We start from the raw sequence: 288,358 nt of genomic DNA on the forward strand, positions 1-288,358 counted from the left end.
TTATGCTGGATATTCTTTGTTTTTGTTTTTATAGACATTTGATCTCAGACAATAAGATTTCATAATGCATGACTCTTAACTATTCACAAATTGTCACATAAACTTCAAATGTCAAGTGAAGGTGAGAGTTTATCTTCCTTTTTGCAATACCAGTATGCTTTGCGTGAAAGTCTTGCAAATGACTATTTATCTTTTATGGGGGTATTGTCCTATCTTTTTTATTGTACTGTAGCCGTGTGCATTCTGTATTAGACACAGTTAATTCTTTCATAAAGGGGAAAGCACTCAATTCTGAATAATTCATACAGCACAGGGGCCTATTAAAGGTTACAAGTTACAACCTCGTGAAAAAGAAGAAGAAAAAAAGAGGAGGAATTTATGGTCAGTCTCTTTATGCTTTCAGCATCTGCTGCTCCTGTGGTAGGGTTTCCAGGACTTGCCCTCCTGCAAGTTCTTGAGTCTTCTAAAAGGTCTCCCACATTAATCTTCCTTTTAATGTATTTAATTGAGATAAGAATTGAAAACCCCCAAGGAGAAGGAAAATTGGAGATACAACATTTTTCAGAGGGCTGGTGGCCAGAATAATGGAGCTCTAGGAGGTTTGCTGTAGGCCCCTGGTCAGCTCACAACATGGGATAGGAATGAACACAGCAAGACAAGAACTTTTATTGAAATTGTGGCTGTGTATGTGGTGTGTAATGGTTGTTTCTTTAACTATGGCCACTTTGACTCTTTGCCCTCTCCTAGGAATTTTACTCACCTTCAGGTCATCCAAAATGAAAATGAGTTTGTTTCTTCATTGGAATACATTTGCAGAAATGAAGCATTCCACAAGTTCAAACAGATCATAAAAAACCATCACAATAATCCACAAGTAATCCACACAACTTCAGTCCATCAGTTTGCATCTTGTGAAGTGAGAAGCTGTGTCTTTGTAAGAAACAAATTCATTATTAAGTTTTCACTAGAGAAAGCAATATTATGGATTATTATTGCTCCAGAAGGAAACAAGATACATTAAGAGCTGGGGGTGAAAACTTTTGAACACGATGAAGATGTCCAAATTTGTCTTATTTTGTTGAAATATGATTTTTTTTTTTTCATTTAGTTCTGCCCTTCGTAAGCAACAGAAGATACTTGTGTGTTTCCCGGTACACAAATTAAGTGTTGATCTTCAAATTCCAAAAGTTACCCCCCCCCCACCCCCACCCGTTCTTAATGCATCTTGTTTCCTTCTGGAGCATCAGTGAATGTTTGAATCTTTTTAAATAGTTGTGTTGGAGTGCCTCCATTGTCCTCAGTGTGAAAAGCTGTATCTCAAAATCATAAAGTCACTGCTGGAAAGGGTTCAAATATGCAAAGTTTAACTGTTCAGAACAAACAAGGGACTCATGCACAACCATCACAAAACAGAAAGACAGTCGTGGATCATCAGGTAACAGAACACAGTATTAAGAACCAAGGGTTCCCAAACTTTTGAGTGGGGTTATTTTAATAATTTCAGCATTTTTTTTTGTCTTGTGGACTAAATGTTAATATCTTTTATGTAAAATATCTTACTCGGGACAGTACTAAATAAAATATAACATGCATTTAGTATGATCTCTCTTATTTTTTGAAAATTACTCACATTTTCACAGATTCTGCAAGGGGTGCCCAAACTTTCGAGCCCCACTGTATATATATATATATATATATATATATATATATATATATATATATATATATATATATATATATATATATATATATATATATATATATATACATGACATCTTGGATGGCCTGGGGGTGATTACATTTTCAGCCAATTTAGATTTTTACTATTCCTTTACTATATACATGCATCACAGGGTAATTCTCTCTCTCTCTCTCTCTCTCTCTCTCTCTCCTCTAAAAGTCATTACCTTTTCCACCAACTCAAATTGCATAATTAGTTTAACAGTATTCTGTGATGGAAATAGCATTAAAAAAGACAAAGACATAGTCTGTCTAAGGCTAATTTTATAACTAGCATTCCATAGCTCCTAAAATAAATAAATAACACAAGTCATATTTTCATGAATTTTGCATAATTTGAAAAAAAAAAATAATAATAATTTGTTGCACAATAAAAATTATCAGTTGACCAATGTATTTATCTTGATTTTTCTTTATTTCATCATTTGTCACATCTCTTGACTTCAATGTGCTCTTGTTGTTTTTTGGTAAACAAGTACACAGGGGATTTTTGAAAGAAATTTGTTCTGCACTTTATCAAGAGCAGAACAATTCATTATAGTAAGGGATTTTTTTTTTTGTAAAATCAACCCCTGGGACATGTAAGTGTTCTAGGTTGAAGACACACCCCCATACATTTATGTAAACACGTTTACTCAGATACTGTTACACATGCATTTGTCACAGGTGCATCCAAAAACATGATCTGTACAAAAGCTCCAAAAATCAAATCACACAAATATCTAAACATCAAATTTATACAAATACAAACCTCCATGCACACACGCACACATAAACAAAAGATCATATTTGCAGTGTTAGTGCCAGGGGACAGTGCTTCAGAAGATCATTGGTGCCCTCTGCTGCTAGTTGTGTGTTTAGAGACAGTCAAATGGAGGGAACCCAGGGGGTAGAGAGGCATTTAAACTGTGTCCAAGCTCATGTGATGCTGAAAGGTCATTCTTTCACACACTCGTTTGAGGAATGATCAAAGCAGTTGTGGTTACCTACTTTAGATTATTTCAGTGTCTGCCTCACTTATACCCCCCCCCCCAAACCCCTCCCTTTTTTCTGCATGGAGGCATGGAAGTTTTGAGAAATGATCACACCTTTGATGGAAGTCCTGCAGATTTATCAGGAAAGAATGTTTTTTAAGAAGAGCGTCCAATGTAGCAGCTCATCTTACTGGGTTTGGCTGAGGTACAGAGAAACATTTGGCCACTTCCACCTGCAACATATGTATTTTTTGGCATCAACCAAGTGCACAAAAAACCTGTTTGCTTAAAAGCAAGAGAGTAAATACTGAAAATAATCAACACACAGATCCTTTTTTAGGTTGGAGTTAGTATTTTGATTTTTTCAAGTTCAAGTTCAAGAAGTTAAATATTTAGGTAGAAAATACTTTATTTTTGTACAGCCAATGAAATTACACAGAGGTGTTCCTGATACTGAATGAAGTGAATGACTCACATATATTAGAATCACTTGTTTCGTTCTCTATGAATCAGTGCTTTGACTGAATTGGAAAAATTATTTTATTACTCACTATAACTCACTAAAAAGCTATGCCCTCAGGAGGTCGTATTTGTCTGACAAATGCTACATCAAGTGTTGTCTCATTTCAGAAATTGCAGTTGTAATTACAGATTTATTTATTTTATTTTATTTTAATTATTTTTTTAGTTGGTTTTCTGAAATAATGATAAATGTGGCAACTATAATAATATAGTTTACAAAAGGAGTTGCTGGACACTTCATTTAATTACATTGTAAGTGTCTTCCTTTAAGAGACAAGTTTAAATTATTTTGTTGTAAATATGCTGTCATTTGAGCTTAGCCTATATTGAAAATGGAAACATTTGCTCAGGAAAGGCCTTAAAGAAAGAAAATTATGATTTTACTCTTTGAAACTTTTGTCTGAATCAATTTTTGACAACTTCCTGACCCTATTCCTCTTCGCAAGTCTGAATTGTCTGTCACAGTCAGCACAGCTAGACAGAGAGCTTTTAATCTCTCATTTAAACCTTATTTCCTCACTCCTATTTGCTATTCTACCTTATACCTCCTTTTGCCCTCATTTGACACTTCAGTGTCTCAATGATTCAACTTCAACGCCTCCTCTTCTTTGTTCCCCAGGCAGTCTCTGAATGTGACGGAGTCATGGTGGAGTTTGATTTGTGTTTGGACAGTTTCTCTCCAAGCTTATGGACAAGAAAGTAAATCTTATAGATCTGGGACAACGTGAGACTAAGTAATTGATTTTCATTCTGTGGTGAATTAATCCTGTTAAAGATAATACATCCTCTATCAATCTGTCTCACTTGCTCAAATTGGTTTAGAAGTGTAAAAAAATATGGATTTCCTGGAGATAAAGTTTTACTGCATTTATTTACTGGATGAATTTGCTATAGAGGTGAGTAATAAAAGCCTATCATTTGTTGTTGGATCTGTGGCCTAGTGGTTACTGCTCATGTTAAGATGTAGTGGTTGTGTGGTCAACAGAAGTTTGAATCCTGCTTCATTTATAAATAAAACAAATACATCTGTATAAATAATTAAATTAATGCATTTAGCAGATGCTTTTATCCAAAGCGACTTACAGTGCATTCAGGATAAAAAATTGTATCTAACACGTGTTCCCTGGGAATTGAACCGACAACCTTTTGCGCTGCTAATGCAATGCTCTATAATAATGTAAATAATATAGTCTCCACAAAAGTTCCTCAAATGTGGTTAAGAAAAATGTGTTATGCTTACCAAAGCTGAATTTATTAGATCATAGATACAGCAAAAAATAAATAAATAAATAAATAAATAAATAAAAAGGTGAAATATTACAATAAATAAAAAAAAAAACATATGTTTTTAATGTTTTAAAAATCTTTATCATCACAGTTGAAAAAAAGGTTGTGCTGCTTAATAGTTTTTGTGGAAACTGTAACTCATTTTTTTAAGGAATCTTTGATGAATAAAAAGTTAAAAAGTAACAGTAGTGTGTATTTACGTAAATAAGCATATAAAAAAATTAAAATCTTTATACAAAATACATAAAAGTTTTTACATTTGTATAAATTTATATTAAAAATCTATACATGTATACTACATGTTTATATATATAATTGTCTGTACATCTAGAAATGAACTGCCCAAACATTTTACAAAAATATTCCTATACTTTGCCTTCTACATAATATTCTGTATAATAAACCCCTGCTTAGTGCTAATAGATTTGGTCTTTAGACACATTTTTGCCAGATATACATCACATAGTGGCATTAAACTAAAGAGGAAGTGGCCATGAAGACATCAACGCAGAACTCATTATAAGATAATCACAGAAAGTCTAAAAACCTATCCAAGTCAGATGGCAGTTAGTAAAATTAAAGATGGCATTGTTCAAAATATAATATATACTAATTAAAGTGGCATCATAAATCCACATTTAATTAGATCCAAGTTTATTGAATAGGAACTTAAGAATTAGATTCAGTTTTGTGACTCTGCAACAGGCAAATATTTCGGCTTCAGCTGCCAAATCGCTATTGTTGGTTTTATCACATTTGTCAAATGATTGTTTCCCGTTTCGTCCAGAGTTCCATGAGTGGCCCATGTTGAGTTATTCAGGATCTCCAGGATTTCCATCCCATTAAAGATTAGCAGAGGCGTTCTGTTCCGGATTAGGTGCTCCTCCACTCACAGACCTCCTGAGGCCTGCAGATAAGTTCCCTGCTGGAAAGTGAGTGTCACGTAAATAAAACAAATTGGGAAATTGCTTTTTTTTGTTATTTGTATTTTTTTTATGTTGTTGTTGGATTTTTTAAGTTTGAAGTTCCCTTTGTACCCACCGCAACTGCTCGGAGGATAGCTTTGATTAAGTGAATATAAGAAGACGAGGGTAGAGTTACTTGCACGCTGTGTTTTGTGGATGATAGCAGAATATATATATATATATATATATATATATATATATATATATATATATATATATATATACATACATACATACATACATACATGTATATATATATATATATATATATATATATATATATATATATATATATATATATATATATATATATATATATATATATATATATACCATAAAATAAACCGATAACTTTATAATAACTGCACACTATTAATAATTAATTAAGCATTAGTAAACAGATAATTCATAATTTATAAAGCATTAATAGACAGTAATAATCAGTTTATAAATACAGATATAAATGTTTTATTCTTGATTTAAAAGCATATCTATAATGTGTAATTTCATACTGTATTCATGATCAATTTATCATTTCTCAATGAAGTATAGCATTATTTACAAACCAGTTATTTAGGAGTTGCCAGTGATTCATAAGATCACAAGAAATGTAGTAAATTCAGGTAGTTATAAAGCATTTAGTAGTGGTCAGTTAACTATTTATGTGAGCTCATCTAAAGTGAGGACTAGTTATGCCTTGTAAAGCATTTATAAAGGATATTTAAAGGCTCAGTTATCTTCTAAACAAAAAACAGAAACAAACACAACACAGGGATACAGAACATATTAACAGCCTTTAAATCTAATTTGTAAAAGCTTTACAAGGCATAAATAGTCCTCACTTTAGATGAGCTCACAAAAATAGTTAACTAACAACTACATGAATTAACCCTGAATTACAGTAGATATACATGTTAATAAACCATTTATTAACACTTTAAGTAACTATTACTATATGTCTGAAAAAAAAAGATGTATGAATGCACATTTTAATAGTTTATTAATCATTTACTTACAATTTCTAAGTGATCTTATGAACCACTGACAACTCCTTAATAACTGGTGTGTACATAATGCTATACTTAATTTAGAAATGATAAATTGATCATTAATAAAGTATGAAAACACAATTATTAAATACATTATAGATATGCTTTTAAATCAGATATAAAGCATTTATATCTGTATTTATGAACTGCTTATATCTGTCTATTAATGCTTTATAAATGATGAATTAACTGTTTCCTAATGCTTAACTAATGATTAATAGCATGCAGTTATTATAGAGTGTTACCAATAAACCATATACCAGTCAGCTATCTTGTATTCTTTTCGAACATTGATGTTTATTAAAGGAAAAGTTCACCCAAAAATTACTCTTAGGCCATCCAAGATGTACATGTAGTTTTTTATTTACTTTATCAGAACTGATTTGTTGGATGGATCCTCTGCAGTGAATGGGTGCCGTCAGAATGAGAGTCCAAAAAAGCTGATAAAAAACATCACAATCATCAACAAGTAATCCAGTCAGCATCAAATAAAGTCTTGTGAAGTGAAAAACTGTTTGTAAGAAACAAATCCGTCATCCCCTGTTGTACTTCAGTCTACAACAAAATTCACTGCCATGTTTGTTTAGAACTGTTTTTGACGGTTTTAATTTGTAAACTATGCTTATCTGTGCGTATTTCTCTCCTGATTCAGACAAGACAATTTTTCACTGGAGAAAGCAGTATTACGGATGGAGAATTGTATTTTAGCCTGAAGCAATAGTTAAAAGTAATTCTTAATAAATCTGTTTATTACAAACACACAGTTTTTCACTTCACAAGATGTTAGTTGGTGGTCTGGAGTCGTAGAGATTATTTGTAGATTATTGTGATGTTTTTATCAGCTGTTTAGACTCTCAAAATCTGTTCAGATGAAGAAACAAACTCATCTACTTCTATGATGGCCTGGGGGAAATTTCCATTTTTGGATGAAATCTCTTTCTTTAACATTATCAAGAACTGCCTGATAATATGCAAGTGTCAGCACATAAAATAATTTTGTAAAAATCTTTAAAAACTTTTGAGTCATGTCCAATATATAATTGAATTTGGCTTTTATTCAGGATTGGATATTTATGCATAGTTTTTGCTTTATAGATGTGGAACAATGACACAACTTGTGGCAGCACTTTAAGTGCCAGCCAGTGCAAATGAAGAGTGCCAGGATGTAAGTTTGGTTAAACTCGCTTTGGGTGTTCTGTTTATAATTTGGAGAGTATCAGACAATATAATTTCATTGGTTTTGGCTTTGGCACAATCATTCTGAACAGGGCATAAACTAATCAAGCAACTAGAGACAAAACAGAAAAGCACCAGGAATTGTGCATCTGAATACTGTCATTTATTTCCCTGAAACTTTCCACAAACGTAAAAAAAAAAAAACATGTCTGAATGGTCAGTGTGCATGTTCAAATATAGGCGTATTATATGTAATTCTGTTATTTTCCTGAAATCATTTCCTTACAGAGCCCGTAAACCTTTCTCATCCTGATGTCTCAGCTGCCAGTAAAAGTCTCAACAAGAGGGATGGAGGATAAGGAAAAATCTGTACATGAGCTCAAAGACTTATGAACCAACACCATGCACAGAAAACAAGAAATCAATAGCATGAAGGTATATTTTGCTAAAGGGATCCTGTGATAGAATCATCCTTTCTTGTTTTATCTAAAAAAAAAAAAAAAAAAAATCTGTTAGATTTATTATAAAAACAAAATTAATATTTTAATTTAGCAAGGGCACATTCAATTGTATTAAAATATATATTTTAGATGTTTCTGAATCCCGTGATTTCAAAGATTTCTAAAAATAAATCCTTAGCTATATTAACTTTCCCCACAGGTTATACTTTTACTATGCATGCGCAAGGGTTCACGACACCAACTTCATTTACATCTCTATCCAGAATGCCGGTGTTGTGCCAAGCACTTAAACAAATGCTCAATGTCATTTGTTTTATCAGTGTACAATGTTTTGAATTATTATTATATTCGCATTATCACCCTCTTCTATATGGATTCCATCTGATCTTGCACGTACCACAACTCCCTGTCACCAAATTGTCTCCGCTGTCGTAAAACCTTAACTGTGTGCATGCGTCAATGGAACCAGACGATAGGCTTAAATGTTTCCCGGCTTGACTGTTAAAAGCAGATGATTGGCTTTCCAGCGGGAGGGGCGGGACATGCAAATACAACCGCCATCTTTGCCGTTACGGGTTTTCCGTATATAGTTGTATTGAGGATTGAGGAAATGGCATGTCTCTTATAAATTGTCTCTGGCTAAATTGTACAATAAAATAAACAAATCAAGTTTTTAAGGTACATTGTGCATGTTGGGAAGCCATATGTGAACTGGAGTCAAGCCAAATCTAAATCCACCCCTCTGAAACCACACAAAAAGACTAAATTGATTTGTCTTGAAGCTTTGAAGCTTTACAAACAATACAACACATTTTACAAAACTTTTTTTTTTTTTCATTTTTTAGCTCTCATAGTGAAAGCAGATTGGCCTCACTAGCAATTCCCAAGTAATTGTGGCCTTTGACTTAAAATATTTAACACACACACACACACACATACAGTCTACACCTGTTACATTAGTATCTGGAGAACAAGGATATAATGAAGTCTTTTTTGGTGCAGAACTAGAGAAGACACTGAAATTACTGAATGCTTTGATGACCTTTGGCTCAGCCCATTTGGAATGTTAGTTCAATAACTATTACTCAGAACATTTTATAATGGACCCTAGTTACTCTCGCATTAAAGGGAAGAGGCTAAAGAGGACAGTAGCTGCATATCTTGCCACTCAGTTCGTACTTCTCTATTCTCATCCCTATTGATTTTCTGTGGGGGTTTTTAGACTACCTAGGGATGCCACAAGTGCAGATGGAGAACAAGCACTAAACGAGGTGAATGAAGGCTGAATGTGAATGAGTATACGCTCCCCTGTCTAAATATTAGCTTTGATTGCTGTTTTAACAGCTAAAGGCCTCAGAGGGTTTGGTTTGATTTTCTTCCCAAAAACTAGATAGCGACAAACAGCTTCATGGTACAGCATTACATTTTCTTGATCCATGAGGTCGTTGTGTACACTGACAGAAGATTGAATTTGTGTTGTTTAATCTAACATTAAATGCATTTTAAAACCCTGAAGATTTATATTGGTAAAAAGGATCCCTAAATCTATCACATATATTTTTGGAGTTAAAAACTTTGTAGGGAGGTAATGAAATACCTGAGTTATTTCAATTAACCATAAATTGGTGTTTATTTTGAATAAGTCTATCCAGAAAAATAATAAAAATAATAATTTATTTTGTGCACAGTCACAACATTTTCTTTTTTTCTGACATATTGCTTTTATGCATGCTTCTCAGTGTAGCACTACATGCACACACAAAAAGAGAGAAAGAGCAAAATAGTAAATGGGAGGAAATAAATTCTCTTCGTATAGACATCAGCTTTCTTCCAACTTCAGTGTGTTGGTTTTTGATCACGACCTGTTACTGGGGCAACACAGACCTATTCACAGACTTGGAACTGTCATGCATTAACCTCTGGTGCAGAGGGGATTGCAAGAATGGTGGAGAAGAAAGGGGTGGGGAGCAGGAGAGACAGTTAATTACAGAATGCAAATTACGTTGTCAGAAGAGCCATTCAAAAAAGAGTCTGCTCCTGCCTTTCAGCTCCTCCCCTTTGGTGCAGATTTAATAAGTGACTCTTTCAGACAGTCCTGCCTGTGGCTTTCAGAAACAACTGGAAATAATCTCAGAATGATGAACAGAATCGGATTGCCTCTTCCAGGCGTTGACAACCTAATTCATGCAAAATAGGGAGCTATGGGTAAAGCCATGGGCATGGGGCTATCTTCTTACAAGGGGGTGAACAACATCTACCCCTGGGCTTCTCTGAAATTTCTATCCCTCTTACTCTCTTTTTCTCCATAGCTCACTCTTTCTAACTTTAACTTCTCTCCATTTTTCCCACATAGTTTTTTAGCCCTTGAAAATGTTCCCCCTAGTAATCCTATAATTTTATTATTGAGTGGCAATCCCACTGCTTCATTTATAGACAGACATAAATCAGTTTCAACATACTGAATAATAACAATGTTGGAAATGAATTATTGAATACTCGGATGGCAGCTATACTGTAAATGTAAGGGCGGCTCTGAACAACGCATCTAATGTCATCTCAATGACTGGCTCATTACTTCGGTTAGCATTTGAAATAGTTTCTTTGATCAATAGCAAGGGGTTCACATACTTTTTTCCACTATGCAATATTAATGTTTTTCACTGTATCACAGATCTGTTTAAAACATGTCAGATGTTTTGTTCTGTCCATTTCAGAATTGTTGAAGAGAGAACACTTTCCGTCACCTACTAAAACTATTAACATTACTGAAACTGATGTTGAAGTGAAAGTGCTGTTTACTTTTCTTTTTTGCCACAGCATTGGAGAAAAAAAAATTGTGTAGTCAGTTTCCCCTGACAAAGCACACTATATCATAAGCTTGAGAGCTCTATTGTCAATGCATGCATGTCAAGTGTAGCTCTGACATTCATTTGAATACAATCATCTTCACTGAGATTTCAGTCAGAGGCAACAGCTGTTTTACAGCAATGTTAAATAGTGTATTTACATCTCGCTTTTACTCAGGGCAAAGTGTTATTCGGCGGTTAAAGTGGATATGGATCCCTGTGTTTCACACACTTTTCCTCTGAAGTGAAATCAATAGAGTTACATGAGCACCAAGCTCCAAACACCACTCATTGTGGATCCACGCAATAGCCACACAGACTTCAGTATGTGCTATGAAAGCTCGCAAGACTTTAAAAAAAAAAAGAGATTGCGGCTTAAAGAGAAAGGGAATTCCAATTACCCCCGTTTGCTGTCAACCATCATAAACCCATGTTATCTTAATTGTACAAGACAGGATGTTTTTAAATAAAAGCGAATCAAATAGATCAACACATTTATTAGAAACCCATGCAGGCACATATGAATTTGTAATTACTTATGCTAATACCCTAGTGATAGGGGGAGGACATTGAGAAGAGACACAGTTTGACAGAGGTGGTAAAGATGGATGGATGGATGGATGGATGAAAGGATGGATGGATGGATGGATGGATGGATGGATGGATGGATGGATGAAAGGATGAAAGGATGGCTGGATTGATGGATGGATGGATGAAAGGATGGATGGATGGATAAATGAAAGGATGGATGAATGGATAGAAAATGTGAATGGTAGCCTATCACTCAAAAAAAAAAAAATCTGCCATTGTTTAATCACCCTTCATGTCACTATAAGCCTGTATTTAATAAAAAAAAAAAGCAAATGAGAACTGATACTCTCGATGACAAAAAGCACCAAAAAAGTCAATATTCCAAGTCTTTTGAAGACTTAAGTTGACATTGTGTGACACGCAAACTGAAATTTAAGTCTTTGTCATATGATCTAGCACTCTTTGGCCCATTATGAGAGTTCACAAGGATTTCCCAGTCTTGAACGAACCATTCTTTTGAATCAGATTTTTTCACGATACATATTGTTTCAAAGTAGCTTTACAGGAGGTTCATGTTTCAGCATCACAAGAGTAAGAGTAATTTGTTACTATTGTTATGACAAGTGACTGTCAAAGTACTGTTCGTGTGGCAGAAATATATTAGTAAATAGAGTTAGTAAATAGTATCTAAACACAATTAATAGAACACAACTAAGACAGTGATAACATGCTGTGATCATAATGTAGGGTACATTTGTCACTTTGTATATTTATTCATAGCTGGCATCATCTAAGGTCCTCACTGGGGCTGGTGTCATCCCTTTAATACATAGCCAGTCAGTTGATCAATTGATTTCATTCCAACAAACTAGCCTGAGTGGGCCTATTTGCGGTTTTGGCCACTTGTGTTGATAATAAATCTCTGGTAAAACATGCATTTCTACACACTTTATAAGTGTCCCATTGGGCAATCAAAGTTCTACACACACTTGGGCCATATAGGAAAAACGTCATGTAAGTAGACATTTAGTCAAGTTCAAAGATTGACAGCAATTGTTCACAAATTGGACTGATTCATTCTCAAGTCAGTTGATTTGTTATGAATAGCATCTTACATTTCTGACTCTTTTACCACAGAAAACTATTGGACAGCTTCAGAAAACATAATAATATATAGCCAATAAATCGTATAACAGTTTTATGGTGATTTATGTCCTTAGGACAGCTTGACAGCCCATCACCTCATTCACTTTAATTTATACTAAAAGTTTCAGCCAGAATATCCAAAAAAAACACAACAACAACAACAACAACAACAACAAAAAAATTTGCAAATTGCACAGAAGAAAGAAAGGTGAGTGAAATGACTGAATTTGGATTTCCAGGTAACACTCTGGCCTGTCTCTGCATTGCCCCTCTAGAGAACCCGAGCCATTAAGGTAGTAATTACTGTTATCTGCCACTTGTTTTATTAACACGTGTCCTCAAAGAATGGAGTTCAAGCCCAGTTTGATAGGTCTGCAGGAAGAAATAATTATTTTGAGGAAAGCTCTTGTTATGCCATATAAAGAGGGCTTTACGTGGAAACACCCATACAGACCCTCACAATGAATGAGGCATTTGGTTAATGGAAGGATAGAAGCTTTTAAACAGCACCAGAAGATGGAGAAGATATGTGGGCAAGAAAAAAGGGGAGAGGGAGATGATTTTGGGAAGAAGTTTTAAGTGCAGACAGAGAGTTTTAAAAAAGGATCCACAAATGAAAAGAAAGGCGGGGGGAGGGGGGGGGGGACATACTGGTCCTTGTCTGTGCCAATAGCTAGTAATTACACGCCAATCATCCACCCTGGGGACAGCATGGGAATTAACTAAGCAGAGAAATTGAAGGAAAAATTCAATTAAAAATTGAATTAATACATGTTCTTTGGCTTTCCATACTGGTGTGAGTGGTTTTGAGGGATTCGGACAGAATGAAATCCTTTACCTGTGAAACACATTTGGTTCAGTTTTGTGCGTACGTGTGTGTGTGTGTGTGTGTGTGTGTGAACAAACATTTAAAAATACATCTTGAAGATAAACAATTTTTAAAACCGTGATAATCAGAATTCTTAATTTGCTTTTATCGATATGCTGTTGCCTTAACAAAATCTCTACATAATTGTATATTAGGCCATGCTGAAGTCTATAAAAGACAAACAATTAATAAATAAAATGAAAAATTAACTTTTATATCTCTCCAGGAGATCAAGGCATATTTATGCTTGACATATTAAAATTAATTATTATACATTTTAAAGTGTTATTGTCAACAAAAATTATTTGCAATTTTAGTCAGTAAAATTGACTGAAATGGTTGAATATGACATGACTTGAATATGAAATGTTTTGCATTAAAGGACATTTTTGTTAAAAGACAAAGACTGTGACTAAAAGCAAACCTAAAAGTACTGTAAAAATTAGCATTATGTGATGAAAAAGTGAGTCAGATTAGCCTGGTGTAATAGGCACTTCAGTTACCTGCTATGAGTGAACAGTTAAAAAATAAAAATAAAATATGTATTTGATGGCAGCAAGGGCAAGCTTTTCCACTGAAAGGCATTATTAACCACCTAATTGGCCGATAATTAAAGCATTGTTTGTTTGGCACTTTCGTTGTGTGCTAATACTGACCCTGTTCAATGATTAATGGCTCCATAATTTACATTTTACAAGTCTAATTATTTCCCCTCCACCTTCATTATTGCTGCCATGTTAATGGCGTGCTTCCTCAAAGGAAAGGTAGGTCCAGACTCATTTGGCATCCAGTGCTGTTTCTGCATGTCCTTAATAAAGGCAACTTTACTGTTGACCAAAATCATCTCACCTAATCATCCACATTATTGTAGAATGTCCTCTTATTGTTGAATATGATTCATCGGGCTGATGGGGGTCAAACAGCAGGAAATGGTGTAAGAAAAAGTCTCGAATACATTCTTTCCAGCACCTTTAACTGTGGACGTAGATTTGTAGATGTAATAACTGCTCTGTCATTCTGCTAATCATGTTCCCCGAGTCTCTGTCGGCCCCCAGCAGCGGCTTGACACAGAAATTAGTTGCTGCTGAATAACTTTTGAGTGTGTATTAAAGCATTTAAAATCAGTGCTGACAGTTTAATCTTGTCATTTGATATATCTCCATTGCAAGAGACTTGAATTGAATAATAAATTTGTGAATTTGTTATTTTTACAAAGAGATATAGTGACAAAAACAGTTTTACTCAATTGTTTGTGTGAGGCTGCATTAAAATACAGTGCAGTAACCAGACGTTTCTGAAAAAAACAAAAAACAAAAAAAAAACATATATACATATTTATATATATATACAAATAAATATATATATATATTTATATATATATACATATATATATACAAATAAAAAGAGGCTCTCTTTAATAGTTGGTGTCTATTTAAATTTAAATTATGTGCAAAGATTATGCAAATAAATATTCTAAATATATACAGCTTTCATATTTAATTCCTCTGAACTACTACACAAATATTTGCATATTTACATAACGTAGCTCCTTCAAATCTGTAAAAGAAGAATAAAAAAGACGTTAACCAACCTTTCAAAAATTAAAATATGGACAGGGTCTATATAACAAATTTGGCTCTGTGGGAATTTAACAATGATGTGTATTTTTAAGTCCTGTTATATCCAGCTCTTCAAAATAATCTTGGTGAAGCTGCCAAATGAGAACATATTATGAACATGTGCCTCAAAATAGAAATATCAATGTCTCTGCTTAATGTCAGGGTTTTCTTTTTTTTTCTTCTTCTTCTTCTTCTTCTTCTTCTTCTTCTTTTCACATTCATGTACTCAGGATCCAGACAAACACAAAGACCACTCTAATGACATGTCTGTCTAGCTTACAGCAAGTCTGCTTCGCCCATGTCAAAGTGCGCTTCACAAGGCCTAAAGGTTTAACAAATCCAGTGATGAATAATTATGTTGTCAAACACATATGAAAGTCAATGGAAGTGAGTTAGGTTCAGGAAAGACAGTAACATTTCTAAATGATTTACCCAATGTGTGTGTGTGTGTGTGTGTGTGTGTGTGTGTGTGTGTCATGTGGACACACACACTCTCATTCTAACAACACCCATTCACTGCAAAGGATCCATTGATGAGCAAATGATGTAATACTGATTTACTCCAAATCTGTGCTGATGAAAAAACAAACTTATCTACATCTTGGATGCCCTGAGGGGAGTACATTTTGCAAATTTTCATTTTCATTTCAATTGTTCCTTTAAACAAAAATACTGAGAATAAAAATGCAAGTTATTCACAGTTCAGTTGGTATTAAAAGCTGACGTCATGTAATAAGTTGGATCCATACAGTAGATAATGGTTTTACCTGCTGATGATGCTGATGATTACATGCACTTGCATAACCAGGGGAAGTACTAAAGGTGAGTAATTTCTGAGATCATTCTTCACTGAAATCGGTTCCAGTGCTCCTGTTGTCTACATAACCTCTGCTTTCATCACTGAGCCGGAGCTCTGAATGGTTCTGTAACATTAATTATGCGATTCCTGCCCTGGGCTGCGCTGCAGGAATATTCTTTTTGTCTGTATTCCTTTCATTTGGCATCTGAACAGATTCTTAATTTCTGATGTACAAGCTGGTGTTCACTCCATTCATCAAGTCACTATGTTCTGTCGTTGCTGTACTGAGAGAGTGGCAGCAATGTTATTTTGCATTGAATCCAGTGATGTGCTGCAGGTATATAGACCTCGGATCGGTTAATTTAACACTGGGGATGAGCTGAACAGGGAACACATGAACGAACTCACATGCAACAGACTGAAGACGATTCCTGTCAACACTAGCTGTTCACACTCTGTAATAGAGTCATCAATGATTTCGAGCAATTAATTAAAGAAAACCCCAGGCTTCAGATCTAATTGGAGTGCAGTGAATGAGTTTTCAAGAGCTACAGCTCTTCAGATGTCATCAATATTTCTGCTTCATTCAACTTGGGGAATAACTAGCACGTAATGTGTTATGTCAGATAAACGTTATTCCAGCTTTGTGAGTAAACATGAAAGAGTGTAGGTTCTGCAGAGGAAATATTGTTTGTGTGTGTGGTTCAATTTGTAAGCAAAGCTCAGCAACTCTTTCATGCACAAGGCTTTTAATGAACAAATGCTGCTCAAATTGTGTTACTTTTCCTGCCTGCAACCATTGTTATGAACAGAATGTTCAATAGAGACAAACGCACCCAAAAAGGTCCTTCTTAAGATACTAAAAGCACTTCATTAACTTGAATTTGCATGACTAACCCTTTTCATGTGTCATCTGATTATCACAAGGCCAACAGACTGTAGACAGTCCATTCCTCACAATTACTTTCCATAAAGCCCCTGAGACATCAGAGGAGGAGTCTCCTCAAGAAATGGCCTTTAAATTGACAAGACTGCTTATTAAAATCACATATAATGATTTCTACAAGAATTGGCAAATGCCTTTCTATGAAAGCTTGTTTCCACCACTGAATAAAAAATAAAAAAGCTTTTACAAAAGTTTACATCTCGCATTTCTGACTCGGAATTGTGAGATATAAACACAATTGTCAGAAAATCTCAGAATTGTGAATTTGACTTTCTTACCTCAAAATTGGACTTACAATTACGAGTTTATATCTCACAATTCTTATATTCTGCATTTTCATCTGTATTATATTACAAACTAATTTGGGCCGAGGCTCTGGAAGTGTTATATTTCTGTTCCTTTCTTACATTTGTGCAGTGATAAAACACCAGAATAAACTTAATTTGAACTGATTTTTACCTCACAAAAAATGCGAGACACCATGCGACCAACACATTAAAACAGCCTCAGTGGAAGTCATGCAACAAGTCAGTTCTTGCGCTTTGTAAACACACTTACCACAGACCAATCAAGTGCGGCAGCCGGGGGGCGGAGTTACCGTCTGAGGCATTTCTTCTTCCATCAGAGTCCTGTTTTCTCTTCCTTCACCAGCACCCCCCATTCTGTTCATGTGTGAAATGAGCAAGGGTCTTATCTCTTAGAAACACAACCACTGAGCCAGAGGAGACACAAGCGAGAAAGAGACAGCACAGGAGGGGTGAGGGCAGAGAGTGAGGGAGAGGGAGCATTTGAGAGTGTTTTTGCCCACGTGGGCTGCACACTAATAGGCCACGTTTGGTATGCCACAGGCCACACGTTTATTTCCAACAGCAAGCAGCAATAACCCAGACGAGTATGAGCTCCATACTGCAGACATGAGCTGAACATACTGAAACATTCAAGCGAAGTCCTGAGTCTTTTTTTTTTTTTCACCACAGCACTGTTTTGTGATCATTTTTGTCCACGAGGTGGTAATTTTAATAATTCAAGGGCTGGAACTAATCGAAAAGGGCATTCTTTTGTGCTTTTAGACTGAAATACATTCAAGGAGTGAGACACAGAGAACTAGAAGAGGGAAAAGCAATAAGGCATCTGTGTGAAAAAGAAAATCGAGTGAACTGCAAGGGTCTCTGAGTGGGACATGGTTTTATTACCACAAATCTTTTCTGCTTCAGCCTCTGCTGTACAGTGATGTCTGTCTACAATGTCTGAGTTGAGAAAATTGCTTCCTTTTCAATGACAAACTCCATTGCTTCTCAGTAAAGGGCTATTAGAGGTGTTGCTACAGAAACAAAAACATATACAAACCCGTGCTGACTTTTGGGGCTAAAAGCTAAAACTATGGTGGGGTTAATAAAATGGCTAAATACAAGGTCAGACTTAATTTGTAAGTGACTTCTAGATTTTATTTTTTTTTTAAAGTCAGGAAACCACTGTCAATGATATTGTGCTTGATCAGAAATCACTTACCTATGCTATGAGTAATTGTCAACGTATGATTTATAGATAAAAAACTTGCAAATTTTATCTGAAAAAAAAGAAGAGAAATATCTGTTTCAAAGTCTAAAAATAATGCCCAGCTTTAATTTGGAGACCATTGTAATGTGACATTTAAAACTTGTTATTCAGACTTAGGCTACTTACGCCACTGACAGACAAGGCTCTATTAATTCTATACAGTGTATTTTTAGATATCTCATTTGAATTTTCTAGATAGCAGTTATCTTTTCCTCCGCAGGTATTCTTAATGCAGGTGTTAGCGCTCAGCCAGCAGACGTCAATGCTAACTTGTTTCTGCGTGGGAGATGCAAACTACTATCGTCATTGCATTAGCATGGCATAAGGGCAGAACACCCACACTGGTTATATGAATACAGAAACAGAAAAAAAAAAACATCTACAGATGGCCCATGAAATGAGAGCACACCATTATTACCATACTAACGTCTCTATTTCTGGAGTAACAAAGGAGGCATTTTTCAAGGGTTCTTTTGGCTCATCCTTGACTCAGTATGCAGTCAGGTGTTGTAATGTCTAAAATACGTCAAGCCTCTGACTCTTTGCGAAGTCTTTCAAAGCGAGTTACTTAATTGTCACATGTAGCATACATCTCAAGGTAATTAAATAAGTGGGGTGGGGGGGTCATTCAGTGATTCATTCAGTGTGGCATAATTATGTTGAAATGCTGTTGAATCTGAAGTCCTTTAAATAAATCCAGTCAATAGAGGAGGCATCAGTGATTCACTGCTGTCACATATTCTGAGAACTAAGAATGCGTTGATACCACGCTTTGTGCTTGCTTTATAAAATGAGTCATATTGTTAAACCAAAAGACTTCATTGAGAGTTATTTTGGACACAACCTAGGCAGTTTGATAGTCTTGATAATTGAGTCTGTCTCCCTCAGTAAACTACTATACAACATTGTGGAACATGTTTGCTCACTAAATGAAGAGGTGCTGCCATCTGATGGTAAACTCCAAGAGTTTCCTGTGTGACAGCTTACTATTGTTGACTGGATTCAGTTAGAAGCATATTACACAAACACACAACAAGAACATAACGATTTTCGATATTCAGGTGAGAAATAATGGCAGATATACTTTTACAATCAAGGAATAAACTGCTTTATGAGTCAACGGATTCATTCTGCATTATTAAAAAGCTAGTTTTTTTTTTATTCACTTTAAAACTGTTTTCACAAGCAAATGCAGAATCACATGAAACTCTTTTTCATCATAACAAAATAGGTTAGCCTACACTACATTTCACTTAAATGAAGATTTCAGTTATTTTAATAACCATTTAATCAAATAATTAATCAACTATAGTAATTTGGTCATTTTCATTTGTTATTTTTGTGTGTTTGTATCAATATCTGAAAGTCTTTATCAGTTTGTACTTTTGAATATACAGTTTGTACAGTATAAAAACCATTACGCCTATGGGATGTCCCCACTTTTCACAAAAACAAACGTGTGTGTGTGTGTGTGTGTGTGTGTTCACTGCTGTGTGTGTGCACTTTGGATGGGTTAAATGCAGAGCACAAATTCTGAGTATGGGTCACCATACTTGGCTGATATGAACATGAGATTTCAAAGTAGATTTTTTTTCTCCTTCCATTTGTTTCCAGGCTAAAATGTTGGATCCTTCAGTATACTATGAGAATTTCATAGTACCGTATATTTCATATAGCTAAAATTCCTTCCATTACCATGGGTGCGTTTTTTGACTTGGTGAAACACCTTACCTTATAATAAAGTTTCTGTGACTCTAATTTAGTTAATCTTAATTAGTTTTCAAAAGAATTGCAATCCTGTGTGCAGTTGTGTGATGGAAAATCATATCTCTTACAGACAAAGATACATTTCATCAAGTGATTCTGCAGACCAGGGAAAATGCCCCTCACATGAGATCTACAGGACTTCTCACACAAAGTAAGTTTTAAGATCCTCTTTCTAGACAGTGATTGGGTCATTTCAGAATTTATCAGGATAAAAAGCAAATATGTGCCAGAATGTGCTTATCAATGATATCCATGTCATTATTTAATTGTTCCAAATGTTTTCAACATTTAGATGTGTTTTTTTTTTCTCCCCAGTAACAGGGGTGAGTATTAAAGGGACACTGGTCTAGACAAATTTCCACTCATACTTGCTGTATCCTTTGGCTCAGTATCCCTTTTAAGGCTTGGTCCTTAAAATTATTTCATTAAAGATTTTATCTCACACATTGGTTGCTCACATTCATAATAGACATGAGAAAAATATCCAAAGAAAAAAAAAAATCTCAATTTGTCCCATTGTGTGTCTCTTTCACCAGTTCTGCGCTCCATGTACTTTTTGCAGTTTGGTCAATTAAAATTTTATTTCGAAATATATATATATATTTTTTTTCAAATAAACACTTTGATAATGATTTTTTTTTTTAGTTACAGTGTGTTTTATTCCAACTATTTTACTAATAATTGTAATTTTGTGTAAAATATTTTCATTTTGTATGTGACACATCTACAGATCTCCCTGACATACCTCAGCGGGCACTAAGTGAACTCACTGCGGCAGACCGATTGGCCATTTATGATCATGTGATCCAAGAAGCCAGTCAGCAGAGTGCAAAGAGAGAATCCAACAATGAGGATCTTTATGTAGATCTTGTTGCAAAGCTTAAAAAATGGTACTTGAATTGCACTTACAGACCACACATTAGCCCTCACTAAAGTGTGTGTTTTAGTCATTGGATTGTTTTAGTCTTGATCAACTATTTGTTTCTGTGCTTGATTTTCAAGGGCCTTTTTTTTACCAAGCGGATGCAATGTGATTTTGATTTATTTATTTTAAATGCTTCAAGTGTAAGCATTTCATATAAATACATTCTCAGGTCAATTTCATTTATTTCATAGTATTCTAAGCAGTAATAAAGTGATAATGTCTTATTATTATATATTGTATTATAATAAAAAATTCTAATTAGACAAACTGAGATAAACCATATATTGTCATAGTTGTGTGTTTATTAGTCACATTGAATTAATGAAAGCAGTTAAATCTTCTGTTTATTCAGCAACCACTATAGGCATTTCCTGGGTTTCTTCTACAAGGTGTATTTGGAGTTTCAGTGGGAGAGCGCCCTCTGGGCTTCGGATGGAGATTTACTGCGGATCACAGAACCGGGATTCACTGAAAGATTCGCATGACAATCGCAGCTTCTGCCTAATTGTGATTTATCACCTTTGCGATTTAATTTTGATTAATTTTGCAGCCCAAATTTTATACATTTTCCAGGCAATGCGGGACATCCATTCTGGAGAACCAGGCAGGATTTGGAAGAAAAAGAAGAAGAAAAAGAAGTCTTGAAATGTGAATATTTAGAGATATTCTGAGTTTGTTCATTCTAGTGTTTTTAGGTGTGTGGATGGTGTGCTACAATACAATTTGACTCAAATGTTAGAAATGTTTGATTATGTGCTTTTCTTGCATTGTTTAACATCCATGCCTTGATTGATTTTTCTTAACATCATCATTCAAAGGATTGGGAATGGTAAGATTTTTTTCAAAGATTTTGAAAGAAGTCTCTTAAAATCACAAATGTTGCATTTATTTGTTTAAAATACAATACAAAAAAAAACAGCGGTAATGCAAAATAATATTACAATTTAAAATAACTTTTGTCTATTTTATTTTATTTTTTTAATGTTTTAATTTGAACTTTCACCAGACATTATTCCAGTCTTCAGTGTCACGGGATCCTTCAGAAATCATTCTAATATGCTAAAAAAAAAAAATTAAATGGTAAATGGACTGCATTTATATAGCGCTTTCAACAGACCACATTGCCATCCAAAGCACTTCACAATTTGCCTCACATTCACCCATTCACCAATTTTTTTGTCAACCTTTAGCAGTTCACTGGATATGTCCATCCCTACTTTCTGTTGCTAAGAGAGAGAAGAACTGACTAAAATTGATTTTGAGAATTCTGTTATACCAATGACACATTTTTTCCAAGGAGGTCAAAAGGTCATAAAGATCACAAAGTCATAGCTTGAATTTCAGGTTTTCTTTAGCCTTCACTGATTATAATAGTGAACCATTTATATTACAGATTTTTCTTTTAAATAAATTATATATAACATTTTATTTAAAGAATGCTGTTGGAGTAAAGAATAGTGACATATCTGATATGACTATTATATTTACAGTGCCTTTTATTCTTCACTACTCTCTGTCCAGTGGAGGAGTGTGTTTGTCTGGGGAAGGCTCAGGTATTTCTCACCCAGCTGAGGAGAGGTGGGAGCCTGGGAGATTCTGGTGAGGGTCCAGGAGCTTTCATCCGTCTCAACACAGGGGGACCGGCATCGCATGCAAGCAGGGAGAATGTTTTGAGGGCCACTGCAGTCCCTCACTGAAAGAGTGCTGCCTGTGTTCTGGAAAAGACCCCCTGACTGCACTTATCCAAGGGCTCCGTTTCAACACAGCGCCTGGAAACCTGACCAGGAGACTGCTGACCATGGGAGCCTCCAGGGTGAAGGTAAGATGCAGGATGGGTAACTAGAATTGACATAGAATTCAGGAGGGAATTATATTTGTTTCATATATGAAAATAAGGAATCAAATAAACTTTATGTTCATGCAGTCGCTTCATGTAAAGTGTTATCAGATTTGTGTTGGTTGCTTTCAAGAATGGTCTTATTACAAATTCACTTCATTTGTGTTTTCATCCATTGAAAAGTTAAACAGTTTGTTGAAATCGTACTTTTAGGCATGGCGTGCTTATTTTTATGTAAGACTGTCAAATAGTAGTAGGCTACCAAATGCATAGTAAAGATATTACCAGCTGCAGAAATAGTTTGACATGTTTTATGTGCCTTTCAAAGAATGTATTGTTTGTTTTATATTACTTAACGTGTGCTGTCAACAACCTTTTATTTTGGTTACTTATCCCTTATAAATCATGTTACATAAAAAAAATAATAATAATTAATAAGCACTTGTAAATAATCTCATATGTGGGTTAAACTTGCCAGATTTTAGTACAATTATAATATACAACAGCCTCTGAGGGTCATTTCCAGATTTGAAGCCGGTGGAGATGATGGAAACGTGTGTATTGCTCATGCTGCACCTCAGTGTCCCAGAGGACCTGTGGGTTGGTGAGGAACCCAATGCTGTGCTGGTTTCAGCCATTAGCTCCACCCCTCAGACTGCCAGGTGGTGGAGAATTCAAAGACATTTGACTGATACACAAGCTGTTTGGTGTTCTTCGTGTTCCCTTGGTCTTTATTTTATTTTGTATTTTTTATTTTCGTTGACTTAAAATAGTCCTGCCGTGTAACAAATACATTTTCATAACAGCGAATGTGAGTTCGTGTGAATTGTTTGTAGCCTACAGTACCATTTAAAAGTTTGGGGTTGATAACATTTTTTGAAAGAAGTGTTTAATGTTCACCAAGGCTGCAGTTATCTGATCAAATATTCATGATATTGTGAAATATGGTTGCAATTTATATAATTTTTTGCTGGTTTAAAAATTTATTCCTGCAATACCAAAGCATAATTTTCATTAAACCTGACTCCAGTCTTCAGTGTCATTTGCCACATGATCCTTTAGAAATCATTTATATATGCTTATTTGGTGTTCTTATTATGACAGTTGAAACCGTAATGCTAATGTTTCCCCATCAATATTCTATGAAATAACAGCATTTTTTGATAGTCTTTTACTTCTTTTTTTCACGTTATAAATGTATTTGTTGTCACTTTTGGTCACTTTCTTTTTTTTAGAGTAGCAGTCTAGTCTAAAATGTGATAGCAGCCTGAGAACTGAAATGCAATGCAGCATTTATATCAGGGGCGTTTCCTTTGACGAGGCAAAGTAGGCAGTATATATATATATATATATATATATATATATATATATATATATATATATATATATATATATATATATATATATATATATATATATATATATATATATATATATATATATATTATCGGACCTCTTGGAACTTGAATTAAATATCCCTGTTCTAAAGCATGCCATTATGGGTAATTGAAAATTAATGTGGGAAAGTCAGAGGAGCCAATGCCTGATATGACTGATTATGTTTGGCTGTGATTGGTTGATGCGAAAAATCCCACCTTTTGTGTTCATGCGCAATTGTCAAATCAATCAGAATCAACAATATAATTGCACTAATGTGAAGATTAATTTAAAAAAGGTGAGTAAACAATTCACACACTTAATTTTAACCACTTTGTGACATCAAAAAAAAATAAAAATAAAATAAAAAAAACCCTTCAAAGGCATGAAAACATGATCTGTGGAAGTTTTTAGTGAGTAATCAGCTTGGTGAAATTTGAAGTAGTGACTAAAAAATATTTACAGCACCGACATAAGATGACTGGTGATCTAAAAAAACAAACAAAAAAAATAGGTAAAAGTTATTTTTTTTTTTTTTTTTTTTTTAAACGAAGAGCTGAACATAAGTTCAAAAATAAAATATATTGTTTAAATTGTTATTGCCTTGAGTTATTTTGGAATAAATGTAGAATGCTTAAAAACACTAACTTGATGAGATTTAACTTGGCTTTAAAAAATAGAAAACTGATTACATTGTTAATGTAATAAAAATAATTTTTAAAAATATGAATGTTTATTTACCAAAAAAACAATTTACTGGGACATTATTTACATTTGATTAAAATAAATAAATAAATAAACATTTCACTTTGATGACTTTGCCTCCTCATTTCAGAACACACCACTGATTAACATGTTCTTAATTGGCTGGCTATTAAAAAAATAATAATAATAATGGAATGTTATACAAAGTGCACAAAAACATAAGCCCACTGTAAATGTCAGTAACCCGCAGAGATGGCAGTTTCATGCCTGTACTTCTCTGGTATTTTTGTAAGGTGATTTCCTCTGGGATTCTCAGCAATGTGCTGCTGTGTTTAATAATAACCACTAGAGGGAAATTTACAAGCTGCAACATTCTAAGCTCCTACTAAAATGCTACTAATTCCTGATCATGTTTATTTGGGTTTGTATAAAAAAAACGTTTTCTCTCAGCCGTTTCCCTGCATTTTTAATAAACCATTCTGTCAACATGGTTTAATTACTATCGTTATGTGGAAAATCAGTTATTTCTCCTATAGTAAAAAAAAAAAAAAAAAAAAGTATAGCCTACATTTTGGTTTCATTGTAGCCAACTGATAAATGGTTTTGAAAATCTAGGCATGGTTGATAAATTGGTATTGATTTAAGTAGGTCATTCAAAGTTGTATTTATTCATATATATATTATATCAGCTAGAACATGTTCCATGACCTCATTAGTGACGCTTGATCTAATCACATGAAGAAGTGTGAAACAGGAACTGGGTTAATTTAAGCCCAGAGTTTTAAAAAGACAACAACATCATATTTAATTACTGCATATTTGTTCCAGCGAGCGAACAAATGAACAAGGAACTGAAATAAAGTAATGATTTCAAATCAACCTTAAAAATCCACTTGTAAATAAGGTGATAGTGGTAAGGGAATCCCCAGTTTAAAGAAGTTTTTGAGAAAACACACCATAAAGGGGAGACCCCTTCCACTGGCCCAGTTGCGAAAAGGACAGCCGTTCACTGTTCTTTATGTAAACAGATAATCCTTATCTCTAATACAATTGTGTGAATTCATTTGCAAGACTGCATTTATATTTTTTTAGAACTTTACCTGAACTGTAATGAATTCCTCTGCTTGTGTTTGATGGAGTTGTTTTGTTCTGATGTCAGGTTTGGGCTGTGTCACTCTGCTCTGTGTTCCTTCTGTGTGTCCTGCCCTCTCAGGCCCAGCATGATTATTCTGGTTTACTATCAGGTGAGACTATCACATCTCCAACATGTTAACATTGTTAGATAATAAAACTTTAAAATGGCCGAGTGACATTTCTTAATTGGACTTTCCCCCTCTCTTTTACAAATCACAGGAGAAGAACACCTGTATGAAGGCTCCTTAGTTGATCGATATGATGAACAATCTGGAAACACTCACAGTGGTAACTGAGATGTCACTGTTAATACTAACCCCCCCCCCCCACCCCCCCAAAAAAAAACAAAAAATAAAACAGATGTTGTTCAGAAGTTGAATATTAACTACTGGTGTCGAAAAAAGTGCTAATTAATATTATATATATATATATATATATATATATATATATATATATATATATATATATATATATATATATATATATATATATATATATATATATATATATATATATATATATATATATATATATATATATATATATATATATATATATATCCATTGGATATTAAGAATTTCAAATGGGGGGAAATAACATTATGAAATGAATGTTTTTCTCAAATATACGTTAGACACAATTATTGTAATCAATTATGTCCTAAATTATCCAGCCATGGCTACCTGTTTCACAGAAATATAAAGAAGAGGGAAAACAAAGCCCAAATGCCCTTAATCATCCAACACAATGACAAAAAACAAAGTATATATTTCTGATGTGCAGCAAAAGATAATTTAGCTTCACAAATTAGTGAAGTGGCTCTAAGAAAAGAGCTAGAGCAGTGAAAATTTCCATTTCCACCATCAGGGCAATGATTAAGGGGTTCCAATAAACATTAAATGTTATGTGTACAATGAAATATACAGCTCTATATTTCATGGGCCTATATTTCTGCTGGAGGTCCTGGACACATGGCATCTTTGACTCTATCATATACCTACAAATAAAAAATCAAAAAGTGACTGATTCTGTTAGAAATCTTATAATGGGCCATGTTTAGATCTTCCAACCATACAATAATAATAAACCTCAAAAACAACACAGAAATGTGTCACTGAGCACAAAACCAAGCTTCTTCTATGGCCATTCCAGTCCTCTGACCTGAACCCTACAGAAAATGAGTGGAGTGAACTGAAGAAACTGGGAATCTAAAGGGTCTGAAGTGATCCTGGATGGAGGAATTGTCGCTGATCTATTGTCAGGTGTTCTCTAACCTCATCAGGCATTATAGGAGAACATTTAGAGCTGTTAAACTGTCAAATGGAGGTTTGAAAAAGTATACGAATAAAAGGGTGCCGTTAATTGTGGCCAATGTGTATTAAAGAAAAACATTTATTTCATAATGATATTTCTCCCCATTTTAAATGACTATTATTCAATGATGGATAAGATTAAGATTAGATTTTTGTGATTTTTTTTTAAATAAAAGATCAAAGAATTAACAATCCAGATTAATTTTCACAGCCTTCTTTGATTATATTTACCAAGGGTGTTGATATTTTTGGCCATGACTATATATCTATCTATCTATCATAACTGGACAGAATTAATCTCAAATAAACTTGAACATTATTTTAGTATTTTATCACTATATTTCATTGATCCCTAATGATACTAAACAAAAGACTGAATTGATTTATACAATGCAAATATAATTGAATTAAAAAGTAAAATAAGATTTAAAAAAAAAACATTTATTTGTGAAAAGATTCACACATTTCTACATAGATTTTTCTCTATTTAAATCATAACATAACATACATTTGACTTTTATTTTAGCTTGCAACACCATACAACACCTTTTTTATATTATATTATATTATATTATATTATATTATATTATATTATATTATATTATATTATATTATATTATATTATATTATATTATATTATATTATATTATATTATATTATATTATATTATATTATATTATATTTCTTATGTTTGTTTTTACCTTAAATATATAAGTACACTCAGTCAGGATCAGTGGGCATCTCAGTGTTTTTTAACATCTCAGTGTTTTTCTCTTGTTATTTTTTAAATCTGCTTCCTCAGTCGAGTACCCTCCAGAGTCCAAACACGGCAGTGAAGACGAGCACTCAGCATCTGGCTTTGACCCCTATGTTCCTGCAGCCACTGTGGTCACTATGATCACTGAGGAAACTTACCCATATGCCACAGTCGGGGAGTCTTTTGATTATGCTAAAGAAGAGAAAACCTTGATAACACAGGTCCCATATGGAGGAGATGCTGGGCTGGGATTGGAAGGACCCACTGAATGTGACTGTGAAGCAGGAGAGCCCGGATTTGGAGGCTTCGCTGGACCCAAGGTTGATTATTGCCATGCCTTTGAATAATGTAAAGCTTGATTTCTTTTAAAGTGCATTGCATTATTCAGTTTGGTTATTACATTTTATGTTTGTTCATAGGGTTCTAAGGGTCTTCAAGGGAAACAGGGTTTTCCTGGGGTTCAAGGAAGGGAGGTAAGAGCAAAACACAATTTTCAATGTTAATGGTATTAAATAGCCAATGCAAAAGTTCACAAGATCAAAATGCCTGTTACTTTTTTAGGGTTACAAAGGAACCAAAGGAGTGAGAGGAAGAGGAGGAGACACTGGCCCTGAGGTGAGTGACAGGAAACACTCGTAAAACTTGAGCATCCTGTTCAGACTACCAGTACTTTTCTTGTTCACCTTAGCCTGCCTTCTGTTTAGGGCGACTCTGGGCCTGATGGAGAGGATGGTGCATCTGGTTTCTATGGTGCAATTGTGAGTCAAGAATATATAGGAAACTTTACTATTACCTATATATTTTTTTGTTTAATAGCTGGTTCCCGGAAAAGGCTTATATGGAGTTTTCTTACTCTTCTTCATAGGGGCTTCCCGGGTTACCAGGGGACCCTGGAGAAACTGGCCAACCTGGATTAAAGGTGATGGTCTCAAAAAAAAGTTATGAGTGATAAGTGTAGATCTTGGTTTACTATCAGAGCTATATGATGTTATTTTATATGTGTATAATGATCTAGAATTATGTTCAATGCAATTTAACATTAGACATTATGGCTTGCATTTGTTTGTGTCATGCAGGGTGATTTCGGAATAGAAGGCCCGCATGGAGGAGTGGGTCTCTCTGGAAAGACTGTGAGCAAAATAGCATCTTCAGTTACACATATCACCAGCTGCGTTTCCTCTCCACATTACTTTGAATGTTTTTCATTCCAATTTCAATCATGATCACATAAACATCTGAGATGTTCTAGATCCCATATTAGAATTGAAAGAAATATCTGTGCAGTCATGATTCAACTCCTCTATTTATCATATAATAAGGTAATATTTATCTGACTGACTACAGGGTCCTGTTGGCCCAAAAGGTAAACCTGGAAAACCAGGCGGTAAAGGTATTAAGGTAAGTTGCTTTACTCTACAAATGTTTACAGTTGTTGTGTGGTGTACTTGCTGAAATGTAATGACCAGAAGGTGAAGGCTTTAATTCTTACTTTATTTCTTTATTTTGATGCTGATATCATCTACCAATTAGAGTGCAGATGTCAACATTGAGCCCTTGAGCAAGTTACTTAACCCAGTGTTTGCTACAAGGGGATGGTCCCTTCAATAACTTTTGCTACATGACTATTTAATAAACACTTATTTTGATATGACATTCTCTAAAAAAAATAGATATAAAATATCTGCATACATATCTGACTTCCCCATTCTGATTAAATGTCAGTGTCACAAGTTTCATTTCCCATTGGCATGTGTCAGGGAGTTTTTCTTTTAGTTTTTTCTGCTTTTTCTACTATTTCTTGTAATTAATATATCATCTGTAGAAATATGTGGGTAGTGGTAGTTGATATGACCTTACAAGTGAAGACAGCAGTGACCTGCAGTCTGATAATACATGTGATTTTATGAACCGAGATTATTTGCATCGTTAATTTAATATTTTGAAGACTTTGGGTAACTGAACACCCCTTTGACTTTCATAAACTGAAAGTAATAATAATAATAATAATAATAACTATGGAAGTCAGTTTGGTTTGGTAGAAGAAAGAAATTTATATAGGTTTACAACTTGAAGGTGCATAATAATGACAGAATGTAATGACAGAAGTGAATTGCAAATGAGCTGAAAGTGAAAACCCCACACCAGTTACAGCATTTTCTGTACAGCAAAAAAATATCCTAAATATTTATATTTAATGGGAATGGAAGTCCATCTTAATTGTCACTTCTTATGTCACTAACATTCCCAGTTGAGTCTTGATTTGTCCAGACTTGTCTTGAAACTTAAAAATGAGTTTAAAAAGTACTGAGAAATTTCCCCATCTCTCAAAAGGGCTCCACTGGCAAAACAGGAAAACAAGGTCCTGAAGGACGACAGGGACAAAAGGTTGTCACCAAGACTTACAGACATTACTAATTATTAATCTTTATTACATCTACTGCTGTTGACGTTTTCACTTTGCATAATCAGGGTCAGACAGGAGCACCCGGATTCTCAGGAGACCATGGAGAACAGGGTTACTTGGTAATAACATCACTCAGAAGATTTCTATTCCTCTTTCCCATATTGTACCCTCAGGAAAATCCCTGTAGAAATCTCACTATTTTTTTTTTTGGCCTGTCATGCTATCAGGGTTATCCAGGAGTTCCAGGAGACCGTGGGGTGATGGGACCAAAGGTCTGTTCTCATAAAATCACTTGTTGTTATGAGTAACTAAAATTGAGAGATTGGCACAGTGGATCCCCTTTCCTCATAATGTTCTACAAACACATAATAAACACATAAGAATTTACATATTTCCAACTAAAAGTTTTGCCTTGAATTAGAACTTGGTGACTAACGGGTGACTAAGTTTTGGAAGGCAAATTTCTCTTTCTATCATCATCTTCAGGGTGCTAAAGGTACAAGTGGCTTGCCGGGGAGTGATGGGGATCCGGGAGAGGATGTGAGTGGCAAGCTGTTTTTGATGCATGTATCATTATTCAAAAAATAAATAAATAAATAAATAAAATTAATGAAGTACTTTGTTTCAAAAAGAAAGTTGTATATATATTTTCAGGGTCCTCTGGGTGTTCCTGGACTTGTAGGGGTGCCTGGGCCTTTTGGACCTAAGGTAAGAGAAAATACAGGAAAATACAATTTTGGCCTTCCTACTTTAATATGTCATGTTTAACTCAGTTTCTTACTTACTTTCCTTTTTTGGGGGAATTTACTATCAGTCTCCAAGTGAAAACTGTTTCAAAGTAATTGTTTCTTCAAAATTTTCTAAAAGTTTTCCCTCTTTCCCTCTTCCTCTTTTTTTGCAGGGTTTGAAAGGTGATCGTGGTGTGAGGGGGCGACCTGGGAGAGTAGGAACTGTGGTAAGCTATGAATTCGGCCCTTTAGGGGGTTATTACACTTCCCTATCATTTCCAATATGCGTGACACACTTGTGATACAGTGTGAAGACAAACAAAGTTGATCAGTTGACCGACGTGTGACTTCTTTTCTAGATCAACAACAGCCATATTTGTTAGGTTGGAAATCACCAGAAATCTATCCACCAGTAGCCTACTAACTGTATTTTGTAACGTTATCCCAGAGGGAAATTTCTCTATATGTTGGGAATTTACCAGACTGTACACGAGCCAAGACTGAAAGTGAAACTACAACTTCTATTTTTAGCTACGGCGGTTTCACTGCATTTGACACACAGTATTTCCTTAAACAGCCACGTAGTTGTTTACTTCTCAGATCAACCAGATTTTTCCTTCATTTTCCGCCTATTAAATAAAATGAGACTGTACTGAGATAGCATAAACATGTAGTTTATAGTCTAAACTATAAAAGGCGACATAAAAGATTACTCATTTATATGTGACAAACACATCAATTATAAACTGTAAACATACTGTAAGATTTCCAATATCAAGAACATCTACTTGACTTTTTTTTTTTGTTGTTGTTGTTTTTAAAACAGGTGTGAGGTTTTCCTTTTTTCTTTTTTTTTTTGTAGGGTCCACAAGGAGAAAGTGGGGATGCAGGTGTTCCAGGGAAACCTGGACCAAAAGGCTTGTCTGGGCCAACAGTATGCAACTGATTTCAGTTTCTGAATAATTAATCGATCAATTGATCAAATGCTCTGTTTTATTGTTTGTTGATTTTAATTGATGAATTAATCAAATGCTTAGTTTCGCTGTTTGTTGATTTTCAAGTCTAATAGATGACACAATTAAAATGACACTTAAAATGAACAGCAATTATTTTATTTATTACTTTTTTTTTTAATCTAAAATGATTATCAAATGTTCTGCTCTACAGGGTGCCAAAGGGGAAACAGGATCAGATGGTGAAAAGGTAACATCAAAAGCATATCATATCAGTATAATATTAGCCACAAACATTACATAAAATTATGCTATCACCATTAAAACCATTTTGAATTGTTTTTATTGATTTTTTTTTTTTCATTACTCTCTTAGGGGGCAGTAGGACGTAAAGGAGGGAAGGGTGCTAAAGGGGATAAGGTATGGCAGCTAGAATCTGAACTTGCCATTACAGTTTCTCTTCCTCTTTCCATTACACTAGTCATTGTTTTATTTTAACCACAATTGCATCATCATTTCACTTCACAGGGAGACGCCGGATCCCGTGGTGACAAAGGGCAGGTTGGTCGTGACTGTTAAGGTCAAACAATATTTTTACGTCAGACCAGTCAACCGTGGCGCAGTCGTAGTCCACAAGCTCATGACGTCCAACTTGAAAGTTCAAAACAACACCATTTATTTGAAATAGGTTTTTTTTATTATTATTATTTAAACAATTTAAAGTCATCAAGATCACCTTTGATCAATGTAACATAGTAACAAGTATAACAATTAAACAAAATAATAATAAACAAATAGTGGAACCAGGTTTAATTCTGTAACTGTTGTTCATCACTTTAACTAATTAGGCATAAACTAGGTTTTTCTAATGTGATGTAGCGTGGGGTGAAGGGCCGTTTCGGTCTTGATGGGCTTCCTGGTCCTATTGGATCTCCAGGTCTTCCAGGTCCCAGAGGAGATGAAGGCCCTAGAGGAGACCAGGGAGGGAAAGGACAGAGTGGGCCGAAAGGAGAGCTAGGTGAACCTGTGCGTATCATCATCATCATCGATTTTTGAGTATATGGGAGTCTCAATGGCCCGAATGCAGATAAATATTGATTTCTGTCCTAAAATATATTGGTGCAACTAACTGCAGGGTCCAGGACTGACAGACGAGCAGATATTGCAGCTGTGTCAAGGTGTGGTGACCACTCAGATCTCCCAGTATGCTTCATCTATACGTGCCAAATGCGTACAGGGCTGTCCAATCAACAACCGTACCCTCATCGGACCCCCAGGAGTCACAGGACCCCTTGGAAGTCCAGGAAAACCAGTGAGCTGATATATGAAGTTGCAACAAAACTGACATATAACAACTCATACTTTTTTTTAAAACAACACTGCATTTCATTCAGGGTAAAGCAGGAAAGGCAGGTGCTAAAGGAGAAAGAGGCCCTCAAGGCATGAAAGGTTTAGAGGGCCAGAGGGGAGATCCAGGGGACAGAGGTACTGCACTGGCGTTACTGTTAAAAGTGTTTTTATTAAAAGGTATTGTCCAGCCAAAATTTAAAATGTAGTCATCACTTCTGCTGGTCATTCCAAACCTGCATGAGTTACTTTTTCTGTGGAACACACAAAAATATATATATATATATATATATTTTGAAGAATATGTTGGTAACCGAACAGTTGTAGATCCCAGACTTCCATAGTATGTACAACAAATACTATAGAAGTCAGCTGGACTGAAACTATTTGGTTACCAACATTTTTCAAAATATCTTCTTTTGTGTCCCACGGAGGAAAGTGATATAGGTTTGAAATGACACGAGTGTGAGAACATGGCAGAATTTTCATTTTTAGGTGGACTATCCCTTTAACAAAAAAAAGAAAAACAAAGAGTTGATGCATACAAATGAGCTCTCTGTGTTTTTCTAAAGGTGCTAAAGGTCTAAAAGGAAAGAGGGGTGAACCTGGAAAAGGTCTACCAGGGCATGATGGTCACCAAGGTCTCAGAGGTGGGATCACTTTATGTCATCTATTTCAATAATTGTGGATTATATGTAGTTAACTCTGGCTTATTTCTCCATAAAGGACTGCCAGGCCATGCAGCAGAGCCAAAAGATGGAATTGATGGGCCACGAGGACCCCGTGGGTTTCCCGGGCCTGTGGGTCAACCTGGTATAGCTGGCGATGCAGGAATACCTGGCATCTGCGAGGCACGAGACTGCAGCATTCATGCACCTGTAGTGCGCAAAGAGATGGGATTGGTTAAAGGCCCTCTCAGCCAGGCCTGACAATAGGGACAAGTGTGAGTGACCCCGGGACAGGAGATAATCTCAAGCAGAGGCCATGAAAATAGAAGATATAACTGCAGCCAAGAACTGGAGATCAAGTCTCTTCAGATGTTTACCAATTTGAAGTCCAAAAATGAAACCAGCACTTTTGGTTTCATTCATCAGCAGTGTTTTGGTTATTATAAATAAAGTACAGACATGTAAATAATTTTGTAAAGCATCTTAAATATACATACTGTGTTCTGAATATCAAGCTTTTTTTCTTGATTCATCAGGCTGAATTAAAGATAGTTTTTTTTGTAAATTTCTTCTGTGTTTCATGAATATAGTGTAACCACATTTTATGATCATTCAGGGCACCATACCTTTTTAAATAACTATAAAATGTACTTTAAAAAATGGTCCTTTATTGTATATATATATATATATATATATATATATATATATATATATAAGGACCAAATAGATTTTTGACCAAAAAAAATTATTCATGTCAATAAACATGTAATCATTTATAGTGTACAAGAAAAGGCACAGTTTAAAAGTAAAAAAAATAAAGTTGCATAGGTACATATATCATGGCAGTGTGTTTGAGGTGATTCTTGTGACCTTGTTTTATGCAGTGACCCCAAAGAGTAATTTAACACTTAGCAACAAGTAAAAATATTTAAATATTTTCAGGATATATCAAAAAGTTGTTTTTTATTTTAATGTAATATAGCACAAGCACAATTTCAAAATACATAAAATAGTTTATTTTGAAATATATATATATATATATATTAGGCTTTACATCTCAGTCCACTGAGCCTGTAGTTAACGGCCCTACAAAATTAGTAAAACATACATTCAACAGAGGTAGAAATGAAGCAAACAAAGAAAATTCCAAAAACATTAACATTAATACAGTACTATACCTTATATCTTCAAGCTAGAGCTTTTGAAAGCAGCATTGAGCAAAATAGGCGTCTGTGGTGTACTTTGAGCTAAAACTTCACAGACACGTTCTGGGGACACCTGAGACTGATTACATTTTGCACAAAAAATTATAATAATAATACTTCACCCTGCTTTTATGCACATTTTGAAGTATCGCATGAGAATCAAGTGATGGAAATGCTGAATTTCTAATAAAAATTAATTAATTTGCAAAAAGGTTTTTATGCTTGTTTGGGTTGGTTTTTGTCTTGTGCGAAAAAGGGATAATGCTAATAATGGCAGATGGAAATGCATTTTCATGTGACTGCATTATGGGACAGTAAATCCTGACAAACCAGTGGACTTGAAATGTTGTTATATGGACATTCGGAAATGCCAGAGCAAAGTCTGTCATCAAAGTATTTCTGTATAATTGCTTCCCAGAACAGTTAAACGACTTGCGTTCCCAAACAGCAGCATCCACATCAGGATAACCACATTCATTGTGATTCATCTGCTCGTTCTGATGTGCAAGTAATTTGTTATATAGGGAAATTATTATATTCAGTAGCTTCTCTTTTCAGTAGCTTTTACTTTTCCTAGTGATGTATAGTCCCAGTCAATCAGGAAGTGACGACTTTGTTCTCTTTGACTCGTTGGATGTAAACGGTGATTGTTCGCAAATGTTTTGCAACTTTTGATGGAAACCTGGCTATCAAGAGGCTAGACATTGGTTCTGTTGTTTTTGTATGCATATCTGACACACAGCAGACACACCACAATGGCTATGAACACCAAGGTAACAGGCAGGAAAATACCTAAAAAAAAAATAAATAAAATTATTAGAGAAATCCTCTTAAATATTTTGGTACTTCACAGTATTATACATGTAGCTCTATCACAAGCAGTGTTTGTTTTGTATTACCAATGTGACCTCTGTTCACAGGGATGATCAGAGAATGAGGGACTCTTTCGCCTAAAATGAAAGAAAGAAAATGTTTTAGCACTGGCTACTCAACAATAAACAACATATCACTGGTAGAAAATAAACGTACCATAAAAATGAACACGGTATTCAGTCAAATAATCCTGCAAAATAGATACAAATGCTTGTTGATGTTCAATTCAATGCCCCTAAAAGTCCTAAAAGACATGACCTGTGGTGCATGAGAAAACGACTCACTCTTGTGCATATTACAGACAGGGTGATATTGACACAGTCAGTCAGAACGATTCTCCCAACGAACAACTCTTTGCATGGACTATGGCACTCTGGGGTGAATTTAAGAAATGTTGCAATAGACTGAAGAATGAAAAAAGCACGAAAGTCAGTGAGCTGCAGTATATAGAGTATATTGTTGAAATTCGATTCTTCAATCTACTCACATGCTCCTGTGCAGACCAATATTGATCACAGTCTGGGTTCTTCATCGCATATTCAGACTCTACTTGGTGCGTCTTTTCCATACAGGTGTAGTTTTGTGTCGTCTCTGTGACTGTAGTGAACACTGAAAGATGAGAGGCATAAAATGAGTCAATTCCTTCATCTAGAATAATTTGTCATTATACCATATATAATTAGAAAGGGAATCACATACAGGTGCAACACATGAGAAAAGTCATGAGCTTTTTTTAATGCAATCAAAGTAAATATTGGAGCTTATCCAGGTGCGTGTGTGTGTGTCATATATATATATATATATATATATATATATATATATATATATATATTTGAATTGAGACGGACAGCGATGGCTACAAGGTTTCAGTAAAAAAAACACAGCACAGCAACAACATTACTGAATGGGGGAATCCCAAGGTGTCAATTGAAAATTACTTTCTCTACCAAATTTTTTTATTACTATTATTATTATTCTTATTATTATTATTATTAACTGCATGTAGACTATATAACTTTGAAAAAAAATGTTAAGATGTTAAAATTTAAAACCCTTGAAAGTCAGCTGACAACTACCGCAACATTTTCTTTCTTTCTTTCCGCAATAACAAATAATCGCAAATAATCTAGAAAAAACTGGCAAAAACTGACAAATTACAAAACACAAGGATAACCAAATGTGAAAAACCAGCATAACTACAAGCGCTCGCACTTACTTGACTGCAAAAGAGGTTAACGAGAAAATAGACGTGTTGCTACGTCATTATTATTTGAATAACACCAAGCCTCATGGCTACTACATTCATGATATGTGAAACGAGCATACTGGATAATTGGTTAAAGTAGCTTACCAGGCACAACAAAAAACGAGAGCGATAGAAAACAAACAAAAACGTCTTTAATCCAGAGCATCGTGCTGACTAAAGGTGGTTTTCAGTGTTTACAAGTTTACTACCTGCAGTGTGTGTGTGTGTGTATGACATTACTCTCGCTTTCGCGTGCTTGGGAATTCCCCACTTCCTCAAACCAGAAATAAAAAAAAATCGCAAGAGCAGTATAAAGTCACCGTGTGGACACCCAAGCGACAGTCAGAAACATGCATTACTTCTCGGAATTCATCGCCTGTCTCGTAATTTTAGGTAAGATTCGACACGAATTCCTGAGAGTATCTTCACGCAGACTCTGTTGATTCAGGTTGACATGAGGTGTTTTACTTTCAGCTGTGACGGAGGCAGTCCGGCACGAGATTCGCTTCTTCCGTGGTGAGGACGCAGTCTTGAGCTGTGCGGCGAAAACAAAGCCCGACGTCCAGTACCGTTCAGTAACATGGTACAAGGTAAAGGGCCAAATTCGTATATTTTTCGAGAACCCTGCGTTTTATCTTCACATATTAATGTTGTGTAGTAGGTGTTTCAATAACCACTGAAAATGTCTTTCTCAAAACCTATTTAAGCAAGCTTTTTTTCCTGGTTCAATTACGCTATTCAGAAACAGTAGCATACGTACAAAAAGTCACTTGAATATCTAGATGTTTTCCATTTTATACATTTGATGTAAAACAAACAAACATTAAGTTTTGAACCATATTTGCTTTTAATATTTTTGTAAGGTTATACAAATTTGTCCCTAAATGTTTTTATTTGAAAGATGTATTATTTCAAATGAAGACGTCATTTAACTTTAAGCTAAACCTCTCTTCTGCAGGTTTCTGAAGAGCCTTCCCAGCAGTTAAGTGGACTTGTGAGAAAGAGACTAACTGAAAACCGTGGCGATGTGGAAAAATATAAAGGTGTCCAACGAGATGTCAGGCTACTTGAGAGCTCAATGAGTCTTATCCTGTCTAATGTAACTGAAGAAGACAGTGGGATATACAAATGCTTTCTGAATGCTCCCCTTGGCCATCAGAACCAAGAAGGCGTAATCGTTCTGAAGGTCGATGGTAAGTTTATGTGGATTTATAATGGCCACAAAAAAGTATTTGAACACTTACTTAACTACAACTTAACATATACAAACTTATTTGACACTTTTGCAGCTTTTAGAATCAGTTCTCTGGGATTTTAAGTAATGCTTCCAAATACTTTTAAGGCCACTGTATCTACTGTATACTGCAACTGAGGGCAATACCTCACAAACAAAAAATCTGATGCTCATGTGTGTGTTTTTCTTCTCATTTTTAGAGTATGCTACAGCTGAGAAAATGGAATTTAATAAAAGTGATTCACTATATGTAGTGCTGGCTGTCACAGTACTCATTATGGCACTCTTGATGTTTTGCATAAGCTATGTAAGTAATAATATATATTTATGCTTTGAGTAAAGATGTTATACATGCATTTTCAAGTTATTTACCAGAGTCATGTTCACAACAGGTTTGTTTAAGGAATGTATTCCAAAGCAACAAGAAGCTCTTTGCACTGCCACATCAAGGCAAGAATGTAATCAACACCAATCATTTGATTTGCAAGACCATGCCTGAAGTTTATGTGTGATGGTAACCAGAGTACAAGGACTGAGCTCAGTAGAAGTCAAACGTAGTTTTGAACACAGGACGTGGACAGTCCACAGAGCTTGTGCTGAAGAGGAACACTGGCAGAAGCACAGGAAATGGCAACCTACTTGCTAAGACCAAGGCGCAAAATAGTGGCAGAAGCATGCACAAAGGTTTCAGCATCATCAGCACTTTTTGAATTATTATTATTTTTTTCAAAACTGCATCTTTAAAACATGAAACCATGGAAGTGGAAAAGGACTGACCCGAATACAGACCATGTTTAAATGTTATGCTCTGTCATCATGAATGACAAATGTTATTTTCAGGCTGGATACCTGTAGGAATTCTACCAAAGAAATTATATGATAGTAAAGTTCTTAATCTATTGATTATATAGATGGGGGGAAATCCCTTTCAAATGTTGTTGTTGTTGTTGTTTGTTTGTTTCAATGTTGTCATTCTTATAGAAATACATACAAACAAACAAAAAAAAAACTACCTCGTAAAATGTGTCGATGTAAATGTTCAGTGAACAAAGAATAATGTGAATATTAAAAGAAACGTTAATAAATAAATAAAAAAAATTCTGTTAAGACTGCACATTTTTTTTTTTTTTTTTTGTTATAAAAGTCAAAAACTAAATATAATTTTGAAAATGTACAGGCCACGAATAATGTATTTCTAGGATCACCTGCAGGCTAATATTGATTTTGTTATTGCCAGTTATATTTTATAAACTGGCTGGTGAAACTAATAAAAGTTTCACTGAGTACACAAAGTTAAAATGTAATAGCCTATTCAATATTTTGGACTAATATATGTTTTTTTTTTGTTTTTTTTTTTTTTTGTTTTTTTCTGTTACTCATCTGAGCAATCAAGTATTTGTTTTGGTTCCTAACTCTTACAAAAGGACCATTATCGCATGAGTTTAATATTTTATCTCTATGATTATAAAAAGAGAAGAAATGATAAATAACCTTTGGAAGTAGCACGTGTATTATGAACAAAGACAGAAAAGGACACAATGGCGCTCTCTAGTGCCTTAAAAAACCACAAACCACTTTCTAACATCTTTTACTACAAAGTTGAGCAGTTTATTGTTCATATATTACACCTGTTCTCTACTAAAGGAACCCTTAAAAACAATCCTCCATTGTTTGTATTACATTAGCTATGTCAAAAAGCCCATTTCAAGTAAAAAGTACACTTATTTTCTAAGGGGGTCCCTAGAAAAATGCTCCACTGTTCAAAACAAAGCAGTTTGTGATATCCGGTTCGCGAATGAATCACTCGATGATTCACCAAATCGAACTGAATCGTTTTAAACGGTTCGCGTCTCCAATACGCATTAATCCACAAATGACTTGAGCTGTTAACTTTTTTAATGTGGCTGACACTCCCTCTGAGTTCAAACAAACCAATATCCCCGAGTAATTCATTTACTCAAGCAGTACACTGACTGAACTGCTGTGAAGAGAGAACTGAAGATGAACGCCAAACTAAGCCAGACTCAGTTGCATCGGTTTTCGGATCACCAGTAGTTCCCTTTCATAGGTCACTTCGATGCTGCGGTGACGTCACCACGTATGGGAACACCTTCGTTGTGACGAATGTCTGAAGCCCTATACCATCTCGCCAATCCTATTGGCAAAATGGCGCATGGCACCACCCTACGCATGCGCACGCATTATATACCTGGGTGTCGCGTGCCATTTCGCTCAGATTTCATTCCTTCAGGAAAGCGAATCATCTGTGCCCTAAAATCATCTCGCGTTCTCCAGTGATTTTCTTCGAGCAGTGTTCAACTCCTCGTGTTTCCCCCTCCTACAGTGAGCTGTTGGACGTTGTTTCTCGCGCGGTGGGTAAATTGGGGCTGGACTGGGAGGTTGAGAAGGCCGAGGCCCAACCTTCCTCTAAGCTGGACGACGGTTTTTTAACTACTCGGACACCTACACAGCCCCGGAGGCCTTAACCTTTTTCCCCAGACCTCCACCAGGAGGTTTTGAGGTCCTGGAAACAGCCGTTTTCAGCCCGGATCACGAATGCTGCGGCTGCGGATTTCGCCACCGTTTCCGATATGGCGAACCATGGCTACTCAACGATGCCCCCGGTGGAAGAGACTCTCGCCGAACACCTCGCGCCTAATTCGGCCGCGGCATGGAAGTCTCGTCCCCTTCTTCCTTCTAAGGCATGTCGAGTCACGTCTAGCCTGGTGGGGAAATCCTACATGGCTGCTGGCCAGGCGGCTGCTTCGCTCCACTCTATGGCGTGGTGACGTCACCGCAGCATCTTGTTCCCTATTCAGGGAACCATGGTTATATACGTAACCGAGATGTTCTTTCAGACAGTTCGATTCAATAAACTGGTTGAAGAAAACGGTTCACCGGTTGTTTTGCGCTCAATGTAATGGTGTCATTGCCGATGATTGCCCTTGATTTAAGGCCTCGGTTTACCTGGGCTAATAACATTAGCACAGAATCAGTTCAGAATCAATCATCAAAAGAATCAGTTTGTGTGTGTCAGTCTGCTTCACACTGAATCACACATGCGCAGTATCATCAGCTCCTCGGTTCTCCGATCGGTGGTGTCTGACAGAAACTGTTCTTGACTCGTGAACGAGTCAATATTTTGTTCGTTATCTGGCTCGACTCTGTGTTCATCTGTGTTCAGTTCTCCCAAACACCTTATGTCTGATTTAATTAAAAAAAGACACAAAAGAAACTCCATAGTCATTTAGGTATCGGACATAACAGAAACGGTTCGTGGCTTAGAATTATTTGATTGACTCATTCAAAAGAAACTATACATAAGAGTCAGTTTGTTCTCAAATTAAATTTGTATTTGTTTGAGTTTGTGTGCAGGACAATGGGACACACTGTAATATTTCTGTTAAACGGTAGGTTACACTGAGTAATAATGTCTTAAAGTGGACGTAAGTGCTTCAATGATGAGACTTTCCACATCCATCTCCGGATTAAACATCATCTGCTTCATTAAACCAGAAGAAGCCCACCATTGTGTGAGAAGCAGTCTGGGCATAATCCCTGGATACTGCTGCTGTCTTTCCTTTAAGTTGGCAATGACAGTGAGTCCAGTGTTTGACTGCCCAGAGAGAGAGAGCAGTGTGGTTTTCTGCTTACTGAGAATGCATAATAACGTGGAGATGTTATTTTGAGTCTGCTACTAAAGGCCGATTGCGCTGGAGACACTGTGGCTTTGGTTGAAGAGGTTTCATTAGCTCCCACAGGACTCCTCTAATTAGCCATGAGTTTTGAGCAGGACCACAGTCCAACAACAGTGCTCCAACTCCAATGACTGTGAAGGAATAAAGGTGTCAATCTGCTGAACATCCGCAACTTCCACACACAGAGATGCATTATTGCGGATATCTATTATTTCTAAACTCTTGACATGAAGTATCGCTTTATTTACAGCAGCTCTGAGGTTTTGAGGTTCTTCGCAAGGCTAAGGTTCTTTGTAGATGTTCAAAATTTATGTCAGGATGTTATATGGTGTTTTTTGTGGTTGCCAGGGTGTTGGTATGTGGTTGCTAATGTATTCGGAGTAATTCTAGGGCGTTGACAGGTGGCAGCTTACTGGCAAAAGTCAAAAAAGACAACTGCAAAGTTTGTATCAGCTGTGTGAACTCTTATTCTGACAGCACCCATTCACTGCATGGGATCTACTGTTGAGCAAGTCATGCAATGCAAAATTTCTCCAAATCTGTTCAGATGAAGAAAAAAAAAACTGAGGGTGAGAACATTTTTGGGGGGTGAACTATTCCTTAAAAATAAATAATGTATATATTTCAAAATCCATAAAACTTAATAATAGCTGTTCCAAACTTAAATGTGCCAGAACAGGACAAATACAGTATAATTTCCAGTTTCTTCACTTCACAGAAATGTTGGCCTCACTTCCACCACACGATGGTGCTGTCTGTTTAATTTGACTAGATAGCACCGTTCTTGTTTAACCTCTGTATGCTCCCACTAAGTCAAATAATGAGAAAGAACCAAATTGCCTATCACAGCTATGCTGATGATACCCACATTTACCTAGCCTTATCGCCAAATTACTGCAGTCCTATTGACTCAATGCCAATGCACTGATGAACAGTTGGATGTGCCAGAACTTTCTTCAGTTAAACAAGGACAAAACTGAAGTCATTGCATTTGGAAACAAAGACGAAGTTATCAAGGTGAATGCATACCTTGACTCTAGGGGTCGGGAATCTTGGTGTGATTCTGGAGACAGACCTTATTACAGTTGTCATGTCAAAGCAGTAACTAAAACAGCATTAATTAGATGTTTTGTTTCCAGTCAAGAGTCTTTATCACCAGCAGGGTGGACTATTGTAATGGTCTTCTCATCTGCCTTCACAAGAAGACCATTAGACAGCTGCTGCTCATCCAGAACGCTGCTGCCAGGATTCTGACAAGAACCAGAAAATCTGAGCATATCACACCAGTCCTCAGGTCCTTACACTGGCTTCCAGTTATATTTAGGATTGATTTGAAAGTACATTTAATAGTTTATAAATCACTCAATGACCAGGACCTAAATATTTAAATTGAAGATATGCTCACTGAATATAAACCTAACAGACCACTCAGATCTTTAGGGTCGAATCAGTTAGAAATACTAAGTGTTCAGACAAAACAAGGGGAGTCCACTTTTAGCTATTATGATGCCTGCAGTTAGAACCAGCTTCCAAAAGAGATAAGATGTGTAAAAACATTAGTCACATTTAAATGAAGTCTCAAAAGTCATCTGTTTAGCCTTGTATTTATTGAATTAGCACTTCGCTACATCCGATCTGAGCTGATCTGATCTGCACTTTATTTTATATACAATTTATTCTTAACTGTTTTAAATTCATTTTAAGTGTTTTAAATCATTTTTAAATAATTTAAATTGATCAATTGTTTTATTGATTATTTGATCATTTTTATTATTATTATTTTAGCACTTTGAATTACCATTGTGCATGAAATGTGCTATATAAATAAACTTGCCTTGCCTTGCCTACATAGATGACCACAGGCCCTAAACCAGGAAAATACTGAATGAAGCGAGGCCATTTGCTGTTATTGTTGTTAACACAGTCAAGACAACGTAAAACACCAGCTTTGTTTATCTGGCAGCAATTTATGGATGATTGTCTTACCGCATCTTAAAGCAGATATCCAAGAAGAAAATAAGAGGAGATCAGTTAAAGATGTCAGTAGTAAAAACGTCAGCATAACTGTTTGATGCTACATATTAAAATTTACTTACAGTATGTTGACGTCATTGCAAAAGCAAACAGCTGCTTACCTTGCAGCGCTTCACCTACGTATTTCTCATTCATATATTATATAGGCTATATTTTATTTATTTATTTATTTTTATTTATTTATTTATTTATTTTTTTTTTTTCTAAAATCCTGTCAAATGTGCACAAACTACTAGCTACTACTAAATATTGTAGAAACATAATTTTCTGTAAAGTTGCTTTGTAACGATTTGTTTTGTAAAAAGCGCTATACAAATAAACTTGAATTGAATTGAATTGAATATATTGACAATACATTTTTCACTTATTACTTAAAATAAAGGCATATGTCTCCGCACTACAGTTAACATCTGTTTTTAGAATCACCATAGTTTTCAGCGCAAAGTTTGACTGTGCTAATGAGAAGTTGCAGATATGCAACAATATAACAGTGAGTAAACAATTTTTATTTGGAATAATTTTGATTAATTCTAAGTTATTTTAAGTACAATTAAAGATGATTTCACTTAATACTCATTTTACACTAATCTACAGTAGCAGAGTGCACCCATGCATTGACTAGAACTCTCTTCACATGGAAAATTGAGTTTCAGTACAGGGTTAAGAAAGACATACAGCGGTGCTGTGACTCTCAGGTTAAACCTGCACCATAATTCTTAAGATCAACGATTGTTTTTCTTGGGATTTCTTCTCCTCATGCACATCTCCCCTCTGCGCACTTCTTTGCCCACTTTTTACTTTTGGAGGTCGACTGTGGATGGTGCTGTGCCTGTCATCCTCTAACGCTGCTTTATTGCAGGTCGGGGGTCCGGGCTCTTCCTCAAACCTTCAATCCCTCATTTCCACAAGCTGAAAGCAGGAAATATAGAGCCTCTGGAAAGAACCACCACTGGAAGCTCATAACCATAAATATACCCACAATATTTATGTTGTTGCTTTTCTCATCATTTTATTTTTTTATTATATATATATATATATATATATATATATATATATATATATATATATATATATATATATATATATATATATATTATTTTTATTTTTTTTATCAAGAGATGTTTGAGGTTACAGTGTTCTGTCGTGGAAAGTACACTACAGAATTGGAACAATCTTTACCACCCACATATTTATCAATGCCTATGCCATGATGCTATTCAACTATGTCAAACAGATGGTCCTAATACATGAATAAATAAATATCATAATAGCTGAAATGGAAAACTCTATAACAAATCTAACATGATGATGAGGGTGATTATGCAGTTCTGGTCATGGCCCTTGAAAAAGCTGATTTCTCTTGCAAGCCATGCAGCAAAAGTCATCCAAGATACGTTACGATGTTTTGATGCTGTCAAGATTTTGAAGGCTTGCTTTATCATCACTGAAAGTTTATAGAAACACTGCATTAAACATACTGCTCCTTTATAGCAGGTCATGTAGCTTTAAATCTCCGTTCTTTGGCCCAGGCTGCAACCGGAGCCTCGAACATGATTCACTGGGACTTGTCCATGCAGCCCAGCATAAGGAATGTTCATTTACAGTAATCCTTTGAAGTGAAGAACTGACGGAAATCTGTTTATTTGACATGCCGTATGACACATTTGACACTGGGAATGAAACAAGGAATGCAGGTTGCCAGGTATGCACCAAACAGAAGGACATGCACGGAAACATTGTCCAGCGTTAGGTAAGACTTCAAATACAGACAATAAAATACCTTCTGCACATTTTTTAAAGTATTAGTCCGAGACAAATTAAAAAGCAGAGTGCAATTTAAAAAAATCACTGAGTAAATGTTAGCATGTGGAAGTTTTCCTTTTGCTTTTTTTTTTTTTTTTTTAATGTAAGGAAAAACCCTGAGGCAGAGTTATGCAGCTGCCTATTATTACTACATACATCTGGTTTTGATAAGACCTATTACAATCAAAATCATAAAAAAGGTAATGTGGTCCTCTTGAACATTTAAATATAAGAAACACTATACATACAAAGTTCATCTGTTCATAACCACTCTCAACTCCATGAATGAAAAAAAGAGGAAGGAATCACTTTAAAGTCTATAACTTGGAGTAATTTGCACTTGGTGGAGCCTGACCATGTTACAACATACTCTCTTAATGAATAAGAACTGTGAATATGATTATGTGTCTGCTTATGTGTTCAAGTTTTATCATAAAGAGTCTTATGATGTTTAGTTATATAATGTGATTTACATTAACTGTCTAATTTCTGTCATCTTGTGTTTAATGGGTTTAATATCACTTAGTAGGTGCTCTTGTGCAAACTCTTAGCTAAGGATCTTTTGGCACACAACCTATTTTCCAGCATTTAAAAATCCTTGCGATCCACCCACATACTTTAGGATCTCACATTTTAAGCGGCAGATTACGTATTATAAATAATATTGTTACTTTTGTCGTTTTTGGACAATTGCAGTATGACTGAGTCAGTTTTCATTGTGTGTGTGTGTGTGTGTGTGTGGTAACAAGCATCAATTTCTAAAGTTCAAACAAGCAATTGCTATTTTTATTTTATTTTTGTCACGTTTGAACTGTGCATACTTCACTTCACAAACTTCACTGCCGAATAAGATGAGGAAGAGCTGGAAAGTGGCTTTTTTATCAGTATGTATTTGTCTAATAAAAATGATGGGTCATATAAATTGTGGAGAAATCTTTTTCTTTCTTTTTTAGTTATATGAAAATTTTTCTCATTTTGTTAGGTCAGTCACTAAAATATCTTGATATAAGAATAAATTCTGTCATTGGATAGCTGTATATTTATATATATATATATATATATATATATATATATATATATATATATATATATATATATATATATATATATATAAAATTATAAGTAGCTTGACTGCACTTCAACTAAATTAAATTATATGTATCCTGCAGCTTGTCAAGAATTTCAAACTAGCTTAAAGGGTTAGTTTGCCCAAAAATGAAAATTATGTCATTAATAACTCACCCTTATGCTGTTCCAAACATGTAAGACCTCCTTTTATCTTCAGAACACAGTTTAAGATATTTTAGATTTAGTCTGAGAGCTCTCAGTCCCTCCATTGAAGCTGTGTGTACGGTATACTGTCCATGTCCAGAAAGGTAAGAGAAACATCATCAAAGTAGTCCATGTGACATCAGAGGGTCCGTTGGATTTTTTTAAAGCATCGAAAATACATTTTGGTCCAAAAATAGCAAAAAACGATGACTTTATTCAGCATTGTCTTCTCTTCCGTGTCTGTGTGAGCATTAATCCACAAATGAATTAAGCTGTTAACTTTTTTAATGTGGCTGACACTCCCTCTGAGTTCAAACAAACCAATATCATGTACTCAAACGGTACATTGACCGAACTGCTTTGAAGAGAGAACTGAAGATGAAAATCCGAGCCAAGCCAGATAACGAACAAAACATTGCATCGTTCACGAGTCAAGAACCGTTTCTGTCAGACGCGTCCGATTCGTGAACCGAGGAGCTGATGACACTGCGCATGTGTGATTCAGCGTGAAGCAGACCGACACACAGAGCGTCTGAACCGAACTGATTCTTTTGGTGATTGATTCTGAACTGATTCTGTGCTAGTGTTATGGGCGTGGGTAAACCGAAGGCTTGAATCAAACCAGTTTATTGAATCATACTGTCCACAAGAACTACTGGTGATCCGAACACCGATGCAACCGGTTCTTCACTCGTGAACGAGTCAGTCTATTGTTCGTTATCTGGCTCGGCTCGGTGTTCATCACAGCAGTTCAGTCAGATACTGTTTGAGTGCATGCATTACTCCGGGATATTGGTTTGTTTGAACTCAGAGGGAGTGTAAGCCACATTAAAAAAAGTGAACAGCTTAAGTCATTTGTGGATTAATGCGTATTAGAGACGCGAATCGTTTAAAACGATTCAGTTCGATTTGGTGAACTGAATGATTCGTTCGCGAACCGGATATCCTGCTTTGATTTGAACTCTCTCTCACAACAGACACAGAAGAGAAGACAATGCTGAATAAAGTCGTCGTTTTTGCTATTTTTGGACCAAAATGTATTTTCGATGCTTCAAAAAATTCCAACGGACCCTCTGATGTCACATGGACTACTTTGATGATGTTTCTCTTACCTTTCTGGACATGGACAGTATACCGTACACACAGCTTCAATGGAGGGACTAAGAGCTCTCAGACTAAATCTAAAATATCTTAAACTGTGTTCTGAAAATAAAAGGAGGTCTTACATGTTTGGAACAGGATAAGGGTGAGTTATTAATGACATAATTTTCATTTTTGGGCGAACTAACCCTTTAACTAACACTACCACAATGCATGCTGGAAACAATATTCTTGAATCTCTTATATTTGAAAGTGTGCATCTAATCTCTGGCTTTAAATTTAATATGTATCAGTATGTAGATAATGCAAACTGTCATGCCTCCAGACTGTTTGTGTGTGTTTCTCTCCTCATGTGCTCCCCGTGACCTAGTTTCTCCCTTGTTTGATTGTGTTCATTTGGTTCAAGTGTGTCTTGTTAATTGGCCTTGTTTCTCTATGTATTTAAGCCCTAGTCTGTGCAGTCTATGTTTGTCTGGTCTCAAACATCATGTTCGTGTGTTACAGCCATTCCTAGTGTGGATTACCCCCTTGTTTTAGATTTATTAATGACTATTTCTCTGATCCACGTCTCTGTCGTTCTCTCCGACTCTCCGAGTGCAAAGCAGACTGGTTCCTATAAAAGGAGGGAAGAAGTGCTTCCAATCATTGATTTCTTTTTTGCAGCCATCATAGCATCATGCTTTAAGGAGAGAGATTCGACTGCAGTGAAGAAGCCTTCAGGAAGTCACAAGCGCCAGTACCGTCTCCTCCTTTATTTAGGCAAGTGGACAAGCAGAAGCCCACAAATTGTGATCAACTCCAAGAACTAATAAGGCAAGGATGGATCACTATCAGTCAGGACTTGGCCCAGAAGCTGATATCCAGCAGGCCAGAGCGAATTGCAACGGTTATGAAGAACAAGGGTCAGCACTGTAAATATTACTGTCAATAAAAGCCTTTAAAACTTTTTACTACTGAAAGGTCCCTCCACCTATTAATATGTTTAGATAGCAGGTTTCATCTGTATAACCTGGCAAATAGTCTCATATATGGCAATTGCTCAGCAATTCCTGACATGAATGACAGCTGTAGCTTTATTCTGGAGGGACTACAGACTGTCGAGTTTCTACTAACCAAGAGATGAAATTGTCTGTCTACGTCTACTTTCCCCAACATTAAAAAATGAATATTTCTTCCCTGTCAAAGGGTAAAGTCTAGGTTTTGTGAATGATTCATTGGCAGGACATGCCATTTCCTCTACAGATTCTTCATTCAAAGGCCTCCTCATGTGCAGTGGATGTGGATCATCTGCAACTCAACACTTCAACAAAGCTCATAATACTATTCTAGTATTCCAGCTCAGCAAATATATTGCTTATATATTTGCAATCATGACTAATTAATTCTGGAAAATAGCAGGCAATCTAAGAAGGTTTTACCAAAAAAGCAGTTACACATTTTGATGTCCATTTTATTTTTTGCATAGCTCACACAGGTTTTTAATAAGTGAAAATTGACTCATTCATCTCTTATTATGAGATGATGATATTACTTATCTAAGTAAAGAGTGCTTTGGGGGTGATATGAAACACCTCGAGGGCATTTTCGCTTGACAAACATACATTTTTACATCTCTGACAGCCAGAAACCCAGGAGGCCAAGGTTCACAGTTATTTCCAGAGCAACCACCTCAGAGTGGCATGCCAGACAGCTAAATATAACCGTCCCAATCAAAATACCCAGGCAGTTGTTTCTGGTTTGGTTTTCAGGATTAATTAACCATCCAAGGACACAGTCTGTGCAAATTACAGAGAAATGTGAGCTACTGTAGGAGGTTGGATATACAGTATATACATGGAGGCCATAATGCTCTTCTAATGCAAACATCAGGTTACCTGTCTGGCTCTCCAATTTAATCGTATTTGCTCTTGTTGGAGCATAACCCGAACTTCAGCCTACCTACCTGTAAGCATCATTCATGTGGCAATGATTTGGTCTGCCAGTAACCAGCGGTGTATGAATTCCTGACCTACTCTATGCCACTATTTATTCCCCCAGCACTCTTTGAATAACCACATCTTTAATAATAAAAGCTTGGGGAAGTGCAATATGGCGGCCCCAGGGCCTTTAAAGAGGGCCAATTGGGTCTAAACAGGTCGAATCGAATAATGAGCCAGACTCCTCAGCACCACATCAAACCAGAAACACACCACCTTCTCCACCAGTTTATTCTGCAACAGCAGCAGACACATTTTTAATTGACCTTATACTTAAAATCTTTCACACATTATCATAATGTCATATTGATATGTGTTACCAGTGACATTCGCTCAGGGCCTCATTTATATCTTTGATCAGGATTTATATGCTCATAAAATGGGTTTGAATTCAAACAAAATCCTCATACAAATTTGCTAACATCCTTAGCAGCAACAATTGTTATTATTATTATGATATTTTTCTTTGTTAGAGCTTGCGCTCCTGTTAAATTGTTTCATTGCTACACTAAAGACACCCTTTGACTCTGAGTAGAAGACATCATTTGCGTACAAGGTCTCACAGTTAAAGCCATGCATGCTGCAATAAGCCCGGCTTTGTTTCCAATACATCCATGGTAAAACATTTATTAGTCTAATTACAGCAGGCTCCTGTTGAATTTTCTTCCTGTGTTACAGATGCGTTGGCGGAGTTCCCATGTCCTGTCACAATGTCGTTTTATTCAGCACCGTGCCACTGGGAAGAAACTTTTATGGGATTTAGTAAGTCTCAAATGGCCTTCCACACCTTTTAGCTTTATAATTGTTAGTGCGTCAGTTCTTGGCGTGTAAAGTTTTGCTTTGTGTTTCTTGGATGGCGTTGTGCTAATCTCTGTGGAGCTAGTTGATGAAGAAAAAGCTTGAAAATTAACAAGGTTTGTATAATGGCTTTGCAGTTTCCGTGGGCTAGTCTAAGACTAAACTGGTATGCTATAGTTATAAGCAGTGTGTGGTGTGAGAGAAAGCTGCCCTCACCATGTCATCTGCCTCAGCGCAACTGTCTTTGTGTGTGGGCACTACTCTCGTTTAAACTACGCTCTATATAATCCTGTTTTGATTGGAGCTTAAGTCTCCCCTGCAGAGACTGGTGCCTCGTAGCCGCTCTCTTAGACAGGGAGGCCCCCGAGCAGTGGGCCATCCCCAGATAACAGTCTCTTTAAGCAGCATGGTAGATCTCGGCTTCATGCCATGCCTTGCTCCAAGACTCATGGCCGTTCTTTTCTACAGCTCAAAACACAAACAGATAACGGGTGGAGAGCAGGAGCTTCACTTTATCTGTCACAGTGCATCCACCAAGCAAATAATCTTTATCCCTGTAATGTTTTTGCTACAGAAATGAATTGTATTGATGTATATTATATTATACTGATTTGATTTATTATATTTATTTTTATTATTATTATTTTATAGGGTTTTAATATAACTTCCGATAATAATTTTGCATTCAGGATCACAGACTTCTTCTCAACGCTGTTCCACATATTTTATTGGTAACATATAATTCTCACCAAACAAGGTGGTGATGATTTTGTAATTAAACTTGAAGTTTACAGAGAAGGTGCAAGAAAACAGGAAATGTACACATGCACAATCCCTCTCTGTGTTGCTAATTCATAAAAAAAATAAAAAAATACAAATATATGTATGTATGTACCAGAATATAGTATATTAGTATTTTGTATTTGTCAATGCATTGTTGTGCAAATGACATCAATACAGCGAGAGTTGGGTGTTGACAAGTGATTTTTATTCAGCCGATTCATTTAAAACAAATGATTTGTCTTTCTGGGTGAATCATTGACTTCATTCACTCAAAACGTTGATTAATTTAGGAGCTACATGTGCAACAGTTAATTCAGCTCTGGCTTCCTCTTAGTGAAAATAGACACAAGCAAAAACAGACAAAAATAGCACCTAATATTTTGTCTGAAATGTAACTTCAAACTGTTTATGAGCTCTTATTGGTCTAAATAACTGTGATTACCTGTGTCCTGTGATTATAAATATCAAACATTGAATCCAAATCACTGATTTACAGAACCTATTCATCCTTTTTTTAATGCAAGAGTAAGATATTTTCTGCTAATGTTCGAAACATTTAGCCACTGTAGCGAAATGATCACAATCACAAAGTGCAGTAAAAAATAAATAAATAAATATACTATGGTGTTTATGATTATGATAATAAATTACTATGATAACAAATGCAATATTGAGATAACAGACTGCTGACAGCTAAGACTGGCACATGTACATTAAAAATTACAATGCCCAATCTAACTTTAAAAATATTTGGATGGTGAAACTTTAAATACTTCCGAATATTTTTTTTTTCATTTCTGAAGCGAAGGTGTTACAAATAAAGATTTAAGAACCTTTTTTTAACCTTTGCAGCAAGCAACCACCTAGAACACCATACAACCAGTAGCCATGCCTTAGCAACTACCCATAACATCCTACCCATGTCTTGGCAACCACCCACAACACCCTTGTGTTGTGGCAAGTTTCTTCAAAAATGTACAATCTTGTTCAGTTCACAAGAAGGAAAAACAGTAAATATGTCTTGTTCCAGCTGAAGCTGGTAGACAGACGTACACACAGGCAAACACATACAGATGATACATGGGAGGTTGCGTAAAGCTTACACACATTCTGTGAAAAGGTTAAAGGCTAAACACATGATGTAGTAAAAGCTTTGAATTAAAGGCTCACACAGAATCCTAGCCATTAATTTAGAGGCCAGCATGTGTGCAGTTGGTATTCCACTCCGACAAACTGCCTGTCATTGCTTCAGACACGCTGATGAGAAGAGAACATAATGAACGTGTAATATGGGGATAAAGAGCAAACTGATGAAGAAAACAGATCTCAGAATAAACTCACCTGGACTCTGATTTTCTATTTCAGTCAGCCACATAAATCCCACACAGCTGACTAATATTTATGACGCCTCTCAGGATCTAAAAATTATAAACTGTACCCCACATATCACTAAGCTTCATTCAGTCTAGCAGATCTTATTAGTAGAATCTTTGGGCATTTGAAACATAACCATAGGGACAGTGTGCAATTTTCAATTTGTTAGACTGAACCCCTGGGTGTTATGGCACCAGAAAAGTGTGAAAACAGCAGAGACTGTAGACTGCAGCTCAGTGTGGTCACCCCATTCTGCACAAATACATTTTTTTTTTTTAAAAACTGTCAATAATACAGCTATTAAACCAGGCATTCTTTTAAACTCTATGTGTGGAGTACTCCCTTTTATAATCTGCGGCTATGTTAAGGGTGATTTTTATCAGAAACCACCTGTATGTGTGAGTGCATGAGGGAGGTGTGATTAAGCTAACTACTCAAAGAATTGCTATGTGGGAAGAATATTCTGGTTTTACACCTCCAGCCACTTCCTGCACACAGTTTCATCTCTATTAAAACCCTTGCAGCATTTTAGTATTGTCATGTCCAGTGGTTAAATTCGGCACGAACAATCTGTGACAGCATTTTGGCACCTTCAAATCATTACTGGAAAATTATTTCTCTATCCGATCAATTTTCTGTACGCTCCAGGCCAGTTTTTGTTTAATCCAAAAGAACCTTTCATTATAACCATTATGTAAAATTAATTTAGCAATATATTGCATTTGATACCACTTTTTGGAGGTTCCTCAGATGCAAAATGCTAATTAAACTTCCGGTTATGTCCCTCATGTCTAAAGCAAAACAGTATCTCTCTTTCCTCGCAGTTATTTGTTTCCTTGCTGGTAATTCTATAGGCAGCAGTCTTTCTATTATGGTTTAAAAGGGCTGTTTTTTATTAATCCTCCCTTGAAACCACTAGCTAATGTAGCTACTAGACCCCTATAAAATTCAATAAATGGAGAGTTGTTGCCAAACAAAAAGGGGAATGCAGAATCATGATGGAGGTTTTAATTTGTCCAAAGCAATAGGCACGGAAGCTTGGCCAAAAGTGACTTTTGTCTCCACATACCGCTGTCTGGTCATAAAGGGAGCTCAGAGCTCTAGCTAATGTCTTTTAAATATATAAAACTATACTCAGCGGCACTGATAAAGAACATATGTTAAAGATCCTTCTGGTAAGACCTGGAGTCCAGAGGAAGGTGGTGATGGTGCGGTCGACTCACGGCTTTGACCTGTCTTGTGATTACAAGACCTCAAGGCCTCAACAGAAGACGCAAGGTCTTGTGTGGTTGTCTGACTAAAATAAAACAGCTGACTTAGTGTGGCGGTGCTGTGGTCACTTGCAAGTAAACTAGCCATGGCGAGGGAAAAGACGCTAAGAATAATATTGTATGCCCTTATAATAATATCACATCCCATGCCAGACCGACCAAAAAATAATCTCTTTCCAGTGGGATTCATATCGAACCCATATCCTCTACTGCACCTGCCATAATGAAACCAAGATGACCAGGCTCAAAAATTAGGCCATAAATATTATTTTACTCCCTCTTGACTCCAAGGCTCAAAGTGAACATTAAGCGGGCCAGACCATTCCAGTGGCAGAAGCATAAAAGAGAATTTCTCAAATTCTGATAAACCCCTATAATGAATCAAAACACCGAAATAATTTACATGTACAGTATACAGATAAATTTAGGCATGAAAACCACTGGATGGAGCTCTACGTTTCCATTTCACAGACAGACAGTCTTTCAAAACCATTACTGAATTAACACAATGGTGCCTCTTAAACACTTTTCGCCTATAAAAGCACGGCATTGTTACCTTATATTACATCACCTACCCAAAGGAGTACTCAACTCTTGAGGTCCCATTTACACTGTATGCATGTAAAGATTTATATTCATATACAGGGGAGATCAAAATTAGAGAACAATTTACAATCTCCTTAATTTCAAGGTCTCTGTTTAGTCCATTTTTTAAGCATATTTCATATATAAATTGTAAGAAACTTAAATGAGGCATTTAAAAAAGAACTCTGATCAAAACTAGAGAACATTTACAGATAGCTAACCCTATTGCAGTAATCTGGCACCTGGTGCTGATTTCTTTAATTATATGACAACCCAGTTTTTCACCGAGTTTACATGAAGGCGGGCCGCTCTAAGTTGACTGAAACCCAATGACAGAAGGTTGTCCAGATAAAGGTTAAAGGAATGACCTTAAAAGCCATTGCAACAGAAGTTGGTCATTCCAAATCTGTGATTTCTAGAATACTGCAGCTTTACAAAGTCACTAACTCATTCAAGTCCACCAGGTCTAACTCATTCGAGTCCACCAGTCACTAACTCATTGTGGACCACCAGCCCAAAAGGATAATGCAACGACTCTCAATGGGGAATCGGTGTGGAGAGAGGAGAACTGGTCCAAAGTTCACTTTAGTGACGAGATCAAGCTTAATTTATCCGTGTCTGATGGGAAACAATTTGTTCAGCATCAAACTGAGAAAAGACTGAACCCAAGTGCATAGAAAAGTCAGTGAAAGGATGGAGGAGGAAGTTTAAGACTTTGGGGGGTGTTTTCTGCAGCAGGAGTTTGGTTTCTTATACAGACACATGACAGGGTGATTCTACAGTAAATGTACATCAGAAACTCCTCCAGCAATATGCAGTTCCTTCCCTGCAAGCATTTCCTAGTCAATCTTCAATTTTCATGGATACAATGTCCCTGTCACACTGTAAATTCATGTCTTACCCCTGAAAGCTCCAACAGAACTAATGTCCTTTTGGGGAGTCTGTGGACTGAAAAATGTCAAACCAATTTTGACACACTCCGAGATAAGCAGACTAGTGCACCTGTCCTAGGGGTGGCTGACTTTATGAAGCCCTTTATTGTGGAGACAGATGCGAGCAGTCAGGACTTGGGCGCCGTTTACATAAACGCATCAGGGAGATGTTAAATGTGTTATTGCCTTTGTAAGTTGATGTCCGAGGGATGTAGAAAAAAAAAATTAGAGCAGCATGAAACTCGAGCCCCTTGCTCTCAAGTGGACAACTGTTGAAAAGTTTTAGGGGTATTTGTTAGGGTCCACATTTACCATGATAACCAATGATAATCCTCTGTGCCACTTGAAAATGACAAACTTTGGACCGATTGAACAAAGTCGGATGTCACAGTTGTCTGCCTTTTTTATTTTGACGTCCAGTATTATTGAGGGCATTGAAACACAGTAGCTGACACACTATCTAGACAGTTGATTGCAATGGAGAATGGGAGAATTTAACCAGGTGATGGTTAAGGGGGGTATAAATACTTTTAGTGTTAATGATGCCCATAGCTGGACAATGTAATAAGAGGTCCTTTAAGGTGATGTAATTGTGTACAAGTATGAACATGCGAGCACAATGAGGAAGTCATAGAGTTATTCTGCATGCGTCTGCAATTGCTGTCCAAGTGTAATCTGACATAATCCATGTACATATCGCTATGTATATGAAAGATCGCTATGTTTTTATGAAAGAGTACAATTGCTGTTTACTGTAAGATTTCCCCAAGTGTCGATTATATCCATAAACAGTTGAATGTTAATGCAATATTGCATTGATGTGTTAGTATGGCAGAGGTAATGCACTGCATGTACAGAGGAGGTCTGTTTGTGACAACAAAGAAGAGACAACAAATTGTACTTTATATTATCTTTATGCTGATGGTGAACAATTTTCTGCATAATCAGAAGATATTCTGGCATTGTATTTTGGTTTATTCTTGGTTTTGGTTTATATTTTTCTGCACCACATACCTAAAAGAAACAGAAACTCCTAACTTATTATTAGAAATAGCTAACAAACTCCACCTATATTTTTTGGTCCTGTGTGTCATTTTCCTGCGGCCACAGTTTGTTGTAGAGTTTTGGGCAATGACATATGGTAAAGTTGTACTCCACACCAGTGGACACCTCTGGCCTGAAATATCGGAGCATAGACATCAACGCAGAATCTCTCGCCAAAAATGTCATTTTCATTAAGAGGGCTAATGATCCCAGATTTCCTTTGCCTCGTGGGCAACCAATGCCCCATTACACAGTTATTGAAAACAGCAAATTATTTCAACGTTTATTGTCCCGGGCAACGTTATTAATCTAGCAATCTGATGTCATAACTTCCATATCTGGCATCTGCTTTGGAACATATGTGTCATTCAGGCAGCAAACGCTCTGTACATGACAGAATGATGAGAGGGAAATCACACTGCACGAGAATGAGGACCACTAGCACTCAGGCCTCACAAACAGCATTTCCTGTTTGTGGTTCCACTTGTTCAGTCTTTGAAGTGTGCCATAATAATAGAACCAAATGGAGCTAATGAAAACGCACTCTGTCAGATTAAAAGGAAGCCCTGGACTCAACTAAACCAGAACCTCTTACCACAGACACAGACCAGGAAAACACAGACATCCTCAGTATGATACTCTTGCCTTCAAGGCTCTGCCGCATAGTTTACAGAAGTGGTTAAATGATGAAAAGAAAATCACGAAATGGCAAGCGGAAATGGGCAATACAAACGTCTGATGTGTGGACAGACATTAGATACCATAACATTAGCATGCGCAGTGTGTCCTGGTTCTGGGTATAAAGGATTACTTCACCCCCCCCCAAAAAAAAAAAAAAAAAAATCTGTCATCACTCCAAACCTGACTCTTTTTTTTTTTTTTACATTTAATTTTCCGTTGATAGCAACCAGAGATTTCAAACTTCAAAAGGGATGCAAGGGGGAAGTCATGGCCTAATGGTTAGAGGGTTGGACTCCCAATCGAAGGGAGTTCTAGTCTCGGGCCGGACGGAATTGTAGGTGGGGGTAGTGCATTAACAGCTCTCTCTCCACCTTCAATACCACGACTTAGGTGCCCTTGAGCAAGGCATCGAACCCCCCAACTGCTCCCCCGGGCGCCGCAGCATAAATGGCTGCCCGCTGCTCCGGGGTGTGTGTGTGTGTGTGTGTGTGTGTGTGCGCGCGCATTTCGGATGGGTTAAATGCAGAGCACAAATTCTGAGTATGGGTCACCATACTTGGCTGAATGTCACTTCACTTTCACTTTTTTTTTAAAGTTCCATCAAAGCATCAATAAAATGGGTCCAAATGGTGTATAGACCACATATAACTCATATGATAGTTGTGTTTATTTTTTGCTCTAGAGAATCGTTGAATCAGTGAGTTGAACTTGACAACCGGACCTGTTTGATTAGTAAATGAAGCATTCGGACTGCTTTTGTTAGCCAACTGATTCATATTGAAAAGATTTGATTCAAAAGAATGACTAGCCTACAAATTGGGCATTTGGAACGACGTGATGGTGAGTAAACGGTGACAAGCTGGTAATTGGGATTGACTTTTACACTAATGTTGCACAAGTCCACAGGAGATATTTTTACAGTTAAAATCATGTAGCATAATGTTATATTGCTGATGTCCTTTTTAAATCTTCTTGTTCGTCTCTAGTGAGTCATTACAGTGTGTCTGTTTCTAGACTATGATTTTACAATTTAGTTTGGTGATGGTGTGGCCCACGAGGTGACATCTGTGTGCAGTTCATTAGCTTGTAACCCACAGGGGATGGGTTTATAAACAGTTAGGTTTACATATACTGTACGTTCACTATATGGAGGGTTTATGAACCCTACTTCAAGGATGAGCTATTTTTCATTTTTCATGTCTCATTCATTCAACAGTTTTGTCCATCAAAATAATCTGAAGGATAAAGCATAAAATTATAAAGTAATTGTGAAAAGATCTTTCATACTTTCTCTTGTGGGAAATGCAACAAGATTGGATAAAAAGTCCTATTTTCCCTCCCACTTAAATTCCATGTAAAATTATTTACTATTTCATGATTTATGTATATAAATTATCATTGTATATACATTTATTTATTCATTTATTGCAGTGTAAACACTCCAAATCATATTTGTTTGTTTGTTTAACAATCCTTATTCTCTTCTGGAAATAATTTCTAGGTTCACAGATGCATAATGTTTTGTGAAGTGGTTTCCTTTCCTGCAGAAATAGACAGTGATGCCATTTGCACCTATCAAAAAGACTAACAGCTTCTCCGAATGATATCCTGTTCCTGTAAAGGCCCTATTCTCTGCTGCCAGTTGGACATATCTGTTTGTGTGCTGTCAAATGACAAATGTTGTATTATTGAGCTTTCGGACTTGATGGGAGGTTGGCGAGGTTCTGAAAATATACAACAGCACCATGAAGTGCAACATGAACTGCGTTTTAATAGCACACGATATACACATTATCAATCAGTTGACGATACACTTCAGCTGCTGCAGGATGTGTGATCAACATAAAGTACAACATGTTAAACCAGGTTTACACAATGCATTTCTGTGGGACATTTATCAGCAAATCAGACACAATCAGTTTCCACTGTTGGAGATATGTTGTATTGTTATAAGTGGTTGAAAGAATACTTCAGCACTGAGGAGTATCAGGTACAGAGACATAATTTTCACCAAACAAAAATAATAATAATAATAATAAAAAGATCAATAAATAAATCAATTATATACCTCATAAATGTAATAGCTATGTGGAGGCTATGCTTTTATTTAGCTTTTTGTTCTTTTTAAATACATCTAACTGTAGCTGGTATTATAACCCTTTACACATTTAAACGCTGAAGGTGTCAATACTGAAAATACAGTAAATTTTTTTCTATATATTTAGCATCAATGTTACCGTTATTAGATAAACTCACCAACTATGTACACATGAGTTGTGGCCATGCTAGTTAAACAACTAAGATTCTTACCCACAATATACAGTCAAAGCATAAAGCGGTCTGGACGTAAACATCTTGTGCTGAGAATAATAATTTCGCAACTGTGCATGGTTTGCAACATTGCAATGAAAAACAAAGTACCTATTGGACAAGGAATGCAATACATGACACACTCTGCCTTGACTTTTTTAGGGAAGGGGATGATGTGGATTGTACATAAATATGGAAGAGTCTCTCTCTTGTTTTTCAGGGCATCATTATCAGTCAATCACGTTTCGAATCCCTTCTGCTCCTTTCACCACCCTGTGCTCGTTCTACTCCTCCAGGTCTCCAGGCCCAAGCTTTCTGTGCTTCCAGCTCAGTCTCTCTCTTCTTCCTCCTCAGATAGGACGAGATATGAGCTATATGAACAGCTGGTATAGTGTTCCATGATATCACAGTAGGGTTGTGGGTCAGGGGGACGTGTCACCGTTGAGGGAAGCAGCAGGAGGCACAGAGACACAGTGTGACCACATGAGTGTGAATAATCCTGTTTGGATGCGCGTGTGTGTTTTCATCAGGGTAGGTGTGTGTGGAGCGTGGGATAGCAGCTTTGTGGTCTTTGTTCCATCGAAAAGTCTTTGTTTATTACTTTTCATATTTTTTTTTTACTGGCTGGCTCGAAGAGAGGCGAGGTGGTCACTGTGTTGGTTCTGAGCCCGGAAGCGGAGCCTCTGCTTGTTAGGCTTCTTCTTCTGGTCTTTGGTCCGGTGGGCCTTCCCCGAACCCCCTATACCAAAACAAACAGAAAAGAAAAAGCACATTATATATGTGCTTTAAATAAGTATCAGTAAGAGCATGCACTGGTTTTGGAATTTAATTACAGCGACACTAAAAACAATATTATGTATACTACTGTTCAAAAGTTTGGGGTTAGTAAGATTTTTTTTTTTTTTATGTTTCTGAAAAAGTCTCTAATGCTCTTATTTTCACTAAAGCTCAGAATGAAGACAATCACAAGAAATCAAGTTATTTCACTCAATAAGAAAATATATTTTTCCTCTTAATAATTTCTTGCAGTTTGAGTTAAAAGAGCAAGCCAGGCCTTGAGCTGCCTGTGAATGATATTTCTTTATGATTTAAAGACAGCAGCTTTCTGAGCAGAACCCCAAACCAAATTATCCTTTCCCCACCCCATCTCCCTAAAACAGTGGAGCAAAGTGCACAACACGCGTTCACTTCTCAGCCAAGCATCTCAGACCAGAATTAATGCAAGCCAGGTGTCGCAAGCAATGCATTCTGGGAAAGGCTGTGTGGCATATCGCACACAACGAAGGGTGGCTTGCTAAATCCAACAGGGGCAAACAAGATGACGAGGTGCATATGATTGAGTGTGTGACTGTTCGAAGGAGAAAGTGTGACTGAGAGGCACAGGAAATTTGTCAACAGGGGAAAAACGAGTCAGGCTTAGATGCCGGGTGGTATCTAGATCCCGATCTGGCACACATTTGTGCTAGCTGTGCTACGGTTCACATACAGGCGGCAGAACATAATCTTTCTGTAGTTGTATTTCAAGGCCTGGCTCACAGTCTTATTATTGCACTTGTTCAGGCCATTTAGCACCACAAAATGAGGCAAGGCAGCAGAATGTGTGGTGACTTTATCTCAAGTGGGCCTCTCTCTCAAACGCTGTCCCAGCTCTTGCCGCGATCGCAGCTGCCTGAATGCCTTTCCCAGCCCCACTATGTGAATTCTGAGAAAATGGTTTTCTTAAGTGGAAACAACCCTGAGAAAATGCTCTCTTTTGGTGGCATGAGAAAAAAAAATGTAACAATTTCACTTAATCTTCCACAGGCAATTTCCTGCAATTAATACAATCGTTCTATTTTGGGACTGATTTCTTGCGGTTTTGCAATTTGGCACAATGCAAAAATGTTGTCTTTACACGACTGCTCGTATGCCTTGAAAACGCTCCAAAAAGCCCTTGGGGTCCGTTTTCATTGAACCGAATCTCCATGCGCCTGACATAAAAACAAAAGCAGCAGCAAAACTGTTGAACCTCTTCGATAAATGTCGCTTCCAATTGCTCCAAGTGAGTTATACCGGATTTACTCAGGCACAATATCCATAATGACCACAGGCAAAGGTGTTTTTCCATTTCAAGATTCAAAAAGTGTTTGCTTTATAAAGAGTCTGCAATGTGATCGATTTAGGGGCACAGTTTGATGGCAGTAAAGAGCAGAGGTCTACATTAAAAAGACCCATGTTGCAGGCCAGAGCACACGTGTTCTTTCCTCCCAACCATTAGAACAATATCCTGTCTCATTAAGTTCTGTTTATAGTAGTGGAGAGCAGTGTGATTAACTAGGAGAGAACTAAACTTTAGGCTATTGCTGATCAAATAGTTTCAAAGACATCAGTCTAAACAACATTAAAGGAGAGGTTTTTCTAAAAGTTGTTGCTAGAAAATATTTGTCAAAAGGCATTACGAGTTACCAAATGCATGTGAGTCCCTGATTTTGGTGGCCTTGTTTTATTGTGCAGCTAAAAACGAAGCTTTCTATTCATTTCATGCTTTGGATTTACGTTGACGGCAATGTTATTCACAAGCATTCATTTGAAATAAAAAGGATGTCACAAGTTACTCTTTATAGTTTGTATCTGTAATTTAGAGTAGTATGACAATGTAATATGATATACCATAGTTCAAGACAGTACTATCTTTACCATGAATTCAAAACAGTAAAACAACAACAAAAGCCTAGTAACCTTCCAAATTTGACATTTAAACCTAGAAATATCATTGATTTCATTGCAGAAATCTGTCTCAACAGTGTTAAGTAAAAGTTCCTACAAGGTTATACGTTCCAATCATCACTCATTTGTGAATTCTGATCAAACGCTGATGGAAATTTTTATAGCGTATCATAACTGACAGCTAGAGGGCAACCAAAACTAACTGAAAGCCTTAGGTCTGAGCAGATCAAAACAGTGCCTGAAATGGAAAATCCTATCAAGACGTCCGCAACTATTTAATACGTCTCAACCTGAGTTGATGTCAGGCATAAGATTGTTTGAATAAGGGCCTTGTTTGCAGTCTTGGTCTAATGTTTATAATTAATTGCCAAGTCCAATTAGCAAGGTTCACAGAGTGAGGTCAAGACATCGGTGCCTTTTGCTACAACCTTACAGTTTGAATTACGGCAGGGGGGGGGGGGGGGGGAGCATTGTTTTTAGCATCTTTGATTGGAAAAGCAGAAAGCAACCATATGCCAGAATCGTTTTTATATTTAAACATTGGTTTATTTTTCTTACTTTCTCTCTTTCTTTCTTAGTGGAATTAAAAAAGAGAAATCTTTCCGCCACTGATTGCTTTCCTTTTGTAGATAAAACAAGCATCTGCCAAAAGACACTCAGTTTTACATGAATTTCAGCATCAAACAAATAAACAAGTTAGTGCTGATCAGAAACAGTGTGCTTGTGCGCGCTCTAATGTTCCGATTTCTGCACGGAATATTGATCACCACTCCATGGCAACAATAGAGAGAGTTTTCCCCCCAGATTGAATGATTGAGTGTCAAGAAAGGACGGCAAAGAGAAGAGAACACAGGTGTAAGTTAAAACACATTCTGTACTGTTTGTCTGCGCGATTCCCTCATAACTTGCTTTCTTCTCCTGACTTCTCCTGCCACACGCATGGATGCGATCTGGTGAAACACCTGGCAACCGCTGTTCCACTCCCAACCACAAATTCCTTCAGCACATGATTTGACATATTACTGTCTCTTTCAATCTTCTACCTGGCTCTGACTGCACCGTTTATGCTCTCATCCCATCAAAATAACACTTCAGTGTTATCATATAAATGTTACATAAATGCATATCAAATTTATGGGTCTATCAAGATGAAAAACTTTAATCACATGCTAATGAAAATAGGAGTCTTGAGTCAAGTTTAGAGCTAGCAACATGGGTTTGATTCCAAGGTAATGCATGAATTGATAAAATATATATCTTGAAAGCAAAGTTAGTCACTTTGAAAAAAAAAATGCATACGCAAATGTATGTAAAAGATTAATTAAACAGATAAATATCAATATTCAAAAAGATAAATCAATTTAATTACTATAATGTGACATTCTATATTTTAAATGCAAATAAATAAATACGGTGTAATATTTATTTGTACATGCAGCTGTGCAGTCAGTGCTGAAAAGAAGAACATAGAGTAATGAGGAGCCTTTGAAACATCAAAAAACATGCCTCTTATGCTTTACTCCATCGTAAAAAGTCTTCTCCCTTACAATTAAAAACGGTTTCAAAGTTTTTCCTAACCAAAACAGTGACAAAATGCATAAAAAGTCACATATTCCATCTAGGCCTGGCAGTGACCTGCCATCAGAGCGGCCGTGACCAAATGAAACGACGTCCGTCCAGCCTTAAAATCCAACCTAAAGTGAGTTCATCTGCATGACTCAAGTAGTTCAGGAATCGAAAGGTCTAATCTTATCAGTACAGCATGTGGTTTAAGGAAATCGATACCTGACCTTAGGAAAGCATTACGAGTGAGCGGTAAATGGACCTCTCTGCGAAGACTCTTCTTCTGCTCAGGACCTTCTCCTCTTTCAAAGGATAAACAATTAATAATTGGCTTCTCTGCTGCTCCTTAATCGTATCCACTTCTCCTACCAAAACGGCAGGAGATCGAGAGAGAATGAGGAGGAGAGACACAAAATTGAAAACAGGGTATGAGGACTCTTGTGGAAGTAGCAGATGATGAAGTGGCAGTTTTGGTGGTCCATCATTTTTATGAAGACACCAAACGCAAAGTCATTATTTGTGAGTAAAGGAGAGGACCACTGGCGCCAGCAAGATTTGATTTCAGTGGCAGAAATTGAATTAGCAGCCATTAAGGACTGTAACACATACATTTATAATGCTGTGAAGAGATGGACTTACACTGGACTTATACTGTGGACAATGTGTCTGGAAGGAGATCCAGCGAGCCTGGCAGAGCACAGAGGGACAGTTCACTAAACCGTTGAGTCAGATTTACACAAAACATTTCGGCACTAAACCCTGTTTATTCATCACCACTGCAATCTAGTTGTTCTGCTCTAAGAACGTCTAGTTTCTGTATAAATTAAGGCAATTACAGATTAAGCCTTTATGTTCAAAGGTGAGAATTAATTTCCTGGTTTAATTAATGTTGTAATTTTTTTTTATTACTTTTATAGTGATCAAAGCAGCAGTCATTCATCATATTCATATTTGGAGATGAGAAATAAAACAAATAAATTACCAAAAGATTAAATGATTTCAGTGCCTGCACTTTATTTTGTTTTCTTATTCTTTGTGTGTGTGTGTGGAGATGAATTATTCTTTGCTCTATATTTTAGCATCTAAAAAACAAATTTTAATTTGCTTTAATTTGTCATTTCTTATTCTCTTCTTCTTCTTCATACATTTATAAAGAATTATACAAATATTAAATGGATATAAATATAACAATAATAATCTGAATAATCCTTTCAATATAAAATAACTGATACTGCGAACATTTACATAATCATATTAACATTAAAAATAACACAAGTAAAATACAAGTACAATATTTTAATAATAACTTGTCAACAGACAATTAAAAATTCTGCCATCCATTGATCAATGCAATTAGTGTAGCTAACACTTTAAACCAATCAGATATTTACAAGTAAAAAAAGTAAACTACAAGTAAAGTATTTTAATAATAAATTGTCAACCATTCAAAATGCTGCCATCCAATAGGATCAATGCAATTATTGCCTTTTTATTAACAGCTTGTTGTGTAGCTGACACTTTAAATCAATCAAATATTTACAAGTAAAAAAGTAAACTACTGTACAAGTACAGTATTTCAATTATAATTATGTCAGCAGTAATATAATTTAAAAACACTGCCATCTAGTAGCAGTCTTTTATTATTAGCTCATTGTGTAACTAAAACACTTTTTCAATAAAAAAGAAACTTAACTGTTCTTTAAATTATGATTAGCACATATCTTAAGTTACTGTATTAAATCAGTTTCCCCGACACTTCCCTGAGAAAATTATCCTTTATAGCTAGAAGTCTATCTTGCTAACCAGCTGACAAGAACTTCTCTGCACAGCGTCACTTAGCCTAACAAGGTTACTCAGGATCATATCTCTTTCCCCTCCTCTCTCTCTCCCTCTGAAGTTCTGCTTATTATCAGAAGGAATGGTTTAAAACACATGCATTCCAAACTAATGCTAATGTTGAAATTAGGTGGGTCATAATTGTCTTAATTCTGAGCAACGGTAAAAATGTGGAGAGCTTTAGGAGCAGACGAGTGCACTGTATCGGTTCTTTGAAGATGTCCATGATGGTATTTCAAAGTAAATATCATGATTTTTAGCATAAAAACAGGCATGATTGGAGCAGTGATTAATCTGGTGGTTAATACTGCCTTCAGGCCATGAGCCAGAGCTGAACTGGAAATGTCTGAACAGCCTGCAATTAGTCAATAAATGAGAATAATGTTAAAAACATATTTTTTACTAAACAAAATATAAATATTAGATTAAAAAAGAGATCAATCTTGCCTTGCAACCATCTGAAATAAATCAAGTTGTAGTACTACATTTTTTAAAACAATAATATAAATATATAAATGCTAAATAATAATAATAACAATGACAAAAGCACATAACAAAATCACTAAAACTGAAAATGAATTAAAATTAATAAAATCCATTTTCCCTGGGGAACATACTGATACAAATATAATACCTTGACAAGTCACTTTGAATAATATTTGGACAGTTTATGCCAAACACATAAAATAAGGCAGATAAATCTGAGCTATGCTATTACTATGTGTGTTTAAAACCTGATTACAAATATATGGAGCTATCATTCTACTCATAAATCAGACTGAGTGTTGTCCACTGAGAGATACCACAGTGATGCCAGCTGCCCTCACAGCCACACACAGAAGCTGATATGCATGCCACCACAAACCCATACAGAAGGCTGCAAAACAGCTCTGTGGTCTCCTATCTCTGCCTGACTCACCCCCACATCTGGGCTTAAGTACATAAGGCTGTAGTCTTGTGTCCCTCAGAAAATGAGGCATAATTAGATTTAGTTTCATTTAATTACTGCCTAAATGTTATGTTACATTTCTGACGAGCATGAAAAGCTTCAACAGCTTTATCAAAGAAAATCTCTGCGCTATTTGGCTATTATAATGCTATTACCAACCAGCACTGAGAAAGTGGCAATAGGATGATAAAAAAAGATCAAGGGAACAAGACAAGATTCATAATTTGTGTCATATGTCAACATTTCACAAACACATCATTCCTGATAAGGCAAACAACGGTTATGCTAGGGTAAAACTAAACTGTTTTTCTGGAGTCACTTAAGTGCATTTAAAACTCGCAATGGCGCTTTGATCTCTCAGATTTACGTAAACATCTGTTTCGTGCTGATAGAAGGGAGATTGGTTCTTATCAATTCAGCTACAGTCGGTTCGTGAGGAAAAGAACTGATGTGTTGCGTTACACAACCAGGCATTTTACGACGAACATCTTGGAATGTTTAATGTATTAAGATCTTCTTTTGTTTAAAAGCAGTTGCTAGAATTAAGTTATGATTAAGGCTTCTGTCTTCTCTGACTTGCAAACTGGTAGGAAAATATTTTGTCCCTGGAATCCATCACTTTTCACTAGCTCTGGGAGTGCGCAGTGTTTAACTGTATAATTACTGTATGTTTAAAAGCATATTTTCATGTTTGTCCTGAAAATGAAGAGGAGGAAGAAATAATTTCAACAGCTTTGCCAAGGATGTGACCTCGTCACACTACAATTACACAAACTATTTGATGGAACATTTGTTTTTCATTTCACTCCTGAAGCTGCATTTCCTGCGAGTGCTGTGGGTGATGGGAAGTATGGACTATAAGTGTGTGCGTCATGGCAAATAAGAACATCATATCCTCCCCTATACAGGGGCCAAGCCTCAGATTTTGTCATGTACTGTACATATGGATGCAGAGGTAAAACTATTTTACACCATGATGTGTGGTTGTGTTGGCAAGAGAGCGAACGTTCATTGTGAGTTTATGGGAAACATTTGGGGCCGCTGCCACCACTGGGGCTTTTCAAACTGAGGTCCATGTTAAATTCATACAATCTAATCTGTTCCGTATATAAATATGCTCAGATGCAAAGCAAACCTTTAGGCTACATCTTGAGCCGAGAATGTACCTGTCATAGCCCTGTCTGGGCCATATGTGTTTCTGAGCTATACGCCCAGCCGTTTCAGTTCTGTTTGCTCCTTCACTCCCCAAGGGCACTTCTGGAGGATGTAAGAGGAAATTGTGCAGCATGATGTGTTCTTTATATCTCATTTCAGAAACCAAGGCCTTCAATCTCCATCTCCAATGGGGAACGAAGAGGAAATCTGCCTCGTGTCTCGAGGAACCCAGCGGGTTTCTACATAAAGAGGAAGTGCCCATGAGGCAGACAGGCTGTGCCAAATCAGACATGCTTATACACTAAAACCGAAGAGAGTAGTGTGCGAGTGTGCGTGTTTTGGAGAGGAGGGACCCTCTGTGAAATACTTCAAGTCAAGGGCGTTACGCCTGCTCTCCTATCCTTACCTCAGTTTATAAAATTCCCTTCAAAGACCTTTCATCTATCTAAACAGGGTACTTGTATCCTTTCGAGGCGACTTAACTCTAAAAAAAGAGCAATACAAAACTTCTGTACTTGCATCTGTGGACCTGTGGGGCTGTGAGGTGTGTTTAATCTTTTGAGGATCTAGGTGTAAAGGTTCTTGTCAAACCAAAACCACTCACCTGAGTGAAACTGACAGCTTTTATCATCTACCCATGGAGCCCCCCTCAACTCAAACACCTTGGTTCCAATAATTCCCCTTAGTTCTGCTAAAGTATTTCTGCCAAGCTTTTTCAATGCCCAACAAGGTCAGGGGTTTCACACCACAGCAATGGTTAGAAAAACAGGAACATGTCAGGGAAAAGATCCAAAAGTAACAAGAAGGTAGCAAGGATTTGTCCTACATCCAGGTATTAAGTATAAACACTGGGGTATGGAGTCTTGGGAACTGGATAAATGTCGATAGGCAAACAAACCAGCTGAAAAAAGGGGGATTTCTTTCAATGCCGTAAGGCAACTATACTGAAATTACAATACTGAATAAAATTTGCATCAATTCAGAATAAATAAAACTACAGTTTCTACCAAGTGCAACTGCACCATTTAGACTGGAAATTCAGGGTATATATATATATATATATATATATATATATATATATATATATATATATATATATATATATATATATATATATATATATAGGTAAAATGTCCTATAAACCTATACATTTAAACATCTGTCTTCAAATTTCTGCATCATGTTTGTCACCTCAATTCAAATTCTGGAACTGAACTGGAATCTCAATTCTGTTCTGAATAGTGCACAACCCTGTTTACAACCCATCTGTTTATTTTGGTGCATTTACCCAATTGTAAATCGACACAGTCTCTTTTGGTTATTCCCTGCTGTGTGCATGCAAGCTTGGATGTCCAAAACACTTAAAACACAGGAATCTAGCAACAAACAACACTTTGTTTTGTCTGGGTGTCTGTTTCGTTGGTCCAAGCCTATGGATGTGAGAGGGTCAGAAGCCACAGCTTCCCTCAGTATCATGAGGCTCTGATTACAAACTGTGATGTCTCAATAAAAATGCCAGAGAGAGAGAGGGGACAGAAGATTTTAGCGGCTGAGTTGGTGCAACTGTGCAGCAGATGTTGAAAGTCATACCCCGCTCCCAGCTAGCCTCGAAGATAGGGTGGTCTAGGCCATGCCAGTGTCCCACTGATATTGCAGGCACATCAAATGGAACCTCGGCATACAAACTATCAAAAGTCGAGCTTATACATTAGTGCTTATGTGTGACAATGTATGAAAGCATGTTTATTGAAGGCTGTGTGGAGGAAATGTCTTGCCTGTCATGTGTGATGTGTGCATGCCTGTTGTGTGTGTCTGTGGAGATGAAAGCATGTGTGGGGCCTTGCGGAAGGGTATTCGGTGGGTTACGCAGTGGTCTGGATGACAGAAGGTCCACATTCAAATGGCAAACACTAAATGATTGCAGCCTAATTAGACTGGTGATAGGCCTGTGATGCTGTCATGAGACAAAATAATTGCTGAAAGTCACCGTAACTAAAGTGTATATTTTGAAATAAACATGGGCTGCTTTAGGTAGTCTACAGTCTAAAAAGAAAGAAAGAAAGAAAGAAAGAAAGAGATTGTAGTGTATTTGGAATTTACAATATTTTCCACAAAACTACATGATTTTTTTCAAGTTCAAAACCATGACTGTGAATAGAATTAAATACCCCTCAATTAATCTCATGATTTCTGACCTATTTTTAGAAATCAGAATGAAGTAATAACATAATATTAGGTAGAAGTGATTTTTTAAAAAATCATTATGTCAAATATATTTAATATCTTCAAATACATACTAACTTTGACTGCCTGAGACTACGGAGCCTCGCATATGACATGCAAGAAAAAATAAATAAATTGCGCGCATGGTTTACTAATTCGTTCCCTCAATGTACTAAAACGTGCACACGATTACTATTGCGTTCCCTCGATTTGCTAAATCGTGCACACAATTTATAAATTGAGTGAACAATATAGTAAATCGAGGGAACGCAATAGTAATCGTGTGCACGTTTTAGAACATTTGGGGAACGAATAAGTGAATTGTGCACACGATTTAGCCTAATATTTTTTCCTGCATGTCATGTGCCGGGCTCTGTAGGAGCCAGATCAACAGAAAGATTGATAGAATGAAGAATTCGATTGCTACTTTGTCTTTTCTTAGGTGAGAATGTGTTATAAAAACGTATAGGTTATCCCTTAATCTAATGTAAAATAATAGTTCAAGCCTCTTTGGATCATGTAAAAAAGACAAAAGGTTAATTTAGATTAAATAAGTGCCAAAAAATAATTTCTTGCAATCAGCACCTTTAGAAAAACCAACCGCAAATCACAAAAGCTGCAATCAGTTGACTGGGATATCAATATCTCAACAACATCTTATAAATAATTCACCAAGAATCATTAAGGATCAATGACTATTGACAAACACCATTTGCTGTTGACCTCAGACCAGATGCCTATTCTTGGACACTTCATCTTCAGCCAGGCTTTAAATGGACATTTACTTTTGGTAAAACAGTGTAAAAGACTGAGCAATTAATCATACAGAGCAAGTAGCATTAGCAATGCCACAACACAAAGTTTAAAAGAAGACCAAATGGGAGATTATATGGGAACTGCTTTGTGAATGCAGAAAAGCATGTTGGCTGTGAAAAAGTGGCCTCCTGCTCCCATGTCAGTTCTGTGGAGTCAGCTAATTAAAGAAAGATTAGTCCATTGGCACACCAGTCACAACAGACCTGGCGCAAGGCACAGATAATCACCCAACACGTCAGCCAATTAGTGAGCTCCACTTGCCCTGGGAAAACAGCACACGCTGTGCTCCTGCTCTATCCAGTGATAGCCCGCAATATTATCCAGGCATAATTCACCATTTATCATTCCTGAATTTCAACACTGAGTCAGGATCTCATCGGGAGTCTTCATCTGCGGATCACTTTCTCCTCCGAGAGGCTCATGTTTTGGTGGGAATCACGAGGCAGTCTGACATTTATTAAATAAATAAGTGCAAACACACTCTCTCACACTCATCAGAGGTGGCGAGAAGCGTCCTCTATTTGTTTTGGAGGGGCACTTGGCACAGGACGAGCTTAAGAGACTCACATAAGAAGTGAATTAGTTGTCTGTGGAAGCTCGCATCTGTAGCAGGAATGTTTGAAAATCAAAAGACATTCAAGTATGGATTGGATTTTGGTTTTCCAAACTAAACACAGGGTCAGAGTCAGATCACGGTGCATAATTAAAATGCTTGGAGGAGCCCCCAAATGCAGTCCGCTAACTAACCATAAACACACCAGTGCCGCGCAAAGCCCTGCACACATTAAAAGATACTCCGCCAGTGTTTTCTCTGTGGCACAGAGGGGCATGCCTTGCTGCGGGTCTCGTCCTGCTTCCCTCAATAACAGATTAAAGGCAATAACTCCTCTGTGGGCATTACTTTACCATAGTCTCCATCTGGCTCCCAGACTGGCCTGGACAGACAAGCAGAGTATTTGGGTTTAGCTCTTTCACAGTGCTACTGTTGCCTGGATATCCGTCCATCCTCATCCAAAGAAGGGATGGCAAATAGCGCCAATACAGAGGGGGTGAAATATTGTTGCATTCCAAACCTTTATGACTTTGTGAAACGCAAAAGATGATCAGCTGTTTTTGTTCAGATATTAAAACTCCAAAATGAAGGTCTGCGTGGATCAATTTTTCATTACCGCTCCAAAGTTTCTATCCTGACCTCACCTTGTTGCATTCGTCGCAGCAGGCAAAAGGAAGGTGCTTTCCAGAATATTCAACCCTGATATTGAATATTAAACTGTTTATTTCTGTTGCGCAATAGATAAATCATTTTGTATCATTTCGAAAAATTGACACTTAAGACCACACAGGTTAACAGTACATCAAACTAAGTTCAAATTGCAATTGTTTAATACCCAAGTTAAAAAAAATAAAAATAAAAAAATTTCCCAAGTTGCAATGTTACATTTAAAATTGAAAAGGATCATAAGTTACCTAAGAAGGACAAAGATTTGTCACAGATATCAGGGCATATGGGAAAAACTATATGTTTCTCCTGTTTCAAAAATGGGAAATCAATTGCAACATGCAAGGCTCTTTGCCCCTGAGCTATAGAATCTAGAAACCACAGAAAAATCGTTAAGAGAAGTCAAGCATGCATATCATTGCACTATGGAGTCTCACGTGTTCCTGAAGTAAAACATTTTCCCGATAGAGCCACTCCTAAGTGACACAAATGTGGATATGAATGGACTAATATGGCATTCAATACACCATTTCTAGCTGTCTGAGAATCTGAAAGCCGCTTTGCTTTGCAGCAAAATTATCCAATAAGTCTCAATGTCGTGTTTGTGTCTGAACTTCAGTCACACTAAATCCAATGTTAGGGAATTACTACTAGGATTAACAAAATAATTGGAAGCAATAACAGTCTGAGTTGTTTGCACAACATTTAAAACAATTGACATTAAGTAACCTGCTGCTAGTTGGTTGCAGAAAGGCAGAGGGCTAAAAACCTATTTGGAAAATGTTTGCACCAGGAAGGAAATTCTATCCTCAGAACGGCAATACTACTGACAGACGCTCCCTGCTGGAATATCACTGTACAGAGCACTTTCATGGCAGAATTCTCTTAGCATTGTTCTCTCTCTCCCTAGCATGTCTGGTCAGTCAGTTGATTTGATGACAGGGACTGGGTTAGGTGCAAGCTGGAGCTCAGCAGGCATTTTATTTTTCGCAAACAGCCGGGCGACTATTAATAAATTGTGTTTACGGCCCACCACTCCGAGGAGTCCCATCACACTGCCAGAAAGAGGCTGTCTAGCCTGCTGGGAGAGCGTTGGCCTGGCAACCGACTCTCAGGTCCTAAATAGAATAGTGAATATTCCATATATTCTATTGAATATATGGTGATAATCACCAATCGTTAGCAACAATACTGATTTATTTTAAAGTAACTTTCACTGAACTGAAATGTTAGAAATGACTTAGGCATGTTAAATTAACATTAACTCAACCAATGTTGCAAAATAATTTTTTATTCAATTTATGCTAATGCATTATTTAATGTTAACACGTGGTTTGATTGAGAATCATTACTAAATTCTCCCACCCCTAGTAATACTTGAGGCTCTTAAGTTCTACTAACGGCCAATCTAAAGTAATTGTAAATATCTACAGAAAATAAGGGCGTATTACTCATTGTTGCACTGGTGCTTGCAAATGGTCTAAATGACTGGTGTCCAGATGTTTTCATCTTTTCTTAAGTCGCATGTGCACCAAATTCAAGCTAGGGCTAAAGGTCTGTAAATTATGTCCAGCGACATTTAAGCTCATAGAAATGGAAGCTGGATGATCAGATAAACAATGCCAGAAATAAAGTCACATTTAGAATTCCTCTGATGTTATTTACCTTCTCATATTTCCTGCCTCTGTTTAATCCATAGCAATCTGCAAGGTCTGCTGTTACGTAATCTTATACCTATTTGCACAGGCGGGTGTCTAGTATCTCATGTTATGTGCATTATGGTAACAGGGTCATATTCTAGCACACTTCCCCACAGTCAACTTTTACCTAATTGTTCTTCTTATGTATAGCAAATTGCCCGGCAGCAGGGCATACATACACTTACACGTGTACATGTTTATAGTCTTGCTGTAATCCTGTTTATGTCGCACAAAGTAATTTGTTATATTGCAGAGCAAAGCTGTCGTATTAAGTAGCATTCAGGGACTTATTCGCAAAGTCCTGGGAATCCAGTGTAATGTAGAGGTCAGTCGGGGGCTATGTTATCCTGGCCTCTCGGTTAATGAAGACACTAGATCAGGGGTAGGCAAAATCCCTCCTGGATTGCCGATGTCCTGCATAGTTTAGCTCCAACCCTGAAAAAAAACAAAACCTCACTTTTCTGTAGCCTTACTAATACTGAAGACCTTGATTAGCTTGTTCGGGTGTGTTTGATTAGGATTAGATCTAAACTCTGCAGAACAGGGGCACTCCAGGACTGACGTTTAAGCATCGATATCGCGATGTACGAATCCACGATAGTCACATCGCAGGATGTGCGATGTAGGCTGTCGTAGTTGATCTGTTATTCATTAACTGTACGGGTCAGCTGCTCCCCGGCCCTTGACGAATGTGATTCGCGGATTAATTGCACAGCTTAACCATCATAGAGTGAAAGTTTTGACAGGGCAGAGATAGAGAGAGAGGGAAGAGGAAGAGAGAGAGAGAGAGAGAGAGAGCGTGCGAGAGAGAGAGATAGAGAGAGATAGAGAGCACACGTGAGAGAGAGAGAGAGAGAGAGAGCGTGCGCGTGAGAGAGAGCGTGCGCAAGAGAAAGAGGGCGCTTGAGAGAGAGAGAGAGAGACAGAGAGAGGGAGGGAGAGAGAGCGAGCACGCTAGCGAGCCTCGGCCGGCGGCCGCACGCTCACTGGCTTCTAAACAACACGAGCGCTGTCTTGCTCTCTCTCCATCGCGCATATTAATCAATTGATACATGGTGTCGATGTTTAAATAATTTCAAATGAGAATGTAAGTCTGCTCACACCATTTTTGTTTGTAAGAAAAAATTTGATTAGATTTCATATCGCAATATATATCGCAGAAAAATAAAATATTGCAATGTCATTTTATTCCCAATATCGTGCAGCCCTAGAAGTGATATCAAAAAGTAATAAGTGAACTGCTTCACTTCATGTTCAGTTAAGACTTTAAGAATGGCTCACTGACCTCAGATGAGATAATTGAGACCAGTGACCATGCATCACAAAGCCAGTTTTTAATTAAGGATGAATATAAAATACTCTTGGAAAAGGTCAAGAGGAGGGAAAAATTCCTGTGGAGAGAGCCAACATAGGGTAAAGAAGGAAGACGTGCCAGAAAATCACTATTTCCAACCTTCCTTCCCCACCTTACAAACACTCGATGGAGAAAATGGTCATGTTAAGATGTCTGAAATGTATTCACTCAATCAGCACCAAAGCAACTGCCATTTTTTGACTTACAAATGATTTGAGTGAAGATGAATGGATTCAGCTTTAACGATGCATTCAAAACTGGTTATAGCTCATAGAGCAAAATTCAGTGACTGTGACCTGATACTGAGGTGGACTTTATGGAGATTTAGATATAGTACAAGACTGAGGTACCTAAATAAACAGTGGAAACTTAAGTTCAACTTTGTATAGCCTCAGGTCTCTGGGTTGACAATTAACCTTTCAATAATCAGTCAAAAAACTTTCTTAATGTGAATGTGCTGTCCTTTACTGACCTCCGAAATTGAAATTACATGTGTACTTGGTGTGACAGTATCATAAGTCAGTGAACACATACGATTTAAGTTGCTCAGGTAAGCAGAAACAAATTAAATAAAAAAATTGCTGTGAGGAAACGTCTCGATTAATTACCATTGTAAGTTTTTCCTGATAAGCCCTCCTGAATACGGTGATTATTTCTCAAGTAAACCTGGCCCATCTCTTCTAAAACTAAACACTTCATAAAATATGTTTCCTTGGCGGTATTTACTCAAAAAAAATATTTTCCCTCCGATTTGACTTGTCATTTTAGTGGTAAAATACATGCACCACCTACCGCAAATAACTCTCTTATAGAGAAAGGAAACAGAGTACCATTGAGGAAACCTGCGCTTCATACTTTTTTAAGGAATTCCACTGGGAGGAGAAGAGAATAATTGAGAGAACACATAAGCTCTTAAGAAAAGAGAGAGAAAAAACCTAAGGCGAGCTGGCTAAAGTGAGCATGGAAAAATACTAATAAATCCTGAATGAAAATGCCAGTCGACACTGAAAACTCAAATTGAAGGGCTGTGGTTGGACAGCCAACTTCTCAATCCAAAAAATAGAGCTCAAGATTAAACAGGTGAGATGCAGACGAAGAGGCCACAGTAAAGAAGGTTTGGAAATCTAATAAAATTGATGATTTGCAGATGAAATGGGAGATTTGTATCTTAAACAAGGGCTTGTATTAAAAGCATGAGGAGATATATGCTTCACCCATCATATACACTCACCTGTCCTGCAATGTCGCATAGCCATTTTGCATCTCCTGGACTCGGCGATGGTTGGACATAGTATCGTGTCCTTTGGTGGCTTCTTCACAATATGCCGTGTTCGGGTTTCCAGACCCCACTTAAAACCACAGGTTTTGTTTCTTCTGGTGCAGGTCCCCCACTCACTCCACTGGCCCACCTCACAACCCTCTATTGGGTGAAATAGAACTAGATTTTAGAGAACTAGATGATGATAAAAACCAGTGATAGAGACTATGAAAGACTATGTGGTCTACCTAATGCTAATGACTAACTTGGTAAAACTAATGACCATCCTAGCTCGGTTTCATACCATTTATGTTTCAAAATAGCCATCAGCTTTATCTGGATTCTCCAGTTGGCTTGTATAAAAAAAAAAAAAAAAACTTTACTTACCTCCACACTCCATGCTGTCCTCCAGAGGAGCAAAGCCCTCTGGACACTTTTCGAAGCAATGGCCCTTGTGCAAGTAAAAATCAGGCTTGCACTTTGTGCAGAAGTCTTTGCTGAAGCAGGCCTCACAGTTATCTATCCTACACCCTGTGAAGAAACAAGAGAGACAGACGTCAGTCGGGACAGCAGACAAACCTCCTCATCTGGAGTAGACTGGAGGGTGGGGGAGGGGATCAGTGTGAGAGAGGAGATATTCTAGTGCAACTTTCTCTGGCATGCTTGCTGAGCCAGGGAGTGTGGGGTGTGAGAGTTCAGGGCTGCAGAACTCCAAAGATGTGATGATATCCGGAATGAGCAATTACCTCATCATGACCCACTCACAGAAACAAAAGGAAAACAGAACACCTCCAAGCATTCAAGAGTACAGAGTTAGAAGGAAAGATTTGTTCCTATTCCCTCTCTTGACTGGGTAAGCGGTGGCATACATTATTAGCATAAAATCATTGATCGCATAAAATATTTACTTTTTTTTATTTTTTTATCAAGAACGTAGCATAAAAAAATATTTTTAGCATAAAAGAATCAAGCATAAAATCATTCAAATACAATTTTAGCAAATAATGAACAAGAATATAGCATAAAATAACAAATTATTGACAATTATTGACAATACTTTAGCATTAAAACAATTAGTAGAATAATGTTTGATAAACTATAAAAAAAAGAACTTAGCATAACATTATTATTAGCATCAAATCTTAGGTTTTCAACAAGAACGTAGCATAAAATCTGTATTAGCATAAAATCTTAATTTCTCACCAAGAGTTTGGCATTAAAATTAACATAAATCTGAGCTAAGTTTTAACAAGAATTTAGCGTAAAATCATTATTAGCATAAATAAATAATAATAATATTAACAAAGATTTTGCATAAAGTCATTATTAGCATAAAAACTGAGCAAAGTTTTAAAAACACTTAGAATAAAATCACTATTAGCATAACATATTAGCAATGTTTGGACAGGAACTTAATCTTAATCTTAAAATCATTAGGATAAAAAACTTATCATTAGGATATAATTTGAGCATTTAATAATAATAAGCATAACATCTTATAAGGTTGTAGTTTAGGCCTAAGTGAAATGATCTCGTCTGGGACATCATGAAGTTCTGCTGTGTTGAGATCCGAGTTGGGCGGAAGGGAAACAAGGGTCAGGACTCTGTGAAGGAGGCAATACCACTGCACTGATCCTCCCACGCCCCGCCTTGCCACAGCATATCAAGGGCAGCGTGCCAGCATCTCATCAAGTTGTGACTCTGCAAATAGCACGTCAGGCAGAGCGAAATTACATGAGCCACACCAAGAGGGCGATGCGCTGGCCTACATAATTAAAAGGAGCCACTGAGAGCTGTCTAATTTACGGTGCTTCTTAAAAGCTTCTTCAGAGGCCCGATTGCCTGATAGGCACTGGATCTCAGATTACAGCTATCCACAACCATGTGAAGCTGGCTGCAGGTTCCGCTCAGGTACGCCAGGGCACCTGTTTGTGGCAGGAAGTTGGTGACTTTTTCCGGTCTGCAGGTAAGCATGCATTTACAAAAGGATTTGAAAGAGAAAATCTGGCACATTACAAAGAGATAAAGATTGTGCTTTAATCTCTGACCCTCTCTGGGTTTTGGGATGGTTCTCACCATCACACCCCCCTAATTAGACCATCTCCAGCAAACCAGCCTGTCTCCTCAACTACATTCCTTCCCAACAAATGAGTCCTTCCCCTTTTTCCTTTGAACCCCTGAAGCCTCCGCCCACTTTTCCTGATCTCTCACGCTTTCTTTAACCAGTCCAAAACAATCTCATGCAGAGAAAATAACCCACACACACACATTGCGCTCCAACAACCATAATGACCATCATTATCACTCCCAGGCCAATGACTTTGATACAGTATTTTTTGACCTTTTGCAAATTTTAAAACCAATATTTCTAGTCCTGTATGTCCTTGATGACAAGCAACACTCCTTAAGCCTAATTAGATACACAATAGGTTTAACCTTCATATGTTATTGCTTAATTATTAGCAGAAAGATGACAGGACATCTTAGGAGAAATTATGAAGGGATGTTTTCAGCTAGCTCAGTTCTGATTTTGCTTCACCCTGACAAATTTTCACTGGATCCACTATTTTTCTTTTTTATTTTTATTTATTTTACTATTTTTTCAGTATTGTTTATTATTATAATTACCATTTTTAAATGTATAATTCTTAAATTTTTCTTACAAAAAGCCAGTGGGCCATCATTATTGTTGAACACTATTACAGAGACGAGACTTGAACTTGTGGTGCCAATATGAGCACGACTGATCATGTTCACATGCATTCTAACTGCTAAATCATAGTTGCAACTAATGTTATACCCACTTAGACAGAACCGAAGAGACACACAGATTAAAGAGACAAGCTGCTTTGTCTCGTAGTTTTGCTGTAGGGCAAGAATGTAAAACATGCCATTCAAAAAGAAAAAAAAAAGAAAGAAAGAAAAAGAAAAAGAAAGTACATCTTCATCATGTCATTGTCTTTAACACCCTTGTCTTTACATCAGCCAAGACACTGGGGCAGAACTGCATCTTTTGTTTGACAAACACATGCTCTGGCTGGTCGAGTTACACTGTGCTGTAGAGATCTTGGCGCGGTGTCCGAGGAGAACAAGGCCACACAGATGGATCCACTCGCTTTTGTTCCCAAAGTAATCAGAGCTCTGGGAGTCTCTGTGTCCCTACATGTCCAATCAATGACAGGGAGCAACAGCTAATAAATGAGATTTGTAACAGAAAAGCTGCCTCTGTCCTCCACCTGATATACTGCAGCCATAGGGACGCTGTCATCACATTCTGGATCGCTTACTTTAGGGAACTGTGCAGGAAAAAGCTAAAAGAGCAACTATTGGCACACGACTCGTCATGGAATGTCATTTGTCATCCGTGATCATGTGCAGATGCTGCAATATCAAAAATCGCTGCATTGGAATATCAGAAATTAGTTAATGCTATACGTGTCTATGAGTGAATGTGGTGAGTTTGGGTTTAAAAAACTCAACTGTAGATAAAGTTTGAATCCCCTGGGCAAGATAAAGCCCTACGAGAAAAAAAATAAAAATTCTTGAGATGCAATGAAGGTGATCTTCCAATAGGATTAACCTTGGTGCCTCTTTTGAAGGCCTAGATGATTACAGGAGATTAATATGACATAATTAGATCACTTTTTCTCACACACGGGAAGAAGGACAGACTATGGGAATCTGATGAAAGCCCAATGCAAGAGGGACAATAAAATAAGCCTAAACAGATCATTTGAAAATATTAAATTTCCTACTCTGCTGCAAACTGTTGCTTGAGATTTATGTTTGTCCTTTATTTCCACTTGGGTTTTAGTGTGGTTTTCAAGTCAAGTGCATGTTGAGTTGAATCATCAAGCTTTAGGGGTGATCTAATTCTGAAAGACTTGTGGCAGGAATGCCTCTCTGCTGTGGTCTGGCTAAAAAAAAAAAAAAAAAAAAAAAAAAAACACAATAAAGCAAATTATACTGTGGACATTCGTGCCAGTGTCATATCCAAGCGGCTGTGTACCACGTTAGCCTTGGCTGTTGAAAGTTTAGGCCTACTTCATTTTTAAGTAATTAAACTTGTAACAGAAACTTTTTTTTCCAACTACAAATCCGCTTTTAAATCATATATGGCAGTGCCTTGTAAACAAGGGGTAAATTTGGTAGCCAGTCTATTTATTGGTCACTTAACCAATGCATAGTATTCGGCAGCCGTCTGCGGTGCAAAAGTGATGCCCATGTTTAGGAAGCAATAAACCCAAGCCGCATTTTTCCATTTGTCAAATTAAAAGTGCCTCACTGAAAGAGTCTGTGCCATATGACCTGTTTTGTTTATGGTGAACATATCATGCGGTTGACTTTCTCACACCCCAAAATGTCATTTTGTTCTGCCAATGCGTACAACAAGCCCTCTGGGTTATTCATGAGGACCTTTGGAGCAGCTATACGCATTGTACACGGGTAGCTTCCTGCAAGAGAGGAAGCTACTAAAAAAATGTATTTAGATACTTAAATAAGTTGACAGATTTTCAACCAGTTTTGTGACTTCTTTGGAAGTCTCAGGACCAAAAAAAATTCATACAAGCATTGCATTCAGTCTGGTGTTTAACCAGTGAAAAAGAAATTCAGATTCTCTTACAGAAGTCCAAGCCAAAATTCCAAGACTTGCCAGAATACACAAAAACAGACAACGGGGTAAAACAAGGGTAAACAATGGCAGTGTTTTAACAAGATTGAGGAATTTGATGCAATGCTTTCAATCGATACAACGAACTTGCAGAGTTTCTTCTCGACAGGTAAGCTAAACTTCAAGTTAAAGGTACTCATAATATGTTCGACCTTTGATTGAAAGTAGCTGTTATTTTACCTGTCCATTATTGTAGACCTGTTAGAGCGGTTTGTATTGTTGAGTTGGGGAAGATGTAATATGTGAAATGGGTATGTCTGAAAACATGCTTTATTTTTGTAGTTCTGCTAAGTGACACTAGTAGCACAAAAATGGCTTATTCCACCTTGTATTAATTTTTTCATAAATGTCATTGCATTAGCATGTCATTGTATCAAACCAAGTGGCAATGTATGCAAGAGTATATAAACAGCACAAATAAATAAAAGTAATTTAAATAAAAACACACTGTGGTTGTCAAGCATTAATAGTTAAAAGTCCAATTGGTTGGAAAGTCATTCTAAAAGCGGTTGAGAAAAAGTCTAACATCAATTGTTTACAGATGCCACTTTGTTTGATGTTTTGTTCTTAAATGCAAATTATATTCATTCCTATTAAGTGAGGCCTAACAGTCGATTTTTTAGTAGACCACAGTAATATTAACAAAAATGACAACTATTAAAGTCTCTATAAATGTAGAGTATATTAAATGGAACTTTACAAGAGCCATCTAAGTTACCAATGACCAAACAGACCTGTAAAACTGAATTAAGGATAGTTTAATTAAGGAGAGTTCTGTGGTGTGAGGCTGATGATACACTGGGTAACTTTTTGAGCAATTTTGCTGGGCAACTTTTTTGAGTAATGTTGCTTGTGCACTTTCTAATTGAGAATGGACAACAAATGTCTATCTGGATACTTTAGATTGGACGTGGGCCCTGTGTCTCACCTGGTTGCCTTTTGATGGCAACATTTACCAAAGTTGCCCAGCAACATTGCTCAAAAAGTTGCCCCGTGACAGAGGGGCCAACAGCAGCTGTTCTTTTGCAGGTCCCAAATGACATCACTTTAACTGCAACCCATTCTATCCCAGAGGGTAGATGGATTATCAAAACTACCCATAAACCTCAGAAGTCTAGGAAGGTTTCGAACAGACTTACACAAGTGCCTGCATTTAACCATTTAAAATAGTGACAAAGTGGGAATAATTACAACAACAACAGAACAATAGGAACAGATTTTACAACACCAGGGATGATAAAACATAGTACCAAATTGGATGAATCAGTTATCCTTGACATACACTAGTCCTGTATGAACTATAATACTTGAACTATCGGAAAGCTTTAAAGCCGCGGTAGGTAACTTGACGATCTAGCGGTTAATAAACAGAACTGCTTGGGTCTTGCGGAGGAACATCGTAGCCGGAACTACTTCTCTCTGTTTATGTCTATGAAGAATCACAAAGGTACTGGGTTACTCCGCCGCGGTACCCCCAAAGCAATCTAAAATAGTCCAAATATAAACACTTATTATAGGTGCACCCTAGTGATTCAGGACAAGCTAAAAACACGGTTCAGAAAATGGATTCATGGTGTACTCGCTTATTATATACATTTTTCCACATTTTGAACACAAACAAAGTTACGGACCGCAGCTCTGATTGGTTGTTTCCTTACCGGGAGCGGTCCGTAACTGCAAATGGCAGTAGGACCACTGGGAGGAGCCAGAGGAGCTTGATTTTTTTCACAGATTATCTGTCTCATATTCTACTGTCAGGACATAATGACAGGTTTAACAAATATGTAAAAAATATATTTTTGCAAAAGTTACCTACTGCAGCTTTAAAAGGGTTTCCATATGAGTAAAGAGAGAACAGAGAACTTCACATGTGAACAAACAGGAGGTCATCTGGGGACAATATATTTCATTCAGTGGAAGGCTGCTTACTAACAGAGGCTATAAATCACATGAAAAATAATTCATAAATTCGTGAAGTCAGCTTTAAAACTCACAGCCCTCCGTGAAGAGAACGATCAGTAAGCTGTTAAGTACCTTGATGACCGCTGTAAAGGTTATGGTTGAAACTAGTCTCTACTTGCAAGTTTTGTCCTAATTCTCAGTCTGGAACCTTTTAATCTATTCCTGAGAAAGAGGGCGTGGGGGGGTTTCCTTGTGGTGACACTGAAAGACTTAAAATGTAAAAGGAGAAAAGGAGGGTTCAAGATGAGGAAGAGGGCTTTCACTTGACAACCTGTGGAAAAACTGATGGTACAATTGCACCATTTCTCCCTACATTCAGAGTTTCTTTTCTAGCAATTATCTCTGCTTCATCCTTCCCACATGCTCTCTTTATCTGGGTAGCTTCAGTGGTAGGCTGAAGCAGTGTATGGGAGCAACTAACCAAAAGCAAAGTGGCTACTAATTTATGGTATTTTATCGCAACACAGTCAAACAATCTAGTGAGATCATGTAATAATTAAACATGCTCTCCAAGTATGAATTTCTCAAATAACACTGTAGAGTCTTTTAGCAAGTTTCTTCACTCGGATTGTTCATTTTAACAAACCAGATAAAAGGGTAAAAAAAAAAAAAAAAAAAACTCCATGAAAAATTAATTTGAATCAGCGGTCAGTTGTGTTTTTGAAACTCCTTGCACTGTATTTTACATTTTCATGAAATAAGTATTGTGATATTAAATCAAAACAGCTAAATCTATTTTTTTGTTTTAATTTTTCAAACTAATTATATTAAAGTTTTGATTAAACTTTTAATAAAAAATGTATTTATATAATATAGATGTTATATAAATTGTATTGTTTTTATTAGTTACCTCTACTGCCAATGTAGGTGTATTGATACACTAGGTATGATGTTGATACACTAATTGATATCCCAATGATGTTTCGTGTCAGATAATTTCTGCTCTTAAGGGACAGTTCACCAAAAACTGAACATTTTGTCATCATTTACTTACCCTCATGTCATTCCAGACCTGAGTTTTTTTCTTCTGTGAAACAGTGTTATTTTAGTATTTACTGATAATTTAATTTTTTTTTTTTTTTCTGTTTTAATAGATTTTTTTTGTTTTGTTATTTTTTACTAGATTATTATTATGATTTTTTTTTTATTCTTAATATACATAAATTCTATAAATGGCCATAAAAAACATATGCACACAATTGTGTCAGATAAACTTTTTATCTGATAAGAAAAAATGTGCATAAACAACGATGGAAACACAAACAATCCTCCATGTGCATCAAAAAAGTAATGTGCCTTTGTGCTATGGGATGAGATACATGGCCTAACCAGCGAACCGATCTCATTGCACAGCATCATACATTTTGTTATGGTCTTTCTTAAATGCCTAAGCAATGCCTGTCGTCATAAGTATTTATGTATAATGGCCTCCCAGAACTGTGTTACACGACTGCGTTCCCAAACAGCAGCATCCGCCTCCGAAAGCAATGACCCCATTTATTGATTACTCTGCATGTTCTGAGACGCAAGTTATTATATATGAAATTATTATATTCAGAGGCTTCTCCTACTTTTCTTGGTGATATTTAGTGGCATTGTATCAGGTAGTGAAGATTTTGTCCTTTTTGACTCGTTGAATGGAAATGGTGCTTAATTCGCAAATGTTTTATGGAATATTCCAATTTTGTGCATAAGTTAAATTCTCAACTTTGAATGGAATCATAGCAATTGACATAAAAGTGAGTAAATGATGACAGAATTTTTGTACATTTTGGTTGAACTATCCTTTTAAGTCAATTGACCCTCTGCAAAGACCCGTCAAGCTATAGTGTTCTTACGCCACTCATGTTTTCGTGCACTGAAAAACATATCGCGGAGCAAAGAGGACAATGACAATGTGCCGTTCAAAACTTCAAAAAATAAATACCTCTTTGTGGCTCTTTAATGTGTCATGACAGATCGCTGTGGTGCCTCAGATCAAATGCCATGTGCACCAATTAACCTCTTTACTAGTTATAACATGAAATAAACATAAATGAGCATCAGAAGGTATCTTGTTTCAACCATGGAAAGATGTCAATGCACACTTTTTTTCAAGTTCAAGTCCACCAACATTAATCTACTCCTGTCTGGTTTGTTTGTCAGACAAAATGGCATATTCATCCTTATGATTGGTATCAATTATTCAATGTTATATTTATATATTTAAATATTTAAAATATATAATTTAATTTACAAGTAGCTTGTAGGTTGGCAACAAAATAAGCTTGGCTTCAAAGTATGTTCCAAACACTGGGCTCATCTTCTTATAGTAGAGGAAAGCCAGTCCAGCTTTGCTTCTACTCATTCGAGATGCTTGAGTCACGCATATGATGCTCACCAGAGGTATGTCTGTGCATTCAATCTGGTGAGTGGATTTTTTAAAACTGCTCAACCCCACCCCACAGCAAAAGCGGAAGAGTCTGCACAGATGTAGTGCAAACCTGTCTCCTCTTTGCCTTTTTTTTCACTCAGGCCCAGCAATTCGGCAAAGCCTTCTTAAATGAGAAAGGATCACACACACACACACACACACACTTAGGGTCTAATGATAAGCAGCTGCTGCTTAAGTGATTTCAGAGCCAGTTTTTTAAAAACATGGTCAACTCCAACTGAATCCACCATTTCAGGCTCTTGAACGAACTAAGTTGTCCTGAAAACATGGAAAAGAGAGAAAACGGAGCGACTTTGAATGGCTCCTATGTGTTTTGAAATTGTTCCCAGTGATCCAGTAATTAGTTCTTGCATCACCCTGATAGAACATCCCATTATAACTGACAGACACGAGGAGCTTAGCGAAGACAACAGAAAAAGCATAACTCAAGGAGGGTCAAATGCGAAGTGGGATTACAAAGTCATGACTGAAACAGCGATCACATCAAAGTAGGCTTTGCGCAGAGATTTGATGCTACGTGACAATGTGAGGTTTTGTTCTGGGATTCAGTTCTCCATGAAATAAATCCAGATTAACTGGCCACATATCAGTATCATTTAAAACCAAAATTCACCCAGGAAAACAAATTGTTGGAGGACATATTCTCAGAAAACAGCACGTCTTTTCCCACAGCTTAAGAACTTGACTACATTAACAAAATGCAGGTTGATGATTTTGATTAGCGGTCGAGAATGGGAAAACTCTTTAACGCTAGATAGCCGCAATTGGTACACTCAGTTTATGGTAAATGAGGCGTTTAAACATTTACCCTCCTCATCTTTTGATAAAATTGGCAGATAAATCTATATCTAGTTTGTTGAGTTGAAAAGGAGTCATTACTTACAGGGGTGTCTGTACAGCATCTGGGTTTATTAGTATTGTAGGTCCTGACACACTCCTCTGAGGTTCTAAGTCTGTCTGTCAGGAGTTTGGCTTAACAATCCAGTTTTGTTTTCACATGAAACACAAAGCCAACACCTCAGGCTTTTCACTTAACCTCAAAGGTCCAGAGTGTCTAAGGCCTGGCACAAATGTTAAAATAAGGTAATAAAATAAAGGGCATGGAAGGAGAGGGATACAGAGTTCCAACAGGACTATTATGGCGCTTTTCCACTACATGGTACGGCACGGTATGGCTTGGTACAGTTCACTTTTGGGCGGGTTTTCACTGGCTACAGTACCTGGTAGCTGGTACCTTTTTTTTAGAATCACCTCCTTTAAGGTTCCAAAGCTGCTTTTCCACATATTTTACAACTCTGCTCGATATGGCTCAGTATGGTATGGCATGGCTTTTCTCGGCTCGGTTTGCGTTTCCAACACAGTTTATTACTGCTTTAGAGTGGGCGAGATTATTTACGTCGCTATTGTTGTGCCACCTACTACTATTACTACATCTACTACCGCAACTCGTGAAAACCTTTTTCTTTCCTCGTCGTCCCATCAAGCTCTCACTGGATCCGCTCCTCTGCTATCAACGAGAGGAACATCTGTAATTCCTCACCATATAATGAAACAGACATTTTTGGGTTGTTAAAAAAGTGCGCTCGTTCAAAACAATTGAGTTCGCTTCTTCACTTGCTGTGCTCATTTAAATCTAGTGGTTCTGTTGTGTTTGTGTCGCAAGTTCAGTGATGCAGGTAGTGAAGATTCTCACTGGCCAATCCGTGATCAGCAGAGTTTACACGTCACATTTTGGTAATGATACGGTTCACTTGGAACAACAACCAAGGTGGTACAAAAAAAAGTACCAGGTACCAGGTAATGTACCCAGGGGAAACCGCGCCAAAAGTGAACTGTACCATGCCGTACCATGCATTGGAAAAGCGCCACAAGTGAACCGTATCGTTACCAAAACGTGATGTGTAAACTCTGCTGATCACGGATTAGCCGGAGAGACCGTCACTGAACTTGCAACACAAACACAAAAGAACCACTATATTTAAATCAGCACAGCCAACGTAGGATCGAACACATCTGTTTTGAACAAGCGCACCTTTTTTTAAAAACCCAAAAGTTTCATTGTCTGTTGCGTAAGTACAGATGTTCCTCTCATTGATAGCAGAAGAGTCGGATCCAGTGAAAGCTTGATGGGGCTTTTTTTAGGAGTCATGGCAGCAGAGGCGGCTCGCCTATAATGACATGTGAGTAATCCCGCCCACTCTAAAGCAATACTAAACTGCAGTGGAAACGCAAACTGTGTTGTGGCGAACCGTACTGAGCTGTGCCATTCCGAATTGTACCATGCAGTGGAAAAGCGCCAATTATATTGCAGCAGACAAATATAAGTATTTTGTTTTTCTATTCTGCTATTGTTTCTAAGCATTGGTGACATCCAACAGCCAACTAGTCAATTAATGAAATCGTATTAAAGTCCTCCTACAGTATGTATATTTAGAGAAATCAAATATGCAATAGACTACACATGAACACAATGTTCAGTCTGTGTACAATGTTAAAACTTAGATCCAATGATACAAGCAGAACTGTTGGATGCTTGTCTTTTGTACATTTGTAATTTTCATTTAAATTATTATATGGCATCACATTCTCTTTGTGGACAAAGAGTTCCCTAAGACTGATTCACCAATACATTTAGAAGAGGTTTAGGTTGCAATCAGTGGATAGAACAATTAGACCATTTAAAACAAAAGACTAGTTTTTCAGTTGGCTGAACAGCCAGTTGATTTTGGAAATATTAAGTTTTGTACATCCTTAATTGTTGCATTAACAATGCAACATAAGTTTGAGAGAACTGTTTTAAGGGACCTACATGATCTAAGTATGTCATAAAGCCTTTAAACCAATAATGGCACATGAAAAATGCTGGGGAGAAAAGTCAATAAACAGATTTGTCAGTTCACTCATAACAAGTTTACAAGCAGTTGAACATCAAATACAAGGCAGTATTGCTTCACTTTAAGTATTCACAGTACGTGACCACATAGAGCTAAGCTCTTACTCAAACCCATGTTAAACCAGCGTGTCTGTGCATTAGCATTCACATACCAGTGCTATACAGTATGTAAGTGGGGAAGTGTAGTAAGTGTACAGTAGGATCTTACTGGAGCACATGTTGATCTCTGTCCCGCGCATGCCATAGTAGCCTGACGGACAGGCATGGAGACACTCGCCATACTGCCTCATCCTCTCCCTCCTCAGGAACAGGAAGAGCTTGGGTTGGCAGTTCATACACCCGTTGTCCTTGGAACACACCGAGCAGCCTTTACAGGTGGGATAAGCTCCATAACTAGCTGTAATAAAGCAAGACACAAAAAAAAGATCAGTTTACCAGCAAATAACACCAAACAATACTAAAGTAACATCTCCTTTTGCCAACACTTTCCATTTTATGACCACTTGCCACATGCAAATTCAATACAAAAAATGGTGACAATTGATCCACAAAGTAAAAAATATATAAAATATATAAAATAAATTAAGTGCTAAAATACTTCCAGAAGCAAGTTTTGCATCTGTTCTAAAATACATGCACTGTAATACCTAAGTTTCAACCATGCCAAATAATAAAATTAAATATACAAGCAATTGTCCGACTGTCTATATTTGCCCTTGCATGTAATCTATTTTCCATTCTAATATGCAGTATAGTTTAACACAGACACTTGTATGCAAATGTGTATTGAATATTAAACCAATTCAAATGCAATAAATTGTGAAGCTTTCCTAAGTGCTAAAATACATGAAAATTGCATTCCGTATGCATTTAATATTAAATCCAAGATTGTTTGCTGAAATACAGGACTATCAGCAACCCTAATATTGACCTAGTAGGGATATGCAGAATGTACTTAAGTAGGAAAGCAAAAGCACACATTTCTACTCAAAACAACTTACTGTACACTTACACTTACTGAGGTTAAGTGCCTCGCTCAAGGGAAACTGGTGATAGGTCACGACTTGTGTCTTGCAACCAAACCAGCAACGCTAAGTTGTAAACCACTACACCACAGAGCAAGCTAACTGCAAAGTGCCCTGTTGAACGGTTAAATGTGTGGCGCTATAGAACTGTCACAGACATTTTCATTGACACATAAAACTTTCACTGACTAAAGAAACTGTCATTACTGTGACACTAGCGAGGCCTGATGCTTTTGCAGAAGAAACCATTTTTAATGCAAGCAGCACAGTGATTTGATTCAAAGCTCAACTCCTGTATGCAGAGTTCAGACAGCCGCTGAAAGGCCAAAACCACATCGACTCTGAGCAGGATCATGTTGCTGGTAGAAGACAAAGGAGCCAGTAACAACCATTCCATTCCACAATAAAGGTCTCTTAATCTAAGTTCCTTAGCATCCCCTTTACAGGAAAATGTCCTTGGGCGCACACAATAGCTGCAAACCAGAGACATTGTTATTGATTGAAGCCAAGTTTTAAATATCACAAACCGAGATAGTGTAACAGTCCGAACTGGATGACCCACCACAATGCTTTATAAAATATCATGCACTTTGCTGACCTTTTTCCCCATTCCCTTTTTTCCCCTCGTCTTTTCTCCAGTCTGAATAAATAATTGAGATTTAAAGCAACATTGAAATAGCTTCTGTATGGCTTATACAAACTTTGTTCTTTCGTGTTAAATAATAGGCGACATTCAAAAACATTTTCCATAAAATTATACATGAGAAAGCTTTGAGAAAGATGGACAACCCATTCAGTAGGAGTGTAGGTTTGCTATTTGAAATAATTCTTACTATTCTCAAACCTTCATCATTAGGCTGAGTCTCAATCTGCTTCTTAGATGAGCAAGTGCTTGTCAAAGCCCCGTTTGCTCGCTAGAAATTCCCAGAATGCACCTTAGAATCAGTAAGCTCACTATATTCACTGCAAACATTGTCAAGTTCATGCCAGTGTTCAGTTGAACAAGGTCCTTCCTAGTGCTCAAAACTGTATTAATGATATACTAGCGGGTGAAATAAGACACAACCTCTTTAATGCTAATGTACCATTTACAGTTTTCATATTTGAGAAAGGACTGAAAATATTACTCAAAAATGATTGACTGCTTTGGATCAGAGCCCCAAATATGTGATAACAGACATATAGTAATTTATAGTAATATACCATATACAACAATTACTTTTTTATCTGTTGTTGTGGAGTTATGTTCTTTGACATATCTGTGATGTAAAATTATAAGAATGCATTTGTAATCATCAGACAACGTTTACTGTACTCTATATGCCACACAATCAATATTATATGCAATACACACAATCAAATTTACATTGTAAAAATGCAGCGTGGCCAATCAAGCAGTCTACAATAAAAAGCCCTAGAGCTGATTAGCATGTCTAGGTCAAGAGAAAAGATTTTAAATATTTTTTTTTATGGCATTAAAATATAGGCAACTTTATTGTGTAGTGTGTTTCATGCCACGTGACATCACTGTTTTTATAATAAGGAAATTATCTGGATCCAAACCACACATAAAGGCATATGTTATATAGTTTGAGCATGTTTAAAGAAACTTGACATCCACCATAAATTGGTAAAAATCTCTTAGACTCAGCCCACACTTCAGACCTGATTGTGATCGTAGTGCAGAGAACGGGCAGAAAACAAGGACTGGCATGAGGTTGGAACTTTAAAGAGCTGAGAACTATGAGAACATTTCCCTTATTGAATTTCCCTAATTGAAGGTGGTATGGCAATATCGCAAACCGTTTCCCCTGTTTCTTAATCATAGGGGTGTTATTTCATTCATCTCACTGTCAGAGGCAGAACAGTTTCAGCAAAGCCTTGCGGCAGATAAATGATTTATTTAACTGCTGCTGTCAACATGAGCTTGAACAACACTATCGACCTTGAATGATCGCATATCAGCGCAGTGATCGCCTAGCATGGTCATGCCATTTACCTCATCACCTCGCATTTATTCGTTATCAGTGTTATGGCATGCCATTCAGACCTTAATGGGATTGTGCTACCACTGGCCTAGTAATTATAAATGAAAACAGTAAGAGACATAAGACGTCTCTTTCAAGATTTTTTGGATCAGCAGCATGTCTGAGGACGGCTTTCCCAGCTCTGACCACAGGCATGTCAAAAAGGAGGCTGGGATCTGGTGCGTCTAGGGCAAGGATGTCCAAGAGCCACCCTTAAGGGCCTAGTGCTTCCACATTTGAAAGAAATCTTTTCACTGCCAGCTGATTTATACCTGAAGCTATGACTGGAGTCTTTCATTCCGCATCGTATTTTCATCAATTCATAGAGGGGATCACATTCAAGCCCCGAACCAGAAAATATGATGGCTTTCCATTATCACTGTCAAATTGGGTCTTCAAGAGACACTGAGATCCAAGAAAAAGCGCCCTATGGGACTCTATTCATTTTCTGCATTCAACTCAATTTATATTTTATGTATAGGCATTTATTCATCTTTTTTTGTGCAGCAATTTGCCCTAGTTGTTTAATTAACTAAAAAAAAAAAAAAAAACAGACAAAACCCGAATGATCCAAGTGGCTTTCATACATGCAAACAACATCTCCGTCAATGTTTTTAAGTCATTCTAGAATGCTAATTACCTAAGTGTGTCGGTCTGGCAGAATTTACAGTTCTATGTAAATTACAGTGGATAAGCCTAATTTGGCTGCTAAGAGTGTTTTTTGTTCCAAGAATCATACCAGCATGAGCTTTAAACTTTACCATAAGTCTGTCATGTTATCCTGCTGAAGTGTAACTTATTCTGGCGAGTGTGTATTATGGAACTAAGGAAGAATTATTTCTTGTTGACACAAAAAAGAGCACATTTCTTGTTTTAACGTCACAAATCCACCCCTGAACTGAGAACAAAATAATACATCAGGCTTTATACTCACAGTCTCAATTTCTTATCCAAATTTCAATATCTGTACAATTATTATTGATCCAATAAAAACAAAAGTATAATATCTAACACAAACAAATTTGATAAAGGAATACTTCACTTAAAAATGAAATTCTATATGCTTTCTTTCACAACATTGGCCCTCACTTACTTTTAATGTAAGGGGAAAATAATGCATTTGTCAGCCTCTCCTTGCAAGTGCATGTGGGTAATCTGAGATGGCCTCTGTAACATAGTATATATTATAAAGAATTATTACATTTCATAATCAATGTAATTATGCAGCTTTACACACATATTCAATAGTAAAATAGGTTGCAAATGCATGTTGACCCGACCACCTGTGGATTCTTTAACCTGCCCTTTCCCCATAACAAAGTAAAAAAGTTTACACTGAAAGCACAGGACAAATGTTTCACAAAATAAAAATTTGTATGCCAAGTGCCATCTTTCATCATGCATTAAACAATCCACCTACAACCTAAACAACTGTATTTACAAAGGCTTTGTCCTCTTTGAACATCTTTGCTAAAGACATCAGGGGCGTGTCTAGAGCATTTTCAGTGGGGGGGGCCATGCTGGGGCACTACCTCCGAATGGGGTGGCCGCCAGTGACCAAAAAAAAAAAAAACTAAAAAAAAACTTTTTTTTTTTGAAAGAAACTCCCTATATCTTTACTTCATGGCTTGGCACTGCTCTCTTCCTTGCCTTCAAAAGAAACACTTATGTGTGTCTGTTATTCTCAATCTCAAAAAAATAAAAAAAATAAAATCTAATTGTGAATGAAATGCACAGAATGCATCCATGTCATTTCACGTGTAAATGACTAAGTTAGGCCTGACAATTTAACTGACTATCTAACTGACTTACTCTCATGCATTAACAAGTAACGTGTCACCATACAATTATTATTATGGAACATTCTGTGCATATTGTCATTCGGTGCAATCTTGCTATTTGGTCACTGTCACAAAATAAACTGATACAAAATATGCAAATCACCATGACTGTTAATTGTTTGAAAGCGCCCGCAGCGTATTTTACTTTTATTGTGTTTTATTAAACTTTGACTGAACATTCGATTGAAATCAACCACGACCAACGCGAGCAGAGCCTGACGGTGTAAAAATATTGATCTGAGAAAACCTTACAAACATATTAAACCATACATAAAGGTTACCTACCAGCTCTTTGTTCGGTGTTTTGTGATGTGTCGTTCTTGAACGATTCGAATCTTTAATGTGACTAGGGAAGAACGAGTCGTCTCTATGACGGCGACATCACTTTGAAATTTTTTTTTTTTTTTTTTTACAGTGGATTGTAATCTCCAAAAATTACCTTGTTGTATGATTTATGTCTTTTGAGTTCACCCTTCAGATTAGACTATAGAACTGTAGTGTTACTTGTTTAGGATTCAAAATGTTATTTGCTTTTAATTTATGTCATTATGTCCTTTTTTAGCAAGCATCTTATACATATATAAGACCAATTTAAGCAATTATTATACCAGCAAACTCAGAATTGGATAAAAAATTTAACTAGGCTATAAATACTTGGATTATTATATAGCCTAGTATTTATTTACTGATAGACAGTCAAAAAGACAAATTATTCAATATTTTATTTATAACAAGGTTTTATTTATTTATACAATAATAACACACCACAGATCCTCAAGAAACAGTTACAAAAACACAGTGACAGAAATGTCAGAAATAGCGTATGTGGCTGTCATGTGATTAAGGAATGATTTGAACCCGAAGACTTGTCAGACAAGAGGTGAGTTAGTCACAGACTGAAGACCCAGGTAAAGAATTCATTAATCTTTTCTGTATCTTTATAGCATTTTATTTTTGAATTGTTTGTAGTGTGATCAACGTTTGCGTAAGTACTAGATGTGTTGGGGAAGTAACACGTAACTACATTTTGGTAAAATGAACGAAATGAATCGGAAAAAGATTCGTTCATTTTGCTGAACGCGACTCAAAAGTTCGAGTCGGTAAAATGATCAGAACTTCTCATCACTGGTGTCTTGACTTCCCACACTTGATAAAGTAAAAGTCCAAGTCCGCGACAAGCGGTTGTTTCTCTGACGACCGACGCTGCGGCTGCACTTCTTTGAATCGCGAACTTCAGTAGAGTCTATAAAATGATTGGCCATAAAATGAACCAATCACAAGACATCTTATAGGGGGGGCACCTGGGGTGGCCAATCGAATTTCTGGGGGGGCCGGTGCCCCCCCTGGCCACCACGTAGACCCGCCCCTGAAAGACATCACAACGACTCATTGCAGCCTGCCCAGAAGACAATTTCTCAAAATTGTCTAGAGTGTAACATTGTGTTGGGTAAAAAGAGCAAACTGTTCGGTCATACTGTCTCCACCATTTCTGTCGGCCAAGAATGAGGCAATAAGAGGGAACGCAAAAGCACCAGAACAAACATATTAGAGGTGAATGTCTTGATTTGTTTGGGGAGCAAAAGGAAGTGTTGATACATTTTTAAAGGTGTTATTTTGTTTTTAGCTGTCTTTTCATTTCTTTCCCTCATTCTCTCAATAGTTCAAAAGGTTTCTGGGCACTTACTTTCCTACTTCCATCTGTAATCAGCACATTCCTGTTGACATCGTCTCTCAGGAACATCAAATGACAAGTCATCCATCTGCTCGAAAATATTCATCTGCAGACATTCCAGCAATTAAAAGTAACTTAAAAAGAAATGAAAGATCTAGCCAACAATATTCTGCGCTAGTTTCACTGTGCCCAGTTTCTGTAGGGAGACTGTGGTTCATTCAGGTAAATGCTAAATTCTTGGTCCTTCATTCATGCGAATCACAAAACTCATAACACAACATATGGAGTGTGTTGCCTTCATTTTGCTTTGGCTGGCGTTGTTTTGAATTCTCATCAACAGTAATTACAGAGTGAGTGAAATCCAACAGAAAAAACATGGCGATGGCAAACCCCCACCTCAAACAAACACTCACAACACTGCCAACAACCTCCAGTGATCTCTCTTTCTCACACTCACAAATACCTATGACATCATGCAATGCCATCATCCCTGTGCCTACAATCTTAATGATATCATATGTCATATGATAATGATATGTCATGATTCAAAGCTGTAAAAAGTTAAGATACAAGTAACTCTAGAAGAGGAGGAGGAAACTGTGAAGAAGCATAGTATGTCGAACGCTGAGGCTAATTTACTGTTTACTGCTGAATAAGTGAGAGTTGTCTGAAAGACAAATCATTCTCTGCATCTCTCAACATAAGCCAAAATGCTACTAATATTAAATAAAGCACAAGCGGGATCGTTTGCAGTCTGATTCTTCTCTAATGTTGCACATAAAACAGTTTTACAGATGATTTACATGATATTTTCACAATGTACAGTAAATATTTTGAAGTATTATCTTTAAGTTAGAACTGTAATTTAAAGTTGAAAGCAATAACTGAAATTGTAAAACTAAGTGTAAGCTGTCGGACCACTCAAACAAAAAAGAGGAATGAATCACTTGCTTATAGTTTTTTTTTAACACATGCAATACATGGGATAGCATTTTCTTTTCTTTTTTTATGTTCTACACTTCAACCATTGTTATTTTAGTATTATTTATATATCATTATATTAATTATTGAAATTTTAAATTAACTTTATTTATTTTTTTAGTTTTCTTATAGTTTTCTGATAGAATATATATATATATATATATATATATATATATATATATATATATATATATATATATATATATATATATATATATATATATATTCAGTTTTATTGCAATTAATACAAAAAAATAAAATAAATAATAGTTTTAATTAACAATAAATTAACTGCTTTAAATCACCCTACAGAATCCACTACACTGATCTATCAAACCACAGAATTACATCTAGAATATTATGGTCATGCTGAATAAGGCATTAATACATGCTTTATAAGTACTAATACGCAGCCATACTAGTAATATGCATGATAATAAGCAACTAGTTAGTGAATAGTGTACCCTAATCTAAAGTGTTATCCAAAGTTCTACATTTTCTAAGTTGTTAATGAGTAACAAGCTTCATGTTACTGAGAATGAAGAGAAAATCAGTAACAGTCTTCATCGCCTGGCTCGTTTTTGAAATTCTGCCATTATTTACTCACCCTCGTGTCATTCCAACCCTTTCTAACTTTCTTTCTTCAGTGGAACACAAAAAGAGATGTTAGGCTGCATGACAGCCTCAGTCACTATTCACTATTCAATAATAATCTCCACTTGTGGAAGGAAGAATGTCATATGGCTTTAGAACAACATGAGGGTAAGTATTTTTGGGTGAACCATCCATTTAGAATCAGAAACTCTTGTCTCTTATAATGGAAAAGAAACTGGGAGTGTGCAATAAAACTTTCAGTTCATCCACTAAAAGTGAGCCAGCCCCCACATTGTTCCACATGGTTGAAGACAGTACATGGAAAACTGCATCAATCCGCCCGCATTTGTTGCATCTGACTTTATTTGTCATGGTCATGGGTATGGAAATCAGACTTTGCTGAAGATTAATACATCAGAGCCAGAATGGTGGTATATGGCAAGGGTGCGTTTTGCTCTACAGGCACAGTTCTCCTCCAATTTAGCAGAAAATATGCTGGACTTTACCTCTGACTACTTTGCAGCTGGAAATAGTCAGGATTTAGGCATCCATATCCCCCCACCCTCCACCCAACTCCAGTTTACTTTAACAGATTGTACTGTATGCATATGTTTACAATTTAGGGCAATCTCATTACTTATAATGATTCTGCACCATGTGTCTGAGCAAACACATTTGTTTCACTGCACTGGCTTATTAGCTTAGTGAGAGTGTTCTTGTGATACAGGCCCAGGAGACATGGCAAGCAGCGATAGATTTGTTGATTGGATCACCGTGATTGAATCGGTGGACTTGATATCCAAACATACCTTGTAAGCTCGGGCACCTGGTACTTGTGTTTGTTTTCAGTTGGCACAGGACAAAAAGACATTCAGACGACCTGAGGGCAAACCTGCTGACGTATATGCTAATACCCTGGCATGAGTTTTTAGTCCGCAGAGAGCTTGTAGGGCACAAACACGGACTGATAATTGTTGTCTTCATACTAATTCAAGTAGTAATTAATAGGAAATACAGTTAAGGTAGACAATAATTAAAAATCTGTCTCTAGATCTGAACTGATGAATTATTGATGAAACATTTGTAAACGTATTTACTTGATTAAAAGTCTTTAAAGTTTGGGGTTCGTAAAACATATGGTTTTTGGTTCTATGATGATACATGAGAAAAAGAGTTTAAAGAAATTGAATAAAAAAAAATATGATACAATTAAATAAAACATAGGATATAATAATAAGATAACATATTGAAAAAGTAGGTTATAAAACACACTATTTCCACATGAATTCTTCTCAGAGTGAGATGATCTGTTACGTTCTCAGTTCTGTAGAGAAGAGGGGAGAAAGATATAAAGTAAACAAAAAAAAAGTATTTTGGTATTATTTTTTTGTATAAAAAAAGGTAAATACACTAAACTTTACACTAAAATGGTCTATTAAGACTTCATTAAACAAAACAAATCTTGAATAAGAACTGAATTTGCGTTATTTAATTATTATATTCATATTTCTTAAAATAATTTAACTTGCATTAAACTGTGTTTAAACTTTAAAACAGCAGTGTAAAGAAAGTGGTAGAGAAGCGAAGACAGGAGGGCGGTGGTGGAAAGGGTGGGAAGTGGAACAGCTAAAATTAGCACACCTGTTGGTAATTTATCACACATAAACCTCACACCTAATTTTCACACCTGTGGCACAATGGGGTCTGAATCCCGCAATTCAGTCACACATGCTGTTCCACACACACGGTAAGAAGTTAGCAGTGGGTTCCCTGCATGGAGAAAGACCATCATGGCCAAAGATCAGAGAGACAGGGATTTTTTCACACCATTGAGCATTAGTGGACCTAACAAGACCCTCTTTTTCTAAATTTCCTTTAGCATTTGATAAAAGAAAGTGTACAGGAAAGCCAAACAAGGTTTAGAAGAACATGAGGGTAAATGACAGAAATTAAATTTTTGGGTGAACTATGCCTTTAAGATCGAAGGTATTGCCCATGATGCATTTTGCCACTGCTGACAATGGAAGCAGAACTACAGAAAAAATAGGGCCTTTTGCACCGCTTTAGTTCCAGAACTAAATGTATAGTACTAAAGTACTGTGACGATTTTGCATGAATATTTCCCAGTACCATTTAAAGGGGTTGCATTCACACCGATGTGATGTAAGCCGGTCGACAACGATTTCGTTTGTGCGCGATGTTTAACAACATAAACAAAGAAGAACAACATTAACAGCAGGAGGATGGAGGACGCTGTGATCGGAGCTGTTTTTGTTGTGTCTCGAGATTGAACAGAAGGAACGGAAAGGATGATTAAGAATCTCTAACGACAACTGGCAGTGCCACATTTGCTACAAGTGCCTGCACTTCAAGCGTCTGTATATTTGTCGCTGTTCATCATGCTTGCAAAATAAGTTGTCACAATGTTTACAGTATGTTACATGGCATACTGTAAAAAAAAAAAAAAGCCCAAAAGTGGGTAGTTCCACAATCAGTTCTGGTACTATGAAAAGCTTCCTGCAGTGTGAAAGGCCCTAATCCTCACCTAGGCAGTGGTTCTCAAATAAGGGGCGAGGGGCCATTAGGGGGCCTTAGAAAACTTCCAAGGGGACAAAACAACTACAAGAACCAGGATTCCCACGGTTCCCCAAACCTGGACAAGGAGATTCATGTGTCGCTATGAGGTTGCTACTCACCAGTCTAAATGAGATTCATGTAGATATGCCTCAGTTCTGTTTTTTATTTTATTTTATTTTTTTTATCATCAATCGGCAAAAAATATAGTTGAATCGCTTAGAAAAGTAGTAGCACACCTCTTTCTTAAGCCACACAGAATTACATGATATAGTTAAGGAGTTGTTCAAATCTTCAGTATGAGCATTAGTAACTGTGATGCTCGCCTTAACAAACACCTCTTAGAACTATGAAAGCACATAAAACTCACCCACACATACATATACTAACAAAATCCCGCAGACATCCCTCTAAAACATAACTGTTTGCTTTCACACCTGACTCTGTGCTATGCTGGGGAAAATTACAAGGTATGACCTCATTAACCCTTTAACGAGACCTCTTCTCCACTCTCATACCAGGCCAGATCAGAAGTGATCCGTAGGGTCAAATGTGGAGAGTACAATGGGTATGGTAGGCAGAAACATGCAGAGGAACCTCATATGGTCCCAACCACTGAGTGGGGACTTCAAAGCCTGATGCCCAAGACTGAGATTTCTACCCCATAAATAGCTTCAGAAGACCTTCTACAAACTTATATTGAGTTAATTAAGTAAAAATTCAACAGGATACCACGCAACACCCATGCCATCGACTTCAAAAACGCCGTGCTTACGATCAGCATAAGCTTTAAAATAACAAAAAAAGGTTCTACGGTTGCGGTTTCCTGCACACATGGGTGGCACAAATGTATAAAATCTGCGTGTATTGTTACAAATTTGTCAAATCCCTGTGAAAACCTGGCAAGCGAGGACATGCCAGACCACTTCCAGATACAAATGAACACTGTGGCAGGGTTTTATTTAAATGGCCGCTCGTCTCATCTGCTCCCCAGGGCAGAGCATACACTAAAGAGCTCAGTGATAATCACTCAACTTCAACCTCTTCTTGCTCTTACCAAAACAGACCTGTCTGGCAGCCAGATACATATCAGATACGGCCCCTGTGTGGCCCCGTACTCCCATAAACACATTTGCCACATCATGCAACTTTCCTCTTTTGCCTTTGAGACTTGTGTTAATCTCGACAATGAAATCCCTGCTAAAAAAAATGTTTGCTGACAAAATTATAGTGCATCATTGTAAAAGTTTAATCAGTTATACAACTTATATTATTTAACTGCTTTAATGAATGAACACATCCTATACAAAGTATATTATTTAACATTAAAAAACTGTACTTTTAGTCAGAAAGGAGACAGTAAATTTATCAAATGTATGCTACTTTCACTTGTGAAAAAACTTTTATAATGTTACAAAATTTCCTGTTTCAAATAGACTGTTCATTTCTACTTTTTACACGTACACTATTTTTTTCAAAACGAAAATAAAAATCCTACAATAAATATGGATCATGGTTTTCATGAATACATTAAGCAGCATAATGGTTTTCAACACTGATAATAATCAGCATATTGAAATGATTTTTGAATAATCATGTGATGCTGAAGACCGGAGTTATGGCTGCTGAAAATTCAGCTTTTTCATCACAGGCAGACATTATATTTTAAAAATACTCAAATAGAAAACATTTGTTTTAAATTGTAATAATATTTCAAAATATTACTGTTTTCACTGCATTTTTGTTCAGATAACGTTAGCCCTTGTAAGCAGATACTCTAAGAGACTTAAAATAATAATGAACCCAAACTTTTTAATGGCAATCAATATTTTCACATAAAATTAAGCAAATACACAAATGAACTATACATGCTTGTTAGAATATATAATTAATTTGCATAAAGTTCTTTGTTTGTAAAGAAATCCTAAACAGTAAAATTAAATGAATGAATAAGTTATGCAAATCATGACGACACCATGGCTTTTATGCATGTTAATTCATTACAGTAACAAAGTATTAGTATCTATTACTACTTTGTCACCACCAAAGCCATTATTATCACATGAACATGACAACTACATGTGACCTCTGCCTGCAGATACCTTCAATGTACCGTCCCTCTCCGTGACAGCTGTTTACACAAGAGAAGACGGTGTGCTTCTGAGGTCTGGCTCTGGTTCAGATAAAATAATACAAAGCTGAAGTCAGCCAAGATGTAATACAAGTGGATAACTGAGAGGGTGAAAAAAGGAGGAATTTGTGAAATGTACAGGGATATTTTCTCTTTCCACTCCTCCCAAACCTTTCTTTAACATTCTCCCCCGCCACTGCCTTGACTCCTTCTAAATATCTCAGTCAGCAGTTAAAGACAAATGGAAATAAAGGGACAAAAATAGAAATATACTGAAGTCGCACAATACATAAACTCACCACAACTGAAGTCCTCCGTGTCCTGAAACTGAAGAGTCTGAAGAATGCTTTTTAAGGCCACATGCACATTAAAATCATAACTCGAGCTTGTGAATTCCCCCAAATTATGCGCAACAGATTACAAAGCACAAAAAGAGGCTTTTCTCCTCAGTTGTTTCCTATTTAATTGGCACAATGCCATACTATATAATATGCATGCACACACACAAGTGTCAACAAAGACAACACACAAACAGACTACAATAACTGCTGCAGTATACTAGACTGAAACTTCCTGTTATCACACAGCTCATTGGGAAACTTGATTCTAAATGGTCATTCTGCAATCAAATATTTTTTTTTTATAATGACTACATAACTGTAAAACTTGTAATATACATTACTAATATAATGTATATTACTAATATACATCACTGTCTCTCTTTTATATAATAGTAAAATGTTATTTTTCTCTTTGGAGAACAAATACCCCAGTCTGTTAGAGGGAACTTATAAACCATGTTAGTGACGGCATGATAGTAATGAAGTTAATTGAGCATTTTATACTCCTAGCCATAACAAATTCTCAAGATTGACACGAAATCGCCCATTAATTTTCCATTTCCCATTGCAAAAAGCACACAGCTTATTATATAATAGAGAACAGAATGTTTTGAAGTCCTCTTTGTTTAGTTCTGTTGCATTAAGCTGGCATCTCGTAAGACTCATGACTCCGAACAGATACGTTGATTACAGATACATGTTGGCTACTGCTCACAAACCACTGACATTCACTTTTTCATCAACAGCTAGTGACCTTTGAGGACCTTTTTCACATCTGAGTCCCATGTTGAATCCTCACAGAAACAAAGGGAGAGAGGGAGACAAAGAAAGAATGAGCTTAGCGCCAGGGCACTGTAATGACTACCATGCCTGGCCTTGATTAAAACCACACCAGGGCTTCTGGGTTCCACAGGCAGGCAGGCAGGGTGTCTCTACCTCCTTTCCAAGTTCTTAGAAAGCCCAGACGTCCTCGACCCAGACCCACAATGAAGACGGGTACAATGACAGGGCAAAGGGGATGAGACCCAAGCTCAATCCACGGACAAATTACAAGCGAGTGGTGTAGCTTTATTGCCCCTGACCGGCTCACTTCCGCACAATACTGAAAGCAAGGCGTGTGGATGGCTGGTTTGATGTGGTGTGGATGGGTAATTAGAAGTCCTATCAAGCCCATCTGTCGGGTGTTAGAGGGACAGGGAGGGGGAAACGACAGCCCATTGCTCCCCCTTGTTGTTGTTTCAGCGATTTGTGTAGGCTTGGATGTAAATATCCATCAGAGCCAGAGACAGACCTCAAATGCTTGCATATGTATGTGTGTTTCTGTCCGAGGAAGCCTCTAGAGCTCAGGTTACAACAAGGACTCGCCGATCGATTCGGTCTAGGAGGCCTGCAGACACGGACGACATTCTCGCAAAGGATGAACATAAATGGGGTACAGAATGAAACCTGGCAAGGCCTGGGAACACAGAGAGCCTTCTCAAGGCAGGTCGATTTCTCCAAACCTTCCAAAGCACTTTGAACCACCAATTAAATTCTTCAAAATGTCCAGCACACTCAACTGACACCCCATTACCCTGTCTGGGGTGTGGGGGGGGGGTAGTTGGGGGCTACTATCTACATAGGCAGTCACCTTCTGGAACAGCATTCTAACTGAAACATAACCTCCAAATGGAAAGTAATTCGGAACACTCTACAAAAGTCAGGTATTCGTTATAATAATAATAAGAAAATTCAACACAAGACAAGGGATTAGGCCAAGTAGACAATCTTTCCTATTTTATCAGTTAATTTGAATGTAATATTTTTAGAGATGTTCCAAAACCCTTTTTCTCTTCCCGATACCGATTCCGATACCTGGGCTCAGGGTATCGGCCGATACAGAGTACTGATCCGATACCTCGGTGTGTATTTGTATATACAGCTGTATATACTACTAGCCCTGTGTAAATTGCTAGAATTATTTTATGGCGTGCTTCAGACGTATCCCTTAATAAACATGAACAAATACATGGTGAACTACTGTATTTATTACAGTGTTTTTTTTATCTGACATGCGAAAAATAACTTAAAATGCAGCCAAAAATTTAACACCGCAAACTAAAAAAGGTATTTTAGTTTTACAATATAACTCTATAAAAAACTGCAACAAATAATTCTAGGAATTTAAAAAATTTACAACAGAACAAGTAAAAAACAAGCAACCGTCTGGGCATAATTATTATTATTAATAGAGACGTATTATTATTACTACAAAGAGACATAGCTAAATCTACTGTAGTTTACAACAGTGGCTTAATATATTGTCAATTTATTCACGTTAAACCGAACAGTTTTCTCAAATGAAACAGTAAATTCTCATGAAGTGACAGTTTATGCGTTTGTGTCCTCATATAGTGACACACGGCAGAGACTACAAAACATTGAGCTGCCGCGCATCTGCGCTGTCACCCACAGAGATGTAGAATTTGCAGGAGTAATATTTAAATAGTATTTTGAAGTTTAATATTCAAAGACACTAGTATATATATTCGGCAACAGTCTGGAGCCCTGCGCTTGGACTAACACGGAAGCAACTGAATGACCTTAAATCGTATGGCTTATTAATTTAAAGCATATACTATGCAATCAGACAAAAAAAAAAAAAACACACAAAAAAACCCACTTATATTTACGCAAGCACCACATTGTGCAGATCTTAAAAATAACGATTCCAAAAACAATTCAGTTTTTTTTTTTTTTCTCAGTATAAAGAACATCATTGGTCTTAAGAACCTTTTTCCACCATAAAGAACCTTTAGTGCAATGAAAAGGTTCCCTGGATGTTAAAAGTTCTTCATGGAACCATAAATGCCAATATAAATGTTTTTAAAAGTATACTTTATTTTTAAGAGCGTACAGGATAGCTGAATAGGGAAACTGAGTAAAAAAAAAAAAGAAATAGGGACAACTCGAATAGTTGTTCCGTCTGAACACCAGAAAATTTAATCCATCTCAGGTGATGGTGCTCTCATTAAACCATCTCTAACTGATCTCCTCAAATATGCCATCCATCCCTCCCTCAGTTTAAACTCTTTGTCTAAGGATATTCTCTCTCACGCACACTGAGTTCTCAGAGATTCACCAAGGCGGTCACTTCACAGATTGACATCAGGCTGCAATGCGACAGGAGAGGGACACAGTGAGCACAACCACCAACCCCGTCTAACCTGCCGGAATAAAAGAGTCACTCCTGGCCAGGAGAAAGAACGGCTGGGTGAGAAAGCTGGATGTATGTCAATTCCATAGAAGATCACTTCCATTATGGATTAGAATGAAAAGACATGTCACATTTTCCGAAAGAAGAGTGGTGGAATGTTATTATTATGATTATTATTATTTTAATAAAGAGACTCTGGAGCAGTCACCCATCCTGTCACACACTTCAAGTCATTAAATGGCACGAACATAGAAAGAGCCAACAGTAACACTTACACCCATAAACCTGGGACTTTTGGTAAACTTGCACAAAGTGTACAGTCTAGCTCTAAACAGTTCTTTTTGTCCTGATTCTTTTTATATGTCTTCCCGAACAAATTTTATTGACCTGATCACTGCATAACAAAGAGGTCTTTTACATCTTAGTCTGCTCTTTCGGTTTCAAAAACAGGCCAGATTTTCTGAAATATATTCTCTAAATACACAGATCATTGAGCTGTACACACTGGTAGTGTCATGCAGCACAGACATAGTTTATCCAAAAAATTACAATTCTGTCATACATGAAAGCCCATTTTGATTAAAAAAAAGTCATTGTGACGTTTTATCCTACAGAAAAAGTCAGAATAAGAGAAAGATATTGTTCAAAATATCTCCCTTTGTGCTCCACAGAAGAAAGAACTGCATAGAGTTTTAGATTTTCCCAACTGAGAGCCACATAAACTTGCATTTCAAACTTCTTTATTAAACATTTATCAATCCAAAACTACTTCTGAGGCTTAATGGGACAGATCACCGTTTGCTGCCCGCAGATTAAGATATAACTGTTCGATAGTGTTAAAATACAGGTGCTTCCCCCTAATCCCTTGAGGGAGCTGAGGAGCTCAGTGATGGAGCTAAGCCTTTCCTCTCCTCCACTTTCCCATGGATTACCAGGACTGTGTTCCTCAGGAAACAGACTTCTATTAGTTCCATTACTGTGAGCTTAATCGGACCGTTCATCAGAGCTAGTCACTTCTTAACCTCCCCTGGTGCAGAATTTCACTTAAAGTGCAAGTAAATGGCTTATGCAATGAGTAAGGCCAAATTCTATGTTCTTACAAAGAAAAAAAAAAGGATTTTCTTTTTAATGTTTTTAAAGCAGTAGCACTGAGGCTAAAGCATTAAGACCCCTTCAGGCTTGTCAAACCATCAAGTACTGTGTGTGAATTTGCTCTCTGGTCTGTGCTGGCATACGCGAGCCCACAGTTTTTATGTAGTCAGCAGGTGGCATCATTAGCCAGAGAATAAAAATGAAAAGTGTTACCCCAGGGCCAAGCAATGATATCATAGCAAACTCGCTGGCATCCGTAAAGCAATGAATGTGGGGTCAGAGGTGCAAATTTTATATTTCTTGCTATTGGTTTTGTTATATTCATTTGAGGAAGTCTATGTGAATAAAAACAGCGGAAATCTAACCAATTAGTAATAAAAACAAAAGAAAAGGTAATGTACTCCTGCTCAGCTTTAAGGGGGGGGGTGAAATGTTATTTCATGCATACTGAGTTTTTTACACTGTTAAAGAGTTGGATTCCCATGCTAAACATGGACAAAGTTTCAAAAATTAATTTGTACGTTTGTCACAAGTTTTGGAAAGTTTTTTTTCGAGTATGGCTCTGTGTGACGTTAGATGGAGCGGAATTTCCTTATATGGGTCCTGAGGGCACTTCTGCCGGAAGAGCGCGCGCTCCCGTATAGCAGAGCACTGAGAGCACAGACATTCACTGATCAGAGCGAGAGCGTCGCGAAATGTCACAAAAGGAGTGTGTTTTTGGTTGCCAGGGCAAGACAACCCTGCACAGATTACCAAAAGAGAAACAGCATTAAGGGACCAGTGGATGGAGTATTTTTACAGAGTATCAACGGAGTTGTGCAAGTGTTTGTATTTGTTCCCCTGCATTTCGAAGATGCTTGTTTTACAAACAAGGCCCAGTTTGACGCCGGATTTGCGTATCGTTTATTTCTTAAGGATGATGCAATCCCAACGAAAAAGGATCACGATCGTGTGTTGGAACCACAGGCGGTGAGTAAAACTGCTTCAAATATCTCTGTGTTGTTAGCTTAGCTATCGGCGTGTAAGCACATCAAGTAAACTACATGCGATGTTGTCATCAAACTGCACTTTCCACATGTACAAAAAAAAAAAAAAGATGACAAAGTGGAACTTAGTCTTTTTCCAAAACCGCTAAGCAAGTATATACAGTTTTAGTAAATACCACATAGAGACGTTGTAGCTGATGCTGTTCTTGTTAAATTTCAGCCTCTGGATCTGTGTCACAGCTTCCAAACGCTCTCAACGCAAAAGCCTACTCGCGCTCGTGATTCTTTAGCTCCGCCCACACGTCACGCCTCCAGTCGGTCGTGTTTTTCCGGGAAAAATCGGTACAGACTATCTTTCTCTTTAGTTGAATATAATAAAACTAAAGACTTTTTGGAGTTATGAAGGATGCAGTACTACTCTATAGGTACTCAAGATTAACAGGATATTGAGTGAAAACGAGCATTTCACCCCCCCTTTAATGAAGAATCTGATGAGAATAAATACAGTTGTGGGGCGGTTAAGACAAAGTCTTGTACGACAGCTCAAGAAGATTGACCATGCTTCTGGGGTGTTGTGGGATTGTAGATTGCACACGAGAATGGCAGAAAAGACTGTCTCAAGTGTGCTGAGGGCAGGAAAACTCAATTGAACAGCGATACAACCCTCAGTAAGCATGATAAATATAGAAATGAAGAAAATCCAAAGCTTGGCAGCATTTCAAAACGTCACTCTGTGCAACAAGCCCGTACGCACGCACATTTCTGTCCACTTGATCAAACTCAAGCCAGTTGAGTTCACTGCACCTCCAAGGCATGTTTTACAAATGCGTCACCATTTATACGTACATACACTATAAAGAATCCTGCTCACCTCCAGATGCACTTATGCCACCATATTCCCTGTTAAACTCCTCCAATCCCCCTGAAAATGCTTAACTAGTCCACCTCTGCAAACAAGTTTGATCCTATTAAGAAAATTATATTACGTAGTATCTGAAATCTCTAATCTTGTAGAAAAACAGTGGGGCTGAAAACTCATGAGTGCCAGTTGCCAACAAGTCTCTGGCTGGCTGATTATTTGGAGATGGGAGCAGAGGTTTCCCCTGGTATGCCATGCATGTGATGCGATTAAATCAATGAATGCCTCCCAATTTACATATCTGCAGAATTAAGTGCGCATATGACAGCAAGTGTCTTTATTTGGGTTCAACTTCAATTAGGAGACGGTTGTTCAGCCACATACAGTGAATGACTGATGTTCAAGGCTTTTGAGGCATTGGGGAGGGATGGATAAGTTTGAAATGTTTGACTTTCAGACCCCTGTGTCCATATGCATTGGCTAAGCAAGGCAGCCCTCATATTAACTGATGGGTTAAATCCCTGCGGCTCTTAAGAGTGGATTGTTACACTTGCACTGGTTGTTCAAAGCTTAATCAATTAAAAGTGGCTTAGGGCAAAAGGAGGGTCATTGCATTTGAAAAGGGGAAGGGGAAGCTGTATTCATCAAATGGCCAACAGACAGTGCCGCACCGTGAGAATCTGATCAACAGTCAGAAGCCTACTTCGAGAATGAATTTTCCAGATTCATTAAGATTATTCATACTGTACATACTGTAGCTCTCCAAAACAAGACATGCAAATGACAATAACCAACCTATACTAATCATAATGAGATTTGCCATTATAAAATCAAGGCTTTAGTGAAGTGAAGTGACGTGACATACAGCCAAGTATGGTGACCCATAATCAGAATTCGTGCTCTGCATTTAACCCATCCAAAGTGCGTGCACACACACACACACCTGAACACACACCCGGGAGCAGCGGGTAGCAATTTATGCTGCGGTGCCCGTGGAGCAGTTCGGGGTTTAGTGCCTTGCTCAACAGCACCTAAGTCGTGGTATTGCCCGCCCGAGACTCGAACCCACAACCCTAGGGTTAGGAGCCAAACTTTAAAATGAAATTCTTAACGGATGATGGCACGCGCATTTTGTGACAGGAACAGATTCTGAAACACAATTCTAATGCAAACTTCTCTTCTTAAAGATACAACAACCCCTGATATTTTAAATTCAAGTAAACTTCCTAAAATCACCAGGTATAGGGAAAAAGCGCACTATTGGATTACTTCAGCATGCCAAAAATAAATAAAAACAACAAAACCTGGATGAGTAACAAGTCTTATTAAAACAAGTCATTTTTTATGTTAACAAAAAGTTGACTTATTTTAAACATTTGGCAACATACGTGTGGAAGTATACAACTTCGAGAAGTCACGGTGCCCCGAGGAAGACTAGTAATCGAAACGGTGTACGTTCAGACGTGAATTATTCATGAACATCTCTGGACCCTTGAGCATGACAGCGAACCTCATCCTACCAAAATTACTGTGGTAACGAAAGTTTTCGCCAAACTATTACAGTTACAACTAGATAGTTTTAACTATGAGAACTTGCCACTGCAGCCATCAAAAAAATCAAATCACAGAAAGATTCTGAAAGCGTGGCCACGGTTTCCATGGTAATTTTTGTGAGGAGAAGTAGCGTAACACCAGGTGGGACAGTCCGTCACACAGGGACCGTAAGTCTCTCTGTGTAGAAGCGTCGGCTAAATGACTAATTCGAGAATTTGTAAAGCATCTATCAAAGCCACATGCACAGTTCCCTCACCTCTTTTGTTTCTTCTCCAGCGGTGAGACTGCTGCGTCTGACAGTGGCTGTAGTCCACACAGTTCAACACGATCAGCGCGAATGAGAACAGACGAAACTGCATCTGGGCGGCTGTAAGATTGTCCCGACTCACGGTAGAAAGCGTCAAAGGTAACGTTACTCGCCGCGAGCCTGCAAGGTCCGTATATGAGGTTTCGATATGTATATTTTTCCACAGAGGAGCGGGGAGTTGAGGAGTCCGGACTCAGTTGTGTTACACATTAGCGAGGTAATGTAGAGAAAACATCATTTTCCACCACCGGTTAATGTCATTTTCGAAAGCGAAACGCACTTTTTATAAAAAAAAAAAAAAAAGAGAGAAAAAGCTTTTAACTCTAGGTTTTTGAGTAAAAAATACACCTTGACGGATCAACGAGCGAACTAATTCATTCAACTTCGGTTGAACTGAACAAGCGAATCTCCAAAAGCGCACGGGATGCGATGGATGCCCTTCAAAGTAGATGCAGTGAGCGTAAGAAATATACCTGCTTAAGTCCAGTCCAAAAGAGATAAACTTTGCCTATACATCAAGTTCCTTCCGACTGCCAAATTAAACTCGGAAGATCCAGCATCCCTCTCGCAGGAAAAGTTTAGTCCCTTCGTCCCGTAGTCAGAGCGAGAAAACACATGGATGCAATAGTCTGCAAAAGCTCTAGAATAAAGCCTTGGGGTGCATGAGGATGTGTGTGTAACTGTGGCATGTGCTGCAGAGCTCGGCTGGTGATGGAGTATCACTCTACTGGTGCTGATGCTATATAGGCGCTGCTGTCACGTGGAGACTCCAAGATCTTGTGGGGCTTTTCGGAGCACTTTAAGAAGCCCCTCGGCCAGAGAGAGGGCTGTTGTTTCCCCCCTCCTTGTTTAAGTTCTAGAAGATGACAAATGGAATTTCTCCCACTGTATCTATATACCACATATGAGCTTCCCCAGGGTCCTAGTGCATTGGCTTGAAATATGGATTGATCGTATATTCACCTGGTTTAATCAACAGGGATAAAAATCAGAGAAAGGAATTCAGAAAACTCAAAATAATTAATACATACAGTGGGAGAAGGAAAAATAAGGGTTCTCTAATGATCTCTGAGGGTATTATAATGTAAAAGTTTCTGTTTATTTATATTATGAAATCATAAAATCTAAAGACTGCAATTTATTTTTGTACATTAGCTTTAATACATCTTAATATCCCTTTTCAGGTCAAACATAACAGCTTCCTCTTAAGATAATATTATTTTAAGTTTTAAAACCATTTAAAATGTTAAGGAAGCTACTATGCCAAAATAGACATTGCTTTGAAATGTAATAAATGTTTTACCCAGCTTGACCACTAGGTGTGGCACTTAATCTTTTATTTACATATACATTTTTTGACTTCTATCTTAAAATGTCTTTTTCTTCCTGTTATATTTTGGCTCAAATTATCTAGAAATCTTCCAGGTGAGGTCAAAGTGTGAAGGTACTGATACACTGATTTATAACAAACAGGTGTAATGCACACATATACACGAGAGAAAAGTCCAGCCATCCTTAAAAACGTTTGATAAAGTCTGCACGAACCCCCGTTACCCTCCCCAGAATGAAAAGAAGAACAAAAAAGCAATTGTAATTTCTAAGTGATGACACTCTCTCCTCCAGAGCCCTTTGATGTTCAGATCAAAGTGAAATTCTCCCAAAGTCAATGTTAACTATATGGCGGCTATTTGTCTCTATCAGTGAAACACAATGGAGGTTCATTTCTCAGCAAAAAGTGTTATTAAAGATATATTTATTCACCTACCATCATTACGCTAGAGTTGTATCAGGTTGCTTGTAGCTGAAGACTGTCTTAGTTAAGTTACTGCAGAAACATTTAAGTGCATACTATATGTAGAACCTAGATATAAAACTGAAGCACCTGAAGTGATCTCAACTCAACTCAAAGCTTATGCATTGGAAAAGACTCTGTAATGATCTCATATTGCATGCTCTAAATATAGGCCTGCTCTTGTAAAAATACATTTGCAATTTGGAAAACAGGATTCAAGAATAATCCAGACAAAAATTTATTAGGGAACAAACGTTGTATATTTTAAATATGTGGCCTGTTTTTGAACAAATGCCTTAACCTTTTCATGTAGGAGAAAAGTAATGAACAATGCGAAAAAGGGAAAAATTATGTAGCCCTTTTAACCAAAACCTACGTTGACCTTTTGGTTTGGGTGTTTGTTTATTTACTTTAAGTGAAGTGACAGACATTGTGGTGGAAAAGCTTCTAAGCCACACGTCTGCTGTTGGTCTGGATGTCTTACTAAAACAACATCTGAGACAGCACTCCTAAGGTGAATGTGATAATTAAGGGCTAGGAGGGTTTTATTTTCGTAATGTGTCATGGCACAGGACCGGTAAACCAATCACTTTAGCCCACCCCCCTCCTTCCTCCCCACCCGCTCGCACGCTCGCTGGGAAAGTAAGGGTGACGTCAGTTGTTTTAGATGTCTGGCTGGGAGCCCGAGCGCTGTGGCAGCTATAAGCCCCCTCTTCACTCGTCCAGAGAGACAGGGCCCATAAACATGTCAGCTGATAGAGAGGCCAAAGCAGACATTAAGACACGCTTCGAATCCTAGCCTGCAGCATCTGCGAGCGATGGATGGAAATAGAAAACGCATGGAGCGGCAGCAGACAGTAGGTGTCACATGCAGAAGAAGGGATGAGATGGGAAAGGTGGAGAGGCATTATGTTGATTGTCTAACGCATCTGACGTGCCCGTCTGCAAACAAAGTAGGACGAGCGAAATTGAAAATGACAACGAAGGTTGGGACGATCCCCTATCCGTGCTCTCTTTGCCGCAGCGGAGTGGGCCGCTAAATAACAGTGCTGTAAATGCTACAGACTAAACACTCATTTATCATTACAGCGCATACATGTGCAATGACACAAACCCCCCCGTCCCACTCAGTGACTCAGAGCACATTAAATCTTCATCTATTACACGAAAGATCACAACCACTTAACCCTCAACCACCATTCGTAATGTCCAAGAATAAAATACAAGCATGAGGTGAAGACGGTTTTGTAATTTTTTTATTTTTTATTTTATTTAATACCAGATGCATTGAACCCAAGCGTAAAATTAAGGCCTCTGTCTCGCTTCTTTCGGGGACACAAGAGGGAGAACAGGATGTTCGGCCGCAGTATGGGAATTCTGGAAGGTTAGATGGAAGTGTACGGTCCCACAAATGTCCACTCAATAAAAACCAGTATCCTGAGCCGCCCAGTTTGGAGTCTAAATAGAGAGGAAGAGAGAGCCAAAAAAAATTTTTTTCCAACACAAACGCAGGTGAGTTCATATATGAATGAACATGCTATAGTGCTGCAGTGATTATGTATTTTTGTTGGCCAATCTGGAAGTTAGTATTACTATGGAAGCCCATTTCTCCCATGTAATAAGTTTTATAAAAATAAGAAGTTAAAAATGTTATTTCTTTGCAATTCTGGTTTACTTTCTCACAGTTCTGTTTACATCTTGGAATTGTTTTCTCTCACAAAAAAGAAAAAATTTTCTTTTTCTTCACAATAGTGAGTTTATACATCACAGTTTTGACTTTTCTTAGAATTGCAGGCTTTAAATTCACAGTTGCAAGTTAACATCCTACAATTCTGAATTTATATACATTAAAACTTTCAGAATTGTGAGATAAAAAGTGGCAGAAACAAGCTTCCATCAATCACCATGGCTCCCTCGACAAAAACCCAATTGGATTTTTCATTGGCTTTTGGATAATAGCAGAAAATAAACTCTGTAAACAACTAAGGTTTATAAGTCTTATTATGAGAATCTTCACAAACTATGCCTTTGCGTTTGCTATTACACCAAGGTCGCATGCTTCCATCAACATTTTCAGTCTTAAAACACACACACACACACACACACACACACACATATATATATATATATATATTTTTTTTTTTTTCATGGAAGTTTGAGTTAGAACAGTTTACAAGAGTGTGATTATATACAAAAAGAGGCTGTGAAAGTGGGCTAGTCAGTAGATGAGTTTTCAAGATTACGTTATACTCTCCCTGACAACCTCTGTAGTCCCGTTTAGCTACAAAAGCTTAAAAAATAAATAAATAACCTCCTGTATTAATTATATTGTATATGATATAGTATAAAACACGAAAATATTGAGTTCATGTTGGCACCATTCGGTTGGATTTTCCCTGAGAAAATGTTCAATTAAATTGCGTCTGGCCAAACACATCAAAACACAAGTGTGTTATATGGTCTTTGCCACTGTCGTGTTTGTGTGAGTGAGTCAGTTAAATGGTGTGCTTTGAGGGACTGAGATATTTAAAGGCCGTTATTTTGAAACAATCTATTTCAAACGAAGTGAGGGCACGTTTGTCGTGGGCCAATCAGTGTGCAAGGCCAAGATCAAACGACCGACTGGACCCCAAGCAAAACATCTGTGGTGACTCCTAAATGCAGGGAACTCCATGGAGTGTGTGTGTGTGCGATGGTGTGCATGCATTATTTACTCTGCAGCACTGAGTCATGGGGACTCAGACCCTCTTCTTTATGGCTATGCTGTGCTACCTTGTCATTAGGCCTTTGAAGAAAAACAGCATGATGAAAGCACTCAGTCTTAAACTTGCTCTTACTGGTTTACGCCGTGTAAAGACAGTTCTGGGCTGATTGCCACTCAACATTCTTCTACACATAGATTTGTGTGTGTAAACTACAGGGCTCAAGATGAACAGAGATGAGATCAGATAAAAGAAGTGAAGGAGAGATGCTCTGCTGCTTTGACCTCGTTTCTGTTTGCGTGGCTCTGCTTCTTCTCTATGTTCATGGCCAACATTTGGCTGCGGAACGAAAGGCTCTTGGTTTTCTCGATCACCTGCTGATATGGTGATACGGCATTGTTGCCCATCACCACGTGACCCTGCCAAAGGAAAGAGGAGAGGTAAAAAATATTAGAGCTAAACTCTGAGAGCACCAATCGTTTTCTGCTGTCACAGATACATTTTCTCAACCTCCTCACAAACACACAGGAGCTAATTCTAGGTCATTCCAGAATGCATTGTCATTTCTGAGATCAGAAGTCCCGTTACTTGGTCAAGGTGTTATGACCCAGTCTCTCTCTCTCTCTCTCTCTATATATATATCTTAAATATTAATCTTTGCTATGACTAAGAAGTAAAGGTGCGTGTTTGTCCCCATATTAAGAATGACCCTCCTTCAGGACTAATGACAGACTAATTAAAGTACACTCACGCAGCATCTATCAAATGTTTGTATCTGACGAGGGAGGCCGAGAAACAAGAGTGAAATAAAATATGAGAGAGTCTCACCAGTTTGGAGTCGATTTTGGCGTCCAGCCTGGCATTACGAATGAGGTTGACAATCCATCTTTCTGCCTCCTCGGGAGTCATATTCAGCTTATCGGCCAGCATACTGCGGGGCAACACAATCCATTAGGACAAAATTTGCAGAAAAATTAGGAGAACATTATATACACTGATGGCGTTACGTGAAAATTGTGAGGTATATTACAAGCTTGCGGAGTATGAGTGTGTGCACACAGGTTTAAAGTGCTGATCAAAAGTGCTGGATGATAATGGGTTTACTGTCATAGCTCAGCATTTAGACGTCTGCTCAAGAGTGACAAATGCCTTGCATTATGTAATCAAGTCTGCAAACAAGTCTGTAATCAATTGCACTATAAAACCCATAAAAACGGAGTACAATTACATCATTGTGCTTCTGTGAGTATGAGGTCAAGGTAGCAAAACTATCTTTGCAGACAGAAGTAAAATGACAATTCTTGTGCTTGCATGACTTTCACTGACCATCCACCTGACATTTTGGAGGAACTTTACATATTGAAGTTAGGTTTCTCCTTCGCAAATGTGTCATTGAGGAAGGAAGGTGGCAGCTGAGGCTCTAGTGTTCTTTGATCCAAAATCCTACTACTGCAGCTGGCTTTCTTTTTGGCTAAGCTCATTTTATGCTAACCAGAAAGAGCAGGCTTGTCCCATTCTGTTCTTTAACTAAAGCTTACACACCAGGTCTCCAAAAACAATGACTCTGGTTTCACAGTGAAAGGTTAACTCAATCAACCCACCGTGGCAATAGCATGGGTTTAGAGACAGGCAGAGATGACAGCTTATATCATTTCACTCCCAGTGAAACTCTCCGAAAATTATGCGCGTCAGGCTAGATTGGTCATAAAGCTCATTATTTAAGAGCTAACCGCCAACGAATGTGCCGGTTGTCACATCACGGGTTCCAAGCTGGTGATGGTTAACACATGTCCAACATCAAGCGGTGACATTCGCTACGGAAAAAAGGAATGCCTGACGACTCCAGGGGTTAAAGCAAGGACATGAAATCCAAGCTCTTTGGCAGCCCCAAAGCACTACGCAAAGCATGCAGCATGATGATGAACAATTACAGCCAAAAGGGAACAGGAAACCAATTAGCACACTGGGAAGTTTAGATAGCTGTACATCCATTACAGGCCCGCAGACCTAGAGGACTAGACCATGTCTGAAATGAAGCAGACTTGTCAGCTTTTACTAAAAAAAAAAATCAATGGAAATGCCAAAGAGTTCATCATCAGCCAACTTACTGGTTTTTGGAGTCAATCACATAATAATTAAACAGCTTAAACAAACATAGTGCCGATTTACTCTAAAGATGCACGAAATATTATTTTTACTGATTTAATTAAGTGGTGACACGTGTCAGTCAAGCTAGAGTCAGAGATCAACTCAAAACAAATAAGATCGTGTTTCCTCTTGACCCTCTGGACAAGCTTAGACAGAGACCAGAGACCAAGGTCAAACAGAAATTCGTCTTTAAAATGAGAAAGGGGGGAAAAGGTAGTACTTACACGTGCTTGCCACTACTATGAAAGTCTAAACTGAAACCAAAAATACACAAACACTGAAAGAAGTAATTATGGAAAAGAAAGAGGTTGGGTGAACGATCCACTCAAGCATAAGTGCCTGACAGGGCAGATTAAGCCAAGCAGTTTGACTACTCTCACTGCAGTCTCATTTTACATGGACTTGAACCTGGTCCTCTGGGTTTGGGGGGTGGAAGGTAAGGATCATTTTCACCTTACATGTACCAGCTCCTCGCAGTTGATTTATCCAATTCCAATTCCAGGCCGGTGGGACTGGGGCAACCGGTCTCACTCCAGGAGCCGTAGACTGTTAAAAGGGCAGCTGTGAATTGATATAGTGCTGACCTGTACTGCAGTAGTTTTCACCATAGTCGACTTAAAACAAATGCATTGTTAAACATTTCCATATGAACGCACGAAAGTCGTTGAAAGTCAATGGAAGTGATCCCTGCTTTATAGCTTGGGGTAAAACGGATTCCCTTATCCCACTAAACATTCTCTTCTCTGTAATAAGATATTTTTTGTAGTTTTAATGTGCTTATCCCTCTAAGGGATGTAACCTGAATTATGAATTCATTAGTATATGTATTATTTAAATCATTTAAAGCAGCAGATGACATAACTGTACACAAGCTTGTAATAAAAAATCGTTTTTGGTGTAGATGCTAATACAGTTATCTTTCATTATAATTCTTAGTTCAAATCGGCATTAAGGAAATCAAAAACAAACAAACATGCAGACGAAATACAACAACTGCTAAATTAATTACTGTGGACTGTAAAAGATCACAATGATTTACAGATGACAAGATTGGAGACATTATCCAACTAAAATCAAACATTTCTCATCAAGTCTCTGCTCAAATCAGGGCCACTGCATGCCAAATTAAAGACACAAAAATGCAAATACCATCGTAAGTGCAACTCATAAAACCAGATTTCAAATAGAGCCTTTACACAGACATTTTTATATATATAAAGCCATTTGTAGTTGTGGTATTTTTTGGTGTATGCTGAGAGAGAAAAAAAAACAAAAAAACAAGCCTGCCTACTCATTCAAGGCCACTGACTGTAAACATAAAAGTGCTGCAAAACTGGCATACATTATTTCTGATCCCACAATTAGCTGCAGAGGACGTCTGCATACTGTCTCAGTGACATGCATTTGTAGACCAAAATGGATGTTCACCAATCCCCTATACCGCCTTTCAGGTGACTCATTTGAGCTACTAACTTGATCAGTTAAACGGCAATCACAATTCAGTTTCATAGTTGAGCATTACCTTTTTAGCCTTTGACAAGAAAATGGATTCAGCTGCAACGAGACAGCCAAAAAAAAGAGCCAGGACTCCAAATCAATTCCAGACTATCTACAACTGGAGGTTTGGACAGGGCCTGATCACATTCCATGTTTCAACCTTGACTCCAGCCCTTCTCGGTTTTACGCAGCTCAGAAAATGCGAGCGAGCAATTAGGCTGTACAATGAAGCATGAAAATAGAGTGAGAACCTGGGGATGGCCATTTTTTGATCGCCGGGTGTGCGGTAAGAATAGAAATAACAGATTCCGAATGGCTACAACTATGTTTGCATGTGCACTGCTGGAGAAACTGCAAAAAGAAAACTTCCACAGGGCTTTCATCAAATGTGGAATATGGGTATTGTGTTGGGTGAGCGTGTGCATTTGCGAACATGGTTCCTATCGGGAATTACAGAATGTCTTAAATCCCCTGAGGTAGATGCAACCTGTTTTCTCCAGTTTGACGTCAAGTGCATTCTGCTTGGCACGATGGTGGAAAAGAATGCAGGACAGATGCTCAAAGACTACTAGTTATGAAAGCTCATTAAACAGGCAGGAGGGCAACGAGGCCTCTCTGCTCTACACTCCGTCACTGGAAGGCTAATAGGAACCAGGCAGAGGGAAACCAGTGACACCCGCCCAAACCTCCCTTTCCTTACAGACCACTTCTTTTCCACCAATGGAAAAAATCTTGAGGACTGAAACCATTGCATGTCTTCACTGGAAGCCTACGATGCCGCATAAATACCGTAAAAGGGGTAATAAAAAAGCGCAACCAGAGTAAAGTGGTAATAAAACACCTGCCGTATTCATCTGGACGCAGAGTCTATGAGGAGTTCAGAAGACGCATCGTGTCAGTGGTTATTGAACCATGTGTATCAATGGACAATATAAATCACTGTTAATTAACCTTGATTAGTTGCTTTTTTTTTATTGTGACATTATTGCTCTTTGGTTTTGCTATAAATGAATAGGTGTGGACAAAAATCTCAAAATGACACTATGTTACAGGCCTAACAAGGAAGTGACAAGATACAACAGACAATAGAGTAAGTGGGGCGTAGAAGAGAAAAATCTGCTGTGTTATCCACAGACAGGATGCAGCCATTGAGATCCTCATGAGGGCCAATATGTAGACCCTTTAGACATGCTTTAAAACAGATGGGTGGATGTGCCTGGGATGTCTGGTTCTGAATGTGTCTCCATGTGTGTGATCGAGGTGCTGGCAGCCTGTCTCTGGACATGCTTCCTCCAGCAGACTGGGTAATAAAACTTATCAGAGAGTGGAGTGGGAATGGAAGAGAGGAAACAGGAAGCGTTCCCACATTGTGGACACAATTTTAGACCTGCTCCCTTTTTTTTTTTTTATTATTATTCCTGCCAATTTTTCCATCAATTAGTTCACTTTAAATGGTACTTCAATGTTGTGTTACATGATCCAGCAAAGTTACTTTGTACTACATCGAAATCCGAGTACTCACCTTATACTGATGCACTGGTGAATTCGGCAGAAGGTCTCAAAGATGAACAAGCGGGCATTTTCGATGAAGTCCTCAAGGCAGGCCACGAGGAAAAAGTCATTCACCAGCACCTTTAAAAGATACAAATATTTGCATTAGACACCGTTCATGAAAATGCATTCAATTTAATGTTGATTATGCTACAAAACATGTAAGTTCAAGAAAATGCCTTAAATCACATTGTTTCAAACTTTTTAATGCCACAGAACCCCACATATGATGATTCCTCTGTATTACCCCCTAAATATGAAGGCTTTTTATTTTCATGACATACATTTCAAAATTTGTGGTGTCTGTAAGATTTTGTAAGAGTCTCCTATACTCACCAAGGCTGCATGTATTTGATGAAAAATGCAGTAAAAATTGATTAGTTGAAAATAATCATTTTCTATATTTATGTATTTTTTTTTACATGTAATTTATTCCTGTGGTCACACAGCTGAATTTTCAGCAGCCATTACTCTATGATAAACTCTCTAAGGATTCTTTGATGAACACATTTCAGAAGAACAGCATTTATTTGAAACCATTTTGTTACTTTGGATACGTTTAAAGCATCCTTTTTGAAAAATGAAAATGTAAATGTATTCAGTTAGTGCATGTTAAATGTATTCAGTTAGTGCATTTGTTGTGAAAAGTATAAATAGTATAAATACTATTTGTAAAATATAAAGGAAGCATCTTTCTACGTTTTGATGTAAAAAGAAAATCTGAAAGTTTTATGTAATTTTTCAGGTGTTAGCAATAAATGCACTTATTGTCACATGTTTTAGGAGCAGTGGGAACGACCAACCATTGCTGGAAGACAGAAAAGTGCGGCTAAGCTGGACAAGGAGCAGAACAGGAAGTTTATATAAACTCAGAAGTGAAATGAAAACACTTCCACTTCATCCTGAGGTCTCTGTAATAGCACCTGGTTGGGGAATAAGGGTATGGGGGGAAAAAGCCAAAAGCAAGACAAATTAAAATATAATTTTGGAAATGAATTCATAGCTGCAAGTTAAAGCAAGAGAGGCCTACAGGCAGCTAACACAAATGACAGTGTTTAATGCTATCCTCATAGGAGAAAACCATTATCTGGAAACACAGAAAATAGAAAAAAAGATTTTGGGGTCATTCTCAGCACTCTAAACTAACCGCAGATCTCGAAATTCCACATTCCTCACATGAAACGAGGCAGGAACAGAGCCAGCCACCAAATTCACCGCTATGGCTGTGACTTATCACCATTTGTCTTGCCCGTTGCCGCAGGGTCCACCGGGCTACACGGTGGAACCAATTTACAGTGCCACTACTTTCTAAAGTCTCAACTATCATCTTCTATCAATCTCAGACACTTAAAGCAGCTGAGTTCTGATCACCACATATTAAACCCCCACATCCTGCAGAGACCTGGTGTGCTTTACCTTGCAGTCAAAATGCAAATAGTCAGTGCATTCCACACCGCTGAAGACATTTGTGAGCCCCTGCTGTCCCCTCATTGTTCACATGCAGTCCCCCGTCCCGTGTCTTCATGTGCACGTCTGCACCGACAGCCCCCACTTTTTTTGCTTAGGCTTTGAGAACTGCTATGGTAGGTTTGTGGTTCTGCTTGAAGTTGAAGAAATCCCAACTACACGGCCAACATCAGCCAACACACATTTCATCATTGACAATGTCTTATCTTACGCTGATAACGGTTTAGTTAAGTGCTATAATTACTGTTGAGGTTTTTCTGTAAGAGGGAAGAGAAAAAGGCTACGAAGATTTACAAAGAAGCACAAACTGTTTTTTTTTTTTTTTTTACATTTCAGCTTAACTTACTGGAATCTTAAAGAGCAGCTTTTTTTCAGACTTCAAACAGATTGAAAAGAGAGTTATATAGGCTTGGATCTATGTTTTCTGCATAGACATAGACATCATGAGCCCAAACCATTGAGCCCCTCACCACTGAGATAGATCAACTGAAGAAGATAAAATTACAAAAGCTTACTGGATAAGCAAGGTAATCACAAGGTGCAAAGTAAGCTATGTGATGATCCACAGCTTGAAGAAACTCCAGAACACTTATGGGGTCAATCTCTACAGATCCAGGACCATGTCCAGTTGGACTGATTCACAAGACTGCAGAATCTCTGGAGCCATGGGTGCTGATGATATGCTAAAGAATTGCTTGTAAACAACGGATACTGTAATTTTAGGTTGTTTTAGACATCTAGTTTGGGGTCAGTACGATATAAAAAAACAATTTAATTGATTAAAAGTGACAGGTTAAGACTCCTATAATGTTACACAATATTTCCACTTCAAATAAATGCTGTTATGTTGAACTGTCTGAAATCAAAAATCATGAAAAATATGTATCACAGTTTCCACAAAAATATTAAGCATTAGCTGTTTATTAACACAGATAATAAGAAATGTTTCTTGAGCATCAAATAATTTTGTGAAACTAAAGACTTGACTATGCTGAAGAATCAGATTCACACTGTATGTTTGAACAAATATTTTTTTTTGGGGGGGGGGGGGGATATATGAATTTTAGTAAGGTAGTGTGTGAAAAAAGCATGCATATAGCAGATGAAGTTTCTTTTAGTACGAGCAAAAAATGGTTGAGTGTAGACAGTTTGATGACCCACGAGGCTTCGGCAGTCGGCAGGGGGGGGGGGGGGGAAATATTATGAATTTTTGTAAGGTAGTGTGTGAAAAAAGCATGCATATAGCAGATGAAGTTTCTTTTAGTACGAGCAAAAAATGGTTGAGTGTAGACAGTTTGATGACCCACGAGGCTTCGGCAGTCTAACAGGAAAAGCCTTGGAGTGTTGTAGACGGGCAACTCAGAAATTATATATTTTTTTGTGTTCCTGCAGCTCAAGTGGTAGAGCATTGTGTTAGCAAGCGCAAGGTTGGGGGTTCGAATCCCAGGGAACACATGTTAGGAAAAATTGTTAGCCTGAATGCAATGTAAGTCGCTTTGGATAAGCGTCTGCTAAATGCATAAATTTATTTAAAGTCGAGCAACCACTCAATCAGACTGAATTTGCGAGCATTTAAAGCTGACATAAATCTGAGTCTAGCCAGTTATGCTCACATGCCACATAATTAACCTTTTTTTTTTGCAGCTTGTGATCTTGATAATGCCTAAGGCTTTCATAATCAGGGTCAGGACTAATTAATGACCATTTACGCAGTGTCTGGGCTGAGCTCTCATTGTAGGACATGCCTGGTTCTGGAGGTCAGGTAGCCGGAGGGTTCTCACGAAATCTGACAGATGCAGGTGTGCTAATTACTGCTAGTCTTACAAAGCCTGGCCTCTGAGCATGCAAAGTGTAATAGAGATCCCCCAAATGACTCGATGAGTTGGAGCTTCAGAGACCCCCCCCCCCAAAAAAAATGACTCCTGGAGATTTGGACCTCGCTTTACTCTCTGCTTCTTGACGATAAACGACTGGAATGAAAAACAGCTGGTCTGATCAAATGGGCACTCTCACAGAAGTAAATGTTTATAAATCATGTCAGCATTTTAGGAAGGTTCCCATTTCAAGTTGGGTTATTCCATTCTCCTATAAAAAGCCTGCTCTTTAACATATGAGGTGCTTGTTGCTAAACAAAACTGAACTGTTTTATTTTAGGCAACGGCACACAATGGGCAGTGTAACTAGTCTTTGAATTCATAATTCAGAGAGCAGGAATGATCTTCGACATAAGTGCACACTAGGCTACAGGCACTCAAGCTAATTATGCTTGGGATGAATCTTTGTAATGTAATGTGTTTACTGCAACCAAGAACGCGGCTGAAGGCCACTTCTGGCTTTTATCACACTGAGACTTTCTTATTCAAAGTAAAATACTTCTTGCCATTTAAGATTTGGCACGTTTGCGGGGCATCTTACCAAATGCATTTAGGTGCATTTAGAAATGTAATGTTTTCCATGGCCAGAATGGCGAACAAATCTCGGTGCTGTGCCAACGATGTCTTCAATGGCATGGTAGCAAAAGTTTTGCACTATTCCTACACTATGGTAATGATAAAACCAATGTATTGCAAAGAGAAAAACATCCTCTCTTACTAAAGCCCTTAAAAAAAAAAAAAAGTACAGTACATTCACAAATTTGGGCTTTTGTACCAGCAGCCTAAAATCTTTCAGAACAATGGCTTTCAATTCCAGTCCTCGCGACCCCCTGCTCGGCATATTTTGTATATCTGTTAACACACCTGATTCAGATAATCAGCTCGTTAGAAGTGCACTCCATGCATGAACTGTGTTCCCATTGACATGGTCTCTACACAGTGTCCATTGCTTCCTACTCTCTGAGCTCATTCACCAATTTGCACAAAATTTTAATTCATGACTCACAGACTTCAGTGCACTTTGAATGGAACATACATGTTCGCTTCGAACTGGAATCATGGCGGAATATCCTGTGCTTTCCATTTCGCAGGGCACTTACATTCGAACAGAACAAATGTCTGAAGCCATAAGAGAAACAAAATGTGCAGAGCAGGGGGTCGCGAGGACTGGAATTGAGAACCGCTGTTTTAGAACTCAAAATAATGTTAGAAAGGAGAAATCGTGAAGAATATGTTGAGGGTAGACTGAAGCTTTTACGTAGGGCTGGAGTGATATTTACAATGACATTTTTCATTTTTTGAGGGGAGTCTTGTTTTTGGTGCTGTTTTTCCACTATAAGTCAGTAGTTTAACTGTAAAAACAGAAAGAATGATACAGCAGTGCAAGGGTGAAAACTGATGAAGTGACCATTATAAAAGGCCATTTATAAAGGAGAACAAAAATACATATCACTGGCTTGTCTGTACCACAAAAGCTCTTTCCAGTGCGTGTGTCCGCCTCTGCTCACCAAAAGCACTTCTTGTTAACCATCCCACTGATCTGACAATTACCAGCTATCATAAAAACATGACAAATGGTGAGTCAGAGGCTCTTTCAGGGGCCCACTTCCACAGCTGCCCATGACACCATGGCATGCAGAGACCGCTGTGCTTTAAGACCCCTTTCAGGGCCTGAAACAGAAGGGTAGGATGTTTTTGTGGCTGCAGAAAAGTGACACACAGCATCACTAATGACTATCACCAGTTCTAGGAAAGTTCAGAGGTCACCTCTGACCAATCAGAGGTCGGAGATTGTGTGATGACATCACATCTCATCATCAGGGAAACTGAGGCATAATCTGCATAAATTACAAAGCTAAAGGCTTTTTGTGGCCAGACAAGTAGTGAAGGATGAGCTTAACGTCTAAGGAGAAGGATAGTCTCTTCAAATGCTTTCGCTAATGGAACCTGTTGTGAAATGTTATGAATCTTAGGTTATGTATCGTGTGCTTTTGGAAAAATAGGAACATGACAGAAGATACGATCAATCTACAAAGTCCTTATAAAGAGGATGGTGTGCCATGCTTTTAAGGACATGCTGAGAAACAAGCTAATAAAAAGGAAACAGGAAAAGACAGCTGGAACTTACCGCCTCACACTCTCTCAGCTTCTTCTGAGCACTATCAAAGTCAAAGTTCACATACAAACACTCCACAAACTCTGTGATGGGATCTTTGTAGGTGTACGACTCCTATAAAGAAGATAATAAAAGAAAAAAAGTATGCATTTTAAGGGGAAAGCACAAATGAAAACTGCTTTTCACCTGCCATGCTGGTTCTTAAACTGGTGCATTTCTCTTTGTAAATCTTCTCGATGACATGCATGTCAGTGTTTTATTAACTACTAAAATTTCACATTAAAAGCAGAACTAATATCAGCTATTCAAGCAAAAAATTACTGCTGTTTTCATCTTGTGGTTACAAACGTGGCTGTCGCCAAGCTGTTTTGCGTTTGCATTTTCTTAGTTGGCACTAGCTGACAGTCAATTTGCCTACAGAAATAATGAGAATGATTTTAATAGTAAAACGGTCCTTAAGTAGACTTGGAAAACAGTGCACAAGTTATATGGATTACTTTTATGGCTTTTTATTTTTTATTATTATTATTATTATTATTTTACTTGACATCAGTTTTGTTTTGATTTTTAAGATTTTTATTTAAATATTTTCATTTACTTATTTGTTTTTTTTTTTGTTTTGTTTTTTTTGCAATTTCAAGCAAAAATGCTCAATGGAAACACCAAGAAGTGAATGACTAATTTGACTCTAAATTTGTGTCTAGGAATAATTTTGGTCTGAAAAGAACAAATAATTGATTAACCTATTAGATTTAATAAGAGTCTTAGTAGCTTCCCCTGTGGGTACCACTTTATTCATTTGATTCAAATGTTAGAAAGTGTCAATTACATTTTTAGTTTTGACAAACAGACTGAACAACTCACCTTTTCTGTTTATTTAAAATAACAGCTTTTACATTCTACAAAATATTTTCTGTGTTGCATAATAGAAAGAAAATCTTAGTTTCAATTTCCAACAATATAAAGGTGAGCAGATCATCAAGAGAACTTTAATTTTTAGTTCAACTAACATTTTAACAACCTGGCTGTATATAATAATGAGCAAAAACCTGTCTAATGTGCCATGTCTGCAAAGAACCAAAAGCTGAAAGACTTGGTACATTCCCTTTTGCAGAGGAAGTTATGGGATGAGCCTGATTTGGATATTTGATAGTCTCTGGGTCTTCCCTAGATCTAAATACCATGGATGCTTAAGTAACCATGAGAGAGGAAATGGTGAGCACCTCAGGACACATGTTTAAGTGATTATGCAAAGGCTGCAGGGACACGCTTATTTGGATTTCAGTGTCATTGATCGCTGAAGAAGCTACTGTTGTTGGACACGGAGACATAGGAACTCTACAATCAGACTGTCCAGCGCCATTCATCAAATCTAATGGGTTCAAGACTCACACGGCCTGAGGAGGCACATAGATAAACAGAGCTTTTATTTTCAGGCCAATACACTTTTTCATTCATTTTTACAGAAGCAGTGAGGTATAAAATTCCCTGCAATGACAATAGAAAAACAATTGTTTTTAAATATTTGGCACACGTTTCATTGTGTTCGTAAAATTAATAAAAATTTAATAATTAAAGACTATATATAATAAAATAATAAAAGAGAAATTAATGTAACAAATAATATAATAAAAATGTGAATTCATTTATTCAAAAATATGAATTAATTGTATTTATCTAGTATAAACATTTAAGTGTTTCAAAAATGAAAAAGTAATATATTTACATACATATGTATGGGAACTCTCCATTTACTGTTTGCAAAATTAATTAAAAATAATTGGAAAAATTACTTGTATATAGGAACAAAATAATGTAACAAATAATACAGTGAATTAATCATTAACTCAAACGCAAATAGTTTTTAAATCAACTAGTATAAACATTTTATAAAATTAAACATAATATATAATGTTTACGCAATTACACATTTATGATATTTGTATTTTTAATTCAATATATATCCTTTTTAATGATGCATCACTACTAATATCTATCTATCTATCTATCTATCTATCTATCTATCTATCTATATATAAATAAATAAAACAAAAAGAACAGAAATTGACTGCAGGACAAAGCAAAACATAAATGAAGAACCAAGTCCTGCCTAATACCTGCTGGATGACTTTCACCAGATCCTTTAGCACCTGCCTACGCTTGCGGACGTCCTTGTTAGTGATGATGGCTGTGGTCAGGTAGCGCAGTATGTGTGGGCACATGGTCTGAATAGCATTGAGGTATCTGTAAACAGAAAAATAAACAACGGTCACATGCTTGAAGGACAGCTATGATCTCTACATGAAAACACAAAACTACAACATGTAATTTGTCGAGGTTGGACATCGTTTTCCAGCGAGTTCTCATATAGTGAACTTGCAGATTCTCATTAAACACATGAACAAGAAAGCATATCTGTTCACTGGTCCCACTGTGGAGGGAAGGAAAAAGGAAAAGCCCCTTTCTAGACATGGATCACCAGCTTCAGGCCTGCAGAGCAGTGAAACACTATACACCATGGACTTGTTTTTCAGCCACAGGTCATCTAGCTGTGGGCTTCTCCAAGAATGAAAGCTACATATCACTACTATTACAACCCAAGACAAAGTTCCCCCTACTGACTAAAGACACATGCAAGAGCTTTCTTATATGGACAAAACCAAAAAATTATAAAAGCACACATACAACAGATACCTTGTCATAGGGCTGAGAGCTCCTGTGTCTCAACATTACTTAAATTAGGAAGATGGCCTCCGCGCCTGTGTTATCTGTACGAACATCTTTGAGCCCCCACCCACCCCCTTCATTAAATTTATTTTCAAGGAATAAGGGGCGCTGCTCAACCTTGGCCAGGCCCTAAAGCTCCTTTATGGATCAGCACAGAGAAACGCATGTCCTTTGGAGGTCCTGCCGGATGGTTTAAATAGCCAAAACAATTAAAGGGACAAGGGGGCCTGTGGCACTTGTGATGTTGAAGCTAAAAACAGCAGCGGGCTTTGGCGGCGTGTGATCCCAGTTGGCGCAGCCTTCGGTCTCTCCTCCCTTTGTAGTTGTCTGACTTCATGGCAAACCACAACACTTCATGCTGTGCTCCTGATTAACTTACACCTACTCGTTCTCCCAGGGAGGCTCCGATGGCCAGACTGCTCACATGAGTCATGATGCCATATCTGGGCTTCGAACAGGGGGAAAAAAACATTATCTAACCAAGCCCGACAGCTACGACCAAAGCCATGATACGGCTTAATCAGTTGCTAAATGACTTCGCAAGGAAGAGGGCAAAACAGGAAGTAGTAGTCACTACTTGCGGAGCTCGTTATTTAAGTTAAGATTGTAATAATGGATCAAGGTCTTGATTGTGCAGTTGACCCGAGTTTGAGTCCGGTCCGCGTCATGTCTCACCTCTCTCTCTCTCTCTAAGTGTTCTTTCCTGTAGTTCCTGTAGAGCAGTTTAAATAAGGAATGCTACAAAGTAAGTGTCAACTAGAAAGAAGTAAAAAGTAGAATGTTCTCCTTCCTCTGAAAATTGTATTACTACAATTCTGACCTAATTATTTTCACAATAACATGATTACTCTATTTCAAGTAAAAATTAAATTAAATTTAAAATAAGCGATTTTAAATGCTTTAAAAAATAGTGAATTTATTCATTGTATGATTGTTCAATACAATAAATTAAACTTATGTAAGTGAAAACATTTACAATTTGCAACAATTTGAATGGTTGCGTGTGTAGCTATCTTTTTAAAATTTGTTTTACTCTAAACATACATTAAAAGACTTGATCTAATTAAGCCTTGGTGAGCATAAAGTAAAAACTTTAATATTGTGAAATATTACAATTTAAAAAATACTTTTTTGAAAGATGTGATGACAAAGCCGAATTTTCAGCGGCCATTACTCCATTCTTCAGAGTAACAAGAGCTTTCAGAAATCATAATAATATGCTGATTTGGAAGAAAGATTGAAGTTGAAAAAGATTATTCTTTTATGGAAACAATTAATATGGGACTCATTGAATAGAAATTTCAAAAGAACGGCATTTATTCGAAACCGAAAGGTTAAATGTAAAATTAGTTTTATAATTGATTAGTCATTGCAGCCCTAATTTGGTGGCTAAGAGACCAGGGAGAGAAAAAGGTAGCAATGAAGCAAAGAAAGGAACGGTGGTGCGGTTCCAATTTCATGATGCATCTGGAGGGAGGAGGGGAATTAGAGGTAAATCAAGTGAAATTCTGAATCCACTCTGCGCTGGTCGGGATAGTGTTTCGGCGGCATTAGCTTTCCTGTTTGCACCTACATCATAGGTCATCTTGTGACAATATTCTTTCTCGAACTGCCCTTGGACTTGGTTGGAGCATATTATATGATAGCCTATCTTTGGTATCGTTTTTCCTGCACAAAAAAAGAAAAAAAAGAAATTGGTTTCTGTTTTGGCCAAATGCTCGACGGCGCAACTACATCATGTACGATCTTCAGGCCGATAGCACTGGATCTTACCTTATCCTGAAAGACGGCCAAACAACTATGAAATGAACCTGAATGCCACAAGCTGATGTCAGCTTAATTGTCAACAAAACTTCAAGAATAACAAAAAGGACAAGAACAGAAAACAAAAGGTCTTTTCACAGGGCCTAAAACAGACCATGTTGCTGTTTTCCAACTAAAACAAGACAATCAATGTATCTATCCTCCAAGAACGCAATACTGTTGTGGTGTACAAAACGCAGTGTATCTAATGCAGTAAATTACACACAGATTCAGATTTATGGGGTCTAATTGCTCTTCATGACCACAGCTCTGCAAATAAAAGCTGAAGGCAGAAGAGGTGAGAGAACAACACAGAACTAAAAGTGAAAAGAATGCTGCCAGCATTGAAAGACTTCTGATCTGACGAGCCCAACCGCAAATTAGAAGTACCTTTTTGGAGCGGTTTTAATGAACATTTTTTAATTTTATTTTATAATGAGCACCTATGCCCAAAGCCATGGTCTTAAAAACAGGTCAAACATTCAAAATAGGTTCCCAGCCACAGGTCATTGGCCTTAAAACAGCACACTGCATTCTTGAACGGAAGGAAAAAGCCAAACCAAAATATAGTTTTCCAGCTAGCGACAGCACAATAGGACAACTCAATCGGTCTTTTTACCCACTATGGTCAGGTACTAATGACTAATTATTAGACTGGTCACCCTTAATCATCTGTGCTGGTAGAAGCTAGTCAAAAACAACATTTTAAGGCGGGTGTACAAGTTGCGTGTTTTACTTCGTGTGATTACTTCGGAAATCGACAGGTAGTAAAATTGTGTCACCTCGTCCGTACGATTTTCAGTCGTACGGAGAGCCATAACTCTTGTAACATGGTCATACGATCTTCCGACCATCAGATTTCGCACAGTGTATGCCCGCCTTGAGATACAGATAAGTTTATTTTGTCTTCGTACAGTGTATGCATTAGGCTCCACAACAGTGCACAACAGTGAACTGTTGTACAACAGCGAAAAGCATGGCCTTAAAATAGATGGATTGTAGAAACATTTAGTAGATCAAGATTCCAACATTACGCACCTGGTGGAAACCTACTTAAAAAAATACAATAAAATAAAAAGAAATCTAGTAGACCCTTAAAGCTCCTTTGCACTATGGTGCACACTACACCACTGAACCTTGTAGCCCTTAAATGTGTTAAGTCCTTTACAAGCAACAAAAAGCCCCAGATTACAGCCAATTTATAGCAAGTAGCTGGGGCAGAGACTAATTACCCACTTGTGAGAAATTCTAACAACATTTTTTTTTTTTATACTGGTAGTAGTATATGTAACATATAAATACAAGTTTTTATTAAATATTCAAAACAATGTTTTATTTTCTTTTATTTCGAATGTATATTTTAATATTAATTTATTTCTAATTTTAAATTAATTTTATATATATATATATATATATATATATATATATATATATATATATATATATATATATATATATGTGCCAATAAATGTATTGAATTACTACATATTTTATATTTAAAATCATTTGTAACATGTATATCTATATCTCTATATATCTATATCTCTATCCATCTATCCATCTATCTATCTATATATATATATATATATATATATATATATATATATATATATATACACACACACACACACACACACACACACACACACACACAGACTTGTCCAGGCTCAACTACATCGCTTAAAGAGGCTTAAAACATTGAACACGTGACTTAAGCAGCCCATTTGCTATTGTCAGCATTTGTCCGAGCTGCTAGGCTCATTTTCAAGCTGACCGCTGGGGTCGTGGGCCTGTGAGCGGCTGGCTGGTGAGCCCAGCATCAGCAGTTTTGTTTGTGGACTGTGGCGGGCTTTCCAACCTGGACTCGTGCTCTCTTCCTACCTCATCCCTTTTTTTATTAGAGTCAAACCAAAGCAAAACCAAATCCCAGATGGAAAACGAGCAGCTGCAGAAGGTGCTTACTGTGGCTGGTAGAGGAAAAGCTCGATGATGTTGTCTCTTCCTTTGGGGTGGTTGAAGAACACAAAGAGAGACCAGTGGATCAGCCAAGTCCTTTGCTGGAGAGACTGAAGAGGAGAACTTACTGTCTATAGAGAAAAAAAAAAAATGAGGTGTTAAAAATAATTGAAAAGGTATAGTTCAACCCCAAATTAAAATAGTCATTTACTAAGCCTCATGTTGTTCCAAATATATGAGTTTATTTTTCCATGGAAAACAAAAATATATTTTTGAAATGAATGTGCTGGTCATTCAATTAAATTACAAATAATTAGGAACTGAGAAAAAGAACCACTGAAGCACCATAAAATACTCCACTTGGCTCATGTGCTGTTTTGAATTCATAAGATAGCTTTATGCAAAAAAAAAACAAAAAAACCTGCTCACCAAGGCTGCATTTATTTGATCAAATATGCAGTAAGAACAGTAATACTCCGAAATGTTATTGCAATTTAAAATAGCTGTTGTCCATTGAATATATTATAAAATTTGAATTTTCAGCAGCCATAACTCCAATAGTGCTGCTTCATATTTTTGTGAAAACTATGACAGTTTTCTCAATGAATTTTTTTTCTTCAAAGATTCTTTCATGAACAGATATTTCAACAGCATTTATTTCAAATTGAGATCTTTTGTAACAATTTAAATTTAAGTTTACGGTGTACTTGTTAAATAAAGTATTAATTTTCCACAAAAATAAATGATTTGGAATATCATGATAGCAAGTTAAAAAAGAATGAAATGTTTTTGGGTGAACTATCCCTTTTAAACGTGGCTTCCCTTGATCGTGACTTGATCATAATAAGACCTCAAAACTTCTGACTCTGAAAAAAACAACAATTGGCTTCCGCTGCCTTCCAGACTCACTACAAATCAAAAGTTCAGAATAGAAATTTACAATCTCCAAAGACTTAAATTTTTTATTTACTCATACTTCTCCCCAGGCCAAACCCTTCTTTCCCAGCTCAATTCCTCCAATTAAAAATCAAGCTGCACCGACATAACACAGCAATTAAGGTTTTGCTTGACTTGTGAGTTGCGGTGAGAAGGAATCGAGGAGGTGGAGGAGAGGAGGGGATGAACGACAACAGAAGCAGAGCTGTGCTGAAATGCAAGGCGGTCAATATTATGGCCTATGTAAGGGAATCTGAGTGTGGTATTGAATTCTGAGTGGCGGGGCATTACATTGTTATCGATAGTCTCCCTCAGGCGGGTGAGGTCCTCCATGGCAGCTTCCCAGTTCTGCATCAGGATCTCTGAGGCCAGCTTGCCCCACAAAGAGTTCAGCGCATTTCTGTCTGTTGAGGGGACCTGCACAAACATAGAAAAATACATCGGACCACTATAAACAAAGGTAGACAACAAATCAACTCACTATAATAATACACTGAATACTTTCTGAATACTGCATTTCTGACATCTACCATTCCCCACAGCTGAAAGTTAAGCTTTCTTGGCAATGCTGCTCACCAGAGGAACTATTTATTTACAGTGGATAAACGGATTAAATTATGTCATCTTCGGGAATTGGGCTTGCAAGGGAAAAAGAAATGGATTCTGAAAGGCTCTTTAGCTTTTTATTAAACTTAATTTGATGAATTTTTGTGATAGTCATTGCTGTCGTTTTGCATTTCACTTTAGTAAGAAAGCACATCTATATCACGTGACCCCAATAAATTAATAATTTGTTTTAGTGTCAGAAATTAACAAAAATGTATATCTTTTTACACTGATGGTTTATAATGATTAGACAAATCTAGTTAATGGGTCTATGTTTTATATATATTTTTTTAATTCAGAAAAGATGTTTTTGAGGTGAGTAGGTTGAAGAGGTCCTCAGACAAGAGCCAAAGGCTAAAGGCCAACTTGTCTATGCTAATGCTGGGAAATAATTACTCAAGTTAAACAAGTGCTCTTTAACTAGCAAGGGGTCAAGTGCTATCTCGAGGATAAGGAGGGTCATGTTAACAGATGAAAGTGGCTTCAAATCACTGAAACATTAACAGGAATGTATCTTTATGAAATACAGAAGCAGACATTAATTAAAGTCTAAAAATACATGTTATATCTACACAGATACATTTTTTCTGATATCTACATCATCGAACACAAATGGGGTTAGACAAGCTCTCCAAAGTTCACGTGAACTTGCGGTGAGCTTAGTGCATTGTCTTTAATGATGTGTGCTGCTACTGCTGCAGCCTCTGTTACTGGCCCTAACACATGTCTGCAAGCTTTGATCAGCACAGAGATGTGGACAGGGCTGGAGTGCTGGGATGCTAATCAAAACTTCTGTTCGTAGAGGAGTGGGAGAATGAGGTCCAGACATTAGGTAAAGAAATTCATCGAATCAAATCAAAGAACAAACTAATCACAAAAACTGGATGAGGATAGATAGCGGTGTTTACCATTTGAGTAGGTCTTTGCTGGACAAATAAAGGCATTTAATTTTTCATGAGGCTATACCTTCTACCTTGAATAAAACTTTTTGACAGCAGAAGCAGATAACATATATCTTGTTAAGCAGAAACAGGCCCTTAAAAATAATGTTTAAATAACTTGGTTAACTAGCAATTGTGATAATCTCCTGAACATTTGGCGCAAAAGAAAAACATCCTGCTGAATCGAGTTATGAAACCCCTGAAATATACTCATTTAGCTTCTTACATGGAAACATGTCTATCTCTGCAGAGACAATCAGCTTCAAAGGAACTTAATCAGTTTTAAATTATGACCAAAAAGACAACAAACAAACAAAGTGAGGATAATGTGTTGCAGATTAGCGAGCTGAATACATAGAAGTATCTATGTGTGTTTCATGAATAAAAGGGGGAGGAGCTATAGCCAGAGGCTAGTCAGTGATTATGACCTGTGACAAACATAGCGGCACACAGACGACCAGGAAGTCAGGCTCTGAATGTTATAAGGAGCTATGCATACACTGAAATCTGACTGAACGAGCATATCCCTCTTCATGCACATTAATCATTAAATATGGATGGGAAGAAACACTGGATATTTTGTGACAAATCTCTCAAGTTCCACAAGGAAAACTAGAAATAGGATGCCATCTACAAAGCATCATGGAAATCTGAACAATACAAGAGTATACAATAACAAAAAGTAAAATACAAATAAAATACAGTGTGCTTGTATTTGCAGTGCAGCAAAGCAAAAGTATATAATAACAACAACAACAAATAAATACATTTACAGTATGTACACAAATGGAAATCAGGAAGATACAAGGGTCTACAATAAAGTATCAAAATACAGTTAGTTTGTAATAACAAAATAATTAGTATATAATAATAATAGTTTTTGTATATAATAATGATATATTATAAATAAATGAATAAATATATCACTAAAAGATAGTCCAGTACATTTATGGTGGGTTAAAATATACTTCTGAGATTTCCATACTGACACTTAGTAGCATGGAACAGTTTAAAAAATCCATACAGTACAGATCCAATCACCCATCCACTTGCAACAGTAGAGCACTTTGATCAAAATTCCCAAATTGGATGCGTCTAAATAACAGTCAAACCCCAAAAACTCCCAGAGATCAGCTCGGAGGGACAGATGGGGAAAAAGCCATCCTCTCTGCCAATATAAAGGTCAATGTTTCATTTCTAAAAGTGTTTGTTTTGTTTTTTTTTCCTGGAAGTCCCTGCCTGCTACATTTGGCGACACTCCATGTCATTATGGCAGCTTTCTGTACACTGACTGGCTTTCAGCAGCGGCCATGCAAGAATAGTTTCAATACCTGGGTTTTTCCACAAGTTACCTTTGAGTTTCCACTGCCTTCCGAAATGGGCATATTTTCAATGACTGACCAGCAACAATAAATTGTCTGTTCTGGGGATCCGACGGGACACTTAATCTTTATTCTCAACATCCAATCCCTGCATTAACAGATGATATGAATAAGTTGATCTTTTCGCACCGGGCCCTCACCGTAACAGGACCTCGGGTCTGGATTTTGCAAGCCTGGCTTCCTTCGTTAAATGGCTGTGTTTCCCACGTTAGAGGGGTTCTAGAGCCTGACATCTCCCATGCTAGGAGCCGACTGAGGAGATGAGAGGTCCGGCTTGAACAGGGGTGGACAAAGAAAGTAAAAAAGGTATTCAGTGAGAAAGCTCAACTAAATCCATTTTTACATCAAGGATATTCCAAGTATCTCTCCACTGTTGATGAAAACAAAAGGTATTGAGTTTCAAAGCATTTCATCTGGAATTTTAAAGGAGAAGATAACAATGAATGCTTAAAAACATACACAGGGAGAGAATTTCTAGAAGCTGTTTTTGTTATATTTAGATTAAGCAATGATGGCATAAACAAGGTTGGTTGCTGTGAACGGTCTAATCTACACAAAAGCACTTGATGTGATCGCAATATCAATGATGTGGTTTTCCTATGATGAGTAGAGCAGAATTTCTTTAAAAAATACAAATAAACAAAAAAACTTACAGAAAAACCCTTAGACTTTTTTTGTTTTTTGAAGGAAAAAACATTATTTAGCAGGGATGCAAATTCTTACCCAACCCCAAATATTGTTTCAGTGTCTTTGTGAAAGTCAAGTTCCATACAGTGAAAGTCAATGGGCTCCAGTGTTATTTTGAACTACTAACAACTAACTACTAACAATTTATACATGTTGATTTACATATCTGAATGAAAAAAACATGAATTCCTTAAGATTGCAATCTATGTTTATTGCTCTTAAAATTACAAAATAAAAGACTAAGAATGCATTTCTTGGCTCTTGTATAGAGATAGCATTCAATAAAACCTTGAAGCCTTGAAAACACGCTTACTGAACACATAGGGCCTAGCTTACTGAAAAAAAGTTCTTCTTTCAGATGAAAATAACAACAACTTGATGTCTAGCATTAAATAAAAAGGTCACCCAAAATACTAATACTAATACAAAGAATACAGTAGCCAATGTAAACTTGAGGGCTTTAAGCTAATACAGAGAGTGCTTTTCCAAAAAAATTAATAAATAAAAATTTACAGTCGGAGCCAGCAGCCTGTCATGGAGAAAAAAAAATCTCAGAATGCTCCACGTGAAACTTGAGAGAGAGAGAGAGAGAGAGAGAGAGAGAGAGAGAGAGAGAGAGAGAGAGCGCGAGCAAGCGCTCGTGTAGTTTGAAGACTGTGAGTGCGCGAGCGCACGTGAAACTTTGGTGTTTCGCCTTTTTTCTATCATGTTTAATGATTTTGATTAATATGCACGAGGGAGAGAGAGAGCAAGAAACGCTTGTGTTGTTTGAAGACTGTTAGTGCGCGCGCAGCCGGGGCTCTCTCGTACGCGTCCTGTCAGGCGCAGATCAAATAAGGATTTGACAGCCGGCAAAAAAAAAAAAAAAAAGATCAATGCAGAAAAACCCCTGGATTGGTTATATAACGTTGGACAGAATGTTGATCCGGCCATCGCATATATTCAGCGCACATAACGTAAACGTTTTGCAAACGTTTTTTAGAGAAATAAAAACAGGTCGACGAATCGATGCGCATATTTTTCGTTGACGTATTTTTTGCGTCGACATCATCGATGACCTCGACGCGTTGTCCCAGCCCTAGTTCCTGTTCGTGACCGGTTTATAAAAATGACTAAATTCACACACTTTTAGGATGTTTTTGGGACTCAAATTTTGAAAGTATTTTTTTCTGAATTAGCGGTCCAACAGTTTAAGACTTTATAAAGCCGTGATAAGACTTTTTAATACTTTTTAAGGGTCTTAATTTTCCCAAAATTGATTTATCTCCTTTTAATACTTTTCAAGACCCCGCGGATACCATGAAAAAGCGTGACTGATGCTGCAAATCATTTGCAAATGGAAACATGTTGCAAATCAAAACAACAGTCTTCATCACACCTCTGAAATGCATTCCATATATAATAAAATATTTATTTTCGGTCACTTGTTGCCACAGCATCACTTAGCAAATGCCTGGCCTTTTTTTAACAACAATGTAGACTGAGTGAATCATACGTGAGAGCAGGTCTGAAGAAACAGGAGAGCATTCCGTGTGAGAAAGCAGGCTATGTGGTTACGTGAGAAACACTCGCCGGCAAGGGAGTCCGATAACTTAGCCAGACATGGAGCCTCTTAAAACACTCTTGGCCCAGGGCAGCGTTGACAATGGGCACCTCTCTTTAAGATACTGGACTACCTCCACATACTGCGGCCAGAGAGAAAGGAGCAGGTCAATTTGTTCATTCCCAGCCGTCTTTTGCCCTCCGCCCCACTAGCTAGACAGCACTGCGCTGGGCCCTGAGCATCCAGATGCTTTTCCCCATAAGTTCATCTTTCACTCATTTCTACAGGCAGTGGGAGAGAAGCCACAAACACCAGAGCCCCAGCAATAAGCCCTTTGTTTATAGAGGAAATAAGGAGTATGCACATGTAACATGGATACTGCCAGTACTCTCAGTGAACTGCAATTATCTTCCCCCACAAACCTACTTTGGTATTATCTGATTCCAAAAGTATTCCACTGGTGAAAATTATTTAATCCAAGGTCCTCGGTGCATCACAGCCTGGATCTTTATCCAGACAACAACATTAAAAAAGGTAAATTGGTCGTCATCCTTATGCAGGGAGCTTGTGGGTGTTTATGTGTGTGTTCTAGGCTAGGTGCACACCGAAAGACAATTCTACGTTCAAATCAAATCAGATATTTTGGTAAGGTTGTTCACTTAGCCTTTTAAATGTAACCAATATCAGACAAGGGGATCATCAGGCGACAACCAGCATGTACAAAAATAATCCTATCCTGGAATGTTTAACATTGAAAAATTCAACTCAAATTTGTAATTTAATTCCATTCCAACAATTCAACAGTCAGCAATTAATGATACAAAATTTATGAAAAATGAACAAGAAAAAAAAAAACACTCATATGTTATTCTTAAAAATTCTAATAAATGTTTTGAAAAGCTTTTCTTTCTTTTTTTTTTTACTTAAAATCTTCCTAATATACATGCAGAAAAATATAATAAATGCACACAAAATTAATACATCCACATAAGCCTATATTATGACTATTATTAACAATAATCAAAAATAGTATAAAATTATTAATATTATAAAAAAAAAATGGTTGATAACAATAAATTATATAGAATAGATATTTCTAAATATCTATTAAAATAACTTTTCTGTCATCTAGGATAGTTTTAACACATCTAACCATTTTTGTCAGTTAATATAAGCACAATTATAACAAATGTCACGTGAGATTAGTGAAAAAAATTGAACTTACCTAAACTAAAATACCTTAAATCACAAAAATGAATAAAAAATTTGACACACTGATACATCGGATTTATTCCCAGATCAGAATTTAAACAATCTGATCCAAAAAAAAGGAAAAGATTTTTGATTTGGGATTCATTCAACTGCATTGTTAATGTGGCCTAAATATCCTTTTATCCAATAAGATTCTGGCTCAATAAAACACTCAAAATGGTTTGCCTGTTGGAAGAACACAAATTCTAGTTATCTTCTGTTGAAAAGCGTGCTTTTGGTGTACTATATGCAGCATGCTGTGTAACCTTTAAACCTTGCAAAAACTGGTGAATCCTGTCAAATCAAGAGTGATTAGGCCACAAAATCCCCACCAATCATCTATAAGGAGCAGCACTGCCCATAAACCCCATAAGCTTATGAAGTCTACCACTAAACATAGCTCTGAAACAACTCTTAACCAAGTCCTTGAAGAGTTCTTTTCAGCACTCAAGACCTGCAAGGAATTTAACAAGCCATGGGATGGCACTTTTGAGAAGTAATTACAGATCAGGAGCTTTTAGTTCTTTGGATTGCCTCAAGTGCTGTTTTGCTGTAACAGATGGATAACATGGATAAATGACACCATTTCAAAATTAAAAGGATTTGGATTCTAATTTGAGAAAATCTACCTGTGAGCGAGTCATGTGCACTTTTTTCTATCTGCGTCATTTTGGAAAACACAATGTTAAGTGCATCCGTAATGCTCATAACTCATGGGATTTGGCAGAGTCTCTCACTAAAAAAGCAGAACCATATTAAGCAGAGACAATAATTCAAACTCTCAATGGGGTGACCGCTTGGCTTAATTAACACTCACAGGGAAACTCTCCATCAAAATAAAACTGTTTGTCCATTAGACAAGAACTTATTAAACAAGAATGCATTTAATGGCTTCAATTTGCGAAGGAGAAAATGAAAGGGTGTCGTAATAAAACGAAGCTCTTGAAAACTGCCCCGCTGGGAACGTCCAAGAGGAGAATGCTAGAAAACACAACTCTGTCATTTGTTAAAGACAGGGGTGTGGTAAGACACATACCAAAACTCTGAAGAAGTAGAGGTACTCCGCTGCACCTGAGTAGTTCCCACACTCGTACTGGAACTTGGCATATCGGTACAAGGTGTCCAAATACTCCTGGCGGAACTGCATGGAAAAACAGAAGTTAAAACACAGTATGAAAAATTTTTATGCAGATCAGACATTAACAGTGCACACTATGTGTGCGATTAAATACACAAAATGTGTTATTTATGTGCAAAGGTAATGAACCTACACAAGCTATTAGTCAATAAAACTATACAAAATTAAATATAATTGTATTTATTAATATATAGTATATATATAATATTAATATTTACTATGGTTATATATGGTACATAAAATACATTTTATATACACACATTCAAATCACTGTTAATTTTGGCAACCATTTTTGATTTAGTCTTAGTCTTTATCTTGAGACGAAAATGCCTAATAGTCTTAGTTACATTTTAGTCATTTGAGTCTTTCATAGTTTTAGTCGATGAAAAATCATTACATTTTTGTCAACTTATAGTCAATAGTTTTAGCCAAACTTTAGTTACCAAAATGTATTTTGGTAGCTATCTTTATATGTAGTCTTTGACTACAATAATCAATAATTCTTCTCTCTTTAGACCAAATCAATTAAGCTTATGAGAAATTTAAATCAAGGACTGAATTTGGAAAAATGTGAATTACCGTATTTTTCGAACTATAAGTCACACCTGAGTATAAGTCGCATCAATCCAAAAATACGTCATGATGAGGAAAAAAAACATAAGTCGCACTGGACTATACAGTAAGTACATTCATTTAGAACCAACAACTAAGATAAAACATTACCGTCTACAGCCGCGAGAGGGCGCTCTATGCTACTCAGTGTAGACTACAGGAGCACTGAGCAGCATCTCTGGCAGTATAGAGCGCCCTCTCGCGGCTGGAGACGGTAATGTATTCTCTTGGTTCTTTCTCTTAGTTCATGTCAAATTAATTTTGATAAATAAGTCGCACCTGACTATAAGTCGCAGGACCAGCCAAACTGTGAAAAAAAAGTGTGACTTATAGTCCTGAAAAAACGGTAATTATGACAATTAAAATTTTTGGGTGAACTATCCCTTTAAATGACAAAAAGAGCAACTTATAAAAATATTATTATACATAATTTTTTAAGAACCACAATAAAGACAAATACAACAGATACAAATTAAACTAAATTTTTAGATACAGTAGGTTTTACATAACATGTATACATTTAACATCTTTTGTTGGTTAACATTAATGACAGATAGGCGTTTAATTTGGAATGCTCTCCTTTTAAGACGGAAGGCATGCATGAAATACTGACTCACGTTCAGTTTTCACCCACCTGTTTACATTCACTTAATTCATAACCTACTGTATTTACGTGGGATTCTCTACACGATAAACATTTGGACTGTTGTGTGTGTATTTGAGTGCTGAGAATTGATCAGGCGCTGTATATTAGAATTGAGGAAGTGGAGCGTGGACGCATGTGAGAGAAAGAACACTTCTATCACCACGATTTCACCTATCCCGCCTTCACGAACTTTAAGTTAATCGACAATGAATTGTGACTCCCGGGTAAAAACTGGACGTCTGGTTACCTTAATGCTATCCCTTCGGGTGCTGATGCCATTGTTTCAGATCGCTAGTTCACGTTTTATTAGTCTATCCATCCACTGTGGCTGCCATACTGACTAGATATGCGAACGGCCCTTATCCGATCGCAATCCAATGACAGGGAAGTACATTTTGAAGGACAATAGCTTATAGGATGCATTTTGAAAGTCCGGTAGTCCTCAAATAACATTATATTCCAGTCTCGTCTAGTTAATGAAGACGCGGCATAAATTTTGTCATAATTTCGTCATCAGATAGAAGATCTCTTATCGTAAGTAACAAAGTGCAGATGGATCTACGATGCAAGCAAGAAATTCATTTGACGGTGTAGACAGCATCACTGATAATAACGAGAGATGTGCTTAAAGAGAGTGCTTAAATGAGAGTGCTTAAACACGTGCTAGATTACAGTCGTGGCCAAAAGTTTGGTGTCTCGGTTTTTATGGCAGTATGTATATACCCCAGAATGTTACGAAAAGTGATCAGATGAATTGCTATTAATTGCAAAGTCCCCATTGCAATGCAAATTAACTTAATCCCAAAAACATTTCCACTGCATTTTAGCTCTGCCACAAAAGGACCAGCTGACATCATGTCAGTGATTCTTTCATTAACACAGGATAGTGTTGATGAAGACAAGGCTAGGGATCACCCTGTCGTGCTGATAGAGTTAGAATAACAGACTGGAAGCTTTAAAATGAGGGTGGTGCTGGAAATCACACAAGCAGTTATCATTGCTTTGAAACAAAAAGGGATTCACAGGCAAAGATAATGCTGCTAGTAAGATTGCACCTAAATCAATCATTTATCAGATCATCAAGAACTTCAAGGGGAGAGGTTCAATTTCTATGAAGAAGGCTTCAGGGTGCCCAAGAAAGTCCAGCAAGCGCCAGGACTGTCTATTAAAGTTGATATAAGCTGCAGGATCAGGGCACCACAAGTTCAGAGCTTGCTCAGGAATGGCAGCAGGCAGGTGTTGGTGCATCTGCATGCACAGTGAGGCCAATACTTTTGGAGGATGGTCTGGTGTCGATAAGGGCAGCAAAAAACCCACTCCTCTCCAGGAAAAACATCAGGGACAGATTGATATTCTCCAAAAGGTACAGGGATTGGACTGCTGAGGACTGGGGTAAAGTCATTTTCTCTGATGAATCCCCTTTCCGATTGTTTGGGGCATACAGAAAAAAGCTTGTCCGGAGAAGAAAAGCTGAGTGCCACCATCAGTCCTGTCACTGTGTCATGCCAACAGTAAAGCATCTTGAGACCATTCATGTGTGGGGTTGCTTCTCAGCCAAGGGAGTGGGCAAAATCACAATTTTGCCTAAAAACACAGCCATGAATAAAGATTGGTAAGAAAAAAAAACCTCCGAGAGCAACTACTCCCAACCATCCAAGAATGATTTGGTAAGGAACAATGCCTTTTCCAGCATAATGGAGCACCTTGACATAAAGCAAAAGTGATAATTAAGTGGCTCTGGGAACAAAACATAAAAATTTGGTGTTCATGGCCAGGAAACTCCCCAGACTTTAATCCCATTGAGAACTTGTGGTCAATCCTCAAGAGGCGGGTGGACAAACAAAAACCCACAAATTTTGACAAACTCCAAGCACTGAATATGCAAGAACGGGCTGCCAACAGTCAGGATGTGGCCCAGAAGATGACTGACAGCCTGCCAGGGCAAATTGCAGAGGTCTTGAAAAAGAAGGGTCAACACTGCAAATTCTGAGTCTTTGCATAAACTTATTGTAATTGTCAATAAAAGCCTTTGACACTTATGAAATTCTTGTAATTATTCTTCAGTATACCATAGTAACATCTGGCAAAAAGATCTTAAAACACTGAAACAGCAGACTTCAGCACCAGAAATTAATATTTGTGTCTTTCTCAAAACATTTGGTCATGGCAGTATAGTTAGTGATAATGTGATAATGTAAATGTTTGCTCACCGTAACAGTCTCTTTGAATAAACGTGGAAATTAAAATAATGAAATGATTATTAACTTACAATGCTTTTATTAAACTGTGATCATGTCAAATACAAATGTAGTCGTATTAAAATATTTTATGACATGACACCCATACTTGCCTAAAGAGACAGGTTTATGATGTGCATAGTTAACAGATTATACTAATATTAGGCTCCTTTTAGCCTTATACCCTGGAGCTGGTTCTCTGCCTATGCTGAAGGGTCTGAAGTGGTTTCTAGTCAGTAAAACAAGCAAGAAGGCAGAGACCAACGTGTGATGCATCAAGTGGACAATCAACTACAAACAACTGAAACAAGAGATTTATCTTTTAAAACTTCAGCTACTGAAGCTACTGAGTCCTGCGAATAAGCTGCAATAATTATTTTTTTTCCACCCCTGGGCTGGTTTTCTGTTGTTTTCCTATGTGAACATGCGATGGATGTATTTGACCATTCCATTGCTTTTTGCTGTTTTCTAGGTTAGTGTTTTTTTACGTGTCTAGAGACACCTTAATTCATACCTGCAGATACCCCTGCTTTAAACAATGACTGGCTGTGATTTTGGTGCTTGGAGTAGTATTTCACTTTTGTGTATAGAAAAATTATTATTCAAGAAACTGTGACCACACATGACCCCTAAATTATCCATGTCACCATTTTAAACTGCAATTCTTGAATTTAACTAACAGTAATGGTCAGAGAATACCATCAGTTTGACGGACAGTTTAGTGGATCACGCTTGGGAAGCTTGCTGGCATAGCATCTCAGAACAGAGTACTTATTGTGTGTGTTGTGTGTGTGTGTGTGTGTGTGTGTGTGTGTGCGCAGAGGCCTTTCTTGGGGTGGCAACGAGAGGGTTGTTAAGGCAAGGATTGTGTCGTAAAGACGGCACCGTACAGTGAAGGTGCACTGAGGACAGGCCTCAGGTCAGTTTTAAGAACGCTGAGGTGGGAGTGCCGTCAAGTCAAATATAGAATCCTCAGCATTCTTGAGGCCATACCCATGGGTCCCGAGCTGTTCCGTTTATTCTTAACAATTCGCCACAGAATGTAAATGTCCGCAGAAATTTCTGCAAGCCATAAAATCCCCGAAAATGACTTAAGGTTTTGGGAAGTCATTTAATGTGTTGCTGCTCAGGGTTGCCCCTCCCGTTGGGCCCCCAAAACAACACTGGGTTCATAGAAGTGTCATGAGAACTCCTCAGAGGGGTGGAAGAGTCAGCAGAATTACTTACGCCATGCTTGTCAGCCAGATAGTCGAACAGCATACGCCCGTCCCTGAAACACAAACATTTTTTGGGTTGCAGGGGTTTTTTAAGGTTGCAAGACAAGATGAAATACACTTATTTTCTTAAGGTAAAAGTTCTCAAAATAACTCATATAAATGAAACAATATTAAATAACATTTAGAACATATAGAGTCATACATTTTAAATTAAATACATATACACACACAGATCAAAAACAAAAATCATAATCATAAATATCATTAAAAGACTATATAAGAATAATCACAGTGCTGAGCTGCACCCAAAAGCTCCTTTATTGCAAATTTAAATCTTTACTAGTCTTTGCCACTATCCTTTGAACCAATGGGTTTTACCCGTTTATCAGCAATAAGTTATTAATCATTTAAAATATAATTAAAGTATGATAACAAGTACATATATACATATCTATTACACTGAATGATGAACAAACATTGTTACACCCATATCATGACAATTGTATTTTATGATTTTTAATTTTCGCAAAAGTTCTATTTAAAAAGTTGACACTTTTTTGACTCTGTGATATAAACTAGTTTAAAGTCAGATGAAACAGCACTGACAAACAGGAGAAACACTGCGCAACGATACAATCTAAGGATTTTCAATCAACAAATAGCCATTATTTACCATGGATTTATTGTAGTAACACTAACTGCAGCATGATATTTATCGATATCGACTGATATTATTTTTTTTAATATTATAACTTTACAAAATCCCAGAAGAAATAATAAGGGAAGGTTGGAGCTGTGACTCAGCGGTAATGTGCTCTAAAGGTCATGGCCTAATGGTTAGAGTCTGACTTCCAACACAAAGGTTCCGGGTTCGAGTCTTAGGTTCGGCAGGAATTGTCAGTGAGGGGAGTGAATAACCAGCGCTCTCTTCCACCTTCAAAACCAAAACTGAGGTGAGACCCTTGAGCAAGACACTGAACCCCCAACTGCTCCCCAGGCACCACAACAAAAATGACTGCCAACTGGTCCGGGTGTGTGCATTTGTACGGGTTATATGCAGAGCACACATTCGGAGTATGGATCACATGTCACTTAACTTTCACACACTGAGTTACAGTATGGCGATCAAATGGGTGACAATTCAAAACTGCTAGGGATGCACCGGTTGACCGGCCATAAATCGGAACTGGCCGGTTTTTGCTTAAAATACGCGATCGGCAATCGGCCGTTTTTTGGTCTTCATTAGGCTGATTTTTCCAGAAGTGCGGCCGCGTGCACAGACTACATTGTAATCGTTCACTATGTCATTTGTGTGGAAGTATTTCGAAATCTGTGCGCAGGACACAAACAGCCGATCAGTACTGGAAATGCGGAGCTACATGTCTGAGGCACAGATCAACAGCGATCAGCCGTTGGTGAACTGGCGCACAAATAAGAGTCCCTTTTCTGCGCGCACTAAAGCTGCGCGAGCTTACGGTTACCGGTCCGACCGAGCCCTGGCCTGAACACGAGTAGACCGTGCGTGTGTTCAGATCAACTTCTAACGTGTTGGATGCGAAACGAAACAGACTAAACTGTTTTTTTTTTATTTTTTTTATTTTTATTTTTTTTTGTAAAGTGGAACTTGCATAGACGTTTGAAAAGCCAGAAGTAAACGACAGTTCTGTATAGGATGATTATTTTTATTTTACCTTAACCTTACATCGACTTAATTTGATTTAAAAATCACCTGCTGTAGCACACTGAGAAAAAGTGTTTAATTCATCCAATTAAAAAAAATTAGGGTAATGATTCACATCTATATTTTTTACTTGAGAGAATAGTTATTTATTTTCATTGGCTCAAGTGAAAAAAATATAGATGTTAATCATTATCCTAATTTTTTTATTATTGGATGAATGAAAACACTTTGCATTTTGGAATAATCTATTTATATAGCATACTTTTATTTAGTCTGTAAATAAAGAAACTGGTAAATACCTTTTTTTAATTATTTAAAACCAAATTTAAAAACTAAAATACTGAATGCTGATCAAGAAACATCTTATTGATTGTGTGTTGATTGTGTTGTTTGGACTGTGCACTTTCCTTCTTTCTTGTTTGTTGCTTAAAAAAAAAAAAAAAACGGATATCGGTATCAGAATCGGCCATTTTGTTTGTAAAAAATCGGTATCGGAATTGGCCATGAAAAATCATGATCGGTGCATCCCTAAAAACTGCTATAAATAATTTATTTCTCTTCAGATTATTTCCTGACACATCTAAAGAAAACATGATCCCTATATATATGCCTCATGGTCTTTTTTAATAATAAGGGGAAAAAGAATTGTATTGTCCGCCTGGCAAAAAAAGCAAGTCTGATTACTTATAATAGCATATATTTCTCAAACAGACTCATGATTTGAGGTATCATTCATATCCATTGAACAAACTTTGTGGGATAAGTTACACACCAACATTTAATAATGGGGTTTTGAAAAACCTATAAGCCTAAATATGAGCCTTAGTAAGTATTCCTTAGGAAACACCACTAAATAAAGAAAGAGAGGATAAGGTAACGAAGAAACGAAAAACTAACATTGCGTCTCCTCATCAGGTGAGAGGTAAAAATCTACTGCTATTTGTGCATATCATTGAGTTTTGGCAAAATGCTCAGCACTAACCATGCTTACCACACGACCACCTCCGCCAAATGTGGCCGTCCTCTGTAGAATTCGGCAAACGAAGGCATGTGTCACTATGCGCTCCAGACAGAAAGAGGAGGTTGCACGTTTATTTTATTTGTGGGGAGGTTCAAAGGCTGTTTATAAAAGGCGTACTCCTACAGTACTACTTCTGTTCCATTATACTATCATCTGACTGATGCTGGGCCACCTCCCTTAAACAATGTCCTAACCAGCGTTAAGCAATAAAACCTAACTATCTCCCTAATGCAAATCAGATTTAACTAAGCTAACCAGCCACAACAAGAAACAGAACAATTCTGCAATTGTCTGATTTATATTTCTACAGCATTGCGCTGGAGAGTCCCAACCTTATAGAAATCCCATTCTCATTGGTCTAAAATCTTATTCCCATCCCCTGAGAAGTTCAATTTAAAATGCAAACACTGTTATTTACTCACCCTCATTTCAATCCTCATGACTTCTTTGAAACACAAATAGATTTTTATAGCTGAACATCCAAGCTGCTCTTTTCCACACAATAAAACTCAAATTTTGAGTAACAACATTTCAGTCTGTTCCTCACACAGCTATCACATGGCTTTAGAAGATTAGAATATAGAGCAGAACACAAATCATGAGGGCTACTTTGATGATGCTCTCATGGTGTATATTTGTCTTTTTTGGTAGCTTGACAGTCCCAGTACTAAGGCAGAACAATTTTGGGAAACATTATTTTGCGGAAAAATAATGTTTTTTTTTTTTTTTTTTGGTTTAGGCTCAATGTTGTTGAATCTTGTTTGTAGGGCAGCACAAATCCCCCCAAAATTCTAAGTAATCAATATAAATTATTCTGATGACAAATAAATTATAATTATAACAAGGGGGAAAAAAATGTGCATTTCCAAATACATGTTAAACACAACCAAAGCGCTGAGCAGATTCATACATTTTTATTTATTTATTTTGATTAATCAAACAATCTTGCCCAGTCCCCATTCATTGCACTGTATGGAAGAAAGCAGTGTGAACATTCTTAAAAATATCTCATTTTGTGATTCACAGAATAAATTAAATCACACACACTTTTGGAAACATAACATTTTTGGTAAACTGTATTTTTACATTTTAAATATCTACTGATAAGAACACTGATAGTTTCAAAATGGTTGTCTTGTCCTAAAAGTTTTGCATTACTGTCCTTACTGAGCATTTCTGCATTTATCCAACATCCTCAGCCCTCACCTAATATCTCCATAAACTAACAGTGAGTCCATGCTAATCTGTCTGCTGAAGAGGACATTACATTTTTACTCTTTACTCTCACCACCTCCCTTCTGGGTTGAAATGAGGAACAGACGGGGCAGGTTTTGCTACGGAGGTCAATGCACTAGTGCTGAGGGAACTGTGTGATAACTCGGCCCTTGGCCATTCAACGAAGCTTATCCATCTATCACGCTCCGTCTGTTAAAGAAAAAAATATCAATCGCCACACCATATGTCCCAACACTCCTGAACAATGGTCATGACAGATTTCCAAATGTATTATCACCTGCTTATATCATAGCATCCGGCCCATGAGCGACACTGTCAGAGAACTGAACCAGTTAACATCCCACGACGCGGTTTAGAAGAACCACGTCACACACGAGCAGCCATTAACAAATAAAAGAACAAATAAAGACGAGTCCTGATCTGCACTTCCTCGTGGTCGTCTCGGCCCGTGAAACTTCAGACACTGAAAAATGCCCTCCGAAACCCGAAATTTTCAGATCGAACAAGTAAACTTCAAAGTCGCTCGTTAATGAAGAGCAGACATCCATTTGAGTGGGTTAATTAAGACTGCGCCTGGTTCTAAGGCCACAAACTTAATCCTGAACTGTGATAAAAGCATGTTTTGGAGAAACGAAACGCAAACTGGTCTTTAAAAATGTCTAGGGAAGGCAATACCACCTACTGAGATTTCTCACTGTAGAGACACCACAAACACACAGTGGTAGCCTGATAAAATATATAGAAGCTCGGCGCGGTATTAGCGCTAGTAAAAGCAAGCAATTAAACAATAACTAAGTACAGATCGTGGCCTCAGCTACTGACTCTAGTTTGGCCTCTTGGCGGGGGCCAACAGACTCATGCACTGAACAGAGACACAAAACAGCTACAAAAAAATGAATGACAACTGCTATATGGCATGCAAATTTCAACAAAGCCCTGACAAACAAACCCCAAGTATTAAACTTTGGAATGTACATTGTCCTACCTGGTTTGTGCCAAGAATATGAATGTCACTTCAAGTCACACAGCTTTTTCTGAAGAGAGATTTAAACAATTGATTTTCCAAGCTATCACATGCAATCAGAATAAAAGCCACACAGAACACACTACAGGCAATACAGCACCCTAGAATCATATCAGCAACTTTTGCAATAGAAAACATATTTCTACACTAATCCTTCAAAACTAACAAAGCTTAGTTAGCATGAACCATGTTCACGTGAGACGTCAAAGCCCCAGTTAGTATAATTACTAAAATTAAAAATGCTCATATTAACAGCAATAATGTAAATTAAATGATAAATGTAAATTCTTAGCATCAACCAAAGTGAATAAAACACTCAGCACCTTTTATTTATTTATTCGTTATTTGCAGTTTTGAATAATTAGTCAAAGTAATGTTCCTTAAACAGATTAAAGCTGAATGTCTTTATCATTTGATTTGCCATTTCAGTTATTCATTTACAGTTTTGCTGGGTTCATGAGGGAACTTTATGCAGTTCATGAATTAAGGAAAAACGTATTATTTAAATTAGGGATGTCAACGATTAATCGATGATCGATTAATTGTCGATAAGAGATGCAATCGATTAAGGCTATCGATGGTCGGTTAACCGATTCAATGTTGGGCTGCGTGCGGCTCATGCGCACTCAACACGTGCGAGCGGCTGTGAGTGACGGTGACGATATATAAAAGCATCATCATTCATTCACAATTTACAAATTAAGCTTTTAATGTGATTTAAACTTTAAAGTACATTAAAATAGAAACAACATAAAAGTTCTTCAACATTAAATGCAATAGAAATGTAGTTACTAATCATTTCATCAGATAACTGTTTTATATCGTGCGCTTTGCAGGGCTGCGGGACACAGTGACAGGACAGGTAGTCTATTCATTCCTACAACTTGTTAATTCATTCCTACGAATTATTAATGTGGCAATTGTCCATGTTTCATTAATTTTGTTCCCTAAATAACCCATGATTTAAGTGAAATAAGGGAACAAATTAATAAATCGAACGAATTCTTAATTCATGAAATCTTTAATTTCCCTTCCCATGTTTACCACAGTAAGAGATGCGAAAACAGTTATTAAAAGCGGAAGATAATAAAATAAACCTGGGAAATTAGAGGGTTAGACTATGAAGATTTAGGAAAAGAAACAATGCCTAAATATACTGAATTTGTGGAAATTCGTGACCAACCGGCAAACCAGAACAAAGCCGCGTAAATGAAGACTATGGGGTCCAAAAGCATGGTCGCGATCTAACATTTTCCAGTTAACCTATTATTCCTCTAATAAACAAAGCTTTTATACCACACTTGTCATAATCAGATCTTATCATTTCTAAATAAATAATTGCTGGATTCAAAACAGCGATTAATAGGCGCTGTGACCGACACATTCCTGGAGCATTTAGTTTAAATAGACCGTAGTATACCGGTCCACTCTGCTGTTATGCCAAGGACGTTTTTGCTCATATGAAGAGGATCATCTTTTCCGTCTATATGCGAATGCGTGTTAAGTACAAGCCTAGTTTACATTATAAATAATAGTTTAACATTCAAATACATTGCGAATATGGAAACATTTCGATTTGTGCCGAATGAGACATGAGCAATAACCTCCAAATAAATCTAGCCAAAGCCGCGCTCGCTCATCCTCGTCTGCACGCATGCACTGTCACGATCTAATGCGCTGTATGCCGGATTTTTAAAAATCTGGGACAGATTTCTAGGACAGAATCCAGCAGGATCAAATTAATGTGAGCAACTGTGTTTTGGTGCAGCAGCGCCGATGTAGTTCACTTAATGTGCAGCGCAGTCACACACGCTCCACATTTCGGATAATTTTATACAATAATGTCAGTTGAAAACATTGCAATTGTGCTTTAAAATACAACAACGAGCACCACAAAACCATTTAAAGATGCGCGTTCAGCGTTCTCCTTGCGGGATTGGAAACTGTCAACAAAGTAAAATGACCTCAAAAGTATGGCGCGCTCTCTTCATTTTATCAAATGATCATAATCGCATCAATTCATTTTATAATCCTGCTACTAGCATTTTATTCAGACTAAAACCTCTTTAATTCAAGTGAGAAATCGTTTTGTGTGTGTGTGTGGCTTTTGCACATCCTGTCATACCGCTGACTGCGTGCCTGCAATAGACGCATTTTGCAGTATTATGGTTAACGATTAATCGATTAATTGATCGTTAATTTAAACGACGATCGATAATGGAAATAATCGAAATTTGACATCCCTAATTTAAATCATCAAAGTATGTAACCATAACTCAAATCATAAAAATGGAAATCCCTGCCATACAGCATAGGACAGAAAAAGACTCAAATATTTAAGCCTATAGCTATAGCATTCTCAAGATCAGGTCTAAATCACATCAAATACAGTGAAAAATTCAGCCACTAAGTAATTGCTATGGTGTCTCTTATGTCTAGGTTTGTTGGCAACTGAATGAGAGCATAAAATTAACAATGTCTTCACATTCCAACATAATTAAAAAGAATCCTCTGTTAAAAATCTATCCTAATGGAGACAACTATCTGAGAACATCTCTACTGCCTTCAGTGATCAGTGCAACAGCCTTCTTTTAATTAAATGAAAACATCTCTAATCCCTAAGACACCACATATCTAAACCTAAAACATCTAGATTGGCAGGCGGCTAGAAATGAGGAACATCCATCAAAGAAAAGCAAGCCCTGGACGAAGACCAGAATTTTAACCAAAATATTTTAATTACAGCAAAGTCAGCATCAAAAAACAAAGAACAAAAAGTAGCCTCCATGAAACTCACCACAGGATGCTCTAGCATTCTGCTCTTCTGAAATTTGCAGAATGAAACCATATACTCATCCACATGGCAATTTCAATCAAATACAAACCGATTGTGATTACAAATGCCCACTGATGTTCTGCCATTCACTTAATTAAATGGCACTTACTGTAATCCCGACCTTCCAGAAAAAGAGCCACAAACGTCCTGTTTGGAGTATCATTTGGCATCGGGGAGGGCTCTGTCCCACATCCCTGAGGACCGTCTTGTCTAAACTATGTGCAACTGAACACTGTTCAACTTACATTAGATGAACAACAAAATAAGTAAAGCACCATGTAAGCTGTTGCTTGGAATAGAAAATGACTAAACTACTGTCATAATAACATTTAAAAGATTATCTGGATAGACAAACCAGTGTAAAATTTAAATAAGTGGGGTTTACTGATTGATTTTTTTTTTGGCACTAACACAAATAAGTTTTGCAAGTAGAATATTTTTTTTTACACTGTTAGTACATGTATAATTTGAGCATTTACCTAGTTGACTGCATCTGCCTCATGGTCTCTGGGTCCTCAAACACCTTCACAATCGGCTCGGTCTCAGATTGCAGCTGTTTCAGTTGAGCCACAACTTCAGTCCTCTTTTCTCTGAGAGCTGGAAAAGTGCAGATGATACATTCTTCTTATATGAATCTCAAAGTCAATTCTCATGCATCACAGAAAGCCATTAGAAGTTAATCCACTCACAGTTGGGTATTTCTTTGTCAGGATATAAATTCCTGTACACATCCATGGCAAAGTCCACCATGTTGGTGTCACTGAGGAGTTCCAGCTTTCCATGGAGGAGCTCGTTCTCATTGTAGATCTAGAAAACAGTGATGGAAACATGAATAGTACATTCACAACTTCAATAACATCTATTTAGGAGTAATGCAGAAATGTTATTTTGAATATATTTTTCTTAACACGAATCTTGTTGCAACAAACTGGAACAGCTATAATGTAACTGCAATGCAAACTCAGAAACGCTTTTGCTAGAACATACACATACGATAAATACGTTTTTTCAACAATTTTACTATTTCTTTTAAGGCTGTCAATTCGAAGTCATTTTTGCAACTACAACAAAACCTCATCTTTGTCAGATATCATCAGTTATATATCTTATGAAAACTATATGAAACAATGAAACAACATCACAACACACGAGCGTAGAAGATAAATGTAAACAAAGCAGCGTTGGATTAAAAAAGAATGACAAGCCAAGAACAAGTGACAGATGTGCTAAACTCTTTAGCTGCTTACAATGCTGTCCAGTTAGGCAGCTTACTAGCAAACAATCAACAAAAGGGTTAATTATATTATGAATAAACTATTATTCATGTCAAAGTTTGTTGGCTCTGTCGATACTCATTTTTATTATTTATTATCGGTCGAAATCATGAGTTACGTGATTTAAAAAAAAAACGGACTTGCCGGTGCGGCACCACTATCATGGCTAAACTACCGGGCGCACGTGGTACTACTTTTGCCGCCTTCTACAAACAAACGATTTCAGCGCCTTTTCAAACACGAATGTACGTTGCACTTGTACCTCTTTTACTGAGAGGAATTCCAGCAGTGGGAAAACGAGATGCCTATCCAAAAAGTGGGCTATTCGGGTGGTCAGATCGTATTCCGCCATATTGACAACGGAAGAGGACGCGCTTCAAAACAGGAAAAAACTTTATTTAATAAGGTGCGCTCACACACAGTCCATAGCGCCACGGGCTGCATCTACAGGCGTCACACAGTGGCCTATCAAAGGGAATATACTGCTTTCAATTAAATGATGTTTGCTTTCTAAAGATGTTTACGCTAATAGAATATAATACAATAACGTTAACAAAACAGAAAACAATAGTTTAACTTATAAAGTTGGCTCAGCTGTACTACTCTTCTAGAAAATAATAAAGTAAAAAAAGGACTAACAGAATAAAATAAAGGTGGAAAATAATTAGATGTAATGATATAAAACTTACTCTTTTGTAAACAAGAACAGAATAGAAAAGAATAAATGTAAATAAAATAAAATTGAATAAAAAAGTACTTGACTGAACAGAATACATTTAAATAATAAAATATAATTGTCGTTAATAAAATTTACTTGAACGTTTACTAAACTGTACTCTACATGAATAGAATAGAATAGAATCATAAGTGTGTAATGCTCAGATTTTTATGTGTAAAGTTAAATAGGAGCTATGCTTATAAACCTTTCATTACTCTATAATTTGACTGCAGAATTGATACAATACAATGTTTTATTTATAAAGAGTTCATGTTTTGCAAGGTAAACTTGCTGAATTTTGAAAATCCTGCTGAAATAATGGGCCTCTTTCAGAACCAGCTGAAATTCTTCCAGCAGACGAATATCAGCGAGAGTTCATCGGGCCGGGGGAAAAGTGACCTCTCTCTGGAACATAGAGCTACCTTCACTTCAAGATCAAAACAAAAGCAAGGTCCAACACGAAAAAAGTTCATTACTGTCAAAATAAGCATGCAATATGGGCCTACGTCAACTAAGAATTTGAAGACAGGAGCAGAAGAGCATCCAGGTTTTACTCCTCACTTCAGCAGCTGTCTCATAAAGATGCCCATGTGTTGGCCATGTGCTGCGAAGAAGAGCCAATATAAGCTCCTAAATGGTCCATCTATAATAGGTTCCACCAGCACCATGTTTACTTGACAACCACACGACACTGTCCTGGATCCCAAAACAATTTCCTTATTGTAACATCGATCCTTTCATTTCTCCTGACTGTGGAATGAGTCACAAATGTAAAGCTGTCACTTTGGCCAACTCTGTTTAACCGTTCACCCCAGGCGTACTTAAAGTCTGGAAGGAAAACAAAAGAAGTATAGTTAAAGGCATCTTTGTGCTAGCCTTCATATGTTTGAAAACATCATATTTAAACATTGGTGTTGTATTTTAATACTTTTGTTTGGACAAACTTTTTTCACAGATTTTAAATAGCATCAAGTGGCATGCCATTGTGTTGGTTTTGAGGTCAAAAGGTTGACATGATTTCTAATGTCTCTCTGAGACATGGAAAAATCACATTGAAATGTCACACTTGCTTTAGCTATGAGTTTTCACACTCTTTTTTACAAACCAAACGTCAGATTATTTTTATTTTATTTGAATTTTTTGAGGGGCATTGAGTAATTTTTGCAGTCACACCCACCATTCATTCCCAGAGTTCATGAGAAACTCCTTTTGTCCAAATAATTCAGCATATACATGTGCTGTGTTTTTTCCCCTGAAAGAAATGCATGCATGGTGCTCATACTCTTATTTTGCTTATTTGTGTTCTCATTTTCAATGAGAAAATGTATTTTCCCTTTTTCAACAATTTCCACATCAAGCCTAATAGCTGGCACTCAGGCTTGGGAAGGCATCCATGAATATTCCTGTGAAATTATTAGGCACGGCTTATAAGGAATTTACCAGCTATTACTATGTGGTTTGATTTAACTGTGCAAATAGGCATAATGTCAGGGACTGTAAATGCTTCGGCACTAAAGGTAGAATTATTTTTCCTCACTGTCCCTATTTATTAAGTACACGTTCCTCTTTCTCTCTAGGAAATTCAGGGGTAATTATTTATATAAAAAGTGCCATGAACATAAGTAGCTCATAAGGTCTTTCTAAATTGGAGACATTTGGGGTGTTTTAAATTTTTAATTGTTATTATATTTCTAAATATGATGAATGCCGCAAATTATTTTTCTTTGGGTATTTCAGAGCAAATGCAACCAATATTCAGAAACCAGCAAACAAAATCAACTTTTTATTATTATTATTATTATTGTTGTTGTTGTTGTTATTATTATTATTTATTTGTTTATTTTGCTTGTAAACTTGATAAGGCCATGAGTTCCAGAAAAAAATACAATGCTGGCAAAGACTGTTGGAAAAGCAAGGAGCCAAATGTTAAACACAGCAATAGAATACTAATTGACATTAAGACTACTTTTGAAAAATTAATTCTGAAGCCAAATTGCTCTGGTTTCTCCTGTTTCAACCAGCCAATCATTTTAATGAAGGAGGCTCTGGAGCACAGCTTTGGAAAATCCACGTTTACCCGCTCCACCAAACAAGACTGAGGCTAGAAGAGTCAGAGACAGCGAGCGTGATGAAAATTCACTTTTTAGTTCTGTTGCACATCCATTTAAATATGAACCAAGCTAATATAATACAAAACCTATTATATTATGAGTGCATATTGCTTTGAAGCAACCTAATTGTGACACATGAGGAAATGGAGAAATAATAGCTCCTTGAAGATTGACACATTAGCTAATACTTTAGAACATATGAATCCGTCGCTTATTAATATTTGTGGTTACAGACCATGACAAAAAACCACCAGTGACTAACACAAGCCACCAAAACACATTGGAAGAGCAGGCTACAGATTTCAAGTCAAGGTGACACTGGTGACCCATAATTTATGCAGTACAAACGCAAGCAGACACGCAATAAAAGTTCTCTTGGCTTTGGTACCTCCTTAACAGGTCATTTCAATACAAACAGAGCCATTTATAAAGAGGAACTGTGTTTTACAGTGAATCATACCAAATTGTGGCTTTGTTAATGCACGGGAAACTGTGAGCGCTAAGGTGATTAAATCGCTGATGTTCCTTTGAGGGAAATGTACCCATTGCTCCGGAAAAATAGAGACCTTTCTGCATTTGCAATTGGATGAAGTTTGTAAACCCAAATCCCACTGGATCTTTAAAGTCAGTTTCTTAAAAGGAGACCTAAATCTAACCTAATTTTTTTATAACCTTATTTGACTGACGAAGTGTTGAATGAGCTCATGGTTGAAGGTCTACATTTCCATGCAAAATGCTGCAAATCAATTTGATGTAAAAGATGAACTCAATTAATAAATCATGCTAAAGTATCTCCCTTGATGTTTTTGGACATACAGTGTTTATGTAGATGGAAATGGGTGGTTTAAATGTCTGTGGTAGACAGTAAAATGTTTGTAGGAATATTTCTGATTGCCCCAGATGTTGCTGCTTCTTTTTTTACAACTCTTCTGTCTGGAAACTACACTATGCAGATGCTTCACAGCACATCGGAGTGAATACTGCACGCCCGCGCTCCATCTCCACCCATCCCAACTGAGAAAAATGGTGGGTATGACCACAAAAATAATAAATTGCACAATTAAGTATTCCGCTCAGAGTGCACATGCACAAATGTACATCTTTTTTTCCTTTTACTATCATAAACCTCAAGCCTCAAAATAAGAAACAGCACCTTACATTCAATTCAATTCAATTAAGTAAAAATGTCTGTATTTTACCATTGCACATGTATGAAAGCTCTAATACTGTATTCAACCCTGCTGTATTATTAGTGCTATATCACTAAACAAACAACATGACAAGAAAGAAAGAAAAAAGGAAAGAAAATAATAATGAGCATTGCATATCACATCATAATAAATAAATAAATAAATAAAATGTAAAAAAAACATTGTTATACCACTTCAAAAGAAATAAATAAGTGAAATGAACATTGCAAATAAAAATACATACATTATATATATATATATATATATATATATATATATATATATGTGTGTGTGTGTGTGTGTTTATGTGTTTATGTATGTATACACTCTCACTAGATCCAGATTGTGTTATGTATTACATGTTATGTGCGAGAATAATTCTGACTGTGAATGTCTTTAATTACGTGTTGTCATATAAAATAACCAGCGAATATAAGTGAGTAATATAAGCACCGCTAACCTTAAGTGTACAATGGAAACAGTTCCTAGTTTATTTAAAATCAGACATTAATTGAATTTGAGACCATTTCATTAATCTTTTGGGCTAAGAACTGGTTCATAAGTGATTCACGGCTTGCAGTGTGTTTGATGTGTTTTTTTTTTTAATGCTACCTCATATAGGATATAAACATAGGCCTACACAAAGTTTGCGACAAGATTGTAAGTAATTATTGCATTTGCAACTATTTTAGTCGGGAGTCCAGCTGCGTCCTGAGATGTCAGTGTGAAAGTGAAGTCATTTCATAAGAGAAGCAAGATATTGATTGAAAACATGGAGCTGAATGTTGAATAGCCTAACTATCGTCATCCTTTTCAGTCAAGTTTGAATTCTTCCCTGAATTGCACAAAATTAGCATATTAGGCAATACTGACAGCATTATTTTCAGCTATCATAAAAAAAAAAACTTGTCTCACTGCATGCAGTTTATGAAATTGAATGAAAAAAAAAAAGATCTAATGAAATAGGATGACATACAGAGCAACACTTTCCATGAAAAACCATTCCACACTGATAGCTGACTTATTATGTAGAAGACGCTGCCAGACAACAAGTCATCCAGCTGCTTTTCATTGCAATATCAAATGAATCCAAATCAACTGCCTCTAAAGATGAATGCCTCCATGCAGGATACCTCAAAGTCCAACCTTTGCTCAGGCCTCAGTACTAGTGATATGAATTCAAATGATTTTCCCCCCTGCTTTTTAGATATGCATCACCTCGCTCGTTGGACGTGTTTAGTGATAAATTACCATCCCAGACCCCTTATCCCGTGCCCGATGCTGACTTCAGCACTATCGTATGATGCCATTGGACTTGGGTTATCATAGGAGCCAAGTGGGTGAGCAAACAATGCAAACTCACACAGAACCTCCCATTGCACCAAGTGCAGTGAGACAACATCTGCACCGCACATGTAAGCCAGAACACAATTGCTTGCTTTGAGAATTCAAGTCAAGACTACTACATTTTAAACCCTTTAATGATTTGATATAAAAGCAGAATGTCCTTTTTTTTTTTTTTTTCTGGATGCGCAATGCATTTTTTTTTCCCAATGCATCTTAATGTTTGGGGAATTTTTTTTTTTTTTTTTTATGTGTATTTGATAAAGATTGTATTATTCTACATATACAGTAGATAGATAGATCCATGTCCAATAATGGGGGGATTTTTCAAAAAACTGTTTACTAAAACAATGGCTATTGGTTAACATTATATTTGTAAACAGTGTCAATTTTTTTTTTTTTGGCATTACTCTAGAAGGATGCATTACTCTAAACTGAGCAAAGGTGACTGTAAATAATAATAATAATAATACAAAAAAAGGATAGTACAGCTTTTATTGCCAACAATGATAATAATAAAATGTTTCTTGAGCAACAAATAAGATTGTTTGAATGATTTCTGAAGTAAGCAAAGCTTTATTTATATAGCACCTTTAAAAAACAATGTAAACAAAGTTATTAACAAAATAGAAAAGGATCATGGGACACTCAAGACTGGAGTAATGGGTGTTAAAAATTCAGCTTTGCCATCACAGGAATACATTTCATTTTAAAATATATTAAAATAGACAGCAGTTATTTACATTTTTATAATATTTCACAATGTTAATGAAACAAACGGAGCCTTGGTGAGCAAAATACTTTTTTTAAAGTCTAACTGAATCCAAACCAATAGCCCAAAACCCAAAATACTCTTAATGTATTTATGTATAAAACTTTCAATGAGCAAAAACTGATAGCTAGTAATCTGCTATATGCTGTGTGGAAAACACTATAACACTGAGAAAAAACAAGATTAATTTAGATACAAACATAAACGGTCCTGCCTGAGTAAATAACAAGGATGAGGCAAATATGAAGAAGCTACAAATGAAAATGAAATGGCTAATTTTGCACACAAAAAAAATTATGCTCCAAAACCTCAAATAATTACTGACCCCTTGAGGACATAGACGTCTTCAGTCGCAACAATTGCAGAGAAGGGCCAGACCACCGCTACTTTGGATACTGCAACTTTGGGAAGAATCAAGCATGTGGTCTTGTGAAATCATTGTGCTTCGGCTGCTCTTCACCGCCAGAGTAAAGTTGAGGAAATTACAGACGTGCTATAAAAACAAGCTGTATTTCCAGCGGTTTCTCATAATTGTGCTTACTGTTTACAGAACTGGTGACAACAGTCATTCTTTTGTATTGACGTTGCTACAGTAGGTGTCCTGTATGGTTTCTGTTGTGGGTGTGCTTTGCTAAACCTAGCAGACACATGGGAAGACTCTAAAACATTTTTATAGATGTTACGAACCGAGGCCAAGAAGTGACAGTGGCATGGGTGAGTTGTGGGTCATGCTCTATTGCCGCCACACATTGAGGGCAACTGAGGCGTGAACCACTCGGTCGCAGGAAGTGTTTTGCTAAACAAAATGAGTTCCAATTGAGGACGGCAAATAACGTGCAGTGTCGTGAGCTTGAAAAGTATTTCACAACAGGAAAGGGGTTACCAGGCTGTCAGCTTAAATGAGGTGCTCTTTGGTTGTGGTTTTACAGCTTTAGAGCACATGTTGGAGTGTATGAGAGACAATGTGATTTTGTGTTTTCCAATCACATCTCCTGTAAATGTGTCACTCGGTTTTGGGGACAAAGATTACCAGTACATTCATGATTACATACGTTTTTCACAACATTTATCTAATGGGAATATAACCTCAATAACCCCGTTTGTTCAACATCTGAATTAACTATATTCAAGAAAATGACCGTTTCAACCAGTATACACTGGGTAACGTCACTGAAAGTCATTTAAGGAGTCACATCAGAAAGAACTGCCCTTTTTCACTCTCACAGTGTAGTGTCTTTTAAGACATGGCATGAATTGAATGAATGAGAAAGAATGACATCTATAAACTCAGTCCAGCAGCATGTACTCCTGTGCATGTGTTGACAGTCATTTTACCATGAGCATACTTTTAGACCAGGTTTTATGTCACAGGATAAGTCGAGAATTAACTGTTTTTCTTGGCACTGAACAAGAGGCGTGTGATGCACTTGTTAGTGTCTTTGTATGTACTGTATGTGTGTTCTGGAGCTAGTAAAGATAGTGAGATAAATAAAGAAAATGTGTTACTTAATAATTGCAAAGCAAGTACACAGTTAATGTCATGTGTAGGCTAAGATGGAAAGCGATCCTGTCAGACTGAGGTCGAGATTTGCTTTCAAAGCAAATACTGTTGTAAATGGCATATGCCTTCATTTTCTGTAATTGGAAGATATTGCTTTAAAAAAAAAGAAAGACTGGAAAAGTGCAGCGGTTGTTTAAAGCCCCAAAACACCTCACCCTTTGCTCCAAATTCCATCTTTAGAACTGCTTGTGTCACAGATCAGTAGCCTTGACTAATTAAGTCAGAAATCAAAATAAAATATCTGAACAGTGAACGTATTTCAGTGAATGCCTTCTTTCTGTGGAAGCAGGCGTATGAGGGGAAACACAGGTCTATACCTCATGTCACATAGTGCTCCAAAGGCATGGAAAACTATGCACATAGTAGTTAAGCAGCACAATTTCGGTTTCCAAATGGTTGCTGTTGATCTTTCAACACACTTACGGTGACACTTCTGACAAAAGCAGCACTCCAAAGTAAACACAAAGCATGTGCTACCTTTTTCCTCACTTCCTGTAGACCCAACTGTAAATGAATCTGATGCCTGTAAAGAGCTTGTAAGACCTGTGAACATGCGGTGTCTTTTAAAGGAACTGGTCTGACACACAGGTCAGCAGTGGGCCTTTAAAGTTGGAATAAAATGGAAATTCAACCAATCTATTTTGTAAACACAATGTTGTTCATCTTATAGTGAACAATTATGTTTCTGTCTTTTTTTTTACTTTCATAAAATGTCATAACTAGATGTTCTTGTGACTTCTTCAATCATTCTCCAATCTCCCTTTCTACAATCAACTGCAAGCCTCAAGATCTACCAACAATGGACCGAACTTTACATTTCTTATTTATGATAATGTTTCACTTGATTGTATGCTATAATTTGGTAGAAAGATTTGTTTTTATGTATTACAATGTGACTTTAACACACTGCCCTGACAGACAGAGATGTTTTTGTTAACTAAAAACAATGGGAGGTTATGAAATTCAAACTTAAAAACCTGGCAAATGTATACTAAATTTGACAAAACACACCCAATTAATATTCAGGCAATCGGACAGGTGAATCATTTTTTTTAAATCTGTTCAATGAATCATCTGAAATAATTGAATAAGTATTAATTTACCTCTGTTGATCAGTATAGTGTAAGTTTAGTAGCATTGCCTTTTTCTTTATCCTTTAGGAAACAAGCCTTTGTTAAACTATGCAATCTACAAGTAGCCACAAATAAATGTATGCATTTAGCAGACGCTTGACTTACAGTGCATTCCGGCTATCAATTTTTACATATCATGTGTTCCCAGGGAATTGAACCCCCAACCTTGTGCTTGATAAGGCAGTGCTCCACCAACTGAGCTACAGGAACACTAATAGTAATGCCATCAAGTTTAGGTTGAGCTACTATAAACAAGCATGTGCTGAGTCCACTTGGTGAGACACAGCAGAGCAAATCATATGCTGAGCCAGATCCACAGAGACCAACTGATAACACACACACACACACACACACACACACACACACACAGATAGAGAGAGAGAGAGAGAGAGAGAGAGTGAGAGAAAATAGACACATCATATAAAACCACAATAACCTTTTGAAATGCTACAAAGACTTTTTATAGTAGCAAAACAGACCTTATGAATTTGATATACTTGACCCCAAATATCTTATATAAATCCACATTATTAAGCTCATAAAATTGAGACCATTAGTCAAAAATAAATTATTGAATTTGAATAATTATTTATTTATAATTATTAGATATTTTTTCTAATTATTAATATTGAAATACTTTTCAATTATTTCATTGCCAATGATCTTTGTCTTACATTAGTGATTCCCCCAACATTTGGAGTTTTATGTATTGATTGATTTATTTTTATTCAATATATTCTGATGTTGAATCAGTCCATTGTCTCAAAATGTTTGAAAACATGGTTGCAAAAAAAAAGAAAAAAGAAAAAAAAAAACGTTTGATAAATTACTTAAATGCACATTTTTATAAATAAAATTTCAATTTTTTTGGTATTGTAAAAATCAAATGGCTTGGATTTTGCCTTTGCCCTTAAATGACCCTTCACAGCGTTAACTGAGACGTCACTGACATCCACCAATCAGCTCACAAGGGGCGGGACTAGGAAAACATGTCGTCTATATCGGAGCTCTACGATGTCACTTGGGAAGGTAAATTACTTTGTTTTGGTTAACAGCGGTTATTAAGATATTCAGTGTCCGTATATAGCAATCATAGTTAGTCGTGTTATTCATATTGTACAGGTTTACGAACTAAGTGCCTTATTCTTTGTGCTTTTTCATTATTATTAACATGCCACTATGTAACATTAGCCAGTTAGCTTATGAAGGCACAGCCTAGTAGCAAGACTTGTATTATAGAAAATATAATTTTATGTAAGTTAAATATAAGATGTTGGGCTGAAGATGTTTAGCGTGTATTCAGCTATTATTTAGTGCTTAAATTAAATGCTAAAATTGAAAGGTAGGCGGATTTTAATGCAAATCTTTTTATGTCTGCCTGGTCTGTTTACGATGAGTCCCTTGTGGATTTGGGGATCTGCAAAGATCTGATGTGATATTCATGCTCTTGAGATGATCATCATTTGTTTTTATGATGACATTCTTTTGTTGCCATAAAGCTGATATCTTAATTCAGTGCAATGATCAAAAAATTCGGATTAAACCACACTGCTTAACGTTAATTCAGATTAATTCATCACTTACATGTTACATGATGTATGACTTACTCTTTAGTCACAACTTGATTTCTCAGATCATCTTGGAGTGCTATCATTAAAGCAAAACAAGGATTTCAAATACTAAAACTTTATGAGATTACATTTTCTTAATTTAATTTGTAACGAGGGAATTTTTTTTATAAACGTTTGATCAGTGGTCTGGTCTCAGATCTTTGTACCGCTCTGTATGTGCTTTTGTTTTAAATATTTTGTAAAAATCTTAGATATTTCGTGGTATTTTATCTGTTTTACAGCATTTTTAGAAAGTACTGTCATTATCAGGGAGTTGTATTTTTCTTATATAACCTAGACTGTCCTAAAAAGGTTTGATTTGATTAAGTATATAGTCAGGAAGCCTGTCAGTCTAATGGAGCACTAAAGATATTAAAAACCAAGTAAGAAGATGAATATAGGAAGTTATGTTATATTCAAAATAAATAATTGATGAAGAAAATAAGTTGGTGGTAAAGTTTCAGGACTGATGTGTCTATTTGTTGCATTTCAGAGATGCGTGACAAACTCCGTAAGTGGAGAGAAGAGAATTACAGGAACAGTGAGCAGATTGTGGATGTCGGTGAAGAGCTGATTAATGAGCACGCGTCTAAACTGGGAGATGACAGTAAGTACATTTACAGTACACAAAAGCAAAGTTAAAAGTTATAAAACACAAATGACCTTTAGCCTCTATAACATTAGAGTTAGGTATAAACTTAATGGGTTTTATAATTAGATCTGGTTTAGGGTGATGTCAGCCTGACAACAATCAGACACATCCTTTCAATAGAAGAAGTGACAGATATTTAACAAATAAATAGTCTGAATAACTATTATAATTTATTGCATGGAACCATCGTAGAACATTGAGGTTATATTCCCATTAGATAAATAATAGGAAAATTTCCTAGAGCAGGAGATCTGAAGTTTGACTAATTTTCTTGAAATGTATTAAGACGTTGAGTTTGTTTCAAAAGCAATGCTTTGAGGGCTGTAGTGGTTGTGATTTAGAGAGGAATTAATTTAACGTGCAACTTCTCGGAAAGGCTTTACAATTAAAATGTGAGGGGAAAAGTTGTCTCTAAATTCACTTTGTAAGCTACTGCCACTAAAAACTTACATTTTTATAAAAATATAAATTAACCTCACTAAATGAGTAGTTAACGCAGTCTTGGCAATAATATTTCAGTGGTGCAAGCCATTAACCTTTATTTTCCTTAAGGCAGTACATTTCAAAATAATACGTTTTTGGCTAATGTTAACATTAAATGTCATTAATTTTATTATTTTTTTTTGGCTGCAGTGTTTGGATCCACTAATGTTCCACTAACTTGTTTCAAAAGCAAATATTTTGTTTTAGATTTGGATCCCAAAACCAGAAAAAAAAAAAAAAAAAAAAACATCTATGCGTGTATGATGAATATTTTTTTTTTTCTCTCTAACAAAAGTAATGTTTGTCGAGTGTCTGACTGATTCTTTTTTCTTTCCTTAGTGATTTTCTTGATTTGTCCTTAAATATTTGAAAGCAAAAAGACTTTTCAGCTTTTCTTTTGACATTGAAATGAGGTTATAGTAGAAACATCTGAAACGCTTAAGATGGCTTAATATTTATTTACTTTGGTCTTTTATGGGTTTCTTAGCCAGACAAGCAGATGAAGTCCTGCAATCGTGTTGTCAAACATAGCTACTAAAGCCAAAACTCTCTTGCGTTAAAATCATTATCTCAGAGGTGATCCAATCCTTCATGCTGGCTTTTGAAACGTCTTTCTATAGACAATTTTGGTTTACCAGTTGAAGAAACTGGACTGTTTTGCAACACAAATCAAATTTAGGCCTTTTTTTCATTCATATTGTTATTTTAAAACCACATGTAATCTCAAATAACTATTATTAAATGTTTTTTGGCTGTTTCGTCAAAGAACAACACCACTTTTTGAGGAATCTTAGCAAACAACAATGAAAGAGCCAAGCTGCAAGTTGCCAAACAGCCCTCAATAAGGCATTTATTGCAATACATGTGCTCATACAACCAAACAAAACAATTACTATGTATTTTATGGCTATAGGATGCTTTTCAAATTTCTACATAGGCCTGGTATCTAATAAAGGAAAGATAAAGCAAAGATCAGTGAAAGTCTCAGCCATTGTTCTAGTACTTCTCACTTGCCATGTAATGAGTTGTATTTTATTGGTGCATGATTTAGTCTTTTTACAGAAACCTTTTAAATTTTTTTGTTGTTGCTGTGATTATGATTTATACTGTCCTTAAAGACCCTCTCTGAGGGGTAAATGCTTTACAAAGCTTGTTTTTATTGAAACCAGCTCTTAAATTGGCTGTGAAACTAGATGGTTATTATCAAAGCAAGACTTGGAATCATAAAAACTCAGAAAACTCTAGGCATTTGTTTTGGATTTTTTTTTTTTTTTGTTCAGTGGGATTTTATTGTTCGTTCTCAATGAACACTTTTGTAATCATTCAGCCGATAGACTCGGACATGCTTGTCAAAACACACTTCTCTGTCTGTCATGGAGCATTAAATTCATTAATTGGATCCATTAGCCAAGCCCCCTAATCCGTTTTCTTTATTGTAAATAGAGCAGCTAAAGCCACTAGCTTTGTTATGGTTGCCAGTTGAACATTAAATGTTGCCGTCTTGGAAATTACTTAAACATTTAATTGTAGGAATCTTAAATTCCTGCAATCTGTCAAAGTAACGACCCACTTTTTGGGCCGAGATGACGATAGCTGCGCAGTTTCAGCACATAACGCATGTCATGACGAATAGAGGGTGAAATCCGCTCACCCTTTGTGGTGTTTGACTGAACTGATAAAACTGAGCGTTTCCATGAAACGTGCCAGCGCGCCCACACCCGGAGATTACGCAGACAAACTATGCCGCTGATGGATGCTAAAGATTGTCTTTTCTAATGATACAGAGAAGAAACGTCACAGTTTGCTCGGGTTCACATGTGCTCGATGTTCATTTGTCATTTCTGCTACCATGGTGAAAAATGGACTTCCTAATCTGGTGTCATTTTCTGTTTGTCTCTTGTGTTCAGTTTGGATAATTTACGAGCAGGTGATGATTGCAGCGCTGGACTGCAGTCGTGACGATCTTGCCTGGGTGAGTTTCCTTTGAGTAACTTTTGCACTCTTTCATCTGTAGACCTTCAGGTTAGACGCCATATTGAACATAGATGAAATCAAGGCTGTGAGGGATAGATTTACAGACTTTACCACGGCACCCACTGCATAAAGGTCCTAGATCATTTAATTTTCAATGGAGTTTGTGTCTAATGAAAGTGTTTTTTTAATGCTTCGTCACCTTAACAATCGGTTTGTTGTTAAACATCAGTACAATCCATTTATCGCAATGTAATGTTTTCATTCCTAAAATGTAATTAAATCAAAAATAAATGACTATGGTCTCTTCAGCTTGTCATTCTACTCGCTAAGCTTTAAATTATTTTTGCCCACTGAAAATGCAATGTTTCACTTCTTTCTTTTGAAAAAAACAAAAAAACAAATGGTTTGAGATTCAAATCAGGGATGTTCCAGATCCTCCTTGTTGTCTTGAGACACTTACAGTAGTCAGTTTCTGAGGTTCTTACCAGTGGCTAGGAAAACAGCGGGAATAACCGTCTGTGAGCGTGATGGGTCAGCCGGGATAAGCCACAGAGCAAACTTTCCATCCTAAGCAGGAAAACATTGGATTTGACAGTAACCATTCCTCACCAAGTCATGAGTGTGTGAAAAAAAAAAAAAAAAAAAAATCCGGGGGCCTGTTCATCTCAATGGGAAAGAACTGGTAAAAGTAGCATCCTGCTTCTGCTTTTTATAGTAGCCAGTGTGGAATTGTGGGTTCCCCGCTGTGCAGTGCTCTGAATTCTCACCCACGTCACTTGCAATTTTTCCTCACTGCTGTATGGCCGACCTGTTTATCATGGGACCCACGGACAGGAAAGTTACGGTTTCATTTTATGGTCAGCAGAAACCTTTGCTGTAATTTTGTCTTGTCAAACTAGTCACATCACACTTTTTAAAGTAGATCTATAAAGTTTTAAATGCTGTGGGCAAAAAAAATGCACAAAGCCCACATTTCATCACCCCTGAGAGTTGTAGTATAATTTTCAAGTCCTCTGTAATTCAGCAGGCTTTACATGATCACTCAAACTGTGGTTGAAAAAATACATGAATTCTTTCTTTGTGAAAAATAATCATGACTGATGTTTAATTCGTCAGCATTTTTTGACGTTAACTCTGTAACGCCTGACATGAAATCACAAAACATATACTTTTTTTAATTTGAATTATCTATTGATTCTTTTAACAAAATATTACATTTTGTATTTTTTTAATGTATCAAGTTTGATATATCAATTTTAATGAATAGTTCACAACACTTGAAAACTGAATCTTTGTAGTATTTCCGTTGATTTTTGCTTCTATAAGAACCATTTAATTTATCTTACTTCTAGTTCAAAAGTTTCTATATAAATAATGAAAATTACCATTAAAAAACAAACAGCTAAATGCTCTTCTTTTGAACTTTCTATTTATCAAATAATTCTGAAAAAAAGTTTTCTCAAAAATATTAATCAGCACAACAATGTTTAACATTGATATTAATAAGAAATATTTATTTAGCATCAAATCAGCATATGAAAATTATTTCTGAAGTGTCAAGCTGGAGTAATGGCTGTTGAAAATTCAACTTTGCCTTCACAGGAATAAAGTACTTTTTAAAATACCTTAAAAAAAGTTAATTGTAATAATATTTCACAATATTACTGTTTACTTTAAATTGTGAGGCTTGTGAGCAAAAGTGACTTATTCCAAAAACATTTAAAAAATCTTACAGACCCCAAGCTATGAACTGGTGTAAATGTATAAGTATATTAATATTTTGTGTCAATTAAAAAGAAAAAGGAAGCCATTTTTTTTGGTTGATTCTCAAATTTTAACCAGTAGTGAAAATGTTCAGTGACAGACCAATGGCACATGTCTGGAAAATGTTAGGAAAACCTGTTTTTTTTTTCATGTTTGCATGATCAACCCCAACATTGTTGTTGTGTTTTGCGTAGAGTTGCCTACAGGAGCTGAAGAGGCAGTTCCCAGACAGTCACCGAGTGAAGCGATTAGCAGGGATGCGGCTGGAGGCTCTGGAGAGGTAAGACACACCGCAGCAACATCTTAACACCATGGCTTGGATAAGCTACAACGGAGGGTGTGGGGGGACGTAAGTGGCAGGATGCGTGGGAAGGGAGGCTGTTTATTTTGCAAGCCACCGTTCCTTCTGCTAAGTGGAAAAGCGAGAGAGAACGGTTTAGCCTTTGGTAATCCTGTGGCTCTTTTGCCCGAATGAGGAATTCAGAAGTTGGAAGTGGTCTTTGCCGCTATTATTCTAGGGGTCCCTCTGTGACCTCCCCCCGCCCTGTCGCTATGTTTGAGCAAAGAATTAAGAAGGCCGTAAATTGATGTCAATGTATAGAATTTCAGCAGGATTTCAGATCTGTTTCAGTCTGCTCGCCATATCTTCAACATGTTTATCAGTTATGCCAGAGGTTGTTCCGTAATTGTGAATGATTGCCCCTGCACAGTCAGATTAAATAAACTACAAATTTGGATCTAATTGCCATCAGACGCTCGACTTAAGTGAAACTCTCCGCCTCCACTCCCACATGGTTGAATCCTACATAAATCGAGCAAGTCAAAGCGGCTGGTGCCATGTGAGATCTGCCAGAGAGTGATTGAGCTCTAATGTGGATGTGAGAAGAGGAGTGGCATTGGAGCCCAGTGATAATAAGAACCAGAGCTGCTTCTGTTGTTGGTTGCCGACTGAAACAGGTTTTGCTTTTGATCATAAAACGGCTGCTTTGGCCGCACCAGGGTTAGCTTTGCAGGTTGTCCCTTGTAAAAAGAAAAAAAAAATCTATTTCATCCTTCATTCGACATGACAAGCTTATTGCATTGTCCTCATATTCTTCACAAAACAGTGTATGGGATCAGCATTGTACTTCATAATGTACTTTCAAACACTGTGCTCTCCAACCCTCAGCTCAGGTCGAAGGGCCCGATCAGTGTATTTATTTCATTTTCTTTGCATCTGTAACTCATATACGTCTCTTCTCGGAATGCCTGTTAAGCAAAATGCACTTCGAAACGATGCCTGATTTGTGGTGGAAGTGCAGGCTGATTTGTTTAGAGGTAAATCAAAGTGCAGGCAATCACGTTGGTGGATTACGCTCTTTGTGGAGCTAGTAAACCTCACACAACACTGGCTATTTGAGGAGGTACAATAATGACTGTTTATTTCTGCCGCTTGGATACGTAGTCTCGGTCATTATAGAAACAAGCCGCTGTGTATACAAGAAGTTGGTTACTGGGAACTTTATTTGATAGCCCTACTACTTCATTTCACATGACCCGTGTTCCTGTTGATTATCCTTAAATATGATCTTTCTGTTGAAGGTATGAGGACGCCAATAAGCTGTATGACTCAATACTTCAAGATGACCCGACTAATACGGTAAGAAAAAATAAAAAAAGAGTCTGAAAGTCGTTTTGCTGTCTAAAAAGTTATTTTTTGTGAGATTTCAGCCGTATAGGTTATATGCTTTCTCCCTGCAGTGACCTCAGCCGCTAAAATCACACACACACGCAAACACAGTACTACAAGTGTGTGATGGTAACAAAGACCATTGATTTATGGACTTCCGTTGCATTAAACACAGCCATGACAAACTTGGCAAAAATAAATGCCTTGTCTTTTGAAGATGGGGATTTATTGCTTTTCCTGAGACTCCATAGAGCGGTCCCAGGGGTGCAGATTTTTCCCCTTTGTTTTTTTACCTTTAACCATTAGATAACCTAAAGGAATAGTTCACCCACATTTTTTTATTCATTTTTAATTTATTCACCTGTATGCCTTTACAACTGCATTAGGGTTTATTTCCTCACAAAACAAATAGTTTTAAGAGTTTAAGTGAATCGGTTGGTCTGGTTCACAAGACCAGTCTTGAGGATTCTTCCACAGAATAGGAAATTCCTGAGTTCAATCCAGTGAGGTGAGGATCAGCGAATAACAAATTCAATTTTGGACAGATTTTTAAGCTACACTTCCATTCAAAACATGTCAAAATATCAAAAATATTACAAATATATATATTTATTCTTGGCAAACTATTTTCACATTTTTAAAAGCCTGCAGTAGTCTTCAGTGTCACATGATCCTTAATAAATAATTCTAATAGGCTGATTGTGTGCTTAAGAAACAAACATGTTATAAATTTTGAAAACCGTTTTGCTGCTTAATATTTTTGTGAAATCTTTTGTGCATAGATGCATTAATTTCTTTAAAAAAAAACAAAAAAAACATAAACTTAACTACTCAAACCCCCGAACATGTTGGCAATTGAATCGCCATTGGCTAGTAAATATTTTAGTTTACTCCCCAGACTGATCAGTACACTTTTAACATCAGTCAGTCAAGCTTTATAATAATAAAGTATTATTTAATATAACTTAAGTAGTAATAAAATCCATTTGATAACCATGTTTGAATGCATATTAGTCATTTTAACTGAACATTTTAACTTGAGAGGTGGTGTTTTTTCTGTCATTCAATGTTTCTGACAAAAAATACTAGGATAACAATGATACGAATTCTAATAATAAGAACTATAAAACACACTAAGCATTACTAAGGATTAATGAGCTGCTGGATTCATGAATATTAATCAGGTTTTGTGCGTTCACTTGAACTGATTTGCTGAAATCAAAACAGGAATGATAATAGGTGAGTGCCAGCCAATGGGATTGCCGTTTGCGCATTAACACCACCCACTACCGGAAAACCTGTCTGTTCTTAATAGCTGAAGACTTCCAAAGGAATGCTGTTATATTGACAGAAAAAAGAACAACAAAGAATATTGTTTAAATGTAGCACATCAATTCTCTCTCTGTCTCTCACTCGCTGTGTGCATGTGAGAGAAAGCGACAGCGATGTCCACCTTCCCACTAGAGTTTACGGTAAATCAAATACAGGTGCGCTGGGTATCAAATGAGGTAAACTGAGATATATCACAGATCGCTTGACGGAGAGTGAAACTCTGAAGCCCTCAGACAGAGAGTGTTCACGAGTGAAAATATATCTGTGCTAAACTTATACTTAGCCTCCAACTAACACACTGGCAAGTAAAATCTGAGAATTTATTAGCCATTGGCTAATATCAGACATGTAGAGGGTTGTACTCCAGACTATTGAATGGTAGTGTATTTTATTTTTGGGTGAACTTCCCTTTAAAGTACTTGGTTCAGTGCTAAATTTTATTATTATTTATAGGTCACTTAGGTATTCAAAGCCCATATGTACCATTAGCTGTTGATTTTTTTCTTGTCTTGGCATAACACGTGAAGCCTGTTTTTTATTCCCTTAATATTTATTGATTTTAAGTGGAGTGGTTTACAATATCCAAGTATGCTCCATGTTTTTCTAGTATCTTTCCACCATCACCCTAAAGCATATTTTGTACCTGCCCTTCATTCTTACATAAGGGGTGTGCAGCCATGCAAAAATAAATGCTTTAGTGTTTTCATAATCTTATTTGTTTTGGGCCTTCCCTGTAGACGCAAAACACATTTTTTTTTTGCGCTGTCTTTACACATGGACTTGCTTAAATGTTTTAGCGGATACTTTTGTTCTTTGGATATCATGCACGGATTCCACACTTCACCGTCCGTCTGTTTTGAACACATGGAGGCTTTACTGGCAAAGTCAATAAACCCTCATGTGCGCTCCGGCAGGACCCCCTTCCCCCTGGTGATCTCTCTCTCTCTGCCTGTTTTCTGCCTTAAAGGGATAGTTCACCCATAATTAAGAATCTGTCATCATTTGCTCTCCTTCATATTGCACCAAACCTTAATGATTTTTTTCTTCCATGATCATTTTTTTATAATGTCACTCTTTTGCATGGAATTATGGGGAGCTTTTAAGTTTAAAACAGTTACAGTAAAAATATCATAAAAATAGTCAATTTGATTTGTACACTATCTTTTTTTAATCTTCTGGAGTCATAATCTTTGAAGTGTTTTTCAGTGATAATCTTCTCCTTCTTTGGAATGTTAACCGTTTTGACTAGATAATTGAAAAAGGAAGTTGAATTCAAGAACCAAATCAGTCAGTCAAATTATTAATTGAACAGATCTGACTAGAAAAATAATTATTTCACACATCAGTCATTGCTACTTCTCTCATTAACTTAACCTGTCAAGGTTAAGTAATATTTTGGTCTTTAATGTCACTTTTTTTTATCATTTGGAAGCATGACAGTCCCAGTCCTTATTCTGTTTTGTTTTGTTGAAAATTGTCCAGGATATAAAAAAAATAAAAATAAAAAAAACTATTTTTGTGTTTCACTGAAGAAATCCAAGCGGGTTTGGAACAAGTGAACAAATAATGACCGAATTTTCATTTTGGGGTTTTCATTTTAAACTATTGCTTTAAGCTATCACCGTCCTCATCTTGTGGGCACAAAAAAAGAAAATCCTCCTGTCCTCCGTCCTTTCGTCCATGCATTTGTTATATCATTAACATTGATATTTATTTAACTATCTGTTACTTTTGGACCGAACTGCTTCTATCCGTCTTTCTCCCTCTGAAAACGAGAGGCCTGCTCTGTTTGTTTTTTGTGCATTTCAACCGAGGCACTCTCCCTATTCCCATGATCAAAGTTAAATTGCAAGCACATTTAACGGCGTGTAAATGGGAAGTTGAGATGATCGGTGCAAAATGGATATCATCAAATCAGTGCGGTTACATTGTTTTTCACAATCTAGTAATCATATCGCTTTGCCCCTCTGTTAACATCCAAAAGATATGTAACAAATTTCCCCTTGGGGAAAAATGTTTCCCAGTGTCCGAGTGTTATCCAAGCCAAAAACGCCTTGGGAAAGAATGTGGTAATACCATGATTTTTGCAAATGTCCCCATCAAAGTCTTGCTATTTACATGAACTTTGTCTTCTGTAGTAATAAAAACCATGAGGAGAATGATATTTGATTACTAAACACCTGCAGGTAGAAATATAATATTTACACACACACATACCTTTTGTGAAATAAGGTTAAACTTGGCTTTTTATTTATGAATGCGTCATTTTAACCCAAATTTGAATCGTTGTCATCAGTATAATGAAATGGTCCTTTTACACACAGTTCAGCAGAAAAATCACTGGAAAATACTGTCCAACCATGTCTCATTACTTCATCAGTCTCTCGCAGAAACCGGCTGCAACCATCATCTCCTAAAAGGAAATGTGCATTTGTGAATGATCTCTCAGACAGCTGTCATTTTTTTGAACCAGGAAGTCTGGGAAATGAAGTGAAATGGGCTGACAGATTCTTAAAGCTTTGCTTGATCGCTCTGTGAAATGTCATGCAGTAGGACTTTACTCTTTCAGGATTTATAGAGTTGATTCGGTGGCTCTCTAAGTCAATAGACCAAAACAGGCCATCAGTTAAGCTATCAGGGGCACATTTCCACTGTGAAATGCTTAATTGTCTTATCATCATACTGAATGCACATTGACAGGACATGGTAGGCTAGGCTTGGTAGGATTCACCCGCTTCTGGAAATGGTGTAGGCGAGAACCATGTAAACCACCCTGACACAAATTAGGTTTAGCCCTGATTTTTTTCTGATGGCCCTGAAAGAGAAGTGCCTGTTTTCTGATACTTCCAAATGCAAGTCACCTCCCGTCAAATGCTGTGCGTTTTTAGGACAGGAATGGAAGAAAACCATGAAGTCTTTGTGCAGTGGCAACTAGACTGTACTTTCCCACCATTCAATCTCAGGCAGGGTGACAAGAGGTTGTGGTATGGGAGGGATGACATCATCTAGGTCACCTGTCTGTAAATGCAAGGCTTATCTAAATGCTGTGTTGTTCAGTGGAATGGGATGAGGGCATGATCCAAGAAAATGGCGGAAAATTGGCGACCACTGTGAGGACTTGTGAGGCATCCCAGCATGCAGAGCTGAGATTGGAAACCGAACTGTTGTAATTATAGGCTGTGGAATAGATGTGGTACCCATTAACCAAAATTGTTGAATCAACAAAAATTGCTAAAGGTTTCTCTGCCATGGCGGTGTCCAAAAAATGTTCGAACTCCTAGCCCTTCCATCGCTCATTATTGTCCAATACCTACAGCAATGATTTGGAGAAGTTCTAACTTGCTTCTACCAATCTGTCTGTTATTATCTATCTCACTGTCTGTCTATCTGTCTGTCTGTCTATCTATCTATCTATCTGTCTATCTGTCTATCTATCTATCTATCTATCTGTCTATCTATCTATCTGTCTGTCATTTGTTCTATCTATCGTTCTATCATTCTATCGTTCTATCTATTGTTCTGTCAATCTATAGTTCTATCTATTGTTTTATCTGTCCGTATACCTGTCCATGCATCTGTCTGTTTTGGTCTATCTGTCATTCATTGCATCTATCCATCTGTTGTTTCTTCCGTCTAACCATCTATTGCTCATCTATCTTTGAAGTGGTCTACCTTTACTCACCTAAAACAGTGCCCATTGCTGAACACTTAAATGGAATATTACCAAGCTGTTTATTTTAACACTGTTTGACATAGCAGGCTTACTGCATTCACTGAATTTCAGCACTCTCACGCTGTCTGTAATTCAGCAGGATAAACATAGTTGTGCTTGTAAAAGCGATTGAGGTCAATGAGAATCCTCCTGAGGTTGACCCCTGGAATTACACTCAATTACGGTGCAGAACAAGATGAAGTTTGGAAAGGTCAAACTGATTTTTTTCTGAACTGACACTGTTTTGTTCCAATTTTTCTTTTTCTTTTTTTCATACAGTTCTTAGAAAACTGTCTGACATTCGTTTTTCTGTACAACACTAAAAGAAGCTACTTTTTCTGTCCATTAAGTCAGTGGGGACTAACGTTGCTTTGAATCCTTTTGACTACCATTTATATAGGTAATCACAGTTGAAACATTCTTCAAAATTAAATATGACATGAGGATGAGTAAATGAAGACAAAATGTCATTTTTGATTGAACGTTCTTTTAATATTGCTTCAGTTGATTTGAATGTTCTCATGAATTTGAACTTTCACACATTTAGTATAACCTTGTTCTTTGAAATGACAATTTGTGAGATATAACTCGTTGACTGCTACTGATCATTAGATTTGGTCTGGATATGTTGAAACCAGTAGCAGGTAATTCTCTTATTTAAGGTTGATTTTCAAGTCAGGTCGTGTCGGTACACCACAGAACTGAGAGTCAACTCCTTTTTACCCTGTGAGAACGAAGTTTGCATTTGAAATCTGTGGAGGTGGGCTCTCAACGGCAGTCTGAAAGTGGAGCTAGGGGTTGATAGAAGCAGCCAGCTCCTCCACGGTGAGAGCCACTCAGAAATGTTTAAGAAGAAAGGATCGTGCAGAGAATGAAAATGTAATGCTGGCCTTTCCTATATTCCTATAAAGAGACTGAAATGGTTTGGAATAGCTCATTGTTTAATAAAGTTTCGTAAGACTCTGGTCTACCAGCCTCTGTATTTTTCTGTCGGTGCCAAGTGCGCTAAGAGGAAACGAAAGACAGATATGGGGCCCAAGTAAATAACCTGAGGTCACAAATAGTCTTCCGCCTTGTTCAGTACCGAGTACAAAGAAATCAGTTCTTTGGCAGAAACTGAACATTAACAATACAATTTGACAGCTTAAACTATTTGGAATTGCCTTTTGATTCCGTTCCACAGTTTCTTTAAATACTTTTGTTAGGATAAAGTTATAAATTGATACAGAACTCATACAGTAATCCAAACAGCTTGAGGTTGTAGCTCTAGTCTTATTTCACCTGTCATCTCCAGCCTGGTAATGTGAAACCATGTCTTCCTCTGATCCAGTAAGTACTATCAGACTTGCGTACAGTATGGGTTTGGCAGTTCATCAACTCTTTAGCTTGAGCAGCCAGTGAAGCAGGTTCGTCTGGCCGCCTGGTTGATGGATAAGTGGATTTGGAGTGGCAGTGGTATCATAGCAGTTCCAGATTTATGGCTTTTCAGACGTGACTCATGCCCGGCTTGATGGAGTTTGGTCCGTGCTGTGGTAGTAGGGAAGACCCACTCTATCAAGTGCCAGTTCATAAATAATATCTTGGGCACTTTTAACGGTAAAGCTTCTGCTCTTTGCTCTCCTTTCACCAGTGAAGGGAAAAAAGAGCCGCTGCTGGAAAAGTCGTCGAACCTGGCGTAATACTTTCTGATTCAGATTGATGAGATTCTAATCCGCCTGAAGGTCACTTCTGCGTCGGAACAAGGCGGACGTTATTTGTGGCTGATACAAGCTAGGCTTTGTAAGTTTATGTGAATGCATATGGCCCGTGGCTCTTTGGCAATGTTATATTTTCACCACTTGAAATGGGTCTTTACTTGCGCTTCCTTATGTAAGCAGCATCTTGCTGATGCTCATGCGCCAGAATCCACAGGCTTTCTAATCTGATAAAGACATTACTTCTCGGTATCTGCTGGTATATTACTTATGACTTGAATGCAGTAATAATATGCTTTCAAGGAAATGTCATCTGGGACAATTTGATGGTGCAAGGCTGTTTATTATAACACCGCCTCAGGGGAGGAAAAAAAAAAACTGCACATACATGCACTTCTGCCCAATGACTGACAGCATTTAATTCTCCTCTGTGATGTCCTATTTCGGAATTCATGAAAAAAGTATTGATGCTTTTAGGGTGTTGTAAGACGCAGTGTTTCCCACAGACTTACACTATATTTGTGATGGCACTTCCACCAATGGAGGGAGGGATTGTTATGTATTGTGTTGTAATAAAAAAAAAATAAATGCAAATACTTCTAATTATTTCTACGGGGCTTTCTGAAAAAAAAAAAATGGGGGGGGGGGGATGTTTTTCAATATTCATCTGTATTGAAGGAGCAGACATTGAGCGGTAGAGTTAAAGAATGTAACATTTCAGTATCATTTAGCCAATGTCAGGTTATCTGCAGGCTTTTTTTTATTTTACATTTTTTTATTACATTTTAGCACCTTTTTAAAGACCTGCTCGAATACTATTAATACCATATGAGAAATGTAAGTGCTTATATTAGCTATCCACTGGCTCACATTAACAGATGTGTTTTTGCTGCTTAAAAATATGCTTACATTTTCAAACTGATCTTAACAAAAACAGCGGACAGGCTGATTGAAAAAACAAATTCATTCTCTGACACCAGGTGGTGCTTTTCGAACAGCAGAAATACTTTGGTTTCCCCAGTAAAGCAGTGCTCGTAAACATAGATATGTTCTGTATAGGTAGAAACCACATTCGAGCGCTCCAGCCACGTCGATATGTCCGCCATCTTGGAATGCTTAATGTGTTGTTACTCTCTCAACAACAACAACAACAAAAAGGTGAAATTAAATTCCTGAAGAAATTGGATAAACTTTCACAGATAAAAAATAATAATAATAATTTGCATTTTTAATATGTATTAACTGAATATAATATAGTTTTTAACCTATAGTACCTTTTAAATGTTGTGTTTGCCAAAGACTCTTGTTACATGCGTATGACTAGGGTTGCAGATATACAGGCAACTTGCTCTTGTCTGTTCACAAGCCTGCTTTGATCATTCCAGTATAGCAGATGGCTTACGTATAGTGGTCCATCGAATGTACTGCTAATAGGGCGTCTATCTATACCTATACATTTTTACATGAGTTTTGGACAAACTTGTGCAAAACTGTTTGTGGCGGTCAATGTTGATATTGTGATGGCATCCGCCACAAATAAATCAATGTATGTGAAGCACTAAAGAGTGCCTTAAAATATACTGTGCGACATTTACAATCATTCACAATCAAACAATAGTCATGAATGAAACAAAATGTTAGATTTTTGTAAATATTACTTTTATATTTGACATTTAACAAAATATAATTTTGTGGTCTATAATGTACTTTTGAGTTTGACATGTTTATTTGTATTTGTTTTATATTATGTGGTGTGAAAAAAAAAAAATTGTAGCATATTTTTTATTTATTTTATTTATTTTTTTTAACAAGGAAACATTAGGCAAGTTTGGCATAAGCCAGAAATCTGGATATGCAAGACTCTGTCACAAATTGCTGAAACTAAAATAGGAAGTTTCTTTTTTTTTTTTTTTTTTGAGTGTAAATCTCAAAATCATTATTTGTCTGATCAAAACTCAAAACATGGAGGTAAAATCCAACTCTGTTAGACTGTGAGGCCTTTGCTGTCCCTGTTGTCTCCAGAGTTTGAACAGCAAAACCCCAGAGATTCTGGAGGTTTTTTCAGCTCTCACAATACTATGATCATTTACACAATGCCTATTTATTTCACTCTTTACTCTTTCTGTTGGTAACAAAGACTTGAAACTCTAAAGCCCTAATCCTCTGTTTATGTCTAATAGGCAGCAAGGAAGCGCAAGATCTCCATCCTGCGAGCACAGGGCAAAAGCAGTGAGGCCATCCGCGAGCTCAACGAGTATCTGGAGCAGTGAGTGTTTTACAAGAGGATTTAGAACCCCCCCCCCCATCCATTTTTTAATTAAAAGGGGTTTTGCATTTGACTGAGTTGGCCCCCAAGCCTTTCCCTGACCCCCCTTTTGTCCACTGTGGCCTTTCTGATGTGATAACTTCCACTACTCTGTCCTGCAGGTTTGTGGGAGACCAGGAAGCTTGGCATGAGCTGTCAGAACTCTACATCAATGAGCATGAGTAATGATTTCTTTCCTAATTTCTTTTGTCGATTCTTTTTTTTATTAATGCAAGAAGTTGATAGAACATGAGGGTTAATTAAATTGTCAAACTGACATACAGAAACAATGTAACTAGACCGTGTTCAAACTTCTGAGATAAAAAAAAAAAAAGAAGTAAATATATTGATCTCAATACACATCTAATGCAAAAATAATTGTCAACTTGTTGGGTGTTGAGTTTTTCCTATCTAAACTATAAATGTAAAATATATAATTTTGTCTCATAAGAATAATTTAATCAGTAAAATGTCCAGAAGTTGTCTGTATGGAATGTGATGTTTACAAAGGTTACGAGGTCGCATTCACCAGCATCTTGCAGGTCATTCTCAGGACCTTCGACTGACATGCGACGGTTGCTGTAGAGCTGTGGGACCCTCTGGAGTAAAAGACAGTGAAATGCCAGTCTCAGCCAGGGGCCTTGCTTAAATCCGTGTGTCTGTTTGTCCTATGGAGTAGGGCCATAATAGGATTTGTTTCTTGAGCTCCCTCTCCAACTCCTGGGATAAGACTGCGCTCCCCTGCTGATAGCTCTTTTGCCTGGGGTTACTTTGTGCCAGGCATCAGGATTGAAGGAAACTTACTTTATGTCTCCTCTCCTCCATCCTTCTTTAATTGTTTTGGTCTTATTGTCCACGAGGGGGGCTACAGGGTGTTAGTATGTGTGTGTGAGAGAGAAAAAAGTTGGTTGTCCCGGTCGGAGGTTGCTGGCTGTAAGAATGCAGTCGCTCTATGTGAGCACCGCTTATTAGATACCTCACGGTTTTCTGTTAAGGGCTTTATTGCTGTAGCAGACAGAGGAAATCCAGGGGTGAGAGGATTATCTGCCCGCTTAGCCCAACTTTTCTAATATCACACCATTCTCTGACAACCCCCTATCTATAGGTCTTGTCCATGTCACTCTCTTTCTTTCTTCCCCTTTCTTTTTCTGTTCTTTATTTCAGGTCACAGACCCGCTTTTTCCCTTCCCCTCCTCTTCCGGCAAAGCTTGCATTATCACATCTCTCTGCCATGCTGTGAAAGAACAGGAGAAAGGGGAAAAAGAGAGTTTCCCAAGAGAATGAGGTGGCACCCATTCTCCAAACCAGTCAAAACAAGATGAAGACATACAAACGCCACCCTACCAGCTGATAACACCGCTATCTACACGAAGTCTGTAGTACAATTAGGCCACTAGTGGATCATGCTTTTTAATGAAGATTAAACCAGTTATCCCTTTGGTAAATAAATATATTAAAGTGGTTTCTTTGGTGAATTATGTGCTAGGTTGTAGGTTGTGATCTGCAGAACTCGCTGGTCTTAAGTGAGCTCTGCATAGTTACACTGGCTGGTCATGTGAACCAAACAGATTAGATGTGATTCTGTCAAGCATGAGCATACTAGAAAAGAAAGTCTTGATAAACTCATTAGTTTACATCACTAATCAACTAGTTGGTTGTTGGATCATTTGTCGCTTTAGGTTTCCTTAGGTTTCCAGGTTCATCAGGAGATGAGCATGTTTAGGCCTTTGAAAAAGAAAGTAATTGCATCTTAATTTCTCAGAATTGAGACTTACTTGAGACGTGTTTTTATTATTATTATTATGGCTATTTAGTATATATGTTTAGTTTGTTGTGGAGGTTTTTTTTTGTGCATGTCTGCATACTTTTTATTAAGTAAGTCTTATATATATAAGACACATATATACATATATACAAAATGTGACTTAATATCTTACAGTGATGTTTTAAACATTATCTACAAATTAAAATCATATTATGAAACATAAAGTTAGCAATTTTGGATATAAAGTAAAAATCCTGTGATTTTGACCAAATCAAATAAAACAATATATGTGTATATATGTGTGTGTGTATATATATATATATATATATATATATATATATATATATATATATATATATATATATATATATATATATATATAATGTGTATATATATGTGTGTGTATATATATATATATATATATATATATATATATATATATATATATATATATATAAATATATAAATTATTATTTTTTTTTATTTGACTGAGACAGTAAGGTGCTTTCATATTTCAAATGGAGGACTGGTAGAGTTGATGGTGGACATTGAATGCTTATATATTAGGCATTGAGTTCAGAAGTGATGTGGATTGATGCCTCCCTTGCTTTCTGTGTATGTGTGTGTCTCTCTCACTCTTTGCATTGCACCGCCACAGTTTAGGCAACGGCAGAAGCACATCTGAAAGTCTTTACGAAGAGGAAATGGTAATTGCAAGCAGCCTTCAAACTTTTGAGTGGCCTGATCTCACTGGCTCACTGGCTCACTCCTCCAGCCTCTTTGACTGTCTGTGATGTTCTCTTACTCTCACTCTCATTCTCCTCTCTTTGTATTTATAGTCCCTTGAACATTTCCTAAAAGGCTAGATAGACTCATCATCTTGTGCGAGTCAGCAACGCCAACAGTCTTTTTCCACCATTAAAAAAATCTTGTTTACGTCAACACGTTTTTTCCTGCCAGTCGTAAGATTAGCATCTATAACTCAGTTGGACATGCTCCAGCTCTGTTATACAATTTGATGTGTTGTGATAAGTTGATATGTGTGCGTGAGCACGTACAGTGTGTGCCTCGATGTGTGGACCTCGCACGGAATGAGACAGAAAGTTTGCTAACAGTAGCTAAAAAAGCCATGCGGTTTTGGGGACTTGAGGCGGTAACGAGCCTTTCAACCCCGTCCACAACTTTTGGACACATTTGGCTAATTTTTGTGTCTTGCGGCTTTGTCGTAATAGTCCTGAAGTTCTTATTGAAATTGTTTGGGATTTTTGGTGGGAGCATTGGGGAAATGTGCAGGCCCATGTTGTACTTACAAGAGTGTCTCAGACGTGAAATTGTAAATTTGTTTAAGCATTGATCTCATTTGGGAACTGCTCTTGACAATGACCTTAGGACAGTCTTGAGATGTCAATGAAGGACCCAGGGACAGATTGGTAGACCAGATTCATCTTTGCCCTTTTAGAAAAGAGGCCATGGCAGAATTGCCACCTATTGTTGCGAAGCTTCATTCATCATTTAACCATATGGGTGTTTATACAGATTTCCATTAACCCTCATAAAAGCTGATGAAAGGGAAACCTCAGACAGTCACGTCTCCCGACTGTCAACGAGACTGAGCTTTGCTTTGCTTCATCAGCCACAAAGCTACTGGGAGATGTTTTCTATGTTCTCCATTTTATTCTCTCTGTCTTGTTTCATTCCCACAGTTATGCAAAAGCTGCTTTTTGTCTTGAAGAGCTGATGATGACAAATCCACACAATCACCTGTACTGCGAACAGTACGGCGAGGTATAGTAGCTTTCTCTCTTCCTTCCTGAAATAAATGTTCCACTTCATTTAAGGAAAATTTGTTTTGTTCTATTTATTTTAATAATTTATATAAATAGTCATACTAAAGCCTGGTTTTCACTTAAGTCTGTTTGTGTTACTAAAAAAATATAAGATTACTTAAAATAATCAGTAGATTACTTGATTACCAAAAGAATCATTAGTTACAGCCCTAGATTAGTTAAAATGTCTCATTACAACTACATTGTATTACTTTTTGTAATTAAAAGGCAAATATTTTGTCATTTAAAATGTATTAAAAATTGTTTTAAAATATTGTCACGTATTAGAGAAGTATCTGTATTTATCCTAGTGTCGGTAAGTGGTGATATAGCTCGTAATTTTCTGAGAGTATGACACAGCTTTCATTCTTCAGGTCAACCATATATTCATGAAAAAGAAAATCAGTTTGAATAAAGAAAGCAATAACTTTGCCATAGTATCCTTTCAAATGTTAACGCTGCCACATTCATTGCATGCTTTACATGTGCTGCCCCGCCCTACGCCTAAAAAAAAAGGTCAGGCTCAGGATTTCTTTTTTGCTTTAATGCCTGAATACTTTTTCAATTGTTGAGATGTAATTATGCTTTCGCCAAAGATAAGAAAATACATAAAAAATACAGAAATTTAGGAGTAGGCGATCATCCCAAAATATCATATTACCGTTTTAGAACTAACAATCCATGATCAGAATCACGATCTTCCCAATTTTGAGATGTACTTTTGAGAATATCCAGACTGGAACACGCCTATGGCTTTTCTATTTTTATTTTTTGTATATGATCTTATGTTTGAATATGTTTTTATATTTTGATCACACAATTTACTGTTAAAGTAGATCAAGAGTTGCAGCATTTTTGTTGATGGATTTATAAAGAACTCTATACACAGACATAAATGTTGGCATCGGTTACTTTTATCATAGTTATATCATTTTATATCTGCAATGTTAATTCAACCCCCACCCCCAACCAACCTTAACCATGACCACATTTTTTCTTCCATTTAAATGGCTTTTCCATCCCACTGTAAAATCTCACTGGTTCAACATCTTTATCCACGTTATTAAACATCCAGTATATTCTAGGGTTTGATTTTTGTCGCTTTGCATCATTACACTTGTAATGTGGACAGAAAATTAATCGTCCTATAAACCAAAACTTTGGCCCTTTTGCACTCTATGACTAGCTGCATCCATCATGTTGTATGCTTGTATAGGATTTTCCTGTGTATTGAGATCATGTTCTGTTTATTTAGATCTCATGTCAGTAATAAGTGTGCATATAACACAACATCACCTTTCGGTTTCCTCTGCAATCTCCCTCAGGTAAAGTACACCCAGGGAGGTCTGGAAAACCTTGAGCTGGCCAGGAAGTATTTTGCGCAGGCACTGAAGCTTAACAACAGAAACATGAGGGCCTTGTTTGGCCTTTACATGGTGAGTTGTTCGGAAAACAGACACCTTCTATTTTTCTTTTCTCTTTTTTTTTTTGTGCATGTGAATGGATCCAGAGGCTGATTGGTTGGTTGATTGGTTCACACAGGGGCAGTTGAAGTTGATGTTTCCAGTCCCTGTGTTGAGAAAACTCTGACTTGCAATTTTTTTTTTTTTAAATGTAATGTAACCCGCCGGACCTTTGTAGGGCATTTCTCTGTTTATTCTAGAGATAAACAAACTTTGACAATAGAAGAATGGTAGAGAAATGGCAACCACACCATCACACGTGGCTCTGCCGGATAGGTTCAGGCAATATATGTGCTGAATAAGCCTTTCATCTGTATTTATTTAAGCAGGAAGTTGTCCATTAACACCAATGCATCATTTGTAAGTGACTCCTGACATATGAACACAAACAGCCAGCCAGGGGCAGAAGGCCGACAGAGGGTGCACAGGGAGCCACACACAGGCCCTCTGTTCAAACATACATGCACACACGCAAGCTTCAGTAGTTCAAACACCGAACCATGACAGTCATCAGTGCTCTTTGATGTGAAATGTGCACGTGAAACAAGGCTGGCAGTAGCAGGATGTCGGTCAGTACAACAAAACCAAGAGCCTGCTACCCGGTCATGTCGCGAAAAACAATGTTTTAAAACAATGTTTTTATTTTAAAGTAAGGCTAATATAGCTGAAGTAAAATAAGTTTAGGTTGAAGTATTAAAATTAGAAAAAGTAAAATAACAATAAAGCTAAATATATATATATATAATATAAGAAATCACACAAAAAATGGCAGAAAAATTATATATGTATACGTATATATGCGTTATAGTTAATTTTTCAAGATTGAAGTATTTGTTTCTTAGGTTGATGAGTGTTCAGATTTAAAAAAAATAAAAAACAGTAAAAAATTATTCAGTTTTTTTATATATATATATATACTTTTTGTCTATTTAAATTCTATTTACAAGCTCACCACACACCGTAATGTACTATAACTGTGATTTATTGACGGCCAGTAATTTTCTGGAGAAAACAAAAATGGCCCATTGTACTTGAAGATAGCACATTGTGTTATAATATTTTCTAGGTTCTAAGGAGTTAAAACTATTTTTTTTTTTTTTACTGAAAAGTAAAAAAAAATTCCAAATATTAATAAATACTGTAGTAGTATATAAATAAAATAATAGCATACGAAATGTTTGAATGTTAGTTTTTTTTTTTTTTTTTTCAGGTAAAATATTGTTTTCATCGACAGTAAAACTGATGAATAAATGACCATATTGACTAAATTCGAAGGACATTTTTGTCAAAAAATAGTATAAAAAGCAAAACATATTGTGACTCTAGTGACCAAAAATGTTCCTTAACAGCCACATCTCACCAACCTTACGCACCCCAAGCTTCAGAAGCCGAGGGATTTGCTGCCAGAAACAGAGATGAGGTTTCAGCACATCCATGGGGAAGGGCTTTCATGCTAGCCGACAGAGTCCTGCGAGCTCTGCTGAGCGGGTCTAATAGCAATAACGAGGGAAAGATGGAGGATTTGTGGTTGTGGAATGGAGATCTTGTGGTGGCTGGAGAGCATGATTCACGTTGCGCTATGCCATTCACACGCCACCTCCCTGACACTCCCAGGCCTGTCAGCACTGCCTATCCTATCTCTGATGCGAGACATATCAAGCTGCGTTAACAGAGCGCCCTGGCTTTTTTCACTACTTAACCAGGCTCAAAACCATCACATTTTCCACCCTTTAAAAAATACCCTTCATTGCCATCAGGGTTTAGCCACCCTTCCATTATGTGGCCTTTAAAAGGGAGTCAATGGGTATTTATCTCATGAATCTTTTTTTTTTTTTTTTTTTGACGCTTTGCAGAAATGGTGATAGTTTTATCTTTATGTGTTTCCCCCAACATTGTGGTCCAGCTCACCTTAGTTTTTTTTCTCTTCTTCCGCAGTCGGCCAGTCACGTCGCTGCCAGCCCAAAAGTTAGCGCAAAGGTGAAAAAAGACAATGTGAAGTACGCCGCGTGGGCCGCTTCTCAGATTAGCAGAGCCTATCAGGTAAGAGGAGTGCTTGAGTTACTAGTAGTTATGGGTGGTACAACTCAAATCTTTCCACAAAATGTTTTGTATTTAACATAACTGCTAATGTTGATTTAGTTGATCTGAATAATTTAACAACTGATATTGCATTTTTTGTTCTTTTCTGAAACACTTTAGATATATTTTATATATATGTGTGTGTGTGTGTGTGTGTATTTATATACACAAACACATATGTATTATATTTAAAATTACACATTATACGATGTATTATACACTTCCATTTAAGTCAATTTAGAGACAGCAAGATTTTTTTTCTATTTTTATTTAAACATTCTTTTCAGTATCTTAAAAAAAAAAAACTTTTAATAAGCATGGACATATCACAGCAATAATAAAACCTCCTCCTAGTCATACTGCCCAGCGCTAGTTACTGGATGTGGCGTTTGGCTGCCTGGGTTCTTTCTTTTTCTGTGTTGCAGGCACAGTCTGATATACAGACAGTGGAGAACATCCTCAGACAGTGAGCGTATGCCATGCCTTCACGCTGGGTCTGTGCTGAACACGCGTGCCTGGGCAGAGCGCAGCTAATGTGTTGACTTAAGCCCACAGGGCCTGGCATTGTGTTACGCAGCTGTTTTCTATGTCTGCATGTTAAAGCACCACTATCCCTATGAAGCAGAACAGCTGGTGCCAAACGCAGGCGTCGGGAGTTAGCAGGGGGAAAATATACAGCGTGCACACCACGACTGCAAAGGGAGGCAATAATGATAGCAGAAGAGAGGAAAATGTGAAGTGCAGCACTCGTGGTATCACTAAAGTGGTTTATACTGTTGCCATGGTACACAGAACGTAAATACTATATAAGAAATCTTAACTGCCGTCAGGGTGATATACAATGCTTTTTAAGGATTGAAAGTTAAAAGTGTAATAAAGGGGACCTTAGTCAGCAAGTAGGGTCGTCAGGGGCCACACACAAGTATACACTTGGAGAGTTTCCTGTGCAGTTGGAGGGCTCCTGTTGATGGAGCCCCCTTCCTTTGACAAGTTGGTGGGCATCTCCGTTCCAAAGAGGGGTTACCACAAGACCAGTCTGATCAGAATAAGCTGGATCTTGCCATTAAAGGCATAGTTCATCGAAAAATTAAAACTGTCATCATTTAGTGTAAATGACCCTTGTGATTTTTCACTCTTTTATAGAACACACACATTTTTTTTTTTTTTTTTTTATGTTGTCCATACAATAGAAGCCAATGAGGTCCAGAACAACTTTGGATTAATTTGACTTATAATACTGATACCTCATTTCGAAAATCTAAGTCATGCAGGTTTGGAAATGAGTAAATATTGACAATTTTTGTTTGGGTCAGCTATGCCATTAATGCTAAAGGGACTAATAAAATGTGCATTGTTTCTTTTTAAAATTTCTTTCATAGAATTTAAAATCCAAGGACTGTTTTCCACTTTCAAAAGTAACATATTGACTTTGTGGTCTCCTAGCCTCAGGGTGGTTTAAAACTTGGCCGGGTTTCTGCTGGAATTTCCAGACCACCCAATAACGGATATTAATGTTCCTTTAGTTCCTTCTGTCTTGCTTCACACAATCATCAGTATCTTTCTAGATCCCTCCCATTCACTGATCTGTATGCCTCAGGAGAGACTTTACTCACAAGGACGTCATTGGTTATGGATTGCAGTCATTCTGACGCTGTGTCCTAACCATAGCATCAGCAGCATTATGCGTCAAGACTTTGTGACGGTGCTAAGTTCCTATTTTTGTCCCATTGTGCCTGGAAGTCCCTCCCACAGTGAAATCTCATTGAAAAGAAATCATGGTTTCATCGTGGTTTTATTTTAAACAGAATTCATTTTGATTGATTGGCTGATTGATAGTTACTTCGTGCAACTCTAAGACAAGGTGTTATGCACAGTGTTTTGTCAAAACAAGATATCTGCTTACAGTGTTGGTGCTTGGGAGGTACTGCATATGATACACATATTTCTTTTGACATACAAGATGAGTCAGAGACTTTGATGTTACTTATAAGAGAAGGCTGAAACCTTGAAAAGCTGTGCTAGAATCATGTATGTTCTCTAGTGACGCAAATTTGGCGAAACCGCTTTGAATATGCACGAAGAAATTAACCCAAGGCTGTTCAGAATAAACCATTTATCCTGAACCTTGTTCACTGTACCTGAAAGCTCCTTGGTTGTATTGGGAGGTCAGCATAACCTGTTGTATTCCTTGCTTTGAAAAACATCTGAGGTCTTCAAAGAGAAGTTGAGTCACCCTTTAGCAGAGTAGCTTTGATTGATGAGGTCTTCTGCAGGTTAACGGTGCCGCCACACTTTGTTGGTTTGCATGCTTTAATTTGATGGTACTGGCAAGCCACTTTCTGGCCATGGTGGACATCTTTGGAAAATTATTTGAATTCAATTTGATAGCACATTTTCTACTCAACTCACTCCTTTTTCCTGTTAGTGCTTTCTGTATTTGACTTTGAGCATAAATACATTAACTTCATCCTTCTCTCTCAATATAGGGCTAATAATTCACTGCTGATATCACTCAGCCACAGCGGCTGTCAAAGCCTGAGTCAGTCCACGTTTCATAATAGTCATATAGACAGATGACTCACTTCTCTGATGAATTAGGGTGCAACCGAGGACTTCTGATGCGTAATGCCGTAGCCCTCAGTCACAGCAGATTGAGTGATACAGGGTCGAACCATCATAGAACACTCAGAAACAAAAGGCACACGCATATTACTTAATTTCATGAGTGAGTAATCGCAATTACCCAGTCACTGCGTGTTTGCCACAATCAGTGCAAACATGAAAACACTGGCATCGAGTCAGCATGTTAACATGTTAAACTTCTTTGAAATGCATGATATGCATTGAGTAGTCCTCTGTGGCCTTTGTAGATGCCCTTGACTTTTGCACTCGTCTAAAATGTGATGGAATCCATCAGCTCACTTGCACAACAATGTGGGGATTTTGTGAGAATGTTGGGAATGGAAGCCTGGCACAGACCACACATCAGCTCTGTTAATCTAGTGATGTTTCCCAGTAAGAAAATAACATTTGTCTCTCTGTATGTCTACATGTCCAGCGGGACCCATCAGTTACTTGGTCTGCAAACCTAAGAAACAACACTGCCATGTTCTCTGCCATGCTTTGTATATTTTCTTTTTGTTTGCCCAATGAGTTCATTGGGATGACTGGCTACTTCCTTCTACAAGCGCACCCCACAGCCCATTACGATGCAGATGTTTCCTCAAAGAAGGTCTAGAATACCTGGAGAAAGTTGTCTTTTAGCATTCCCAGATGTCAATGGCAGTTTTTCAGGCACAATCTGACAACTTTGCGTGGGGCATATATGCTATATGTTTTTACTGGATTTTGCAGACTGAATGAGCATAAAAGAGACTTCATTCTGAAAAATGTTAATTATATTTATATATTATTAATAATAATAGTTAATTAACCTGCAAATTGCTTCAGTTTACTGGTTCCACAGTTCTTTTTTTTTTAACAAATCTTTAAAAAAATGAATAAATAAAAAACATTGAAAGTGAAAGTGAAAGTGACGTGACATTCAGCCAAGTATGGTGACCCATACTCAGAATTGTTTCCTATGTTGTAATTATTTTTTTTTTTGATCAATCATAATGTTGCTCATTTTTGGTGTAGTTAAAACATCTACTAGCAGGGGTTAATGGGTTTATGCTAGGAAGCCAAACCTTGACCTCTCAATTTTTCTCAAACACCTAACACAACTTCTGCTTCAACTGGAGTTGCTGTTGTGATCGGGACATGTCGCAGACGTCAGACGAGACTAATAAGGAGAAACCGAGAGCACAGACTTTAATGGATAGTGGATTGGCTTATTATATCAATTGCTGGAGGGGAGGATAGAGAAGTGAGCTTTGGCCGATATGCTCAATTTGTCCAGTTTGAGCAAGGCACACGGACTCTTAGCAGATGAGTCACAAGTGGATGTGGCAAGAGTGTGTAAGTGAGTATGCATGGCCATGGGGGCTGTCGGCTAATGGGTCTTCGTGAGTGAGCTTGTAAGTTGGTGACTCATTAGGCCGTAGTATCCCTCCAATCCTTTTACTCTCGCAGGACAAACAAGGAAAGACAAAGAGACATCTGAGGCGGCATCTCAATTACTCTACTAGTGCAGACAAAGGTGTCATTACCATTTTAACTATTTTTGATCCAGTAAGTTTGTTTTCAGTGGATTTATAATTGAAAAGTGAAGTTGCAGATTGATTTGTGTGAATTTTAGTAAAATATAAAACACTTATAGCTAATAAGCTTTAGTTAGAGCCAAGAATTTGATTTGAAGTGAAGTGACGTGTAGCCAAAGCATGGTGTCACATACTTGAAATTGAAATTGCTGAGACTCAATCCTGTGTCCTTTGGGCTACAAGTTCGACTCACTAACCATTAGGCCACGACTGCCTAATGGGAAAAGTACTTGCTAGGTACAAAGCAACACAATTCATCAGTTTTTGCTTGGGTTTCCTGAAAGAGACAGAACATGTTTAAATGCACAGAATTAATTTTGTGAAAGTTTGAGTACTCTAGCACATTAACACCCCCTAAATTGCTTCAAGAGTGTACTAGGGAGTCTACAGGAAATAAAATAATAAAATATCCCATGTAATAGGTGCATTCTCTAATTTAGGCACCCCAGGATAGGGCTTTAAATATCAAATATTTGTAATGATGTTCATTGCGTACTCTTCAGCCTCTCAGAACAAGTCTGAAGTGTTGTATAAGGACAGCTCCTGCAAGGAGATTTGAAAATTGTGTGCAAATACTGGTCTCTTAGCATTAGTATGTCATGGAGTCTGACGCGCCACAGTGTTTGTGTTAAAACGTAACGTGTCCAAAAACATTGAAAATGGAATGGTGTCCTTTCATTAACCTCTCTCTCTCTCTCTCTCTCTCTCTCTCTCTCTCTCTCTCTCTCTCTCTCTCTCTCTCTCTCTCTCTCTCTCTCTCTCTCTCTCTCTCTCTCTCTCTCTCTCTCTCTCTCTCTCTCTCTCTCTCTCTCTCTCTCTCTCTCTGTCTGTCCTAGATGGCGGGCCGTGGGAAGAAAGAAAACAAATGCTCGGTGAAGGCGGTGGAGGAAATGTTGGAGTCCATGCAGATCACCATGTCTTAAACCTCAGCTCTGTCCCCCCTTCCCGCAATCTCTGTCACCACAACACCATGGCAGCTCTCCCTGCTCACTAGAGTACACCACCACCACCCACAGACCAGACCACCCATCCCAACCACCTTTATATCAGCTCATCCATCTTTGTATTGTTTTGAGTTCTCTGGGTAGGCATCAGACACCCAGACCCAATTCACACATTTTCACGATTCAACCTCCAGCACTCCTTTATTTATTATTAAGAGCTTATCGTTGGGTCGACTGGTGGAATCAAATGCGTCTGCGATGGAAGTGAGCATGAAAAGGAAAATCTGTGTAATGTTTCTAGTTCGGTCAGTTCTCGTAGTTTATAAGGCTTCGATTAGAGAGTAAACTGAGAAGATGCAAATGTACTTACTGTATGTGCAAGAAACTGATGTCATGACTGATCTTGCTAAAAATCAGTTTCTTTCTTAAAATAAAAGAATGCATTTTTTCACTAACCATACCAATGTTTTGGTGGGTCTTCATTGATCAGTTGTCTGTTTCATGCATTGAAATCCAAGGAGTATTTCTTCTGTCTTGCCTGGCTTTCTTGGAATGTTTTGACGAGTCGGTTTGAATCGCACAACTGGAAAATCAGCTACGGTCAGCTTTTTTTTCTTCAGCAAAATAAAGGACTGCATTTTTATGATTAACTATAACTACTTCGATGGGTCTTCGTTGATCAATTTTCTGTTTCATGCATACATTTCAAAGGATCATTTGTCCTGTTTTCTAGGAATGTTTTGCTCTTTTTCAGTCACTCAGCTCAAAGAATAGCTCTTCTCTGTTCTGCTGTGCTAATGAGTGGTTAGAAGCCTGTTCAGACCACCCTTGGACCACTCAATAATAATAGCAATAAAGAGGATAATAATCACCATTGCTATGGTCATATAATGTAACCTCAGAAGACTTCAAGAAGCGATAGATCCTTAGCTTCACACTACCCCATTGGGCAGCTGTGGGATCTTTTGAAATACTTTCACTCCTGACGATACGACTGGGACTCGTGCCCTTCAATTACAGCAAGACTGTCAGAAAAGCTCAGCTGGTAATTAAAATAAGCACTTTGAATGCATAAATTTGAGTTTTTCTCAAGTGGTAGAAAGGGAAAGATTGAGAGAGGTTGTGAAAAGGAGGTCTGGTTTCCTGCTGCACTCATTTGTAACGGTCACATCACTTTCGGGACTAAATGAGCATTCGTTTCTCACTCACCCGTGCCGGGTCAGCTGCTACTTCCATCTCTTTTGTTTATTAAGTCGTGGCAATTGTCTCATAATTTCACATGCAGCCCGGTGGAAAAATAGAGCGTTGACTTTATTGCTTTTTTTTTTTTTTTTCGTGGACCAACTGACTTGTTAAGGGGCTTGAAAGCCTGAAGTGGGAGCAGTGAAAGTCATTTACTCATCAGTTTTAATACTTTGGTCAGTGGATGTGTCTGTGTTTGATTTCGCATTCCAAGCCTCCAAAGCCGACGAAAGCCTGGGGACCACAGAGGGAGACTGACAGAGCAGTTATTTTTACAGGAACCGCTGCACTGAAGTGTAGCTTTTTGAGGAACCGTCAAGGACGGTTCATTTGAGAGAGCATATCATTTACATGTGGATCCTTGTCTCCAAGGCAACTAGGAATGGAAGAAGTCCGTGCCCTCTCTTGTAAAGGTCCTTAAAGGCTTGTAAGTGGTCTGTAAAAGAACATGTCAATCACTTTGATGTGTGAGTGATGTGCAAGACCCACAAAACTGGCCTTCAACTTAACACAATAGTGCCATCTGTAGTCAGGAGGGTGTTTTCTTTTCCTCCTCTTCACCAGCTTTTCCAAGTTTAGGAATGTTTTCATGAAAGTACAAAGTTTTTAGAAAGAGGAAGTGCAGTTCACATTTGAAAAGAATTTGCTCTGGTGTAAAATGACACATGCTATATTCAGGTAACTATTGCAAATTATAGAAATGTGTTTATATAGTGTTGTACATCATCAACACAGGAGCAGAGTGAAAACTGCTGCATCTGATTTAGTGTTCCAGTAATCACAGCTCTAATTTTTGCGGTGCCTTCTTAGGAAGATGGAAAGTCAGCTGAACCAGACTCTCCTTCATGCCAAAAAGGTCCAACAGCTGGAGCATTTAAATGCTATGCCATTGAGGTCAAAGACAAAGCACTGTGGATTAGTTGTTCGTGTTTTCTAATTTCTTTAGATTATGTCACAGCTCAAACTTAGATCTACGCCTGAACAGCAAGCTTGTGGATCGGTCCACCGATCTGTTATGTATGACCATAGTTTCCACCTCAGAGTAAAAATTTAAAAGGTAATTACATCCATAATTGAATTTATATTTCACAACATCTCTTTATATCACACAATGACATTGTTTCTTGCACTTACAACTTTTTCTTGTAAATTGCAGCTATAAATATCCATAATGTGACTTTGCAATATGACTTTAAATATTGTCATTATTTGCTATCCCATATCTCATAAACCTCATATTCTAAAAAATGTGACTATTTTGCTGACTTTTTTTTTTTTTTACTTATCTCACAATTTTGACGTGCTCAGCTTCTCATAATTGTGATTCTACATTTAACAATGTGACTTCTAAAAATATGAATCACATCTGCAACTTTCCTTGTAATTGTCACTATATTGTGACCTTTAAATCTCACAGTGCGACTTAGTATCCTGCTTGTATAACATTTATATATCATAATTTGGACTTTGCTTTTCCCAATTATTTAGCATCTCACATTTAAACAATTTCTAGTTTAATGCCTGCTCAGTCTAACGAAGTAATGCTGCATTGATTTCAGACTGAATAATGCATTTTTTCAGCCCCTAGTATAAAATTATACATAGGCTTCCATAGTCCTGCATGGGAAATGAGGGCGGGTCAAGGTGGATAAGAGACACTTGGATGTCTGCTGTGCATTACACACTTAAGCCCCTGTGAATACTCCCCAGGTGATGAGTCAGTGAAGGTATTAATCATCTGTAATCCATACACTCAGCACCACAGCCGGCAAATGGAGATAAATCTCCTTGTGTAGAAAGTGTCTTCTCTCTGTGCTCTTTTTCGAAGAGAAACGCATTGATCAGAGGGAGCCTAAGAAGGCGAGGAAAGAGGGAGTCTCCCCATGGTTCCCCCGTCGAATTCCCAGGGTGGCTGGAATTGGCAAGAGAATTGAATTAGAGCAGGGGGCTTCCCCCGCGGCACATCTGTCTCTCTCTGGTTTAGGGTTGAGGCTGGGAGGACTAAAGATGAATGAGACATGTTAACCCTGCCTAGTCATGTCACAGTGCACCATGCAGTGAAAGAACAATGTTTTGCCTCATGTGGTGTGTCTTGTTTAATTTTATTTCTGGAGTAGAATTATGAATGGAAAGACTAGGTGTTTGTGCACTACAGGATTGGGAGTCTTGAGTCATTTCAGTTCTAATTCCTAATGATCCTTTTGTAATTTTTTGTTGAAACAAATTTTGGAAATAAGAAATTCAGTTATTTAAATCTGTTATCAATGATTCTGTAATAATTTTCCGTTCCTCATGTTCCAAACCCGTATTAATTACTACGGAGTAAATCACAACAGAATTAACATTTTGGGGTGAACTATCCTTTAAAGTGAAAATAACACATTAACTTAATTCTTAGTTTATTTTGAATCAGATGTAATAAATGAACATGTGGTTCAGAAAGTCAAATTCATTCAGTAACTGCTCCAACTGATTGTTTCGAATCTAATAAACCAAACCAGTGTTGTGCAAGATTCTGTTACCACACATAATCATGTAAATCTTTAATTGGGTAATCTTCTTTATTATTGGTTAAAAAATAAATAAATTGTTACTTTATTCAGAGACTGATTATCTCTTTATATTTGTTAAGCTATTAGCCGATTTGTCTGAAATATTACTCTCCACATAGACACCAATTGACATCAGCGTCCATGAGAAGACTTTATAAAATTGCGGATGAAAAGCATGTTTCCATCTGAAAAAGTATTGATGACAAAAAAAATCGGTGCCAGTAAGGTCTATACGTATGATTACTTACAGTCAAATATTATTTTTGTGCCTCACGGCTTTACATTCCATATGCTAATAAAACACAGTGTGCTTTGCTATCTGGCCAATTTCTTAATGCATAAGAACCTATAGTATGTGGACTCACTCAACATCTCTGATATCTATCTTTTGGACGCTTGTGTTGTTTAAAGTGAAATGCACGATTTCCAGGAACAATGTGTTTTTGTATTTAATGATCCTTCAAGTACAGGGCTAGCCATTAAAAACAGGTCTAAGTGTTAGATTTTTTCAGCAGTAGGTTGTTCTGAATCTACACTCTAAAAACTGCTGGGTTGAAAACAACCCAATTTGGGTTATTTTGACAACCCAGCGCTGGGTCAAAAAGGGACGAACCCAGCGCTGGGTTGTTTTAACCCAACCAGTTGGGTTATCATATTTAACCCAGCCTGCTGGGTTGCCTTTTTTATGGTTTAAAATGACTATATTGCAGGGTTTAAAAAAACAGAGCGGGTGTTTTTTTTATCACTATTTCAGAAGGAAAACTACTGTATTTAGAAAATGTTCGATATCATTTCGCATGTGCTTGATAAGGCAGCGTTTGTGAGCTCAGCACCGCTCTGCAGCCGTTACCGGAGAAACCTACCTCTCCCGTTCTTAGCACCTCCTGCTGGCAGAAAATAAACTCGCAGAGTGCAGCCATGTGGGGAAACGATGCATTTCTACATTAAAATTAACCCAGATTGAGCTAGGCATTAAACCTACAAATGTTGTTCATTTTAAATATCACTTTTACACACAAATAATAATTACCAAAAGGAAAATATTTATTAAAAACAAGAGAAAAGTCAAAAAGTAACATGTTTGAAGAAATGCAGAAAAGGATGGCATTAACAGCTACAGAGTTCATAAACAAAGCATTGAACATTTGATGAATATAACTTAAGATCAAATTGGACTTTGTTCAATTGTATATATTGTATAAAAATATACGAAAACACATACAATAAATTTACAATTAGTTAGGTTTTTTCCCAACTATTCTGGCATGACAGTACACAAATAAATCACAACATTAACTTTGATATTATAACATTTAACAGACGCATGTGTGTGTGTGTGTGTGTGAAAGAATGTGAGCAGGTGTATGAATGACAGAGTGTAAACTCTTCTACTAAACAACACAGAAAAAGCATTTAACTTTTTTTTTTTTTTTTTTTTTTACAAATTATACACTTACAGTTTGTTTCATAGTCCATGCATACAGATCATGCATCATGGTCAATTTTCATGATCTCTTTAGCATAACTGATGTAATCATGAAGAAACCCCATCAGCACAGCATCTGACATCTTCTACATCATCCAGGGCAGCGTCCTCCTTTAAAACCACCGCTGTTTAGGTGAAAGAAGATTCTCCTCTCTGACCAGCATTCATCCCAGTCACCGCCTACTCTTCATCAGTGGCCTAAGAGAAACACATTTGAAAAAATTAAACATTTAATTAAACTATCCATTTTCAGGTAGAGGTGTATTCACATCCGTAAGGATAGGTAAATAATCTGTGTTAAAGTTTCAACACTTTGTGCGGTTGTTTAATGTCTCAGTCCACCACAGCGCTTCAGAATGCTATAATGGCAGCACTAGTGTGAGGACATGCGATATTGTTTGATATATAAATATCAGAATTTACTTCTACAATAACTCTATATTTATGAAGCTTGAAAATACTGATTATCTAAACTATAAATGGATTAACAAATATTATGAGAAAACTAAAAATATATTAATTTATGTTGTAAAGACAGACAAAAGTCTTATAGGTTTGGAATGACTTGAGGGCAAGTAAATGATTTTTTGTGTGAACTTTACCTCTAAGAGAGAAGACCAAGAATAATGACTCTCCAAATCAGACAAATCCAAAGTTGGTTTGAGTTCTGCAATAAAAAACACAGACATCAATGGTCTTAATGAAATGAGCACGTAATCACACTGTTGTTGCATCAAAATGTGAAGTAAACTGGCAGGAGACAACAGAAAAATTTATTTTCTAAAAATAACTTACAGAAAATCTCAAAGGAATGATGCTCTCCCATGTCTCTTGCTTTTAACATCTACAAAAACAAAAAACAAACATTATTTTACTCTTAGTAAAAAAACAACAACTGATAACATGAAATTATGAAGTTTACTTGCCTTAAACGATCTTTCCCTCTCTTCAGAAGAAGCTGAGAAAACCACCTCCTCACACAAGCAGACTTGTGTGTCCTTAACTCCAGTTAGTTTGAGTTCTGCAATGGTTTCAATAAAATATTAACATATACATACATATATATATATATAAAATCACACTGTTTTTGCATCAAAATGTGAAGTTAACAGGCAGGACACAACAGAAACATTAATTTTCTAAAAAAAAAAGTAATAATAATTTAACTTACATCAGTCTCAAAAGAATGAAGTTATCTTGTCTCTGGATTTCAACATCTAAAAAAACCACACACATTATTTTAGTCTTAGTAAAAATAAAGATAACTTGATGTTATTCTGAAGTTTACTCTCCTTAAACCGTCTGTCCCTCTCTTCAGAAGAACACCTCCTCCTCATCCTCACACAAACAGCTTCTGTGTCTTTAACTCTCAGCGCGAGGACAATGAAGACAGGAGCTGGACAAGTCTGAAATATTACATGTAAAACATACTTTTAACAGTTACCACTTCAACAGCCTCAAAATAATTATGCTAGTCTTTACTACACAATGCCGTTTCCTTTAGGAGACAAACATACATTCAGTTTAACCGCGAAAAAAAAGACAAATTCACATGAGCGTAACCGTGACCATAACCGTCTGTTTACGAGAACAGATAATGTAAAATCTTATGTAAATATGACAAAATACATTCACAGACGTTATATTAAAAGTACATCCTCCGTTCAGAAACGTTACATGAGGCAGTTAAGACCTCCGTGTCCGAGGCGAAAACCGCGTCCGTTTTTTTTATATATATATAACGTTAAGCTCCTTTGTTTCCGCCTTTCATAAAACCTTCCGCCTTTCATACAACCGGGTAAACAATAAAAGATAACTTTACATTTTGAATATTTAACGTTACTTACCATAGTCTTTCACTCGCTTCTCGCGTCTATCACGGTGAGAAAATGGCGGCTGCTCGCACTGGAGACGTACGATTTTGACGTGACGTGCGTGCTCTCCTTCACGTCCGCGTCCTCAACCCACCCCGCTGGGTTAAAAAAGAGAGTTTTTTTCAACCCAAACTTGGGTTAAAACATCCCAAAGTCCTATCCAACGGCCTCAACCCAGCAGTTGGGTTGAAAAAACAACCCAGCGTTTTTTAGAGTGTACCCTTTCTTTACTGAACTGTCCATGCATTTAGGCAATACCAGTAACTGGGTAAAATAGTTATTTTCAGACATTATTGATTTAGAATGGCTATCACAATTAGCAGTTTTCTGCTCTGGTGAAATCAGACAATGCATGTTGCTTTTATAAAGTTATATAAACACCATCTAATTTGTCAAAATGCAAGTCTCTTGAATCCATTTTCTTTAAAGGTTATTTGCTTTTGCCGTTTTAGTCTATCTAGAAGACATGATGCATTGCTAAATCAAGTTTAAATTATCATTTTTTTCAGTTAGTATCGGGTGTTCATATTGTAGTATGTCAATGTAAGAACACATTTGGAACAGGGAACTGCATTTTGATAAAAATGTGCCATTTAGCAGAGCCAATGCTAATCTTATTGTTTATATTCACGAAACATGTATTAGCCCAAAGTGGAATGCTCTCTCAGACGAATAGCAGATTATACACAGTGGTTTTGCACAGGACAGCCATCTCATTATAGCTCTATTATATAAAAGGAATAATATAGTTATAATGAGATGAAAATAAAAATTCTACGATGTGATCTACAAGCCGGAGTCTACCACAGACATATGCAGCGAAATCAAACTGCTTTGCAATATTTACATTCGACATTCGATAACATGAGGTTTAATCCTTCACCTTGTGTACGAAGTCCATCCTACGTGTTCTGCCAAATCTGTCAGTTTTTTTTCCTGTTTCTTTTTTTTTTTTTTTCAGTTACAACCTTAGAACTTGTAAATTACACGATACCTTTTTTTTTCACTGTGCTTCAGATTCAAGTTGTTTTCATTCAGTTGGTGGAGAAGGTTGCCTGTTCTTTTCTTATTTGGGCTATCATGTCAAGTCCAGCAGTATGTCAGAGCACATGGTATGTGTCAAATTATGAGCGTTAAACAGAAAGGCTTTCTGTCAGCCCTGGGCCTTTGAGACATCAGCCCTTAGTAAATTATCTTTTGGACCATTTATTCAAGTTTTAATTGTATTTATTACACAGCTCTATGGAACATACCTCCTTGATTTTGATCACTATCACAGCATTCAGCAGTCAAATATTAATGTTAACATGATCCATTGCAACCTTTGCCAGTTATCGATTGTAGTGAAAGCCTGTGTGAGCGAAAGCGTTCCAGTAGTTTGTTTCCTTAGCAGAAGCTTAAAAGTGATATATGTATATGACTTTTTTTTTTATTTATTTATTTTTTACTATTTTTGTATTAAATCTTCTCACATTAAATGGTAAGGGGGACTGCCATCAAGCCGTAGTGCTACTGGATTATGGACATCTACTGCTCCTTATAGGGGTCATATGATGTTGCTAAAAACAACATTATTTTGTGTATTTGGCATAATGAAATGTGTTTATGCGGTTTAAGGTTCAAAAACATTATTTTCCACATACTGTACATTATTGTTTTCTTCTTTATGCCCTGCTTTTCTGAAGAAATGTGTTGATTTTTACAAAGCTCATCGGTCTGAAAAGCGAGGTGTGCTCTGATTGGCCAGCTATCCAGTGCTTTATGATTTGCAGAATACCTCAAGCATGTGACAGAAAAGTTACGCCCTTTGTTATACTGTGATGCGTGTCCTGGTCAGAACACCGGCGTGACAAGGCAATTTCAATAAAACCCATTGTAACCCAAAAACTCATTTGGATTACCGCTTGAAATCAATTTATTAGAACTGCCAAACATGATCCAGGGTTCTCTCCCCTCTCTCCTTCCATAAATTCAGGGTACTATCCTGCTTTGTTTTGCATATACCACCCCAGACTCTATAGTATACACGACCATCCCTGTTCAACTGCCGATCCGATGCTTGACACTGTACATTGCTACACTATTGAAAATAGAAATCAACTTTCGTTGCCAATGTTATTGCATATTTAATAATACATACATACATTGGAACAGATGATCGTTTAAAAACATTGCATAAGCATGGAGTCACAACATAGCAACAATCAGGATTAAAATCTGATTATACGTTGTTTAAATGTTTTGGAGAGAAAGTCGTGAAAATTACCCATACAAATTTTTCTTACACTGTGAATGTAATCAACAAACTGGAACTAGATATCCGCATTTGCGAGAAAAACTTTTTTTTACCGAGACCCTCTTAGTTTTTTTATGAATAGCGTTCAGGTTGAGGCATGTCAAGTTGATATGAAAAGATGTTCGTGTTGAGTTTCAGAAAACACCAGCTCTGTTATCGCACAAACTTCTTCACAAGCATTTCACTCTGCTTCTCATTTCTTCTTTCAAAACAATGAGGCCTTTCAGCTTAAGAACAAAGGAGTCTTAGACATCTGCCAGGTAGAATTCATAATGAATTTCACTACATTTCCCTCCTTTGATGCTGACACTTCCTATTCTTGGTTTATCAAGTCAGAGTCTATGTGTCTCTGTGTATGGCACATGTACACACACTCATGCCCCCACACATCTAGCTGTGACTCAGCAATATGATTTTGCTCATTAAAGCATTGGATCTTACCCCATTTGAAGGCATGATGACCACTACTTATGGTGACTAACTTAGATTAGTTACTTCTAACTTACATATTGGCTGTATGTTTTTGCGTGTCCTTTTCAGTGTGCACATTAATTATATAATTAATTCATTAACAGTGCTTTTTTTTAAGAATCAAATTATCACAGGTTCGTAAGATAATTATCACAGGTTCATAAGATAAACTATGAAAAATTAAGCAGCGCAACTGTTTCCAACACAATTATCATGTGTCACAGAAGACTGTATATATGACTGATGGTCATTCAGCTTTGCCACCACAGGAATAAATACTATTTTAAAGAACATTACAATATAAAACTGTTATTTTAAATTGTAACAATAGTTCACAATTTTTTTAATTGATTAAAAATACACATTTAGCTGTATTTTTAATCAAATAAATGCAGCCTTGATGAGCATAAAACACTTCATTAAAAACATAAAAAAATTACTGATCCCAAACTTTTAACTGTACTGTATATATACTGTATACACACACGCACGCACGCACGCACGCACGCACGCACGCACGCACGCACGCACACACATGTTTGTTTTTGTGAAAAGTGGGGACATCCCATAGGCGTAATGGTTTTTATACTGTACAAACTGTATATTCTATCGCCCTTCACCAACCCTACCCCTAACCCTAACCCTCACCAGAAACTTTGTGCATTTTTACTTTCTCAAAAAAAACTCATTCTGTATGATTTATAAGCATTTTGAAAAAATGGGGACATGGGTTATGTCCTCATAAGTCACCCTCTCCTTGTAATACCTGTGTCATACCCATGTTATTATACAAAGTTGTGTCCTGATATGTCACAAAAACATGCCCACAGGATCCTCAGTATTTGTTAATTATTATTATTAGTTTTTTGTTTTTTTTATTATTATATTTATTGTGGTATTTTTTGATATTCAGACACATAAACAGCACAATGAGATGACAGGACAAAACACAACCACACAAACAACAATATGACATCATAGACAGGGTGTAATAATAACAATAATAAAATAATAATAATAATATAATAGGTAACAACCTAGGCCTTTTTACCTCACAAGGGCATTACTTAATGAATTTTGGGCATGCCCAGAGAAAATGAACAAGAGAGCACTCTGCAGATTCGCACTTATTGCACAGTAGAATAAAAAGTGTTCAGTTTGACCATTAAATATTGTAATCTATGCAGCATTTTGTACTGAATCAGCTGGTGTCTGGCATTAATAGAGCAGATGTATATACACTTAAGACATTTTCCCAATCGTTTTTTAGAGGATTAGTAGAGATATCTAACTGAATTGTAAAGAAATTTTGTGATTAACTTTGTCGTATTGGGGGTGCAAGTGAGCAATTTGTGTAATTCATTATCAGCTGATAATGTTTCCAAATTTGGCATGGTAGAACAGACATCATTTCTAATTTGTAGGTATCTGAAAAAGTGTGAAGCAGGAAGGACATGCTTCTCTTTTAGCAGAGAAAATTTAGCAAATTTTTTGTCCATATATAAATAACTCAAGATGAGAATTCCTTTTCTAGCCCAACCTGTGAACACTGGATCTAAGAGTGAAGGCTTGAAGGCATGGTTACGACTGATTAGAGCAAACAAAGAGGTATTTTGGAGTTTAAATGCCTTGCTGATCTGACACCATATCTTAAGTGAATTATTAATCGTAAAGTGGGATCCTACTGCAAGTTTAGATGTCTCTGATGCTGCAAACAGCAACGAGGAGAGAGTTGAGTTTGAAGAACCCCGTTCAATCACAAGCCATGAAGGAAGATCATCTGAGAAACTATTGAAGCGTGGGTCATACCAGTAAGTTAAAGGGATAGTTCACCCAAAAATGTCATGTCCAAACCCAGAGAACTAGCCAATCTGTCATTCGTTATCTGGCTCGGCTCGGTGTTCATCTTCAGTTCTCTCTTCACATCAGTTCAGTCAGTGTACTGTTTGAGTACATGAATTACTCCAGGATATTGGTTTGTTTTTACTCAAAGGGAGTGTCAGCCACATTAAAAAAGTAAACAGCTCAAGTCATTTGTGGATTAATGCATATTGGAGACACGAACCGTTTCAAACGATTCAGTTCTATTTGGTGAACTGGTTCAAAAAGATCCGGTTACATTGAGTGATTCGTTCGCGAACCGGATTTCACTAAACTGCAGTGAACGTGCTCACAACACACCAGGAAGAAAAGACAATGCTGAATAAAGTCATCAAATTTGTTATTTTTGGACCAAAATGTATTTTTGATGCTTCAACAAATTCTAACTGACCCTCTGATGTCACATGGACTACTTTGAAGATGTTTTTATTACCTTTCTGGACATGGACAGTATACCGTACACACACTTTCAATTGAGGGACAGAAAGCTCTCAGACTAAATCTAAAATATCTTAAACTGTGTTGTGAAGATGACCGGCGGTCTTACGGGTTTGGAACGACATGAAGGTGAGTCATTAATGACATAATTTTCGTTTTTGGGTGAACTAACCCTTTAAGGCTCTACAATTGGCAGCCCAGTAGAAGTGCTGAAAATTTGGTAGACATAAACCCCCCAGCGACCTTGACTTGCACACATGTTATTTATATATTCTACATGTTTTAACCTCATGCAAACAGTGGAGTTGCTGGGCAGCATAAGGAGTGAAAAAAAAAAAAAAAACCTGTCTATCAAATAAACTTCCATAAAGAAAAACAGGGGACTCCCTCGCAGCCTTCATACAAATTCAGTGATGATTAACAAAAGAACTGCTCTATATACCTGAACTACCGTGAGTTTAGCACAAAACCCTTGTAACAAAGATATAAAAATTAACTATTCATACAAATATTTGACAGGCTCATCATTTACTTACAAATAAGGCTCAAATAGTTACAGTTATATAACTACATCCAGAATTTCCAGAAGAGAGCCCTTGAGATCAGAAATGCGGTTTTCTTTCTCGGCACTGATACCCTTGAGGTCAGTGATACGTGAAGTGATTTAAGAAAGTACTGATTGCAACTGGGTCAGAGTCACTTCCAGGTTGTTAAATCCGCGTTCATACTGTTATTCATAGTTTGAATGGCGGAAAAATTAGCAGTTGTGTCTGGGGCCGTGCAAACATCACCGTCAGCCTCGCAATCATTTGACGACGATTTCTCTGCCATGTGTTCAAATGTGGTTGGGTTAAATGCGAGCACGGATCCTGAGTATGGGTCACCATGCTTGGCTGTATGTCAGGTCACCACAACCCCTCCATTTTTTTATTTTTTTTTACAGTTAAGTGTCTTCTCTGCACTCAACCCTGCACCAGAATTATTTATGACATCCACATGTGCCGAAATGATTTGTGGACACGCATGGTTTGATTTACCAGTAGGCTGTTTACTTTTCCTCTTGGAGGACTTTCAGATTCTTCACACAACTGAGGTAATTGGCCACTGCTAATTTTAAAAATAATAATCAGGAAACATGGAAGTCTTCAAAAACCCCAGAGATATAATATGAACTGCCTCTGCAACATTTGATTGATTCCACTCAGAGAGACTGCAAGATTCTCATGCACATCTGTAAGGCATACAAGGATCAGGGTGACGGCTGAACCATGAAAGCTTTTACATAAACTGTTCACGGTCAGCTCATGTTGACAAACACGTTCTTTAAGAGTGAGCCAGGTCAGAGATTTAACTGTTTAATGTGGGCTGTTCTGATATTGTGGATGTCTCAGTTTTGTCACAGAATCTTGTCCCTGTCATGAAATCCCATCTAAACAGCTGCTTCTCCGTGGCTTATGTTTGAAATGCATCCCATTGGATTTTTCTCCATTTTTTATATGAAGATGTCTTGCATGTGCTATTCTTGTAGTAAATCTCTCTCCCTCTCACTCACTACCCTTCTTTCATAGCAATGATAAAAAAAGAGGAAAGAAACCTACATCCATATGGATCAGTTGTTTTGCTTTGTTACCTCCACTTTTCTTTCATCAGAACCTGGATAATTATATTTTATATTCATTCTAATTATTTACAATATTTGTAAACTTTTTTATGTTTCCTATTTAATGCTGTTTAGTAGCTTTGTTACAATCTGTATTATTAAAAGTGCTATATAAAAAAAGGTGACTAGACTTTAAAATATGTGTAACACTCAAAATTTAGGAAAATTCATATAATGAGATGTTTCATTGTTCGTGTGTATTTTATTTTCAAACACATTTAATGTAAAATGCTTATGTATAGTATGTGAGATTAGAATACCGGTAAGTGTGTCCCAAATTATAGTATGTTGAAAAGAGTATGCCAAAAGTCCCCAGATTTACTATTTCAGGTTGGTTTTGAAGTGTGGATCCGTGTAGCACGTCCTTTATTTTGCTGAGTTAGATGTGTTCCTAGGTCAACATATTTTGTTGACCCTGGAACAACGTTTTTCTCTAAAAATATATTGTTGACCATATCCCTACACTTAAACCTAACCTTAACCATGAGTAATCCCTAAAATCAGAGGAAATGATAGATGAATGACACTGATGTACAAGCACCAAACAGTGATTTTAAGCGTAATCTTCACAAAATCTATAAACTGGTTCTTCAAATCTGATAGGTTAATCACAATGTTGTTCCAGGGATATTTATTTATATATATGCATACATTAATTTTTTTCAGTTGTAACAATATTTCATTATATAACTGTTTTGCTCTATTGTTGATCAAATAAAAGTATCATTGGTGAACATTAACGACAGTTAGACCATGATATGAAAATCATTCAGTATGACCATACCATGTTATATCACAGTACTGTCACAGTAAGGGCAGTCCACAATGATGATGAAGATGATGGTGGTGTCTGTACAAGAGACTGATGCTAAAATATTGGTGTAGGTAGCATATTCTGGCTCCTCCTCTCACTAAATAGTTGGCAGATGGGAGAGATTACCATCTATTTGTGGGAAAGCGAGATGCCAGAGGGACCACCACCAACAGCCAAGGTAATAGTGAAGGGTTCTACTCAGTCTCTGTCTTTGTCTGCAGTCATCAGCAGCACGTGGCCAGCAGCAGGATTCATTAATTGCCCGACACAATTTTTGGGGCTAAATACTCTCTCAAATTTTGCGGAGCACTCCATTTCTCCTGCTTTTTTATTTCCTGTTTAACTGTAGTAATTGATACACTGTGCTCTTTGTTGTAATTTTTACAAAGCAATAATTTTTTGGCAAGAATCTGCAAGCCAAAAAAGAAAAAAGACACAATTTTTATGTTTGGAAACCAGAATAATCAAGTTGAGAATTGCCAAACATAATAAAAAGCTTGCTGCTGTTGTTATCGAGAATCCATAGAAGGTGGCAAAAGGCAAAGTTATGCATCGTTTGGAAGTGAGGTTTAATTGTAAATGATCAATAAATGCTGTAGCCTCTCACTTCAGAACGCTAGATCCAGGGGGCGTGGTTGGATCATTTATGGGTGGGTTTAGGGATCAGGGGGTGGAGACATGTAGGTTTAGGTATATGTAAGGTGGGAGGAGTTGGATCTGGATCCAACCATGCCCCCTGGACTTGTGTTCTGCAATGAGGGCCATCTCAATAAATGTGTATTCTTTGGATTTTCTCCTTTCTAAGCACAGACTTCATGAAGTGTACATATTAAATCTTTGGTTTCATGTATTCTTCACCTTCAGAATACTTTTCCCCCCACATATTCTATCGTCCATGACTTATTTATCACAACTGAAGTGATTGTTTTTTTGATGAAAGGATAACACAAGACATAAGTTGAGATACTTAAGTTCTGCGCAAATGAAGGCATCCAACGACATTAACTACCTTTGCAATGAAAACTGAAAAGAATAAAGAGCTATTCAGGAGTTGGACAACCAACCAAACAGTTTAAGTGGCTGACTGTTTACAGAAATGATTGAATGTTGAATGGGAACAATGGTAATGAAAGGCTGCTGGAAGATAACTGTCTAAATAGCCCACCTACTATACAGTATGTTTGCCATCTTTTGTCATTATGTACTACAAATTTTGGAAAAAAGAAATGGAAATCACAATAAATAAAACAGCAAAAGAGTATTTGTATGAAGCGTGAACTGTATAAGGTAAATTTTCCATTTTATTTAGCAATTTAAAAATGACTCCACGGTATGTTTAAATATAAGAACTAATTATAATTGTGTGTGTTCAGCACAGTGTGTGGAACATTTATAAATATGCATTAAATTAATGGGAATGATTCATTCTGGTAATGATATCAAGTATTTCCTCTAAATATCGAGAATGAATATCCGTGAGTTCTTAGTCACATGTCAGGCAAACATTAAACATTGATGTTAACTCAAAAGAACAACAACAAAGCAGTTAATTGTATGACATCTGACCCCTAACCAAATGTCATTACTAAGTCTAGTGATTTTATACCAAAGTGAACCTTCACCCACAAATGGAAAGCACTTTCAGGGACAAACCACAACCAGTGGAAGGATGAGGCTGCCTCCTCAAAACCCAAATTGAGCTCATTTTTCAAAAAGGACGGATTAAAAACCAAAGTTATTATGTCATTAAAAACATGAATGCCTTTGAGCACTGCTGGTTTTATTGCACTAGGTTGGAACCTGAAGCAACCAACTGCAGAAGGTAGGTATTGACTTATTTTGTTAACTACACAAATCTTATATATATAAATTAAGACCAAAAAAAGTGTAACTATAATAACCCTGATGCATTCTAGCATATGAAATATAAGAACATCTCTCTTCTGCTCATATTGCAATACAAGGGCCAAATGAGATTGGACTTGGACTGTGCAGTTAGTTCCAGTTGCCAGAGCATTTTTTGGGCTGGGGGAGCAGGATGTTTTGGGGTCAGCTAGTATGGGAATGTAGAGAAGGGATAAGGACTCGCTGCAACAGTGAAGCCCAACCCTGCTGCATGTGTGCTGGGGTAAGATCACACACTGTCCCTGGCTCAGTGCACGAAGCAGTCAGACGAGATTAATGAGCCTGGCTCCATAACCCACAACGTCCTGTAGACAGCCCTGCCATTCTTCACCTCTGACAGATCAAGTGCTGGCATATTTCACTCTGCTTGTTGATGCTGCATGGCAGCATACATCACCCTACTATGGCTAAGACGTGGTTTCTACAGCAATTTCAGACTTGAGTTGATGTCACCAGCCAAGTATCTGTGGTGCACAGTGACTTTTTCACTTTATCACTGTGACATGATGTAAAGCTGACGCAGTCCAGCTTTACTGGGATTTGAGCTTAAAAATCAATCTAACAATTTATTCTGTCTTCATAGCAATGGGTGAGTAGTTAAAAATATAAAAATAAAAAGTCTAAATATAATGTAAAATATAACATAAAAAATAAAGTATCTTATGCTTACAAAGGCTGCATTTATATATATATATATATATATATATATATATATATATATATATATATATATATATATATAAAATAAAAACATAAAGTGAAATATTATTACAATAAAAAAATAAATAAAAAATCTAATTAAATATGTTTTAGAATGCAATACTGATAAAATACTGTTTTGGTGATCAAGAAACATTTCTTTCTGTTATGCTGCTTAAAATATTTGAGGAAAATATTAATATTTATATATGTAGAAGCACAGACCCAGCACAGCAGCAACAAAAAAGGAAAACAGAATGTCTAATATTATTGGTTACTGAAAGGATAGACAATGTGTGGAAAATTGAGCTAATAAAAAATTGAATTGATTTTGTTTTTGGCACAAAATGACTGGACGTCAGAGAGAAAAAATAAATAATAATAATAATTAAAAAAATGACAGGACCCCTTTAATAGTTCAGTAGCTTAATGGTGCCAAGAGCTCACTGCACCTTCCTGAACAATCACACAAGGTTCTGGAAGTAATGCAATGAAATGCCAGCTCTCTGTGTCCACTTAAACTGCTCTCTTATTTCCAACTTAATAAAGATATGGGAACAGCTTTCCTGGGTTGTGGGAAATCCAAGGCCATCCTGGAAAGTTATTCACATCAGTTATTTTGACATGTTGTTCCTCTGCTTCTTTCATGCTGTCACTGTGGTTAGAGTTTATATTAATAATCAATTACAGATGCAGTTCCCTTTAAGCTTAAATTAAAGTTCACACAATCGCCAAATCTTTTGTCGACAGAGTCCAGAATTGCAATTAAGTTTTTTTTTAGACAAAAAAAAAAAAAACTGCATAACTACAGTCTGACCTTATTTCACAGAAGACCTTTAAGGCATAGATTACTGAAAAATAGAACTCAAAAATAATTATTCTGTCATTTACTCACCCTGTAGTTCCAGACTTGTATGCATTACTTTCTTCCTTTGAACAAAAAAATAAATAAAAATAATAATAATAATAATAATATATATTTTAGGGATTTTTCAAGCTTAAAAAATAACGCATGAACAACATAAAACATAATTAAATAGTTTTAAACATCTGTTAAAAAATAACTTTTTTCATAGCTGAAAGCACTATCAAATATGCCAGGGGACAAAAAGACATTTACTTTTGAGAATGACAGGCATTTGAATTCTGGAGCGCTTTCTGTGGAGTTTCTGGTTCTGTGTGGTCCTGCATCCTTGTTGATCCTGGAACAACATTCCAATCAACCAATCAGAATTGAGGGATAAGTTTTCAGGAAATATCTGTTTTAGGCTTACAATCAGGGTTAGGTGCTTCTACACCCTTGTTAATCAGCTATCATTATAGGAGTAAATTATGGTTAGGATTAGGTTTAGGGGTAGGGATTGGGTTAATTCTATATTTTTGATACAATAATGTTGAGCAGGATCATCAAAAGATGTTGATCCAGGAATATTTATTTCTTGGCGAAAATCAAGACGACCGTCAACTCACACCTGCTCTCAGTTACAATTTGACCTGCTTGTATTCCACTATTTATGGACATTCATACAGAGACAGCACATGTCTGCACCTCATTTTTAATAGTGTAGAGGAATCTTGAGGTTGTTCTGCCATCTCTCTTCCAAGTACGGATTTGGATCTGTAGATTCCATAATTTTTTCATTATTTAACAGAAAAGCATTTTTTAATCCAATGAATATTACTTCAAACAGATCCTTCATGTTTCTGAATTCCAGGAGAATAATGCTCACCAGGCTTTATTACCCCTTTTCCACCAGAATGGTGCTGGTTTTCACGCTGGAGCTGGTAGTTCTTGGACGATGAATAAGAGCTGACCTGCTGTTTCCAGTGATGTGAGAACTGAAAGATGATGTAAGGTAACTCATTTTGTTACATAAACTTACAGCAATGCAGTTTTTGCTTGCCAGATTTAAAAACATTATATCAAGTAACAAATAAAATATATGACTTTCTATAATATATAACAAATAAAAGTCATAGCATTCAAATCATAGGATTATGGCATTTGAATTTTTCTATTTTATTTTAGATGGACAGGAATTATATGTGTCTGGATATTTCAGCAATCATGTCGGGTGTCATAAAAATTTTGTCATTTAAAAATACATTTTATAGAAACAAGAAATTTGTGAATCAATCACTCTTCTGAGTTACTTTCCATTAAAGGTACAATTTGTAAATTATTTGCAGTAAAATATCCAAAAACCACTAGGCTAGTGTTAACAGGTTGGCAAAATGGTGTGAATTGCTTTGCGATTTGCATCTTTCACAGTTTGAATCCAGGACAGCTCATTCACTCACTGAATCATTTACAGCATTTTGTAACTCTGCAAATAGTGAAGCGAGCATGCAAAGAGTGGTAGATGAAATGAATATTCTCTTTACCATCAACCGAAACCAACCTGTAATCGTATCCCATTGTTTTAAATCGATGAAGAGGGTCTTAAATAGGTTTAACACCCCACATGCAGCACGTGAGCAACTCTGTGCAGCAGGTAAAGACATTTCCTGATGGAGTATCAAAACACTAACAGTATGCAAAAACAACAAATATAGGCCTGTGTTTTTGTGTATGTATCCTGAAAGTAGGTTAAGTGACAAGTATATTAACTCTAAATTGAGTGAAACTCTGGTTTTCTGTTTCTGTTCTGCCCCTTTCAAGCATTCATACTACATGGCATAGCATTCACAGTGGGAACGGTATACAATCCCACCATGAGAGCAATAACGATCCATCTGAACCAAGGGCCGCACCGAACATTTTCTTTTGTGGTGACACGTGTAACAGTTCCAGATTGGGCACCGGCTTCGGCATCCTGTTGGTGGAAAAGGGATGTAAATGTTTTTATTTTTCAGCATATTGATGGCTACTGGAATATGCCAGAAGCAGTTTATATTTAGACAGTTCTGTAAATGGTGGACACAAAAAAAGACAGATTGTTAAGGATTTGAACTAAGGACTGACTACTGAATGATGATACGAGGGTCTGCCAGTGAAATTAGGGTTGCAGATCAATGAATAGATCTGCTCTACTAGGCAACGGCTGTTTCATGTGATTGTTTTATGCTGAGCAATGAAAAATGTGACATTTAAACTGGCCATGTTATCCAATGATGTGATGATACTGTATATTTATAAACGTGCATGTTTACATCTAATGTTTGGTCATGTAAATTAATGCTTTATATTGAGTATCATATTCTGCATGCTACAGCAATGTGGTGGAAGATGTGAATTTTAAAGTTATTTTTATCAATGATAATAATATCCAGAATAATTATTTTGCCATTATAAGCTTTTGCTGCAATTTAATGCATTATAGTGTTTTGTCTCGGTTTATTAGTTAAACTGTGTTTATTGGTATTTTACAACATCCAGTCTGAATGTAGAAGTAAAACCATGGGTCCAAAAATAATCACTGCCCAAATGTGAGTAAAAATGTCTTTATGGATATGCTAGAAAAAAAATTGAATTGCCATAGGGCCAAATTCCACTATAAACATTTATAGTCATGACATACTCATGGTTTTACAGTACATGGTTTTAACTCATAAAAATGATCTGATCAGTTGTAACTTTTTTTTTTTTGTATTTTAAGTTTTAATATAAATTAAAATGACTTGTACAACCAATATCATAGGTACAAATTTAAGGAAGCAACTGAACTGATTTTTTTTTTTTTTTTTTACTTTGTATGTTATGTATTGTAAAAAATATATATATAATGTATGTAAAATATTTGTGGAATTTTGTCACTTCATTTAGAAGCAAAAACTTTATTTTGGACTATGGTTGGAACTCTTCATCTAACATTTCATTCCGAACCATTGCATGAATCATTCTCATTCTTCTATAATCATAGAATCTGCGGATGATCAGATGCAGATATGTGTGTGTTGCAGTGGACCTCAATAAGAGGATGGCATATCCGTTAGGCTGAAGGAGGATAACTCACGCTGGTTTATTGATGGCTCTCGATGGGGTCTCAAACTCTGGGCTATAAGGGATGAACTTTGGTGCCCCTACAGACTGCACTGTAAGAAGTGGGATTGAGGAAACAGGTGTTATGTGTTACATGGGCACATGATGAGAGGAAGTGCAATGGGAATCTGTATTGTAGTAGCATGACACACTGTACATGAACAAGTCAAGAACCACATGAAGCTTTCGGATAACTGAAAGCAATAAGAAAGGGGGGGGGGTGACGTCATTGGTGCAATTGCTTAATAAAAAGTCATGAAAAATAATTTTTGAGGGACTATTACTATCCTATTAGGAAGTCAAAGCCAATATCCTCATATGGTTGGCTCACTTTATGACCCCAGTCTGTGCTTTTTAATCATGGGACAGACTTTCAAACTGCCAGAGAAATTTAACTTTTTGCTCTAATACATTTCTCACACCTGTTAAGACTACAAAAAAACTAAAACAAAAAGGAGTACCTGCAAAATGTCCTTTCAGTAGCTAGAATCCAATTCAGTACGGTCTGTTCCATCTGCCCAACTTGAATTATTTGTGCAAGAAAAAGCCATGCTCATTTTTGATTAATATCAAGAACAAGTGTATTATTTCAGGCAAGATCCTTCTGGCCATGTGCGCCTCATTGGAGTCTTTCCCCTTCATGCGTTTCCCTTTCCCACTGCATCATCTTTACAGCCGTGTGTTAAACACCTTCAGATTTATTGAGGAGAGCGATTCTTACATGCACAAGAAGTTCATGAACTCAGTAAAATGTTATTGTACCCAGCTTTCCAAATGGTCAGGCCACAGACTAGCCAGTCATGGCAGTGAGAGGCCATGCTGACCTGAATTTTAGTCTTTCTTAATGGCCTTCAGTCAAAGACACTAAGAGAGCAGTTCAAACCAAACCCTGACTTGGCCAGAGCCAGTAAAGAGCACACTGATTCTCCTAGAGAACTATTCTTGGTTTCTTTTTCCTTGATTTCAGGATGGCTGGTTGAAAGCCTGCTGTGAGAGCAGCATCAAAACACCAGTCTAGAGATGTTTTCACATAGCCCAAAATGAACAGTGGAATGCATATATTCTATCATTTTGGAGCCAAAGTCGGCGCAAATGAAGTGAAAAGGTGAGACCTTTGGTGAACGGCATGGAAAAATGTTAAGCTAATACATTTTCAGAGTGCTAGCTTAAAGGTGAAAGCGGTGGATGTTGGCTGTGTAGATTTTCATCTGCAACTGGTTCATTAATTGGCCTTGATTATTTGTTTTAGTTTGTATTCTGTAAACCCAAAATTAACTAATTTATAGGTTAGAATTTCTTGATAAAAGTGTGCAAAATACTAAAAACAAGTACTCAAGTGTCATATGCCATAATATGTCATATGTATAACAATACTGTATTTTACATTGAAGTAATAATATTTTGGTGATGAAAAGACCAGAGTTAAGGTCGTTTTTTTTTTTTTGCTCTCAAATTAAAATATGGTGCCTGTTGTGAAAATTGGACATCAGTGACATCAACTATCATTGATTCTCATGAAACGCAATCGGATTTTCCCAAAATGCAATGTGGTGCTCAGCAGATCGGATACAAATCAATGAGCAACCAGGTCATCCTCACACATTGTTTGCTGAGGATATCTCTATTGACCCATGCTCCTTATATGCACTTCCTGTTTGACTCAACCTAGAGGGCTTCCTCTTAACCAATCCTGTTTGTTCATGATGGTCCCAGCCCTGGCAAAAAAGGCTTCTGGGTTTTAAGCCTGCTCTTGGCCACTTATTATCCAATGACGTCCAAAAGAATCCAAATAAAGTGATGCCATAAGGGAATTTCTGTTCATTCCATCCCGATTCAAGGCCCTTTACCCATGCAAAAGACATTTAGAGAATTTAGTCAAAAATAGACCTATTGTATGATTCTTCCATGTCAGTAAGCGTGACATAATCAGTTATATCCTTTGATGTGTAAGGAAAAAATAGTGCTTTTTGTCTGTGTTTAGGCATGAGCTGCTGACAAATTTACATTCAAGTAACAGAAAAAAAGCTGATTGTTTTGACTTTGAGTCAAAGTTTTTTAAGTTACACTTGTATACAAATTTCAGACCAGAGATTTGCAAGGTTTTCAGATATAGTCAGTTCAAAGGGGACCTATTATGCAAAATTCACTTTCACATGTTGCTTGGACATAAATGTGTGTTGGCAGTATGTGTACACAACCACCCAATAATGATAAAAATCCACCCACTCCTTTTTGTTTAATCCCCATAAGTATAAAAGCAGTGTCTCTCAGCTACTTGTTTTCAGCATTGCTGCTAATGAGACGTCACATTAGCCACAGGCCCCTCCCACGAAATTTGACAAACACTGCTGTTAATACATAGAACCACCTGGGCTGTGTTTCCCAAAAGCATTGCTAGCTAACTATGGTCGCAAGTTCCATCCTTGCCCACATAGTTCAACGACTCTGTGTTTCCTGTAACCATATAGCTCAAATGAATATTCGCCTTCAAACAAGCATCGCATACTTACGTGGTTACTAAAGCTCTCGTCCTGTGGTTAGAAGCATAGTTTCTTGTTAGCAAGAGATATGGGCTTAAATAATTATGCTCTTGGACACAGTAAGCAAGTTAAAATGTAATGAAATCTGTATATTACATTCTATCTAAATATAAATAAAGTTTAATCTGTGTATGTTTGTGAGTTTTTGAAGAGTGCGCATGTGCACAAATACCCAAAATTACAAAATTATAAAAAAAAGTCCTCAGGTGCCATGTTCAATACAACAGCATCTTAGAGATGTATAATTGGTTAAATAGCGATTTATTCCTCCACCACATGCGTGTGACGTCATTAACAATGGCTCTGTTGTTGAACTAATGTGGTTCAAGCGACGTGGAGGCGACCGTTTTCGGGAAACAGTCATAGCTAGCTAGTTCATTTCAACAACAATGCATCGTACTGCTGGTGAAATCATTTACACTGAACTGCTTTGTGAATGAGGGTCAGTATAAAGCAGTTTTTGCACAAACGTTTCGCCTGAAGGCTGGAGCAATGCCAACTGTTCCTGATCCAGCTACACCTCCAAAAGAAGTAAGTATCACGCGTTAGTTTTCCAGATTGCCTTTCTGAAACAGCTTCTTAGCACTCTATAAGGCTAATGTTGCTAAAGCTACCATTGTCTGTCTGTTTTAACTGATACTGCCTTCACGTGCTACCAGAATGATCGTGAATAGGAAAGTGTAGTTAAAATTCCATATGAAAGTGATGTGACACACAGCCAAGGTGGCTCATACTCAGAATTCGTGCTCTGCATTTAACCAAAGTGCACACACACACACAGCAGTGAGCACACATACACACACCGTAAACACACACAAGTGTGTTTTATGTTAAGATAATAGGCTTGTACTAATAGTGCAGAGTGTATAGGGATGCCAGGGACTAAATCTGCACTTTTAACGGTTTGGATCCAAATGAAATTCCCAACAAAGAGTGGAGCTCCGATGACGATTTGCTGCTGCACTTTTGCATTACAGATATCTTCGGCTACCTTGTTTGTTTTGTGAGCGCCTACACTTCAGAACAGTTCCGAAGCTACAACTCACTGGAGTCTCATGTGCAGTTCACAAATGGATGGGTTCAGGAGCTGCAGATCATAAAGCCGGCAAACAGTATACAGTAATACAGTAATCCAGACAAAGGTAAGCTGCGCTATACCTAGCTGCTAGTTTAGTAACCGTTAGTGCTCTTGAAGCTCCGCCCTCTTCCCCGGAGCACCAGCTCATTTGCATTTAAAGGGGAAGACATGAAAATTATGAGTTTTGGCCCATACCTTAAAAGTGGCAATTTTAACAAGCTATAAAAAATTATTTGTTAAGTACTTTGAGTCAAAACTTCACATACACACTCTGGGGGCATCAGAGACTTATTTTAAATCTTGTGAAAAGGTGCATAATTGGTCCCCTTTTATATAATGAAAATTTATGTCTTTTAAAATGTTCACTTATTATTATTATATTCTTGTAGTAGAACAACATATCTTACATTTTGTTTTCACATTTGCCCTTCTCAGTTTCTTTTAGCCTGTCCCCATTCGTTTAAGCTCTCTAACAGGATTTGACAGCAGGCAGTGACGCTATGTTGGCCACATTTTTATATCTGTGTGGCCTGTTTGAAAGCAAGTCAAGGAAACCAGGGATCAGATATGTGGCTAAAAGATGTAGACCTGCAGATTGACATTTGCACTCTCACACCAACATCCAGAGAAAAACAATTTTCAAGCATTTCTAAGCTCTGAAACAACAGCAGGAAACAATAGAGGCGCTGGCAGCCACAGCACAAGGAAGAAATAGACACACCTCTTGCTAGCTATTTCTTCCCACTAAATGTACACTATCATAACTGTAATCTGAGCGTACAACCGTTCCAGGCATTGGGTGTATAGTGTTGTTGAAGTTATGTGTGTGTGTGTGTGTGAGAGAGAGGATTCTTGCACATTTTTGTAGTTGCGAAAACACTCAAGTGACCAGTGACCTTCTCTCAGTGTAAAGGCATTCTTCTCATTCTGTGGGAGTTTATGCCTACACCGCCATCTACCCGTGGGAGGTGTGGAGTGAGGGCAGGGGCCAGGTTATTAGCTGCCACAGTCGTGCCCACATATTGAGTTACAGAAAAATAATATTTGGGTTTTCTGGGAACCACTGAGACAGTCCAGACCGATTGGAGAGTCCTGGAGTTCTGCAGTGCTGTGTGAAAGTGGAAACACATTGGGAACATAATGCTATGGTCAGGAACAGATCTAAATCAGATCTAAACATTTTCTATCTAAATTTTTTTTATTATCATGAAAAGATACTTACATTTTCTTCCAAATTAATTAAAAAAAAATATCTTTTCCAATTATATTTCGGTAGAACAATACTAAATATAGACCTAGTAATCAGTTGTATTACAAGAAGGCAATAAGTACCAACCTGAGCTTAATGTTTAGTATTTTTTTATTGCTGTTTTTTAATTTATATGTGTATTTGTGTATATTTTTCATATTTTAGCTATCACTGCTAACATGACTTCAGGATTTCTTAGGATGCAGACTCTTAAATACATTAAAAAATAAATAAATACATAAGTCACTTTGTCCGTCTGTCCAGCAAAGCCTTCCATGCTTGTCCAGAATGGTAAGTGCCGGTTTGGTGCTTCTTCAGCTTGAGGACATGTTCTTCAACACTTAACAACACTTCAAAACATAATCTTGCTGGTTTAGCTAGCTAAGAAATGTGTAAAAACCAGCACCATATACTGGGGAACATCTTCCAAAAACATAAGATGTTAGATAGTCTTTTGTTATTTTTCAGCAGACGCTGGATGTGTTTTGTCGTCTCTTGACTCTCAGCCTCTCCCTTTCATCAATATTTGAAAATCTGAGTAAAACAGAACTGTATGGATAGAGTGGCATTGGAGATGTGAATGAAAATGAAAGAGCGAAGAATGATTTCTACACCAATCAGCTGGAGAAAGTGCTTTGGAAAGTGGGAGATGTTAAAACAGATGTTTTCCATATTGCTCTTGCTGTGCTAAACTGAGAAGTGTTGTGTTACATTAGCACAGCGAGGTTCGCTGCTGTCAGTATCGACTTCCCTTTTATTTCCCCGTAATTGCACACAACTCCACTCTAGCGTCCATTAAAGCACGTATGAGCGGGCCTGCTCCACTGTACTGCCGCTCCAAAAATATGTATCCTTTTCAAAGGTAATATTAGTACATTCCATGGCTCTCACAGCGGCCATTAAAAAGTTCTCCGTATAACATCATTCAGTCAATTTGCATTCGAGCGCTCAAACAAGGAGGTTTGTGTTTTTTGGGTGTAAACCTTCCCCATGAGAAACCGAAACGTAATCCAAACACTAAAACCCTGGAATAAATAGTCTGAACTTTACTGACCTCTCACTGAGGTGGGGATATTTTCGTGTTCCCTGTCTACATGTTGTAAAATACCAGCACTGGCTTCATCATAAAGGCATTTGATAATTATCTAGATCTACTCATTTACTGCCTGGAACTGAAAATGATGTATTACCAACTACATTTAGCTTGATTTTGTAAAACTGTGAACTGTCTGTATTCATTAAATTTCCTTTTGAGTTGTTTTTCTCTAATTATTTGTTCTTTGTGCTGCTGTATTATACATTATTATTTAATATTGAAATTCTTTTGCTTATGTTTATTATTATAATTGGATGATGCAAGCAAGTTGGATGATTTATAATTTTTATGACCACGATAAACCGTATCAGGGAAAGGTCGAAAATTGTGACCTCTCATAAACAAGAAATCTTTACCTTTTCAGTGAGAGAGGACAAAAATGAAAATACAGAACTTTAAATCCAGCTCACTTGTACAAATTTCTCCTTCTTTTTCTCTGGCTCGTGCATACCCAAAACAAAATAAGAAATGTCCCTTCCGTGTGTCAGAGACTTAAAGTCTCGCTTGCCTCTGTCAATTAACATTGTATTGTATCATGAGGTTGAATAATGATATATTAAATCAGTGTCTTAAAAAAAACATTTTAATCTCAAGACAAACCAGTATTCAGTATTGCATGAGTCTGTGGTATTGCTGTTTTTGACATGGATGTGGGACTCCTGTGTGATGTGGCAGCCATCAGCTTTCATTCATAGCGGAAGCTCCACTTTCCATCACTCCATTCCACCTCTCAGCCAATGTCACTCTTAGCCCACAAATGCTCTTTATTTTCGTTTTGTCTCCTCTCTCAGGCTTTTGACAGAAGGGAAGAGAAGTGTCCGCAGAAATGCCAAAAACTGCACTTGCGGTTGAGAAACAATGGCACACCCTACACATTTTTCAACACTCTGAGAACCCCAGACTTCCCCTCAGCACAATAATCCGCCTCTCCTTTTGTTTGTTGGATCGCAGCAGCCCTGCAAATCGACATTGGCAGCACTGGCTGGCGAGCCTCTAGATGACTTGACCAACATGGTCACCTCTCCTGCCAAAAGGAGCAGAGAAAAGGACCAGAGAATGAGAGAAATGCTTTAATTGCTACAGGAATCTAGACAGTTTCAGATGAGATTTGTTTGAGAAATGTGTGGGTAATCGTATGAGGTGAGTGGAGCCGGGCCCATTCAACAGTCTAATGGCAACTTCTGGGGCTTTCCAGACCAAAAGCTTCAAAACCATTTCAAGATAATGAAGAAGGAGCATTTTGGGGCAATCATATGTGCTTGTGTTTGTGTAGATCACATGAAGATACAGGCTGCTAAAGGTTGTGCCATTGTATAACTGATGCTTAAGCGCAAAGAAAAAAAAAAATATTCCAGGATGTTAAGAAAAACAATTCAGTTGCTGAATGTGAAGCATTCTCATTACCTTTAGGGAAGTTCACCCTCGTGTCATTCCAAACCCATTTGACTTACTTTCTTCAGTGGAGCACTAACAACATACTGTTGGCTCTTCTCAATTCAATTTCTCAATGTAATTACATTTTTGTGAGAAGTTTCTTTTAGATATTAAAAGTAATTTTCTCTCACCTTGAGATTGTAGGCCAGTTTGGTCTGTTTTTAAGATGAAATACGCATAACACTTTATACTGAGAAAGAAGATGATAGTAAATGGTATTCTAAGCAGTACTGGTGAACTCAATACTGCAAAAGCCATTACAGTCATGGTTTTCAAGTGGTCTCCAAACTTTAAACCAATTCATTGTAGTTGTCCAAATAAAAAGTGACATTCAAAAGCATGAGTAATTTGGCACAATAGATGCCAGTGGAACAGGCAGGGTAAAGTAAAGAGAGGTGTACGTCTAGTCTGCGGACTTTACTGCGAGCGATGGGTTCAGTAAAGGGAAAAAATATTATTTTGGCAAATCACCTTCAAATAAAATGTATTTAAAAATCCACGTCTGGCTGGATGTGTAAATTACACTTTGCACTTGACCAATGCCAAAGCCTCAGTCAGTTCCAGAACCCTGCAGATGATTCTTTTACAGCCCAGTATCAAATTAAAGTACAGTATGGCATTTTACACACAGAGGACTGTTGACATGGCCTGCTCATTACCGAAGCGGTCTGCTGCATAACTTCATGATTTACACCCAACCGACATTATACAGTTTCACATCATTAATGTTTTGCGTTCACTTTGTCGTCTCTGTCTCACACAAAATATGGGAAATCTCTAAGACAAATAAAGGGAGAAGCTGTGTGTCTTGACATCCTGTGAGGCAGCCAGTGATTGGTGCATCCTGTTATTTATTGCCTTTATTTATTTATTTATTTGGAGTGTTATTTAATTCAAAATGAGTGGATGCAGTATGGAAGCCCATCTTCCTAAGAGTAAAAATAGAAAAAAAAAGGTTATTTGTGGTTTTATATCTCACAGTCTGACTTTGTTTCTCTATTGTGAATTTATATCTAACAACTGAAACTTTATCTAACAATTTTTATTGTTTTCATAAACATGACTGCTTAGCTAACAATTGTTTCTCTTTAGCACTTTATTTTACAGTCATGTTCCTCGTGTACAATACAATGTAATTATATCTATTATAATAATTAGGTAATAACTTAGTACTAACCCTGAACCTACCCTTAAACCTAACCTTAACCCATGTAGTTACCTTACACTGCCAGTATGTTCTTGAGTAAGTACATTGTAAGGTCACGTACTGTAAAATAAAGTGTAAGCTGTATATCTATGGTGAACATGATTTCACCAAGTACAATATGTTCCTGGATCAAAATCCACACTGATCCAGGAACAACATTCCAATCAGCCAATCAGAACTGAGGGAAACGTTTACAGGAATTGTTCATTTTAGCCTTACACCCTTGCTATTCAACCATTATTTCCCTCTGATTTTAGGGATAAATTATGTGTAGGGGTAGGAATTGGGTTAAGTCTATATTTTTGGACAGTAATGTTGATCCAGAATCAACAAAATATGTTGATGCAGGATCATGTCTTACTTGGTAAAATCACAGCGACCGTATCTCTATACCTCAACGGGTAATTTATAATAATGCTTTCTAATTTGAGTGGTACAGGTATGTTTTCACAGGAAGTGCGAGCATGGCACTACACTATTACGTCATGACTGTAAACATAAAGAAGTTGTACAGTCTACTAGGCTATCACATGTGAGGATCCTGCAGGTGGTTTATCGTTTAGTTATAGCCAACTCCCACAGCAGCTGGAATAATTAAATGTCAAAAAAATCATTTTAATGGTGGACTGTAATCAAGAAAGATTATGTGAAACACATGTGAATCAGATAAAATGATATTCCAGTTTTAAATGTGCTTCTGATTACAGATAGCCTGGGTTTACACAGGATCTGTATTTTAAAGCTTTTTGGGTTAAAATAATTTCTTAATATGAAATTCGAATGATGTGACCATTAGAGATTAGAATGTAAACACTGTACTCATAGTTACGCAGTGCTGATGTTGTTAACATGAATAATTTGAGACTAAAGTATAACAATAATAATACTTTGCAGGGTTTGATGAGACATGAGCTAACTGATCGTTAGATCAAAAATCACCGTTGGTAGCTCAATTTATTGTAATGCTTTTTTCCTCAGTTGGTCAGAACAAAGCATGGCAGACTTGTTACTTACTTGTTCAGATGACAATATATGATGAAATTTTTTTATTTGGCTCATACCATATATATGGCTCATACCATATATTACAAGATGTAGGCTAGAATCTGTGATTACCAAATACAGTGAATATCCACACCGGTGCAGCTTCAGCAATTTGTCAGATTACCCTAAAAGTACATAAAATCTTCATCTTGCATAGTGAAAGCATGTAGTTAGCTTTTTTGTTTGTTTGTTTTATGGCAAAAGCCCTAGACTATCAGTTTTTCAGCTGTGGATAGTTAAACCCGCTATCATTTTAGTGCCCCAAACACCCTCCAACTTTTGTTAAGTCCCCTAAATCTCCGTGAGCTCTCACTTTTACGATATGGTAATCTCATTATGGCTTGCAGTGACCTCATAGTTGTTGACAAGTGCCCTTTCATTAGTAACGCCGTTTCAGTAAGCCTTAGCCAAGTCAAGTTTTATTACATTCCTGATGGCTTCTACCTCACAGCTAGTATAAATATTATTTATTATCCACTTTTCATTGCATTTTCATAATTTATGAGCTTGCAAATGAGCGCCGGCTTGAATTGCGAGGCCCTCTGTTATTTTGCACAACAGATAATCAATTTCATTAAGCAGTGTCAGGGTAAATCGGCTTGAAATCTGATAATTACATGTAAGTGAAACTTGTATCATTTTTACAATGCAGTGAATATTGATTTCTCGTCTGATCTCCTCCAAATCCTATTAGAGTCTTTCTCTAAAAGAAGAAAGCAGCATTTATCAAACCTCATTGATTGCAATCTAGCAGCATGCAAAGGTTGATATTCGGACAAAACACCTTTGGAAACGTCAAAATTTAATGCAGGCGGGTGGGCGAATTAATACAGCACATAGATTTGCTTATGTCTCTTTATTTCTCTATGCAAACTCGGCATTATTCTCTGTAGATGGTTACTCTCGAATTCATATTTAAAAGCGATGGAATGAATCCTCTACAAACTACTACTTCCCGCTGGGTGAAGGGGTTCAGGTGGAGGGCAGCCCAGTATTAGCGGTGCCCCGCGATCAAGGAGACGGCCTGATGGATGAGACCTATTAAAGGTGTCTGGCCCCAGCAGCCCTGCAACAGAGGAACCACAACACAACTGCTACAGACCTCAAGCTCAAACATATGGCCAAGATGTCAACAGATTATGACCTCTCCTGTCCTGGGCCACAATTCTTGCTGTGATTTCAAATAAAGGCATCATTTTGGGGCTGGAATGGTTACTTCATAGTTAAGATTAAAATAGGGAAGCAGGTGGGCTGTGTGTGGATGCCAACAAGACCCTCTAGTCAGGTAGCTGAAGCACGAGGGATATCAGTGAGGTACAGTTGGCTTACAGCTCGTGGGGCCCTTATTGAAAAATCAATGTCCATTTGTGAGTCCAGCTCACCTGGCTGACTGCCAGCTTGCCTGAAGTCACCTAATGAAGCCTGATCCCGTTACCTGATTCCTCGTTCGCTGTGTCAAAGTGACTTTGTGGCTGAAGTCATCCCTTTAGTTTCTTCTCCTCCTCTATCCTGAGGATCGAATGCATTTTCCAGTCCATTCCTCTGTGTGCGAGTATGTGGTGAATACATGAGATCTTTCTGTGGGACAGCAAAAACACTCAAACACCATAGTACAGATATATCATGCTGTGAACATCAGTTAGAACATACCGCAAGCTGTAAAAGAGCACTGCTTGTAATGAAATGCTATTTATCACCCTAATTCCTCAATCTATGTAAATATTTTTTAAGGAACACCGTGTAGCAGTTCTGTGTTTTCACATTTCTTAAAAAGAAAACTTTAATCTTAAAAGGTTTTTGAGATTCTCGTCACAAATTAGCCTCCCATCCAGATGATGAAATCAAATCTGGACTAAGTGAATGACATTCACATTTATATTCCCATTCATGATAGGCCAATAATGATTTCTAAAATACATTTGAGAAAGAAATGTATTTTCTTTCTCAAAAGAAAATACATTTCAGCCTGTGCAAAAATAAAACAATTCCATTCCATTTTCTCCCATGTTTTTCTTATTCCAATTCCATTCCATTTATCATTTGAAAAATGAAAAAAAAAAAAAGAAAAAAAATATTGCTATTAGTTTTACTTTTGGCTTTTAGGCTTTTCGCAGTTTTACAGCTTTTTTTTTGTTTGTTTGTTTGTTTATAGCAATAAAATATTAAATCTATGTATGTATTTTTTATTTTTATATTTTTACTCTACCAGCTTGTATGTGTATGAAGTGCTTCAAAACATGCAAATTCTGATTGCGATACTTCACTTAACCTGCCGAGAACAGTGCATAGTTGCATAATCCAATTAAGTTGTAAAAACACGTATGCGAGACATTAAGGTATAAAACAATTCATATCCGAGGCTTAGGTACAACACAACGCAGTAAGTTGCAAGCTCTTTTATTTATTGTAAAATTTCAGACTCATAAGACTAATTTGTTCTAGAATCAAAATACATTGATAGCACCGTGCCTTTTGAATCACTAAAAAGAACTAAATCATATGGTAAACCGGGCTACACTTGCCAGCTATATGTTTATACTGAACATTGTTATGGGCCCCTCTGAACCTCTGCGCTCTATGCACTTTGTCCCCCCCATGCTAACCCCCAGTTGGTGATGCTCCTGATGATGATTTAGAATGAAGTAGAAATATGGAGAGACTCAAAGTGATATTATTGAATGGGTTTGCAAGCGCGATTCAAACTAGCGTTGCCTAAACGAGTGTCACAGCTCCAAGTGCCAGCGAGCATGCTTACCATTTGGCCATATCTCCAACTACATTAAGATTTTAATTGACATTAATATGCAGTGACAGGGAATGTAGTCTTATTCCACACTTAGTCCTTTAGAGTTTATGGTGCCCTTGCAGACTGGAAAAGAGGACCAAGCTGGTTTAAACACTCATTTGACCTACACTTGACTCTTTAAAAATCCCACCTGTCTCCGTCAGACATCATATCCACCCTCTCTGTTCAAAGTGAGAGGATCGAAGTGTCCTGTCTGCCCCCTGCCGTTTCCTCTTCTCCATCAGGCCGCCGTTGAGGGGTACAGCACGCCGTTGGCATATAATGCAATTTGGTTGATTAAAAGAAAACATTAAAGCACTACCTTATTGAATTTGATGGCACGTACAGAACCGGATCTTTGCTGGCCACTCTGTTTTATTGGCTGGGATAAAGGGGATCACGTCATCCTCATCCTCCCCAACACACACACACAAATCTCGAGCCTCAGACAAATCACAGCTGAGAGGACGTGGGTCAGGACGGAGATTTGTTTAGCTAGCCCCTTCCGCCGCCCAACCCTTCCATTGCAAACTGAGCTTCTGCCAACCTCGAGGCAAGAGAAGAAGGCAGAAGAACCCTCTGGTTTGGAATGGGAGTTCTTTTATTTTTCTCTAAAGAAGGCCGGTGACTCATAGCCTCTTTTCTCTTTGCTTTCTCACCTCAGTGACTCATTCATTGTTCTAAGTGGAGTCTGGAACAAGTGGGACAATAAAGATATGGGCTAAACACCAAACACCTGTCAGTTCACTCCATAGTGCACCAAGTACTGATTTCTCATCCGTACTGTCTCGGGAGCAATCATCATCAAACACTCTCAAAGCTCTGTGTCAGTGGCAGGACTCTTCTGGGAGTGATGCGGCACATCAGACCAGCTGTACAAACCAATAACAACTGAGACTTAGTCGGGATTTGCATTAAGCCCATGCTGTCAATCAAAAACAGACTCTTTTTTTCTCAGTGGAGCTCTGGTAGACATGAATTATCATTCCTTATGTCTGTTTCTATTAGTTTTGCTATCACAGAGATGACATTCATTGCTAATTGACTGCAAGACAAAGTCTGCCTTGCATTAATTTAGGTTAAGAGTTGGATTTCATCCATCCATCCATTTTCCAAACCCATTGTCCTATGTGGGAGCTTAGAATTAAATTTCCGTTATTATTTAATATTGTATTTTATTAAATAATGGAGAAAGTTGTGTATGAAGATTTTTTTTTTTTTTCATGATGGTCCATTGTCCTGAAGCTAGGTGGATCATTTATCCTGCACGAATAGCTAATGGCCAATTTGAGTAAATGATTGCCTGATTAATTCATTGGTGGTCATATCACAGACAGGTCATGTTTATGCAAAAATACCAAATGATCTCATGGAATTTTAAATTCATGATCGGATTAATCCTTTAACACTGAGTTGTGGTAAAGGTATCTGTTTCTGGTTACATAAAACTTACAGGGATATTTGACCCAAAAAAATTTTATTCTATAACAATTTACTCGCTAATGTCATTGCAAATCTGTATGACTTTAAGTTTTAATGAATGTTCCTGCTTCTGATATCTGTACAAAGTAAAACATTACCAGGGGCTTTCAAAAAAAGACATAAAACCAGTTTATTGTTGTCAAACCTGTCTTGATGATCCGAGTTTGAAATTGCACACTCACAAATAGAATTTGAGGGTTATGGCAGAAGGGCAGTGTTTCGAGAACATCTCATTTATTCTTCTACTAAAAGAAAGAAACTCATGCAGGTACAGAACCATACAAGTTAAAAGTAGATCAGTAGTCAAGTGATTTATTTTTATACAGATTGTTTCAACGCAGCTTTTCAGCAATAAACAAGTAAATAACAGTATGTTGCAGAGTTCTTTAATTATCAAACAGTCTCTCACTTTCAACTGGTTTATTACTTTACTGGATTATTTTACAAAGAGCATGTTTGCATGTATTCCTTTCTATTTCTCTGAAGATAATGACTTTAGTTTGTGTTTGTGTGTATGCGAAGCAAAGAGAAGTAGGAAAGATATATATATATATATATATATATATATAAGGAGATGAAGGAGTGTGTGTGTGTGTGTGTGTGTGTGTGTGTGTGATATGTACACATTCGTCTGGCACATGCATGTGACAAATGTGTCCGATGTCCGGGATGATGAAAACTTTTTTCCCCTAAACTTTTTTATTTATTTTTTCAACATTTTTATTTGCAAGTTTAACATCCACATAAAATATCCTGACTTAATACACGATGGCTTATTTCACCAACCGAAAGCATGTTCATCATGGTACAGGTGTATTCAATTCACTCTCAATGTGTTAACTCAACTCAAAAGATATAGACAAAACAAATGACAGCTGACTCATAGACTGGTGTGTCTGTCTATATTTTGAAGTTATTCACTACAAAATACACATGTCAGTTGTTCTCCTGCTGTGTTTACAGTAGCCACTGACAGGGCCAGAAAGAGTCTGGCTCCAAGGTTAAGAGTAATGACAGCGCACAGCGTTAGGTCTTGGTGCAGCTGAGAAACTTAGAGAAAGGCCCAAATACGATCGTTCGCCAGTGATTCCCGCAAACGGTCCTCTCCACTCCACAGATAACTGAGGGGGAGGAGCAGAGAGGCAGGGCCTGAGCGAGATCACATCAGGGCATCACATACCTTGTCCACATCAGCGCTAAACAAAACATGACAAAGCAGTAATCCTTGACATGGTGTGCAAGCCGGACATGCAAACAGAAGACGCCTTGATCCTTGTGATACGAGAGAGGAAACCCTCGTTCCACATGCCTGCCTGTCTGTTACCCTTTAACAGATATTAGCGGGTATAAATAATCCAACTCTTTGTTTGTAACTCCACTGAGGGTACTTGTGGTGGAGAGAAACACTTGATGCAACACAAGCGATCCTAAATAAAGCCTGAGCACTGAGATGTGAGGTCAGGTCACCTCCCTGTGTTTGTGTTTTATAAAAAGATCATGGGCTACGTGTAATGAGGCCATTTCACAGATTTATAAGCGCGAAGCATTTAAAGCTGTTTGTTTGCGTTGGCTATGTCTGATATGATTAATAGGCCACAATGTTTGCATGCAAAAACTTCCTTGCAAAGCTGCATTGTTTTGATAAAATGCACTAAATGTACTGAATGTACTAATCTAAAATCTTCTATCGCAGAGTTCTCCACATGGAAGCAAAATAAATGTCTGTAAACTGATGACAGAGAGAATATCATACCACCATGCAATTTATGAAACCAATTAAGCTGTGACTCTAGGGTAAGTTACAGATCCAGTACTCTACTTATGCAGATCTAAAGGTGCCACCTGCTGGTCGTTAGTGAGAACTACATTAAAACTATTTTATTTGAATATATTCAAACACGTCCTGGTTATATGCCGTTTTTAAGGAGGTTAGGTTAAAACTTGAATTATGAAATAATAAACTTAATTTTTTTTTTATTATTATTTAGGATGTGCTGCTTATTTTTGTTAATTATATTGTGAATAGTATAAATAGAGAAAACAATTTCAGGTTATTTTGATCTTTGAAGGTCTTCTGAAAGATCCTATCCATATAACAAGGCAAAAAAAAAAAAAAAAAAAAAAGGAAAAGAAAAGAAAAGAATAAAAGATTTAGTCACATTCTGGGTTAGAAAGCACAGAATTTTTTTTTTACAGCATTTTAACTCTGTTTGCCATCTGTTTGCTTTTGTTTCTTATTTACTCCACAGTAGATACCAAACACTCTCATTTCCGGATGCTGTCCGAGTTTTCTTCAGTGTTGAAATGGCAGGGCATTATTTTCATCCATTGTTGTCTGATCTAAACAGACCATTAGTTTCTTCACAGCCTTTTCCCAGGACAGACCACAACGAGCCGTTCCGGAGACTCTAGCCTCTGCAGCCGACTGGCATTCTTTTCTAATATGTATAACAATCCATCTTGAAAAGCAAGCATGCTGCAGTTATCTGGGTAAGCTTCAACAATGAAATTTTAGATGAGAAATGATGCAGCTAAAGCACACCTGTCTATAACTTTTATGAAATTCCAAAACTTTTATTATCATCCTAAGGAATTTCAGTCTGTAAAGGCTCTAACTTGTGTAGAAAGTTAAATCTTTAAGAATAGGAATGCAGTTCTCTAAGCTAAAACATTAAATAAGAGAGAGCAAAATACAAGGCATTCTAAAAAGTCATTGGTTGCTATCTTACATTGTATATGCCGATAGACTCCTAATGATACTATTTGGAGACTTTTAATGCAAGCGAGACAACAGGATTGTCTTTGTTGACTCACTTTCACTTGGACAATAAAAAAAGCAAAGTAGCATTTGCAAAGAAGTGTGCATGGAACCTTCAAATGTTAACTTTCCATTTTGCAATTGAATCTACATTGTTTATCCAGACAGGTAGAAACCTCTCAGAGCCAAAGAGGCCCCTCAGAGATTTCCCTTGGTTTTTAAAGCATTCTTATTCCACCTCAAAAATGACAAATGCTTCAGGCTATAATAGAGCTGATGGGAGAAACTAATCTAGGTGCTAACGTAGAGTGCAGGGGAGCATAGGTCCATTTCAGCTAAGGAGTTTAAAGGATTGAATTTACATTACTAAGAGATAGCAAGTCTAATGTTAATAAACCTTGGTAAGCCATACACATAGCTAACATTGTTGTGCTCCTAAAAATAATGCTGAGGAAATGCAGCCAAGCGCCGGGGTCAGATCCCCGAGGTTGTCTCAGCAGAGCGCTCTTAAAAATCAATACCACCGGAAATTTACCACAGGGTTTGCAAGGGTACAAGTAAACAGACTTCAACTTTCCATCCAATACTGGAGCATTTCTGTAGGAACAAGTGACATCCCTGCGCTAGCGAATTGAGGGGATGGGACTAAATGACTAAAAGCTTCCAGCGAGGTTAATGTGTTCCATCTTGAGAAGCTGAAGTGTACAACAAACAACGGCACAAACAAATATATATTTATTGGAAACACTGCAAGTGCTTATCTTGATTCAATTTGTCCGTAAAGTCTGCAGCGCTAAGCACTTTTTCCAGAAAAACCTTCACTCTCTTTAATGATGCATGATCTTGGAGAAACGAGGAGGACGGGCAAGCTGTCATGGATGTCACATACTAGGTGTCCCCTTACATGACATTGTGGTTTGAAATGAACAGCATTGCTATTTTCAGCATTCTTACCATTGACATGCTGGACTTAAGAAATACGATTTGTTTTATTACAGTAGGCCTACCTAGGGTGCAGAGAGCGGTTAAGTTAGCAAATGACTTTGTTTCTAAATTGAACTGTCAACTAATTAAAATGTGTCAAATGTGCAAATGGTAAATTTAAAATCTTTTTTGTGAAAAGTAATAACAGTTATGCATTATATATTTACCGTGCATGCCAAATTCTTATAGAAAGCGTGCTAAACTGTTAGGGTAGGTTAGCTACCTCACAGGCGAATGTGACTTCTGTTAAGTTAGCGTCTATTTAGAAAGCTGTAAATGAGCACTTTGATAACTAATACAGTCAGTCTCAAAAATGTGTAAATGGTAAGTTTAACATTAGTTTGTGAAAAAAAACAACAACTAGAAAGCATGTGACAACGTTGTTATTATGGTTATCTTCAACTGGAAAACGTGACTTCTTAGTGTATTCTGTATTCTGTGATGAGTAAAAATATGCGGTCTGGCTCATCTCAATCTTAATAACTGATACATTTACATGCTGCTTGAAATCAGCTCATTAAAAGTCATTCTATTTACATTACTAATTTCCCTTTGAGATGCCCGGTAGGACCGCCCTAGATAATGTGGGCAATTACCATTGACTCATCTCTTATCCTTAAATTTGGATCTTACTCATTGTGAGAAAGATGTTATGAACAAAGAGACATTTTCCTGTAAAATTGTAACATCCATTATATCACAGTCAGTCTGAAATGTATACATTACTTTTTATGTTACTGATCAATTTAAAGCAATTACGGTATGCTGCTTTAGTGCTTGATAACTCATATCATACAGTGAAAACACCAGAAAGCTAAGCTCAGTTTAAAGCTAAACTATATTTAGGAGAAATATCAGTGCAACATATGACCAGCCACTGTTTTAGAAATGGACCTCTTTTGCTTTTCTCTCTCTCTCTCTCTCTCTCTCTCTCTCTCTCTGTGATTTGAATTGAGAGTTGAATTAAACTTATTGCAGTCAAATACAAGCTAAAGATTCATCACACACAATCAAGAATATCATTTTACTTTCATATCAGAAAGTGAGTTGTAAGTTATGAGTTTTATGAACTGTCATTAATCATCAGAATATGCCCTGACACCGATATGTATTTGATGTAAGTCTTATGATAAATCCTGTGGCACATCTCCTTATGGCACAGAGCCTACAGGTTCAACTGTGTGTGTACAGTGTAAGTGAAGATACAATAGTTATGCGTTGCTGGATTTAGAGAGATGGATTTAAATTTCCAAAGGATAGCAAATAATTGTGTGGCAGCTTCCTCCATTAAATATTTATTAAATATTTTAGCACTTGGTGGGGGGTGCGGGTGCGAGTGATAGATGGCCTAATGGCAAAAACACCACAATTATACACTGGCATTTTCTCAGTGATTTCTCAATGCTTTCTGAGGAACTGAAGTGCTCTAAACCAGAAACTGTAGCCCTCAATCACTCTGCATACCATGATGAAATGGCTGAAGTGGAAACATTTGATTTCAGTTTTCTGAAAGAGTAAGAAAGAGGCAGTAGGATTGTCAGTCTTAGCAGCAGGTTTCTGTACAACAGGACTCATTTCTTTCAGATCTCTCATTGTCAGCTTGGAAAGTAGGGTTTGAATACTACGAGCAACTTCATTTAACTTCTTGACACACAACCTTAAGTTTCTAACGTGCTTCTTCAAAAAGCATATTGCTTTATGATTAATACATGATATCATGCTGTGTATTTCTGAAGCCTGAGAAATCTGTTTTCTGAAATTATGTTTTTTCGGCATCAGTAAGCAATTGTCACTGATACAAGGTTGAAAAACAAGCTCTTTTGGCCATGCTTGAAAGGGTAATGTCATGTTGGCAGTCCACTAGAAATAAATATAAAAAAACAGTCAACTAATGGCATTGCCATTCTCCTCCTCGACCAAACTACGCGGTGGCGATGAGCAGCTGGGACTCGATCTTGTTCTTAAATTAATCGAACCATAGAGCTTTGCAGAGTGCTTTGAATAAGCAAAGGCTTTCCTCCTGTACATCTCACCCTTCCACATTGAAATCATTAGCAAAGTGGATAGCACCACTCCGCCTAAGGTGAGAAAGCAAAGGCCGGCAATAACACACTTGTCAAGGTGCGCACCTATCCTGGCGCTCTCGTTCTCGAGTCTTTCCATTTCACGTGCAGAGACGTTGTCGTTGTTCACCCTGGCGTCACGAGGGACCGTGTACGATATGATCACAAGCGAGATCCCCGTGATGAGGAATGTGACTGCACTGATGAATCCGTAATCCACGGATTTCCCAGAACTCTCTGAGCTGAGGTCGACGTCAGACATCAGTGACAACTCCTGGAGGCCCTCGGGACGGATTTCGCTTGAGGAATCATGGAGCACAGTCGCACGGTGAGCACTTTTCTCACTTGTGTCTGGTGTGGCCAACCTGAGATTGACATTTTCATCGATGTATGCGAACGAGGTCTCCAGCTCCTCGTCACAACACACCCTGACCTTCTCTAGGGGCTGATGCCGGTGCTGGCCATACTGTCCTCTGATGGGAGCCGTCCTTGGTGCTGAATTACACTGTCCCTCACAGGCAGGCGCCTTCAGAGTGGGAGAAGCTTCTTGCACTGAACTGCTTAGCCTGTGAACATGAAGTGGGCTTGAAGACCAATCCAGTACTCTGGGAGGATCAGGTCTTCCCCCTCTATTATCTATGTAGAGTAACTCCACCGAGGCCATCAGATCCACTCCCACAGATCACGTTGGTTTCTTGCTGCATCAAGCCATCCACACTATACTTATAAACACATAAATTACATAAGCCATAAGCCATCCACACTATACATTTAAACATAAATTACTTCAATCAACAGTATTTTTATTTTCATTTCTGCTTTTAACAACTAATTAGCATACATCTACCCAAACATATTGTGAATATTTGAATACAAATCATTTTAGATCACAGATGGGTGCACAATTGTTGTTGTTTACCTTTGTTTCAGGCTATTTACAATGTATATTAAATACTATGTGGCAAGCATTTGTTTACACATCTCACTGGAATTTGCTCTGAAATTTCTCAAATCCTAGACATACTGTGTTATGTATTTTGCCTTTGTAGTTCAGTCTAGTGTACTACAGCATGTGTCCCCTGATTTCAAGCACAACTCTGACTGAAGCGTTTTATTTACTGCTATAACCAATTTTTGCATAGGCTACTACAACTGTCTAGCAGCAGTTAATGACTATTTGAACGAAATAATGTGCCTCTTTACTGAAAGACGATTAAAGTTACTGATTAGCCCTACTTCTTCAACATCCAATTAGCAAAGCAATCCGTATAAAACCCAAGATTAGCTAAAAAGTCCCTTTAAAACGCAGGGCTCGTGGTCGATATAGGAACTACACTTCACAGCAGTGATTGAAATCATTATACAGTTCTACGACCGATATCAGGACTTTTACACGTAAGTGTTCCAATAACCAAATATGCATATTATTTTAATGCATGCCTTTATATTTATGCACAGTGTTTTGGAATCTATGCAAATGATTCTCATCTTTACAATTAATATTAAAGAAACAAAAATCAATAAACAAGTGCGAATATCAGTATAAAACGAGTCACGTTGATTAATGGTCTATATACAGTATAATCGAAAAAAAGACAATAAAGTCATCCTTCAAATCATCTGCGATAACTGACACGACACACAGTCTCTAAACCGGTATACGATGGGCACATATACAGTAGTTCTGGCATGTGTCCATTAGGCTGCATCGTTACTCTCATCACTAGGTCATTGAATATCCCATTGAGAAAGCGCTGAAAAAACAGGACACCTTCCGCATCCCACTATATTCAGACGCCAATTAGGCTACACATTATTTGTTTGATAGATAGAAACAAATGTTCATGGATAATACCTTCTCGTTTGATGAACATTTTGGCCTCCCGGCTGCTGCTGTCCGCCGTTCTCCCTCCCACGCTCCGTTTTAAAGATGATCTGAGCTCCTGATAGCCAAATTACTAATTCTACTATGGCAAAGACATATTTATGAATATCATTTAGGTAGTGATGACGATTAGCAGTAACCTTCCTATAAGAAAGTGTTTGAGTATGAATATTAACAAGATTTCGCTGGCTGCCCTTAGTTGGCATCCAATAGCGAATGCCTGCTCATTGAATTTTAATTAGGTGCCGCTGACGTTACTTGCGAAAGTTCCAATGGCGATCAACGGATTATGAATATTAAGTAAAGTCGTCACCATAGTAAGATTTGTAAATTCTCCTCCGGTAGCTACGCCTCGCTGATTTACATCACTCTTGTGTTTTCATATAAATCACAAGAGATTTAAAACTGTATTTGAACCATGGTGAATGAAGTTGTCCTAAGCGAAATTTTTTTTTTTTTTTCTGGACAAATCACCAGCGTATGACTGAAAACTACAGCCTGGAGACACTATGACCAGTAAGGAGCATCGACTGAGCTAAACCACACCCATTCTACATTATCTTCTCTGTGGTCCTTTAAAGCTTGAAAGATAACCGGTCAGTTTGAGGTTTGTAAAATCTATTTTTAGTTTATGCAACCAGCCTTTACCAGATCATTTTCTTTCAAATGTTAATGAATGAGCACACCTTTATTTATTACTACTATAACATCCATAACATCAATAGATAACATCAATAAATAAGTTTTATTTTTTAATAATAATTTATCTGAAAAATAAAAAATATCTCATCCACATGATCTTTCAACACTTTCAAGGTGCATTCAGAAATTATCCCTAAAGAGCATTTCCAATCTACTTGACAACAAACAATCAATATTATTTCCATAAATAGGTGCTATTGTGTTGACCAGTACAAAGGAAAGCTTTTGGCTCATGGCAAAAGAAGTTCTCATTTAACAGATCAGTCTGCAGTGAAGCAGGTCTTACTCAGCCAGAGATTAATGTCCCGAACTGGTGGAGGCTCAGCTCAGGGACTATGAGGTGCACAGTCAGGAATTCCCATCTGTCACTGCAGACTTTATGAACATAGGTGGAGTAGCTGTATGCTGCAGTCAATATAGACTATTTTCATCAGGACAGAGATCTCAGAAGGGTGCACAGCTTATTTTCTGCTGCATGCCCCTCTGAGATTTCCATAATGTCAGCTGCCAGCTGAGCCGATCCTGCATGGTTGGAAAAAACTGAGTTTCAGAGGCTTCAGAGGTTTACTCACCTTGGAATGTATAGAAGCATGCTGTGACTCGTCAATCTATCTTCATGTTGTTTGGAGCAAAGAGTGACACATAGCACTAAACGACATCACACAACAGGAACAAATCTGCAGTCACATTTGTTTCTATCATATCTGTATGTAAGATTAAATGAAGACAATTTGAATGGTTAACAATTCCTAATTATAAGTCAAATGTAATAAATATATATTTTTTGTTGATAAATAGATATTTCAAAAGAACAGGATCTATTTATTTATATATGTGTATGTACAGTATTTCTTTACGGTCACTTTTGAAAAACTTTATTTTATAAATAAATGAGTACTCTGACTGACCTAAACTTTTGAATGGAAGTTAGATATAGGAAATACATTAAGCACTTTTGACAGAAATAACTTAACTACTTTGCCAAGGTCCTAAAAAAGTAGATTTATGGGAATCGTTTGGGATTTCTGATTAGATGATGAGGACATTTAGTTCTTTATTAGCCTCAATGACAGTGTCTTTGTGAAAAATACAGACAAGGTAAGCAAATGCAAGTAGGTGGAGAAGGGAGGAGCTGTCCTTGGTGCTGAGCACAGTGACTCAATTACAGCTGAGCATAGACTAAAATCACTTCTGCCCACAGAGCTAAACATGTCTGTCACATGACATGTGATCCAGGATTTGTGCATATCAGGTTATGTCCAGAATGGAATACTAATTTAGTAGAATATCGTGCAATATACACTTCATACTTATTCAAATTAAACTTTTAAACTTTTGCAAAATGTTTGCTAATTGAAATAAGACTAAAATAAAAACAAATATTAGATTAAAAAAAATTCTACTTAAAAAATTTACATGAAAATTAGACATGTTGCTTTGGCAATTAACTAAAAAAATATTTTAAGCTGAAGTACTAATATAACTAAACCTACGACTTATGTTTAAATATATATATATTTAAGCTTTTTAAATCTAATATAAATTACAAAGGCACATAATATTACTTGAACTCAAATTAAAACTGAAAAAGCTCATTCAAAACATTATTTATTAATAAATAATACTAAATGGACTGCATTTATATAGCGCTTTCGACAGACCACATGGCCATCCAAAGCACTTTACAATTTGCCTCACAATCACCCATTCACACACTGACTGCGGTGTCAGCCATTCAAGGTGCCATCCAGCTCGTCGGGAGCAGCTGGGGTTAGGTGTCTTGCTCAAGGACACCTCGACACTTGGTCAGGTGGAGCCGGGGATTGAACCACCAACCTTCTGGTTTGCAGACAACCTATATGAACCACTGAGCCACTGCCGCCCCCTAATAAAACTGCACCGATGAATCCGTAATCCGCGGATTTCCCAGAATTTTGCAGTCAGATGAAAAAAAAAGACAGAAACACAACTTCCACCATGCTACAATTTAAAGGTCAAGCTAAGCACATTGCATTGTGGGCTGTATAAATATATATATAGTAAGCAGTTTTATATACTGCAGCATTAAAAAGTGTGTGTTAGTATGCTATTCTAAGTGAAGTCACAGATAAGGAGTTACTCACTGGTAACAAAATTTATTTTATTGTATCATATGAGCTCATCCCTATCCATTTAAAATTATAACCACACAACGTTCTCTATCCCAGGGTTTTAATAGACAAAAAGGTTTTCATAGAATGAGAGTTGTGAATCAAATCTTGGACACAGAGTTAGTTCTATTGTCCTTGAACATATGAGTATTATTTTAATAAATTTAATTTGATTAAATGGTTTTGATGGGCTGATGCTGTTACTGCCAACCACCTGCACTCATTTCATTTTTCTGATACGAATGAGCCCTCTTTGCAGCCAATAATGAGAGCACACAGAATGACTAGTTTCACCTCATTGTGTGCACAGCCTTTTGGATGGGAGACATGGAAAGTGAGATGTAGAAATGGGCTCTTGTCATTAGGAAAATGAGAGATTTCTGAGTTGCAGCCAGAAATGTTATTTATTCCTTTGAGATGCTGGCTGCCAAACCACTGAGTGGTCTGCTGGCATTGAATCGGATTAAGAGAAGAATGACATATTTGTGTTTTAAATTCTGAAGTTTGCTGAAATCAAATTCAATTAGTGAATCAATGAATCATACAGTCCTGCAGACAATTAATTAATCATTATATTTCCATAAGAAATGATGAAATTGCAGCCTTGTCTTTATGAATGCTTGTCACGCTCCCATATTCATAAACTCTTGCGTCTCTGCTTGATAATATCTCTCTGATCTCTCACAGGCTTTGCTTGTTCTTTCCAGAGTAGAAGTTGGGTGATGAACCATTACAGTAAGTTAACTTTGATCAATGCCAAATAATGGGCTCCTTTGTCTCTTTCTCAAGGAGATCTGATAAATAATATCTTCCAGATTTTATTCATCTCATTATTGTGCCTAGCCGTTGTTTGAGAAGAGTTGAGATAAAGTGGGAATTAAGAATGGGGTGTTATGGGACGTACATTGTCATCCAAAATGTGTATCTTGATCATAGTCATATGACATAAAATGTTCTCAGCAGCATTTTCAATAGTGATAAATAACTACTGTGGATTTATTAAAGGCATTTAAACATTGTAACATGATCCAAATAATAAAATGTTTAAAGGCAATTTTAATTGCTCTTCATTTATCTGAATGAATTCTGGAATCTTCAATTAGCTCAGAAAAGTTGGTGGGGACTATTTGTGTGGTAATTCAAAATGCCCACAAGATGGCAGTCGAACACTTATCATGCAAAGAAGTATATGGGGAAAGTCATTGGACGATCATCTAGCCTATTTGAAGATAATGCGTGGTTTCAAATAAATTGTACAAACAATGCATTATATATTTAGGACTTTATATAATGAAAATAAATAAGGCCTAATAAATCATAAAATCGTTCAGAGCTTGCTTATACTCTTGTGTATACTTGCAAAGGTCTACAATAGAAAGGTTAATATCTGAGAAAGCACTTCACTGCATAAAGCTTCTACTGAAATGTATTATTATTTTTTTTTACCTGGCCATTATGGATTATGTCTTTATGGCCGTAGCCAGCTGGTTACGAGGACCGGAGCACTGCAATTTTTTATGTTTAAAAAAAAAAAAAAATTATAATTATATATTATATATAGACCAGAACGTGTTTATATATATATATATATATATATATATATATATATATATATATATATATATATATATATATATATATGAAAATAAATGAATAAGAAACAAGCATCCTGATAAATCCAGAAGATTAGACTGCTTTAAAGTGATGGTTTTCTCAAGAATAAAAAAGCAATCTGTGTCAAGGCTTGAGAGAGTCCAAAAGCTGTCAAAAATGATTGATTAATTATTTTTGCGACATAATTGACACTGCCGTGCTTCTAAAAATGAACACAGCAACATATTAAGAACAAGCAAAGATGAACCAACCTGAAAAGTCTCACGCCAATCAAACAATAAAACAATAGACGCCTGTTCATGCCAAGAACGATGGCTATAACCATAAAAGATGCAGTGTAAATGCAGTATCCGGGTGTAAACCTCCTGCATTCTGCGGGTGAAATCAAACTTGGCCAGTCTTCCTTGGCTTGAATCAGTCAGTAACCTTATCACAACTCTTGAAACAAACAGCCTAAAAGCAAGCTTTATCGGTTCTGATATACCCAAAGCAAACTGACTTTCATTATAATGTAAAATGGCCCTATATTTGGCAATTTAGTCGAGACACCTATAATTGACCAGAACGTGTTTTTGAGACACTTCCTCACTTGATTGCAGCTGCAGCATTACGCACAGCACAATGACTGTACTGACGCGCTCGGACTCCTGTCAGGGTTAGAGGTCTTTGAGAGTCCATATCAGCCTGTTCAGCCCTGGGCGGTGCAACACCTCTGCCAGCTCTCTGCAGTTATGCACGTCAGGGACGGGATTTTTATATATCACACAAATTACCGCGGACACATTCTTGGCTTTGCGCCAACCGCAACCGCATTCATTTCCATCTCTGAGATCTAAAGTCTGCTATGATCGGTGTTTTTATTCCAGAAGGACATTTAAAACTGCACAGATTTTAACTTGAAGGATTTTTCTCCCGTTTGAACGTTGAAACATGTCCTTTTTGCGCGCATCCTGGAGAGCTGAAAGGTGATTTTTTTTTTTTTTTCGCAAACAAGGAAACAAAACCCAGTGGAGCATGGAGAACAGCACTTTATTCAAATTTAACAACGCGACTCTGGCAACGATATGGACTGACTATAGTATCGAATACAAGGTCTCCAGCATCTTATTGGTGATTCTTATTTGTGGAGTTGGAATTGTTGGCAATGTAATGGTCATTTTTGTGGTCTTAACGACCAAGCACATGCGTACCCCAACTAACTGCTATTTGGTGAGTCTGGCAGTTGCCGACCTCATGGTCCTGACGGCAGCTGGGCTGCCCAACATCACCGAAAGTCTGTTCGGCGGCCACTGGGTGTACGGATACGCCGGATGCCTCTCCATCACTTATTTTCAGTACCTGGGAATCAATGCATCTTCCTGTTCCATCACAGCCTTCACTATTGAACGCTATATTGCCATTTGCCATCCGATAAAAGCGCAGTTTATGTGCACCCTCTCCAGAGCCAAAAAGATCATTGTTCTCGTTTGGGTTTTAACGTCCCTCTATTGCGTTATGTGGTTTTATCTTTCCGACACGGAAGAGATCATTTATGAGAACGCTATCCTTGTGACATGCGCCTACAAAGTATCTAGAAACCTGTATTTGCCCATATATTTCACAGATTTTGCCGTGTTTTACGTTATCCCGCTTTTGCTGGCCACTATTTTATACGGATTGATCGCTAGGATTCTTTTCCTCAACCCACTCCCGTCGGATCCCAAAGAGAGTCGAAGAAATTGGAAGAAGGAGTCGTCCGTGCACGGGAACTCCAGAAGTTCCTCAAGCAACGCAACTGCGGCTTCTCGGAGACAGGTAAAATTTGGTTTATTTAACTCAGAAGTGAGTTTTCTCCTGTGCGTAATTGTGCGCATAAATCGTTGATTTAGATTTCTTGACTGCTTTCTGCGGAAACAATACTGGAGTATTGGAATGAATGAACAGATAGATAGATAGATAGATAGATAGATAGATAGATAGATAGATAGATAGATAGATAGATAGATAGATAATACAATTCTTATTACATTCAGTTCCCTCGGACAATTTGTTAAAAATAAAAACTACAATAGTACAAACAAAATAAGCGTAATAAACTTATTGCAAAAATGCTATATAGGCCTACAAACGTTTGTAAAGACTTTTTAAAACGTTTTAGAGGCGGTATCCATGCACTTCAATAATTTGTAATTGAATAAAACACCAATAAAACAAAATCGTGTTAATATATATTTAAATTAATTCTTAATGTACGTTGATTCCAACCAATTTAATAATCTTTAACCACGAACTAGCGATTCACTTGAAAATAACCATCTCAATAGTTATTCGTCCGAGATTCTGATCGCTATGTTTTGATTACCTGAACGTATCATTAGGCTCATCATATTTATTGGGAAATCGCGTTTTTTTTTTTTTTTTTTTAAGAACCGACTCATTAGAACTGAGTCAGTCGTTTGAGATTCACAAGGGCTTATAAGAGTCATTCGTTGGCTGCCGTGAATTGAAGGAAATATTTGTGATTCAGAACCAGAACACGGGCGTTTGCCGACTCTTTGAGAAATGTGATGTGTTGTGACGCTCACATAGCCTCCAGCAGGCACAGTCCAAATAGTGAATCCAGACCTCATCAGAGTGTCTTGGAGGCACTGTAGGCTACTTGTTGTTATGTTACCCTGGGGCTCTTTGACTTGTCCAAACATGGTGAGAAAACACACCTTTTATGACCTTTATGAAATCAGTCTTACGGCTATGTAGCAGATCTCTACAATAAATGATCCATGACATGTTATGCTGTGTTAATACATTTGGGAACAATCTGGCAAACAATATAACAGCTGTACCGTGAAAATCATGTTTATACTGTTGCAAAAGGCCAAGATTAGTGACAAATTAAAATGAGTATGTTGGCACCTCTGTAATAAGAACTCTTAATCTTGCCCATATTTCACTTAAACGATGTTGAGGCTCCGAATACATTATATCATATATATTAAAATGAGCTTAAAGAGGATTTCTATAAAAACAAAAATACAGGTAATTATGAGGCATCAGAGAGTTACATACATAACTGAACACTTCTGTCATTCTCCTTTTCTGTAGGTGACAAAGATGCTGGCAGTGGTGGTGACCCTCTTCGCTATTCTGTGGATGCCCTATCGGACGCTGGTGGTGGTCAACTCCTTCCTCAAAGACGCCTATTTGGACACCTGGTTCCTTCTTTTCTGCCGTCTCTGCATCTACATGAACAGTGCCATCAACCCAATCATCTACAACGCCATGTCTCAGAAGTTCCGCGCCGCCTTCCACAAACTGTGGCACTGTGGGCCCCAGCGCTCTGAGAAGCCCCCCACATATAGCCTGGCACTCACATACAGCGTCATCAAGGAGACCTCCAACGGAGAAAGCCCAGACCACTATACCACAGAGCTAGATGACATCCGCGGAGCCGCCAAAGTGCTTCTGCCAGAGAGGAAGAGGTTGTCGTTTAAAGAGTCCTCACTAGCTTGTAAAAACACACTAGCTAGTGCTTAGATACTTGGTTGGTATGTCAGATTAGGTTGCTTAATTTGCAGTTTCACAGTGCCTCTGAATGGCCTATTGGATTGACTGCCACATGGAAACAGCATTTTGACAATCATAGACTTTCGTTTACATATTCAAAACAAAGCAGATTTATTCATAGACTAACCATAACCTAGACTTTTATAGTAGCTGAAGACTAAAATAGGTTTGGTCCAGTCTGTGAAGGCGGAGTAATGCTCCTGAAGCAATCATGGGTGAAGATAGACAGGCATTTGGATGGCTGATTGAACATGACTCCATGACGGTATTGGATGTGATTGAGTGTGTGAGCTAGAGAATACACAATTAATTGAAATTAAACCTGAAATTGTGATATGGCTTACCTTGAGTATCAAATTGCAAAGGCTGTGACTTGATTAAATAAATAAATGCGCTGTGTGTTTCAAGACACATGCCAGTGACAGAAGCAGGATTATGAGTGCGCGAGCAGTGCTTGTGTCACATTTTGCCACTCTCTGCATATTTCCCATTGAAAATTAACTAGACAATTGCGACTGGCATGTCCCAAATGGCCTGTGTGAAATGTGGCACTTTGTTGTGAAATGGGAGCAGTTCGTGACATTCTTGTGTGATTCACAAAACACTTGCTCCTGAAAGATGGTTCAGTATCCAGTTTATTAGGACCAGCTGGTTCCACTGAATCAAATAGATGTTTATATTTTCTATCAAGCGTTCAGAATACAAACTATGGCAGTGGGCGTATAGTTTCCGACAGGTGCTGTACGCCGTAGACCAATCTCAACAGCCTAGGCCATCTGACCAATCAGAGCAGAGTAGGCTCACAGAAAGGAGGGGTTTAGTAAGACTGAACCTTCTTCAAGTTGCTTCAAATGAATATTTGGAATATGAGGTAATATAAAATGATTATTTTAGGAAAGTATTTTTTGACATTGTATGCATGCAAAACAATATTAGGAACCTTATAAATGACATAAAAGGGGCACTTTAAATAGCTTCATTTGGCTTCCTCCCTCAGAAAAATAAAACATTTTATCCGAAAAATCACATATAAAATTTTACCTAAAATTGTGCAGCCCAAGTGTTAGCTGAGGGATGGATACTTCGGTACTTCCAGTCAAAAGATTTGTACCACTGAGGTCTCAAAGCGATGGCCAGTGGTCACTCTGACAACAGCTGCACGCATCACTGCCAAATTATCACTCTGGAAAACTTGTTCCAGGAATGGTTGTCACATTGTTACTCACTGAACTCTGAAACAAAGGAAGGTTGATTACTTCTTAATGCTCATTTAAAAAAAAAAAAAAAAATGCAAGCTCAATTTTACACATGCAGAGAAATGTCCTGCCCAATAATACTTTTTTTTTGCAAAGGGGCATAAAGTTACACTATTATGAGGCTTAAAATACCATAGTACACCCAGAGCCGTGAAACTAAATTTAAGGGTGTTGCATATTCAAACCCTTAATTTTAGCATTTCAGTCATGATTCACACCCACTTCCCAAATGTATCAGTCTAAAACCAGAATACACAACTGTTTGTTGTTTGTGTCATACACAGTATATTGTGCATCATCAGCTGGGGCTGTTTTCTCACAGATCTGATGCTCACGATGGCACTGAGATTTTCCTAGCAGAGCTCAATTTTGCAAATGTTAAACTGCTAAATTAAAGAGTAGATGAAGATAATCTGTGATTTCAATTGCTTGTATCTGTATCTTTTGAATCATTGTGGTATAATTCAAGGCAAGGTCATTTAAAGGGGTCATATGATGCAATTTCAAGTTTTCCTTGCTCTTTGGAGTGTTTGTGAATAGATACAATCCCTAAAGTCACAAAGACTAAAGTATCAAGCCCAAAGAGATATTCTTTATAAAAGTTAGGACTTGTCCATGCCCTCCTAAAATGCCTAATTTAAGCATGTCCCCTCATGTCTTCTTCACTGACAAGGAAGATTTGCATAACATGCCCAAATGTTCACACAAAAAAAAAGAAGGTGGAACTTTTATTCTCAATGTAGTATTGTTGATGCCGCCGCAACTAGAAATAGAGTAGCGCTTGTTGTTTCTCAGATCACAAATGCAGACACGTTTTATGTTTACACAGCGCGATGCAACGCAATGCGTAAAAACACATAATAATTCATTGTAATCAATAATTATGTCCCCACTGGATGCAACAAATGCCTAATTTGTAATGGGTTTTATTGTTTTTGTCTTCACTCCTAAAAATAACGGTACTTTGCGATGCCATAAAAGAACCTTTTTGTCCAAATGGTTTCATAAAGAACTTTTAACATCTGAAGAACCTTTCTGTTTCACAAAAGGTTAATTGTGGTGAACAAAGGTTCTTCAGATTATTAAAATGTCAGAAAAAGATGGTTCTTTAAAGAACCTTTGACTGAATGGTTCTTTATGGAGCCAAAAATAGTTATTCTATCGCATCGCTAGAAGAAGCTTTTGAAGCACCTTCATTTTTAAGAGTGTTGTCGCGCCAGGACATGGCATCACAGCATGGTATTCAGCCAATCACAATGCACTGGATAGCTGTCCAATCAGCATACACCTCGCTTTTCAGAACGATGAGCTTTGTAAAAATCAATAAGTTTCAGAAGGCGGGGCATAGAGGACAAACAAAAATGTACAGTATGTGGAAAATAATGTGGTTTTTGAACTTTAGATACACAAAATAATGTTCTTTTTTAGCAACGTCATATGACCCCTTTAAGAATTATTTGACACTGTAAATACCTCGTTTTGATATCTCTTTCCCTGAAAAAAATCAACATGTTTCAGCTCTCTGTAGTTTCCAGTTGTTAGCGGCTGTAAAATATCTGCATGAACATAAATGGCGATGTGAAATTTAAACCTAACACAACTCGACAACACAACAATTTTTTTTTTTTTTTATACTCAGTGAACATAATAGTGGATGAAATGTACAGCTCTTGTGATGTAAGCAAGAAAAGATAAAAGAAAAAAAAGTGTGTGGTGGTAACATTTGCTCATTATTAGTGTTTAAATTAACTTTCTTGCTGTATTAAAACATGTTTTGTATTTGTATTTTGTACAGTTGTTGTTTAAAATATACTGATAGTAAATTTTTGGGAAATTCCTCGTTGCCTGATTTAATTTTATGGTTTAACATCCACTAAATGTGATTGTGCACCCAGACATCATGCTAATGGAGAAGCTGCAATGTATGAGAATTTCATGATCATAATCCAGACATAAAATCCAATCAAATGGATTTCAGCTCATTTCCTCTAAATCATCCCTTGGACATAGATTACCCAGTGACACAAAAACAGCCAAGATTCACACTTGTTTATGAGATTATGAGTGTCTGGGTCAAATTCCTGCCTGTCAGGCCCATTTCACTGCAGAACAATTCTGACACTCACTAAACTATCAAGCTAATGGAGCCCCGGCGCAGGGCAGATTCTAAGCTAGAAGATGGATGTAAAAGCTCTACAGGAAGAGCCTGGACAGTCATTTATTACCATTCTCTCTTGCCCTCCAGTAACAATAAATCATCATTCCATAGAGAAGTGGGTTATTAACAAAGTAATTCATAGGAGGCGACACAATAATGAACACTAACAAATGTTCGAGTGATTGCAGCTACAAGTGAAATATAAATCGTTTGTTTGAGCATGAGATTGCATCTATGACCAAAAACTTTGTAAGTTATGAAAATTCTGTCATTATTCTAAACCCAAACATTTTTGTATTCTATTCACTAATTCACTGTTAACTAGTTGCTTATAAGCATGCATATTACTAGCATATTGGCTGTTTATCTGTACTTAAAAAGAACATATTAATGCCTTACTGTGCATTAACTTCAGTTATCAGGGAATATTTCCCCTAATCTAAAATTATGACTTGTTTATGTTTAAACAAAGAAAAAAATGCCAGATAGATTTGCTTGCTTCAAGCATAAGCCTCACATTTGGTCCATCAAATTTTGACACATTTCTCAGAAATCAGTACTTGATACGTGCTATTGCATCACAAGTAAGTGTTTCTTGATTAACGCATGCTAAGATATTTGTGCTGAGTAAGAAAATGACCGCTGATGACTTGTGAAGCTACAAAATGTAAAGCAGGGATCAATATGTGCAAAGAATCAAATTCCCTGTATTTACATTAAAAAGCAGAAGCAGAAATTGTCGGTTAATTTCAAAAAAATTAAAAGGGTCATATGATACTTTTTTAAAGATCATTATTTCATGTATTTGGTGTAACAGAATATGTTGACATGTTTTAATGTTCAAAAAACACACATTATTTTTCAAATACTGTACATTATCGTAGGTCCTCTATGCCCCGTCTCTCTCAATTGGCATTGTGATTGTCCATAAAATGCATTGCTGTTCTGTTATAAGTAATTATAACAGAAAAAGAACCAGACTTCTTTCTTTGCATTTAACACTTGGGCGGCATTATGCAAATATTTCCACAAAGTGATGTAGACATGTGGGGGCACGTTTGAACGAGCTGTTTTAGGGGGGTGTGGCAGAGTCTTAACTTTGATAAAGAATATCTCTTTGGATTGGAGACTTTAATCTTTGCAACTTTACAGGTCATCATTATGCACCAAGAGCTTGTAACACTCCAAAGATAAATGAAAAATGTAAATCGCATTATATGACCCCTTTAAAAAAAACACTTTAAATGAAGCAGAAAAAAATATGGCAATAAGTAAAAAATTATATATATATATATATATATATATATATATATATATTTTTTTTTTTTTTTTTTTTTTTACATTTTATGTACACTTTCTAATTGGATACATGTACCAGCTTGGTTTCTGCACCAAAACACTTTGGCTTGTGTGCCTTGGGCCAAAATGCAAAACGACACAAACAAATACATCCCGCATTAGCCCTGAGTCGGATATGGTGAGAAAGAGTGAATGTTAATCTGAACCAACGGTCTCTTGACAAAAGAGTCAGGAAAAGAGCTTGGCAGCAGGGCTGATTAGTGTAAACAGCTATAGCCCAGTTCAGCCTCATGCACTTATGTCAACACTTGACCCAGCGGAGATAACGTACACTCCACTTCTATTTTAGGATGCTGCATTGTATAACATCATGGCCTCTGAAATAAAAAGAGTCTGAAGTACAAATTAATTGCTGTATTTAAGTGCTTATTCAATACATAGCTTTCTATCAAACACAAGGACAACCTGATGATGGAAGTAATCCTGATTATACAAGAATAAATATTAACAGTCTGTTTTCTAATATTTTCAAAAACAAAATTACTTAAGAATAATTAAGTAATTTCTTTTTAAATCCCAGGCTGTTTGCTACTGCAAATGAGACAAGTTCTGAAAACCAGGCCGCATAGTGAAATAATAGACATAGAAACCTGCTGATGTGGATTGTATTTTTTTTTAGTCCAAACAAAATGAAACACCAAAATAAATTCATAAATAAAAACTGCAGTGACCCAAACGCCCACATAAAAATGTCAACTCTCCATGAGGCTTGTCAAACTTATCATTCAGTTATATGTGACTGGAACTGCAATTTCCTCTCAAATCAAATTATTGTTGGCCTCATGTTTTTCTGTCAGAAATATGACACGCAAATAAAATCATGCAAATTCTTAGAATGAAGAACCTCCCAGTTGGTAAAAAAAAATAAATAAATTACCCACAGATGTAGCTAAAACATGCTCATCTACTTGTATGGCCTGAGGGTAAGTACATTTTTTACATTTTTAATTTGGGTGAACTGTTCCTTTAAAATTGTGTTTTTGGTCTGTCTCACATCAGAGGCCTTCTCAACTTTTTGACACAATTAAAATCATATAATATCAACATACTGTTGCATAATATATTTAATCAAACTATTATAAATAATAAATTCAATTACAAAATAAATTACATAATCGTTTGTGCATAACCCTATTGAGCATGTTGATATTACACAATGAAAATTAAACAGCTGATTGAGCTCTTGTGGTTGACATACATATCTCCAACCTGTACACTAAAAACCCTCTAATAAAAAAAAAAAAAAAAACTTTTCAGAAAACAGTACCTTGATCCTTCAAGCTGTGTTGATATTTGAGTTTCTTAAGATAGGAATTATCATATTGGGTCTCCAGTGATGAGGGCTGAAACACACACACACACTCCACACAACCTCAATCACAAACCTACTGAAGCATTAGTGTTATCTCTGCCCATTTCCTCCTCATTATAATGCTGTTCATTAAATCCAGCTATACAAAACACACAAATGCATATTCTAACCTTCTCAGAAAAAGATAAACTTTCTAAAAGGGATAGTGGACCTAAAAATAAACATACATTTTGTTACATTTTAAAATCAATGGGGTCGAAAAATAAATTTTCCAAAATATCTTCTCTTGTGCTTTACAGAAAAGAAGGAAACTCTGGAGTTTCTGAATCAAATTGGGTTAAACTATGACAGAATGTTGACTTTTGGGTCAACTATCCCTCTAAGACAAAATTAATTTCCTCTCTCATATCATCTCTTAACTTATCTGTTTGTCATAACTATGACAATTTATAGTACATTTGGGCTATTTGAAGTTTAAGTATCAATATTCAATACAATACATCACATTAACAATACTTTTAAGGGAAATTCTAAGAATTTTAAAGAACAATTTATAGCAATGTTATGTGCTCATGCAAAAGACCGTAATTGGTTCTGCAATCACTGCACTGCTATCACAAAGTGACTGCATAATAATGGTTTGCTGAGGTTGTCATTGGCTAGTTGCCTCTGATTGGCTTTTGTTAGTTAAGTGAGAACAAAAGGGCCATTCAAACACTTGACACAGTCAGAATAAATACTATTCACTGGCTTCACCCTAAGGTGGCTTCACCCTTCAAATCTTTATAGTGCCTCAGATTCTGAGGTGTTGCTGTGAAAAGAGACACATATGTGACTATTGACCTATGAGGTTGTTTTAACTGTAACCTGTAAAAATATAAGCGTAAACTTGACATCAATGGAAATATGATCCTCTGCACTTCAAGGAAGCTCAGTGACATTTTAGAACCTGCACTGTTTTCAGGCAAAGTAAATTCAGTAATACACAATGTCCCAACACATCAGTTATCACATAATCAAAAAAGGTAATAAAAAAAAAAATAATAGATCCTGGGAACTGTCCAGGTGTGTTACCCGGAGATAAAGTGCTCAGCTCATATATATCTTCATACCAAACATTAGTTCCTGAATCAATAAGAAAATTCCTTTATCATAAAATGAACAGTAATGCGCCTAATAATTGTTGTCATCATATTTATAAAGAAAGCTGCTTAAGAAATCAAGCAGTGAACGTTCTCTGTGGATTATTTCTTTGTTCGTCACAGTCTGCCATGCAACACTTCACCTAGTGTGCTTATAATACACTGTAGGATGGGAGATTGAGCAGATGTTTCGGCCCGATCTGAAATTAATGGTTAACCTCTATCATTCCCATGTTGCAATGAATGAACAGTAAAGCCTCATTGGCATTCACAAATCTCAAACCAGTGAGTTGCTAGGCAACAGTTTTTTTCTATTAGTCAAATCTGGAGTTGATAGGTTTCTTGTGGACAGCTGTGGAAGAGACTAAAGAGAGGAAAAGGACTCAGACAAGAGGGTGCTGATAGGTCCGTTCAGGTGCTAAACGCCAGATCATGGATGCACAAATCCATTAAGACATGATTATCTCTGACTAATCTGCAACAACGGACCATATACTAGATTAATCAAATCACACTTAGCATAAATCATAGTATCGCTGAAAATTGTATTTTGGAATAAGCCCAGAATATACACATTAATAATTTCTAGCTATATCACACACAATGTTTTTAGCCCTTATAAAAATAATTAATTGACATTGCCTTTTTTTCCAGCATTATCTGTGAAACTGATTATTTCAGACTTAAAGTCTATAGATGCATAATTTAACATAGATCTATTCAGAAGTATACCACATTTTAAGCATTTGCCACAACACCATATTTCATGCACACACACACACAAAGAAACAGATACTGTACCTGGACCAAAAGCTTGAAAGTGGCAAATGAAAAAGTTTTTGCTGAACAACAGTCTGCTAAACTTGAATATGGATCTATTCAGAAGTAATTTCACGTCTTAAACCTTTGCTGCAACCTATTATTTAATGCATATGTATTCATATAAATAAAAACATAAATACATTAACACATAGATATACATACATAAATAAACTTAAAGCAAAACAACAGATGACTTTGACTAAAAGGTGCATTATGAAAAAAGTTTTGCAAAGCAATCTGTCTACTAAAGAGGGGGCTCAGGTGACAAGCACTCATGGATAAGTGAGTTTTAATTCCTTTTTTGATTTGTCAATTCTTTTTTTCTTGGAAAAAAACAACCCTGATCTTAGAAAATAGGATTTGGGCTACTGTGATTAAATTATTCTTGGCAATGCAAATGTGTTTTTTTTTTAGGCACAGTAATTTCTGTGCAACTAAACAGACTGACAAAATTAATGAAAAAAAACTTTTCAATCAGATTTCAAACACTCCTTAATCTTCTTTTGGTCTGACAAAGACATTGTCCTGTTTTAAATGCCACTGGATGATCCAATTTGGATGAATGACCTAGAATATAATTACAGCTGTAAGTCATTTTCAAATATAAATGTGAATCATAAAGACAAAAATACATTGCTGGTTTTATACGTGGTTTAAGATGGTCTCCCAACCTGAGCCACCTGAAAGGTCCACAAAACCCCCTTTAAAAGCAGCCAACAGATCAGCTTGAGACCAGTTCACCAGATTAGGTTGATTTAAGCAGATGTTCTGTTTATTGTTTTATTTTTTTCAGTAAGGATCTGAGATGAAAGTCAGAGCACATTCCTGTAATGTCAATATTTCATAAGTGTTCCTTGTACTGTTAATCCTTTAGTGACTATGAACTGCCAACAATAAATACTGATGCATAAATGAAATACAATTAGAGACTCCTCTGTCAAACAAGATGAATATTGGTATTTTATGCATGTTTATCGTAGTATAATATCATAGCCTAAATCGTAGTATGGCTTAACATTTTATTTTGGAACAAGTCCAGAATATAGAAACGAATCATCTCTAGCTATATTAAACACAATGGGTTTAACAATTATAAAAAGAATTCAGTGACATTAACTTTTTTTCAAGCATTATCTGTGAAACCGATTATTTCAGACTCAAAGACTACAGATGCATAATTTAACATAGATCTATTCAAAAGAAATACTGCAAACAATTGCCACAACACAATATAAAAAAAAATAAAATAATAATAATAATAAAAACACAGATACCTTGACCAAAAAAAAAAAAAAATAATTCAAAACAAACTGCTAAACTTAGTTATGTATCCATTCAGAAGTAATTTCATGTCTTAAACCATTGCTGCAACGCATTGGTTCATGCATATGTATACAAATAAATATATAAATAAATACATACATGCATAACTGTAGTGTTGTGCCCCTCAAAAAGCTCTTGATGCAGACAGAGATGAACAGGCCTTGAATGCTTTGAAGAATTCATTTATACCTCATGTTTGATCACATTATACTTCTCATACGAAGCCTTAGATCACATTACACCTCTCATATTCCACAAAACTGAAACCCATTTCATATTTCATCAATGTGTACCATTTCAGATGTAATAATCTATTCCACTACACATCACTGGTCCCCTACTGGAATCTCATTTTCCAGTTTATGCTTTATATTTTCTTTGTCCTGCTGAATCCTAGATCTCCCACTGTCTGCGTGTTCTTGCTTACCGGGGTTTGGTGCGTCATAGCCTTTCTGATCTCTTAGTTTGCACAACCTTAAGGGGTCATGTTTCATAGACTACTTGAAAAGCCTCCTGTACAGAAGAAGACTAAATGTGTTGAATTTTGACCTCTTCAGACTCTTTTAGCTGAGGTGAGTGGTCTTGTGGTGACCTTGTCTCCTCAGGCTTTGAGTCAGTTGCTTGGAGGTCATTCATCTGCATACTGATGAGTTCATCTATCAAAAGGTCAACTAATGGCTACTTGTCAGGTCCCGTCAAAGAGTGAAATTCTTCTGTCTGGCCTTTGTGAAAGCAGCACCAGCTGTAGAGGTCTGTAATTCACCTTTGAAGTCTGTAAAAAGAAAAATAAATAGCTGCGGTGTATATTTTTCCTCATGTCAGAGTGATGCTGCATGCAGAGTTCAAAATGAACACTCAGGCAAATGCCAAATGCAAGCAAAAACTGGATTTAGAATTGTTTAGAGCTATTTGAAGTTCCTTTAGAGTTCTTTGCTATTGTATGGCAACTCTATAAGGAAATAAACAATACATGGTTTAATTGGAAGTAAAGATTAAATTAGATTCTACACATAAATATTACAAAATTAAAATATAAGGGATCATATCCAACCTTCCCCCACTGGAATGTGATTTCACTTGAACAATTTCAACGACTGTGACCCCTTTGGATTTGTGAATGGCAGTGAAGTGATGCAACTGACACTGGAAGGTCACATGACAATGACAAAATGAGGACTGTAATATGTCCAGATTGCATATATTTCAACGGTCACAATATTATAACTTCTTTAAATGAAGTACCTATTCAGAAGGTTTGTGATTTCCAACACAGTCACAGTTTTTAAGAGGCAATCATTAAATCATTCACTCAATCGATTCATTCAATATTACTAATCATTGAACATATCCTGAATTAGAAAATTATTATAATATAGTCAAAGATTAGTTATTATAAAGAGAAAGGTCACCACTTCTTTCATTTGTAACATGACAGACGTACTGTATATCCTTTGTACACACTTGCAATTGACCAGTTTTCCAGAATACCAACATATATGTTCCTATCCAGTTTCCTGCTAGTGATTTTATGCTTACATGTGACAAGATGGGAATTAATACTGGTAATTAAGGAACTGGCATTTTCTCATGTAAAGCCGTATGTTAAAATGACAGAGACTTCAAATGTGAAGTAGTCCTCCTTCTCCATTAACCTCCTGTCACATGCCACGCAGCCCAAAGCTCTCGCTAACAACCTTGGATGTGACTCACATATGAATGAATCATGTGGAATTATGGTTCTGATGCTCCTGTGCATGTGGTCTAAAATGACACAATGTTCCTGGGAAATAAATATTGCTTGTTATTAATATTTGGTGGGAAAATAATGAAAAAATGGTTTAATCAAAGTGCCTGAAATAAACGAACCACTGAAATGATATTGAAAGCCATCTATGGGGGAATTTCAAGGAAAGCTAGACTCTAAACTAGCAATTTCCCTTGTGTGGGAGAAAGTTTCTCTCTAAATCACAGAACTGTGCTGGTGGCATAATTCTCTCACCCGATGCATGTATTATTTAAGAAAACACTTAGGCCCTGTAGACAAACTAATGAACACTGCAACAAGTTCTAAACTTCTTTATCTCTAATGTCTTTGAAATAAGCTTAAGGATAGTTTCAAGTAGCCAGAAATTTTTGAAGAAAAATTGTGATATACAAATTACAATATCTCTGGAAAATGCCCTGGACAAATAAAGGGTAATGCCTTTGAACATGATCAACAGTCCTGGCATCCAACATATAATGTTAAGAAAATATTGTAAAACACTCTAGATGTTCTTTCCCATTCCTTTGACATTCTGTTCCTCTGGATAGGGGATTTTTAGATAATGGAGTTTCCAAGAAAATAGGTTTCATGGTCTGTGAGTTCCTATGGGTTGCCCGGAACATGAAGGTGATATGAGACCAATAACCATGTTTCCGGTTCCTTCCTGTTCTAATAAAGATATTGCATTGCCAAGGAAACACTAATATGCCACTGTGACTCATGCACCTCTTCGTGAGGAGATGAAAGGACTCAAATCATCTTTGACTCATGCCGAAACTGGACAGATATGAGCATCGTTTTCATTTCAACCCCAATACAAACAGATTCTTGAGAGAGACCAAATTGGCTGCTAGAGGCAAAAATGTCCTGTTTTGAAAGATCACATTTGAACTTAGATTAAAAACGTTTCGGGATAGATAAGGTTAAGGTTATATTTTGCTTTTAAAGCGTAATTTGATGTTGGTATCACATCAGATTTGTTAGAATGTGTTGGACAGACATTAAAATGCATCTAAAATGTTAAACACTTTTATGTTTGAACAACTTTATAGACATGTTGGCAAATCCTTTGAATTTTATAAATTTAATGCATTCATTGTATTCAGTTTATAATAAATTAAATTTTTAATTTGATATTACAGCTTTGATTTTGCTCTGTGATTTCTAAAGAATGGTCAGAACCTCTGTACAGCTTATAACACAACATTTACTTTATACCTGTTATGCTTTAACAATGATTAAATTCAACCAACTAGAGAGTGAGTATAACTTTCCTTTTTTACTCCCATCTGGATTTGATTATTCATTATATACCAGAGATAGGCAACGTCAAACCTGGAGTGCCACTGTGCCGCTGTCCTGCAGAGTGTAGCTCTAACCCAAATCAAACACACCTGAACAAGCTCATCAAGGTCAACAAGGATTACTAAGAGAGGTTTTTTTTTCAGGGTTGGAGCTAAACTCTCCAGGTCATCAGCACTCCAGGCCTGAAGTTGTCATCCCTGTTTTATACTATTGTTCAAAAGTTTTTTATATATATATATACAGTATATATGGGGAGAGCTGGGTGAGTTGATCCAGTTTTTGGTTTAGGATCCAGCTCCTCGTGACCCTAATAAGGACATAGGTTTGGACAATATGGATGGATGGATGACTTCTTAATAGTTGTATTTAAAGATACAGTTCACAACTCTGAAGGCATTTTTTATTATTATTATTTAATAAAATATTAGAAAAAAAAACAATTTCAGGGAAATACAATTTCATAAAAAAATCAGTGGCCAATTTTCATAAACAAGGCCTATTTTAAGTTTAAAGAACAAAATCAAGCTCAAAACGGATCAAAATCGAAGTAATGTTTTCTGTAAAATTAATTAAATATAATGTAGAATTACAATAAAATAATACTTTATACTCAAAAGAAGGGGTGAGCCACTGGCTCAACTTACCCCAGGACCTTTGGCTCAGATTACCCCACTCCTACCATTTTAACAAACTCTCATTCAGCAGTTTAGAGCTAACATCATGCTAACATTAGATCCTCATATTATAACCTCCTTAAGGACAAACGTGTGATACTTTTTCAGATTTGTTTGTAAATGTTCAGACACAAGGAGCATGATGAAGTTATGTAAATGTAAAGGTAAATGACCTAAATGTAGTTACCAAGTATTCCATGAGACCCTCTCAATCACAGTAAAATGCTTAAATCTTCAAATGTGTGATCATATCACAATTTTTGTTTAAGGTTGTCTAGAAACAAGGAGTGGCCCAACTTCCCAACAGGCTCAAACCATATCTAAGGAATTTTTTTTTTTTTTTTTTTTTTTGGAAAGATGTCTCATATTAACCAAGGATGCATATATTCGAAGAGAAATACAGTAAAAACTGTAATATTGTAAAATAGCTTTACAGTTTAAAATAACCATTTTCTTATTTAATATATTTTGTTATATAATTTATACCTTTTATGGCAAAGCTGAATTTTCAGTGACTTCCATGATACATTCATGATCCAGAAATAATGTTTTTTTTGTTTTGTTTTGTTTTTCCTCAGACATTTCTTATTATTATGGATGTTGAAAACAATTGTACTGTTTAATTCCAGGGTTCTTTGACATATTCAGACATCCATATTCATTTTTCCAAACATACATTTTATATACGACCATCTACAGTATGACTGACCTTGGCCTTATTGGCTTAAATCAGCACAGCTGAAGTCGATTAAACATTCCAGCGAATGTCCCATCTGGCTAGACTGCTCATTTGCAAATGCATATGAACATGACTTGGCTTGCTAAGTAAATAACAGACCTAATGATGACTTTGACATCTCCATGGACGTGAAAACATGCTCATTCACTTCTCGCTGAAGTCTCATTAATCACAATGCAGTAGTAGTCACTGTTTCTGGCTTTGCTTGATCCTGCAAACTAGATCAATGTCAGGGTAAAATTAAAATAAGACTTCGGGTCATATGGCATTCCACTTACTGCATGTTGCTATAATAGATCCAAAAATTGCTCACTTTGTCAGCGGAGCCCCAAACAGCTCTTCCTGTCCATCTGCATTATCATTGTTGAGCTGGATAACAGCATGATATGTAATAGTCCGCTGAGACCTTGTAATCAGAGCAGTTAATTTACAGTGACACTGCACAGATGGACCGGAATCAGCAGTGCTGAGAGATTTATAGTTGATCTAGATAGTGGAGGAATGGAATTAAGGAATGTCAGTAATTTCAGTATATTAGATGAAGTGCAGAAATCAAATTAAGTCCTTCAAGGGAGATATTGATTCTCCGCTCCCTTTCAATTAATCGTTACAAGAATCACAAAATTATTTTGCTTAATACTTTAACAAACGCGCACAATATTATTAGGTTAAGTATATTTAGGATTTTTTTTTACTATTTTGGTCTGTTTTTAAAGGTAAACAGCACGGGGCAAATACTGCTGACTTTTGTTACTTATCTACAATAAGCCTAATTTATATATAAAGGAGGCACGTTTGTGCTGGAAGGAGTGACAATTACTTAATTTAAATAATCACTCTGTAACTCTGTTATGAAACTGTGCTATTTCAGAGCATTTAGCTATTACTTAAAGAGCCACACAGATGGGAAATCAAAAATTACCTGTATTACAGTGTATGATGTAGCTGTCCATCAGTGTAAACAATGTGCAAAGTAATTAAACCAAAAAGTACACGATTTATAAAGTTATTGGCTTCTAAAGTAAGGAGTCGACTCTGAATCGATGAAACGAGTCGTTATAGATTTCAAATCTTTTGCCCATCTCTATGTACGTCACTAGGAACACTTTGCATAATAATCTCCGCCTACCGTCTTGAGAGAAACGGAAGTCTGAACTGCCCCACCCCCCACACAGACGCTCTGGTTGGTGTGATAGCATCATGTCGAGGAGACGGTGTGTTTTTAATTGTAAAGGCAAGTTTGTTTTATTTTCACTGCCAAAGAATGAAAATCAGAAGAACCAATGGCTAAAATTCATTTTTACCACAACACCAGAGCAGTACAACAAATCCCTTTTGTTCTGATCACAACATTTCACTGATGACTGCTTTTCTAATCTGGGTGAGTACAAGGCGGGATTTTCAAAGCGTTTGGCCATAAAAGAGGGTTCATTACCAACTTTCTTTAGAACAACGAGCATCTCCGAATCACAACGCGAAGTATGATTATGAAGTTATGTGTCTGTTTTCTCCCGAGCGTCTTATCAGTATGTGTGCTGTCTGCAGCCTTTGTCTGTGCTGATCTTCATGTACAAACACGTCATTATAATGAAGTGTAACTTCGTGCATACTCAACAAAGATTGATTATATAAGATCTATAGAAAGCTTGACATGTCTACTTTAAAACTAAACGAGTGCTGCCGAACAGATATTCTGTGATAAAGTAATCCATATGAAAACAACGCTATGTCTGTTTTTCATGTCTCCCTTCGTTATATGTGACCACGCCCCCGCGCTGAACGCGCTATTCAGATTCAAACTGAAGCACGCGGCTTGAATACGCACACACAGAAGAAACAGCAGCGAGACTGTTCAAGTTTTTTTTATTTTACTGTTTGCTTCGTGATGAGAGGAATAAGACATAATTCACCCCAAACAGATGCTAACGCATAGTTTACCGTGGAGGTGTGTGCGGAACAACCAATCAAACCTCACTATGTTAGTTGACCAATCAGAACACAGTATGCTACCGAAAGGTGGGGTTTAAGGAAACTGAATCTTTTGAACAGCTTTGCGCGAACCGTTTGGGGATCTCTGAGAATTGAGGTAATTTTAAAATGATATTTTGACAAAATGACAATGTTTTTTAACCTTGGATGGATTTAAACCTAATGTACAGGACTTATAAACAGTGATAGGAAGCTTAGAATTTTCATTTTACTGGCTCTTTAAACTGGATGGATTAGTGAGCAAGATGAAATAGCACATGGAAAACTACTCTCAGCGTTCTTGACTGTCGTGAACCAGGAAGTTTAGTTCCGCACACTGACAGACACCCTCAAATATTTATAAACAGACACACCTCTTGACTTCCAGTCACAAAGGAATTCCTCTGTGGCATCTGAACTGTCAGCAGGTCCACACCGTAATGTTCCTGTGGGATCTGATAGCACTCCGCCAAATCCCAGAGGTCTCTTAAGTCTGTCTTCAGACATAATGAGCAAATTCTGATGTTTCAACTTTTTTTAAGCATGTGTTAGGAGTATATCTGAGCAATAAAGATGAACTGGAATTGTGACTTAATTGCTTCTTCTTATACAGCTGCATTTTATGAGAAAAGCCAGAGTGCAGATACAGATGATAAACATTGGTAATTCATCTAATTATTATGATACCCATTTAAAAAAAAATATATTCCACAAGGACACACACACACAGAAAAGAACAAAATCATATTGACACTATTGATTTGCGATTGCACTTCCAGTAAGACCTTGTAAATGAATTGCACTTCCTCTCAGTAGGAACATGGAAGTGCTTTTACAGTCCTGTGCTGTTATGACATAAGTGAAAGGAACATTTGTGAAAAATACATAAAAAAAAAAATATGCTGCGTGTTGTTCTTCATTTCCTGTGTAGCGGAATTGAAGTGAATATGCAACAATGTGAGGAGGTCAGTATAGTTTTCTGCAACTTCCATCATGTTTCACCTCAATGTAACACAAACTTTGAAGGAAACTGTAAACTGAGATGTTCTCCCTTGAGGGTGGTGCATCTTTACAGCATTTGCAATAATAGTCCAGCAGGTTCATCCTCCCAACAATGTTCAGAATATTTGGAAGCTCTTATTGTGATTAAGAATGGTTAATGGATGCTCGAGTCACACTGCGAGGACAGCACACATTCTTCTCACATAGCCTGCCTTCCACACAGAGCGCACACAAAAGGACCCATCAAAGACTAGACTGATAAACTAGGAGAAAAAAAAAGGAAAAGAAAGCAGCATGCACACACAAAGCAAGAAGGCTTTTTGTTTATTTGTTTGTTTTATTTATTTATTTTTTATTCATCAGAAAAGTTGCCAGTTTCCCGAGGTTCTTAAATGCACACTGTTTGACAGTAGTGCAAAATACCATTGGAAATATTCTTGGAAATAATCGCTGTTTGCTTATACTGATGAGAGTGTCTATTTTGTGATTATCCAAAATGGTTAAAGGTCATGTTAAAGTGGTATAGTGCTTTTCAGATCATATTTGTCATGTTCATTCAGCGGGATTACAAGGTTTCTGTTGTCAGCCAGTATAGTCCAATCATGCCTCTTCTGCGTGATAAAATGACATTAAAATATCAAAGTACCATTCTACCAGAATTCGTAAATCACAGTGCTGGGAAAGATCAGCTCTCCAAACAAACACTGGCACATTTATGACACCACATCACCCAGTGTTGCCAGGACAAATACAGTGGCCATCAAGTCAGAGCTAAAGTGTGTCATTTCTGCACCACCAGTATCACCCTAAAGAACTGCAAAACTAGAGTTTCAAACAGGTTCATCTCCCATCCACTACTTGTCAGACAGATGAATGGAAACTGATCTAGAATTAGCTGACATTGTTATTGACATTAAATCACATTAAATAATTTACTTACGTATGTTGTTCGAAATATGTCGGTTTATATTTTGAAGAGTATACTGGTTATTATTGTCCATGCAGTTACAATGAATAGACGTGTGCTTTGAAGCTTAAAAAATGCAATAAAATATATAATAAAAATAGTACATTTGAATTGTGCTCTATATACCAAGACTTTTTTAGCCAAACCGTGTTTTTAGATTGTCCTGAATCACTAAGGTGCACCTATAATAAGTGTTTATATTCGGACTATTTTAGATTGCTTCGGGGATACCGCGGCGGAGTAACCCAGTACCTTTGTGATTCTTAATAGACATAAACAGAGAGAAGTAGTTCCGGCTACGATGTTCTTCCGTAAGACGCAAGCAGTTCTGTTTATTAACCGCTAGAGCGTCAAAAGTTCCCTACCGCACCTTTAAGACGTTATTCGATACAATTCTAATCCGATGAGTTGAAGTCCATTAACCATTCAGACTGAACAGGTGAAATCAGTGATTAGAAAGATCAGATTTATTCACACATTAAACATTTTTTACTTCTCTTAAAATCAAGGCAAAAAGAGCTAGAGCAGATGTGAAGATTTTCTGAGAACTGCAAGTCCATTTTACACATTTTTCATTCTGTTCTTCGTACAAGTTGTGAGGCAACAGATGTAGACTTTATTACATAGTAAAAGAGTAATACTGACCATTTTTACAATCTTTTTAATGGTGCTTTTTGTCATTTTGGAGGTTGACCCAAGTACTGATTCAAGCCATTCTTCAAAAATGTACCTTTTGCGTCCATAGAAGAAATAATGCCATGCAGGTTTGGAACGGCAGAACTATTTTTTAAAACCATTTCAACTAATAACTAACAATTTTAAAATGTAATAAAATAACACGTCCACTCTAAGTACTGTATTTCTGGGAAACTAATAGGGGAGAGAGAGGTTTAAAAATGCCACAGTGCTCCCGCTATAGGGAAGGCTGAAGCACAAAAGACTTCTGGTGAGTTTCAGATTCTCTCTAGCATGCCACTGTAAACAGAACCATTTTGACCTCCCTTAAAAAACAGAAGAGAACCAGCACAATGCCAAATCAACCTCTAAAGTCTTCTGCTAAGCAAATGATGTGGGCATCCTTGTTATTTTCACTCTGGCACAGCGCTGGCTAAAATGTCAGGCCTATCTAAATCAATGTTAGTTGGCAGTGTGCCACTACTGGACGCTGTCACCACCACCACAGAAATCAGTCGAGCAGAGATTTGAGAGAGGCTACCCATCTCCATCATAATAACCACAGCAATTGAAACGACAGATTCCAACCTCACCTTACTAATGAAAGAAGATGAAAAGAGCATAAAAAGAAAAGAAAAATACAGACAATATGGTGACCATGTTGCCATGGGTCAGGCACTGTAATTATCTAATCACATCGTTTTACTGTAAAAAAAAAAAAAAAAAAAAAAAGGTGTTGATCCATGTGTTACTTGGAAGGTTGCATAAAGATCATGGGAACTCATTAAACTTAATCCATTTTAATTTTACCTCCAAACCCATTCTCCCTCTACATCTATTAATAATGCATTCATACGAACAAATAAAAGGGTATCAGAAAGTGTGGTGGGTGAGTGGCCTTCATCAATTTGGAGTGGGGGAGATGTGCTTATCGGAGGACGGGGATGACAGCATTAAATGTTAATGGAATGGAAAAGGAGCAGAGGTGGACTGCTGATCAGCCTCTCAGTGAAGTGCGTGCATCAAAACACAGCTGCAAGAGACGACAGTGCTGGACCAGCAGGCCTGCTCTTGTGCTGCCACTCAATGCATTTACAAGTGGCCTTGAAATCACAATATTTCTAACAAGTGTGCATCTGAGAAAGCAGATGGAAGGTAAATGTTTAATAATAAAAAAGTGAATATTTAATAAGGTAAAATAAATATAAAAAAATGGAACAAGTGAACGTTTACTTAAGCCTGATCTGCACTCATAAACAAGAAATCATATTTATGGCAGTTAAGAAAATACAGATTCTGATCTGATGAAAACAGAAATAGAGTCAGAAAAAAGCTGAAAAAGTGTGTGTGTGGGGGGGGGGGGGGGGTGCAAATAGATTAGGACTGTTGCTGAGTTTTTAGGTAGTTAAAAAATTTATTAAAAGAATTAAATTAAATTAAATAACTAAACATAATGAATGGAACAAGCAAATCGTTGAGCATCATATGTGTGTAAAAAAGCTTGCCGATTAAAGATTTCACATGATTATGATAAAATGAGAAAGACAACAAAAAAAAAATGTTGCTTCATTTGAGGTATTTTCACTAAGAAATGTAAAAAAAAAAATTCAATAAATTTAAAAAAGTAAAAGATTGCGTAAGAATTCAAAAAAGCAAAAATAAGAGGTAGTTGCTTAAAATGTGTCAAAAATAAAACAAAATAAAATGTCCAGAATGTCAATCTTTGTTTAGGTTTGTGAAACCTAGTTCCATCACTCGGTGTCAATCCTACATACAGCACCTTTATTTGTATGTAAAAGTAAATAAATAAACAAGTGTGCATAAGAGAGAAAGAAAAGAAAAGAAAGAAAGACAAAATTGTTGCTTAATTTAAAGAAATTTAGTTTTAAATGTTGTTACAAATGTAAAAATGTAGCTAATACATGTGCATAAGAGAGAAAAATGTATTTTTAAAAAATCAGGGGCTTTTGCATGATTTTAGATAATACAATTAAAACATATATTAAAATATTTTAAATAATTAAAAAGGAACAAGTGTACATTGAATTGAAGCTTCATCATTTCATTGCTGGCTGCAGAAAACAAATCATGTCTTAAGAGATGCAAAATAGAGGCTTTGAATAAACATAGCTCCAGGGACACAGTTACTGACTTCAGCAGATGGCTACAGACGAGTCACAAACAAAAAAACAATTCCCTGCGATGTCTCAGAGGTTTACACCTGGTTTAACTCTTTATTCATCCATTTATTTTGCACCGCTTTGATGACATGGTGAGGCACCGTGACTTCAGCTTAATTGCATCTGCTCTTCACTGTGTGTAAAAGAGAGAGTTTGCATGAAGTTTATGAGTCAGTATCCTTAATACTTCAACCAAAAATTCAATTTCCGTCAACATTTACTCACCCTTAACATCATCTCAAGTTTCTAAGACAACTAAGATTGGGTGGACCACCTATGTGGACTAACGCCATCCTGGCCCTTGTGTGTTCAAACCCAACACCTTAACGACTTCCAGACGCTTCATTTACCAAACATAAAGTGCCCTGGCTGTATTTAGAGACTTGTAATGGTCACTGTATCCGCCCATTTGTGTTTGAAAGTCCAGCCTAGAGCAGGACTGCAAATTTGGTTTGTACTTTGGTTCTTTGTTCTGACAAGGTCTCATCTGCTCACTTAATCCCACTCCTACTAACAGAACAGAGCAGCTAAATTGAGCTTGTATGTCAGGTATACGCTTGTTTTGTTTTTGCAGTCCGACACTGTTTCCTGACAGATAGCAAACCCATAAGCATCACCCATTCAACATCCTAAAGAAACAACAACAACATAGCAAAGGAAACAAACTGTGTAGGCTACAACCCTGCTAGCTCAAGGTAAATTAATTCAAAGTGAAATCTGTCGGCATTCTTAAAGGGATAGTCCACCAAAAAAAAAAAATATATATATATATTGTAATCTACTCTCCTTCTTTCTGCTGTGGAACACAAAATAAGTCATAAAGTTTTTGAATGACATAATGGATGATGACATCACTGAATCAACGATAAACTGACTTTAACCTAGAGAAAAGACTGACGTTTCTATTGCCCTTTTACATTACCAGCATGTTTTTCCTGATTTACACTGTAAATCTGCTTTGACACAAAAGCACTATATCAATAAAGGTGGCTTGACTTGACGTGATATGAGGGAGTGTAAATGATGAAAGAATTTTCATTTTCAGGTGAACTACTGTATCTGTTAAAGCCTAGGAAAAGGCCATAATTCAGTAGTATAATACAATTTTACGCTCATTTTTTGGACATGATGCTTGGTCCTGGATGCTGATTGGTCAATACAACAGTCCACCCATGTTAAAATCCATGATACTTTACTATATAATTAACTATGATTATAATAACAATATAGTAAGAAACTTATTTCTTAAAAAAAGACAATATTATGCATAGTGGAACTGATTGCTCTACAAATATCCTTCTGTTTTTCACTCTTATTTTGGTCCTCATGTGTGTTAACATGTTACTGAGACAAATTGGCAATTAGACTCATTTGGACTCAGAAAATAACTCAAAGGTAATAAACAAAAGCAGGGAGAGAAGGAAAAACAATTTAAACACAAAAATAATTCAGCTGCAATTTCTGCCACAGGCATTCAGCCAGGTTCTGCCGCACTGTTTACTAGAAATGTCTGCCGAAATTCATGTTATCCCTGTAATCTATGTTCCCTCAGTTTTATTACACACAGCTTTATTAATAAAAGAGGAAGAAAGATTGAAAGCGAGAGAGAGAAAAAAAAGAAATCAAAAGCAAAAGAACTGGAGGAAGAGAGAAAAAGGGGTAAAATTTGAAAGCTGTTTGTGGAATTTCACACATGTGGATGTTAGAAGCTTTTGAAACGCAATGAAGCTTTCTAATGTCACCATTAATGGGCTATGTTGCACAAACTTTTACTAGACAAAATTCTCTTACATCAAAGAAAATCTGAGAAATAAAGACTTCCCTATGGCTGGGATATTGTTGATACTGTGTGTTTTGGTAAAACAATCAATGCCCAATGGAGGTCTATCAAACAAAGCTTTGACAAAAATTGTCCACCTCTTCCAGAAACTAAGATGCACTGATGCTTGTTTTGGAAGAGGCTTTTGTTTACATCATCTGTTCTTTGTTATCAGAAGAGGCTTAATCTCCAAATCTGAGTGGGAGGGCCAATGGCATTAAGCAGGATCAAGTGGCTGAATCACGGTGGGCTTAGGACCTTCTTGCTAAAATGTGTCATCCTCTCCAGTACAACGAACAGGAAGATTATCACTCTAGACCTGGATGAAAAGGTCTCTCGAACAATGAAAGATCATATTCACCTGAATGAACACAAATTATAAAGTGGCAAGTGAAAGAGGACCATTAACAGAAATAAGACAAGATCAGGATAAAGGTTTAAAAAGGTTAGGATGTAGCAATAATTTACTGAAATAATAATACTGCAAAAAAAAAAAAAAAGAAGATTTTATAATACATTTTAGATTTTAAATAAAAGGGTTTAACATTTAGGTTCAATAACTGATTTGACCATCATTAATCCAAGCTCAAGTTCTGATTCATGTCATGTTTATGGGACGATTGGGTATAGGAAACACAAGGAGAGGGTAAGATTCAATTGCTGGTATTTAATGACAAAAGGGTAATACAAAATAGACAGTCCAAGGAGACAAACAAAACAAAACAAAACAAAACAAAACAAAAGGAGGAACCGGATGAAATGGAACGGGATCTCGGAGGTAAGGGGAAGTCTCGGAAGACGAGGACATAGGTACACGAAGGGTAAGGACTCCATACAAACAACAGGGAAGGACAGCTATTTATAATAAGACTAACGACAACAGATTTCCTGCAGCTGTGCGATTAACTGGAGTGCAATTACTGTGAAGACAGGACCAGACTAGAGGTGACATAGTGCCTATGGTGAAGTGCCTAAGGAGAAGTGAGCTCACCAGGTAACACCCAGGAAAACAGAGACTGACAGCGTGACAGTTTAGTCTCAAACAACTCAAAAGCTGGACATTTTAAACAAACTTTAAGATAAGCACGTACCATATTATAAATGAAGGAAATAATCACTGCAGCTGTATAACCCCACAGAATTCTGTATATAAATATTAAATTAAATCCCCAGGTTTTTTTTTTTGTTTTTTTTTTTTAGTAAATCAAAACATTGTGCAACAAAAAGGTTAACACTAGCAGAGATCACATTTAACAGCATGATAAAGCTATTACAGAGGTAATTAGCCAGATGCTCATAAACCACAAACAATTATGGCCTGTTTTAATTATACAATTATTGAAATATTGTTCAAGTGAAAACATCTATTTAACAATGACTGAATGTTGAATAAATAATTGATAAAGACCAACTGTTATCAGACCATAAAATAAGTATATAAGGGGATATACTGTAGGGCACTATATCCCCTTTAAAAGCCATTCATACAAATAATATAAAGATGATTTACTATCTATCTATCTATCTATCTATCTATCTATCTATCTATCTATCTATCTATCTATCTATCTATCTATCTATCTATCTATCTATCTATCTATCTATCTATCTATCTATCTATCTATCTATCTATCTATCTATCCATCTATATACATGGCATCTTTAGAGATCTGCGAACATAGCTATCTCTAAATAGAAACTCCTATAGAAACCTATGATAAGGTTTTTTTTCTCACGGTCAATAAAGTTGCCAGGTGCATTTCTAAGTAAACAGCCATAAACATCAGCATGAATTTAACACCGCCACATGACGCATTATCCAGCAAGTTTTGAAAAGCTCTTGCTAAGGTTGTCTACTCATATGCAAGTTGTTTTTAAACTTTGCAAAATAATATTTACAGATGGATATATATACGTTAGAGCCTTCGGCAAGGTTAGTTGCCCGTGGCTTTAAATGACAGCAATTAAACTGACAATAAATACAAAGTTGCCTCATGCTTACCGCTAGACTACATGCTCTTGTTTTCTGTTTCTTAAACCTGCTAATAAACATCAACTGTAGCCTTTCTGGTGATGTTTTCAAAGACATTAAGATAAAAATGTTTCCTTTTTGAAGACATTTATTGATTGAAACTACATTAGACACTATCAAAAGTAGCTAGCTGGGTAAATAAAGTATGTGATTTAATTAGTATCAAATGGGTCCAGCAACCGTGACTAAAAATACAAATTACTGTACCATGTCTTCATCTGTTCGCAGGCTTCCTGCCTTTCAAGACCAATCAGCATCATACACAAACCCGGAACAATCACTTTGACTGTATTTTAATGAACGAGCCACAGAGGAGAGATCAATTAAGATATACTCTCCTCTGGTCTAAATTGCAAGAAATATAATCAGAATTGACATTAACTAAGATAATTCTCGCAATTCAGAGTTTTTTTTTTTCCTCTGAGTTGACATCTCCACCACAGAATAAAAACAAAAATGGTAATTGCCGCTTTATAGCTCACAATTTGATCTTTTCTTCTCAGATTTGAAAGTTTATGAGCATCTTGCAATTCGGAATTTATATCTCAAAATTCAGATTTTTTTATGCTGTATTATGCCATTCTCACTTGATATCTCAAAAAACCTTTTTTTTACTTTTTTTTTCCATGACAGAAACAAGCTTTCATAATAACTTCTATATACTGTATAGTGTGGAAAACAGCAACCAACCGAAAAGACCAGTTACACATTATAGTTAATCATATAAGCTCAGGTGCATAAGGTTATTTCTGTTTGTGCAGTTGACTGTTAAAAATTATGATAATTATAAAAATCACATTACATTTGACTGGAGAAAAAAAAAAAAATATATATATATATATATATATATATATATATATATATATATATATATATATATATATATATATATATATATATATATATATATATATATATATATATATATATATATAAATCAGTTGGTTTACATTCTCATTCTTTATGTCAGAGCAAATAGACTGTGACCTGGGTGGTTTGGAAATTTGCTGCACTGGCTGGATGTTCTTTGACAGAAGTTCATGTTTGTTTAAGAAATACTGCGTCAGACGTTTCCTGTTCTGTATTTATGGTGCTATATCAGGCGAGCAACTCAATAGTACCGCGGCACTTCGTGAGCGATAAGGCCTGTAAAGATTATGATGACAAGTGGTGAGATTGTCCAGACATGCTTCACAGTAAACAGCTTTATATAATATAGTCTGATCTGGTATTCTGAATTCTTTCAGTTATATGTCATCCTAACTGCTAATGATAGATTTCATGTGTCTGCTAACAGTGCTAATAATTTTGCTGCTGCTCTGTGTGTGTGTGTGTGTGTGTGTGTGTGTCGGATGTACACCTTTTCCAGAATAAGAGATAACTGATCGATATGGCAAACTAAATGAGGGGATCATTGAATGCTGGGTCGTGCTTCCAGATGGCTAATGTTTACTTCCTCTATGTCTCAATCTGCTCTCATTAAAACATTCTCTCGGAGCGTGGCCTCCGGATGGCAACTGCGAGGAAGACAGGTGGCATTTATTGCATAAATATCAAGGCATCTCTGTGATATTAGCCTGATTGTGAGCATTAAGCCACTATTTGGTGTTTAAGAGCAACGATTAGCGCAACAATCGACACATGAACAGACCGCATGAGAAAATACATATAGCCCCGTCTGATCGTTCATTCAAATTGAAATTTTGGCAATCTATTTCACTGAAAATTTACAATTACAGTCAATATGACCTTAAAACACATTCAAATGATTACTGAAAGTAAACAATACAAAGAAAAGTCCATGCACTTACAGTATTCCTCTTTATTGGCTCTTTTAACACTGGTGCATTCTATACTGTATTCTGTATTCTATATAACAGCCCAGCCTTTTCTTTTTGCATTCTCATGGACAAACATTGAAGAAATAGCACTGTTATATCTTCCTAGCATGTGTTTTCTTGAGCAAGACTTAAAAAAGAAATCTAGAAAGATGGATAATGCAGAAGCATCTAAGCATCTGCAGCACTTGTCGGGACAGCAGGAAAAATGGATGGGGCAAAATGCCATCAAATCCTTGAGAAAAATCAGCTGCCCTCTGCCAGAAAGTTTTCAATGGATAGAAGGTTTACCTTCCAAAATGACAATGACCCAAATCACACTGCAAAACTGAACACACATGGTTAAAGGAGAAAAAGGTGAATGTCCTAGCATGGCCCAATCAGAGCCCAGACTTAAACCCCATTGAAAATCATTGGAATGACTTGAAGACTGCAGTTCACAAATGATCACCATCAGATTTAACTGAACTTGAGCAATTCTGCAAGAGTGGGCAAATATTGCGAAGTCTAGATGTGCAAATCTAGTTGAGGCATATCCCAACAGACTAAAGGCTATTAATGTAAAAGGAGGTTCAACAAAATACTGACACAAGGGGGTGATCCTTTTTCCAACTCAGTTATTTAAAAAAAAAAAAAAATATATATATATATATATATATATATATATATATATATATATATATACATATATTAGGGCCGGGACTCGATTAAAAAAATTAATCTAATTAATTAGAGGCTTTGTAATTAATTAATCGAAATTAATCGCATTTTAATCGCATATAAATATTTGACATTAGAACAGTGAGAAGTAATTTTTTTTCACATGGATTTATAGTATACCATTGAATAATGACTGAATACATAAGCTTAAGCAACAAAATATTGTTTATTTTTGTTCAACCAAGTCTAGCAGACCAGTGCATTTTTTGCCATTAAGTGTAGCTATAGCATATTTAGAAACAATTTAGAAATAGTACATTTCAGAAATTCAGGAAGCTTATAGGTGCTGGAACATTCTGTAAAGTGTTTTTTAAGTAAAACACAATACTGTCAGTTACATTCAGAACATTGGAAACCCTGACTATTAGAAAACATCTCTCTGTTGCTTCAGAGGCCATAACATACTAAGTCCAACTCTCAATAACCTTGGCCAAAACAATAAAGAGTTCAACATAAACTATTGCACCAACAAAATAATACATAGTTCAACATAAAGTGTAAAGTCCACGCTAGCTGATATATGTTTGAGAAGGGTCCTTGATATGTTTTGCGTTGAGGTGAAACTTGAGGATCCATGTGCTGCGCCTGCGGTGATATGCGAACGCTAGTTGGTGCTCCAGTATAATCGGTCCGCCGAAACTCATCCAGTGAGAAACATTCCGCGGTGCAAAAATAAGTTTTTAAAAATGCGGGAATTTTTTTTCTGTAATTAATTAATCTTAGTTAACGCGTTATTTTTTTTGTAATTAATTAATCTCAATTAACGCGTTAAAGTCCCGGCCCTAATATATATATATATATATATATATATATATATATATATATATATATATATATATATATATATATATATATATATATATATATATATATATATATATATATATATATATATATATATATATATATATATATATATATATATATATATATAGTGATATTACAAAAATTTAATATTTAAGATTCTGCATTATTTCTAGGTCACTAATGAAACACACTGATCACTGAACTCCTTAGTACAGACTTCAGACGTTCTTGCTCCCACTGAACATCAAGATGCTCTTTGGACTGAAAGAATGGAAGATTTCTCAAATCATGCGGGAGAAGATGATCGTCAGGTTTCACACAAATATGCAACATTTATGCAGCTCATGTGCTGCTGTCATTAAAGCAAAAAATGGGACAAATCAAATTCTAAGACACGCTGAATTATCCAGTCCAGCTTTTCAAGTCAAATTGTAATGCCGACAATATCATTTGTAAATAAAAGAAGAAGGAAAAAAAACACTTTTGGGCCACTTTTTCATTTGGTCAAATTCGTTAGACCGATATATAATCATTAGAAGTCAGAGCCATAAGTCATGGCTTGGACCAAATATAATACATAAGAGATAATATAGGTGACTTTCAACATTGTAAAATGCTAGCAAATCCCCACTTCTTCTTTTTTTTCCTTTTTTTTTTTTAAATACAAAGCGTGTGGAGTGAGATGCTAAGTATATTGGCTCTTTTCAGCCTTTTCAGTGGCTCTATTATAAATGGCAGAGTCGGTCAAAAGCTCTTCCAAATAGCCCTTATCTCCCAGTTTCAGCCTGCTGTCCATAATATAAGCTGTCATTTCACAAGGAGCTTTGCAATGGTACAATAAAAGACTAATGCTGCGCCTATAACCTTGTCTCAAATTTATTTTACCTAAAAATGAACTGGAAGTCAGAACTACGACAGATTTTACACAGGTGTCACTCGAGCTTAGTAATAGTCACTGAGCTTAAATAGTCACTGGACTGTAATTTTCTCATAATTAGACAACGACTATGATTAATTTCGCAGAAGAGGAGTTGAAGTGAGCATTGAGTGCTAGGACATCACGACAACACAACACATATACAGTTGCAAAACTGATTTTATTTCAATGACTAAAATTGTCTTTATGAGTATTTTTGTGCTGTTTTCCAGTAAAAAAAAAATATATATATATATATATATCAAAACATACTTAAAATGAGATACAATTACTTGAGAATCAAATGTGCTTAATAGATTTCATAAAAGATTTCAGATAACATAGCTTGAATTTCTGGCTATTTTTCTTACACACAGATTTGACAACGTTTCCTGTTTTAAGCATAAATTGTATAAATTCTAACATTGTGTCTAACAAATTGATGGGGGAAAAACCTTATGAAATATTTGTTTAATAAAACTATTTATAAATCAACTTGATAAATAATCTACAATAATAATAATAACAACAACAATAATTTAAGTACATCTTAATATCTTATCTTACTTCTCCAGTAAATATCATGTTTTTAAGATGTTTTAAAATTTTTACAGTGTTTTGTCCCATTTACTTTTCTGAAACAAAAGGAGCTAGAATAATTTGCTTCTGAAAAAAAAAAAAAAAAAACTGTGAGCAGGTGTTTATGAGTTCCAAATACAGAGAAATCATAGAGAAGCTTTTTACTAAATGGAAGCATGTCTTTTCAAGTTAGCGTTAGCCTAATCTGGTCACTATGGCAACACTACGTGAATGCAACAGTTTTGTAGTTCTGATGTGAGCTTTGTGAGTTCAAAGGAAGGAGAGTGTTTTTGAGAAATATGCATCTAGTGTGTGTGTGTGTGTGTGTGTGAGAGAGAGAGAGAGAGAGAGAGAGAGAGGGAGTGAAACGGTAAACAACTTCCCTGCTTTCATATCTCATGTATTGAACAGTATGAAAAGGCACTGATGAGGGGAACAGCGAGAGGATATTAAACATTGGTCTTTTTGTACTTTCCAGCTTTTGTTTACAGTCATTTGACGTCAGTCTCACACACACACACACACACACACACACACACATCCCAGATGGACGCCATGCAAACAGTGACAAAATGTTCCCTTTTAAAATTACAATAAAATAAGAAACAAGGCAGCTTTGAAAAAACTATTTCATAAAGGATTCTTTTTTTTTCACAAAGGGGAACATAAAGGCTAATTATGTGGCAAAGTCTAAAATATGAAATTATTTCACATGGGATTACACATTAACCAAACTACAATGCTAATGTTAGTCAGCATGAGTTTGGCATTGCAAAAAAAAAAAAAAACACACACACACCTCTTGCTGCTGATAAAATGAAATTCTAAAAACCAGATGACCCATTTTCTCTCTACATTTTAATCTGCTGGGGAAAACTTTCTTGTGTTGCTGTATTAACACAAAGTAGTTTCCTTTTTGTTATAAACATGCTGAATTTTTTAATATTTAAGGAATATTAGAAAATGAGAAACAGAAAACTAGAAATTATTATTATACATTAGTTAATAATTATTATACATTAGTATAGCATCCACTGACAAAAAAAAAAAAAAAAAAAAAAAAAAACATTTTTTACATGCAATGGTACAACCATTTGAAGTACCTTGGTGCATAAATACTATAAATAATATGATAATTCTAAATACCATGATATAGAATAAAAGTACCTTGTTACTGTGTAATACCAGAACCACAGTACATCTGTGTTACATTATTATTAATGAGTAAAATATTTTCTAATATTTAATAAAAATGTAATATGTATATTTGTGAGTTGAAATTAAATTGACTTAACTAAATTGATGTAAGAACAGAGAATACAGAAGAACGTATAATTATCAAGCAGTCAAAGTGCATTTCACCCTAAGCAGCACTGTAGTGGCTTTTCTGCTAAGACCAAGAAGGTTTTGAAAAGAGTTTTTGTTCTAAAATGTAGTGAAATACTAGCAATCACTGAGTTCTTCTGAGGTCTATAATTCAAAGCTGGATTCAAGATTCAAATCAAAGAATCTTTTTAATTTGTAAATTATCGTTTTTGTAGAGGCAAAGCACTATTTTAGGCAACTGCTGTAACAAGCCAAACTATATTAGTTTGAGGATTTTTATTTATTTTTTTAGAGGACTGTTCACTTTTGTGCAATACTCTGAAAGACATCAGCAACAATGTTTTATAAATTGTGATTCATCATAAACAATATTAACAAATAACAGTGCTTCTTCAGGAAGCCATCAAACGCTGCGCAAGCAGTTACGGTAATATATAGCAACGCAACTGTGATTCCCTTTCGAGTTCTTTGACTCTTCATGGTCCAGTGGTTATTAATCAGTGTCTTCTGGTGATGTTTTGAGTGGGAGGGGGAATCGCTCTGGCTTTTGACATTCAGTCCCCATAGAGAAACTGACACTTTCATTCAGTGTCATTACAGCGGCACATCTCAAAATCAGGTGATCCCTGCACTTCAGAGATATACAAAGCAATACACTACACAGTCTGTTTATAGAATGAAAGCACTGAACTAGAAAGAAAGAAAGAAAGAAAGAAAGAGGTCTTACCTTAGTCGTGGTATTGAAGGTGGAAGCGAGTGCTGTACATTCATTCCTCCACCTACAATCCCTGCTGGTACCGAGACTCGACCCTTGGATTACAAGTCTGACCATTGGGCCACAACTGCCTTAAGAAAGAAACTTAGAAGTTGTATATGAGCCTTTTAAACAGAGATATTTCAGTTAACTGCCAATTAACTCTCACACTGGACAGTGTTAGATTAAACTGAATGAATAGATTCCATCTCATTAACTGGATCAGATTGGATTACGTTCACAAAAGCACCACTGGAATAAATGTATTACAGAAATCACCTCATGAAGTATTACTCCGAATGGTTTACATTTATATTGCTTTTCTTGACAGAAAACCTGTCAAGAAAGTGACCTACAAGGTCATGTTATATTGTACTGTGACAATTGATTGCAAAAGATATTAATCAAGTCAAGGCCAAGCCGAAGGCAATCATGACAACCTGCACATGGTGCCATAAACAAAAACTGCACATCTCAAGTATAGGGCAGCTAGAAATAACATTTATATAGAAGGCATAGTAATTGAAAATGTTTCCCCTACATTTAAGAAAAAATAATAAAGACCAATTCAGGCCATAGAGATCTCTTACTTTATCAACTTCAGAAATCCTGAGTAAACACCATCGATTGTAATTTATGTACTCTTCATCTCCAAAAGCAAATGACTAGTCCTTTCTTAGATTGCCCTGACTGTACTAAATGTTCATAACAGCAATCTAGTGTATATATATATAAATGTCAAGCATATGACCTACTTATTCTAAACTCTGTATTATGGAACACAAAACAGTTCATGACACATGCATTCTTGCACTACAGGATGCATTTAGGCATTCTGCAATACGACTAAGGGGCATTCACTCAGAATACGTTTTTGAGTTTAAAAAAAGAAAATGGGGGGAAAAGGCAGTTTTTAAGATTTTTTTTTTTTTTTGAGAATAAGTATTGTGTTATACACAAAATGCTATAAGAGCACAACTGTCAAATATGTCCGTCTAAGCAAAAAACCCTTGATTGATTTATACCAATAGAAATAATATAATTTATACCAACAAAAATAATTTTATGAGTGAAATTACATAGAAATAGCTATTTGAGGTAATGACTGCAGGCTATTGCTTTTTACATTGTGACACATATTCACATAGACAAAAAAACGCAGACAGTTAAGAAAAGCAGAGCAGTAAAATTGTTGTGGTAAGTTGTGGCCTAGTGGTTATAGAGTTTGACTCCTAACCCTAGGGTTGTGGGTTTGAATCTCGGGCTGGTAATACCACGACTTTGCTGCCCTTGATCAAGGCATCGATCCTCCAACTGCTCTGTACCATGAATGGCTGCCCACTGCTCCAGGTGTGTGTTTACAGTGTGTGTGTGTTCACTGCTCTGTATGTGTGCACTTTGGATGGGTTAAATGCAGAGCACGAATTCTCAGTATGTCACCACATTGAATGTCACATCAATTTCACTTAAATGCAAAAACCTGTTCTGTGTTTCCTTCAGTGACACTTGCCTGCTACTAAATCATCACAACCACACACAAAAACATATTTTACATTAGATTTTAGTGAGTTAGCTGTGGACTGCATGCATAAACAAACTCCACCTCAAGTCTGGTACTTGAACCAATGACTCTTATGAATTGGTTCTTTTCACCCATTTCCAAACATATAGTAAGACCATTGAATATGGTCTAAATAATGAACAAATCTTTATTCTTATGAGCCGGTTTTGTTGTTGTTTGTTTGTTTTTTCTGAATAAAACACCACACAGCGTTAAAAGTATATATATATATGACCCTAATAAGTGAGCTCTTTTTATTCAGTCAAACATCAAATCAAAAAGAGTAGTCAATGATTTGAACTTGTCTCATAAAATCCCTCCCTGAACTATTCAAAGCAGTTACTGAATCTATATTTGACTCTCTTACTGAACTGCAAGTTATTATTATTTTCAGTGATGTCCATACTGAGTCAACAGTTTAATAAAGGAATATGCAGCACTATATACAGACATGTATACAGAACTGTATACACACATGTATTCTTTAGGTCACACAGCAAAAAAAAAAAATATTACTCATAATGATTGTCATTGATCCACCTGGTTTAGTTTCTACTTGAAAGCCTCTTTTATGTTAGTAATTGAACCTCCATGGAATTTAATGCATTAGTCGACAGCCTTCCTGACCTAAGCTCGTTTAGCACCATCAGAGTCTCCACCTAAGATCAATCACTATGTCTGCAATAAAGCTTCTCTAAAAACTGACTAAAGAAGATCATCAATAAACCATTAGTGAAAAGCTTCTCAACATCTTCAACTTACTGGACTCTGGTTGGGCTGAAGACCAAACTACACACTGGTGCTGTTTGATGATGCTGGTGCTTATTATTGGAGCCCACAAACCTCTAACCCTAAAGGTTATTTGCTGTATGCATGGTTATTAATTCTCAGTTGAATGTCACAACACATCACATTCACCCTCCATTCATTCATGATTTCCCCATCGTTATACTCATCCACAAATGTGTTTGTTGGAGTGTGACTGTGCACTATAACCTACCAAGGAGAGGTCTTGCATACGTGTTTGTATATAATTAGTATATTTTGAGGCTTCCCGGTAAATTCCAGAACCAAATATGTTATAGAAATTGTCGGATATCGCCAAGTAGTAAGGCACGAGGACACAGGATTGCCAACAAAAAAAGGTTTTATTTTACCCAAAAATAAGAAAAATGTCTCAGTTACAAAATAAATCAACTTGTTCTAACAAATAATCTAGCTAGCCTTTAATAAAGTAAACAAAACAAGTTCTAATTCAATATAACGAAACTTAAGAAGAACTGAACAAAACAAAACTAACCCCCTAAATGAGACAACAAACAGGTATTTATCACAGACGGTGAGCTCACTTAAACAAGACAGGGGAAAACATACAATCAACACTTTATAAATCCACAAATTAGTTACAAGTTATCTAATCAAAGTAAATAGAGTAACAAACAAAACAATCTAATAATACAAAACAACAAATATTAATAATAAAAATAAATTGGAACCAATCAGAAATATAACTTCATTTCTTCACCCCCCCATGACATAGCATCTAGTTGGTATCGTCCAGTGGATGCTCAGACCATAAATATTGACTGCCGCACGCGCCTCGGCCTTTTGTCAGTCAAGACCGCGAAGACGGAAAGACGCACACCTGAGTCAACGCCATTCATCCAACCTCCATACCACGGTAACTTAAACTCAAATAGAAACAAAGATAAGGAAACAGAAATAGTACAACGCAAGCCAGTAAGTGTGCACTCCAAACCAACGAACGAAGTACTGACATGTATAAATAAAGCTTTGCAATTTGTCAAACAAAGTCTGTGTAGTGATTTTCTTATACATAAACCTTAAATCCTATACTATAAATTCAAATATAAATGAATGATAAAAAGGAAGAAAATAACTATCAGTATGTAAATGAATATATGTATCGTGAATGAATGCGGGAAAAGAACTATCAGTATGTGAATGAATGTATGTATCATGAATGAATGCGTTGATGTTACCCTTATCAATGTGTGGCCACAGGTTCGGCCATCACAGTAATGAACAGGAAATTACCAGAGTATGTCAGTTATACCAGCTTGTCATTTATTTGACCAGAGGACATGGCATTAAAAAAAGCTATTCAGTTTGCATGTTGGTGAACTAATTATCTAGTAAACTGCAATCTTGTTCAGCTCTGGCATATTACAAAACTCAAAATTACACTGCAAAAATCCCAGAGGAAAGCATTCAGCCAATCCATCTCTTAATGGAAACTCCATTTCAATTGATAAATTCCTGTAGGGGCAGTGGTGCCACCTACCACATCAACAAGCAGTAGGACATGAGAAATATCCTCAGTCCATCTCTGACGCTCCACACAGCTAGATGAAAATGACATGGTAGTTTGCACATCAGCTACAGTCAAAAGTTGGCTGTTTTTCCAGGCTATGCCGCCATCCCAAAAAGAATCTCATCCAATATTCAGATGATTATCTGAAAGCAAGCATTAATAGTCATTTGGCACCTTGATGCCACAATGGAGTCCCACACTGCAGTGTTTGCTGGCATTGCCAAATGATAGACTCCATATTGGAAAAGTTTTTTTTTTTTTTTCATTGAAAAAGTTTAGCTTGCTAAGCTAAACTGCCAACTGCATTCAAACTACTTTTCTGAAATGTACTTTGCTACACTACGAGCTAAGCTACACTATTAAAGCTAAAATTAAAATAACAATTAAGATTTGCTTTAAGTTAAAAATAAGAAAGTCACATTGTGAAATATAGTTAAAGTTGCTATACACTCAGAATTTTGAGACATTAAAGTCAATCACAAATCCGTTTTGTTCACTCCGAGATTAGAAATTGGTTTCCATATTCAACATTAAACTAGAACAGATACATTTGACGTAAATTTAACTAAAACTAACCTTTCATCAAAAAATAAATGCATTACAATTCAGCTTCTACACTCTAAAAAGTTAGGTTCCAAAAGTTGTTTTTCTTGTTCTTCCAGCATTGCCATATAAGAACCATTTTGGGTTTCCTAAAGAACTTTTCAGCAAACCATTTTTGTTCTTAGTGTGAAGAACATTTTTAATTTTTTGAAGAAACTTTTTTCCATTTTAAAGAACTTATTGTGCAATCATGTTTCCACTGATGCCAGTACAGAACAATTGTTTTTAAATGAACATTTATGTCCAAACAAACCAATACAAACTGTACTTTACAACACTGAATATGAAATACAAAAGACATTCTTTAAGAACAATATAAAACAATGTGACTTAAAGGGTTAGTTCACCCAAATATGAAAATTATGTCATTAATAACTCACCCTCATGTTGTTCTTCAGAACACAGTTTAAGATATTTTAGATTTAGTCTGACAGCTTTCTGTCCCTCCATTGAAAATGTATGTATGGTATACTGTCCATGTCCAGAAAGGTAGGAAAAACATCATCAAAGTAGTCCATGTGATATCAGAGGGTCAGTTAGAATTTGTTGAAGCATCGAAAATACATTTTGGTCCAAAAATAACAAAAACTACGACTTTATTCAGCATTGTCTTCTCTTCCGGGTCTGTTGTGAGCGCGTTCACTGCAGTGTAGTGATGTCCAGTTCGCGAACGAATCGAATGAATTCGATTTAACCGGTTCTTCTTAGGAAACAGTTTGATCCAGTTCACCAAATCGAACTGAATCGTTTGAAACTGTTCTTATCTCCAATAAGCATTAATCCACAAATTACTTAAGCTGTTACATTTTTTAACATGGCTGACACTCCCTCTGAGTAAAAATAAATGGAAGTAAGGAAAATGAGTCTAGGCAAGGCAAGTTTATTTATATAGAACATTTCATACACAATGGTAATTCAAAGTGCTTTACATAAAAGGGAGTGAAATAATCATAAAAATAATAACAACAACATTACAAAGAATTTAAAAACGTTTACAATTATTTAAAAATGTATTTAAAATGTTAAAAACTGTTAAAAATAGAAAATTATTATATATAAAATACAGTGCAATCACTTTGGACGTAGCACAGTTCACATTAAGTAAATTCACAGCTAAACAGATGAGTTTTGAGTCTAGATTTAAGTGTGGCTATTGTTTTAGCACATCTTATCTCTTTTGGAAGCTGGTTCCAACTGCAGGTGGCATAATAGCTAAAAGTGGACTCCCCTTGTTTTGTGTGAACCCTTTGTTTTTCTAACGTACTCGATCCTAATGATTTGAGTGGTCTGTTAGGTTTATATTCATTGAGCATATCTGCAATGTATTTAGGTCCTAGGCAACTGAGGGATTTATAAACTAGTAAAAATACTTTAAAGTCTATCTTAAACATAACTGGAAGCCAGTTTAAGGGCCTGGGGACTGGTGTGATATGCTCAGATTTTCTGGTTCTTGTCAGAATCCTGGCAGCAGCGTTCTAGATGAGCTGCAGCTGTCTAATGGTCTTCTTGTGAAGGCTGATGAGAAGACCATTACAATAGTCCACCCTGCTGGTGATAAAGGCATGAACAAGTTTCTCCAAGTCTGGTTTTAAATCCTGTCACAGTACTGAGTATACAGTACTTTTACATTTTGAACCATAATATGCTAAATACTGACTATGAGCAGTCTATGGCTTTGGTTCTGTTAGACCTCAGTTCTGCCTTTGATTTAGTTGATCATAATACACTTATATCACATCTTGAAACATGTGTTGGCCTTCAGGGCATGGGATTGAAGTGGTTTTGTTCATATCTCACTAATGGGAGGTATGTTGTTAGTATTGGAAACCAATCCTCATCTGAAATATATTTAAAGTCTGGTGTCCCTCAGGGCTCAATTCTCAGTCCTGTACTGTTTTCTCTTTATATGCTTCCTCTAGGATCTATTTTTTAAAAATGTGGGGTCTCTTTGCATCTCTATGATGATGACACACAAATCTACATCTCTTTGAAGCGCGATAACAAACAGGCTTTAAAGCCTATTTAAAACTGTCTGGACAAATTACAACTAAAGCAATTTTCTAAGCCTCAATGAAAGTAAAACTGATTTTATTTTGTTTGGCTCAAACGACCACTGTTTTAAATCTTAGGTGCTTGGTTCAATAATAATCTTAATTTTTATAAGCAGATAAGTGTGGTGGTCAAGTCCTGTTTTTATTATCTTTGTCTTCTGACGAAGGTTAAGCCATTTTTGTCTCTAAAGAAGTTTGAAATGGTTGTGCATGCTTTTGTAACATCTCGATTGGATTACTGCAACTCAATGTACATCAGTGCTCCTCTGTCATGTGTTTCTCATCTGCAGTTGGTTCAGAATGCAGCAGCTCGGCTTCTTTATGGGAAACGCAAACATGAGTCTATCAAAACAGTTTTGATTTCATTGCATTGGCTGCCAGTCAAATATAGAATTGATTTTAAAATGTTACTGTTTGTCTATAAATCTCTCCATAATCAGCTTCCACAGTACCTATCTGATTTGTTACATCCATACATACACTAAGTCAAGATTCTTGTTTATTGCAAGTTCCCAGGGCACGTCTCAAAAACAGAGGTGATGTGATTTGTCTGTTGTTGGCCCTAAGTTGTGGAAAAGTCTCCCAATTCATATCAGAACTGCCTCAACTCTATCCATTTTTAAGTCTACTCTTAAAACTTATTTCTTCTCCTTGGCATTTAAAATTTTTTGACTTGCTGGGCAATGATCCTTTATTTTAGTGAACCTCATCCATTTTGCAGTTTGTGTTTTATTGTTTATTAACTTATTGACTTGTTTTGCATTCTCTGTGCAGCACTTTGGTTGGCTTCAGTGGTTTTAAATGTGCTATAAAAATAAACATTGTATTGTAATGTTTGTCAGTCTCTCAACAGTAGCAAAATGTGTTTCAAGTTTCATTTTCCGCCACATCCACTCAGCAGAGTCTATCATCACCCTCACCATCGATTGCAATTCAGTAATCCCAACACCACAGAGACAGTGAACATATTGACTGATACTGGCAGTGACAACATTTATAGACCTAAAAAGAGCTCTCACCTCAATTTTAGTTTGAACACTATTCTGAAGCCTTTACACTGTGGTGCTGATGCTGACTGTATTCAAAATGACCCTCTATGTTAACAACTACTTTAGTCGGAAGTGGAGGAAGAGGGCCGATGCCCTGATAAATTCCCTCTCTCCTGCACTGATGATTGTCATCTCGGGATTTGTTTGCAGCATTTCAGTTGACTACAACAGAGTCACTTTAAATTCAGAGTCAGCTTACTTCATTAAGCATGCAACCACATTACATAGCTCCAGGAGGCCAAGCACTGGAGAATCAAAGCAACTTAAGCAAGCATCTCTCCTCAGGTGCTCGCTGAGGGAAACCCATTTACAGCACTGAGATTAGCTGCAAAGACTAGATGTGGAGAACTCAAAAACAAGCAAACAATATTTGAAGCTCCTGCTGAGGTCAGGATTGCTGCGGCAGATGGAGGAATTATGAGATTGGGTTTACTCTGGAGTAGCAGGGTTATGGAAAGCATTCTGATTCCCTGTTAATTAAGCTCAGGAATTGATGGTCAGTGACAACGTTGATGCCAGACTTGAGTATGTTGTGCAGCTTCTCTCCAGAGACGTACTTTACCGCTGCATCTCAAACAAGATTTCCTCAATGACACAATCACCAATTTCCCAAAGCAACTTATGCATAATCATCAAATGAATGCCACCGCATGCTCTGTTCCTCATTGAGTGATTTTCACCATATCGGTTTGTCACTGATTAAGCTTGAATCAAATGAGTGTCGCTGATGAGAAGGACGCATCCTCCCCACTTCAGCATTCCCACCTGAGCCCTAAATCTTCAGGCTGTCTCCTGTGATCGCTACCTCTTTCATGAGAAGATCTGCACAGTGCCATCAGGTAATGAGCACAAGCAGAAAGACTTCATTTAAGAGTCAAGAATCATTTATTTCAGTATCATAATCACACTTTTCAAAACTGATAAATGCATTTGAGACGTGCAGCAGATGGGTCAGAAATGAATTTCTTATGCATAATCATGGTTCTGACACATTTTAAGCTGTTGTAAGCAATATCTGCACTATGAGTGTTACTGAAAAGATTTGCAAAATACAGTGCCTGCTTCCAAAATAGCTATTGTTTGGACCAAGGATTTCCAGCATTTCCATTCAACTCAATGGCAATTGACCAAATTTCTGGACTTCCAGGATATGTGACTTGTGTGCTGCAATCTTTGCTCACTGGACATATTTTGTAGCCAATAACTTGCATTGTAAATACAATTTCACAACTCACTTTGGAGCCACGGGAAATGACATCATTGATTCAGTGTTATTTTTGTTTATTGTTTATTATATTATTTATTCTTTTGAATTAGTTATTCTAGTATTTAATAATATTTAGAATTAGCTGTTATTGCATATTATTAATTTATTATTTTAATATTTTGTTTAGGTTTTAGTAAATTTGATGTGTGCTTTTGCCATTTAAATATTTTATGTAATTATAGCCTTTATTTAATATTTAAAAGTTTCATTTTTCACCTAATATTTATATTTTATTTTATTTCAGCTTTATTTCAATTAATGAAAATGATTTTTAAGTTTTAGTTATCATATATATATATATATATATATATATATATATATATATATATATATATATATATATATATATATATATACACACACACACAATCAAAAATATATTATAGAGATTTTAAATAAAAAAATAAAATATAATTTAACACTTTCAAAAATTCAGGAACCAGCAGCCGGGGGAGCTGTCAAAAAATATATGTTCAAACATAAAGATCAAATTACTCCTGTGCTCCAAATGTGTTGATACTGGAAATACAGGTAGGAAATAATCATTTGTACAAGCAAAATCTTCAAAGCAAGAGGATGATCTTCACATCTGATGCTCTTAAACAGTGTTAGTCAGCATGCAATGATTTGCTGAATAATGCCAAGCAAGATCACGATTCATCTTCTGCCTTTAACTATGACGTCTTGATTATACAAAAAAGGCAAATTGCCCCAGTTCATGACAAATTAAATGGAGGCTGTGAAGTTGCCAGGCATTAGCAGCTGTAAGTGGCAGATCAAGTGCTGCACCAGGCTGTAGAGGAGAGAGGATGTGAATCACCATGTCCCCTTCCATAAAACACCACCTGGAGAAACTTCCTGAATCAATTAAGTTGCTTTTAACTATTCTTTTAACCCCAAAAGGCTATGACCAATATGTTATTTCCCTGGGGCTTAACAAGGTTTTTCAAAAGCACTGAAGCCAGAGTTTTTATTAGATTAAAGCTGCTGTTTAGCCAGCAGGTAAACGTTTTCAGCACAGATGAGACTGATACTGTTCATCCATGGAGAATCTTGTTTAAACATCTCAATAAATTTCTCTGCTTTGGCACGTCTCAGCTGCACTCATCACTTCACTTAATAGTTAATGAATTATAAAAAATTTGCCCCAGAGAAACAAGCAAATCACTTACACTTACATTTTTTTCTTTGATGATTAATTATAAATTCACATCTCAAATCATTAGTGAAACTTTTAGATTATGTTCTGCAGCTCATATTTCAACAGTTAATTCCTTATTTTGAAAACCTATCATTGCATAAAAAGTCTGAAGTTAAGGTTAAAGGAGACTAAATAAGGAACAATATTTTTGGACCCCTCAGACTCACAGGTAACAAACTGGTTCTCATGTGTGAGCACGATCAATCTTCCCATCCTTTTCTCTCATATAAAGAGACACTATGACTCTATAACAGACCTTGTAAGCCATCAATCACTCTGTCAGGCCAGGACGTTTCCACTTGAGTGCTCATTCACTCCTCAATCACATAGCCTGAGTTCATGACTTTAACACACATATGGATCGATATCAATAAAAATCAACACACAATGTCTGGAAAGGTGTTAACGGCAACACAGAGCTTGCGATACATAGAAAAATCATGAGGCATACAAAAGCTCAGTAGAGTGTTTAATTAATCGAGAGATGAGCAAATACACGGTAAGAGACTGTCATGGGGTCTGCAAATCAAGCATAATAAGGCCCTTTAAAAAGCACAATGCCATACTTGCTTAGCGGTTTATGACACCCCCATGGTTTAATTAGCTGATTTGGGTGGAAATTAACATTTAGATAATTGTAATACTTTTTAACCACCAAACATGTGATCCCAGAACTTAAGAAGTTAGCTATTACTGCCATTATCGATGATTTTTAAGATTGGTAATTGTAAAGCAGACTTAAAGAGCCAGAACTGATGTCCAGTTATGTATTATAGTGCTGTTGATTCTCCTGACACATAATTTTTTCAGTCAATGCATTCATCACACTCTCCCAGCTAATTAGGTTCCAAGATATATATATATATATATATATATATATATATATATATATATATATATATATATATGTTTAATAAAAGAAAACTTGAAAAAAAAAACTACTATGTTAAAGCAGGAGTTTTCAGTATCATTACGCCAGTCTGCAGTCACACAATCCTTCAGAAATCATTATATCAAATATTTTTTTTGTATAACTTTTTTTTTTTCAGAATTATGATGAATAGAAACTTCAAAAGAACAGTGTTGATTTTATATTTTTTTTTTTGTAACAATGGCTTTACTATCACTTTTGGTCAATTTAATGCTTATTTGCTGGATAAAGATATGCATCATGTATTTTTTTATAAGTGAGGATTTATTTAAAAGGAAAAAAATGTAACTTGAGACTGACTTCATTTGTACTGCAGGTGTTCTGTTCTGCCTGGAACAAACGGCCAGTCAGGATGACTTCTTCTGCCTCACTGAAGGGCTTCTGGCTGCTGCTGTATCCTGAATTATTATTCCAATGCAACTTCTCTCCCAATCAAGGTGCAAGGAAGCAGAAAACCGAAAAGTTTGCACGCAGGCCAACACAAGCACGTTGCTTTAAAGGAATACAATTTCCAACCAGTAAGTGTATCTGGTCTTGTCTTTTGTCATCTAAATGATGCGAATAAATTAAAAATGACAGATTCTTAATTTGTAGGTGAACTTTCTCTTTAGGTTACTAGAAAGCTTGAAAATTTGTCTGCTAAATCATACTTAATCACCCAATTGTATCTCAGTGCCAAGTGTAGGCCTACATATAATGTAGCTACTTAGTACATAATTTATGAGCAAGGCATAAGATTTTATTTTTAAAAAGAGAAACATAACTGCTTGACCGACATCACATGGTGTTCCTTTACATTTTTATTCTCAAATAATCTTAACTTGACATGCAAAGCAGACGCTTGTGAATTTTGTGTTGCATTCTCTATTAAACATCGCCATCTTGTGGAGCAGGATACTTTCATAAATATGTAGGAAAACGTAAATATTAATTTTGTATCAATTAATTTAATATTATATTAAAAATACAGTAAGTATTTGCTAGCCTTATTGCGTAATAACTGCGGTATTTGTAGTAGCCTACTGTTATCACAGCAGGACTAAAACCATTGCTCCAAGTGCCTTGTGAGATTAATGTAATGAAAATGCATCGATTAATATATTATTGGATTAACTGAATAGTACGAATCTATGGCATATCTTTCAAAATGCAGTTTAGTAAAAACGTTATATTTTCGTAAGCACAGTTTCGGGCTTTCCCTACATATTTGGATAAATATGGCGCACACTATTTCAACGCCTATTAAACATATATACGAATAGCAGAAAAATCGTATTAACACACGCGTCTTCTTTGCTTTACTGTAGGCTACATCAAGCAAGATAAGAACGCCATTCACTTGTCATTGCGTAGGAACCATTAAGTTGGAAGGAACCTTCCGCCAGAGCGCGTGTCTCTGTGGGGAATGTAAACGGTGTACGGAACGACCGGCTACAAACAACAGCAGAGTGGTCCACATACACGCCGATTAGAACATTATGCGTATTTCCATCAGTATTTGGTATGTTTATTACAAAATCAAATCATATTAAGTGATAATTGCTTAAATGCCGTTACTTGCATGTGCCATAAAAAATAAATACCTCTGATCGATCTGAGAAATGAGAATTGTAAAAAGGCATGTTTGGTAACAAAAAATATTTTTTCCACAAAGTCCAGCCGAATGTCGGTCTTGTTTGTTTAAGTTCGATGTAAAAACGAGGAGTGAATATTGTGTTTTGTGAGCTGGCACATTGTTCGTCTGTGGCACTGTCACTACAAGCTCGAAATTACGTTGCTTTAATCGTTTTCAATTCTAGTTTCAGATTAATATGAATAAAGAATCACAAATGAGGGCCGCCATTAACCAGAAGTTAATTGAGATGGGTGAGAGGGAGAGGTAAGTGTCTATAATCCTCATTCACGAACTGTGTCTCAAAACCCAGAAAGTTCCTTACAAATTAGAGTTGTGACGGTGTGGAAATTGTCCCACCGGTTAATCGATGTGTGGCAACCGATAATACCGGTATCACCGCGGGGGAGGGAGTATTTCCTCTATTTTCGCTTTCCTTCGCTTTTAAATGGCTTAAAAGCTCCGTTCGCATTTTACTTTCACTTTTGAATTAGCGTCAATTGCTTGAATGCAACAACAAAATACAAAGTCAAACTCGCTTTAGCCCACGTATACAGGTGCTGGTCATTTAATTAGAATATCACCAAAATGTTTACTTATTTCACTAATTCCAAGTGAAACGTATATATTATATTCATTCCTTACACACAG

General features: G+C 36.8%; 8 protein-coding genes and 1 long non-coding RNA gene across 11 annotated transcripts in view; 6 read left to right on the forward strand and 3 right to left on the reverse strand.

Moving 5' to 3' along the window:
* Nucleotides 1–22,756: 22,756 nt before the first annotated feature.
* On the forward strand, nucleotides 22,757–34,966 carry LOC113059209 (collagen alpha-1(I) chain-like). Its single transcript, XM_026227544.1, has 25 exons — nucleotides 22,757–22,997; nucleotides 26,257–26,341; nucleotides 26,451–26,519; nucleotides 28,347–28,621; nucleotides 28,721–28,774; nucleotides 28,863–28,916; nucleotides 29,006–29,059; nucleotides 29,167–29,220; nucleotides 29,378–29,431; nucleotides 29,646–29,699; nucleotides 30,633–30,686; nucleotides 30,771–30,824; nucleotides 30,933–30,977; nucleotides 31,192–31,245; nucleotides 31,360–31,413; nucleotides 31,607–31,660; nucleotides 32,296–32,367; nucleotides 32,601–32,636; nucleotides 32,762–32,806; nucleotides 32,915–32,947; nucleotides 33,266–33,412; nucleotides 33,522–33,698; nucleotides 33,781–33,871; nucleotides 34,306–34,383; nucleotides 34,460–34,966. Exons 1-25 carry the CDS (start codon nucleotides 22,977–22,979, stop codon nucleotides 34,660–34,662), a joined length of 1,971 nt encoding a protein of 656 aa, XP_026083329.1. The 5' UTR covers nucleotides 22,757–22,976; the 3' UTR covers nucleotides 34,663–34,966.
* Nucleotides 34,967–37,962: 2,996 nt separating this feature from the next.
* On the forward strand, nucleotides 37,963–39,796 carry LOC113059210 (uncharacterized). Its single transcript, XM_026227545.1, has 5 exons — nucleotides 37,963–38,118; nucleotides 38,200–38,315; nucleotides 38,684–38,918; nucleotides 39,160–39,266; nucleotides 39,352–39,796. The coding sequence occupies exons 1-5, from the start codon at nucleotides 38,076–38,078 to the stop codon at nucleotides 39,469–39,471; spliced, it is 621 nt and encodes a 206-aa protein (XP_026083330.1). The 5' UTR covers nucleotides 37,963–38,075; the 3' UTR covers nucleotides 39,472–39,796.
* Nucleotides 39,797–60,079: 20,283 nt separating this feature from the next.
* LOC113059211 (R-spondin-2-like) lies at nucleotides 60,080–110,710 on the reverse strand. Its single transcript, XM_026227546.1, has 5 exons — nucleotides 110,491–110,710; nucleotides 89,570–89,758; nucleotides 77,788–77,931; nucleotides 77,374–77,562; nucleotides 60,080–61,360 (listed from the first exon to the last, which is right to left on the reverse strand). Exons 1-5 carry the CDS (start codon nucleotides 110,591–110,593, stop codon nucleotides 61,239–61,241), a joined length of 747 nt encoding a protein of 248 aa, XP_026083331.1. The 5' UTR covers nucleotides 110,594–110,710; the 3' UTR covers nucleotides 60,080–61,238.
* LOC113059212 (uncharacterized) lies at nucleotides 110,111–110,759 on the forward strand. The gene is made up of 3 exons (XR_003278070.1): nucleotides 110,111–110,401; nucleotides 110,511–110,640; nucleotides 110,708–110,759. It is a non-coding gene; the product is annotated as an uncharacterized LOC113059212 (long non-coding RNA).
* A 2,808-nt stretch (nucleotides 110,760–113,567) lies between these two features.
* On the reverse strand, nucleotides 113,568–154,852 carry eif3ea (eukaryotic translation initiation factor 3, subunit E, a). Its single transcript, XM_026227547.1, has 13 exons — nucleotides 154,705–154,852; nucleotides 153,858–153,975; nucleotides 153,648–153,765; nucleotides 145,381–145,423; nucleotides 140,557–140,661; nucleotides 133,402–133,527; nucleotides 132,181–132,305; nucleotides 127,806–127,932; nucleotides 125,701–125,802; nucleotides 120,203–120,312; nucleotides 115,864–115,966; nucleotides 115,320–115,454; nucleotides 113,568–113,791 (listed from the first exon to the last, which is right to left on the reverse strand). The coding sequence occupies exons 1-13, from the start codon at nucleotides 154,792–154,794 to the stop codon at nucleotides 113,753–113,755; spliced, it is 1,341 nt and encodes a 446-aa protein (XP_026083332.1). The 5' UTR covers nucleotides 154,795–154,852; the 3' UTR covers nucleotides 113,568–113,752.
* Nucleotides 154,853–164,214: 9,362 nt separating this feature from the next.
* emc2 (ER membrane protein complex subunit 2) lies at nucleotides 164,215–193,205 on the forward strand. Its single transcript, XM_026227548.1, has 11 exons — nucleotides 164,215–164,300; nucleotides 165,375–165,488; nucleotides 167,924–167,988; nucleotides 169,949–170,034; nucleotides 171,336–171,393; nucleotides 180,342–180,427; nucleotides 180,589–180,648; nucleotides 183,935–184,016; nucleotides 185,383–185,493; nucleotides 187,456–187,560; nucleotides 192,638–193,205. The coding sequence occupies exons 1-11, from the start codon at nucleotides 164,261–164,263 to the stop codon at nucleotides 192,722–192,724; spliced, it is 894 nt and encodes a 297-aa protein (XP_026083333.1). The 5' UTR covers nucleotides 164,215–164,260; the 3' UTR covers nucleotides 192,725–193,205.
* Nucleotides 193,206–230,982: 37,777 nt separating this feature from the next.
* LOC113059216 (transmembrane protein 74-like) lies at nucleotides 230,983–235,702 on the reverse strand. Of its 2 annotated transcripts, none has more exons than XM_026227549.1 (2): nucleotides 235,621–235,702; nucleotides 230,983–234,482 (listed from the first exon to the last, which is right to left on the reverse strand). In XM_026227549.1, the coding sequence occupies exon 2, from the start codon at nucleotides 234,427–234,429 to the stop codon at nucleotides 233,587–233,589; it is 843 nt and encodes a 280-aa protein (XP_026083334.1). In that variant the 5' UTR covers nucleotides 234,430–234,482; nucleotides 235,621–235,702; the 3' UTR covers nucleotides 230,983–233,586. The 2 variants fall into 2 exon arrangements, with proteins under 2 accessions (XP_026083334.1, XP_026083335.1); XM_026227550.1 differs by having other exon boundaries at nucleotides 230,983–234,487; nucleotides 235,621–235,699.
* Nucleotides 235,703–240,565: 4,863 nt separating this feature from the next.
* On the forward strand, nucleotides 240,566–246,752 carry LOC113059217 (thyrotropin-releasing hormone receptor-like). The gene is made up of 2 exons (XM_026227551.1): nucleotides 240,566–241,910; nucleotides 243,198–246,752. The coding sequence occupies exons 1-2, from the start codon at nucleotides 241,131–241,133 to the stop codon at nucleotides 243,627–243,629; spliced, it is 1,212 nt and encodes a 403-aa protein (XP_026083336.1). The 5' UTR covers nucleotides 240,566–241,130; the 3' UTR covers nucleotides 243,630–246,752.
* A 40,683-nt stretch (nucleotides 246,753–287,435) lies between these two features.
* Nucleotides 287,436–288,358, forward strand: part of LOC113059218 (transcription and mRNA export factor ENY2-like) — a 4,006-nt gene continuing 3,083 nt past the window's right edge. Inside the window, exons 1-2 of one of the 2 annotated variants that reach the window (XM_026227554.1) lie at nucleotides 287,436–287,596; nucleotides 287,901–287,974. In XM_026227554.1, coding sequence (XP_026083339.1) covers nucleotides 287,907–287,974 — 68 coding nt within the window. In that variant the 5' untranslated portion in view covers nucleotides 287,436–287,596; nucleotides 287,901–287,906. Of the gene's footprint in view, nucleotides 287,597–287,894; nucleotides 287,975–288,358 lie in introns of both variants that reach the window. The other variant, XM_026227553.1, reaches the window with a different exon arrangement.

Source organism: Carassius auratus, chromosome 41 (genome assembly GCF_003368295.1).
Source record: "Carassius auratus strain Wakin chromosome 41, ASM336829v1, whole genome shotgun sequence".
Classification (NCBI taxonomy): Eukaryota; Metazoa; Chordata; class Actinopteri; order Cypriniformes; family Cyprinidae; genus Carassius; species Carassius auratus.

What these genes read in the sequence shown, in the direction of transcription:
- LOC113059210 (XM_026227545.1), top strand. Translation starts at nt 38,076, where the DNA reads ATGCATTACTTCTCGGAATTCATCGCCTGTCTCGTAATTTTAG. An exon ending in GTTCAGTAACATGGTACAAG is followed by an intron (nt 38,316 to 38,683) that starts GTAAAGGGCCAA and finishes TCTCTTCTGCAG; the next exon opens with GTTTCTGAAGAGCCTTCCCA. An exon ending in AATCGTTCTGAAGGTCGATG is followed by an intron (nt 38,919 to 39,159) that starts GTAAGTTTATGT and finishes TCTCATTTTTAG; the next exon opens with AGTATGCTACAGCTGAGAAA.
- emc2 (XM_026227548.1), top strand. Translation starts at nt 164,261, where the DNA reads ATGTCGTCTATATCGGAGCTCTACGATGTCACTTGGGAAG. An exon ending in AAGATGACCCGACTAATACG is followed by an intron (nt 171,394 to 180,341) that starts GTAAGAAAAAAT and finishes TATGTCTAATAG; the next exon opens with GCAGCAAGGAAGCGCAAGAT. An exon ending in CTCAACGAGTATCTGGAGCA is followed by an intron (nt 180,428 to 180,588) that starts GTGAGTGTTTTA and finishes TCTGTCCTGCAG; the next exon opens with GTTTGTGGGAGACCAGGAAG.
- LOC113059217 (XM_026227551.1), top strand. Translation starts at nt 241,131, where the DNA reads ATGGAGAACAGCACTTTATTCAAATTTAACAACGCGACTCTGGCAACG. An exon ending in CTGCGGCTTCTCGGAGACAG is followed by an intron (nt 241,911 to 243,197) that starts GTAAAATTTGGT and finishes CCTTTTCTGTAG; the next exon opens with GTGACAAAGATGCTGGCAGT.
- eif3ea (XM_026227547.1), bottom strand. Translation starts at nt 154,794, where the DNA reads ATGGCGGAATACGATCTGACCACCCGAATAGCCCACTTTTTGGATAGG. An exon ending in ATCTGGCTGACAAGCATGGC is followed by an intron (nt 140,662 to 145,380) that starts GTAAGTAATTCT and finishes TTTTCCATGCAG; the next exon opens with TTCCGCCAGGAGTATTTGGA. An exon ending in TCTACTTCTTCAGAGTTTTG is followed by an intron (nt 133,528 to 140,556) that starts GTATGTGTCTTA and finishes ATGTTTGTGCAG; the next exon opens with GTCCCCTCAACAGACAGAAA.
- LOC113059209 (XM_026227544.1), top strand. Translation starts at nt 22,977, where the DNA reads ATGGGAGCCTCCAGGGTGAAG. An exon ending in ATCTGGAAACACTCACAGTG is followed by an intron (nt 26,520 to 28,346) that starts GTAACTGAGATG and finishes CTGCTTCCTCAG; the next exon opens with TCGAGTACCCTCCAGAGTCC. An exon ending in TGGTCACCAAGGTCTCAGAG is followed by an intron (nt 34,384 to 34,459) that starts GTGGGATCACTT and finishes TTCTCCATAAAG; the next exon opens with GACTGCCAGGCCATGCAGCA.
- LOC113059216 (XM_026227549.1), bottom strand. Translation starts at nt 234,429, where the DNA reads ATGGCCTCGGTGGAGTTACTCTACATAGATAATAGAGGGGGAAGACCT.
- LOC113059211 (XM_026227546.1), bottom strand. Translation starts at nt 110,593, where the DNA reads ATGCAGTTTCGTCTGTTCTCATTCGCGCTGATCGTGTTGAACTGTGTG. An exon ending in GGACAGCATGGAGTGTGGAG is followed by an intron (nt 77,563 to 77,787) that starts GTAAGTAAAGTT and finishes TTCACCCAATAG; the next exon opens with AGGGTTGTGAGGTGGGCCAG. An exon ending in TATGCGACATTGCAGGACAG is followed by an intron (nt 61,361 to 77,373) that starts GTGAGTGTATAT and finishes GTTTTGGTATAG; the next exon opens with GGGGTTCGGGGAAGGCCCAC.